This window comes from Capricornis sumatraensis, chromosome 10 (assembly GCF_032405125.1).
Source record: "Capricornis sumatraensis isolate serow.1 chromosome 10, serow.2, whole genome shotgun sequence".
NCBI classification, from domain to species: domain Eukaryota; kingdom Metazoa; phylum Chordata; class Mammalia; order Artiodactyla; family Bovidae; genus Capricornis; species Capricornis sumatraensis.
The window spans coordinates 57,116,543-57,397,070 of NC_091078.1; the positions used below are offsets into that span (position 1 = coordinate 57,116,543).

The window sequence follows — 280,528 nt, forward strand, 5'->3', positions numbered from 1 at the left end:
CCTCACTCGGGCGAGGATGCAGCTCTAGGAGAGTGAGAGCAGGATGCTCTCAAGTACACAGTCTAGAACAGGGGCCCTGGCTTCCCAGCTCTGAGGATGGAAGCGATACCAGAAAATAGAGGTGAAAGAGGCAGGCCCAACCACGAGAACAGGAAGTAGCCCAGCAAGCATCCTGGGCCTCATCTCAGGAAGTGGGTTTCAGGCTGTAGGACACACAGTAGTAAGAAGAGGACGTTTGTACCACCTGTGAGCAGCAGTTGCGCCATGGCGAGGATGAGTCACTGTGATGTCAAAGCTGCTGCCCTGACAAGTGCAGGCTCTCCCCACCTTGGTGGATGATCTCATAACCCACCTGATCGCACACACAGGATGGGTGGGAGTCGTCCTTGGCCCCTCTTCTCTGTCACTCCCATTACACCTATCCTTGAGTCTTAAGTCCATCTTTTAGCTCCATCTCCAATCTGTTTCTCTCACCTGAATCCCAGCATCCTTCCCCTCTTTCCTGACCCCAGTGGGAGATTCCTGATCGAGCTCCCTGTTGCCTCCTATTTTCACCAGTCTTTTGTTTCCTAGCAACCAGAGTGATCTCAGTACAACATACAGCTGATCACCACACACCCAGCTTCAGACACTTGATGGCCTCCTCCTGTCCTCAGAAGAAAGGTTAAATTCCCTAACGTTGCCTGCAAACCCACTTATGATCCTTTGCCTAGGAGTTTTCCTCCACTCTCTGAGTTCCACCCCTGAACTTCTTTCATTTCCACCCATATGTGTGGCCCTCTCCTGGCTTTAGCTCAACGGGGTCCTTCTACATGGTGGGCCTTTTTTCCTTCTCTCCTGGCTTACTCCTACTTGTTTACTTTTTCACTGAAAAAATTGAAATATAACTTACATACAGTAAAATTTACCCTTTTTGGTGAATAGTTTCATCCCCCCAAGAAATTCCCTCATTCTCCTTGGAGCCAACATTAGCTCCCATCACCAACTCTTGGTAACCAGTGATGTGTTTTCTGGCTTGCATTTTCTATAAGTGGGTATCCTATAAATGAACTCATTCAGTATATATGTGTAGCCTTTTTGAGAATGGTTTCTTTTACTCAGCATAATGAATTTGACATTCTTCTATGCTGTCACGTGTATCTCTAGTCTGTTTCATATTTGTTGTTGAGAGTATTCCATTGCATAGATGTACAACAATTTTTTTTTTTTCACCAGTAGAAAGAACATTCGGTTTTTTCCCACTTTGGGGAGATCATGAATATTGCTGCTATAAACATCTTTGTACAGGGTTTTGTAGGCACAAACTTTCTCATTTCACTTGGAAAAACACCTAGTTGTGTGGGACTGTTGTGTTACTTTATAAGAAACTGCCAAACTGTTTTTCAAAGTTGCTATACTAGTTTATAGGCTTCCTGGTAGCTCAGCTGGTAAAGAATCCACCTGCAATGCAGGAGACCGCAGTTTGATTTCTGGGTCAGGAAGAGCCCCCTGGAGAAGGGATAGGCTACCCACTCCAGTATTCTTGGGCTTCCTTGGTGGCTCAGATGGTAAAGAATCAGGCTGCAATACGGGAAACCTGGGTTCGATCCCTAGGTGGGGAAGATCTCTTGAAGGAGAGCAGGGCAACCCATTCCAGTATTCTTGCCCGGAGAATCCCCATGAACAGAGGGCCTGGTGGGCTACATTTGAGCAACCATGCACAGCACAGCATACTAGTTTTTATTCCTGTCACAATATATGACATTGAGTTGCCTCACCAGCACTCAGTTGGTTTGTTCACCTGTTTGTTCATTCAGTTTCTTGACATTCTACTAAGCACGTAGAGGTACTGCATTGGAGGCTTTTTTTTTTTTTTTTTAGTTCTTTATTGAATTTGTTACAGTATTGTTTCTGTTTTGATTTTTTTGGCCACCAGGCATGGGGGATCTTAGCTTCCAGACCAGGGATCCAGTCTGCACACCCAGCACTGGAAGGTGAAGTCTTAACCGCTGGACTTCCAGGGAAGTCCCTGCATTGTAGTTTTAATTTACACTTTCTTGATCACTAATGATGGTGAATCTACTCATTCTTCTAAATCTCTGCTTGTTATTCACTTCTACCCGAAACCCACTACTATACTTGCTTTCTCTGTAGACTGATTACTTTCCTGTCCTTTGTGGTTCCATGACAACAAACATTTTCTCCACCTTGACCATAACCCACTAAACTGCAACTGTTTACCTGTTCCCACCTACTCAACACCCTGGAGAAACACACACACACTTCCCCATACCTCACAAACCTACACACCCACTTCCCCACACTTCACACATGCATTCAGGCCACCAACTTCCCCACCCTGCCTCAAACCCCTGAGCTCTGTGAGTGTGGAAGCAGCATCTTCCTTTGGTACCTCCAGCTCCCAGCACAGACCTGAAACAGAATCCTTACACAATAAATATTAAATGAATGAATGAATAAATGCTGAACAAATTTGAGAATGGGCAGATGAAAAAGGGAGACGCTTTGCAACCAGAAGGACCTGGATGTGCCAATTAACCCTTACTCTGTTGGTCCTCAACCTAAGCTCATCTTCAGTTCAGTGGCTCAGTCGTGTCCAACTCTTTGTGACCCCATGAATCGCAGCACGCCAGGCCTCCCTGTCCATCACCAACTTCTGGAGTTCACTCAAATTCATGTCTATCGAGTCGGTGATGCCATCCAGCCATCTCATCCTCTGTTGTCCCCTTCTCCTCCTGCCCCCAATCCCTCCCAGCATCAGGGTCTTTTCCAATGAGCCAACTCTTCCCATGAGGTGGCCAAAGTATTGGAGTTTCAGCTTTAGCATCAGTCCTTCCAAAGGACACCCAGGACTGATCTCCTTTAGAATGGACTGGTTGGATCTCCTTACAGTCCATGGGACTCTCAAGAGTCTTCTCCAACACCACAGTTCAAAAGCATCAATTCTTCGGTGCTCAGCTTTCTTCACAGTCCAACTCTCACATCCATACATGATTACTGGAAAAACCATAGCCTTGACTAGACGGACCTTTGTTTGCAAAGTAATGTCTCTGCTTTTTAATATGCTATCTAGGTTGGTCATGACTTTCCTTCCAAGGAATAAGTGTCTTTTCATTTCATGACTGCAGTCACCATCTTCAGTGATTTTGGAGCCCAGAAAAATAAAGTCTGACACTGTTTCCACTGTTTCCCCATCTATTTCCCATGAAGTGATGGGACCAGATGCCATGATCTTCGTTTTCTGAATGTTGAGCTTTAAGCCAACTTTTTCACTCTCCTGTTTCACTTTCATCAAGAGGCTTTTTAGTTCCTCTTCACTTTCTGCCATAAGGGTGGTATCATCAGCATATCTGAGGTTATTGATATTTCTCCTGGCAATCTTGACTCCAGCTTGTGTTTCTTCCAGCCCAGCGTTTCTCATGATGTACTTTGCAACACAAGAGAAGACTCTACACATGGACATCACCAGATGGTCAACACCGAAATCAGATTGATTATATTCTTTGCAGCCAAAGATGGAGACGCTCTATACAGTCAGCAAAAACAAGACCAGGAGTGGACTGTGGCTCTGATCATGAGCTCCTTATCGCCAAATTCAGACTTAAATTGAAGAAAGTAGGGAAAACCACTAGACCATTCAGGTATGACCTAAACCAAATCCCTTATGATTATACAGTGGAAATGAGAAATAGATTTAAGGGACTAGATCTGATACAGTGCCTGATAATCTATGGAATGAGGTTCATGACATTGTACAGGAGACAGGGATCAAGACCATCCTCATGGAAAAGAAATGCAAAAAAGCAAAGTGGCTGTCTGAGGAGCCCTTACAAATAGCTGTGAAAAAAAGAGAAGCGAAAAGCAAAGGAGAAAAGGAAAGATGCAAGCATCTAAATGCAGAGTTCCAAAGAACAGCAAGAAGAGATAAGAAAGCCTTCTTCAGCGATCAATGCAAAGAAATAGAGGAAAACTACAGAATGGGAAAGACTAGAGATCTCTTCAAGAAAATTAAAGATACCAAGGGAACATTTCATGCAACGATGGGCACAATAAAGGACAGAAATGGTATGGACCTAACAGAAGCAGAAGATATTAAGAAGAGGTGGCAAGAATACACAGAAGAACTGTACAAAAAAGAGCTTCACGACCCAGATAATCACGATGGTGTGATCACTCACCTAGAGCCAGACATCCTGGAATGTGAAGTCAAGTGGGCCTTAGAAAGCATCACTATGAACAAAGCTAGTGGAGGTGATGGAATTTCAGTTGAGCTATTTCAAATTCTGAAAGATGATGCTGTGAAAGTGCTACACTCAATATGCCAGCAAATTTGGAAAACTCAGCAGTGGCCACAGGACTGGAAAAGGTCAGTTTTCATTCCAATCCCAAAGAAAGGCAATGCCAAAGAATGCTCAAACTACTGCACAATTGCACTCATTTCACATGCTGGTAAAGTAATACTCAAAATTCTTCAGGCCAGGCTTCAGCAATGTGTGAACCGTGAACTTCCAGATGTTCAAGCTGGTTTTAGAAAAGGCAGAGGAACCAGAGATCAAATTGCCAACATCTGCTGGATCATCAAAAAAGCAAGAGAGTTCCAGAAAAACATCTATTAAAGCAGAAATAGATGTTTTTCTGGAACTCGGATCATAATAAACTGGAAAATTCTTAAAGAGATGGGAATACCAGACCACCTGACCAGCCTCTTGAGAAACCTGTATGCAGGTCAAGAAGCAACAGTTAGAACTGGACATGGAACAACAGACTGGTTCCAAATAGGAAAAGGAGTACATCAAAGCTGTATATTGTCACCCTGCTTATTTAACTTATTTAAGCTCATCTTAGTAAAGGCGATACCGCTGTGCGCATATTTGAGGATGACGGCTTCATGGCACCCTCAAACAGACGGAAAGCGGAAGAGGCAGGCCGGAAGTGGGAGTGCGGCAGGTAGTTAGCGGCGTCTCAGTTGCCATGGAGACTGGAAAGCGAGAGCCGCAGTCGGCTGAGTCTGGATCTTACGCTTTCGCTGGGGCAACGTGGACGCCCAGCCCGCGTCTGGCCCGGATCCGCAACCCCAGCCAGTCCACCTGGCTCTCCTCCCTCGCCTACTCCGAGTCCTTCCACCATGGCTTCGGGGGTCGGCGCCACCCTGTCGCGCAGCTCTCGCTCCCGCCGCTCCCCGAGCCGCAACTGCTGCGCTTGCGCCCCACCTCTCTGCGCACCCAAGACATCTCGTACTTGCTCACCGGCGTCTTCCGCAACTTGTACACCGCCGAGGTGATAGGGGAGGAGGTGAGCTCGAATTTGATCAAGGCCCGCGGCAGCGAGGATGCGCGGCACGAGGAGTTCGTGGACCAGCTGCAGCAGGTAACAGGGTACCGCGCCCCTTTCGCTTCTTCGCGTGCTCACCCAGGGGATGGCGGGATCGCATCTGCGGCCGTGCTGGGGACCCAGGGCGCGACTCAGCCACTCGGCAAGTGTCAGCCCCTGTCGGGTGCAGCCGCTTTTCCAGGCACGGGGTACGCAGCTGGGAAAGAGCAGACCAAGTCCGTTCCGCCGTATATCCTACGTTGTAGTGGAAGGACACTCTATACGCGCTCTTAGGCAAATACACTCCACACATAAGGTGTATATCTGTAGCACCTATCTCTTTACATCTCTACACAGACAATTGCACACATAAGTGAAACGACAGAAAGCAGAATAGTTGTTTTCCTGGAGATGATAAAGCTGAAAGTCACGTCCGCTCTGGGGTGCCTGTCTGTGTCACAAACCACAGTCTTAACCACTGAGAGGCATCCATGCCCAGATTTTAGGAAGCATGCCCAGTCTCTGGAATACCAGCTCTGCTTCCTTATCTGTATAAGGAGGAGAGCAGCTGTCCTGAGTCCTCTCTGATAAGGCTGACTGCTGGCCACGCTGCCCACGACTTTCTTAAAGGAGTCTCAGCTGAATGCTTTCAAGCGGCTGAGGTGAATTCTGAAGGGGTCGACAGCTGGAGGCTTTCGACCTATCACCAGTTCACTATGCTCCCTGCAGCTGGGCAGCAAGTCCTTCTATCCTGAGTGACACAACCCTCTGTCTACCACAGGTGGTGTGTTAACTCGCATTTGGTATTTCAGAGTTTGGATGACAGACCTCTTTACTGAGAAGCCAGTAGTCAGGAGGCAGGATTTGAGACTTGGCACTGTTCCTGACTTTACTGTAAAAGCTTTGAGCCATTTCCCTCTGTGGGTCTTAGAGTTCAGATCTGTCTGGTTAGACCAGGTGGTCTTTGCAGTTCTGTGATTGTTCTGTGCTTCATGGGAAACAATGCTGCTCGGGTGAGGTTGAGTCATCTCACTGTATTTCTGTGCATCTGATCACCCACCTGCCAGATTCGGGAGCTCTATAAGCAGCGGCTGGATGAAGTTGAAATGTTGGAGAGACACATCATTCAGGCCCGTGCACGGGCCCTTGCGGAGAAAGACCGGGCCATGCACCAGGCCAAAGTACAGTTCCTTGAGCCCTTTATCAAGATGCCTCCAGGTATGTATGATGAGCTGCTCTATGCCCTTCACTCTAACCCCCCAGTTGTTAATATATTACTGTGTTACCTCATTGAAAGAATGTGAAGTCGCTCAGTCGTGTGCGGCTCTTTGCGACCCCATGACGGTAGCCTACCAGGCTCCTCTCGTCCATGGGATTTTCCAGGCAAGAGTACTGGAGTGGGTTGCTGTTTCCTTCTCCAGGGGATCTTCCCAACCCAGGGATCAAACCCGGCTCTCCCGCATTGTAGGCAGACACTTTACTGTCTGAGCCACCAGGTAATGGATGTCATGAAAATGAGAAATTGTACATCAAAAGACTCTTACCAACAAAGTAAAAATGCAACCCACAGAACCTCTCTAGTCTTTTTTAAAATGTTTGGAGAGTGGGTGGCACCAGTGTTGTTTCATTATCAGAACACTCCAGTGTGCATGTCTCCAGAGCAGGGAATCTCACCTACATCGCCAGCACCCAGCCCCCTAAGCCAGGGAGTCAGCATTGAGGCAGTGTTATCCTCCAGTGCACAGATGGCCCGCACGTGTTCCCTGCTGCTCGACAGCGCCCGCTTCTCCTCTGTGGTCTAGCATCCTGTCTAGGGAGCCGTGCTGCATGCCACTGTCATTGCTCATTTTTAGACTTTTCCTTTGGGACCCTTCTTTGAACTTTTCCTGTCTTTTATGTTCTTGACCATTGAGTTTTCCCCCAGGTTTTAAAGTTTGTGGTAAAATGCACATAACATAAAATTTACCCTCTTAACTATTTTTAAGAGTACAGTTCAGTGGTATTAAATACATTCATTATCTTATACAAACATCATCACCATCCATCTCCATAACTCTTCATCTCACACAACTGATATGCCCATTAAAAATACCCTCACAGTCCCTCCTTCCTTCAGCCCCTGGCAACCACCATTCTACTTTGTGTCTCTGTAATTTTGACTACTCTAAGTAGTATTCATATAAGTGGAGTCATGCAGTGTTTGTCTTTTTGCGGCTAGCGTGTTTCACTTAGTGTAATGCCCTCAAGGTTCATCCATATTGTCGCCTGTGTCAGAATTTCCTTCCTTCATACGTTAAATAATATTGTGCTTATATATTACATTTTGCTTATCCATTCATCAGCTGATGAACTCTTGGGTTGCTTCCAGGTGTTAGCTGTTGTGAATAATGCTGCTCTGAATATGGACGTACAAATACCCCTTTGAGATCCCACTTTCAGTTCTTTGGTTTTGTGTCTAGAAGGGGAATTGTTAGATCATATACTAGTACTATTTTAATTTTTTGAGGAACCACCATACTGGTTTTCACAGTGCCTGTACCATTTTTACTTTCCCACCAAGAGTATACAGGATTCCCATTTCTCCATACCCTCACCAACACTTATTTTTCAGTTTTTTGATTGGGGGGGGGGGTTGTGTAGCCATCCTGATCGGTGTGAGGGGGTACCTCATTCTGGTTTTAATTTTGCATTTCCCTGATGATGAGTGATTTTGAGTATCTTTTCATGTGCTTATTTACCATTTGTGTATCTTCTTTGGAGAAATGTCTTTTCAAGCCCATTTTTTGGGGGGGTTTCACATTTCACATATTTATTGGGAGCCATTGGGGAGGGGACCTCTCCCTGTCAATGGAGGAGCTCACAGTTTCTTCAGCCACTCCAGGCTTGGGCCCCGGGGGTCCTGAGGGTAGCTGGGCATGTTGCCATCGTCTTAGAGGGGCACTGGGAACTTTTAGGGTATGGCCCATTGATCAGGACCGAGTACTTGGTGTTGGGGCTGAGTGTGGGCAGAATTACAGGGAGACCCCCACTGGTGAAGGATGCCACCAGCACCAGTTCCTTGGCACAGACATTCTTGGGGAAGGCTGCGATTCTCTCGGCCAGCCTGATCTTAGCGGCAGCGAGGGCGTACAGAGCACTCCTCAAGCCCGTTCTTAATCCATCGTATTGTTGTTGAGTTTTAGGAATTCTCTGTATATCCTGGTTATTAATCCCTTACCAGATATATGACTTGAAAAGATTTCTCTCATTTTGTGAGTTGTGCTTTTCCTCTGATGCACAATTTTTAATTTTCATGAAGTCCAATTTGTTGATTTTTCTTTTGTTTTCTGTGCCTTTGGTGTTGTAGCTAAGAGATCATTGCTAAATGCAGTGTTGTGAAGTTTTGGCCCTGTGTTTTCTCCTAGAGTTTATTAAGTGTTGGTCTTGGATTTTAGATCTTGGATTTAGGTCTTTGATTAATTTTGAGTTACATAGTGTTACAGAAGGATCCAACTTCATTCTTATAGATAAAGATGTCCAGTTTTCCTGGTATCGTTTGTTGAAAAGACTGTCTTTTCCCTATTTATTGGCTTTGACACCATTGTCAAAAATCATTTGACCATATGTATGAGGGTTTATTTCTGGGCTTTCTATTCTATTCCATTGGTTTCTGTGTCCACTTATGCTAGTACTGTGTTCTTATTACTGTAGCTTTCTTGTAAGTTTTGAAATCAGCAAGTGTGGGTGGGTCCTCCCGCTTTGTTTATTCAAGATTGTTTTGACTACCGGATATTCCTTGAGATTCCATAATGGATTTTAGGATGGGTTTTACTATTTCTGTCATTAAAAATGTCATTGGGATTTTGATAGAGATTTCACTGAATCCATATTTTGCTTTGGGTAGTATTGACACTTTTAAAAGAATATTTTGGCTATACTGGGTCTTTGTCCTGGCGCTCAGGCTCTTCATTGCTGTGCACCGACTTTTTCTAGCTGCAGTGAACAGAGGCTGCTCTCTAATTGTAGAGAGGCTCCTTGCATGGGCTTCTCCTTGCAGTGGCTTCTCTTGTGAGCACAGGAACTCTAGAGCGCTGGCTCAGCAGTTGTGACTCATGGGCTTAGTTGCCCTGTGGCGTGTGGAATCTTCCCGAAGCAAGAGTCAAACCTGTGTCCCCTGCATTGGCAGGTGGATTCTCAAGCACTAGGGAAGTCCCAGTATTGGCATTTTTAACAATATGAATTCTTCTAATCCATGAACATGGAATGTGTTTCCATTTATGTCCTCTTTCACTTTTTTTTCAGCCAAGTTTTGTATTTTTTGTTATTTAAGTCTTTGATCTCCATGGTTAATTCTCAAGTATCGTATCCTTTTTGATGCGTTTGGGAATGGAGTTGTTTTCATAATTTCCTTTTCAGATTGTTCATTTTAGTGTATAAAAATGCATCAGATTTTTGTGTGCTCACTTTATGTCCTGCTACTTTGCTGAATTCACTTCTTAGTTCTAAAGAGGATTTTTGTGTATGAAATCTTTAGTGTTTTCTGTGTATGTGCATGCTCAGTCACTCAGTCATGTTCGACTCTTTGAGACCCTATGGACTGTAGCCCACCAGGCTCCTCTGTCTTTGGGATTCTCCAGGCAAGAATACTGGAGTGGGGGTTCCTTGGTGGTCCAGGGGTTAAGACTCCAGGCTTGCAATGCAGGGGCCCCTGGGTTCGATCCCTGGTCAGAGAACTAGATCCCACATGATGCAACTACTATATTCCACAGTGAAGATTGAAGATCAGACCTGGCACAGCCAAACAAGTAAAAATGAATTTTTTAAAAAATAGAATACTGGAGTGGGTTGCCTGCCCTCCTCCAGGGGATCTTCCTGACCCAGCGATCAAACTTGCGTTTCCTGCATTATAGAAAGATTCTTTACTTCTGAGCCACTGGAGAATCCCACTGTTTTCAACTTATAAGATCATATCATCCACACACAGTAATAATTTTACTTCTTCCTTTCCAGTTTGGATGCCTTTTAATTCTCGCCTAGTTCTGGTTAGAACTTCTCGTATTATGTTTACTACAAATGGTGAAAGCAGGCATTCCTGCCTTGTTCCTGATCTTAGAAGAAAAGCTTTAAGTCTTTCACCACGGAGTATGACATTTGCTATGGGTTCTCATCCATGATTTTCATTATGTTGAAATAGTTTCTGGTTGTCCCTAGTTCTTTGTGTTTATTTTTTTATTCATGAAAGGATGCTGAAGTTTTTCATACAATTTTCTGTATCAGTTGAGGTGATCATGGGACTCTTTCCCCTTCGTTCTATTACTGTGGTGTATTACATTGATCGAGTTTTGTATGTTGAACCATCCCTGCATCACAGGAACAGATCGCACTTGATATTGGTGAACTGTCCTTTCAGTATGTTGCTGATATTTTGTGAGGATTTTTGCAAAATGTTCATAATGGCTGTAATCTTCTTGTAGTGTCTTTATCTGGCTTTATATCAGGGTAATGCTGGCCTCTTGAATGAGATAAGAAGGGGTCCATCCTCTTCAGTTTTTTTTGTGGAAAATTTGAGGATTGATATTCATTCTTTAAATGCACTTGAGAAGAATGTGTATGCCATTATTGTTCGATAGAGTGTTCTATATGTCTGTTAGATCTAGTTAATCTATTGGGTTCTTTAAATCCTCTGTTTCGTTACTTGTCTTTTGCCTGTTAACTCTTTCTATTATTATAAATGGATACTGTAGTGTCCAACTAGTATTATCATAGAACTATCTGTTTCTCCCATCAGATCTGTCATTTTTTGCTTCATTATTTTGATTATCTGTCATGAGACGTGTAAATGTTGATGCTTATTATATATCCTTGCTCTATTGGATCTTTTATTAGTATGGAATGTCCTTCTTTGCTTTCTTTGCTTCTTGTAACCTTTTTTGATTAAAAAGTCTTTTTTTTCCCTCTATTAGTATAGCCACTTCCTCTCCTGATTACTATTTGCATGGAAATCTTTTTTCATCTTTTCATTTCCAATCTATTTGAGTCATTGGATCTAAAGTGAGTCTCCTGTAGACAGCAACCTAGTTGGATCATGTATTTTTATCTATTCTGCCAGTTTTTGTCTTTGACTGGAGAGTTGAATGTATGTACCTTTAAAGTGAAAGAAAGTGTTAGTCGCTCAGTCGTGTCCGACTCTTTGCAACCCCATGAACTGTAGCCCACCAGGTTCCTCTGTCCATGGAATTCTCCAGGCAAGAATACTGGAATGGGTTGCCATTTTCTCCTCCAGGGATCTTCTTGAACCAGGGATTGAACCCAGGTCTCCTGCACTGCCTGCATATTCTTTACCATCTGAGCCACCAGGAAAGCCAAAATTACATTTAAAGCAATTACTCATAAGGAGGAACTTCCATTTTTTTTGGCCATTTTTTTGGCCATTTTTTTGTCTTGTATCTGTTTTGTCCCTCATCTCCTGCATTAGTTCAGTTCAATTCAGTCATGCAGTTGTGTCTGACTCTTTGCAACCCTGTGGACTGCAGCACGCCAGGCCTCCCTGTCCATCACTAACTCCCAGAGTTCACCCAAACTCATTTCCATTGAGTCAGTGATGCCATCCAACCATCTCATCCTCTGTCGTCCCCTTCTCCTCCTGCCTCAATCTTTCCCAGCGTCAGGGTCTTCTCAAATGAGTCAGCTCTTCACATGAGGTGGCCAAAGCATTGGAGTTTCAGCTTTAGCATCAGTCCTTCTAATGAACACCCAGGACTGATTTCCTTTTAGGATGGACTGGTTGGATCTCCTTGCAGTCCAAGGGACCCTCAAGAGTCTTCTCCAACAGCACAGTTCAAAAGCATCAGTTCTTCAGTGTTACTGTCTTATTTTGTATTTAGTCAGTTTTTGTAGTGAAATGTTTAAATTTCCTTTTTTAAATTTTCTTTTGAGTATATTCTACAGCTATTTTCTTTGTGGTTGCCTTAGGGATTACATTTAAAAGCCCCAAATTATAACATTCTCATTTGAATTTATACCAGCGTAACTTCAATAAATACAAAATTCTTTGTTTCTTTACATCTCCATCCCCACCCCTATTGGTTGTTGATGTCACAGAATTACATCTTTATACATTGTGTGCCCAGAAATACCAACTAATCCATTAGTCTTGTAAATTATGTAGAAAATAAAGACTTGGAGTTACAAACCAAAGTCACTATAATACTAACTTTTGTGATAATACTAGCTTAATATAATACTAACTTTTTATACTACTGTATGCTTGGGGAGCATCCCAAGTGGCAGTAGAGATAAAGAACCTGCCTGCCAGTGCAGGAGACATAGGAGACTCAGGTTCAATCCTTGGGTTGGGAAGATACCTGGAGAAGGGAGGGCGTGGTAGCCTGCTGCAGTGTTCTTGCCTGGAGAATCCCGTGGACAGAGGAGCCTGGCGGGCTGCAGTCCATGGGCTATAGTCACAAAGAGTCATGACTGAAGCAACTTAGCACATAACTTTGAACTTGGTTTTTTTTTGTTTTAGCTTTAATAGTTTTTTTTTTCCTTTAAATATATTAGTCTCTTAAATCATGTAGAAAATTTTTATGATTATCCATGTATTTACCTTTACTGACATCTTTATTTCTTCATGTGGCTTGGAGTTACTGTCTAGCGTCCTTTCATTTCACATTACAAAACTCCTTTGAGCATTGCCGGTCAGGTCTAGTGGTAACAAACACCCTCAGCTTCTGTTTATCAGGAAATGTCTTAATTTCTCTATCCCTTTGAAGGACAGTTTTTACTGGATATAGGATTCTTGGTTAATAGTTTTCCCTTTTAGCACTTTGAATATATTGACCCACTGCCTTCTGGCTTCCAAATTTTCAGATGAAAAGCCTACTGACAACTTTATTGAGGATCTCTGAATGTGATGAGTCACTACTGTCTTGCTACTTTCAAGACTCTCTCTTTGTCTTTCAAATGATTAATTATAACGTGTCAATATGAGTCTTTGAGTTCATCTTATAATTCATGAGCTTCTTGGATGTTTATATTCATGGATTGCATTAAATCTGGGCCGTTTTCAGCCATTATTTCTTTAGATATCCCCTCTCTGCCCCTTTCCCCTTTCTTTTCCTTCTAGGACTCCCACGGTGGGTATGTTAGTCACTTGCTGGTGTCCCACAGGCCTCTTAGGCTCTCTTTACTTTTCCTCAATCTTTTTTCCTTTTCATTTGACTCAATAATTTCCTTTTTTTGTATCTTCAGGTTCACTGATTCTCATGCCTGCTCAGATATGCTTTTGAATCCCTCTAATAATTAGCTTTTCATTTCAGTTAGTGTTCTTTTCAGTTCCAACATGTCTTTTTAGCTTCCTTATAGGTTTTCTGCCTGTTGATATTTACGTTTTTTTTTTGTACATCATTTTCTTGATATTCTCCACATGTTCTTTTATTAATAGCTCTATGAGCGTCTTCAAAAGAGTTGTTCTAAGCCTTTGCCTAGTATAACTGCGGTTAGGTTTTTTTTCAAGGACAGTTGCTGTTGATTTAATTTTATCCTTTGAATGGGCCATACTTTCTCATTTCTTTGTATGTTTTCAATTTTTTTTGTTAGAAACTAATCATTGAATCTAATAATTATGTGACTTTAGAAATCAGATTCTCCCCCTTCCACAGAGCTTGCTGGTTATTTTGTAATTGTTTTTGGTTTTGTTTGTTGGTTACTGTTGGCTGTCTGTGCTGAGGTTCCGCCTGAGCTATAATCTTAAGGTTCTTTTCTGAACCCTTCCCTGAGTGTATGTGGTCATGTTCTGATTTCTCCCTAATCTGCAGTTGTTTTTGAATGTCTTAGTCTTTAATATCTGGCTTTCAAAAGAGGGAAAAGAGAAAGATGAAGGAGGGGGTGCCAGCCATTTGAAGTCCCTAGAAGTCGCTTCCACCTCGAGGAGGAGGGGCATGCCACAGTGTGGGAGGCGGTTCTTCGCCTGCACCTGTGTGGTCATTGGCAGTCAGAGCCCAGATCCCAGGTACGTGGAGGACAGGCTTTTTGGGTCAGCCAGGCTGTCATGGGTTGTGTGTAGGTTGCCCCAGAAACACATGCACAGATGCCTGCCCTGGGACTGAGAGTGAGGGGTGGGAGCTGCTCCTATGCTAATTTCACTGCAATTGCCTGTCCAGGCTTCCCCCTGGAAGTACAAGTCTTCAACAGACGCCATAGTTACAGAGTAGTTCAATTAGACTGATTCTACTAGTGCAATCTGCGCCTGGGTGGAGAGACAGAGTCCCCGTGCTTTGTATGTCCATCTCCCCAGGATCCTCTCTTTTGACAGTGTTTTTTTTTTTTAATTAGTTGTTTTGGCTGTACTTGGTCTTAGTTGCAGCATGTGGGATCTAATTCCCTGACCAGGGATCAATCGAACGCTGGCCCCTTGCGTTGGGCGCTCAGAGTGTTAGCCACTGGACCACCAGGGAAGTCCCTCCTGACAGTTCTTGAGAAGCCTTTCACTCTGTAAGGTGGTTCTAATGTTTCCTCGTGACCAAACTCCAATTCACGCTTGGCAGCAGCACCATACAGATGATGCTGACTGCTCCAGCCCCCCAGCACTTGGCTCCTCTCACTACCGCACATCAGGAGGCACAAGTGATGTTAGCCCTGATCACCTGGTCACCTTCGTGTCTCCACGTTAAGTTCTCCATGTTAGATTGTAACTGACTAGTATTTTGTGGAGAGGTATTCTCAGATTTGACCAGTATGTGTTTTCCTCATCAAATCCCCACACCAGCGGTGCTAAGAACTCTTTTCAGTCTACCATCTCTCTGACGATACTTGGTAAATTTTTTTTGTCAAAGAAACTGGGTCATTTTTTTCTATGCATTTGTCTATAGTCTGGATTTTGCTGATTTCACCATTGTGGTATCATTTAACCTGTTCTTATGATCCCTGTATTCCTTGCAGTTCACTAGTTATTTCTAGAGGCTTTATGAGATTTAAGTTCAACTTTTGAGAGGAGACGGGGAGAGCCCAGTTCATAGATGGTGCTGTGTGCTCCCTTCAGGAGATGCATAGTGTTTGATATCTCTTTGATATTTCATGATGCTGCCAGTTTTTGCCTCGATATATTGTTTCATTAGGGGTTACAAATTATAAAGCTAATGGTACTGCAATACTGTAGAGAAACTTTTCTGTGATGACTCTGATTACCCCAAGATAGGAGCAGAATTAATTCTCTCCCTTTATCTGCCAGTTTTTAAAAATAATGAGTTGGTTTCCATAACATCTTCCAAAGATGAGTAAAAAGGTTTGGTTGGTTGGTTTTTCCTCATGGATTTCATAACTAGTTATGTTTATTGTCCTGTTGATGCTCAGATTGTCCCATCTTTAGCCGCTTGGGGCCTTTTCAAGCTGATGCCTGACTATTGGCATAACATTGGTTGCCTGTGGTAAACTTCCTTACTTTCTGGAATGATCGGATGTTCCAGGTTCATCTTGTGTGTTTATTGCTCCAGACCTGGAATCGGCCATTTCTCCAAGAAGTCCTGGTACCTTATATTCCCCCCAAAGACTTTGATCTGTCATCCTGCATCCCTGAAAATCATCATTTCCAGGGCAGTAGAGACAGTGCTTTTAGGGTGAGGAGACCTGGCGTGTCTGTGGCCTGCAGGGAGGGAGAAGTAGAAGATACAGTGGCTTCAGAAAGCTCTACACTTATGGGGTCCTGCTGGGGACCAGATGATGGGTAAGATGCTTCACAAATGTTATTCCACGGAATCCTTCCAACAGCCATGTAAGATAGGTTTTCTCTCCATTTACAGGTGTAGGAATTGAGAGAGGCGCTCAGATGATTCCCTAAATTCCCACAGCTCAAAAGGGCTGGGACCCAGCTTTGAACTTGTGTCTGCTGTCAAAGCCCGTGTCTGTCTTCTGTCAGGAGGAGGGGGAAGGCCTATTTTCCATGCACAGTGTCACACGGTTGTAGCTGGCTTCCCCTAGGGTGTGTGGGGCCCTGTCCCCTGGCAGGTCTGCCCTCGCTGAAGCTTAGCCCCATGAGACAGTGAGCACCCCGTGCAGATTCCATGTCTCCTGTCCCCCCTTCTCCGCAGCAGTCGTGTAGCTGCCAGACCCCGTCCCTCAGTCGTGGATTCAGGCAGAGATGACTGGTGGTGGATTCTCGGGAGGATTTATTGGTTGCCTGCTGTCTGGCAAGTCCCCAGAGTCAGATCCTATCCATGTCTTTGGTAGGATTCTTCTGGCTAGAGATCAGGGGAGGTTACATAATTATTTGTTTGTTTGCTTTTAAGGAAAGTGGAATAAAACATTGAGAACTGGGAAATAAACATCAGCCAAGAGCATTTTCCCAGTGACCTTCATTTTATTTTTTTACCCAAGATAATATTAAGTTATGGGCTTCTTAGGTGGTGCTAGTCATAAAGAACCCCCCTGGCCAATAACAGATTTTAAGAGACGTGGGTTTGATCCCTGGGTTAGGAAATTCCCCAGTGGGAAATGGCAACCCACTCCAGTATTCTTGCCTGGAGAATCTCCATGGACAGAGGAGCCTGGCAGGCTGCAGTCCATGGGATCGCAGAGTCGGACACGACTGAGTGACTTAGTACGCAATATTAGGTCACAAGCAGACGTTATCCACCCTGGTTTCTCAGCCTTCTGCTGGGAAGGTTTCTCTTTTTTATTTCAGAAATAGCAGAAGTAGAGACCTCAATCCAGTTCCCTGGACACCTTTCTGGTTCTGCTTCTCAGGGTAGAGAGTGGTGTCTCAAGAACCTCTTTTGTAACTTGGATGATTGATCTTGAAGGTGATTGTTATTTGAGGTACTGAAGTAACCTTTCTCTCTTTGCTAATACAAATGTCACAAGATGGAAAACGTGTAAATTCTCCAGAGGGAGGAAGATCAGAGTTTTGCAGAATGTTCTGTGCTTTCATTCCCTTTCCTTGCTGGTGTCTTATCTGAATTATCTTTTGGGAAAGGGAGCAGCCAGTGCCTTGCAGTCCCATGCTCAGGGGCAGGGTCCATGTAGGAAGCCCACCCTTCCTACAAGAGGTCATAAGGCCAGTGCAGGGTGTCCAAGGCTCACCTGGTCCACTGTCCACACCTGATGTGGAGAGAGATTTCCCAAAGCCCTGATAATAAGCTGCGCCCCACCAGCCCGCTCATGCAGACACGGAACTGCCCACGGCCTAGGGGAGGACCTTGGAGGGAATGGTATCAGGAGAGAGAGAATACATCTCCTTGCCACATGGCCTTTGCCGTTTTTCTGGAAGCTTTATCTTATCTTTTAATATTTCAAATAGGCCATTGCCAAGTCCTTGGGAACTGGGCTGGACTGGGTCAGTTTGGCATTGCTGCCACTCCCTGCTGAGGGCTCTGTATTGCAGAGGAGAGATGGGATCCACATTTGCCCAGAATGACCCTTTCAGCTGTGGTTCTGGGATGGATCAATGAGAGGCTCTTGGTGAATTTTGGAAGGAAGCCTCTGTTCTCCAGAAACAGGAGCGGGCAGATGACTGAGCAGTTTTGAGTTTCATAGCAAGAGTCCAGATCATGTCCTAAGAGCCCCTTGCTTCAGTGGTGTGGGCTAAAGTTCTTCATGATGAACTAATTCCCTGACCTCTCTCCCACTCCGTAATCCCCTACATTCAAACAGCCTCCCCTTTATTTGGCTGCAGCAGCTTGTGCGATCCTAGTTCCCCAGGGAGGGATTGAACCTGCCTCCCCTGCAGTGGAAGCATAACCTGTGCCCCCTGCAGTCCACATAACCCCTGGGCCATCAGGGGAATCTCAGCAAGTCCTCTTAAAGCACCATGTTTGTTAACGGAACAAGCAACAAAGCTTGAAAACTTTCAAGTCTTCCATTCACCCTATTTAGTCCTTAATTTTTGTCAAAGTAGTAGTGCACATGATTCTTTTCTTTTCTTTTTGGGTTTTTTTTTTTTTTTTTTTTGGCTGTTCAGTTCAGTTGCCCAGTCATGTCCGACTCTTGGCAACCCCATGGACTGCAGCACGCCAGGCCTCCCTGTCCATCGCCAACTCCCAGAGTTTATTCAAACTCGTGTCCATTGAAACGGTGATGTCATCCAACCGTCTCATTCTCTGTCGTCCCCTTCTCCTTCCTCCTTCAATCTTTCCCAGCATCAGGGTCTTTTCAAATGAGTCAGTTCTTTGCATCAGATGGCCAAATTATTGGAGTTTCAGCTTCAGCATCAGTCCTTCCAATGAATATTCAGGACTGATTTCCTTTAGAATGGACTGGTTGGATCTCCTTGCAGTCCAAGGAGCTCTCAAGAGTCTTCTCCAACACCACAGTTCAAAAGCATCAGTTCTTCAGCACTCAGCTTTCTTTATGTTCCAACTCTCACATCCATAAATGACCACTGGAAAAACCAAAGCTTTGACTAGACGGACCTTAGTCGGCAAAGTAACGTCTCTGCTTTTGAATATGCTATCTAGGTTGGTCATAACTTTTCTTCCAAGGAGCAAGCGTCCTTTAATTTCATGGCTGCAGTCACCACCTGCAGTGACTTTGGAACCCAAGAAAATAAAGTCTGTCCCTGTTTCCACTGTTCCCCCACCTGTTGGCTGGGGGGTTCTGGCTGTGCTGCATCTTTGTTGGTGCACTCGGACTTTCTCTAGTTGGAGTGAGCAGCGACTGCTCTCTAGTTGCAGTGCCACGGGCTTCTCCGTGTTGTGCATTCTGTTGCGCAGCACGAGCTCTAGGCATGCGGGCTTTAGTAGTTGTGGCTCGCGGGCTCTAGAGTGCAGGCTAAGTAGTTTTGGTGCACCAGCTTAGTTGCCTCATCGTCTGTGGAATCTTGCTGGACCAGGGATTGAACTCATGTTCCCTGCATCAGCAGGCAGAATCTTAACCACTGGACTACCAGGGAAGTCCTGTGTACATGGTTTTAAAAAATCGAATAGTTTAGAAACACTTCTAATAAAATAGAAAAAAATCCTCACCTACATATGTCAATACACATTTGTCCAAATCCATAGACTGTAGAATACCAAGAGTGAATCCTAATAGAAACTTCAGGGTTCGTGTGATAATGGTGTGTAGTGTCGGGATCTTCAGTTGTAAGGAGTGTTGATAAAGGGGGAGGCTGTACATGTGTGGAGGCAGAGAGTGCATGGGGAACCTCTGTACCTTCTTCTCAGTTTTGCTACAAATCTAACACTGCTCAAGAAGTCTGTTGGAAAAAATCCTCCACCTCACCTTTCCCAACTTCAGGCCACTTGCCAGACATGGCCATTTTTAGCTCTAATTCTTCTGGAAGCCTCTCAATAATATACCTTTTCTACTGTTTCCGTGCTCATCAACCCAAGATGTTATTTATCAACTTCCCATTCTATTAAATGAGATCTCCTCTCCTGTCTGCTGGTCGGTTGGTGGTTGGCTGATCTAGCTGGGCTTAGCTGGCTAGACCAACGTCCAGCTGCACGTCCAGCTGAACGTGGTTTCCTGCTGCATGTTGGGTTCAGGTCAGCTCCACGTGGATTCCTGCTGGGGTCCGGGGTGAAGGGCCAGGAGCTCTTCTCATGACGATGGCAAAGACACAAGAGGGAAGGCTCAGCTGCACAAGCACCTTTCAAAATCCTGCCAGTATCTCATGGTCAAAGCACATCATACGGCCAACATCAAGGGTGAAGAAGTGGGCTCTGTCTCTAGTAATAAGAACTGCACACTCACATGGATACAGGGAAGAGTGAAAAATTGGGGCCACCCATCAATCTACTCTATTTCTCCTAACGCTTTTTTATTGATCTCTCTGTGAGTAACCATATTTTGGCTTAAATAATACCACAACACATCCTTGCCCAGTGGTTGGCCTCTTGTAAGTGACCAACTAAAATACTCACTGATGAGTTTCTTAAATCTCAAAATCACCACTGAAGAATTCTGTTAGGTGGTTTAGGCTGGGAGGATGAAGAAAGCTTGAGTGTAGTTTCTTTGACATCGATCTGCCTCGAAACAGCTTTTCTCTTTCCCTTCTGTGTAGTGAAGACCATCTTCAGATGGTGTGTGGACAACGAGTTGCTACGGAAGCACCATTTGATCTGCCCGAATGATTACTACAGTGATTCAGTGCCATTTTGCTCTGCACCTAGAGGTAATGCGTCTGTACTGCCTTCGAGCCTCTGACACCATTCCAGGGAAGTTCTTTAGTAGCAGGACCACAGCAGCCACCTTTGTGCCATTTCCTTGTTCATAGATCTTTTGATCGTGGCTATTGGGAGGGCCAGCTCTGAGCATGCCACTTCCTCACTAGCTTACTAACTCCTACGAGATAAAAGTCTCAGATTCTCAAAGTGATGATATCCTAGTCAGTTGCCCAATGACAAGATGTGAAATTATTTTAAAATGTAGTTGAATGAATCACGAGAGGGCAGATCTGCAGACAGACGAGCAAGGGAGCAAGTGTCTCATGGGCTCAGAATACAGACCTACGGGTTCTGCATACCCCTCACAGGCCAGGAGCGACTTTGAGTGTGGAGAGAAGGTTGGGAGCAGCGAAGGCTGTGTGTGTGTGTGAATGTGATACAGGGCTAGTTTCCTGCGCTGTGGGAGGCAAGACCCTCTGAGAATGAGTGGGGTGGGAAGCTGTCTTGTGGGCTTAAGCAGGAAGGTAATGTTTTGGAAGTGTCACTGGGTAGATGCTGTGACCAAACATCTGGATGGCAGCCTGGTGGTGCCAGGCTCCAAAGATAAGCTCGTCAGCAGCCCCAGTCAGTGGAACTCTGATGATCTCTTGGGGGTTTGGAGCTGAGAAATCCTTTGGGGTAGGAGGATGGGGGTCCAGAGAATTGAGGATGTAGATGAAGAGAGAGTTTAACTGACGGCCTGGGCCATGCTGACAGGTGAGGCCAGAAAGAGGAAGCAAAACCAAGTACCTGGGATACTCAGCCACTTAGTTTCCAACCAACTTTCAAATACTATCTTAGGCAGGTAAATAAGGATGGAGTTCACATGTACTGAGGATTTCTTTTTCCCCCCTGTGAGATCTGGTTCTATTTCTTTTTCAGATCAATTTTATTGGAGTATAGTTGGTTGACAGTGTTGGGTTATTTTTAGGCCTATGGTAAGGTGAGTCTATACACATACATATAGTCCACTCTTTTTTAGATTCTGTTCCCATATAGGTCATTGCAGAGTACTGAGTAGATGTTATTGAGCACTCACCTGGCACTGTGCTCGGGGATGTGATGGTACCAGTTTCACTCCTGGCAACGTTGAATATCCTCATTTAACCTTTTGGAGATGATTTTGCAGTCTACAAAGCTAATACAAGCTTTGATTTCTCATGTGAGCCTTTTAAAAGGCGTGTTCACGTGTGTGGTATGTGTCCATGTGTATGTGTGACCGTGGTCCTCTCCTGTTCCTGGCCATGTTGGACAAGTGAACAATAATACAGTATGAACCCTAGAGTCTCAAGGATACAGAGTAAGTTCCAGGAGTAACTGAGTTGCTGAAGGGCGATTATTTAATACATCTGGTGTGGGAACTATGAACATTTAGAAAAAGGAAGCTGGCGGTGCCTTTGATAATTTCATTTAGTCATCTTGGATGGGTCACCTCTTCCCCTGGGTCTGGTAACTTCATGTTTTTCCTGGTGCCACAGGTGTCTCTGTCCCTGGATATTCAAAACTGACATTTAGTTCTGAGAAACGTTCCATCCCAAAGAACGAGCTGACCAAGAAGCCCACGTGCAGGAAGATGTCCTCTCCGTCTGCGGAGGAGACGGACTATACTATGGACAGCCTCACATGGGACTCGTCTTTTAAGGCCAAACTCAGATCCAGAGCAGCCATCAAGGTGAGTTTGAAGCCAGGGTGTGGTGGGGGGGGGGGAGGGCAGGGCCATGATGAGGGGGAAGGGGCTCCAGGTTATACACGTCATAATGAAGCCACAGCAAAACAGGAGGGTGTCCTTGGCCATCCGGGGTCACGGGATCAGCAAGATGTCAATGCACACGCCCCCTCAGCCTCTCACTGACTCTATCCTTTTCTCACATTTCAAAGAAAACAGGGTTACCGAAGAATAAAAACTGGATGAACCATTTGCGGGTGCCCCAGAGGCAGCAGGAGCGGCTTCGGCTTGCCAGGATGGAGAGTCAGAACCGCTTCCTGAGAAACCCTCGCTTTTTCCCTCCTAACACTCCGTGGGGAGGCAAGTCTCTTCTCTTTCCTCCCAAGAAGCCAGCACGGGTACGAGACTTCCAGGACAGAGAGCTGGAGGAGAGGTGCGTCTTCTCCTGACTCTTCAGAGACTCGGACCCTGTACAGGAAAGCGCAGAAAGAAGGTCGTGGGTCTGCTTTGGCTTCTGGAGGGTCCTCGAGGTTTGGGGCCCCAGGGTCAGGATCCAAGTCGAGCAGGGCTTCAGGGCTGCCCGCGGGTGTGGCCTCAGGACATCCCCAGAGTCCTGGCTTTGTGCTTTTCTGTCCTTTTCTTGAGGAATATGGTTAGTGTTGGCCGTTTGCTTATATCTGAACAGCCTGGGTCAAATGGAAGACATCTCTATAGCTGTGTGCTCCTGCCGTTACATTCATGTGTCTTGGATAATAAAAATGTTCAAATCTGCTTAATGACAAGTAACTAGTACAGATAGTGATTCTTCTTTAAAAGAGTGTGTGCGCTCAGTCACTCAGTCGTGTCCGACTCTTTGGGACCCCGTGGACTATAGCCCACCAGGCTGCTCTGCCCATGGAATTTTCCAGGCAAGAATACTAGAGTGGGTTGCCATTTCCTACTCCAGGGGATCTTCCTGTCCCAGAGGATCGAACCTGCATCTCCTTACCCACTGAGCCACCTGGGCAGCCGTTTGGCTATATTTCAATAAGTGTCCATACAAAGGGAATGATTTGCTTCATAATTTTAATGGATTTAAAATGATTAGTGTGGGACTTCCCTGATGGTCAGGGGAATAAGACTCTGTGCTCCCCAGTTCTGGGGCTCAGGTTCGATCCCTTGTCTGGGACCTAAATCCCACCTGCCACAAGTAAAGATCCTGCCTGCTGCAACAAAGACTTGGTGCAGCCAAATAAATTGGAAAAAAAAAAACACTATTGATATTTATTTATTAGAGAAATAATATGCTTTTATTAAAAAAAAAAAACAGAAAATATTTACTTAGGCTTCACTGGTGGTCCAGTGAGGAAGATTCTGTGCTCCTAACGCAGGGGGCCTGGATTTGATCCCTAGTTGAGGAACTAAGATCCCAGAAGCCACTTGGTGCAGCCAAAAAGAAAAGAGAAAAACCAAAAATGAAAAGATTTGCTGAGAAAAAATAGCACCTATATAAACCATGCAATTAACATATTGGTGTTTGGGATTTTGTATGTAGCAGAGCAGCTCCTCGCTGTGATCTGTTGAAAGTCAGCCCTCGACACAAGGGTTTGTAAAAGTAAAATAAATTTAAAAAAACATATTGGTGTTTAAGCTTCCAGAGTTTTCCCTGTGCTATGTGTAGCTATATATATCTTCACAAAGATTCAATCTTGCTGTAAAATTGTTTTGTGACCTGCTTTGCCAACAATAAAACCCAAAGGATGATGCGTTGCCAATCTCTTTGATGGCTTGAATGTATTTATTTTCCATGAATCACTTACAGGGATGAAACTAACAGCCTCTCTCACCCTCCCTTTCCCTCCCACAGTTGTGCTGATACTCCAGTGTTTCTAGCTAAGCCCTCCATCGGATTTTTCACAGACTATGAAATTGGACCAGTTTATGAGGTAGGAATCTGGTTTCTTTACATATCCCACTCTGCTTCCTTATTTTTAAAAAGTCTTTGCCATGGAAATTTAAAAACGTGCACACACACACGCAGGCCATACACAAAACTAGGGGAAAAACTGTCATGTTCCCTCTGTGCCCATCACCCAGCTTCAGTAGTTGCCTGCATCCAGCAAATCTCGTTTCATCTGTTGCCCCACTTTTTCAGGTGTGTGCATCTGTGTGCACATGTGTACATTGGAGTATTTTAAGGGAAAGCTTAGACAGCGTGTCATTCTTCAGTTAATACTTTAGTGAGTGTCTCTTAACAGGTAAGGACTTTTAAAGAGTAACCATCATCACATCCAGCAATATTAGCAGTGATTCCTTAATATCAGCTAATATCCACTCATGTCTGATTTTTATCCATTTATTTTTTTTAAGTCAATTTATAATTGGTTTCTTTAAATCAGAAATCAAATATTGCGTTTGGTTAGAGTATCTCTTATTTTGCCCACATTTTTTAAAAAATAATTCCTCCATCCTTTTATTTTTTAAAATGCTGTTTGTTTGTAGAAGAAACTGTAATTTCTTACAGCCTAAATCTGGCTCATTGCTTTATTTCTCTATTTTTGGCTGTGCTGGGTCTTTGTTGCTGCGCAGACTTCTTTCTAACTGGAAAGTGGAGGCAACTTTCTCGTTGCGGTGCACTGGCTTCCCCCTTGGGATGGCATCTCTTGTGCAGCACAGGCTCTAGGGTGCCAGGGCTTCCGTAGTTGCAGCGGGGAGGCTCAGTAGTTGTGGCTCTCAAGCTGTGGCGCACAAGCTCAATAGCTGTGGTGCGCAGGCTTAGTTGCTTCATGGCATGTGGAAGCATCCTGGATCAGGGATCAAACCCGTGTCTCCCACGTTGGCAGGTGGGTTCTTTACCACTGAGCCACCGGGGAAGCCCCGGCTTTACTTTTATTTTCCAATGTTGTGTTAGCTTCAGGTGTACAGCAAAGTGATTCAGTGATACGTATACATGTATCCTTTTTCAAATTCTTTTCCTATTTCGATTATTATAGAATTATAATATTGAGTAGAGTCCACTGTGCGATACAATAGGTCCATATTGATTATCTTTTTTATATAAATGTGTATATGTTAATGCCAAATCCCTAATTTATCCCTCCCCACCTTTTTCTTTTGATAACTGTAAGTTTGTTTTTGAAGTCTGAGTCTGTTTCTGTTTTGTAAATAAATTCATCTCTATAATTGTTTAGAAATCCACCTATAAATGATATGCTATTTGTCATATTTGTCTGACTTACTTAAGAGAATAATCTCTAGCTCCATCCGGGTTGCTGAAATGGCATTATTTCATTCTTTTTTCTGGTTGAGTCATATGCCATTGTATTAATACATAGGTGTCTTTGTCTTCTTTATCTGTTCATCTGTTATGGACATTTAGGTTGCTTTCATGTCTTGGCTATTGCAAGCTATACTGCAGTAAACACTGGGGTGCATGTATCTTTTCAAATTACATTTTTTCTAGATGTATGCCCTGCAGAGGGATTGCTGGATCATATGGTGGTTCTACGTTTAGCTTTAAGGAACCTCAATACTGTTCTCCATAATGGTGTTCCCAGTTTACATTCCCACCAATGGAGTAGGAGGGTTCTGTTTTCTCTGCACTCTCTCTGGCGTTTATTGTTTGTAGAGGTTTTCTGTTTTCTTTCTTTATGGGTGCGCTAGGTCTTGTTTGTTGTGTGCAGTCTTTCTCTAGTTGCGGCCAGTGGGGGCTGCTCTGTCCCAGGCCAGGGGTCAAACCCATATCCCCTGCAGTGGCAGGGGGACTCTTCACTGCTGGACTGCCAGGGAAGTCCTTGTAGTTTTCGATGAAGGCCATTCTGATCGGTGAGGTGATGCCTTCTGGTAGTTTTGTTCTGCATTTCCCTAATTAGTGATGTTGAATATCTTTTCATGTGCTCTTCGGCCATCTGTGTGTCTTCTTTGGGAAAATGTCTATTTAGATCATCCACCCATTTTTTGGTTTGGTTGTTTCTTTGATATTGAGCTGAATGAGTATATTTTAGGGATTAACCTCTTGTCAGTTGCTTCATTAGCAAATATTTTTTCCCATTTTGTAGGGTGTCTTTTTTTATGGTTTCCTTTGCTCCGCAAATGCTTTTAAATTTAATTAGATCCCATTTGTTTATTTTTGTTTTTATTTTCATTACTGTAGGAGGTGGATTGAAAAGATATTGCTGCAGTTTATGTCAAAGAGTGGTCTGCCCATGTTTTCCTCTAAGAGATTTATAGTATCTAACCTTAAATTTAGATCTTTAATCCATTTTGAGTTTATTTTTGTTTATGGTGTTAGAGATTGTTGTAATTTCATTCTTTTACATGTAGGTGTTCAGTTTTCCCAGCATCACTTATTGAAGAGACTGTTTTTCTCCATTGTATATTCTATTTTTAAAAAATTTGTTTGACTGTACTGGGTCTTAGTTGTGGTATGAGGGCTCTAGTTCCCTGACTAGGGGTTGAACCCAGCCCCCCTGCCTTGGGAATCATAGAGCCTTAACTACTGGACCACCAGGGAGGTACCTCCATTGTGTATTCTTGCCTTCTTTGTCATAGAGTAATTGACCATAGGTGCGTGAGCTTATTTCTGGGCTTTCTATCCTGTTCAATTGATTATTTCAGTTTTTGTTCCAGTACCATATTGTTTTGATTACTGTAGCTTTGTATTCTAGTCTGAAGTCAGGGAGCCTGATTCCTCCAGCTCTGTTTTTCTTTGTCAGAATTGCTTTAACTGTTCAGTCTTTTTGTGTTTCCATACACAGTTGAACATTTTTTGTTCTAATTCTGTGAAAAATTCCATTGGTAATTTAATAAGAATTGCATTGACTCTGTAGATTGCCTTGAGTAATACAGTCATTTTGATAGTATTGATTCTTCCAATTCAAGGATATACATGGAATATTTTTCCATCTGTGTCATCTTCAGTTTGTTTCATTAGCATCCTATAGTTTTCAAAGTAGAGGTCTTTTGCTTCCTTTGGTAGGTTTATTCCTAGGTAATTTATCCTTTTGGATGCTATGGTAAATGGGGTTGTTTCCTTAATTTTTCTTTCTCATCTTTCATTGTTAGTATATAGAAATGCAAGAGATTTCTGCGTATTAATTTTGTATCCTACAACCTTACGGTATTCACTGATAAGCTCTAGTAGTTTTCAAGTAGAGTCTTTAGGATTTTGTATGTATAGTATCATGTTATCTGCAAACAGTGATAGTTTTACTTCTTTTCCAATTTGGATTCCTTTCATTTCTTTTTCTTCTCTGATTGCCATGGGGTTAGGACTTCTAAAACTCTGTTGAATAAATGCTGACTGTGGGTATCCTTACCTTGTTCCTGATCTTGGAGGAAATCCTTTCCGTGTTTTCCTTTCAGCAGTTTCCCCTCTATGTCCACTTAATGGAAATGCTTTCATAAGTGGGTGTTCACTTTTGTCAGAAGCGTTTCTTCATCTGTTGTGAAGAGTGTATGTTTTTTATTCCTCAGTTTGTGTCTGTGATGTATCGCACTGCCTGGTTTGTGGATATTGAAAAATCCCTGCATGCTTGGGATAAAGCCTCCTTGATCATGATGTATGATCCTTTTAATGTATTGTTGGATTTGGTTTGCTAGTATTTTGTTGAGGATGTTTGCATCTATGATCATCAGTTATGTTGGCCTGGACTTTTCTTTTTTTGTGGTATCTTTGTCTGGTTTTGGTACCAGAGTGATGGTGGCCTCATAGAATGAGTTTAGGCGGCTTTGTTCCTCTGCAACTTTTTGAAAGAGTTTCGGAAGGACAGGTGTTGACTCTTCTCTAAAGGTTTGATAGAATTTGCCTGTGAAGTCATCTAGTCCTGGACTTTCGTTTGTTGGGAGTTTTAAAATCACTGTTTCAATTTCAGTGCCTATGATTTGTCTGTCCATCTTTTCCATTTCTCCCTGGTTCGGTCTTGGAAGGTTGTATATTTCTAAGAATTTGTCCATTTCTTCTAGGTTGCCCAGTTTCTTGGCCTAGAGTTGCTTGTGGTAATTGCTGCGTTTCTCTGCCGTCTCATTTTGTCTGACTCTCTGTGTTTCCGGTCCTTGTTGCTCAAGCTGCAGGGCTCCATCTCTCCCTGCCTCTGGTGTCTGTCCCCTGGAGTGTGAGGTGGGTCCACGGGCTTGGGCAGGCCTCCTGGGGGGAGGGACTGGTGCCTGCCCTCCGGTGGGTGCAGCTGGGTCCCGTCCCTCTGACGGGCAGGCCCATGTCAGGAGCTGTGTTTAAGGCAGCCGTGTGGTCAGGACGTCTTTCGGCGGCCTGTCTTCTGGTGGGTGGGGCCGTGTTTCCATCCTGTTTTGTTGAGGGGTCCCAGCACTGGGGTCTGCAGCCTGTTGGGTGGTGTCAGGTCTCAGTGCCAAAGTGTCACGCTCCGGGAGAGATCACACCGACGGGTGTTCCCTGGGGTGTCCACCGCCACTGTCCTTGCCCCTATAGTGAGCCATCACTGACCCCCGCCTCCCCGGGGGACCCTCCGAGACGCACAGGTAGGTCTGGCCCAGGCTCCTAGGCGTTGTTGCCTTGTTCTGAGTTCCAGTGCTCGCGTCACATCGGTTTGTGCCCTCCAGCAGTCCTGTGTGGCTTCTGCTCTCGAGCCCTGCTGGCCTTCAAGGCCAGGTGCTCTGGGAGCTATTCCTCCAGATGTCAGACCCCCAGGCTGGGGAGTCTGATGGGGGGGAGGGTGTCAGAACTCTCACTCAATTGCAATGTAATTATTTTCCAGTTTGTGGTCACCCATTCGGTGGGTATAGGATTTGATTATTATGGTGGAAGTGCCCTTCCTACCATCTTGTTGTGGCTTCTTTCTTTGGGTGGTAGAACATCTTTTTTGGTAGGTTCAAATCTTTTTTGTCGATGGTTGTTCAGTGGTTAGTTGTGATTCTGATGTTTTGTAAGATGAATTGACCTCAAGTCCTTCTTTGCTTTCTGTCTCAGTTTGACTCTTGCTGATTGCTTTATTGTGGAGATGTTCGACATATTCTTTTATCCTCCATATTTTCTGTAAACTTGTTAGACGTAGAGGCTTGATTAAATTCATGTTAAAGATTTTTTTTCATTTTTTGGCAAGAATACTTCTTTGGTGGGATTGTATATTTCTTACTGTATCCCATCAGGAAGAGTGTGATACATGGTTTTCCCATTATCAGTGATGAATGACTTTAGGTGTTATGAGCCTAATTTACCGTTTATAAAGGCCTTACCAACCTCTCATTTAATGCTTTACTAGCATTAGATGGCTGTTGCCTAGATCAATTTTTTTTAAATTAAGGATTATAAAATGGTGACTTCAAATTCTACTATTCTTTCTGCATTTATTATCTGTGATTTTCTGTTTTTTAAAAAAGCCTTCCCTCAAACTTCCCTTTATTTCCCCTCTTTTACTCTCCTTACTCCTGGAGATAACTGTTTCTGTTAGTTTGGGGTCTTCCATTGTTTCTTTTTGAAACCATAGGCAAATATGTAGGTATATTTGAACGCTGTCTCCTACTTACTGTCCTCAGTTCAGTTCAGTCGCTCAGTCGTGTCCGACTTTGTGACCCCATGGGAGGCAGCACGCCAGGCCTCCCTGTCCATCACCAACTCCTGGAGTTTACTCACACTCATGTCCGTTGAGTCGGTGATGCCATCCAGCCATCTCATCCTCTGTTGTCCCCTTCTCCTCCTGCCCCCAATCTTTCCCAACATCATGGTCTTTTCAAACGAGTCAGTTCTTTGCATCAGGTGGCCAAAGTATTGGAGTTTCAGCTTCAGCATCAGTCATCACTCTCCTCTGCACCTTGCTTTTTTCACTTAACAGTATATCCAGTGAGCTTCAAGAGCTGTGTATAGAGATTTTCCTTGTTCCTTTTCCCAGCTTCGCTCTTGATGCTTGCCTTCCTCCATCCTGGAGAATCAGGTCAAGACCAAGCTTGGGAATCACCAGTTCTGTTCATTAGGTATAAATGTAGCTATGTTTAATGGTGACAATCCCTTCACACACATATGCACTGTACTTTGCAGTTTAAAGAGCACTTGCACATCCATAATTCTTTAGGAGCTCTTATCCACTCTCATCCAGTGTGCAAAAGCACACTGATATGTCAGTCATTTAGGCTGAATGTTAAAGAAAGCATTTGTCTACTTGAACATAACAGTTACTCTCTTTTGGACTTCTGTGTTTGGGACTTCTGTGTCTAGTCATCACATTTCAAAGATGGTGAGGTTGGCAGACTGAGAGAAAGAGAGCTAAAATTATTTCACTTTGGGCATGGAATGGGCAAAGGGAGGGCTGCTAGGGGACAGACAAAAGGCATTTCTATAGGACCTGCAGGTGCCCACTGTGGAGCCTGGAGATGAAGCAAGCACCGGCTGTGTAGGACCGTCTTCCCCTCCTGTCTTTATTCTTTCATGGCACCCTTTTCTTTATCTTTCCCACCAGGTTGAAACCCACATGGGCAGGGGTTAATTCTAGGTTTGTTTAAACCATTTTGGTATTAGTGCTCACAGATGGTAGGTCTGTTGACTAAATTACCTGAATACTGGTCTACAACTTAGCCTTGCTTACTCCTAGTACAGAGTAAATCAAGAACAAAGGAAATGAGCCCCATTTTTCTGTATAAAAATATAACATGTGTGTATGTGTGTGTGTGGGCTTTGTTTGTGGGTTGCCCACCCAGCAGGTATGGGACTTAATTTTATCATGATTGCATTCCTCCTCCCGTCTCATTGCGGCTTTTCTTTGTCTTTGGATACCTTTTTTGGTAGGTTCTAGTTTTTTCTGTCGATAATTGTTGAGCAGTTAGTTATGATTTGGGTGTTTTTGTGAGAGGGGCTGAGCTTGCATCCTTCTTTTCCCTTTCATCTGCCATCTTCCCCAGGGGTTTGGATAAGGAGGTGAGTGACAGCTTATAAGTGGTTTTAAAGATATCTGTTCCTTTAAAAGGTTGCTAAATATGCAGATTGTTTAAATATATAGGCAAGTATATGTAAAAGAATGTTAAAATTAAAGTACAGTGTAATGATTATGAGTAGGATCTTTGAGTCCGTATGGTTGGAAGAAACCACTCATTGCACAGAGAATCATATATAATTAGCACATTTCAGGGAAGGACATACAGTATCATTTTTTCATAAACTTTTGTTGACACTGATGAAAATTTTTATTAATTTTCTTATTTGGGGGATTTTTTAAATTGAATTATAGTTGACTTATAGTGTTGCGTTAATGTCTGCTGTATAGCAAGGTGGTTCAGTTAAACATACATGCACGTTCTTTTTTTTTTAAATACTCTGTAACATTAAGGTTCGGAGCAGGCGATGGCACCCCACTCCAGTACGCTTGCCTGGGAAATCCCATGGACGGAGGAGCCTGGTAGGCTGCAGTCCATGGGGTCGCTAGAGTCAGACACAACTGAGCAACTTCACTTTCACTTTTCACTTTTATGCATTGGAGAAGGAAATGGCAATCCACTCCAGTGTTCTTGCCTGGAGAATCCCAGGGACAGGGGAGCCTGGTGGGCTGCCGTCTATGGGATCGCACAGAGTCGGACACGACTGAAGCCACTTGGCAGCAGTAGCAGCAGCAGCAGCATTAAGGTTTATCATAGGATACTGAAGATCGTTCTCTGTGCTATACAGTAGGACCTGTTGTCTGTCCATTCTGTCTGTAATAGCTTACATCTGCTAACCCCAATCTCCAACTCCATCCTTCCCCCAACCCCCTTGGCAACCAGGTCTGTTCTTTATGTCCATGACTCTCTTTCTGTTTCATAGACAGGTCCATTTGTGGTATATTTTAGATTTCATGTGTAAGTTAGATCATATGGTATTTGTCTTTCTCTTTCTAACTTACTTCACTTAGTATGATAATCCCTAGTTTCATCCATACTGCTGCAGATGGCATTATTTTGTTCTTTTTTAATTGCTGAGTAGTATTTCATTGTATATAAGCACCACAGCTTCTTTATTGATTCCTTTGTTGATGGACATTTAGGTCGTTTCCCTGTATTGGCATTATTCCCTGTTGTGAATAGTGCTGCTGTGAACACAGGGGTGTATTCATCTTTTTGGATAAGAGTTTTATTTGGATATGTGCCCAGGAGTTGGATTGCTGGTAATTCTGTTTTTACTTTTCTGAGGAACATTCCATACTGTTTTCCACAGTGGCTCTACCAACTTACATTCCCACCCACCAACAACGTAGGAGAGTTCCCTTTTCTGCCAGTGGCAGAGAGTTGCCCACATCCTCTCCAGCATTTGTTATTTGTAGAGTTTTTAATGATAACCATTCTGACTGCTGTGAGGTGGTACCTCATTGTAGTTTTGATTTGCATTTTTCTGATAATTAGTGATGGTGAGCCTATTGACCATTTGCATTTCTTCCTTGGAGAGATGTCTGTTTAGATCTGCTCATTTTTCAATTAGGTTCCTTGTTTTTTTATTGTTGAGTTGTTTGAGCTCTCTGTATATTTTGAAAATTAAGTCCTTAATGGTCCTATGGTTTGCAAATATTTTCTCCCATTCTGTGGGTTGTCTATTCAAAAAAAAATTTTTTTTAAGTTTTCCTTTGCTGTGCAAAAACTTGCAAGTTTGATTAGGTCTCACTCATTTATGTTTGGTCTTATTTATGTTGCCTTGGAAGACTTACCTTAGAAAACGTTGATATGGTTTATGTCAGAGAATGTTTTGCCTATGAGCTTTTCTAGGAGTTTTATGTTTGTTAATGTTTGTTTTATGTATTTGGGTATTCCTATATTAGGCGCATTTATGTTGACGAGTATAAAATCCTCTTCCTGTCTTTTTTCTTCATATGGTATCTTTCTTTATGGCCTTTGTTTTAAAGTCTGTTTTCTCTGAAATGCCTTTTCTGTCCCCTTACTTTCAATCTGTGTGTTTCCTTTGCTCTAAAGTGGGTCTCCTAGGGGCAGCATATTGTAGGCTCTTTTTTTTTAAATTTTAAATCCAGTCTGCCACTCTGTGTCTTTTGACTGGAGCATTTAGTCTGTTGACATTTAAGGTAATAACTGATAGACATGTATATTGCCATTTTAAACCTTATTTTCCAGTTGATTTTATGTTTCTTCTTTGTCTCTTTCGTTTTCTCTTGTAGTTTGATTTTCTTTTGGACTATACTTATGTTCTCTTCTTTTTGTTTTTGTTAACCTATTTTATGTTTCTGATTTGTGATTACCCTGTTTTTCAAGTCTGTTAAGTCCATTCTATATCTACTTACCTTAGACTGGGAGTCATACAGGCTCAAACACATCCTAGGAAAGGAAAAAAATCTACATTTTCTTACTGTCCTCCCCCACATTTTATGATTCTGATGTCCTCTTTTACATCTTCCTGTTCATCCTTTTGCTGTTCATTGTGGTTTCATCACTTTCACCAAAATATTTTTATTTTTTTAAAAATCTGTGGTTTGGGCTTCCCAGGTGGTGCTAGGGGTAAAGAACCCGCCTGCCAATGCAGGAGAGAGACATATTGGACGCAAATTTGATCCCTGGGGCGGAAGTTCGCCTGGAGGAGGGCGTGGCAACCCACTCCAGTATCCTTGCCTGGAGGATCCCATGGACAGAGGAGCCTGGAGGGCTAGAGTCCATGGGTCACAAACAGCTGGACACAACTGGAGTGATTTAGCATGCATGTACTGGTTTATTTAGGTGATTTGCTTTCCAGTTGTGATTTTCTCTTTCCTATAGATTCTTTCTTCTTTTTTATTTAGGGAAGACCTTTCAATATTTCCTTTAGGATAGGTTTACTATTGCTGTATTCTTTTAGTTTTTGCTTGTCTAAGAAATTCTCTCTCCCCTCCTATTCTAAATGATAATCTTGCTGGGTAGAGTATCCTCGGTCACAGATTTTTCCCTTTCAGGACTTTGAATATATCTTGCCATTTCCTTCTGGCCTGCAGCTTTTCTGTAGAGGAATGAGCTGATAGCCTTACGGGGGTTCCCTTGTAATTAGCTCTTTGTTTTTCTCTTGCTACCTTTATAACCCTCCTTATCTTTTACTTTTGCCATTTTTATTATGTCTTGGTGTAGTTCTGTTTGGGTTTACCTTGTTTGGGACTCTGTGCTTCCTGTACGTGGGTATGTTTCCTTCTTTAGATTTGGGAATTTTTCAGCCATAGTTCCTTCAAATACTTTTTCGATCCCCTTTTCTCTTTCTTGCCCTTCTGAAATCCCAATTATGCATAGATTGGCACACTTTCAGTTCAGTTCAGTCGCTCAGTCGTGTCCAACTCTTTGTGACCCCATGAACCACAGCACGCCAGGCCTCTCTGTCCATCACCAACTCCCGAAGTTTACCCAAACTCATATCCATTGAGTCAGTGATGCCATCTAACTATCACATCCTCTGTTGTCCCCTGCTCCTCCTGCCCTCAATCTTTCCCAACATCAGGGTCTTTTCAAATGAGTCAGCTGTTTGTATCAGTTGGCCAAAATATTGGAGTTTCAGCTTCAACATCAGTCCTTCCAATGATCATCCAGTACTGATTTCCTTCAGAATGGACTGGTTGGATCTCCTTGCAGTCCAAGGGACTCTCAAGAGTCTTCTCCAACACCACAGTTCAAAAGCATCAATTCTTCAGTGTTCAGCTCTCTTTATGGTCCAGCTCTCACATCAATACATGACTACTGGAAAAACCATAGCTTTGACTAGACAGACCTTTGATGGCAATGTAAAGTCTCTGCTTTTTAATATGCTTTCTAGGTTGGTCTTAATTTTTCTTCCAAGGAGTAAGCATCTTTTAATTTCATGGCTACAGTCACCATCTGCAGTGATTTTGGAGTCCAAAAAATTAAAGTCAGCCACTGTTTCCCCATCTATTTGCCATGAAGTGATGGGACCAGATGCCATGATCTTAGTTTTCTGAATGTTGAGTATTAAGCCAACTTTTTCACTCTCCTCTTTCACTTTCATCAAGAGGCTCTTTAGTTCTTCTTCACTTTCTGCCATAAGGGTGGTGTCATCTGCATATCTGAGGTTATTGATATTTCTCCTGGCAATCTTGATTCCAGTTTCCGATTCCTCCAGCCCAGCGTTTCTCATGATGTACTCTGCATAGAAGTTAAATAAGCAGGGTGACAATAGACAGCCTTGACGTACTCCTTTTCCTATTTGGAACCAGTCTGTTGTTCCATGTCCAGTTCTAACTGTTGCTTCCTGACCTTCATACAGGTTTCTCAAGAGGCAGGTCAGGTGGTCTGGTATTCCCATCTCTGTCAGAATTTTCCACAGTTTATTGTGAGCCTCACAGTCAAGGCTTTGGCACAGTCAGTCAAGCAGAAGTAGACGGCATGCTTTAGATTATCCCATAGAGCTCCTGTTTTCTTTTTTTTTCATTTGGCTTTCTGTCTGCTGTCCTGATTGGGTGATTTCCCTTATTCTAGCCTCAAGATCACTTATTCGTTCTGCAGTATTTGTTCTGCTGTTCATTGCCGTTAGTTCAGTTTTAGCCTTGGAAATGAGTTTTATAATTTTTCTTGGTTCCTCTTTATAGTTTCTAGTTCCTCTTTACAATATACTCTGCATTTCTGTTGATACCCTTTCTTAATTTGTTCAGTATTTTCATTGTTTCCTTTTTGAAATTGGTGCTTGTTAGACTGAAGAGGTCTGTTTCATTGTTTATTCTTTCAGGGGAATTCTCTTGGTCTTCTAACTGGGAGTGGTTCCCCTGCTTCTTCATTTCACTCATGTTTCTCTTGCTCTCTGAGTTTATGAAAAGCAGTTATTTACTGTGGTCTTGGAAGGCCATTTGTCTGTGGGAGCATTCCTGTGTGGCTTGTGTGGGTTTAGTATTTTTTTGGTGCAAGGACTGTTTTCAGTATGGATGCCTGTCACCTCTTCTCAGCCTGTGTTGGCCACTATGATGCCGCAGCTGGTGCCTGGGCCTGGAGCTCTCAGAGGCAGTGGCTGCTCACATGTGCCCCCGGAACACACAGTGGGAGTGGACTCACAACGCCTCCTGGAGTTTGCAAGGGCTGTGGCAGCAGTTAGTGGCTGCTCCGCAGTCTAGGACCGATGGAGAGGGCAGCTCAAGACCGCTCCTGAAGCCCAGGGGCAGCAGCGGGAGGGGGAGGCTCAGGACCACACTCCTGTTCTGCTTCTTGAGAACTCCTGCAGGGAAAAAGGCTGCAGCGATGGGTCCCGCCCCTCCCCTCATAGTGGTGCCCGGCTTCTGATGCTGCCCAGGCTTCCTTCTCTGAGGTGCAGTTGCATCGGATTCCAGCCTCTTCAGACTGTTTCCACACAGTCCACCCCTAGCCCCCTCTCTGGGTCTGATCTCTGAAACCCAGGCTTCTCCACCCAGCCCTCACCCGTCCCAAGCAGACATGCATCTGAGACTGAGGAGTGCGGGCAGAGGCACTGGCCGTCTGTGCGGGTCTCTCTCCGTTCTAGCTGCTGCAAACAAGGTGTGTTCTCATCCGAGGCCCTAAAGCGCCCCCTCTGTCCAGACTGATCTCCGCGCCAGCAGACGGACTTCCCAGCAGGCAGGAAGCTTTCCTCTTTCACAGCTCCCTCCCATGGCCGCAGGTTCCATTCCGATTCCTTCTCTCTTTCTCTCTCTCTCTCTTTTTCCCTTGCCTTTTCTTTTGTCATACCCAGTTCCATGGAGATTTTCTTGCCCTTTCAGAGATCCGAGGTCTTCTGCCAGTGCTCCGTAGATATTCTGTGAGAATCCTTCCACATGTAGATTACTTTTGATGTATCTGAAAGGAGGTGAGCTTCACGTCCTTCTACTCCACTGTCTTGATCCTGGACCTAATGAAACCTTTTAAATTAAAAAATATACATGAGTGAGAATTAGGTTTTTCACTGTTGCAAAAAGAAGTTACACATAAGGAAAGGAGGAATGCTAGAATGAACTCTATGCTTCTGGATTGTATTTGGAAGTATAAATATGAATTCATGATTTAAAAATATGGGTGTATATGTGTGGGGAGTGTAACACACACATAATTGGATAAATACAAGAGTAAATAGAGATGGATGTCAATGTGTTGGTTAGTACACATATTTCCTTGCTGTATCCATTGACAGATAGAAATAATGACACCCTAGTAACATTTAGCATGCCTGCTGTCTCCAGATCTTGGTTTCTACATAATGTTCTCCCAAAACAAAAGAACACCGGGCTCCTTGGGAAACTGATTCCAGGGTTGAGGTAGAGGAAATAGGAGAGGAATGCAGAGCATCTTTTGATGCCAGAAAATAAGGAAATCTTAGAGGGAGAGAAAAAGTAGGGGAGAGGGCATGTCAAAAGGGCACAGAGCTCCCACTGGCCAGAAGAGAAACAACTCAAGCAACTAAACACGTAATAACAGTATTAGATTATAACTCGAGGAATTAAATAAATATCCATGAATCCATACTAATATAAGTAAATATTGGAATAAATAAATGGAAGAAAAGGGACTACTTTTTGTTCTGAAAGGATTATAATTAATGTAGAAAGAATGATAATTTAAAAATTACCAGTAATTATCACACTATAAAATCTATAGGCAAGATACTAATAAATGCTAAAATTACTAGGTAGAGTGTGAGCAGAAACAGATAATTCCATAGTCTCTGCCCAAATATTTAGTAGTTACAAAGGAAAAATAATAACTGTACAGTAGAGAACCCTGGAAGACACCACTCTAAGCAAGTGGTTATGGTTAACATCACCACTAATAAAACCAGTAGCATATAACCTTGATATGATATACTGGGAAGGACACATCAGCTCTGTGATATTCCTGTAAATATTCCTGTAATCTCAGTCCAGTCAGGAGTAATCATCAGAGAACTCAAAACTGAAGGACATTCTAGAAAAACATTCTACAAAATAACTCACCTGTACTCTTTAAAAGGTTCAAGGTCATGGAAGGTTATGGATAACAAGGAAATATTGAGGAGCTGTCACAGGTTGGAGATGACTAAGAAGATATGACAGTCTGATGCAACTCGAGCTCCTGGGTTAGATCCAGGAGCAGAGAAAGGATGTTAGTGGACAAACTGGAAAAGTCCACATAAATTGTGTGGTCTCATTAATATATTGTACCAAGCTTAATTTCTGAATAGTCTTGGTTATTGTTCTGTTATCTAAGATGGTCACGTAAGAGGAAGCTGGGTGAAGAGTGCATGGGAGCTCTCTGGATTGTTTCTGTAACTCTTATAAGTCTAATGTCCCAAAATAAAGCATTAACAACTATCTGTGTTCTGGGGTGATGCTGTTAAACTGCTGTACTCAATATGCCAGCAAATTTGAAAAATCAGCAGTGGCCACAGGACTGGAAAAGGTCAGTTTGCATTCCAATCCCAAAGAAAGGCAATGCCAAAGAATGTTAAGACTACCGCACAATTGCACTCATCTCACACACTAGCAAACGAATGCTCAAAATTCTCCAAGCCAGGCTTCAACAGTACATGAACCGTGAACTTTCAGATGTTCAAGCTGGATTGAGAAAAGCCAGAGGAACCAGAGATCAAATTGCCAACATTCGTTGGATCATAGAAAAAGCAAGAGAGTTCCAGAAAAACATCTGCTTTATTGACTACGCCAAAGCCTTTTACTGTGTGGATCACAACAAACTGTGGAAAATTCTTAAAGAGATGGGAATACTAGACCACCTGACATGCCTCCTAAGAAATCTGTGTGCAGGTCAAGAAGCAACAGCTAGAACCAGACATGGAACAACAGATTGGTTCCAAATTGGGAAAGGAGTACGTCAAGGCTGCATATTGTCACCCTACTTATTTAACTTCTATGCAGAGTACATCATGAGAAACGCTGGGCTGGATGAAGCACAAGCTGGACTCAAGATTGCCGGGAGAAATATCAATAACCTCAGATATGCAGATGATACCAACCTAATGGCAGAAAGCGAAGAACTAAAAAGCCTCTTGATGAAAGTGAAAGAAGAGTGTGAAAAAGTTGGCTTAATACTCAACATTCAAAAAACTAATAAGATCGTGGCCTCGGGTCCCATCACCTCATGGCAAATAGATGGGGAAACAATGGAAACAGTAACAGACTTTATTTTCTTGGGCTCTAAGATGGTGACAGCAGCCATGAAATCAAAAGACGCTTGCTCCTTGGAAGAAAAGTTAAGAACAACATAGACAGCATATTAAAAAGCAGAGACATTACGTTGCCATCAAAGTTCCATCTGGTCAAAGCTATGGTTTTTCCAGTAGTCATGTATGGATGTGAGAGTGAGACCATAAAGAAAGCTGAGCACAGAAGAATTGATGCTTTTGAACTGTGGTGTTGGAGAAGACTCTTGAGAGTCCCTTGGAAAGCAAGGAGATCAAACCAGTCCATTTTAAAGGAAATCAGTCCTGAATATTCATTGGAAGGACTGATGCAGAAGCCGAAACTCCAATACTTTGGATGTAAAGTATTGGATGTGAAGATGTGAAGAACTGACTCATTGGAAAAGACCCTGATGCTGGGAGAGATTGAGGGCAGGAGGAGAAGGGGATGACAGAGGATGAGACGTTTGGATGGCATCACCGACTTTATGGACATGAGTTTGAGCAAGCTCTGGGGGTTGATGATGGACAGGGAAGCCTGGCGTGCTGAAGTCCATGAAGTCTCAAAGAGTCGGACACAACTGAGCAACTGAATTGAACTGTGTTCTCGGGTGACTTCCAGTTATGGTAATGTTGCAATTAGATAGCCTGAGTAATCTACAGGAAAAAAAAAAAAAGAACATTCTAAAACTGAAATTTCTCCAGAGAAAGGCTTAATAGCAAATTAGACACAGACAAAGGGAAGACATGCAGATACGTCAGTGGAAATGATTAGACTGAAGCAGAAAGAAAATGAAGGAGTATAGAAAATCACTTTAAAAAATACGGGACATAGTAAACAGGTCTGTGACATGATTGAAGCCCTAGAAAAAGAGGAGAGAGAGATGTGACAGAAGCAGTACTTGAAGAAATGATAGATGAGGATGATCCAAAGGTAATGAAGACTTCACGCCATAGAGTAAAGCACTAACCACCCTAAGCAGGATAAGATAAAGAAAACTGTACCTTGCACCTATACTTATATGTTTACACATTATAATAAAGTTCTGCCCTAAACTAAAGACAGGGTTTGTGGGGAACCTTAAGCATCTAGAGGGAAAAGACTCAGTGCCTTCTAACAGAAATGATAGACGCTAGAAAGTATTGGAATGGAAGCTTCAAAGCAATGAAAGACAGTAACTTGCAATCTAGAATTCTAAACCTAGTGGAAATATTCTTTAAAGATGAAGATAGGGACTTCCCTGGCCATCCAGTGGTTAGGGCCCCAGACTTTCACTGCCGAGGGCCCGGGTTCAATCCCTGGTGGGGGAACTAAGAGCTTGCAAGCTGCATAGCATCGCCAAAAAAAAAAAAAAAAATGAAGTCTTTCTCAGACAAATAAAAACTGATACTTCATTATCAGCAGTAATAATTCATCACCAGAAGACCTGAATCAAAGGAATTCTCCAGTCAGAAGGAAATTATGCCACATGGGAGTAGGGAAATGCAAGAAGAAATGCAACAGTAAGGGCAAATTTGTGGAGACATCTAAATTAATATTAAATGTAATATAACCATAATAATAATATAGTTATTATTAGTAATAATATGTGTTGTTTTAAATATATGTAGGGACTTCTAATAAAAACTCAGAGGGGTAAGTGGATTTAAAGTGTTCCAAGACCCTTGGATTGTCTTACAGATGTGTCAGTGATAATTAATATGGAAACTTTAGTAATTCAAGGCTGCTTGTTGTAGTCTCTGAACTAATCATTATTCAAATAGTAAAATGATATAAAAGTAACAAGGTAATAGAAGGAGAAATGGAAAAATTTTTTTAATTTTTCGATTAATAGGAAACAAGAAAGGAAAAAGGAACATGGTGGATAGTGTTGTTCAAGTTAAAAATAAAAACATGGTAGATTTAAACTTAAATTTGTTGATAATTGCGTGAAGTAATTAAATGGACCAAGTACTTCAATTGAAAGAGAAAGATCAGGGAGTTCCCTGGCAGTTCCGAGGTTAGGATTCCTGCTTCCACTACCAAGGGCATGGTTTTAGTCTCCGGTTGGGCAGCTAAGACCCCACAAGCTTCATGGCATGGCCCCCCTCCCCAAAACAGAAAAGATAGAGAGGGATCATCGGACTGGATAGAAAAACCAAAACCAACTAAATGCTGCTGATATCAGCGAACCTTTAGAAATACGAACACAAATCTCCACTGTGATGTCTGTTACACCCAAACTGTTAGGAGTTCCTGCCAGACTTGAAGAAAATGTTCTGAATTTCTTCCCCCTGCAAAATAAAAAAGATACTAAAGTATTGAAAATATAAGGATGGAAAAAGATATTAGACAGACTTCAACAAAAAAAATAAACTGGTGTGGCTATGCTAATATTAGAGAAAGTAGATGTTAAGGCAAGAAGTATTAGTAGAAATAAAAGGGACATTTCATACTGATCAAAGGTTTAAAAAATATTTTTCCAAAAGATACAGGTATTTAAAATCTACATATATTAATAACTCAGCCTCAAAATACATAAGCAAAATTTTATAAGTCTAGAAGAAAAACAGAACCAATAACAAACATGAGGAGATTTAACATTTTCTCAGAAACTTAAAGGGCAAGTAGACAAAAATAACAGTAAGGACATAGAAGAATTGAACAATATAGTTAACAAACTATATCTAATTGAGTTATATGTCACACTGCAACCAGCAATTGCAGTGTACAGTTTCTTTAAAAGTATACTTGGAACATGTTACCAAAATTGTCTTATGTGCTGGATCATAAAGGAAATAAATTTCAAAGGACTGAAAATATAGTGTTTGGACCAAGTAGACTGAACAATAAAAATATAACTAGAATCCCCCCTACATATTTGAAGATTAAGCAGTTTGTTACTAGACTATGAGTCAAAGAAGTTATAATATAAATTAGAAAATAATGATCATTTTTAAATGGAACACCAAAGCTTCTGGGATGTACCTAAAGGTATTCTTAGAAGAAAATGTATAGACTTATGTTCATATATTAGAAAAGAGACAGTCTGAAAATCAGTGATGAATGTACACATCTCAAAGATTAGAAAAAAAATAGCAAATTTTGCCCAAAGAAGCTGGAAGGGAGGAAATAATTAAAATAAGAAAGCATTTTAATTAAACAGAAGACGAATATAGTGAGGATCAACAAAGCCAAAAGTCAATTCTTTGAAAAGATTAATAAAACTGATAAGTTCCTGGCAAAACTGATCAAAATGAGAGAAGGTACAAATTAACCAATATTGGGGAAATGAAGACATCATTATGAATCCTACAGACGTTAGAAAGATAATGAGGTTTATGAACAACTTTATGCCTAGAAATTTGAAAATATATTTGAAATAGTCATAATTTTAAAAATTTTGTAAAAGTGATAACTACAATGAACAGCAGAAGGATAAAAATGAAGATGTGAAAGAAGACATCAACAAAACTTGAAGAGGGAAGTAAGAAAGTGTAGAACTAACAGCCCATGTCTCTGAGATGCGCCTGTTCCCCGTGGTGTGCTGGAGCCAGGTCACACTAGCTCATGAGGGCTGACCGTGCACGTCTCGTCCCAACTCCCTGCTCAGTGATGTCCCATTGGTCTTGAAATTGACCATATTGGAAGTTTTTACACCACTGAAATCAGCAAACACTACCAAATCAGGGCTCTCCCCACCCCAAGAACTGGCTGTTAAGCACTTGCCAGCACCCTACAGGGTATACTATACTCATAAATTGAAAACTCATTGACAGAGGAGTTAGTGGTCTGCACACTTATTTGATGAATAACGGCCGATACATTGTTGTTAGTGAACAAAGGCAAAGAGAGCGCTTATAACTGAGAGGGCGGAGAAAACGACTCTAGTCTGAGAGCAGAGAATCTTTGTTGAAACTTCTGTTTATTTCTCTGGCTGCTTGCTTTTTTATGTTTGGCTGTGCTGGGTCTCCGATGCTGCTCGCGGGCTTTCTCTAGCTGCAGCGCACAGGCTTCCCATTGCGTGGCTTCTCCTGGTGCAGACCATGCGCTTTAGGGTACACGGGCTCAGTAGTTGCCGTGCATGGGCTTCGTTGCCCTGCAGCTTGTGGGGTCTTAGTTCTCGGGCCAAGGATAGAACTGGTGTTTCCTGCATTGGCAGGCGAATTCTTAACCTCTGGACCACGAGAGAAGTCCTGGGAACAGTGACTATTTTGCATATTTTGATGCAAAATATGCATATTTTGGTGGCAAGAAAGAGGCCAGTTGGACAGTCTGTTCTTAAGTAGTCTGAATGATGGTATCAAAACAGTTTCAGAATTTTTAAAATGAATTTCCCAGAAAATCTTGTGAAATTAATTGTGGAATATATGTGACAGGCTGCCCTTTATTGTTGTCTTTATCTTAGGTCAGGTCTGCACCGTTTTCCTCATTAAAAACTTCTCAGTTCTCCCCATTTTGGTCAGAAGTTCCTAGAGGAGAGGATTTAACCCTGAGGGCTTTAGTCTCTGATGCAGAATCGTTGTTGAATGTCAGTCTGATCTTGAGGGCACAGCAGCACTTGAACACCCGAGTGTCAAATACAATGTAAATCTTACAAGAGACATTTGGAACCTATTCTGTATCCAGTTTTTGGGTCAGTGTAGGTCCAATCAAGAGAATAAGATTGGTCAGTTTTAGTTAAGTAATTGGTTCCCCCCCATGATTAATCAGTTATTTCATATTTTTTTTCCGAAGTACATAGCCATACTGTGAAGTGTGTTGGCTGTTGTATTGTGTTCATTTTGTCGGTGCAGGCACGTCTACTTAGAGCCATTGAATTAATGAAGCTTATGTTAATCTAGACAAAAATGAATCATTTCATTTAAAGTCAGTATCCATCTTGCCTCTGAAAGAATCCCAGATTTGTCTAGTGGGAGCCTTGTAAGTTGTCTGTGTGTTCTTTTAATGTGACCTAGCAGTTTCTTGAGCACTTCCTTGCATTCTGGAACAAGATGTTCCAGGCTGATTTTGTACACTGTTTGTCCCAGTTCTGGCATCAATTCCAGAAGCTCTGGTTGCTTTTGGTGGAGAATGGTGTTTAGAAACCAAGATCTAAGCACTAGATCTGCTATTTGCTACTGGGGTGTCATTGCTTCTAAGTCCTCTAAATGTTTAGAGGTGAAAATACAGCAATTTCATAGGTCTAACCACACACACACACACACACACACACACACACACACACACATATATATATAGAGAGAGAGAGAGGTGTATATATATATATGCATATATACATGCATATTTCTATATCTGTAGGCTTATATATTTAAAATCATGACTTCATGATGATACCTCTAATTCAGTCTAATTCCATTGTGCCTCCTCTCATTCCAAGCCTGTAGCTCCCTCCACCCACAGTCATCTAAAGAATCTTGGAATAACGTTCTATTTGTGAAAGTTTCTGCATCTAATAGTTTACTGAGCCTCCAGTTCAGATCACCACAGTGGCTATATGTCCAGTTGCAGGATTCTGAGTACTTATACAGTGGGAGTCGTACAGCTCAGGTGTATTACATTCTGGGGCTTCAGAACAGCATTTGTGGTTAAAAGTACTTGATAGAAGAAAGCAGAGAAAGGGAGTACTTGAAGTCGTCTCTTCTGACATGGTTTTAAAGGGCAACTTTCATTGTAGTCTCTCTTAATATGTCCAGCGTTCCACTTTCTGTGACCATGCAACAAATTGGCCTGACTTCACAGCATGGAATAGCAGTTTGCTGTCTGATCAGGGGAACACAGAGAGGAGAGTTTATCTCTTCTGCGCGATGTCTGGGGACTCAGCCAAGAGACAGGAGCCGAAGTCTCTTTCACTCACGTGTGGTGGTTAATGCTGGCTTTTGGCTGAGACCTCAGCTCTTCTCCCCGAGGCTTCTCCACATCAGCTAGATCCTTTACTCTCTCTTCCCTTCCCCAGAGCGCAGTGGCCAGTTTCCCCAGAGCACACCCCTCAAAAGAGAGACGCAGTCCTCCACAGTCTGCTTATAGATGGAATTGTATCTGGTGACATCTCTTAGAAATTTGCACCTTGCATCTCTTGGGCAGTATGACTGTGTACATAAGTTGTTTACCTTGTTTAACTATACAGTTTAAGGATAAAAACATTTTCAGATTTTCCGAGTCTTTAAAAATATATGTCTCATGCACCCTTTCTCAGGAAACTTGAGGGGAGCGTGCTTCCCTATATAGGTGAGTAAACCAAGGAAGAGGAAGGCTTGGTATGTGGGAAACGAGAGATCCAACATAGGAGGCCGGTGAAGGAAAGGCCCAGCTTAATAATGGTTAAGGGGCTTTTCTGTTAGTGCTGTTGCAAAACTTAGCAACATTTTTTTTTTAAATATTTATCTATTTGGCTGTGCCAGGTCTTAGTTATGGCATGCAGAGTCTTCTCTCTTCTTTAAGTTGTGGCATGTGGAGTCTTTAGTTGCAGCAGGCAAGGTCTTTTAGTTGCGACATGTGAGATCTAGTTCCCTAAGCCAGGATCGAACCTGGGCCCCTTGCATTGGGAGTGCGAAGTCTTAGCCACTGGGCCACCAGAGAACTCCCAACACTTAACAACTTAAAACAACCATTTTTATCATGCCTGTAGATTTTAGAAATTCTGACAGGGCCCAATGGGAAAGGCTTGTTCCCTGGTGTTTTAGGCCTTAGCTAGAAAAAGTTAGTGCCTGGGGGTAACCTGAAAGGTGGGACTGGAGCCACCTGAGACATTTTCAGTCACAGAGTAGTTGATGTTGGCTGTCAGCTGAGTCTGTGCGTGAATTCTCTGCGTGGCCTGGGCTTCCGCCTCAGGGTAATCAGGCAGCTCAAAGTGAATGATCAGAGCTTTGAAGTGAGTTCCCTACCAGCAAGAGGGAGGCTGCATCACTTTTTATGACCTAACCTTGAAGGTTCCCTTGCAGTAGGAGAGGAAGTCATTGCATCCTCTGATTGCTATAGGGTACAAGTGAGTCCCTAAGGTTGGCCCCGATTTGAGGGGAAGCTACATAAACCTCACCTCTCAATGGGAGGAGAACTCGTGGGCGTGTCTGAAACCTGCTACAGGGGTTGACCTGTCCTGGGTGACAGCAGTAGGCATAACAGGTGACCAGTCCAGATTAGAAGAGGCCAGAAAGCTCTTGTGGAGTTGACCTGTGGGGGTGACACTGATCAGAGTCCCTGATACATCCAGGACATCGTGAGAAGAGCCTTGTAGGGTAGTGGAAACAGATTAAATTATTGATAAGGGAGACTTTCCAGTGGTTAAGACTCTGCCTTCCAATTCAGTACGCATGGGTTTGATCCCTGGTTGGGGCACTAAAATTCCACATGCAGTGTGGCCAAAAAATTAAAATTTTAAAAATTATTGAAAAGTACATAGCAAACAAAATAATTGGTTGATTAACTCCAGAAGAAACAAAAATTGTTCAAGGGAGAATTTCATGCTCAGCTGTGACTATTTTTTACATAGCAACCAATAACGTAAACATTAATTACTGATCTAACCATGAAAGAAAGTGATAGTCGCTCAGTCGTGTCCGACTCTTTGGGACCCCAGGGACTGTATAGTCCATGGGATTCTCCAGGCCAGAATACTGGAGTGGGTAGCCTTTCCCTTCTCCAGGGGATCTTCCCAACCCAGGGATCGAACCCAGGTCTCCCGCACTGCAGGTGGATTCTTTACCAGCTGAGCCACAAGGAAAGCCCAGGAATACTAGAGTGGGTAGCCTGTCCATTCTCCAGGGGATCTTCCTGACCCAGGGATTGAACCTGAGTCTCCTACATTGGAGGCAGATTCTTTACCATCTGAGCCACCAGGAAAGCCGATTTAACCATGAGTATGACATAATTTGCATCAGGAAGATGAGGGTAGGAAGGATAGGTAGGATGGCATACGGTAAGCTGGTTATGGGCGAGGAAGGAGAATATCCGTATCATCCATAATTAATACCTAAAACCAAAAAAAAAATTAGCATGCCATCTGGAGACATGGAAGTAATTTCCAAAATAATCAGCTAAAGGAGGAAAAAGTGTTTTCATCTGGTTGTGGGAAATGGTGGGCGTGGAGGCAGGGGAAGAGGGCAGGATTTCTATTTTCAGAGCTTTGTAGAACCCTTTGACTCTCTTAACTATGTGGCTGTGCAATTTGATGAAAATACCTTAAAAAGAAAATCTACCGAAAGAAACGCCATGCCCAGATCATTTTACAGGTATATACCACCAAACATTCAAGCTAATCCCTATCTTATATAAGCTTTTAGAGACTAGAGAAAGGAGCATACCCTCATCCTTAGGTAATGAGCCTGCTATGGTCTGAATCTTTGTGTCCCTCCAAAATTCATTTGTTGAAGTTCTAACTGTCAAAGATGATGGTATTAGAAGGTGGGGTCTTGGGGAGGTGCTTAGGGCATGAGCATGAAGCCTTCATGAATGGGACTAGAGCCTTTCTGAAGAGGCTCTGGAGAGATCCCTTGCCCCTCCCACCCCTTGAGGGCACAGTGAGAAGTTGCCAGCTGTGAATGGAAGAGGGCCTTCATCAAAACACATCCATGCTGGCCACTTGATCTTGGACTTTCCAGCCTCCAGAACTGTGAGAAGTACATTCCTGTTGTTCATAAGCCACCCAGTTTATGATGTTTTAGACTAAGACAGAGCCTAGTACTACCTTGAACCAAAGCCAAATAAGGAAGTATGACAGCGAAAGCCATAGCCAGTCTTGCTGAAGAACATAGACTCAGGCACTTCGGTGGCCCAGTGGTTAGGGCTCCATGCTCTCGCTGCTGAGGGTGTGGGTTCAGTCCTTGGTTGGGAAACTAAGATCCCACAAGCTGCATGGCATAAATAAACAAATAATGTATTATTTGGGCGGTGAGGGGAGAGCATGGGCCATCCCATCCTCTGTCCTTTGGAGCTGTGAGAGGGCTTACCTGTCCTGAGTTAAGGAGCAGACTGGGATGAGGGCTGCAAGTGCTGGAGGCTAAGGAGTTGCGGTAGGAGTGGAGATCTATATATCTTGTAAGCCAGGAGCTTATTATGTTTCACATACTTTCTCTTTTGTCTTCTTTCCATATTTTGGTAACTTTGAAAGACGTTTGAAAGAAAAAAAAAAGAGCATAGGTTCAGAAATACTAAGTAGAAAACGAAGTAAGAAAACACACATACACACGCACACACATACACACGCACACACATGCCCCAGGAGCAAATTGTGTGTAAGCCAGGAAGGCAAGGAGTGTCTTCATGGTGGCCCTTGAACTGGCTGCCCTAAGCCTATCATTTTTTTTTCCGCTGTGGCTTCCAGTGCATTTAAGGAAAGCCAGCCCCCTTCACAATCCTTGTAATTACTGTTTGCGCAGACCTTGCAACCATGCTGTAGCTACCACAGTTCAGTGCCTGAGCTCCCACCGCCTGCACCTCCTCATTTCAGTTGCCCATGGGGAAGAAACCTTAGTAATTGTGATGTATCCCAGGGGTCATCGCACCCTACTTCCCAGCAGCTAGAGTTCTGCTCGCCGTCAGACAAGAGAACATCAACTCCAGACCCACATCCTCAGAATCTGCTGCTTTCAGACTCTTCTGATGGCAGGCGTCACAGCCCAGATTCCCCATAAGGTAGAGTCTGAGGTGGTGAGAGTACGTGCTTTTGTTTACAGTTCCAGGGAGGACTGAGGAGAGGGGGTGGCAGGAGGCAGAGCCAACACGAGAATGTGTCACTGCCCTGAACTCTGGTCAGTGCAATTGATTATTCTGTCCCACGGGACATCCCTTCATAAACTGCTCTATCATTCGGTCAGGGGTTTGGCTGGGAGCAAGGCTCTCTAGAGACATGCCTCCGTGAACACGAAGGGCAGCTGCTGTCATGAACACCTCGATTCGTGGTGACACCTGCAAGCTAGCCCTGTATTTGGGAAAATAGCAGATTGAGGGAACAGTTCCCAGGGCTGTCTGTGTACCTGTGCAGATCTGAAAAGGCAAAATGGAATTAGTGTCCTTGCCATATGGAAAATAATTTAATCCCTACCTCACTCCATAGCCTCAACAAAATGCTTTCCAGCAAAGAGCTCAAGCAAAAAGGTAGGAAGGAAATATAGGAGATATAAGGTTTCTTGACACTGAAGTCTAAACCTTGAACCGAAAGATTGATAAATGTTATGTTAAAATTTTAAAGCTGATACAAGACTCCACTTTATGGGGAACCTGGGCTGTGACATGTGGCCTCAGAAGGGCCTGAAAACAGCAGACCCTTAGGATGTGATTCTGGAGTTGACTCCCCTCCCCGCCAAATCTGACAGCAATCAAAGCTCTAGGAGGTGGGAAGTAGGGTGTGATGACCCCTGGTATACTAAAATTTTAAAGATAATACAAGTTATAAACTTGTGGTTGTTTATAATATATACCTTATAAAATGTTAGTGCCCAGAAAATATAAATAATTTCTGCAAGTCAATTAAAAAAAAATACACAATGGCAAATGGACACTGTGATCAGACATAGCACACAGGAGGACACCTAAATAACAAACAAACTTATGAAAAGATGCTCATCATCACTAATATTGGAGAAATAAAAATTATAATGTGGGTCTCTCTGATCTGGTTCAGAGCATGTGTGGATCTGGTTCACAGGTGGATTGAGGCAGTATGTTGTGCTGGCCAAAAATGGACTTAAATGTTGATTTAGGAGAAGTAAATTCGCTCAGTTGTGTCCAAGTCTTTGCAATCCCATGGACTGTAGCCTACCAGGCTCTCCGTCCATGGAATTTTCCAGGCAAGAGTACTGGAGTGGGTTGCCATTTCCTTTTCCAGAGGATCTTCCCAACCCAGGGATCGAACCCAGGTCTCCCACATTGAAGGCAGAGGCTTTACCGTCTGAAGCACCAGAGAAGTCTGGTGCTTTAGGAAAGCACCCCTCTGAATAAAAGTATGAAGACATGCTTCGAATTTATGGGGCTGTTATCTGGTGTGGGGCTGCGGCCAGGCTTCATCTGTGTTTTTCATGTTTTACTTTTTAAGCTGGAAAAATGGCTTGTCATGTTATAATTCATGTTTTTCCCAGTGTAATATTTCACAAAATAGGAGCCAAAGGTGTGTGCATGTGTGGAGTTCTTCTTCCGTGCTGAGCATTGTGCTGAGTGCTGTTGGGGGTCAGCACTGTGTGAGTTCAGTTCTAGGTGCTGAGACCTTAGGGGTCTCCCGATCTGAGGGGGAACAGAAGGCAGGGTTCAATGAGGGGAATGGGCTGAGTGATGGAGAGAGGCCCCGTTACAACCCTGAATGCAGGTAGCACCCCTGGCTGGGCCCTTGAGAAGAAGTGGCTCAAAGGGTTATGTCAGGGGACTTCCCTGGTGGTCTAGTGGTTCTGAGATGCCTAGCTTCCTCTGCAAGGGGCACAGGTTTGATCCCTGGCTGTTGGAGAACTGAGATCCTGCATGCTACATGGTGTGGTCAAAAAAAAAAAAGAAAATGGATTATGTGGAGAAAGAGCAGTGAGTGAGAGGCGAGGAGGCAGAGCTTCAGGGTCCCGGGCTCAGTTTCTCCACTGTTACTTTCAGTGAAGGAGGCTCTCTGAACTTCAGTTTATTTGCCCTAAAATAGAGGTAGTTCTCACCTTCCAAAAGAGTCAGACACGACTGAGCGACTTTCACTTCACTTCCCTGGTCATTGGGAAGTCGAGAAACTCAGTAAACAATAGCTGTGATTTTTGGGACTTGCCTGGTGGTCCAGTGGCTGGGACCCAGCACACCCAGTGTGGGGGGCCCACATCCAATCCTTGGTCAGAAAGCTAAGATCCCACATGCCGCAACGGAGACCTGGCTCAGCCAAATAAATAAAAATAAAACAAACATTGCTGTGGTTTTAAACAGGCCAGAGGCCAGGTCAGATCTACTCCCAGCTCTGTTTACCTTGTAGTTCTTTTTTTCTAAAACCAAACAAAAGTGGGTAGAACAGTTACCTGAAATCCCACGGCCCCCTCACCAGCTCAACAGTTACCAACACGGGGCCAAGCTCATTTCATTCATCCCCCACCCCATTCCCATATTATTATGCAAGCCCCAGGTTTCACAACCCCTCTGTGCACACCTATCGCTTTGTCTCTGCACAGACGGTGATCTCCCTGCAGAACACCACATCCGCCAGCCGCCACCTTCGAGTCCTCCCTCCGTCCACGCCCTACTTCGCCCTGGGACTGGGTAAGCTCAGGGTGGCAGTGGCCTGCCCATCCTCGAAACTGTCTGCTGGCCTTGCCTGAGGTTGTGTCCCCATGGGGCTCTGGGTGGCTCCTGAGGCTGCACCCTTTGTGCTCCAAGGCGGCCTCCCACAGAGCCCCCCCCCCCCCCCCCCCCCGCCTGACAGTTCCTCCTTGGATTGCACCCCCAAGCTCAGTTCAGCCCTCTCCTTGCTCTGCGCAGTGCCACTGCACCCTGGCTCCTCACTTAGGCCATGGCACTGGCCTCCCAGCCAGCCTTCCTGCTCCCGTGACTCGGGTTCTCCTTAAGAACAGCTCTGATCGTGTCCCCTCTGCTCCCTAGAAATCTCAAGTGTCTATCTGCTGCCCACAAAGTGACTGCTAAGCCACAGGGCCAGGCATGGCCTCCCTGACATCCCAGGTGGCACCGTCACTGCCCTCCCCACCTTAGGTCCTGGGATTTTGACCTGGTCTCCAGAATCTCATTGTCACTTTTGGCACCCACAGGGATGTTCCCAGGAGAAGGTGGAATGGTGGCTCCTGGAATGACCTGCCAGTACATTGTCCAGTTTTTTCCCAACTGCCTTGGGGATTTTGATGACTTTATTTTAGTGGAGACCCAGTCAGCGCACACGCTCCTGATCCCCCTGCAGGCCCGGAGGCCGCCCCCTGTGCTGACGTGTAAGTACCTGCTGCCCTCCGGGGGTCGGTAAGGGCTGGTGCCCCTCTAAAGGACCACCTGCCCACAGGGCCCCGCGGTGGCAGCACACAGCCTGACCCCTTGGGCAGGGGCTTCTGAGTCCTGAGGAGGGACCTGCCCGAAGATCCCTCATTCTTCCAGAGTTAGGCCCTGACTGTCCTACTTCCCCGGGGGGAGGCGGACACTGAGCGACACATATCAGGAAAGCAGGCCGTGGCCCAGGTGACCCCAGCCTAGGCGGCACTGGCTCGGGGCACCCTGAGGCCCACGCACGTGGTGTTCTGGGGCACCAACCTCTGCCAGGTGGAAGCAGGGGCGGGGCTTGTCCCAGTCCATCCCTCCCCCGCCCCACCCCACCCATCCCTCCCCAGCCCCGCCCATCCCTCCCCAGCCCCGCCCCGCAACAGCCACTCTCAGCTTGGGCCACGCCTCGGGAGAGCCCGGGTTGTTTCTCTTAACAATCTTCCCCTGTGGCTGCAGTGTCACCTGTGCTGGACTGCGGCTACTGCCTCATTGGGGGCATGAAGATAACCAGATTCATCTGCAAAAACGTGGGCTTCAGCGTGGGCAAGTTCTGTATCATGCCTAAGAAGAGCTGGCCACCGCCCAGCTTCAGGGTGAGTGCTCACAGCACCTCCTGGAAAAAAAGCAAGTCCATCGAATGCAGTAACCCCCAAGAGGGACTTGCTCGAGTGCCCCTGGGGCTGGAAACGCAGGGACAGAATTGTAGAGCCGCAGTCCCCTAAGAACCAAGAGGTACAGAGTATACCACTGTAATTCTTGTTATACTCCTAATACTTGTGTGACCCCGGGCAGTTCCCATCACCTCTCCTGTCCTTCAAGGCCTGAACAGGTCTCATCACCTCTCCCGTCCTTCAAGGCCTGTCTTGGATGTCACTATACCCATTCATTCATTCACTGAGTCATTCAGTCAGTCATTATTGTGGCAAATGTTTGACTATAGCAGAGGTCACAAATTGGAAACTCTTTGGTTGAATTTTGTGGTCGTGTTTATTTGGCACAGGGCCTCAAAACATTTTTGAGCTAACATTGCTTGAAACTGAAAGTGTTAGTCTCTCAGTCATGTCTGACTCTTTGTGACCCCATGGACTGTAGCTCATGAGGCTCCTCTGTCCATGGGATTCTCCAGACAAGAATACGGGAGTGGGTTGCCATGCCCTCCTCCAGGGGATCTTCCTGACCCAGGGACTGAACCCGGGTCTCCCACATTGCAGGCAGATTCTTCACCATCTGAGTCAGTAGAGAAATCCAGCATTGCTTAAAAACATATCTTGAGTCAACAATTAAAGATACAGAGATTTCAGGAAGCTCCCTGGCTATCCCGTGGGTAGGGCTCTGCACTTCCACTGCGGGGGCTCGGGTTCGATCCCTGGCGAATCAAGATCCCGCATGCTATGCTGAAAACACAAAAAAAATAGATAACATATAAAAATGTGCCTTTGCACTTTCTCTGAAACACTGAAAGATGTGTAGCCCTGGGCCAGAATCCACTGTGGCCCTGTCAGCTGGAGCTGAGAAGCAGGGCATGTGCACATGCCCACCCCCGCCCCACCGTTTGCCCAGGCTCCCTCCCAGCCCGCATGCCCCATAGCAGCCCCGTGCTGACAGCACTGACCGTCACGCTCGTGCACACCATTATCTTTCTCAGAGGAGAGATGCCTTGCTTTCTGTGCATCTCTGGAAACAAGCGATAGATCCAGGAGACCACGCGTTCCCTGAGACATTTCACTCATAGCTGCCACGTGCCAGGGACCTGGAGGCATGGGCTTGTGTCCCTGCATGCTCGCGGCTTCCTGTATAGGCATTGGGGCTGCAACTCTGCTAACAAGTTGGCAGCTTGCTTCAGGAGCTCACGGCCAGGGCTGGGTTGGGAATGAATGCAGATGCAGAAGCTGGCACGAGCCACACATTCCCTAGTGCTGCAGTAGGGAAAGGACCGTGCGAGGGAGCCCGCCTCCTGGGGGAGACCTTCCCACACGCCACCTGCTTTGTGTCTGAAACCCTTGTCAGTGGTCTTGTACCTCCGACCGATAGGCAGCTCTTTGCAGATGCTCTGTGATATACTCGTCTTTCAACGTCAGAACCCCGTCTGATGCAGGTTGAGTAAGTGCTTGCTGAATGGCTGCGTCTCAGTTTCTTCATGAACAGGGGACTGGATGATCCATAAGAGCCTTCAAATCACACCATGGATGTTTGGAGGAGAGACATGGGCCATCTGAGCAAGAGACTTTACAGTTTCTTCCATACTGTTCGGTCATCTTCTGCTTTTCTTTAAGGCTGTTGTCACCATCGGCTTTGTTGAGCAGCCTCCCTTTGGGATCCTGCCGTCGGTGTTTGAACTGGCTCCAGGGCAGGCCATATTCATGGAGGTAGGTGATGGGACAGTAGCAGGTACTCCCACCTCGTTATGATCGGTTGCTGCTCCCTCATTTGCTTCCTTGATTTCCTTTGCCTCTGTGGGGTTCTTTGTTTTGTTTTGTCTTGTTGGGCTGTGCTGCATGGCTTCTGAGATCTTAGTTCCCCAACCAGGGATTGAACCCAGGCCCTTGGCAGTCAGTGCTGAGTCCTAAGGAATTCCCACCTTTGTGTTTTCATGACCCAGGTGTCCACTCCCAGGTCCAAGCCTTGGTGGTTTCTATAAATTTTGTTTAGTGACTGGGATGTTGTTTGTTAGAAAACTTATTCATACTGCCAAATAAATAGATTCACATTATTAAAAATTCAAAATATGCAAATAGATGCATGGTGAAATATTCCCTCTCCCCCCACTTCCTTGGCCACCCAGAGGCCACAGCCTTACCAGGTCTGGGTGCCCTTGCAAGCGTATGTGATGACTACATAAACACGTGGTTGTTTCTTTCCTATGTTTCCATTTCTTCTTCACACAAATTGTTGCCCACTCTATACTCTGTTCCGCACCAGGTACTTCCCACACCTCATTTTTCTAGCTGCATAGTATTCCACTGTGTGTATGAACTGTAATTAGGTCAGCCATCTCCTGCTGATGGATATGAAGATTATTTCTGATCTCTGGCCATCTCAGGGAATAGCTTATACATACATCACTCTGTCCTACCTGCAGGATACAGTCCTTGTTGTGCATTTGCTGACTTAGGGCCTCTGCCCTTCTAATTATGGTACATGTTGCCAAAATCCCCACCATTTGGATTAGATTATTTTATGCTTCCAACAATAGTATATGAAGGTGCCTGTTTTCTCATATCTTTGCCAACACAATATGTTATCAAACTTTTAAAAAAATCTGTCATCATGGACGTTTTAAAACATATACAGGGAATTCCTTGGTGGTCCAGTAGTTAGGAGGCTGTGCTTACCTTGCAGGGAGCATGGCTTTGATCCCTGGTCGGGAAACTTAAGGTTCCGCCAGCTTTGTGGCTCAGTCAAAATAATAATCATCATAATACTAATAATCTGAAAATGAATAGATATATACATATATGTGTGTGTGTGTATATGTATATATGTTATACACACACACATGTATAACAGAATTACCTTGCCGTACACTTGAAACTAACCTAACATTGTAAGTCAGCTATACTTAAAAGGACAGAAGTCCAACTGGCCAAGCCCCCCCTTCAAAAAAAACCCATATAAAAAAAACAGAAGAGTTTAAGGATCACCCAGGTACTCATTACCCAGCTTCAACTTTGCTCAACTCTTGGCCAACCTCATTGCCTTTATATTCCTCCGTCTCTTCCCACCAAACCCTACCCCACCCCTTTAGAGCAATTTGAAGAAAATTAAGACATCTGTCACTGCGTTCAAGATCGCTAACTTTCTGCTCTTTGCCAGTAGGAGGCGTGAAACTTTTTCTGGCTGGTTTGCATTTCCATTTTTGATCATGAATGAGGTTAAACATGTTGTTTCAGAGCCATTTTTATTTCCGTCTCTGTGAATTCTCTCTTCTTATCCCAGAGCCTGGGCTGGACCCCAGGGAGACGGCCAGGAGGGGAGGCCCGAGGCAGAGGGTGTGGCCGAGGGGAGGAGGTGATGGGGAAGAAGCCCCTTCACGGGAGGCTGCAGGACAATCCTTTCCTCCCCAGGTCCTGTTCCTCCCAACCAGCCTGGGAAAGGCAGAGCAGACCTTCGTCATCGTGTGTGACAACTGCCAGATAAAGGAGCTGGTGACCACAGGTGGGTGTGGTGCGCTCCTGGGGCGGGGCTCTGGTCCGTGGCTGTGGGGAGGGGAGCGGTGGTGCACTTGGAATGCTGCAGCCTCCGGGCACTGGGCTCCAGTTTGGGGCCTCTTGCTCTGGCCAGACTTCAGAGACCCACGGCAGTGTGGCCCACAGGCCTGTCCCAAGGGGCCCTCTAGTGCGACAGAGATGGAAACCTGGAGGACAATCTTTCGTCACGTCACTTTGAAACTCACCTAGACCTTAGGGGCCTGCCGGTGACTCACACAGAAACAGCCAGGGCGCCCCTAGGTTTCTGCTGTTAGAAGGGGCGTCCTCCTGCGTTTCCTCGGGCACCCCGTTCCTTCCCGGCACCTGTCTGTCTACCATCCACCCAGTTCACCCAGCAGGCATTAATTGAGTGCCCATCATGTGGTAGGTTAGCAGAATCACTTCCTGTTGGTCTGTGACAATGTGACAGTGTGAGTCTGTATGCTGTTGGCTCCGTGTGTGTGCACTTCCTGGGGTCACGATCGTGGCCAGTTAGTTGCATGTGGATGGTGACCTCGGTCATGTGACAGCCTTCAGCCAGAGTTCTGACTTCAGCCCTCATGAAACTTTGCTTCCCTAACCTTGTCAGGAGTTGGGCAGCTGGTTGCTCTGGATCTGATCTATATTTCTGGTGAGAAAAGTCAGCCGGAGCCTGGAGAGCTCACAGACTTAACAGCCCAGTACTTCATACGCTTTGAACCTGAAAACCTTCAGTCCACCGCCAGCAAACTGCTGATGATTAGAAACGCCACGTGAGTGACGCCTGTGCGGGACCCCAGGACACAACCCGCTCCCTCCTCACCTGGCCTGACATCCTGAATCTGAGCACAGGATGGGAGGATGCGGATGAGCACTGTGCATCATGGTACTTGCTAGCCACACATGACCATTTAAATGGAAATGAACTAAAGTGAAGCGCTCGCTTCGTCAGTGGCGCCAGCCACATTTGAAGCGCTCAGTGCACGGGTAGCTAGCGGCTGTCGTATTGGAGAGAGCAGATCTGTAAGATCTCCAGCAGTGCAGGGGGTCACGCTGAGCAGTGTTGCTCTCAATCCTTGCAAGTCACTTCAGTCATGTCCGACTCTGCAGCCCTAGGGACTGTAGCCTACCAGGCTGCTGTGTCTGTGGGACTCTCCAGGCAAGAATACTGGGGTGAGTGGTCGAGCCCATGTCTCTTATGTCTCCTGCATGGGCAGGGAGGTCCTTTACCACTAGCATCACCTGGGAAGCCCCTCTAGTCTATCCTTAACCAGGAACAGTTTGCCAGAGAATTCCTGCCCGGCCCATGAGGGGAACTCTCTCATGTCCCAGGGTCAGACAGCTGAAGGTCTGTGGGTTCAGCTGTCACTGCCATTTATTTTCTGAGCACCCTCAGCCTCGCCATTATGCCAGGGCAGACCGCAGGGTGCCTCCTGGCTTACTGTCCCCGTGACCCTGGCCTTAACACAGGCTCTGTTACCTGGCACAAGGAGCAGTTCTCGCCTGCCATCTCCCGCCCCACCCACACCTGCCATCAGCAGCAGGGGGTGGGAGGGCTGGTCGGCAGAATTGGGCCACGGCCTTGGCTCCACTGCCTACTGTCAGGGTCGCCCCCGCAGGCACGTGGAGCTGGCCTTCCACTGGCAGATCATGAAGCCCAACCTGCGGTCCCTGATGCCCGGAGAAACCTACAGCACAGACAGCATCAAGTACCACCCAGACAGGGAGACGGCCTTCTGCATCACCCCCAAGATGGGCGTTCTCAGCCCCCACACGGACCACGAGTTCATCCTGAGCTTCTCCCCTCAAGAGGTTCAAGTGGGGCCATCTTGGTGGCTGCACACAATTGGGTCATGCAGGTTTCACCCTCCGTCCCTGTTCTTTGGTGATGTCGAAGCCACAGCCGTGGAGATCCCCGGTGTCCTGCCAAGGCCAGCGCCTAGCCAAGAGTGGGGCTAGCGGACAGGCTTGGTGTGTGCGGGACGAAGCAGCTCGTCTTGCCTGGCCCCATCCCGCACACCCTGTCCTGAGCAAGTCTGGCCTCACTTCGACTCTAGTGTCTTCCATGTTTCTACTCCATCAAAGGTGTTAGCATTCCTGCCCAGCTCACAGCAGCTTCTAGAAAGTGAAGTGGGGTCCCCCAGGGCAAGGCTCACACAGCCCTCGATTCCCAAAGTGAAGCCCTGTATGTAACAGGCGAGGGTGGAGCAAGAGGGGGGTTCCCAGCGGTCCTTGTTGGTAAGACAGCAGGTCTGCCCCTCAGCCTGCCATTCAGCTCCTGATACTCTCTGTCCCAGGAAGACTTGATGCTTCAGACACATTGAGGGCACTGCCAAGGGCCTTCCCCTCCCCCAGGCCCAGCTGAGGTGGGCATGCCAGTCTTGAGACTGCAGTGGCCCCCAGTCCCTGAGTCAAGGCTCACGTTCTGGCAGCCCCCGTTTCCCCCAGTGTGGGGATAGGCTACAGGGAAGCAGTGTTGTGTCTCAGGAAGGTGTCTGTGGCGGCCGGCCCACGGGGAGGATTGCCGCTGTGACTCGACGCTTCCCTGGGGCGGGCTTTCGTCTTCAGGGTGCTGTGTTTGTCTTGCAGCCAAGGGATTTTCACAGTGTGCTCCAGATGGTGCTGGAGGAAGTCCCAGAGCCTGTTAGGTGAGCAGGACCCAGGCCCTTGGCTGAGGGGTGGGCACCAAGCCTGCCCTCCCATGGAGGATGCTGGAGGGGGAGGCACCAGGACTGAGTGGATGAGCCCCTGACCCCCAGCAGGCTTTGGCAGGTGAGAGCTCCTTACCTTGCCCTGGCACCAGGCTTGGAGCGGGCTCCGCATGCAAGGAACAGCTCTCTGATTGTGCACCCTGGAACCTGGAAACGGTGCCCCGTGCTCACAGTTGCTACCAGTGGCCCCTGGGGGGTGGTGCTAATGGAGAAAGGAGTTGGTGACACCTCTGCCAACTCTTCCCTAAGCGGGCTGTCGCTGGGGGGGGGAGGGGTCCCCGGTCAGCTGCTGGGGAGTTCCAGGCTGGTGTGGCGGCACTGTGGTCCCTGGAAACACAAGGAGGGAGCTTGGTCCTGGCCTGCAGTTGAGCTGCCAGCACAGCTGCTGGCATTCGCTTGTTTCAGGGCATTGCTGACACCTCCAATTTCAGGGGGCTCAGTAGCTGTGGGCAGGGCGTGCTTTCCTTTCACAGGACCAGAGATAGGGGACACAATGACTCTTAGCTCATGGTGGGTTTGTGTTCAGTTTGGACTTGGAAAACCCCAAGGACCCCTCGTACTGCATGGATGATGTGATCGTCCTGGAAATCGAGGTGAAGGGCTCAGTGGAACCTTTCCAGGTTCTCCTAGAACCGTATGCCCTCATCATCCCTGGGGAGAACTATATTGGCATAAACGTGAAGAAGAATTTTAAGGTAGGTGGTTGTCTCTCCCCAGCCTGGACTGGTTGAGATGGTGCTGAACTCGGCACAAGTTCCTGGGCTAAGAGGTCTTTGGCCTGATATGTTACCCACAAACCCTGCTGGTGCTGTCTAGTGGCCAGGAATTAGCTGGGAGGGTTTGGAGAGGACCTTTTGTGAGCCCCAAACCCCTCAATCCTTTAGCAAGTACAGTCTCGCAGGGAGCCCGGGTCGGGGTGTGTCTTTCAGATGTGGAACAACAGCAAGTCAGCCATCAGGTACACGTGGGGGAAGATCAGCGACTGTCACATCATTGAGGTGGAGCCCTGCACGGGGACCATCGGTACTTCAGGGACCGTAGCGGGAGGGGCTGGTGGGGGAGCGACAGCTCGTGGTCACAGGAGCCTGGGCAGGAGTTCGAGGCCCTGTGATCAGCTCCAGCCACAGCTCAGCCCTGGCCACGACATGAGGAGGGGCCCGACATCTGGGCCAGCCGCAGAGGGAGCCTGCCACCCCTGCGCATCTTCCCCCCTCACCTCACCCTTCTTCTCCCAGAGCCTAGCGAGGTCGAAGACTTTGAGTTGAACTTTACCGGGGGTGTCCCTGGCCCGACGAGCCAGAACCTGCTGTGTGAAATCAAAGATTCACCCACGCCCGTGGTGTTGCACATTGAGGCGGCCTTTAAGGTGCCTGTGATGGGGCCGGGTGGCTAGGCGGGCTGGAAACGGGGGCGCCAGGGTAGGGCACCAAGCCCACACCCGGGTGGCCCAGTGACCGGCCCCTCTGGGTGCCTCAGGGGCCGGCCCTGGTCATCGATGTCTCAGCCCTTCAGTTTGGCTTGCTGCGCCTGGGACAGAAGGCCACCAACTTTATCCAGATCCGGAACCTCAGCCAGCTCCCGGCCACATGGGCCATGAAGGAGAGCCAGGTCTCCCTGCAAGAAAGGCAAGAAGACGTAAGTGCTGTGGTGCCACCCCGCCCCCAGGCGCAGATTAACCCATGTGATGTGTGAGCCGGGACGCCTTGACTCTGAAGCTGGTGCGCTCAGGCTGGGAGAGGAAAAGCCTGCCTGGTGACCTTTGCCTGGCAGTGTCCCCCGACTCCCCATCCTTTCTACCGCAGAGCGGAACCCCGGAGACTGGATTTTCCTGTTCGTCTCTCTGCCTTCTGACACAGAACTAGGACAAGGGTTTCTCCCTCTGTCAGAGTAGCCGGAGTCAGGAAGAAAGTGGGCAGCTGAGTTGGGAGGGAAGCTTCCAAGGCCTCAGGGAAAGGGCAGGCACGCTGCTGGGAGTCCAAGCCTTCCAAGGATCATGCTTGCAGTTTTGAGGACCTGCCACCAGGCGGTGAGCGTGTGACCCAAACCAGAAAGTCTCCGAAAGGAAAATCATGGCCACTAAAATGGCACGCTTCCTTTTTCTCTAAAAATAGAAAATATTAAAAGTGGCTAAGTATTTACTGTCAACTTCTAAATTAGGGCATCATGTCTAAATACCACATTCAATCCTGAGCAAGCCCAAGCCACACCACCAGCAGGCCCAGGAAATCACTGACTCACCACACCCACTCTTCACACGTGGGCGCGGTCGCTGCACGTGGGAGACTGGCTAGGTTAAGAGGGTCTGACCCTCCCTCTAGCTGCAGCTCACCCAGGTTCCCCTGCTGCCCACTTTCTTTCCCCTTGAAAGCTATTCCTCTTCAGCTGGTAGCCTTGCTTCGCCCCTGCGCACTCTGAAACTGAGAAGTGAAGACAGTTTTGTATCGAGTGGCCAAAACCATTGCCACGGGATCTGCTCCACAGGCTTGACGTTAATGCTGGATACCCCCAGGGCTCACTGGTCACCCCACCTGGCTCGGGAAACCAGAGGCTGAAACTGGCACAGCGGGGGGCAGGTGTTCTCAGTAACCTTTTATTCAAATGAAACCTTCATCAGAAACCCAAGATGTAGAGTAGAGTATGAACCAGAGGCCCCCTGACCAGGCATCCTGCCTCTCCCCACATCCTACCCCCCAACTCTAGGACTTCTGGGGAGTCCCTGGGATTTCCCAGAGCACAGCTGGAAACTTATGGACCTCAGCCAGCCGCCTCATTGGATAGATATAGAGAGGGTTGGGGGCTTCCCCAGGGCCACACCACTTCTAGGTGGCAGAATCATATCAGATCCCATTTCCCTGATTCCCAGTCTGTGTTTTTCCTCCCACTGGGAAGAATAACTACATTTTATAATTGAAGTAATTATCAATTTCACGGTGTATTGATTTATGTCCAAATTGAAGCTGGTCGCAATCTCTGTATTCTTGTGAGCTCTCCAAATATTGAGAATTGGGGTTTGTTGGCTGTGCCCAAGTCAGGATCCAGAAACCCACCCCCAGACCAAAGCCTGCCCCCGCTACATACACACATGCCTTGGGCTCCATGTGAAAAACAATGAGCGAAGAACGCAAAGGAGCGCTTCCCTTCCCAGCTCTGCTTGGACCCAATGCTCAGGAGAGACAGCTACTTTTCCTGAGGTGTAGGCCAGCCCTACTCCCCACCCGCCAGTGCCTGGGCAGTGAAACCTCTGCAGCAAGAAAGCACAGGGCCCAAGACAGCACAGCACCGCTGCCAGGGCGGGAGGTGGGCTGGCTCAGGGCAGGGGGTGCCAGGTCACCCTACAGGCAGGTGCCTTGCACTCATTCATGGTCTTGGTCCCAAGGAAGAAAGAGACGACAGAGGAGTTATGTTGTTCCTGGTTGTGACCTTTCAATGCCCAGTGAGACCGTGCTAGTCACTGTGACCCATCTAGGGGCCTGGGGCATACAGTCAGGGGCACTGTCGTCCCCGAGCCTTCTCCCTTCCCTTTTAGCGCCTGGTACGGGGCAGGAGGTAGACACGTCAGGTAAGTGTGAACTCACTGCAGTGGGGGATTAGGTGTGGGGGTGACCATGTGGGGAAAAGATCACCCAAGTTTACCAAAACCAGACTTGGGTCCTGATCATCCACGTGCAGGAAAGCCGATCTACTGTCACTGGGTTGTGGTGAAGGGAAGTGTAGCGTTTATTGTAAGGCGCCAGACAAGGAGAACGTGTGGCTCACGCTCAAAAAGCCCGGAACTCCTGAAGGGTTTCAGCCAAACGTTTTTAAAGACCAGGTGAGGAAAGGGGGTTATAGAGTCTGTGGTCAGCTCGTGCACAGTTCTCTGGTTGGTTGACGACAAGGTAGTGTCACAGCAATTAACGTCATCAATTCCCAGGCTCCAGTACATCGAGGGACTATGTGCTCATGGTCTTCAAGTAGTTAACTTCTTCCATTTGGTGGTGGTTTAAGCATCTGTAAAACAACTTAGGAAACGTGCACCAGTTACTCTTTTCTAGGTGTTTCAGAGAGGAACTAAAGCAGAGGATATGAGGGAGGGGTCTGTCCCGAGAAGACAGTTATAAGCGCAAGGACACATCTGTGGCCACATGGAAGCTTGGGCCCTGCTGTGGTCTGGGGGCTTATACTTCCTTCCTTCCTTGGAGCCGCGGCTCCTGACCCGCACCTGCGCAGTGGGTCCGGAAGACCGCTCAGAGCCACCACTCGGAAGGCGCCTCCCTCTGCCTTCCACTTCCTTTCCTTGGAGACTCACTTTTCATCGACTTCTGATTCTGAGCACTTGCTCACCTGTGCTCCCCTGTCCGCTGTCTTCTTCCGACCCTGGAAGCGCTCAGGGGGCTGGGGGCACAGCTTGGGGGTGACGCTGGTTGGTCATGGCCAGCCCCCAATTCTGCAATTCCAAGGGTCCCCACTGCTCACCCTTCTCCGCATCAGGTGTCTCCCTTCGACATCGAGCCATCGAGCGGCCAAGTACAGCCGCTGGGGGAGTGCAGAGTGAGCATCACCTTGGAGGCCCGGCGCTGCCAGCGTCTGCAGACCGTCCTGGAGCTGGAGGTGGTAGACGGGGCCTGGAGGTAAGGGGATGCAGGGAGCCTGTACAACACACGCGGCATATTCACGGCATATTTATTTATATCATATGTAGTTTCGTGTTCGTAGACGTTTTGGAATTTAAAGGTATTGATAAGACGTTTATAGTATAAAGTTCAGAAATTACAAAAAAGGAAATGAAAATGATCCATAAGCTATTATCTGGACATCATTCACTAGTAATATTATGGGGTATATGTGTGCTTCTAGTGTATGTGTGCTAAAGGAATGAAGGGATGTACAGTAATGCAGCCACTTGGGACAGCGTTCTGTTACCTGGTAGAAGGGTGACAGTACTCTTGGTCCAGCATTAGTCCTGGATACAGTTGCAGAGAAACTTAGACATGTGCAGTGGGAGCCCTGTGCTCATCCTGGAAGGCTCATAGCTGGACTGTTAATGATAGGGAAAAGCTGGAAACAAGAATGTTCATCAGCAGGAGAATGGATGCGAAATAACTGGCAGATTTTTTCTTTTGTTGAGATTCAGTTGACTCGTTACATTGTGTAAGCTTAAGGTGTACAATGTACTGACCTGAGGCTTCCCTGAGCGTCCAGTGGTTAAGACTCTGCACTTGCACTGTCTGGGGCACGAGTTCCATCCCTGGTTGGGGAACTGAGATATCCCACAAGCTGCACAGTGCAGCCAAAAAAAAAAGAAAATACTGACCTGATCCATTTATATGTTTCGGCACGATTGCCACTGAAGTATTAGCTTACACTTCCATCACTTTATGTAATTACATTTTCCTTTTTGTGGTGAGAATAACCAAGTCTCCCAGCAGGTTTGATGTATATAATACAGTATTGTACATAGTCACCATACTTCACATTAGGTCCCCAGGACTTGTTCACATATTAGTTGGAGATTTGTACCCTTAAACAGCATCTCTCCTATTGACCCTGGCCCAGCCCCAGCTGCTGGAAACCACCGTGCTACTCTCTTTCTTTTGGCTTTTTTAGATTCTAGATATAAGTGAGATTATAGAGAATTTGTCTTTCTCAGACTTACCTCACTTAGCACAATGTCCTCAAGGTCCATCCAGGTTGTTGCAAATGGCAGAATTTCCTTCTTTGTCATGGCTGAATAATATTCCACTGTATGCAAAAACCACTTCATCTTTACCCTTCATCTGTTGACAGACACTTAGGGTGCTTCTATACCTTGGCTATTGAGAATAATGCTGCAGTAAACATGGGGATGCAAATATCTCTTTGATATCCTGTTTTCATTCGCTTTGGATATATACTCAAAAGTGGAATTGCTGGGTCAGATGGTAGTTTGATTTTTAATACTTGAGGATCCTTCATACCTCTTCTGTTGTGACTGAACCAATTTACATTCCTACCAGTGGTGAACAAGGGTTCCCTTTTCCCCACTTCCTCAGCAACATTTGTTATCTCTTGTCTTACTAAAGATAGCAGTTCTAACAGGTGTGAAGTCATATCTCATTGTGATTTTGATTTTCATTTCCCTGATGCTTAGTGATACTGAGCATGTCTTCATATACCTGTTGGCTATTTGGATGCCTTCTTTCTGAAAATGTCTAGTTCCTCTGCCCATTTTTAAGTTTGAGTTCTTTACCACTGTGCTACCTGGCCTTGGGAAGACACAAAGGTCTAGGCTTATTGAAATAATTTCTTTGATATGCATCTTAATGAATGCAGGAATTCTATCCTGAATCCCACTCAGGATGCACTGTTGGGAACAGGTACAGTGGCTGCTGGCTTGATGGTTGCAACATCCTTTGTTTACTGAAATGGCAGACTGCATTCTTTGTCTTCCACAGTGTACAAATACTTCTCTCACTTGGCAGGTTGCATTTTCATTTCGTTCACTGTTTCTTTTGCTGTGCAGGAGCTTTTTAGTTTGATGTCGTCTCACCTGTCTATTGGTTTTTATAGGCTATCTGTTTTATTTATTTTGGTGGGAATGCACAGCACGGCCTGTGGTGTGCAGGAGCTTAGGTCCCAAACAGAGGTCGAGCCTGCGCCCCTTGCAGTGGAAGCACAGTCTTCACCGCTGGACTGCTAGGGAAGCCCCTGCCTTGCTCCCTTTTGCTCTTACTGTTTTTTGCTCTTCTTGTGTTTTGTTTGCTCATTTTTGCTCTTACTGTTTTCTGGTACTTTCGGTGTCAGGTCCAAAAAAACATTCCTCAAGATGTCGAGGAACTTCTTCCCTGTGTTTTCTTCCAGGTGTTTTATAGTATAAGGATCAGGTCTTATGTTTAAATCTTTGATCAATTTCAAGTTAGTTTTTGTGAGTGGTATAAGATGAGGGTTCAATTTCATTTTTCTACCTGTGGTTATCCACTTTTCCCAGTACCATTTGTTGAAGACAGTGTCCTTTCCCCATTAGGTGTTTTTTTTTAATTGAAGTAATAGTTAATGTACACTGTTGTGTTAATTTCAAGTGTATAGCAAAGTGACTCAGTTATATATACATATATGTGTGTGTGTGTATTCTTTTATATATATATATTCTTTTGCAGGTTCTTTTCCATTATAGTTTACTACAGAATATTGAGTATAGTTCCTTGTGCTATATATTAGATCCTTGCTGTTTACCTGTTTAACATATAGTACTGTGTATGACCAACCTAGACAACATATTATAAAGCAGAGACATTACTTTCCCAACAAAGGTCCGTCTAGCCAAGGCTATGATTTTTCCCGTGGTCATGCATGGATGTGAGAGTTGGACTATAAAGAAAGCTGAGTGCCGAAGAATTGATGCTTTTGAACTGTTGTGTTGGAGAAGACTCTTGAGAGTCCCTTGGACTGCAGGAGATCCAACCAGTCCATCCTAAAGGAGGTCAGTCCTGGGTGTTCATTGGAAGGACTAATGTCGAAGCTGAAACTCCAATACTTTGGCCACCTGATGCAAAGAGCTGACTCATTGGAAGAGACCCTGATGCTGGGAAAGATTGAGGGCAGGACGAGAAGGGGACGACAGAGGATGAGATGGTTGGATGACATCACCAACTCAATGGACATGGGTTTGGGTGGACTCCGGGAGTTGGTGATGGACAGGGAGGCCTGGCGTGCTGCGGTTCATGGGGTCACAAAGAGTTGGGCATGACTGAGCGACTGAACTGAACTGAATTTATCCTCCTCCCCCACGCTCCACCCCCGCTATCATCTTTGGGAACCATAAATTTGTTTCCTATCTCTGTAAGTCTGTTTCTGATTTTATAAGTTCATTTGTATCTTTTTTTTTTAGATTTTACATATAAGTGATATCATATATTTGTCTTCCTCTGACTGACTTCTCTTAGTGTAATCATCTCTAGGTCCATCCACATTGTTGCAGATGGCATGCTTTAATTCTTTTACGGCTGAGTAATAGGCCATTGCGTATATACAGAACATCTTCTTCATCCATTCATCTGCCGATGGACATTTACCTTGCCTATTGTAAATGGCGCTGCAGTGAATGTTGGGGGTGCGTGTATCTTTTCAGGTAAGACTTTTCTCAAGATAACGTGTCCAGGAGTGGGATTGCTGAATCATATGGTAGCCCTATTTTTATTCTTTAAAGAACCTTCATAATATTTTCCATTGTGGCTACAGCAATTTACATTTCCACCAACAGTGTAGGAAGGTTCCCTTTTCTCTACACACTTCCTAGCACTTACTGTTTGTAGACTTTTTGATGATAGCCGTTCTGATGTGAGGTAATACCTCATTGCGGTTTTGATTAGCATTTCTCTAATAATTAGCAACATTGAGCAGCTTTTCATGTACCTGTTGGCCATCTCTGTCTTCCTTGGAGAAATGTCTGTTTAGCGTGTTCTTGGCTTTCTTGTCGAATGTTAGTTGAGTGTATATGTGGTCCCCTTCATGGATCACAGCCTTGTCACACCAAAGGGGCTTGCATAACTCAGTGAAGCTATGAGTCATGCTGTGCAGGGCCACCCAAGACAAGATGTGGCCCCCTGGAGAAGGGAATGGCAAACCACTGCAGTATTAGAGACACAAGAACCCCATGAGCAGATGAAAAGACAAAAAGATACGACACTGAAAGATGAGCCCCTGCGGTTGGAAGGTATCCAGTATGCTATTGGGGAAGATCAGACAGCAATTACTAAAAACTTCAGAAAGAATGAAGCAGCTGGGCCAAAGCGGAAACGACACTCAGTTGTGAATGTGTGCGATAGTGAAAGTGAAGTCCAATGCTATAGAGAACAGTGTTCATAGGAACTTGGAATGTTAGGTCCATAAATCAAGGTAAACTGGATGTCGTCAAGCAGGAGATGGCAAGAGTGGACATCGATATCTTAGGCATCAGCGAACTAAAATGCGCAGGAATGGGCGACTTTAATTCAGGTAAGCACTTTATCTACTATTGTGGGCAAGAATCCCATAGGAGAAACGGAGTAGCCCTCATAGTCAACAAAAGAGTCCTAAATTCAGTACTTGGGTGCAGTCTCAGAAATGACAGAATGATCTTGCTTCCTTTCCAAGGCAAATCATTCAGTATCACAGTCATCCAAGTCTGTGCTCCAGCCACTAATGCCAAAGAAGCTGAAGTTGAACAGTTCCATGAAGACCTCCTAGAACTAACACCAAAAAAAAGATATTCTCTTCATCACAGGGGATTGAAATGCAGAAGTAGGAAGTCAAGAGAAGATACCTGCAGTAATAGACACATTTGGCCTTGGAGTACAAAGTGAATCAGGTTAACAGCTAACGGAGTTTTGTCAAGAGAACATGCTGGTCATAGCAAACACCCTCGTCCAACAACACAAGAGATGACTCTACATGTGGACACCATCAGATGGTCAATACCAAAATCAGATTGATTTTGTTCTTTGCAGTCGAAGATGGAGACGCCCTATACAGTCAGTGAGAAGAAGACCTGGAGCTTCAGATCCAGGTGGCTCAGATCATGTGGCTCAGAGCATGAACTCTTCATTGCAAAATTCAGGCTTAAATTGAGGCATGTAGGGAAAACCACCAGGCCATTCAGGTACGACCTAAATGAGATCCCTTACAATCATACAGTGGAGGTGATGGATAAATTCAAGGAATTGGATCTGGTAGACAGAGTGCCTGAAGAACTATGGATGAAGGTACATACAAGAGGCAGTGACCAAAACCATCCCCAAGAAAAGCAAGAAGGCAAAGTGATTGTCTGAGGAGGCTTTACAGATAGATAAGGAAAGAAGAGAAGCAAAAGGCAAGGGAGAAAGGGAAAGATAAATCTAACTGAATGCAGAGTTCCAGAGAATAGCAAGGAGAGATAAGAAGTCCTTTTTAAATGAACAATGCAAAAAAAAAAAAAATTAGAGGTAAACAATAGAATAGAAGGGAAAGACTAGAGATCTTGTCAAGAAAATCGGAGAGGTCAAGGGAACATTTCACATGAGAATGGGCATGATAAAGGATAGAAATGGTAAGGATCTAACAGAAGCAGAAGAGGTTAAGACGAGGTGGCAAGAATATATAGAAAAACTATATAACGATAACCCTTATGCGAGACAGCCAGAGACACAGATGTGTAGAACAGTCTTCTGGACTCTGTGGTAGAGGGCGAGGGTGGGATGATTTGCGAGAATGGCATTGAAACATGTATAATATCATATAAGAAACGAATCGCCAGACCAGGTTTGACACATGAGACGGGAGCTCAGGGCTGGTGCACTGGGATGACCCAGAGGGATGGGATGGGGAGGGAGGTGGCAGGGGGGTTCAGGATGGGGAACACATGTACACCTGTGGCGGATTCATGTCAATGTATGGCAAAACCTATACAATATTGTAAAATAAATAAAAGCAACTCAAAAAAAAAACTACATAAAAAAGGTCTTAATGACCCAAATAACCACAGTGATGTAGTCACTCACCTAGAGCTGTACTTCCTGGAGTGTGAAGTTCATTGGGCCTTAGGAAGCATTACTACAGACAAAGCTAGTGGAGGGGATGGAATTCCAGCTGAGCTATTTAAAATCCTAAAAAAATGGTGCTGTTAAAGTGCTGCACTCAATATGCCAGCAAATTTGGAAAACTCAGTGACCACAAGACTGGAAAAGGTCAGTTTTCTTTCCATTCCCAAAGAAGGGCAATGCCAAAGAATGTTCAGACTGCCATACAAGTATACTCATTTCACATGCTAGTAAGGTTATGCTCAAAATCCTTCAAGCTAGGCATCAGCAGTACATGAACTGAGAACTTCCACATGTTCAAGCTGGATTTAGAAAAGGCAGAGGAACCAGAGATCCAATTGCCAACATTCATTGGCTCATAGAGAAAACAAGGGAATTCCAGAAAAACATCTGTTTCTGCTTCACTGACTATATGAAAGCCTTTGACTGTGTGGGTCACAACAAACTGGAAAATTCTTAGAGATGGAAATACCTTACTTGGAAATGCCACCTTACTTGTCTCCTGAGAAACCTGTATGCTGTTAGAACAGCAGTTAGAACTGGACTTGGAACAACAGAGTGGTTCAAAATTGGGAAAGGAGTATGCCAAGGCTGTATATTGCCACCCTGCCTATTTAACTTCTATGCAGAATACATCATGTGAAATGCTGGGCTGGATGAATCACAAGCTGGAGTCAAGATTTCCAGGCAGAATATCAACAACCTCAGATACATGGATGATACTACTCTAATGGTAGAAAGTGAAGAGGATCTAAAGAGCCTCTTGATGAGGGTGAGAGAGTAGAGTGAAAACGCTGGCTTGAAACTCAACAAAATCTAAGATCGTGGTATCCAGTCTCACCACTTCATGGCAAATAGAAGAGAAAATAGTGGAATGAGTAACAGATTTTATTTTCTTGGTGTCCAAAATCACTGTGGATGGTGACTGCAGCCATGAAATTAAACGACATTTTCTCCTTGGAAGGAAAACTATGAGAAACCTAGACATCATATTAAAAAGCAGAGACATCACTTTGCCAACAAACGTCCATATAGTCAAAGCTATGGTTTTTCCAGTAGTCATGTACCCATGTGAGAGTTGGACTATAAAGAAGGGTGAGCACTGAAGAATTGCTGCTTTCCAATTGTGGTGCTGGAGAAGACTCTTGAGATATCAAACCAGTCAATCCTAAAGGGAATCTACCCTCAGTATTCATTGGAAGGATTGATGCTGAAGCTCCAACACTTTGGCTGCCTGATGCGATGAGCCAACTCATTGAAAAAGACCCTGATGCTGGGAAAGATTGAAGGCAAAAGGAGAAGGGGGTGACAGAGGAAGAGATGGTTAGATAGCGTCATTGACTCAGTGGACATGAATTTGAGCAAACTTCAGGAGATAATGAAGTACAGGGGAGCCTGGCGTGCTACAGTACATGGGGTTGCAAAGAATTGGACACAACTTAGTGGCTGAACAACAGCAACAGAAATAGGTGGCATTTTTAAATGAACGAAATACCATAGTATTCTGGGTGGAACACACTGGAGGTTTTGAAGGCTATTAATGATATTCCCTCCCTCATGCTCTTCTTCCCTCCCTCCTTCCTTCTTTTCTGATGGAAAATTTCTTATATAAAAATATTAATGATAGTATAATTGAACACCAGTGACCTTGGTCTGGAACAAGTTGGAACGGTGCTTGGGTTCCCAGCCGGAGACTGAGCCCGGGTTGCACTGGTGAAAGCCCCAGATCCTAGCCACTAGAGTGACAAGGGCCCTGGTCCTTCATCTTTGGGAAAAGAATTTCCGCAAAGATGGAAAGTAGTGAAGCAAGTAAAGTATTTAGTAAAAGTACAGTACGTGTACTTACTTACTCCTTGGAAGAAAAGTTATGACCAACCCAGATAGCATATTCAAAAGCAGAGACATTACTTTGCTGACTAAGGTCCGTCTAGTCAAGGCTATGGTTTTTCCGGTGGTCATGTATGGATGTGAGAGCTGGACTGTGAAGAAGGCTGAGCACCGAAGAATTGATGCTTTTGAACTGTGGTGTTGGAGAAGACTCTTGAGAGTCCCTTGGACTGCAAGGAGATCCAACCAGTCCATTCTGAAGGAGATCAGCCCTGGGATTTCTTTGGAAGGGATGATGCTAAAGCTGAAAACTCCAGTACTTTGGCCACCTCATGCGAAGAGTTGACTCATTGGAAAAGACTTTGATGCTGGGAGGGATTGGGGGCAGGAGGAGAAGGGGACGACCGAGGATGAGATGGCTGGATGGCATCACCGACTCGATGGATGTGAGTCTGAGTGAACTCCGGGAGCTGGTGATGGACAGGGAGGCCTGGTGTGCTGCGATTCATGGGGTCTCAAAGAGTCGGACACGACTGAGCGACGGAACTGAACTGACAGTATGTGTGGATAGACACAAGGGCAGACTCAGAGGGAGAGTCCCGAGTTGCTGAGTCGTGCCCTCATGATGACTTGAGTTACTTTTATGGGGCATTTCTGCCGGGTTTCCTGGGGCCGATCATGCTGATGTGCCTGGTTCACGTCTGCTGTATCTCAGGATCCTTCCATGTGCCTGCACGCATCTCTTTGACCTTCAAGGAACCTTTCTGTGCATGTGTGGCCAGGGAGGTCTCCTGACTTCAGGAATGAGAAATATGTGCTCCGGGCAGGGCTCAATGGTAGCTTAGCATCATTCCCCTTTGACCTTCAAGGCGCCTTTCTGCGCATGTGTGGTCAGGGAGGTCTCCTGACTTCAGGAATGAAAAGTATGTGGTCTGGGCAGGGCCCAGCCTCCTCCCTTAATTGTCCTGCTAGTCTTGTCTTGGAGTTTCAGTCCATAGGGAATAAATCTCCAGTTGCTTTACCCTCAGAGGGGCCTATCCACCTCCTGTCTGATAATGAGCCCCTGTGTATCCATCATCTACCTTCAACAATTATCAAACCATTGCAAATACTGTATCATCCACATGCTTCGCCCACTTCTTCCCACCCCTTCTCAAACTATTTTGAAGCAAAACATTTATTTTCTTTAATTGACTGGTGGTAATATTTTGCTTCTTAAGCTGGACAAGGGTGGAACACAGATGTTCTTTTCATTATTATTGTTTTAATGGTATATATATATATATATATATATATATATATATATATATATATATATATATTTAAACTGTGTGTTTGTTTTGTACTTGTTTCACCATGTATTTTGTTATAAAAACACCTAACTGCTTGTTTTAGATCCTCATGAGTTCTTAATGTATCCTCCAAAGAGAATGTGCCAGTTTATACTTTCACCTCCAGGCAATGAGACTACCCATCACCCCAGACCCTCACAGTCAGATATCTTCAGGCTGTACTTGAACCAGCAACAGGGGGAAAGTCCCAGCAGAGTCTCGTTCAAACGTGCTTCCCCACAACTACTGTCGTGGGCCTCAGGATGAGTCTCTTCACACTCAGCTGTAACTGCATGGTTCCTCCTGGTCCTTACACACGGTTAAGTCTGTTTTCTCCTCAGGGGGAGTCAATGCCTTTTCTTCAGTCTTTTCTTATTTCCTTTCTTATCTGTATTCTTTCTTCATAAAGGGCCTTGTATTAGTCAGAATATTTACAGTTGCAAGTGATGGAAATATAACAGTTTAGGCAGGAAAGGGGAACCATTGGCTCACATACCTGGGCATTCCTGCCCTGCCCAATCCAGGGGCTCCAGCCTCTTGTCTGGGCTTCTACTTCTTGCTCCTTCTCCACCCTCCATCCCTCTTCCCACATCCATCCTTCCACACAGCTACTCTCTCTTTGTTGGCCTTTCTCTCCCCTATTGGCAGGGGCCCTTGGCCACAATGCCCCAGGGAAGGAGGCCACTTAGAGCTCCAAGCTCAAAGACTTCCAACTTAATAACAACTCCATGAAGAATGAAAATGCTTTCTCCAGAGATATAATCTGATTGGATCTCTTTGGTCCCTGCCCCCTCCATACACTGCAGTGGGGAGAATCTGGCTCCAAAAGAAGCACTGGGAAAGCTTGCCAGACAGTAAAAACAGTAGCTACCGTAGCCCAGCACAAATCTGCTGGATCTGTAGTGCATGGAGTTAAGCATTTTCCTTGTATACTCTATCTCTTGGGGTTTTTCTCCTCGTAGGGATACGTCCTTGGCCCTGCAGATCACTAACTTGGTCTCTGATGGATGCACCTGTTCCAACCTCTTTTGTTTGTGATGTGTTCCTTTTCTGTAGCTATCTGTTCAGTTCAGTCGCTCGGTTGTATCTGACTCTTTGTGACCCCATGGACTGCAGCATGCCAGGCTTCCCTGTCCATCACCAACTCCTGGGGCTTACTCAAACTCATGTCCATTGAGTCAGTGATGCCATCCAAGCATCTCATCCTCTGTCGTCCCCTTCTCCTCCCAAATTCAATCATTCCCAGCATCAGGGTGTTTTCAGTGAGTCAGTTCTTCACATCAGGTAGCCAAAGTATTGGAGTTTCAGCTTCAGCATCATTCCTTCTAAAGAATATTCAGGACTGATTTCCTTTAGGATGGACTGGTTGGATCTCCTTGCTGTCCAAGGGACTCTCAAGAGTCTTCTCCAACACCACAGTTCAAAAGCATCAATTCTTCAGCACTCAGCTTTCTTCACAGTCCAACTCTCACATCCATACATGACTACTGGAAAAACCAAAGCTTTGACTAGATGGACCTTTGCTGGCAAAGTAGTGTCTCTGCTTTTTAATATCCTGTCTAGGTTGGTCATAGCTTTTCTTCCAAGGAGCAAATGTCTTTTAATTTCATGGCTGTGGTCACCAGCTGCAGTGATTTTGGAGGCCAAAGAATAAAGTCTTTCACTGTTTCCGTTGTTTCCTCATCTGTTTGCCATGAAGTGATGGGACCAGATGCCATGATCTTAGTTTTCTGAATGTCGAGTTTTAAACCAACTTTTTCACTCTCCTCTTTCACTTTCATCAAGAGGCTTTTTAGTTCTTTGCTTTCTGCCATAAGGGTGGTATCATCAGCATATCTGAGATTATTGATGTTTCTCCCAGAACTTTTGATTCCAGCTTGTGCTTCATCCAACCCAGCATTCCTCATGATGTGGTCTGCATATAAGGTAAATAACCAGGGTGACAATATACAGCCTTGACGGACTCCTTTCCCGATTTGGAACCAGTCTGTTGTTCAAAGTCCAGTTCTAGCTGTTGCTTCCTGACCTGCATACAGATTTCTCAGAAGGCCGGTTAAGTGGTCTGGTATTCCCATCTCTTTCAGAATTTTCCACAGTTTATTGTGATCCACACAGTCAAAGGCTTTGACATAGTCAATAAAGCAGAAGTAGATGTTTTTCTGGAACTCTCTTGCTTTTTTGGTGATCCAGTGGATGTTGGCAATTTGATCTCTGGTTCTTCTGCCTTTTCGAAAACCAGCTTGAACATCTGGAATTTCATGGTTCACGTATTGCTAAAGCCTGGCTTGGAGAAATTTGAGCATTACTTTACTAGCTTGTGAGATGAGTGCAATTGTGCGGTAGTTTGAGCATTCTTTGGCATTGCCTTTCTTTGGGATTGGAATGAAAACTGACCTTTTCCAGTCCTGTGGCCACTGCTGAGTTTTCCAAATTTGCTGGCATATTGAGTGCAACACTTTCACAGCATCATCTTTTAGGATTTGAAATAGCTCAACTGGAATTCCATCACCTCCACTAGCTTTGTTCATAGTGATGCTTCCTAAGGTCGACTTTACTTTGTATTCTAGGATGTCTGGCTTTAGGTGAGTGATCACACCATCATGGTTATCTGGGTCATGAAGATGTTTTTTGTATAGTTCTGTTCATTCTTGCCACCTCCTCTTAATATCTTCTGCTTCTGTTAGGTCCATACCATTTCTGTCCTTTATTGTGCCCATCTTTGCATGAAATGTTCCCTTGGTATCTCTAATTTTCTTGAAGAGATCTCTAGTCTTTCCCATTCTGTTCTTTTCCTCTATTTCTTTGCATTGATCACCGAGGAAGACTTTCTTATCTCTCCTTGCTATTCTTTGGAACTCTGCATTCAAGTGGATATATCTCTCTGTCTGTCACTGTCTTACAAAGCCCTCTTTTTGTGTTTCCTCACATTTTGGTTTGGAATCCTTTGGTTTTGGATTTTTCTTCTACATCTGAGAATCCTTGGCTGCCCACTCCTGCCTTTCTGGAGGAGGAAGTTGGTTTGCATAAGGAGCTGGTGGTATCAGATTCCTCTGGGTAAGTGGGTATAGGAGTGGAAGGTGTCCTCCTCCCAGGACTGAAGTGTGTGTGTGAGTAGCCTCAGGGCTTCCGGAATAACCTTAGAGGAAGGGGCCTTTGAGAAAGACAACGCAGGACAAGCAGTCAGGGAAACCCACACTGGCCAGCTTCACAAGTCAGCCCCTTCCTTCCTTCATAAACAAGATCTCTTTGGGTGGTTTTCTGTGTAAAACAGGTTGGAAGCCCAGTGTTACCGCAGGATCTGAAGGGACCTCTCTCCAGGGCCACATCTACCTTCTTCATCGAGGGTGGGGGTGGGGGAAATCCTGCTGCAGGATTTACCAGTCTGCCACAGCATAATGCCTGAACTCTGGGAGCTAACCTGGCCGAACCAGCTGCACCGATCTCCCAGCACGCCTGTAGTTATACCTCCCGGCTCTCTCCCCTCAGCCCACCCTGCCCTGCGTGCTGCATCAAGGGATCTCTGCTTGGCCTTCTCCAGGGGTCTTAAGTAATAGTTTTGTTCTCTGTTTTATCACTTAACCTTTCTTTTAGTTTTTTTTCCTCATTGGAATAGCATTATATTTGCTTCCTTGTTCTTTGTTCAGAATTTTCCACAAGTAGGTCATGATGTTAACATTATAATATATCTCATTATAATAATGATACACAGGGCAAATATGATAGCTGCCAATCCCAACCCACTGTCCCTCCTTCTCCACTCTGCTCTCCTACTCCTTCTCTTCCTCAGCCATACTTGTGACCATCTCTCCTTTAATGGTGGACTGCCCTGGTGGCTCAGTGGTAAAGAATCCGCCTGCCAGTGTAGGAGACATGGGTTCGATTCCTGGGTCAGGAGGATCCCCTGGAGAAAGAAATGGCAATCCACCGTAGTATTCTTGCCTGGAAAATCTCATGGTCAGAGGAGTATGGTGAGCTGCAGTCCTTGGGGTTGCAAAAGACACAACTTAGCGACTAAACAACAGTTCTTTAATGGCACTCATCCCGAGTGTGAAGTGGTATTTCACTGAGGATTTGACTTGAATTTCCCTTATGGCACATAATACTTAGCATCTTTCAGGAGCTTACCGGCCACTTGTAGATCCTCTTTGGAGAACTGTCTCTTGAGTTCTTTGCTCATTTTTAAAAAATAGGGTTCTTTGTCTTTTTGTTATTGAGATAAAGGTATTCTTTTTCTTTTTTTTAGGTTAAGTGTTCTTTTTATATACATGTCTCTTACTCAGTTCAGTTCAGTCGCTCAGTCGTGTCCGACTCTTTGAGACCCCATGAATCGCAGCATGCCACGCCTCCCTGTCCATCACCAACTCCCGGAGTTCACTCAGACTCACATCCATCGAGTCGGTGATGCCATCCAGCCATCTCATCCTCGGTCGTCCCCTTCTCCTCCTGCCCCCAATCCCTCCCAGCATCAAAGTCTTTTCCAATGAGTCAACTCTTCGCATGAGGTGGCCAAAGTACTGGAGTTTCAGCTTTAGCATCATCCCTTCCAAAGAAATCCCAGGGCTGATCTCCGTCAGAATGGACTGGTTGGATCTCCTTGCAGTCCAAGGGACTCTCAAGAGTCTTCTCCAACACCACAGTTCAAAAGCATCAATTCTTTGGCGCTCAGCCTCCTTCACAGTCCAACTCTCACATCATACATGACCAATGGAAAAACCGTAGCCTTGTCTAGATGGACTTTAGTCAGCAAAGTAATGTCTCTGCTTTTGAATATGTTATCTAGGTTGGTCATAACTTCCCTTCCAAGGAGTAAGCATTTTTTAATTTCATGACTGCAGTCACCATCTGCAGTGATTTTGGAGTCCAAAAAAATAAAATCTGACACTGTTTCCCCATCTATTTCCCATGAAGTGATGGGACCAGATGCCATGATCTTCATTTTCTGAACGTTGAGCTTTAAGCCAACTTTTTCATTCTCCTCTTTCACTTTCATCAAGAGGCTTTTTAGTTCCTCTTCACTTTCTGCCATAAGGGTGGTGTCATCTGCATATCTGAGGTTATTGAGATTTCTCCCAGCAATCTTGATTCCAGCTTGTGCTTCTTCCAGCCCAGCGTTTCTCATGATGTACTCTGCATAGAAGTTAAATAAGCAGGGTGACAATATACAGCCTTGACGTACTCCTTTCCTGATTTGGAACCAGTCCGTTGTTCCATGTCCAGTTCTAACTGTTGCTTCCTGACCTGCATACAGATTTCTCAAGAGGCAGGTCAGGTGGTCTGGTATTCCCATCTCTTTCAGAATTTTCCATAGTTTATTGTGATCCACACAGTCAAAGGCTTTGGCATAGTCAATAAAGCAGAAATAGATGTTTTTCTGGAACGCTCTTGCTTTTTCCATGATCCAGCGGATGTTGGCAATTTGATCTCTGGTTCCTCTGCCTTTTCTAAAACCAGCTTGAACATCAGGAAGTTCATGGTTCACGTATTGCTGAAGCCTGGCTTGTTCTCTTATTAGATATATGGTTTTCAAGTCTCTTCTCCCATTCTGAGAACTGTCTTGTCACGTGTGTGTGTGTGTGATCTATCACCTTATTTTCGGCTGCGCTGGGTCTCCGTTGCTGTGCGCGGGTTTCCTCTAGTTGCAGCGGGCAGAGGCTGCTCGCTGTTGCAGGGCTCAGGCCCCTTGCAGCAGTGGCTTCTCTCGCTGTGGAGCACGGGCTCTGGGCACATGGGCTTGCAGGGGCCGGGTTGCCCCACGGCATGTGGAATTTTCCCAGACCAGGGACTGAATCTATGTCCCCTGCATCAGCAGGCAGATTCTTAACCAGTAGACCACCAGGGATGTCCCTCTTTTCACTTTCTTGATGGTGTACTTGGAAGCACAGAAGGTTTTAATTTTGGTAAATTCCCAGTTTATGTATTTTTCTCTTTTGTGGCTTATGCTTTTGGTATTATACCTGTGAAACCACCGCCTAATGTCAGAAAGATTTACTCACATGTTTTCTTCAAAGAGTTTTATAGTTTTAGCTCTTATTTTTAGGTCTCTGATCCATTTTGAGTTAGTTTTGAAATCAAGAAGTATGAATTCTCCAACTTCATTTCTCTTTCTCAAGATTGTTTTGGCTATTCTGGGTCCTTTGAATTTCTGTATGAATTTTAGAAGCAGTTTATCAGTGTCTACAAAGACCTAGCTGGGATTTTAATAGGGAGCACATTGAATTTGCATGTCTGATCTGGGGAGTATTGCCCTCCTGACAATATTAAGTCTTCCCATCCTTTAACAGGAAAATGTCTTTCCATTTATTTAGGTTGTTTTTCATTTCTTTCAGTGATGTTTTGTAATTTTCAGTGTATAAGTCTTATACTTTTTTGTTAAAATTATTTCTAAGGATTGTGTCATTTTTGATGCTTTTGGAAATGAAGTCTTCTTAATCACACTTTATGATTGTTCATTGCTAGTGTGTAGAAATACAAATAGTTTTTTGTATTTTGACCTTGTACCCTATAACCTTGCTGATACGTTACTTCTAGTGGTTTTCTAAATAGAAGATTGTGTCATCTGCATTTAGAGATAATTTTACATCTGCATTTCTTTTATTTTTCCTGCCTAATGGACCTAATAATACTCCAGTTCAGTGGGCTTTGCTGGTGGCTCAGAGGTTAAAGCATCTGCGTGGAATGCGGGAGACCTGGGTTTGATCCCTGGGTTGGGAAGATTCCCTGGAGAAGGAAATGGCAATCCACTCTAGTACTCTTGCCTGGAGAATCCCATGGAGGGAGGAGCCTGGTAGGCTACAGTCCATGGACTTGCAAAGAGTCAGACACGACTGAGCGACTTCACTTTCACTTTCAGTGTTGAATGGAAGAGGCAAGAGTGGGAATCTTCACCCTAGTTCTAAAATACACAGATGAAGTCAGTGTCTGGACATCCTTACCTTTTTCCTTATCTTAAAAGGAAAACAGTCTTTACCTTTAAGTCCAATATTAACTGTAGGCTTTTTGTAGGTATCCTTTTTCAGGTTGAGGAAGTTTCCTTCTGTTCCTAGTTTGCTGGTTTTCCTCATGAAAGAATGTTAGATTTCATTGACTGTATTTTCTGCGTTGTTTGAAATGACCATGTCCTTTGTCCTTTTTTTAAATTAATGTAGTATTTTACGCTGATTTTTGTATTTTAAACCCAAATTTTATTTCTTATTTGACTTCGTGCTTATTTGGGAGTGTGTTGTTTAATTTACACATATTTTCATTTATTTATTTATTGTTGGCCACATTGTGCAATTTGTGGGATCTTAGTTCCCCAACCAGGTATTGAACCTGAGCCCTCAGCAGTGAAAGCACAGAGTCCTAACCACTCGACCACTAAGGAGCTCCCTGTTCTGTCCACTGTTTAAAATGACGTATTGAAATCTCTGATCTTTATTGTTTTGAATTTTTATTGGAATATTTACATTCACAGTGTTGTGTTAATTTCAGGTATACAGCAAAGCGAATCAGTTATACATATATCCACTCTTTCTTTTTTAGGCTCTTTCCCCGTGTAGGCTATTACAGAGCACTGAGTAGAGGTCCCTGTGCTGTACAGCAGGTCTTACTAGTTACCTGTTTTATCCATAGTAGTCGCAGTCTCCCAGTTATCCCCCACCCCTTATCCCCTGCTAACCTTGCTTCCTACGTTTGTGACTCTACTTTTGTTCTGTAAATAAATTCGTTTGTAGTCTATTTTTTTAGATTTCACCTGTAGGCAATGTCATGTATTCTTCCTTCACTGTCTGCCTTACTTCACTCGGTAGGACCGTCTCTAGCATCGGTGTTGCTGCAGACGGCACGACCTCGTCCTTTCTGTGGCTGAGCACCATTCTCCTGTGTACGCGGGCTGCATCTCCATCACTCCTCTTGACGGACATCTAGTTCACGTCCACGTCCTTCCTGTTGCGGGTATCTTTCTGCAGCCCTAGTGGGATTGCAGGATCATGTGGCCGTTCTGTTTTTAGTTTCTTAAGTGGCCTCCGCCGTGGCTCTGCCAGGCTCCATTCCTATCGACAGCATACCCTTTTCTCCACGCCCTCTCTAGCAATTTACTGTTTGTAGACTTTTTGACCTTTCTGACTGGTGATACCTCATTGTAGTTTTGATTTGCATTTCCCTAATAATTAGTGAATTATTTTTCATGTGCTTTTTGCCCGGCCATCTAATCATTATTTTTGAATGGTTGATTTCTCCCTTCAGTGCTATCATTTTTTGCTTCATGTATTTTGGGACTCTGTAGTTAGATGTTTGTATTTATAACTGCAGTTAAGCCTCATTTTCAAAGATATTTTACAGCTTTTACAAGGACAAATTTTTTCTTATTTGATATTCTTTTCTTCCGATTTTTTTTTTTCCACTTTTTGGCTGCACCTTGCAGCATGTAGGATCTTCCGCAATGAGGACCGAACCTGCGCCCTCTGCATTGGAAATGTGCAGTCTTCACCAGTGGCATGCCAGGGAAGTCCATTCTTATCTGATACTCTTGAAGATTGCCAGGGTGACTTAGATGGCAGAGGCTTTTTTGTCCTTAATTATTGAACAAAGTGAACAAAACTCAGGAACTTACGGCAAAAAAATGGATCTGGGGAGAAAGTTAAGAAAAGAAAAGATAGCATGAAGACATCCTTGTGACGGAACTATTCTGCGTCTCGACTGTGGTGGTGTCACGGGTATCTACATGTGATAAAATTGTGTAGAGGTAAATACAGATTAGTGCATGTCAGCTTCATGGGGTCCGAATAAGACTGCTGGACTGGATCCATCTCGGTCTCCTGCTTGTGACGTGGTGCCGTCATTATGCAAACTGTTACTGTTGGGAAATCGGGTGAAGCGTATACTTGGATCCCTTTGTATTTTTGTTGTTGTTGTTACAGTTGCATGGGAATATACAGTTATTGCAAAATAAAAAATTAAAAGCAAAATACATGTTATCCCCATTCCTTACATAAGGAAAAAAATACCCTCAGACATATTTGGGTAGGTCTGTTTCTAGGTTTTTTAACATTGTTCCATTGATTTGCTGTGTATCTCCCTACCAGTAACACAGTCCCTTGATTGATATAGCTGTATCAATATCCCGTAGTCTTAATATCCAGTAGACTAATTTCCTACTTTATTAATCTTCAGTCTGTATCCTTTATCTTTCTATATAAATTTTCAAATAAACTTGTCTATATCTATAAAAATCATGGCTAGGAGTTTGATAAGAACTGTGTTAAACCTAATAGATCATTTTTGGGAGAACTGACATATATGTTGAGTCTGTTAATCTGTGATTGTGATTTATGCCTCTCTGTTTATTGTCATCTTCGCTTTCTTTCATCAGCATTTCGTAGTTTTCAGCACACAAGTTCTGTATGTGTTTAATTAGAGATTTGCCTGTTTCACTTTTTTGAGTAATTGTCAGTGGGATTATACTTTTAACTTCTGTTTCTACATGTTCCTTGTTAGCCTGTAAACATGTGATCGAGTTTGGAATTCCTTGCGGTCTGGTAGTTAAAACTCTACACTGTTTCACTGCTGGGGGCTCAGCAGGTTCTATCCCTGGTCGGGGAACTACAAAATCTCACAAGCCGCCTGATGCAGCCAAAAAAAAATGTCATTGATTTTTATATGTTGATTTTTAGCCCATCACTTTGCTGACTCACTGATTAGTTCCAAGAGTTTTTATTATAGATTCTTTGGGATTTTCTACAAAGACGGTCATGTCATATGCATATGGGTAGGTTTTACTTCTTTTCTGATGAGTATGCCTTTTATCCTCCGTGTTCCAGCCACCTTCCCGTGTATGCTGAGGTGCAGGAGCCCTACGTGTACCTGCAGAGCAGCCAGGTGGAGGTCCCCAACCTCTACCTGGGCGTGCCCACCAAGATGGCCATCACACTCGTCAATGGCACGCTCCTGCCCACCCACTTCCACTGGGGCAAGGTACACGAGCCCACTCCGTTGGGCCCCACCCTTGCAGCTCTCAACCCCAGAGGCCCATGTTGAGGGGCATCCTGCCCCCCAGACACCACCCAGAACAGATCACTGCCTCTGGGGGCCGACTCTGTAGCCTGCCCCGTGTGCCAGGGGAGATGAGGCCATGTCTCCATGCATCAGAACTAGCTACCCACTGTTCCCCATCACCCTGGGCCTCCAAAGGCAGCCTTTTGTTAAGTCCAGGGAACCTCCTGACAGGTGTGAGGTCCATCTAGCATGGGCAAGGAGAGGAGAAGGGACCTGTGGTTTATCCCCACCTGGGAGCACCATGCCCTGCTGGGCTCACTGAGGGACCCTAGTCAGCAGCGTCCCCAAAGCATGCAGCGGTCCTGATCCCTCTGTCAGGACCCAGGTCCATCCTGGAAGCCCAGCCCCTGACCTGCCTGTGTGTCTGCCAGCTCCTGGGGCTCCAAGCAGATGTCTGCACAGTGAAAGTCTCCCCGAGACGTGGCATGCTGGGCCCCAGCGAGGAGCGCCAGCTCAGCCTGGAGTTGACTGCGCATACCCTGGTGAGTGTGAAGCCAGGGGCTGCATTGCCTGGGGAGGCCCCCGGCTGTCTACATCCATGCCAGCCAGGAGGTCTGCCTCAGACCCCTGTCCTGGGCCAAGAAGGGAACAGATTTCTTGCGTTGGGGTCTGGGGCTCCATTCCTGCTGGGCCTGCTCTCTAGGAACACAGGGTCAGGAAGGCTGGAGTAGGCTGGGATGGGCCCTGAAACTCTTGAGCACCACCCTTAGCTCTCGCCAGCCATCCTCTGTGGCACAGGTGGGCCCACCTTTCCACCTGCCCAGAGATGCCCCTGTGCTGGGTGCCCCAGGGGCATCTGAGCAGTGCCCCGGTTCCTCAGAAGAAGGACACAGCTTCTCTTGGGTTCAGCCCACAGGAAGGCCATTGGGCAGAATGTGCTCCGTCCTTGGGAGGTTACCAGCTATCCGTTTGTAGTTCTTATGGAAAAAGAAGCTTCTTCCTCACAGGGACTCACAGACCCAGGTCCCAGTACCTCTGTGGGGAGCATGGAGACATGGGCTTTCTTGCACAGCTGAGTCTGAGCTCGAGGGTCACAGATGAGTAGGCCCTGGGCTGGCCCAGAGCACACCTCATGCAGGAAGGGTTTGACTTCTGTGATAGCAGCTTCATTGGAATAAATGTGCAGCTTCTCCCGAGATCCGCTTGGCGGGGGTCTCCTTCAGGCGAGCATGCCCAGATGTTGGGAGCCAAGTCACAGCCAGGAGCTCTGAGGAAGGGGCCAGGCCTCCTGAGGGTCTGGGGATGGTGGCCCATTGGAGGGGTTGGGAGCCCTTCCACAGAGATGAGCCTGGACAAGGCCTTTGGGTTGAACCCTCCCGGCTGCCCCCTGTGCCGCAGGAGGCCATCTGAGGCCCTTCTGCCAAGGCCCACCCTGGGTCTTACCCACGGTGACACGCCCCTGGTGACCTTTCCTACAGGAAGCGGTGACTGACCTGGCCCTCCCTTGTGATGTGTCAGGCATGAGGGAGCCACTGGTTCTGGGCATCTCAGGGAAACCCCGGGGACTGCAGGTAGCCATCGGCGTCTCTAAGGAGGAGAGTGATGACAGGTGAGCCCAGGGCTGGGCCTGGGGGCTGGGGCGGCCATTCAGAGGAGCGGCCTCGCTGTCGGACCAGCCTCTCTCAGTTGATTCCCACAGCCAGGAGAAGACCCCTCACAAACTCTGTGGGGAGAGACCTCCCCCCCCGCCCCATCCCTGCCCTCTGGGTGGTCGTTCTCCATATGCCAGAGGCCAGGCATCCATGGTGTGGGGAACAGCAAGGGACAGGGCTGTGGGCAGCTGGGAGACATGCCGGCCTGCCCCTGGCCTGGGAGAGCTGGTGGTGGGGGACACGCGTCTTGTCATGGAGGGTGCATCTGTGGGGTGGCTGGCTTCGCGAGGAGCACTTAAAGCCTGGTTTGGGGTCAGCTGGGCACCTCCAGCCCGAGGTGGCCGGCCAGGCAGGGCTGAGGGTGGCATGTAACTGGTGCCCACGGGCTTGGGCAGTGCTCCCAGCACAGAGCTGTGGCCGGGCCACCCCAAGACACTCCACCTGGACTTCGGCTCAGCAGTGCCACTGCGGACCCGCGTGAACCGCCAGCTCTTCCTGACCAACTGCTCCCCAATACAGACCCCTTTCACCCTCGAGTTTGAGTACTTCGGGAGCCCCGTGAACAGCCTGAGCCAGAAACCCAGTCCGTGAGTCCAGCTGTTTTCAGGGACTGTTCTCGGGGAGGACGCAGCCCAGGGTTGCCCCGCTGGGCCTCCTTGTGGCTTCGGCAGGTGTGAGTCGCCAGAGGAGGGTGTCCGCAGGTAGACGTGGAGAAACACAAGGAGTAGGGGGCCCTGCCTGCCCGCCTCCCAGGCCTTGAGAGGAAAGCGGGGCATGTGGCCCCTTCTGGTAGCCTGGGCTGCCAAGGCAAGGGCTTTGGATAGATCAGGCGGTCCTGGGGCCCTCAGATGAGGAAGAAGTTACTGTAGGTGGAGGCAACCGTGGCCAGAAGGGGAGTGAGGCATGCTGCAAAGCTGTAGCTTGCAATCCCATTGGAAGTATTTATATCCCAGAAGTTAGCTCAGCTTGCCAGCACTCCACTGTAGACACCTCCCCTCAGGTCTCCTAAGGTAGGGAGAGTGGGGGGCAACTTCGGACTGCTGGGAGTGGGGGCTGCCACAAACAGTTCCTTAGCCATGAATTTGTCAACTGCAGAAAGTTAGCATGTGCAATGGCGGGATAGATGTCTGCAGGAGACTGGAGACGGCCTATTGCAGAAGGCTGGGCAAAGACTGGGAATCTGGACTGGGTCTGCATCCTGGGGTCACCAGGGCACAGAGCCTGCGGGTCAGGGGTCCCTGCCCTCGAGCACTCCTGATTTTGTTAAGACTGGCAGGCAGCCTGCCACTGAGATGCTTCGGGTGGTGGGATGCCGAGGGATCGAAGACCATGGGTGGAGGTGAAGAGGAGCCCTGACCGGCTCTCCATGGAAGGAGAAGCAGGGCCACCGTCCTCTGCCGGAAAGCCGGAGGGGGAGGGGGATGCTGGTTGCCTGGGGAGATGGCTGAGGTCTGGGTGAGGGCCTAGATGGCTTGATGTGATTTCCGTACCTCTCTTGTCAAGCCCCGATATGCCTCCCGCCCTGCTGAAGACGGCACGGATGCGGGAGCTCTTGGCCAAGCGTGAACAGTGGGGTAAGAGCCCAGGCCCGGCCAGAGCAGGGTTTTGTGGGGCCTTTGAGGATGTGGGCTACCTGCTGCAGGAAGGGGACCCTGGCCAGAGTCACTCCTCAGCATCCTTTCTAGCCAGGTCCCTGAGATGGCCATGGCTTCCACCAAACAGCCCCCGCTCTTTAGAACACGGCCACCTTCTTGCTAAGGAAGGGGGTCTATGCACAGGGTCTGGCTTTGATTTGGGATGGGTGGTGGCTGGTGGCTTAGGAGTGAGGGCTCCCACTTGGCCTCATGGCGGTGGGAGAGCTGGACCCTGGACCCCAGGCTTGCAGGAGGGTCTCTTTAGGTGGACCAGGGAGAGACTGCAGGTGGCTTGTCTGGTTCAGTGCTTTGCTGACACTTGAGGGTTGGGACCTCTTTCCTGCCCAGGGGGGCTTCCTCACCATTCTTGGGTCTCATTGCAGAGTTTATGGAAAGCATGCTGTCCCATGGGAAGGGAGCAGCCTTCTTCCCCCACCTCTCCCGGGGCATGCTGGGCGCCCACCAGAAGCTCAGCATCGACCTCACTGCCTGTGCCAACATGTGGGGGGAGTACTGGGATAGTCTCGTCTGCACGGTAAGTGCGGGCAGGCGGGCAGGCAGGCAGCCTGGGGCACAGGGACCCCCACCCTGGCCCCCACCTGCAGGCTCACTCTCCTCTGACACCCAGCCCTCAGCCTCACAGGTCTCACCAAGTAGAAAGGTGATGCCTGCTGAGCTCAGGATGGGCCTCTCCATTGACCAGCAGCCCTGGGATTCCTGCAGGAAGGGTCCCGTGAGCAGAAGCACCCACATCTTTGCCCATGAGGTCCTCCTGAGGCTGGGACCATACTTAGGAGGGCTGAGGAGTCAGATGGGCTGCCTGCCCTGGCCAGAGTCTGAGATCCAGAGTGGGCAGTAAGCGTGGAGACGGCATGGCCTCCCAGAGCCACAGCCTCACTGAGGCCTTGGTGAGGGCATCGTTCATTCCCTGTCAGCCCATTCACTGACTCCGTCATTCAGCATGAACTGAGACCTTATATGTACAGGTTCCTGTGTGGGCCCCTGGACTGTGTACAGGGGTGAGGAAGACAGCAGACCACCCCAGTAGGGAGCGCCTAGTTTAGGATGAAGGGGTGAAACAGGTTCCACGTCCTATGTCGTTTAATTATTGCACAGATTTTCAACTATTTAGTAAATTGGACAGGTGAGTTATGGTAGTTATTTGCTTTAAATTGTGCTCTATCCAATGACCAAGTGATGATCACCTTAATATACAAAGAGTTCTTAACTAACAATAAGAGTGGGTGGCACAAGCATCTCAAGGGGCAGAGGGTCATAATAGGCTGTTCAAGAATGACAGCTGGAGATGGCCAGTGAACATGAAAAGTATTTCATCAGCACTGCTAACTAAAGAAGGGGAAGACCCTGGTGGTCCAGTGGTTAGGACTCGGCATTTCCATAGCAGGGGGCCTGAGTTCAGTCCCTGCTCTGGGAACTAAGATCCACAAGCTGCATGACATGGCCAAGGAAAAAGAAGTGAGAAGGAAAGGCACCCGGAAATACTGGATTTGTGAGATGAGCAAGGTTTAAAATTGTCGATGGAGGTGCAGGGATGGGGGCCCATGGGCACAGTGGGGCTGCTGGGAAATGTGTGCCCTTCAGAGGCACTTGTGCAGGGCGCTGGGGACGCACGTTTAAAGTTGCCCCAAGGAAAGAAGTGGATACACGAACAAACAAGTTTCATACCAGGCTTTTCTTCTCAGCATTGTTTATAATAGAGGAGAAAAAGGAGACAGTGTAGACATGTGTCCACCAGGAGAAGATCAGATAAAATGTTAGGCTACATCCACACGCTGGGATTCCCACAGCCAGTTCAACAATGCCGTAAACCTTCATCAGTAAAATAATCGTATGTGGTTAAAAGGAAAAAAAAGATTACCAAAATGAAAGCATGCCCAGAATGCCCCTCATTTATATCGGTTTTATCCACACAAGTCTGTCTAGACAGTTCTAACTGAAATACTAACAGTGAGTCATGCTGTGGCGTGGGATAGGATTATGGGTGAAATATAGTCTATGTTAAATTTTAAAAAATAAGTGATTTTGACTAGCAGAGAAAATGATCACTATTTCCATTTAAAAGATGAAGAAATTTCATCCAAAGAGCCATAAGAGGCCAAAGGCCATCAGGCTGGGAGACAGTGGTCACACGTGGAGACCCTGGGCTGGCTGGAGGAGGGGATGAGGCGCCTTGGGGACGTGGCGGCAGCAGGGGATGACAGAGGATTGGTGTGCGTCTGCAGGTGGGAGACTTGCCTCCAGCAGTCATCCCGGTGCACATGGCGGTGGTGGGCTGCCCCATCAGCTCCCAGAGGACCCCCCACTACACCACTGACCAGACCCAGAGGGAGCCCATCATCAGGTACCGCTCCTTCCCCACCTCCCCTCCGCTAACCCTGGAACCCTCTGGCCTCCATCCCGGCTGTCCACACCAGCTCGTTGCTGCCCAGCTGGCCCAGTGCCACCTGGTGTCACCCAGCACGAAAGCCCTGGGCCAGCACTACCCCAGAGGAGAGAGGCCTCAGGGGCATGGCCGTGATCTGCACGTCTCAAAGGGCTCTGGGGGGACAGGAGTGAGCAGTCGGTGGCGCCTGAGGTCAGGGCCGTGCTTGGGGCCCCTCACTGGGGTTTCTGTGGTTGGTCAGGGTGGTTGGAGAGTGGGGAGGCGGGTGACTGGGCCAGTCAGCAGCCCTGGGTCACAGTTCACTGGGGGGTCATGTTGGGGTGGGCCTCCAGCCCTGGGGCTCTGTGACTCCAGGGTGCAGACAGACCACTATGGGCCTCCTCCCTGCCCAAGCCCCGGCCCTCCTCTCTGAGGTGAATCGGCCTGTGAGGTGTGTGTTGATCCTGGTCCCCTGCCTCCAGGTTCGGCACCCGGGTCTCTGGAGGAGACCAAGTCACCCGGATCCTTCGCCTGAATAATTCCAGCCCCTGTGGTGAGATGCTCATGAGAGAAATTGGGGCTCTTGCTTCAGGCTGTGCCAGGTGGGGGCCAGGATGGGAGGGCAGCCGATGGCCCACAGCCTGGACCCTGGAGTCCAGTGGGCCTGAGGTATGGAGAGAGGACTTCAAGGGGAGTGGCCAAGCCAGTCGGGGGTCGTCAGAGCCACTTCCACCGTGAGGCCAGCACTTGCCCTTGCCTGTAGAACCTGGTGTCTTGCACTGTGCCCGGGCCAGACGCCCGCCCTGGCCACATTCACCTGGTGCTGGACAGAACTTGCAGAGCACACCTTTTCCTTTCAGCCAGCAGCCGCTGTGCCGCTTGCTGGGAGCTAAAGGATGGAGGGGAGAAGGCAGGGGCTGTATGGGTGGGAGGAGCCGGGAAGTCAGCAAATAAGCAGAAGGAAAAGCAGCTGTAGGGAGAGCCCAGGGAGGCCTGGATTTGTGCATTTGGACATGAAAGCTGGTCTTGGAATCCGGAAGACAAAGGGTGATGGAGCCGATGGCATAAGCCTGTAGACTTGAAACAAGAATTGCCTGGAAGTGACAATGATAAACGAGGCCCCCACCAGCCTGTCTGGGAGAACTGGTGGCCTCTGGGGCCTGCAGGGAGTGGGCCCCAGGCAGGAGTCATCTGCTCTTTGCTTACTCCTCACGCCTTTCTCCTGCATCTGCCCCAGACATCCGCCTGGACTGGGAGACCTACACTCCAGAGGATAGGGAGGACCGACTGCTGGAGCTGCTGGTGTTCTACGGGCCGCCCTTCCCGCTACGTGACCATGCTGGGAACGACCTCCTATACCCCGAGACCCCGGAAAGCAGCGGCTCCTTCTGGTCCCCAAGTCCCTCTGAGTCTGAGTCCAGCCGTGAAGCCACCCCATCTGTGAGCAGGCGTGGCGGGTGGGCCGCTGGGCCGGGTCAGTGGGTCTCAAACTGAGCCTCGGCGACTCCCTTGACTCAAACTGAGCCTCGGCGACTCCCTTAACCATAGGCCGAGGGCAGCTCCAGTGCCGGCACCCCCCAGAAGATCATCTCGGTCATCCTGCAAGGGCATGAGGGGGTGCCCTCTGACCACCTGTTCTCCATCAGCCCCAAGCAGGTGGTGAGTGGGTGGGGCTGGGAGCTTCGGGGAGCCGGCCCCCTGACCAAGGCTGGCTGGGGTGCCGTCGTCCAGCGCTGAGGCTGCTGTGCCTGCCAGGTGGTCCCTGCGGGGGGCAGCAGCACCATCCACATCTCCTTCACACCCGTGGTGCTGGGCCCCGAAGTCCTGCACAAGGTGGAGTGTGTCGGCTATGCCCTGGGCTTCTTGAGCTTGGACGATGAGGTGAGCGCTCTGGGCCTGGGGAGGGCTTCCCCCGACCCCACCCCACCTCTCAGGAAGGACTCCAGTGATGGGGCCTGGGCTTGGTAGGTGGAGAGGGAGCTTCCAGGCCGGAGGCGCCGCCTGCAGGACTTTGCCGTGGGACCCATGAGGCTGGACCTGCACGGCTACGTCAGGCCGGCGCAGTGAGTCCACAGGGCCACCTGGCCCGCCTCCTTCCCCTGGTGGGGAGCAGCCTCCTTGGGCGCTGCTGGGGACCATCCCGGGCCTTGGGAACAAGAGGATGGGCACGGGAGGGTGGGGCCGGCCAGGGGCAGGTGAGGCCCCGAGGCCCATCCCGGGCTGTCGCCGGCAGGCTGAGCGTGGAGTGGGACTACGGTGGCAGCGTGGTGTTCTGGCAGCAGGCCAGTGACCTCATCCCCAAGCAGCCCTGCGCTGGGGTGAGTGTGTGGCCGCCCTGCCCTCCCGTGTCACCCGGGTGCCCCCCACCGGCCCTCCGGGGGCAGAGCCTAGCAGTCTGAGTCCCCCCTTCCTGTGGTTGCCAGGTGCTGAGTGAGCTGGTGACCACCCGCCACCTGAAGTTGACCAACACCACGGAAATCCCTCACTACTTCCGGCTCCTGGTCTCCAAGCCCTTCTCCATTTCTCAGGAGGGGGCGAGCCGCAGCCACCGGGCCCTCGGCCGGAAGCAGGAGGGTGAGCAGGAGATGGCAGCGAGGGGCAAGCAGCTGGTGCTCCACCCACAGGAGAACACACTGGTCAGTGGTAGCGTCTGCAGTCCCTGCCAGGGGACACACACTCCGGGGCCGGGGGCCACCCTCCTCTCACGTTCCCGCACGTGTATGTACAGACAGCCCGGCCACACGGCACCCTCCCAGGGCTGCACTCAGACACAGACAGTGGTGGTATCCAGGCCCCGCCGCGCCCTAAGCACTCAGGGGCCAACTCCCCAGACAGACAAGACTAGCCAGCGCACGCACACACACACAGCCACACACACCCACAGTCCCACACCCCCCCAATCCCCATCATCTCACACACACACACCCCCACTCACCGTCCCACACACACACCGTCCAGCACATATACACCGTCCCCCACACACACACACACACACTCTCCCACACACACACCCTCTCCCACACACACACCATCCAGCACACTTTCTGCACAGGGGTCTCCACATGTAGATATGGCCTGACCTATCAGAGCGCACACTCAGGAGCCCTAGACACACCAGTCTGCCTTCATCCCCTCTGCCCGCGTCCTGGTCCTGAGAGCACCTCCACGTGGCACAGACCCTCCCCACTCACCTGCCCTCTTGCAGAGTTTCATCACCGTCTTTCCATAAACTTAAGGCACACTGTTCCCAGGCCCTCCCTCCAGAGATGAGAAGGCTAGGGCCGAGGCCTAGCAATCTGTATTCCTAACAGGTCCCTTGAGTAAACTTGTGGAGTTAGGTCCACAGACCTGGGTTTGGGAGCCACATGTCCAAGGCCCCTCCCATGAGGCCTCAGTGATACCTTTGCCCTCTCCCCACAATCACCAGGATGACCCCTGAGCAAGGGTAAGCTGACTCTGTGCCCCACAGCCACCAGGGTGACCCCTGAGCAAGGCTAAGCTGACTCTGTGTCCCATGCTTGAAACTCAGCTGGGGCCCCTCACTGCCCTCAGGACAGACACAGGCCTGCCCTGGGCCTGCGGGCTTGCACACAGCCCTGGTCACCCGAGGGGAGGACAGCTCCATTCCTCGGGCCCCTCAGCTCCTGATGCCTGCTGGGCACAGAGCAGGGTCTGCAGGCCATGCTGGGTCACAGGCTGAGTGGGCAGCAGGCCGGTCCTGCAGGAAGGAAGGGTGGAGCCCCAGATGGGCAAGCTGCTGTCTGCCTCCAGCAGCCTCAGGTGACGGCTCGCCCACAATCTGCTCAGGTGAACGTGTCCTTCTCGCTCTCCCTGGAGCTGCTCTCCTATCAAAAGCTCCCGGCTGACCAGATGCTTCCTGGAGTAGACATTCAGCAGAGCCCGAGTGGAGAGAAGCAGATGGTGTTCACACAGAACCTGCTGCTGGAGTACAGCAACCGGACCTCCCAGGTGAGTCCCCGGCCTGGCTCACATGGTAAAGAGGGGCACCAGGCTGAGCTCTGGGGTCATCTCCATCCTTACCAGCCTCAGGAGCTCAGAGCCAGGTGGGGTGCTGGAGTGTGGAATATCAGGGAAGGCTTCCTGGAGGAGGAGGTGGCATGTGAAGCCTGCACATTGTTTAATGGAGAAAGAAGGGGCCAGTCCAAGGGAATGGCCTGACGGTGCCGACAGTGAGCAGCTGAGGGATGCCTCTGGGGCTTGTCTGGGACTGTGTGTGCACCAGGTGAGAAAGCCATGGGCCTTGTTCTGTGGGCTGTGACAGGCTCCACACCCCAGCCCCGCAAGCTTCTGAGGGGAGAGGCCAGGGGGAAAGGTGAGGAGGCCCAGAGCCCAGGAGGAGCAGAGGGCTGGATAAGGGGGACGGGTAGGCAGGGAGGGGACCCGGGCAGGGAGCGGAAACCACAGCACTGGATCAGGGGAGAAGGGAGCAGACGGCGCCTCCCTGGTCGCTTTCCTGCTGGAACCCCCCCCCAGCGGCCTCCCACCAGCGGCGGTGCTGCCTGTGGGCTCCTCAGAAGCTGCTGCATGGAGGGCTGGCAGGGTCCCGTGTCCCTGCTGCTCCCCTGGGTGGCCGGCTCTGTTCCTAGGTGGTGCCCCTGCGGGCCGTGGTGGCCGTGCCTGAGCTGCAGCTCTCCACCAGCTGGGTGGACTTTGGCACCTGCTTTGTGAACCGGGGCCGGGTCCGGGAGGTCTACCTCATGAACCTGAGTGGCTGCCGAAGCTACTGGGCCGTGCTGACAGGTGTGTTAGGCCCTCCTCCCTAACTCCGCCAGACCGAGACCCCCCAGGAAGGGGCCTGTGGCCCTGTGCTGATGGGCTGGACACCCTGGGAATTGCTGTGCTGACAGCCACTTCCCCCATCCGAAGTGGTCCCCCCCGGGGTGGTGGGCAGCAGCAGAAGCGCCAGGAGGCGGGGGTCAGCGCCACAGGCGGTGCGTGGAGCCGCCTGCGTGTCCTCCCCATCCTGCAGGCCAGCAGGAGCCAGATAGGGCCCCCGTGGCCTTCAAGGTCTCCCCAAGCAGTGGGCTGCTGGAGGCACGACCGGTCAACGCACCCCCCACCTCTGTCACCCTCCAAGTTTCCTTCACCGCCAGGTATGGCCCCCCACGGCCTGGCTGGCGCTGCCCCCGCCGGAGCCCTGGGCCAGCACCCCTCCTGATCTGAGCCCCGGCTTCCCATAGGAGCTGTGAGCTGTACGAGTCCACGCTGGTGGTGGAAGGCGTGCTCGGGGAGAAGCCGTGCACCCTGCGGCTCCGGGGCTGCGGCTCGTATGACGAGAGACACGCTTCACCCCTGCACCAGCTCTGAGGCTCTGCCCTCAGCCCCCAGTCCTGGAAATAAACATGGCCCGGAGCTCTGGAGCGGTTTACTGGGCACGGGCCTCTGCTGGGGGACCTCTGAACAGCTCCTGGGATGGAGGCACCCCTCCAGGCCTGCGCCTTGTGTCCTCAGGGCTCAGCCGAGGGTGGGTCCGCCGGGCGGAGACCAGGGCACTTAGTGTTCAGATGGAGCAGAGGCAGGACCAGCCTAGTGAGAACTGGCCCTGCAGAAGAACCACAGGCACCGAGGTAAGACCACGCATTTACTGTGTCTGCGGCACTCCCCATCCACAGGGCCTGCCCCCAGGGATCACGCGGTGGCCTTGTGGGCTGGGTGTGTCTTAGCCGGAGGGGCCTGACTCTGCATCTGCTCCTGTGCTGGGGCATCTGTTCACGTTGTGTGTGCTCACATCAGCTCAGGTGTCTTGACTTGCCATCCCTCCCATGCTGCAGCGCTGCGGCGCCTCCGCCCTGAGCCGCCGTCAGTTTCCGGGGTATTCAAAGACAGCAGCAGCTCCCATGCCAGTCCCGATGCACATGGACACCACCCCGTAGGCCCTGGGGAAGGAGACACACAGGTGGGGTGGAGGCATGGCCACTAAGCTCTTGCCAGGAAGGCTGAGCTGGGCGCACTAGGGCCCAGAGGACGCCAGACCTCAGGGCGTGTGGGCCCCAGGTGCACACACAGGGTGACGGATGCCTGCTGCAGGCCAGGATCCCCTGTCTCCTCAGCTTGGAGCATGTGGGCGTACGTACACCTCCCCAGACACCCCCACAGGGTCAGCCTCACCTCTTCCCGCGGCGCTTCAGCTCGTTGAGCAGCGTGATGACCTGTCGAGCCCCCGTGCAGCCCAGCGGGTGGCCCAAGGCCACTGCACCCCCGAGAGGGTTCACCTTCTCAAGGGGGAGTTTCAGCTTCTCCACACAGTACACAGCCTGGTGGGAGGTGGAGCATCAGCTGCGGATCCCTCTCTGGTCCCCTTTGCCCCTCGCCCCCTGGCTGCAACTGGGGGCCCCAGGCCATACTGCAAAACAAAGGCTCACCTGACTGGCGAAGGCCTCGTTGATCTCAAAGATGTCCACATCGTCCACCGTCAGCCCTGCAGGCCCAGGGGAAAGACCTGAACTGACCCAGCGGCCCCCTTAGCGGGATCCTCAGTCTCCCCGGGGGCCGTGCCCCATCCATGGGCTGTAGGCTGCCTGCTATGTCTGCCTTTGTTCAAGATGGGTGTGTGGAGCCTGGCTGGGGGTCGGGGTGCTGGTCTTCACCCCCCCCTTCACTCTACAGCACCCACAGGACCACCCCAGGCACCTGTCCCCCACCTGCCTCAGGCAGCAACAGCACAAGAAACAGGAACTGGACCTGAATCTTGGGGGTGAAGGAGCCATCTTACCTGCTTTCTGCAAAGCCACAGGGATGGCGTAGGCAGGGCCAATGCCCATGATGTCAGGCGGAACCCCAACCACTGCATAGGACCTCAGGACCCCAAGGATGGGAAGGCCCAACTCTTCTGCCTTGGACCTCCTGGCCAGCAGGATGGCAGCAGCTCCATCACTCACCTGGCTAGAGTTTCCTGGAGGCAAAGCACAGGGTTAGGGAGGCCTGGGGGCCGTGCTGAGGTGGTCCACACCTTCCCCATCCACCCTGCCTGGTGGCTCCAGCACCCAGAGGAGGACACCCAGAGTGCAGCAGCCCCATCTCACCAGCCGTGGTAGAGCCCCCCTCCTTAAAGGCGGGCTTCAGCTTGGCCAGGCCCTCCATGGTGGTGCTGGAGCGGATGCCCTCGTCCTGGGCCACGGTGACGCTTTGCTCTGTGCCCTTGTCGTCACGGACCGTGGTGGTGACAGGCACGATCTCAGCCTGGAAACAGCCCTGGCTCTGGGCTCTGGCTGCCCTGCCAGCACCGTGGACAGCCAGGCTCAGGCTCACATGGGGTTACTTTCCTTCCTGGGGTCCCTCCTTGACGCCCCCACCCACTGCCCTTTGGGACAGAAGTGCAAGCTGAGGCTGCTAAAGGCAGGGACACGCTTGCCTCAGGGGAGTATGGAGAGGGCCTGGTGTGGGCCCCTACTATCTGGGCAGCGGGAGCCCAGGCTTCGCAGGGTCTTTCTGGTCATCGGCCTTACCAGATCCTCAAAGGGGAAGGTTTGAGCAGGAGGCTCCCCTTTGAGCCCTTCACCCAAGAGGGATTAAGCCAACTGAGGCTGGAGCCCCAGGAATATTCGTGCTGACTTCCGTGGACTTTCCGTTCCCTCCCACCAGCCCAATCCCCTCTGTTTCTTGTGATTCCATGTATTTATAAATGACAGGGACTTCCCTGTGGTCCAGCTGCTACAACTCCGTGCCCCCACTGCAGGGGGCCCAGGTTCGATCCCTGGTCAGTACCTCCCACATACCACAACTTAAACCCAGCACAGCCAAATAAACATTTAAAAAATAATAAAAATGACATACACTAAACTACTGGATGAACCTTAGAATTTAAACAGTGTAAAAGCATAAGGCATTTTAGGGTGATTGTTGCAATCATATGCAAAGGCCCAGCGGCATTCCCAGAGGAAGAAGCCACAGCTTTTACCCGACTCTCTAGTGAGAGTTTGAACCCAAAGTGGCTAAAAACCACTGCCTCAGAGAGGCCCACCTGGCTGGAGACCACTGCCTCCACAGCCACACACACCAGGGGGAAAGACACTCAGACTATAATGGGACGTAGGGCTAAGTGCGCAGTGGCACCATCCCTGGTCCACCTCCCTACCTGGGAGGGAAAGGCTTGGAAACCACTTGCTGCCCAGCAGTAGCCTAGGGCAGCTCCATCTGACACCACTTACGCACTGAGTTGCTTCAGTCGTGTCTGACTCTGCAAGCACACGGACTGTAGCCTGCCGGGCTCCTCTGTCCATAGAATTCTCGAGGCAAGAATACTGGAGTAGGTTGCCATTTCTTCCTCCAGGGCATCTTCCTGACCCAGGGATCGAACCCGTGTCTCTTATGTCTCCTGCATTGGCAGGCAGGTCCTTTACCACTAGCGCCACCTGGGGAGCACACTTAGAACAGCCTCAAAAGCTCACTCTCCAGCCCTTGCAGCATGTCACCCAGACAGCACTCACTTTTGCTGGGAAGCCAGTGCAAAGGTGTCCTGCTTCTCCCGCGAAATGCCAAACCGCTCAGCCACATTCTCTGAGGTTATCCTAGAACACAGATGGGGAACACTGAGTCTGTGTGGGGCCCGGGGCTGCACACTGGGCGGGGGCGGGGAGACCTGTGTCTCAGTGACACCAGGCACACAGGCGGAGGCACCGTAGTTGGGCCTCTAAGCGTGCACACAGGAGTGTTTGGGTGGGGCGCCAACTGGCCTGGCCAGCTTCTCCTGCGGCTCAAGGGAAACTGCTTTCCTGTGAGGAGACGAGGACTCCCAGGCCCCCATGGTAGGCCACACCCAGCTTTTTGCTCCCCGGAGCTGCAGCCTCCCACAGGCCAGTGCCACAGCGGGGCCTCCGGCCCAGCCTTCTGGCTTTCCAGGCTTCCCGCAGAGAGCCTTCCCTTGGAGATGGTCCCCGGCTGTGGAGGCAGCCGCGTCCCCTAGCACGTGCTGTGGAGCCAGGACTCCCCGCCCACGGCCCGCGGTGGCACTGGCCACAGTGCTCAGCGGCTCTGCAACGATGGCACCTTCGATGCTGCCCTGTCAGGGCCCAGTGCCCTCACCGGCATGGCTGCTGGGCAAATACCTACCGCTTCCTCAACTTTTGAGGCCAAGGTTTTGGGGTGCAGCTGCCCTCAGGCCTTTGTTAATGAGCCCCTTAGGGTGGGAGTGATAGGCTGGGCCATGCTTGGAAACCCAGGGGCACAGATGCACTGGGGACCTCAGGAAGTCCCATCCTCAGAGGCCCTGCAGAGCAAGCCAGGCCTGAGGCGGGGGGCCACAAGGGGACCCAAGCTCCTGAAGCCCTGCTCCGGGCTAGGCAGGGAGCTGAGGCCGGTGCTCACCCCATAGGAATCAGGCAGTCTCTGGCCTTCTCATTCTCCGCCAGGCGTGAAGTAACATTTCCAGGGTTCCCTCTGTCAGCCAGGGACATGGACTCCACCCTGAGGAGGAGGAGGTGATTAGCAGGCTCCCCTCAGACAGCTGGGTGCCAGCAAGTGCTGGTAAATAGCCAGGGAGTCCCGGGCCAGCCAGGCAGAGCTGGGGGTGCAGGGCTGCTGAGCCCTACCTCCACCCCGACCACCGCACAGTCCACGTGCCCGGGCAGGGCCTCACTTCCCTAAGACAACTGCGCCTTCAGCCAGCAGCAGTTCCCAAGGAAAGTGGCCTAGCATTGGCCACAGTGGGGAAAACATGTCTAACAAGCCCAGGCCCTGCCCTCAGGGGCCACAGATCCGGAAGAGAGAAGAGACCAATATTCTAAAAGCCAGATGTCAAAGAGCAAGCTGAACCTGTGTGGTCAAGGAGGTGCTAGGAGCCGAAGGGAAGGCTGAGATCTGGAGTTGGTGTGGTCACAAAGGGCTTTCAGGAGGTGGCAGGATATAAGGCTTCAGAGGGTGGTAACACATAACTCTGCATGCTTTTCATGCACCCAGCACTATTTGAAAAATCCTCCCAAGTATTAAGAACACTGTGAGCAATGCCAGGCCCAGAGAAGCTGAGTTAACTTGTCAGTGGGGACCAAGTTTAGGTAGTCGGGCTCCAGAGCCCACTGCCACCTACAATATCCTGAGCCACTCGTCATGAGCAAAGTCTGAGGAACAGTCAACCTGTGACACGGGGGACTGTCCTGGCCCAAACCCTCAAACCCTGTAATTTGGTCTTTCACGTGCTTGGGGACTCAAATTCCCCGTCAAACCCATGAAGGCTCCAATCCTCTCCTCAGTCCACACACACCCCCATCCATCGTCCAGTGAGAGTGAGAAGCCCGGGCGCAGCCTGGTCAGTGGCCTTTGCCCGGCCAAAGTCCCTGTGGTGTGGTCTCTGGGTTTATCTACGATTGCTGACACGGGCAGTACAGCCAGCGCCAACTGGCACAGCTCCGAGATGGCCCAGCAGGGCTCTGATGAAGAAATGCTCTGGAGAGGAACTGAGAGGCAGAGGGCACGGGTCAGGATCCTGGGGCTGCCGGGCCCCCAAGCCTGCCGAAGCCCTGAAGGGGCCTGCGCTCCCAGCACCAGATGCCACCCAGCCTCCCCTGCCTGGAGTGCTGCCCAGCACTCGTGGGGCTCCATGGACTGCAGCTGAAGAGGGAGTCACAGCTCTCAGAGACCAAAGCACCAGAGATCTGACCGTGTCCCTCAGCCCAGGAGGCAGCGGAAGTTTCCACCTCAGACAGGGCGAGGGGGCAGACAGCCTGTCAGATGAACAAACTAGTCCTGGAGCAGGCAGCTGCCCTGGGCTTTGGGAACCAAAACTGCTTTTTCCACTTTCAGCAACCATCATGAATCAACAAGGGTTGTCACAGATGGGAACCCAGGGCTGCATTTTCTCAAAATGCTTGCCCACATCTCCAGCCTGACAGATTTCCAAGAAAAGAAAGCTCTTCAAAGCCAGTTTCCTCTGGTGTTGAGAGGTGTGAGTGGTTCCCGAACAGCCAGGGCTAGGGGCTGATTCTAAGCAGAATTTGTAGGAACCAACTCGCCCCCAGCTGCCTGAAAGGGCTGCAGGGAGAAGCATGAAATCATAGCCTCTGAGAATCAGGAGAGGAACATTAGTTTCATTGTAACAAGTTGGTTAATAAGCTCTGGCAGAAAGAAATTCTTACCCACAAGCCATGCCAATGTCATAAGACCCATTTCTGATGCCACCTGCAACAAAAGCATTTTATAAACATCCTTCCCCAGAGTCCATCTGTCTTGGGAACAGGGGAGCCTCTGCCCCACCTGGTCTCTAAGGGGGACTCAGGCCCAGCCTCCGAGATGGAGACCCAGGAGTGCTCAGAAAAGGCTGGGGGGCTGCCCAGGGAGGATGGGGGCGCTCCTCCACGCTTTCTGTGGGTACAGCCCTCTCAGAAATTACTGCTTGCCCCTCAGGCAAGGATGACCCAAACCCATGGAGCCAGGACTAAGGCCAGGTCGTAGCCAGGGGTGCCCACCCAGTCACAACTTACCAGCTATGCTGGCTACCGCCTGGAGCCCCGACGAGCACTGCCTATTGACAGCTGACAAAGGCACAGTCTCCGGGATGCCACTGAAACAGGAAGCAAGAGAGTCAGCCCCCTCTCTCTGCCAGTGCTCAGGGAAAGCAAGCCTGGGCTCCTGGCCAGCCTGACTGCCCCTTTGTGGGGGAGTTGGGGGGAGGTCAGACAGAAAGACCAGGGGAACAAACAGGCAGCCCTGCCCGCACTCCTGGCGATTCACACTGGGCAAATCCATTTCTGCAGGCGCTTGCGCCCCAGGCCCTGCAAGCACATGCCCTTCCATCCCGTGATTCTCCTCAACCAAGGCCAAGCACGCCCCAAAGGCAAGAGAAGACTGGCTGGGTCTCGTCTTGCCTTTGAAGGTTCAAAAGTGAAACTGTACAACCCTCTTTCTCCTAGAGCCAGGGTCTCCAACCCTCAGAGCATGGGTGAGTACCGGTCCCTGGCCTGTTAGGAATCGGGCACCGCAGGAGGCGGGTGACAGCTGGTAGCGAGTGACGCTTCATTTGTCCTTACAGCCGCTCCCCATCGCCTGCACTACCGCCTGAGCTCTGCCTCCTGTCAGATCAGCGGCAGCCTTAGATTCTCATAGGAGCTCAAACCCTTCTGTGAAGTGGGCATGCGAGGGATCTAGGCTGTGCGCTCCTTCTAAGAATCTAATGGCTGACAGTTCGAGGTGGAGCGAGGCAGTGAGGCTAGGGTGGGGAGTGGCTGCAAATACACATCTATCATTAGCAGAGAGGTCTGACCACACAGACCATAACAAATCAGCTGCAGATCCATATCAGAACCCTATCAGTGAGGGGCAAGCGGCAGTTAAGCTGCGTCTGGTGGCAGGCTTTAAGTCAGAATCTGACGCTTCAGTCCGCCTGTGGCTTGCCCATTATTTTATTGACCACTTCCGTCTGGGCCTCTTTCCCACACCATGCACCTGTCTCCGTTTTCGTAAGCCCACAAGCTAACCCTAGCCAAAATGAGTAGAAAACAAACGTCGCTGGGGAGCTTCTTTAAAAGGTGGGAAGACCCCATGATGAGAGAGCAGAAGATGCTTAAGACTGCCAACAAAAAAGAAAGCTGCATTTAAAAGAAAATGCCAAGAGTCCTGATTAAATTATGGGTTCATCACAACGAGTGGCTCACATTTTCCAAGCCTGCTTTGTAACTGTGTGGTGACCAGCTATCCAACAAAGCTAAAAACCCTTCAAAACTGCTTCACCACGTGGGGACCAAGCACCCTGCATGAGAAGACAAGCCTTGGGACTTCCCTGGTGGTAAAGCGGGGAGGAATCTGCCTAACAATGCAGGGAGCACGGGTCTGCTCCCTGGTCCAGGAGCATTCCACATGCCTCAGAGCAGCCAAGCCCGAGCGCCACAGCTACTGAAGCCCACGTGCCTAGAGCCCCTGCTCCACAACAGAGTAGCCCCCGTTCGCCACAACTAGAGAAAGCCTGGGTGCAACAGCGAAGACCCAGCGCAGACAGACAGACAAACAGGCCTTTGGCATTTCTACAAAGAAAAAACTCAAACATGAAGAACAGAAGCAATTGCTGAAGGCTACCACTCACCCCATCAAATGGACTTGCACTGAGAGCATCATTCGCAGTGCTGACCTTACAGCTAAAGTTAAGAAGCCCTTCTCTGTTGGTAAAGAGTTGATCCTGCCTGACATCTGCTGTGAACTTTTAGAGGAGAGGCTGCAGTGTAAATGGTGGCACGTGTTCCTCTTTCAGACAGCACCGTAACTAGACAAACTGATGAGAAGATTAATAGCAGCGGACGTTGTGCTGTGCGCCGTGCTGAGTCGCCTAGTCGTGTCTGCCTGTTTGCAAACCCACGAACTGCAGCCCGCCAGGCTCCGCTGCCCATGGGATTCTCCAGGCAAGAATACTGGAGTGGGTTGCCATGCCCTCCTCCAGGGGACTCTTTCGAACCCAGGGATCGAACCCAGGTCTCCCACCTTGCAGGTGGATTCTTTACCATCTGAGCCACCAGGAGAGCCCAACACAGCTGTTAGGATAAATGACTCACCGTGGTACACAGACCAGGGTGGTAAGTCTATCGAATTGGACAAGGCAACAGTGCCTGTCTGCACAATCTACTTTTTAGGAGGATGTGTATGAGCATATGTTACATGCCCTTTTGTTGCCAACCACACTACAGTTGCAGAAAGATTCCATTCTCTGAATGATCACATACCAGGAAAACTGAATTGGTCTTTTTGTGTCACGCATGAATGGAGTAGCTGCCATGGCTGGATGGCTTTCTGGTTTCACTACTCACGTCAAAGAGGTAGCTTCTGAATTTGAGTCCACACACCGCATCATCCATAGGGAAATGCTGGCTATCTGAAAAAGTCACCTGAACTTAACAGTGTTCTGCAGGAGGGGGTTATAGTTATCAGCCACACTAAGGTACTTGCCCACAACTCATGTCTGTTCACATAACTCTCTGAGGAGATGGACTCAGAGCACACGTCTTATACACAAGATCACTGGCCAGAGTTACAAGAGCCGCTCCAGAAATTTCTTTTAGGAAAAGTCACCACATTTCAGTGATGCAGAATGGATCACAAAACTTGCCTACCTTGAGTGACATACTTAACCTCCTCAAGGAATTCAATCTGTCATTTTAGGGTAGAATGACAACTGTGTTCAAGTTGGCAGATAAAGTGGCTGCATTCAAAGCCAAACTGGAGTTATGCGGGCAATGGGTAAACGCTGGGATTTTTCAAACATCAGCAGAGATTTTGAAATAGACTGAGCCAGCACCTTCTTTCTCCCAGCTGTTGCATGATCACCTACCTCAGCTTTCAATAGAGCCTAAGCATTACTTCCCAACCACAAAAGACCCCTGACCTGGGAAGGAATGGATCCACAACCCGTTTGTGAATGAGCCAGGGAAGTTGACTTTGGCTGTGCTAGAAGAGGATCACTGCTTTAGACTGAAAATGACGGTGGCCTTAAAAGTCACGTTTCAGACTGTCAAATCTCCACACTTTCTGGGTTCAAATCAAGGCGGAATATCCTGAGATTTCCACAAAAGCACTGAGAAACCTGCTTCCATTTCCAACATCTAATCTTTATGAGGCAGGGTTTTCTGCAGTGACAGCAACCTACATGAGATTATGGAGTAGACACTTTTTTCCCACCACCCCCAGATGGGACTGTCTAGCTGTAAGAAAACAAGCTCAGGGCTCCCACTGATTCCACACTATGGTGAGTTGTATAATTGTCTCATTATACAACACAGTGTAATAATAACAGAAATAGTGTGTACTGTAAATTTAATGGGCTTGAATGATCCTGAAACCATCCCCCCACCATACCCCAGTTCGTGGAAAAACTGGTTTCCACAAAACTGATCCCTGGTGCCGAAAGGATTGGAGACTGCTGCCCTAAAGAACAGAGAAGAGGGCCTGTGGCCAGGACAGAGAGCCAGCGCAAAAGAAATGTCTAAAGTATGACAGAGGGCTAACAGGCCCAGGAAAAGATGCTCCACATTGCTGATCATTAGAGAAATGCAAGTCAGAAGTATAATGAGGTGTCACTCCACACCAGTCAGAATGGCCATCATTTAAAAGTCTACAAATAACAAGTACTACAGAGGGTGTACAGAAAAGGGAACCCTCCTACAATGCTGGTGGGAAGGTAAGCTGGTGTAGCTACTATGGAGAACAGTATGGAGGGGCCTCAAAAAGCTAAGAGTAGAGCTGCCATCCGATCCAAGAACCCTGCTCCTTGGTGCACATCCAGACAAAACTTGAATTCAAAAAGACACGTGGATGAGAGGCAAGACAGAGCCCCCACATAACCAGGTAGGGAGAAAGAAAGAAGGGAAAAGGGGAGGTGGGATGGAACCTAGACCCCCGAGAGTGGAGCTGAAGGAGAGAAGGTTCCTGCATGTGGGGAAGCCCCCTCACTGGCAGGGAGATCAGCTGGGCAGAAGAGGATCTTCGGAAACTCGGAGAATACAGCAACCAGCAGGCAGGACAGAGAGACCCGCACAGGTGGTCCGGCCCCAGCCCTCCACGCCCCGGCCTGAGACACGTGTCCGCTGGTGCACATGGGCTGGGTTTTCAAAGCAGACCTGGGGAGAGGGCTGCCGCTGGCTGCCACGAGACAGCCTGAGGTGGCGGGAGTGAGGAGCTCTGCAGCCGAGAACGTTCACAGAGGAAACCGGGACCACTATACACACGGAGCCCCACTGCTGAGTGATGTGCAAAGGGTGGGGTCACCATTGGGCCTTTCCCCCAAGTGGTGACTCTACCTTCCTAGACACCCGGAAGGGCTCCAGCCAGGACAGGCTCTCACGCCCCTCCCTTCCAGAGTGGGCTGGTGCACTCTGGGGCAGACTTGGGAGCAGGGACCAGAGGGTGACCCACATGCAGAGGTGGGGCTGAAACCACGGCTGAGCCTCAGAGGCTGTGCAACTAAGGAAGAAGAGCTGCAATCTCTCCTCCCAGCTGCATGAACAACAGATTTACCCCCCACGATGGGATTATTTAACTTCTATGCAGAGCACATCATGTGAAATGCCAGGCTAGATGAAGCTCAAGCTGGAATCAAGATTGCCGGGAGAAATATCAATAACCTCAGATACACAGACGATACCACCCTTATTGCAGAAAGTGAAGAGGAACTAAAGAACCTCTTGATTAAGGTGAAAGAGGACAGTGAAAAAGCTGGCTTAAAACTCAACATTTAAAAAAATAAGATCATGGCATTCAAACCCATCACTTCATGGCAAATAGATAGGGAAAAAAATGGAAACAGTGACAGACTTTATTTTCCTGGGCTCCAAAATCACTACAGACAGTGACAGCAGCCATGAAATTAAAAGACACCTGTTGTTCCTTGGAAGAAAGACTATGACAAACCTAGACAACATATTAAAAAGCAGAGACATCATTCTGTTGACAAAGATTCGTATAATCGAAGCTATGGTTTTCCCAGTAGTCATGTACAGATGTGAGAATTGGACCATAAAGAAGGCTGGGGAGCAAAGAATTGATGCCTTTAAACTGTGGTGCTGGAGAAGACTCTTGAGAGAGTCTCTTGGACAACAAGGAGATTAAACCACTCAGTCCTAAAGGAAATCAACCCTGAATACTCATTAGAAGGGCTGATGCTGAAGATGATGGCCAAAATGAGCAGACTCATTGGAAAAGACCGTGATGCTGGGAAAGAGTGAAGGCGGGAGGAGAAGGGGGCGACAGACGATGAGATGGTTGGACGGCATCACCAACTCAACGGACATGAGTTTGAACAAGCTCCGGGAGATAGCAGAGGACAGCAAAGCCTGGTGTGGTGCAGTCATGGGGTCGCAAAGAGTGCGACACGACTGAGCGACTGAACAACAGTGGGCTTTGTGAAGTCAGTGTCTGCAGAACATCTCCTGCAGCCCAGACAGGTCTAGCTTTCGCAGCTGAGAACTTCGTGGACATGCACACGCTGAGGTGGGGCCAGGGCAGAGTCTGAGCTGCTCCACAGCACCCCAGGGGGTCCAGATCCATAATTACCGGGCCGTGACTTCAGTGGGTGGATGCTGGTGGCCTGGTGAAAACAACACCTAAGAGACGCCAGGGCCAACTGCGGCATCCCCACACTTAGGATGGGGCTGAGAGAGGCGCCGATGGCGTCATCTGAGAGCTCGCACACGGGTGAAAGGCGACAACAGAGCACACCCGTGGTGTGTGAACAGCTCCGGAGTGGGAATACTCACTGGTTTCTCTCTGAGTGGGAGTGCTCCAGCCCCGCCTCCCTCATACTGCATATCACACACACAGTTAAGGAAGTGATCTGAGGGCCTCTACTCCAACACCTAGGGAGCAGACCGCGCCCTGACAGGCCGCTGCAACCACAGAGCAGAGTGGAGGCCCTGATCAACACCCAGCGCAGGCTCTGCTCACTGCATCAGTCACACCCCCTGTCAGAGGGGACAGTGGCCAGCACACACTAAGGAAAGAGGAGGCAGACATACTGTGAAGAGTTCTCACACTAGCAAATATTAAACACACGCAGACTACACAGGATGTTCCCACATAAAAAGAGCCCTCCAAGACAGTCTGAGGGGCTGGCCTTAGAAGGAAGAACCCCCAGATCATTGAGCCTTGAAGGCCAGCAGGGCTTGAATGCAGGAGCTCCACAGGGCTGGGGGAACAGAGACCCCCTCTGTGAGGGCACACAGCCGGTTTCATGCGCACTGGGGCCTGGCTTAAAGCAGCACCTTTACAGGAACCTGGGCGAGGCCCACCTAGTGGTCTTAGAGGGTCTCCTGGGCAGGCAAAGGGCGGCTGCAGCTCACCAGCTGAGGTTCAGGACAAGCACAAGGATAGTGGCGCCTCCAGGGAATATGATTGGGGTGAGCTCTCCTGGAGGCCCCCATTTCGGCACCAAGACCAGGGCCCACCCAACAACCTGCAGGCTCCAGTGCTGGAAAGCCTCAGGCCAAACAACCAACTCTATAGGAACACAGCCCCACCCACCCATCAGAAGACAGCCTGCCTGGGCTTCCCAGGGGGCCCAGTGATTGGGAATCCACCTGCCAATGCAGGGGACATGGGTTCCCATCCCTGGTCTGGGAAGATCCCACATGCTGCGGAGCAACTAAAGCTGTTTGCCACAACTACTGAAGCCCGCGGCCTGAGCCCGTGCTCCACAGCAAGAGACGCCTGCGCGCTGCAGCTGGAGAGCAGCCCCCACTCGCCGCAAAGAGAGAAAGCAGCAACGAAGGCTCAGCGCCCGACACCGTAAAAAATAAAAAAGCAACAAATAACATACAAGGAATCCCCATAAGGTTATCAACTGATTCAAGGTTATTTCATTAGGAGCAATGCAGATCAGAGGAGAGTGAGTGGCTCAATATATTTAAAGTGATGAAAAGGAAAAACCGACAACCAAGAATTCCCAGCAAAGTTTTCATTCAGATTCAATGGAGAAATCAAAAGCTTTACAGACAAGCAAAAGCTAAGAGAACTCAGCACCACAAAACCAACTAATTCCCTAATAAGAAAATTTAAAAAATGGGAAAGCTCTCCAATAAAAGCAAACAAAGTAACAGGAAACCATCCACACACAAACAGGATGGCAAAACCAGCCAGCATGATGGTCCAGTGGCTGGAGAGCCGCCTCGCAGCGCAGGGGATGCGACCTCGATCTGTGGCGCCGGAACTAAGATCCACATGCGATGGAGCGACTGGGCCCACGCAGCCCAGCTATGGAGCCTGAGCACCACAGCAAGAAACCCCCCACGCCACAGCCAAATAAACAAAACAAATTTTTAAAAAGTCAGCACTCATGAGAAGAAGAGAGTACAACCGAAGGAAATGGGAACCACATTTGAAATTAAGAACCAGCAACTTAACCTTGTCCATATATAGATCGCTGTATCGAAACCTCATGGGAACTGCAAACCAAAACTACGATAGATTCACACACGGAAAAAGCAACCCAAACACAACACTAAAGACAGTCCTCAAACCACCGGAGAAGAGAACGGAAGAAAGGAAGACCAACAAAAACAAATCCAAAACAATGGCAAAAATGGCAATAAGGTGGCGGTGCGGAACTTCCCTGGTGGTCCAGGGGTTGAGAATTCACCGTCCAGTGCAGGGGAGTGAGGGTGATCCCTGATCAGGGAACTAAGATCCCACAGGGCACCTAAGCCCATGCACCACAACTAGAGAGAAGCCCTCGAGTCACAATGAAGATTCCATGTGCCAAGACGGAGACCTGATGTAGCCAAAAATAAATAAAAATACTTAAAAAAGAAAACGGCAATAGGAACACACATATGGATAACTACCTCAAATGTAAAGATTTAAATGCTGCAACCAAAAGACACAGACTGGCTATATGGATACAAAAACAAGACCCATATACATGCTATCTATAAGAGACCCATTTCAGACCTAGGGACACATACAGCCTCAAAGTGAGGGCGTGGAAAAAGATATTCCATGCAAATGAAAATCAAAAGGAAGCTGGAGTAGCAATACTCATATCAGATAAACTAGACTTTTAAGAGAAGACTGTTACAAGAGACAAGGAAAGACAGTATGTAACAACTGAGGGATCGATCCAAGAAGACGACATAACAATGTAAATATAGACGCACCCAACACAGGAGGGCTTCAACGTTTACAGCAAATGCTAACAGCCATAAAAGTGAAAACGGGGCGTGAAAACATGCCCACCTCGGTCATGGCCGCTGTGGGAGGCGGGAGGGGCCTGCCAGGGGCTGGGCAGCCTCAGCCTGACCCGACCCTGCGGACAGTCCATCACCAGACTGCACACTCACACAGAGCTTAGCACCTCTCACAGGACAGATCCTCCCTATGATTCCTGAGGGTCCTCTTGACCCTGCTTGTGAGAGGCACCATGGTATAGGCATGGTACCAGAGAGTCTCAGGTTCGAACCTCACCTCCATCAGTGCCACTACTGTGAAGCCCTGGCCAAGTCACTTAACCTCTCTGAGCCTCATCTGCAGGCTTTCAAGAAACAGCAACTGCTCTGGTAGGTCAAGTCAGCCAAAGCACTTCCACCCTCACCCTCCTCCCCACATGGCCCACTCCAAAGCCAGACAGAATATGGAGGGTACCCTGCCACTCTCAACCCTCAGGGCATCACAGCCAGCTTCTCCATTTTATAGCCATGCAGCCGAGGCCCAGAGAGGCAAAGGGACTTCTGCAAGTCACACAGCCAGTCAATGTGGGATGGAATCAGGACTGACCCCAGATTGGGCAACAATTCTCACATGAAGCCACGAACAGTTCTTCCACAGAGATTGGTGATACCTCAAGAACAGAATTATACGTGCAAATCAGAGAGCACTGGGACAGGATGACCAAGGCTGATACAGTTCACAGCTGGAGATTCCACAACACTGGTTCCAGCCAGGAGTCTCCTGGCATACGACTGCTAAATACTGGCTTCAAACAAACCAATGGGAGCCACAGACCAGACACTGCGATAAGACAAGATCACCTTTCTCCAGTTGTGGAATGTGGGTTCAGTAACACTGCACACTCAAAGGCCTTTTTTTATGAAATGTCCTGACGCACACAGAAGTAGGGAGAATACTATAATGAACTCCCACATGCGAATCATCCAGCTTCCTCTACTGTCAACACTGGTCAACAGTGCTTCCTTTCTCCCCCTCCCACATCTTTCCCAAGGCTGTAGTGCTTAAAGCAAATCTCAGATGCAATGTCCTCTCACTAGCAACCCGTTCAACCTGCCAAGCCAATGAATGACATTGTTTTTACATAACTGGCATGCCAATGTCACACCTAACAAAAAATAACAATAACCCTTAAATAATCTAATATTTAGTCCATGTTCAAGTTTCCCAGATTGTGTCAAAGATGTCTGTTTGCAATTAGAAGAGTGTTCACAAAATTTATTTTGCTCCAAATTCTACAACTATGGCACTTCACATGTTCTACTTCCAAGAAGGGCTGTACGAGGCACAGAGATAGGAAATGCAGCAATGTCATCTCTGAAAAGCTCCAGCTGTGTGCTGGACACAAACTAGCTCACAGTAGGCCCTCAAGATGAGCCCAGGTTCCCTCTTAACCTCTGTACCCAGTCCAGCAGCCCTGGGGAGGGTGGGCCCCACCTGTGCACCATGGACTATTACTCAGCAATGAAAAGGAACACGCTGCTGATACAACAATCTTAATGAAATCTACAAAGAATTATGCTGAGTGAAAAAAGCCAATTCCAAAAGGTTACAATCGGTATGGTTCCCTTTATATACCTTTCTTGAAACAAAATTACAGAAATAGAGAAGAGATTAGTGGTTGCCAGGGATCAGGGAGCGGAGGAGTGAGAAGGAAAGTGGGTGTGACTGTAAAATGGTCCTTGTGGTAGTGGAAATGTTCTGTAATTTGATGGTATCAATGTCAATATCATGGTTGGGAAATTGTACAATAGTTTTTCAAGATGTTCCCACTGGGTGAAACTAGGGAAAAAGTACATGAGGGTCTCTGTATTCTTTCTTAAGACTGCATATGATTATCTCAAATATACTATCTCAAAATAAAAAGTTTAAGAAAAAAAGGGGAGAAATTGAGAGTAATACAATAATAGTAGGGGACTTTAACACCCACTTACACTAATGGGACAGATGACCCTGATAGAAAATCAGTAAGGAAACATAAGCTTTAAATGATACATTAAACCAGATGGACTTAATTGATATTTATAGAGCATTCCATCCAAAAACAGCAGAATATACTTTATTCCCAACTGCACATGGAACATTCTCTAGAACAGATCACATCTGGGGCCACGAATCAAGCCTTGGTAAATTTAATAAAATTGAAATCATATCAAGCATCTTTTCCAGCCACAATGCTATGATATTAGAAATCAGTTACAGGGAAAAACTGAAAAACCCGAACACACAGAGACTAAACAACATGTTACTAAACAACCAACAGATAACTAAAGAGATCAAGGAGGAAATTTTAAAAATACCTAGAAACAAATGACCATCAAAACACAGCAATCCAAAACCTATGCAGTGCAGCAAAAGCACTTAAAAGAGGGACGTTTACAGTGATAGTCTTATCTCAGAAAACAAGAAAAATCTCAATTAAACAACCTAACCTTATGCCTAAAGCACCTAGAGAAAGAAAAGCACATAAAACACAAACTTAGTGGAAGGAAAGAAATCGTAAACCTCAGAGGAGAAACAGAGATGAAGAAAACAATACAAAAGGTCAATGGGAGTGGCAGCTGGTTCTTTAAAGATACACAAAATCGACAAAACTGATAAATCTTTAGCTAGACTCAGCAGAAAAAAAGGGAGTGGGCTCACATCAATAAAGTTAGAAATGAAAAAAGTTACAACTGATGTCAAAGAAATACAGAAGATCATAAGAGACTACTACAAGCAATTCTACACCAATAAAATGGACAACCTAGAAGAAACGGACAAATTCTTAGAAAAGGTACTACCTTCCAGCTGAACCAGGGAGAAATGAGAAATACAAACAGACCAATTACAAACACTGAAATTGAAACTGTGATTAAAAAAATTCCAACAAACAGAAGTGAATTCTTCACAGGTGAATTCTATCAAACATTAAGAGCTAGCACCTATCCTTCCGAAACTCTTGCAAAAAATTACAGAGGAAGGAACAGTCCCACGTTTATTCTATGAGACCACCATCACTCTGATACTAAAACCAGACAAATACCAACAAAAAAAAGAAAATTACAGGAATTCCCTGGTGGTCCAGTGGTTAAAAATCAATCCACCTGCCAATGCAGGGGACACGGGCTCGATCCCTGGTTCGGGAAGATTCTGCATGCAGTGGGGCAGTTAAGCCCGTGGGCCACACCTGCTGAGCCCTCTCTCTGGAATCTGCAAGTCTCAACAACTGAAGCCACCACAGTGAGAAGCCCACGATGAAGAGCAGCTCCTGCTCACTACAACCACCAAAAATCCTGCACACAGCAATGAACGCACAGCGCAGCCCAAACTAACATTCTTTAAAAGTGTATGATTTATCTTTAATGTTTTACTTAATTTATTTTTGGCTGTGCTGGGTCTTTGTTGCTGTGCAGGGGCTTCTGGTTGCAGCGCGCCGGCTCCTCATTGCCATGGCTTCTCCTGTTGCAGAGCAGTGGCTCTAGACACGTGGGCTCAGTACTTGCAGCGTTCAGGCTTAGTTCCTCCGCAGCATATGGAATCCTCCCGAATTAGGGATTGAACCTGTGTCCCCTACCTTGGTGGCAGATTCTTAACCACTGGACCAGCAGGGAAGTCCAATAATAAATAAATTTTTTAAGAAAAGAATAAACTGGAGAGAGAGAATATTTAAAGAAAAAAGGAAAGAAAATTACAAGCCAATATCACTGATGAACACAGACACAAAAATCCTCAACAAAATACTAGCAAACCGAATCCACCAACACACTAAAAGGATCATAAATCCACGATCAAATGGAATTTATCCCCCCAGGGATGCAAAGGATTCTTCAATATATGCAAATGAATCAATGTGATATACCACATTAACAATCTAAAGAATAAAAACCATTATGATCATCTTGATAGATCCAAAAGAAGCTTCTGAGAAAATTCAATACCCATTTATGATAAAAACTCTCCAAAAAGTAGGCTTGGGGGAACCTACTTCAACATAATAAAGGCCATATATAACAAACCCACAGCTAACATCATTCTCAACAGTGAAAAACTGAATGAATTTTCTCTAAGATCAGGAACAAAATAAGTAGCTCACTCTTGCCACTTTTATTCAACATAGTTTTGGAAGTTCTAGCCACGTCATCACAGAAGAAAAAGAAATAAAAAGAATCCAAGTTGGAAAAGAAGAAGTAAAACTATCACTGTTTGCAGATGACTTGATACTATACACAGAAAATCCTGAATACTCTACCGGAAAACTACTAGAGCTCATCAATGAATCAGTAATTACACAGTATACATAATTAATACACAGAAGTCTCTTGCATTCCTATACACTAACAATAAAAAATCAGGAAGAGAAATTAAGGAAATAATCCCATATACCATCACATCAAAAAGAATAAAATACCTAGGATTAAACTTACCTAAGAAGGCAAAAGACCTATACTGTACTTAGAAAACTGTGAGATGCTGATGAAAGAAATTAAGGATAACACAGAGAGAAGAGAGATATACTTTGTTTTTGGACTAGAAGACTCAATATTATCAAAATGACTATACTACCCAAAGCAATCTACATATTCAATGCAATCTCTGTCAAATTACCAATGGCATTTTTCACAAATCAGGAAAAAAAAAATCTACAATTTGTATGAAAACACAAAAGATCCTGAATAGCCAAAGCAATCTTGAGGAAGAAGAACGAACCTGGACCCAGTGCAGGGGTCCTAGGTGCGATTCCTGGTCGGGGAACTAGACTCCACCTGCCATGACTGGGAGTTCACATGAGGCGACTAAAGATCCCATGTGCCACAACTAAGACCCAGTGCAGCCAAACAAATACATAAATGCGCAGTGCATCACCAGCCACAAAATGATTTTTTTAAAAAAGAGAAAAATGGAGCTGGGGGAATCAGGCTCCCTGATTTCAGACTAAACTACAAAACTATAATAATCAAAACAGTTTTGGTACTGGCACAAAAACAGAAATACAAATCAATGGCACAGGATAGAAAACCCAGAGATAAACCCACACACCCATGGTCACCTCATCTATGACAAAGGAGGCAAGGATACACAATGGAGAAAACACAGACTTCAATACATGGTTCTTGGAAAACTGGACAGCTCCATGTATTAATAAAAAAATGAAATTAGAATGCTCTTTAACACCATACACAAAAATAAATACAAATGGATTAAAGACTTAATTGTAAGGCCAGATGCTACAGAACTCTTAGAGGAAAATATAGCCAGGACTCCCTCTGACACAGATCGCAGCAATATCTTTCTTTGATTCACTTCCCAGAGTAGTAAAAATAGAAAAAAAAGAAAGAGAGAGAGAGACCAAATTAAACTTAAAAAGCTTTTGCACAGCAAAGGAAACCATAAACAAAATGAAAGACAACCCACAGAATGGCTGAAAATATTTGCAAAGTGACCAATAAGAAATTTATCTTCCAAATACAAAAACAGCTCCATGCAGTTCAATTAAAAAAAAAAAAAAAAATCAAAAACTGGGCAGAAGATCTAAATAAACATTTCTCCAGAGAAGACATACAGATGGCCAAGAGGCACATGGAAGGCTGCTCAACCTCACTACTTATTATAGAGTAATGTAAATCAAAACTACAATGAGGTATCATTTCACACTAGTCACAATGGCCATCATCAAAAAGTCTACAAACAATAAATGCTGGAGAGGGCATGGAGCAAAGCAAACCCTCCTACACCGCTGATGGGAATGAAAACTGGTGCAACCACTATGGAAAATAGTATAGTGGTTTCTTAAAAACTAAATATAAAGCTAACAATGATCTGGCAATCCCACTTCTGGGCATATATTTGGAGAAAGCCATAACTCTAAAAGATACATGTATCCAGTGTTGACTGCAGCACTATTTACACTTAGCCAAGACATGGAGGCTACCAAAATGTCCATCATCAGAGGAGTGAGTGAAGAGGTGGTACATATATACAATGGAATACTATTCAGCCACAAAAAAGAACAAAATAATCCCATTTGCAGCAGCACGGACAGACCTAGAGATGATCATACGATTTAAGTCAGAGAAAGACAAATATATGCTATCACTTGTATGTGGGACCTAAAACAATGATACAAATGAACCTATTTACAAAACAGAAATGTACTTAGAAAACAGATTTATGGCTACCGAAGGGGAAAGGTGGGCGGAGGGATAAATTAGGGGTTTGGGATTAACATATACACACTACTATATATAAAATAGATACATCATCAAAGACCTACTATATATAGCACAGGGCACTTGCTCAATAATCTGTAATAACCTATATGGGAAAAGAATGAATATATTTACATGTATAACTGAATAACTTTGCTGTACACCTGAAATGAGCACAACATTGTAAATCAACTGTACTCCAATATAAAATACAAACTGTAAATTTAAGAGTCTACAAATAACAAATCCTGGCTAGGGCGTGCAGAAAACAGAACCCTCCTACATTGTTCATGGGAATGTAAATTGGTGCAGCCACTAGGGAAAACAGTATGGAGGGGACTCAAAAAGCTAAAATTAGCCTTGCCACGTGACTGAGCGATCCAACTCCTGGGCCTATATCCATTCAAAACTATAATTCAAAAATATGCATGTATCCCAGTGTTCACAGCAGCACCATTTACAATAGCCAAGACATGAGAGCGATGCAAATGTCCATCAACAGAGGAGTAGATAAAGAAAATGTGATGGGTGTATACAGTGGAATATTACTCAGTCATAAAAGGAGTGAAATAATGCCATATGCAGCAACACGGATGGGCCTAAATAGAGACTGTCACACTGAGTGAAGTCAGCCAGACAGAGAAGGCCAAATATATGCTATCGCTTACATGTGCAATCTAAAATATGACACAAATGAGCTTATCTTCAAAACAGAAATGGACTCGCAGAAAACAGACTTGTGATGGGGGCAGTGATTAGGGGAAGGATGGCACGGGAGTTCGGGGCTGACAGATCCAAACTACTATATAAAAATGGATCCACAACAAGGTCCTGCTGTGTAGCACAGGGAACTACAGTCACTATCCTGTGATGAACCATAATGGAGGATTTTTTTTAAAAAGAATGTATATAAATGTATGTGTAACTGAATCATTTCGCTATACAGTAGAAATACAACATTGTAAAACAACTATGCTTCAATTTAAAAAAAAAAGAATGCCTAAAATATGAGGCCAGAAACCATCCCTACTCTCAGCCTTTATGTTCCCACCATTCTCTGTGGAAAGCCTGTTCCCAGCTGGACAAAGAACCCTGACAGGTACTAGGTATTCTAACATCCCTCCTTCGGGTGGGTTCCCCCAGGCTTTCACATGGGTTTCAGCCCTAGAAGCTGGCAGAGCCACCTCTGCCAATGTAATCTGAGCTGGCCATGGGCACAAAGTCCTGCACAAATCCCAAGACCTACGGACTCAGAACCTCGGGGTGAAACCTGCTGATTCTAGCACATAACCCGAGTTGGGAACCTCTGGACTCGATGCCAGGCCAAGTTTTGCTGAAACCTTCTTGGGTGGAGAATGTCCTAGGCACCTGTGGCCTGTTTACCCTTCCCAGGTCCCCTAACACCCTACTACTTAATTACTGCCCCTTCACCCAATCCACCCAGTGATCCGTGAACACTGACTCTGTGTGAGGGATGCTGACATGCAGGGAAATACAGCGCCCGAGAGGACGCCCAACCACACGCAGAAAGTGAATTAACTAGCCACATCTACAGCAACAGGGCAAGACAGCAAAGCACACGAAAGGAAGCACGTAGCCAGCGACTGGAAAAGAAGGCGCCCTCTTGCTAAGCCTTGGGTGCTCAGCGAAGTCTGGTGAGAGTGGTGACACTGTTTGGTCAGAGTTTAACTAGCGAGGAGAAGGGCGGCAGGGACAGTAGACTGACCAGCTTAGGGAAAGCAGTGGGCAGACAGGGTGGCTTAAAGCAGCAGCAGCAGGTAGATAAGACTGGCAGGCAAATCTGGAGCCGGACCGAGGAATCTTTTGAACTCTAGGCTAAGCAGTCTGAATGTCTCCTAGTCTCCACATCTTTTCTCATTTTCCTGTGCCTTCGCTAGTTCATGTTCCTATTATTGCTTCTCCATGCAACTGGGATTATAGAGCTAAGTGGTTCTTAAATCTACACATGAAAATAATTTAAAGCTCCTCCCCCATCTTAGGACAAGAGGTAAAGGGCAATTCACCAGGGTACCTTCTGGGCGACCCCTGGATTCTGGCCCATTCCCAAGTCTCTGTGGATGAGCTCTGCTTTGGAGCCGCCAGCTTACCCAACTAGCATTTAAAAAGCTCTCTTCAATGTGCCTGCCTGGATATTTACAGGTAAATATTTACAGAGTTCACACTTACAAAAGCCAAAGCAACAAGCTGACTTAGGCTTAAGAAAGATTGGGCCACAGTGGACTTTCTGCTCAGGCCCAGAGGCTGTTTGTCCTGCCTCTGCACCAGTAACACATCCTCCTTTCAAAGTAGGGGAAAGGTAGCATCCAGAGAAACAGGGTGCCGAGCACCCTGGCTGTGTCGGGGTCTGGAGTCCACCAGACCCTGATCTTCTCCCACCAGCAGGCTGAGTTCTCTGGGGCCGGAGCCCAAGCAAGAGTCCGAATAGCCAACCCAGAGCAAGAACTAGAAAAGTTTACCTCAGAAACTGGGCGATTCGGGCCATCATCGCTCCGGCCCCGGGCTGAAGCACATTTCCTGTGGAGAGCAAACCTCCAGTCAGTGCCAGGTGGTGCTCTGGGCACTAAGGTACGGCTGTGATGACCAGACAGGGGGCGTTCCAAATCCTCCTTCAGAACCACTGGAATGTCAAGGTCTGGAGCAGAGTGGGCCAGCTACACAGCAGCGTGTGCTGGTCAGACACTAGATCCAGGCCCTGAGAGGCCCATGATCCCCTGCCCATGCACCCTGCTTTTCCAAATCAGCACACTCTGGGCAGGTCGCCTGCCTTTAAAGGTAACACAGAAAGAAGAATGTAGTGCAAAGCTTGAAGTCGGAGGAGGCAGTCCTGTCAATTAGCAAAGTGTTTCTGAAAATGCACACCTCCTTGATTGTCCTCCACCTACTCACACTCCAGGGGTTGAACAGTGATCCCCCACCTAGGGGTGTCACCTCTGTGATGAGACTCTTACCATATAATGTTAGGTGAGGGGAAAAGATTAGACTACAGGTCAAGAGGTCCTAGATTCAGGTCCAAGCTCTGCCGCAAATCCCCCGGGGCAGTTTCTCCATTATTAACTGTAAAGCTGGACTTTGATGGTTTTTCGATGCTCCCTCTGTTCTACCCTGGCAATAGACAGGACATCAGGATGGGTAGAGAAACCCAGACTCCTGTCCCTTAGAGTGTTCTCAAACCCTGGCACCAAGACTCTGGCGTGGAAATGTTTGTCCCTTGCGATTCCTACTTCCTATCATACTTAATATGAAGAATGTGCTTGGAGCCGGCACAGAAAGTGCCTGGACGCGGGGGTGGGAGGGGTGGTGGAGTCTATAGCCCTAAAAAGATGATTACACTTATCTGCGTGCAGTCTGTCGCCATTCCCCTCACTGAAGACGCCTGGAAAGCGCCTGAATGGAGGGAGGTGTTTGAGGAGCGCTTTGACGGGATGGGAAGGCGAGGATCGAGCGCAGGGCCAGGGTGGTCCACTCACCCACGCAGATATCTCCCAGCTGGGCCGGGCTCAGCTTGACGTCCTGGAGAACCGCGGTCATGACGGCGGAGAGAAGCTCGTCGGGGGTGGTGTCCTACAGCCGAAAGAGCGACCGCTAGGATCCCGAGTCCGTATCCCAGCTCCCAAAGCCTCGCCCTCCCCCAAAGGGGCAGAGCGGTCACAGATCGGGCGCAAAGCCACCACCGACGCCGAAGGGAAACGAACGGAGGAGCCAGACCCCAGCCCACCCCGGGCCTCCATCTCACACCTGGCTCTCGAGCCCAGGTGCCTCACCTTAAAGCCGCCGCGGCCCGACCGGCCAATGGCAGTGCGCCGCCCGTGCACCACCACGACATCCTCTGCGGACGCCCGCCGCGCGCCGCTCCAACACGGGGCGGCCTGCGGCTCCGGGTCCGAAGCGGGCCGGCCCTTCAGGTGACCCAGCACCACCTGCAGCCTCCGCATTGCGCAGCTCGGCCGGGTAAACCCTCAACCAGCCAGGAGGAGAGGGCAGCAACCAACAGACCGTGGCCCACGCAGGCGCGGAACCTTACCTCTGACCCACGGAAATCTAAGTCCCACCCACAGACCTACTGGTCTGACTGGCCTTTCCCTCTAAAAGTCCCGCCCACCTCCCCGCCTCAGCCAAGCTCTGGTTGGCGAGCCTGCCTGAGGTCCCGCCCCAAGCCGCAAACCGAGCTTCCCAAAGTTAGACATCAGAGCGTCTTTTCACTCAAAGCCCCGCCCACAGTAGCCTACGCCTGCCAACCGAGGTGGACTTTTCTGAAGCCTCGCGCAGAAACGCGGACAGGAGTCCTTTCCACTTGCAGCCCCGCCTACTGCCAAACCGCTGGCCGATTTGCAAGAGCACCTTTCGTTGCTTGAAGAAAATTTCACCATTGCCAGGGGTCCCTTTCCCTACAACCCTGCCCACTGCCGGCCACCAAACAGATGGCGAATTGTCAGGAGCGCTGCCTACAGTTTCTTACCCGGGAAAGAGGCGCCGGGGCCTCTCATTCCTCTTCTCCCTTCCTAACCTTCTCTGCTGTCTCCCCCAGGCTGGGAGACCGAGATAATTCCGAGATGCCCCAGAGCCTACCTTGACGCGTTTGGGCTCTCCTGGGAAGTCTTTCGAGAAGACTGAGGGAATCTGGGATTCTGGGGAGGCAGGAGAACGGATTGTACAAAGTTGCCGAGATGTGACGGGACTCCCTATCTGGAGAAAGAGCCATATACATACATACACATATTTTTTAAAAACAAATTTTACAGTTAATTTGGGGTTAGTGCCCACCTACCCCACTAGGTTGGGGTCTCCACCAAGGCAGGGAAAGACTTTGTATCCGGGGTGCTTGAAATATACTTGACACTTAATAGGTGATCAATAAATACCTACTGAATGAGTGAAAGAACCAAAGCTCCCCAGGTGAGGAGGTGTCACCTGCCCTCTAAAGAGCGAAGCCAGGTGCCCGCTTGACTCCCAACATCAATGATTTCCCCTAGACCCCAGAGGGTAGTACTGGGATTCTCTCAGACACATAAGGTCGGGGTGTCCTGTTACCCTCAAACACGGAGGGAGGGGTTGTGCTCCCCACTTTTGAAGGGCATGGCCGTGGTCTGCCTCTGGCGCCAGAAGGCAATATGCCCTTTCCCTCTTCCATGTCCGAGTGTACAGCCAGGGAGTCCCCAAAGCCCTACGGGCAGGAGTGCTCCCCCAGATTGCGGGGGAGCGCAATTTGCTCCTCGAGCGCAATTGCTCCTCGAGCGCAGCACCGCCTGAATCCCTCAGATCCCCAGTGGAAAGAAGGTAACTCCCCCACTTCCCAAAGATTAGGTCCCGTCTTTCCTGTAAACCCGGAAGTAAGGTCATCGTCCCACCGCCGCGCCAGACCCTAGTGGACAGATGGGTGGAGCTCAGAACACCTCAAAAGGCGGGCTCCGGGTCCCCACATCCCCAGCCCCACCCCGAGATCTCGAAGGCAGTGATGGGGCGCCCCCCGCCTCCGCACATCTACTGGGGCTCCAGATTGTAGGGCAGGGCGGCGCTTCTCGGAAAGAGACCGGCTGGGCGGGATCAGGTGGGCGGGGTGGCCGAAGGGGAAGGAGGAAGCGCAGGCCAACGACGCGACTCGACTGCGCGGCGGCTCCCGGGGCACCCCGCCATGACTGAAGGAGTCCCCAGCGCGGGGTCCGCGCTCCCCACGCCTGCCATGTCCTCCCTGCCCCTGGCAGCGCTCAACGTGCGAGTGCGGCGCCGCCTGTCGCTCTTCCTAAACGTGCGGGCGCCGGTGGCGGCCGACTGGACCGTGCTGGCGGAGGCGATGGACTTCGAGTACTTGGAGATCCAGCAGCTGGAGAAGTACGCCGACCCCACGAGCAGGCTGCTGGACGACTGGCAGCGACGTCCGGGCGCCTCAGTGGGCCGCCTGCTCGAGCTGCTCGCCAAGCTCGGCCGTGAGGACGTGCTGATGGAACTGGGACCCAGCATCGGTGAGGAAGCCCCTCTTCCGGCCTCACATCCGATGTGGGAGCGGGAGATGAAAGACCCGACCTTCACTGGCCCCTCCTCGGAGGGACCCATCCCTCCTCGGAGGCGGCGGGGTGGCGGGGTACTTTGGGGGTAGCAAGGGAGACATTGGAGACAGCCCGCAGAGGGGAAACCGCGCAAGACTAGTTCCCTCTTTCAATACCGGGGATGATGGGGCCTGGAGAAAGGAGGCGAAGGCCCCGAAAGGCACAAGGAAACCGCTAAGGCCAAAGCTTTCACATCGGACCAGGAGTCAGAATCCGGGTCCTCTGTTGGGGTGCTTGGGACTGCTTCAAGTAGAGCAATAGGCAGGGAAGGGGCTGAAAGCTGACAGTCTTGGAAATCTCAGGTCCCTAGAAAATGCACCCTTTCCTGCCACCTTCTGACACACAATATACTTGCACAGGCATGGGGACAGTGACCCACCTCGTTTGGTTGGGGCTGCTGCCCTTGCTGCATATACACACCAGGTCTCCTGAGTGCTTTCATGCTCTGCCCGCATCAGCAGTGGATCCTAGAGGACACCTTGGGCTTAATTCTCAGGAGCCTTAAAAGTTGGGGGGGGGCGGTGAGGAAAGGGGCAGAGGCACAAGCCTGACCTCGATGGCTTCTCTCATAACCAGAACACCACTGATATCCTTTTAGGATGGCCAGAGCCAGGTGGGAGCTCTGGCCATCCTAACAGAGCTGTTAAACTGTGGATGGCACCAGTGGGCTGGAGAAGCCCTGAGGCACAACACAGCCAGGAAGGTGGGGCCGGGGCTGGATCCTGACTGTGGGTAAAGGCATGGGGTACCCCTGGGGAGCTGGCCACACCTTGTCTCTTCCCTACAGAGGAGGACTGCCAAAAGTATATTCTGAAGCAGCAGCAGGAGGCATCTGAGAAGCCTTTACAGGTGGACTCTATAGACAGCAGCATCCCTCGGATAAATGACATGGCAGGCATTACTATTCGCGACGACCCCCTAGGTAAGGGCCCAGTCCTGCCCCTCTGGGCCATAGCACATTGTGGAGTTAAGAGCATGAGTGTTGGAAGCAGATGGGTTGTGCTTGGGCAAGTCAATCTGTCTGAGCTTCAGTTTCCTAAGAAATGGGAATAATAATAGTCCAACCTCTGGTTTCGAGTATGAGAAGTGATGTTTAGCTCATGGCTAACCTAGGCCTTGGCCTGGGGTGGAGAGGAGGTACTCATTGTTCGATTGTGTGGGATCCAGAACCAGGGTCGCTTAGGCTGGGGGCACCTGGCTGGGCTCATCCCCAGCCTTCCTGGAGGGCTCTGACCATCCGCATTGTGCTCGCACCCAGGGCAAAAGCCTGAGTATTTTGATGCCTTCATCTGCTACTGCCCCAGCGATATTGAGTTTGTCCACGAGATGATCCGGCAGCTGGAACAGACAAACTATCGGCTGAAGTTGTGCGTGTCTGACCGTGACGTCCTGCCTGGCACCTGTGTCTGGTCCATCGCCAGTGAACTCATTGAGAAGAGGTTGGCTACGTGGCCGCAGGGCAAGTGGGTGGGTGTGCAAAGCCCTGCCAGGGATCCCCATGCTGGGGCCCTCCCAGTCAGCCCCTGTCTAGCCTGGCACACTGGGATCCTCCCAAGGCTGTCCCCTGGTGAGTCACCATAGTGCCTGTAGCCTGCCCACTCTCCCCTAGGTGCCGTCGGATGGTGGTGGTTGTCTCTGACGAATACCTGCAAAGCAAGGAATGTGATTTCCAGACTAAGTTTGCACTCAGCCTCTCTCCAGGTGAGCTCAGCCCTGCCCTTGCCATGGAGCAGTGGGCAGGGCCTCAAGATGCCAGCCGTCCCTCCTTAAGGGCCATGGATGTAGCATCAGGGAACTCAGGCAGGTCTCTACACACCTAAGTGTGTGTGCACAGGAGTGCCCTTTGCGTGGGTAAATAGGCACCGGGGGTGCTTATTGGGAAACCCCTGACTGGAGGACTGGTCCAGCCCTGTGATGGCAGAGAGCCTGGAGCAAGCTCTGCCCCCTCTGGCTTGCAGGTGCCCATCAGAAGCGACTGATCCCCATCAAGTACAAGCCAATGAAGAAAGAGTTCCCCAGCATCCTGCGCTTCATCACTGTCTGTGACTACACCAACCCCTGCACCCAGAACTGGTTCTGGACTCGCCTCGCCAAGGCCCTGTCCATGCCCTGAACTGCCCGAGCCCCTGGGAGCGCGTGCCTCTGTGTGCCTGTACATGTCTTTCTACCCCTGCCTCCACCCGCAGTTGTAGGGGGATCTGTGCTCCGCTGGCCTCTCGATCCCTGGACATGCCTGCTCCACGGACACAGCTGCAGCCATGGTCCATATCTGGACAGCACCTCTCATGTCCTCCATAGAACATGGGGCACGCCCACTTGCTGAGTTATCAGCCAGGATGGTGGAAACCAGAGGCAGCTGGGACTAAGCGGAAGACCAGAAGAGCCAGCTCTGACCCCTCCATCCGTCTTGGGCCTCAGTTTCTCTGCCTGAGAACTAACCGGGGTGTGGGGAACAGGCAGTTGCTGTGTTTGAATCATCGTGGGAAATGGTGAAGCACTGTTCTGAGTCTCCTGGTTGAGGGCCAGCTGGCCACTGCGGGGACCAGGTGCTGTGCAGCTGCTTCCACAGTGCTTCAGGGCCCCACACCTCACACCCCACTTCCCCCTGCACCAGGGGACAGAGGGTGAAGCAGGCTGGCCCAGCACAGGGGGATCCTGCATGGAGCCTGATCCCCCACGGCCCACCTCTCATCTGCCTTTTTGACTCCTCCCAGCCTCTGCTCATCTTCAGCGTGGTAAGTCCCCAAGAGTCTGGCCTGCATAAGTCCCCAAGAGTCTGGCCTGCACTCCTGGGGCTGTCTTTCACTTCCACCTGTCGAGTGCCTATGGTTCTCTCAGCTCTGCCCTGCACGATACAAGATTCCGACTTCTGGCCTCTCCGTCAGATTTGGTTTCTGGGGCTAGGTCAGCGTGGTGGTTTGGGCAGGAAGTCTTTCTTTCCGGGGCCCACTCACAGGGAGAACTTTCCCACCAGTCTTCTGTTGCTTAGCTGCCTTACCAAGTTGTTTGCTGGAACTAGTTTACAGGGACCACACAAGAGCCTCCTGCCCCAAAGCTTGTGGGCACATGGACACATACAAGCCCACTCGCCAAGACACAGGGATACACGCACTAGAACCCTCACACACAGACATACAGGCATCTTCGTGCACACATTCCCCTGGGTACAGTTCCCAGAAACAGCTGGTGGGATAGTCCCACCACAAGGGGATCCTAACCCTGGACAAGATGGGACACTCTTGTATCCTTCTTCTGTTTTCCTTTTTCACTGGAACCAGATTCTGGAAAGGACCCACTGTACCAGCATTTACACCTTCAGTGAAGCGCAGAGCAAGGGAAAGAGCTGTTGAACTCACACAACAGGTTAGCTGCGACAGCTGGTTTTCTCTCCTCAGGAGAGTTGTATGTTCTTTTCTCTTCACCTCTCCTTCAAGGAGAAATGGTCATGATCTCAGACCTCTGTCCCAGCATGGAGCCCAGGACCCTAAATCTAAAAGCAAATATATGTCTTCTCTCCTCTACCTTCAGTGAGGGCTGGGGGCAAAGCACCTTCCCTCGGGGTCTCAGGAGGGTCTGGAGGCCCCACTCTGCCTGATTCTCATGAAGCACTTAGCTACCAGGTGCCTATCCCCTTTGATATTGGGAAATATTTTACAACAATTTCAAAAAGGTTCTTTCAAACCTGTTTCTATTCATTGTAAGAAGGTCAAAGAGAAACTGAGAAAGGCCTCTGTTTGTAGTTGCCCCCTTCTGTATCCTAGGTTTATAATAAAGAGTCTCTACTTCGGGAGCAGCAGGTTTCATTGGTGTCTGGAAAGAGTATGAAAGCAGTAACCTGGGTGTGAAAAACTGGCCCCTTGGGGAGGTTCAAGTGGGTCTGGCAGGGGCTTCCTGAAGGCTGGGGCTCCACCCCCGGCCTCTCTAGGGCTGCAGACAAAGTTAGAAACAGCAGCTCAGCTCCTGATGCTGGGGATACTGCTTACCTCTGCCAAGCTGGGTCTTCCGGTGAATCAACCACGCGCCTGGGTGGGACAGGGCTGCTCTTCCAGGCCCCAAGAAGAATTTGGATAAGATCCCCATTCTAGATCACAGATCCCTGGAGAACTCAGTTGTTAAGAATGGCCATCCTGGGGCATGTCTATGTTAACCCTAAAGGAGTTGATCTGTTTTTAAATAGAATGCACCACTTTTTTACTGTTCCCTTGAGAAAAATTGGAAAATATAAACAAACAAACAAAAAAACACCCATAATCCCAATCCCGGAGACGAGTCCAGTGATTTTTTAGAGTGCCCAGAGATTATCAGCAACCTCAGCTATTCTCTCCCTGGTCTCTGTTACCATGTCCTGGCTCCTGAGCCTTGTGGATGCTGGAGGCATCCCAGCCTGGCCCCTAGCACTCCTAGAAACCCCTCTGTGTTCAGAGCAGCCCCGAGGCCAGACCTTCCTCTCTAGTGGCCCCTTGGAAACACAGCCTCAGTGTGGTCCCAGCAGGGCCCCCAGGATCTGCCTGAAACCCCCATGGCTGTGGCGGGGGCACAATCTTTGGGTCTGCTCCTGGTCATGGCGAGGGGTTTCTGGGTAACACGTTACATCATGGGGAAAGCCTCCATTCTCTCAGGTCATGATGGTGACCCGAATGTGCTCACCTCACTCTCATCTGATCCTCACACCCTTCCCACCTTCCTCCAGTGCCCACCTCCCCACAGGCAGGTTCCCAGATACTGAGAAAGCTTCCTCTTCTCACTTTTGGTTTAGTCCTCTAAGAACTTTTGACAGAGAAATCCTCTTTTTTCGAAAGAGAAACTTCACTGCCGCAATTGTCCAAGGCAAGTTTTGGAGGGCAGCAGCAGAGATTAAATACAAGGTTACAAATCTACATGACGATGGACCTGGATTCGACGGAATCAAGCGAGAGAAAGAAACAGGGAGAGGGAGCTCCTCCAGATTGGACAATAAACTATACCTACGGTGTGACTTTGTTCAATCCTAGTTCAAACATATTAATTATAGAGAGCTTCTGGAGGACTTCCCAGAGGCTAAGACTCCATACTCCCAATGCAGGGAGCCCCACGTTTGATTTCTAGTCAGGGAACTGTTAATAGATCCCACACGCCGCACATCGTTATCTTGCCTGATGCGACTAAAAAAGATCCTGCGAATCGCAGCCAAGACCTGGCACAGCAGCCAAATAAATAAATACTTAAAAAAAAAAGTGATGTTTTTGGGTGATAGAGGACAATATACAAAATATATGAGAACTCTTAACAACAGAAAAAACAAACAACCCAATTAGAACATGAGCACACCATCCCTGGTGGTGCAGTGGTTGGGAGTCCCCCTGCCAATGAAGGGGGACATAGGTTCGAGCCCTGGTCTGGGAAGATCCCTCATGCCACGAGGCAGCTAGGCGTGGGCGCCACAACTCCTGAGCCTGCATGCCCTAGAGTCCACGAGCTGTAACTACGGAAGCCTGGGCGCCTAGAGCCTGCACTCTGCAACAAGAGAAGCCACCGCAGTGAGAAGCCCAAGCACCACTCCTAGAGAGGAGCCCCTGCTCCCTGCAACTAGGGGATAGCCTATGCACAGCAACCAAGACAGCACAGCCAAAAATAAATTTAAAAAAATAGTTTAAAAAACTGCAACAAAACGATCACATTTAAAAAAAATAAAATGGCCAAGGGTCTTGAATAGACATCTCTCCAAAGAAGATATACAAGTGACTAAGAAAATACATGAAAAGATGCTATCATTAGGGAAATGCAATTCAAAACCACAATGAAATACCATTTCATTCCCATTAGGATGGCTACTATCAAAAACTCAGAAAATAACAAGTGTTGATGAGGATGTAGAGAAATTAGAACCTTTGTGCACTGTTGACAGGAATGTAAAATGGTACAGTTGCTGTGGTATGCCAATTTCCAAAAAAATTAGAAATACCATATGATTCAGCAATTCCACTTCTGTGTATAAACCCCAATGAATGGAAAGCAGGGTGCTAATATCAGAGACGTGTACACCCATATTCACAGGAGCATTATTCACAACAGCTAAAATGAGTAAGCAAGTCAGGTATCCCCTGACAGATGAATGGATAAACAAAAGGTAGTATATACATATAACAGAATAGTATTCATCCTTAAAAGGAATGACATTCTGACAAACGCTACAAAACGAGGACATTATGCTAAGTGAAATGAGCCAGTTACAAAAAGACAAATGCTATATAATTCCACCTATATAAGGTATCTAGACCAGGCAAGTTCTTAGAGATAGAAAATAGAATGGTGGTTTCCAGGGCCTGTGGAAAGGAGAGAATGAAGGGTTGTTGTTTAAAGAATCTGTAAAGAATAAACACACACATAAAACTGAATCACCTCACTATACTTGAAACAAATACAACACTGTAAATTAACTTTATTTCAATTTTCTTAAAAGGCAATTTCAAATATTATTTGAAAAAAAGTTATTTAATGGGTACAAGTTTCAGTTTTGCACAATGAAGTGTTCTGGAGATGGGGAAATCTGGGTATTAGATGATGCTAGAGAATTATCACTATTTGTTTTAGATGTGATACACCATTGTGGTTACATAAAGGAAATGAACATTTGTTAACTAATTCTGAGCATATTGTTATGAAATGAGTAATGTCTTGGATTCGCCTTTAAATAATTGAGAGGAAAAATAACAAAAGCTATATGAAGCAAATGTGACTATAGAGCAGTTATGAAACTGGAGGAGCATTTCTTCTCTCTGCTTGTGTGTCCAAAATTTTTCATAATTAAAAAAATGTTTTAAGTTAAAAAGTACAAGCATCGCTGCTACTCCACTTGCACAAAAGTCTCTCTTCCTGCATCTCCCTAAGGTGGGTATTTCAAAATCATTCATTAGGAATGACTGAAACAGAAAGAAAATAATTGTTTCGTGCCTCAGTGGGCAAGTGGAGGAAAAGTTTGATAATATATTCCCAGATATCTGAAAATCTCATCTTGGATAGTTGGCTTTTTAAAAATTATTCACTAATTTTGAGTCTTAATAGAAATATACTGAAAATACTTTCTTCAACTCAAAAATATTTTTCCTTAACTTAAAAGAGATTCTCAGGAACTCCATTACATTTGAGACAGAAGGACCAGATTACTGATCCTGTAAAAAGGGAGACGCAACATGGCTGCTCAGCAGTCGCCCTGCAAGCCTTGCTCTGTAGCAAAGGGGATAATGTCTCCAGCTTGGGAGGCACAAATAAAGTTCTTGCCCTCAAGACAGCAGAAGCAGCCTTTGTGGGCCTCTGGCTGACAGGGAATTCTGAGTGGTTGGGCAAGGAACTGGCAAGTGGTAGAAAACTGGAGAATGCCTGTTCAAACCAGGCTGGAAGGATCTCAGATTCCAGAGGGTGAATTCAGAATCACAGAGCAGAACACGGGCAGAGCCGCTGAGCCGGTAGGGAGGGGCGGGAGGAGGGAGTCACCATCATTTCAGGTGAACACTGTCCCCACTGGCTGCTGTTCACCAGGTGAGACAGAAGAGATGGTCCCTAAGTGCCCGGGGACTTCCAGTACCGGGGAAGTACCAGATACGGAATAAACACACCTCTCCCCAGTCCCTCTGTTAAGTACAGCTCAACCCGCCCTGGGAGATATAGACAGATAACTAGAAAGAAAGTGAAAGTGTTAGTTACTCAGTCAAGTCCAGCTCTTCGCAACTCCGCGGACTATAGCCCGCCAGGCTCCTCTGTCCACATGGAATTCTCCAGGCAAGAATACTGGAGTGGGTTGCCATTTCTTTCCCCAAGATAGAGATATATAAATAAATAAAGACTTCAAAGGACAGAGAGGAAGATAAACAGGCTAGTGGCCTCGGGACTCAGAGAAAGACGTGACAAGGATTCCCAGGTTTTTCTTTTTGCTTTGAATATCTCAGGCTGAGCACTGGAGAAGCTAATAACCTAGAAACAAATGGGTACAGACAAAAAAAAAAAGAAGTCCTGCTCTTTCTAGCCAGGAAGGAGCAGCCCAACAAGAAAGAATACTTTCAGACAACAATACTCTACTCCAGCCAAACCACAGGAAAACTGTCCTGCACCCTGCCAGCCGAGGCAAACCGGGAGCCTGGCCCCCACTCCTGTCTGCAGGGAGCTGTCAGGAGGCCTAGCAGACAGTCAGGGTTGTCATCAGTACCAGCAGCAATGTCCTCCTCCACTGTCGGTGCAAGCCATCGGGGCATCCTGCCCTCCCACCAGAGTGGTCTACACACAGGCTTAGTGGACAGCCTGAACTCCTGCACTAGCCCAGCAGTAATTAGGCACCAACTCTGCCTCCCTGCGGGCTTCCCATGTGGCTCAGTGGTAACAAGATCACCTGCCAAGGCAGGAGACTTGGGTTCAGTCCCTGGGTTGGGAAGATCCCCTGAGAAGGAAAAGGCAACCCACTCCAATATTCTTGCCTGGAGAATTGCATGAACAGAGGAGCCTGGCGGGCTACAGATCACAGGGTTGCACAGAGTAAGACACAACTGAGAGACTAAGCACCCTCGCCTACCTCCCTGCTTCCCAGGACGGCAACAGGGGCTGAGCTGGGAACATGGACTTTGACCTCTTTCTGACAGCATCGGTGTGGAGACAGAGTGAGCCTGCTAAAACAGAAGATCTATTTATGTTTTTTCTCTTTGAGACGCTCATTTTAATTTTGGGGGTAAGTAAACACAAGTGGAATTACTGCATTTCGCTTTTTTTTTGTAGCTATATTCTGCTATTATTTTATTTTTCTATATTGGTTTTGCCATACATTGACATGAATCAGCAATGGGTGTACATGTGTTCCCCATCATGAACCCCCCCCAACACCTCCCGCCCCATTCCATCCCTCTGGGTCATCCCAGTGCACCAGCCCCAAGCACCCAGTATCATGCATTGAACCTGGACTGGCGATTCGTTTCACATATGATAATTTACATGTTTCAATGCCATTCTCCCATATCATCCCGTCCTCGCCCTTTCCCACAGAGTCCAAAAGACTGTTCTATACATCTGTGTCTCTTTCGCTGTCTCACATACAGGCTTATCGTTACCATCTTTCTAAATTCCATATATATGCGTTAGTACACTGTATTGGTGTTTTCCTTTCTGCCTTACTTCACTCTGTATAATAGGCTCCAGTTTCATCCACCTCATTAGAACTGATTCAAATGTACGGAGCACTGTTTATAATAGCCAAGACATGAAAGCAACCTAGATGTCCATCAGCAGATGGATGGATAAGAAAGCTATGGTACATATACACAAGGGAGTATTATTCAGCCATTAAAAACAGAAGATTTAAATATCTAGCCAGAGTCTCATAATACTCGAAATGTCCAGGACTGAAAGTCATTCTCTATACTGAGAACCAGGAAAATCTCAACTTAAGCAAGAAAGGATAACCAACAGTTATTAACCCCAAGATGACACAGATGTTAAAATTATCTGACAATGATTTTTAAGCAGCCAGTGTAAAAATGCTTCAGTGAGCTATTACAGACAAACTTCAAACAAATGAAAAGCATCTCAGCAAAGAAACAAAACACATGAAGAGCTAAACTGAAATTTTAAAACTGAAAAAAAAAACCCACTTGAAATAAAAATCTTACTAGATGAGTTCTATAATAAAATGAACTATGTCTGATTCATGTTGAGGTTTGACAGAAAACAACAAAATTCTGTGAAGCAATTATCCTTCAATTAAAAAATAAATAAATTTTAGAGCCGCGGAGCTTACCCGGAAGAGATCGAAGCCGGGTCACCTTTAAGGGACCCGGAAGGGAGTGTTTGGGCTTGGGAACGGTGTCGCGATGTGGTCGAGGTTCTCCCCGGGATTGCCCTCAGGGCCATGTGCTTGTTCATCCCAGGAATGGCCACCGCGCGCGTTCACAGGTTCAGTAACCGGGGCAAGGGAAAAAGGGTTGCCCATTATTCATGTCAGTGGTATATGATGGAAAGAGATAGGCGCGTCTCTGGAGTAAACCGTTACTATGTGTCAAGGGGTTTGGAGAACATTGATTAAGGAAAGTTTTCCTGGTTGATGAAGAACAACTCAGTCGTGCTCCTCTAACCCTGCTAGTAGATTATGCAGCTTATTGTGTAACATGCATTGTATTTTGTAGTGTGTAGTAAAAATAAAAAAATTTTAAATAATAATAAATAAATAGAATAAAAAAGAATAATAGAAATCACCTAATCTGAACAAGAGATGACAGAAAAAAATTCACATTCCCAGAAATCTGTGGCACTATACGAAAATATCTAGTGTTTATGTCATTGGGGTCTCAAAAGTAGAGGAGGAAGAAAGTGAAGCTTAAAAAAATACTCAAATAAATATGACTAAAATTTTACAAAGATGGCAAAGACATAAACCTATAGATTCAAGAAGGTTATAAAATCCCAAACAGGATAACCCAAAGAAATCCATGTCAAGATACACGTAGTTAAACTTCTGAAAACTGAAGACAAAGAAAAGATGTTGAAAGTAGCTAGAGAAATGACAACTTCCCTATAATGAGAAAAAAATTGAATGAGGTCAAATTTCTCATCAGAAACCAAGGAAGTCAGAGGAAGTGGCACAACGTTTTCCACGTGCTGAAAGAAAAGCACTGTCAACTCAAAATCCTATATGCAGAGAAAATCAGAAATGAAGAGGAAATTAAGACATGCTGAGATGAAGAAAAACTGCGAGAATTTGTCATCAGCAGTTCTTAAAAAATAGCTAACAGAAGTTTATGAAGCACAAAATAAATGATCGGAAAAGGAATCTTGGACTACCAAGAAGGAAGAACAAAAGAGTAAAAATATTTTAATACAATGTTTTCCATTTCCTCTTCAGTTTTCTAAATCGTATCTGATGGTTTAAGCAAAAGGTTAGTAGTTGTGTGCAGGGCAGATTACAGAAGGTGATAAGCACTGCGGTAATCTCTATTTCAAGTATTTACATCTGCTCAAACCTGGGAGGAGGGACACTGTGGTCCCTTCTATTTCCTCTTTCCTAAAAAGATCAAAGCCCACTAGGTCCTGTCCAGCGCCCTCTATCTTGAGTACACACGTATCATCTGATGTGATTCTCAATCTTTTATTATTTTTTTCCCCTTTTTTGTCACTCTGCATGGCATGCGGAACCTCCCCAACCAGGGGTGGAATCCATGCCCTCTGGATGGACCACCATGGAAGACCTCGATTTGCACAGAGAAGATATTTGAGACAGTTATAACCCAGGGAGAGTAAAGGGAGTTGAAGAAAGTTTCCTTTCCCTCAGTGAAACTGGTCAGGTCAATACAAGCAGAACTGAGGTGAAGTGAAGTGAAGTGAAGTTGCGCAGTCGTGTCCGACTCTTTGCGACCCCGTGGACTGTAGCCTACCAGGCTTCTCTGTCCATGGGATTCTCCAGGCAAGAATACTGGAGTGGGTTGCCATTTCCTTCTCCAGGGTTATGTATATACAGTGCCACATCTAAATATCTACACAAAGAGAGACTCTCCAAAAACTATCAATAAATCAAAATGAAATTCTACTGGAAATGGACAAGATGCTGAACCTATTAGTGGTTGTCAGGAGTCAGGCATAGTCACAGGGGAAGGGGATGGGTGTGCTATAAAGAAGTAGCAGAAGGAGGTTTTAAGGTGTTGTAATAGTTCTATATCTTGATTGTACTGCTGGTTACACAGACCTGCACATAATAAAATGGCAAAGTACTGCACATACACAATTATACCTGTGTCTAGTTTCTCGTTTTGATACTGTACTCTAGTTACATAAGATGCATCCACTGAGGGAAGTTGTGTGAAGGGTTCAGAAACTTCTCTGTGCTATTCTTGCAACTTCCTGTGAGTCTATAATTATCTCAAGATTAAAAACTTAACAAATTTTAACATAAAAATGAAGTAAAAAACAAAAGCCCCTGGGTGCTTATGCAATGGCTAAAGCTTAACTTTCCATCTTGTTCCCTGCCTCCCTCAGTTTTATTAAGATATAACTGACATTTAGCACTATGTAAGTTTAAGGTGCACAAGTTGACCTGCATATATTTTGTGAAATGATTACCACAGTAACTTTAGTTAATACCCATCATTTTGTATAGATCAAAAGAGAAATGTTTTTCTCTTTGTGACGAGAATTCTTAGCATACACTCTCTTTCAACTTTTCAGTATATCACACATCACTGTTAACTACCGTCATCATGCTATATATTATAACCTCAATAGCTGTTTATCTTATAACTGGAAGTCTGCACATTCTAACCACTTTAATTCCCCCTCCCCTCAACATTCACCTCTCGTAACCACAAATCTGCTCTCTCCGAGTCTGGTTTTTTGTTTAGATTCCACATATAATTGAGATCATAAATTATCTTTTTCTGTCTGACTTATTTCCCTTAGCATAATGCCCTCAAGGTCCATTCATGTTGTTCCAAATAGCAGAATTTCCTTCTTTTTTAATGGATGACAGTGTTAGTCACTCAGTTGTGTCTGACTCGTTGCAACCCCCTATAGCCCACCAGGCTCCTCTGTCCATGGAATTCTCCAGGCAAGAATACTGGAATGGATAGCCATCCTCTTCTCCAGGGGATCTTCGCAATCCAGGGATCGAACCCAGATCTCCTGCATTGCAGGCAGATTCTTTACCGTCTGAGCCACCACAGCAGCACTTTAATGGAAGAAACGTGTGTATACACACACACACATACACACACACACACCACACATAAACACACTCGTACAGCCATTGATGGACACTTAGGTTGTTCCCACATCTTGGTTATTGCAAATAATGCTGCTATGAGCATGGCGGTGCAGGTATCTCTTTGACAGAGTGTTTTCATTTGCTTTGGATATATACCCGGAAGTGGAACTGCTGGACCATATGGCAGTTCTATTTTTAATCTTTTGAGGAACCTCCATACTGTTCTTCGTAGTGGCTGCACCGGTTTACTTTCCAGCATTGCACAAGTTTTCTTTTTCCACATCCTCATCAGCATCTAGCTACCATCCTGCTTTTTAAAAAGAACTATTTTCAATATAAAAATGATCACTGGCAACATATATTCATGCATATGTAAAAATCTGTGCATTTTCAATCAGCATTCTTTGTTGAGAAAATGAACCAAATTTTGTTTTTGAGGACCTGGTTATTATCTTGCTCCAGGTCAAAACCAGAATATAAACAGAAACTACCCAGGGCTCTTGCCTCAGGGAACTTAAAGCCCAGGCCATGAATCAAGACAAAAATGCAGGAAAACCCAAATAACTGAAGAATTAGACCACACAGCCTTCCATAGCACATATGCTGACATGTGCCAAAGGCAATGTGTCCTGTAAGACCTGAAGACAGGCCTCTGTAAGAGGCAGGTAACCTTGAAGTTGGCTTTGAAAGGCGGCAAAACTGGTGGAGTAGAGACCCGGCAGAGGAGGAGATTCAAGCAGTAAGGGAATGATACAGACAGATGGGAAAAGTGAGGGGCACATCTAGGGGCGAGCAGACTGATAGGATGAGATCCCTCCAGGTTCAGTACGGAGCCCCCGAAATGCAGGCTGCAACAGGGTACATGTGTCTGGGCAGGAAAGGACTGGTAAACCCAGAGGGTAGAGAAGATTAGCTTAGTGGCTACAGTGCAGGATAGATCTGAGAAATTGATAAGCATGCTGAAAATTTCTGCTTTAGGCAAGTGCACAAGTAAGATTGAGAAAAGAAGTAACTGCTGGCTACAGGAGAGATTCTGGGATCCCCAGAATTTCCTGTTTCCTCAGATCAAACCCTGCCTGGCCCATTCTAGTGTCCCGTGTCCTAAGCACTTATGCATCAGTTGAATCTGCGAATTCCTAACTCTGAGGTCACGAGATCCTGAGGGTGCACCAAGTCCAAGTACCCATGAGGTTAATTCTCATGAGCTGTCTGCTTTATGAGGCTCTTCTGACTTGAGTATCATCAGTGAGAATGTTTTAAGGACCCCCAACTTCATCTAATTTTGAGAATTACCACCTTCAGGAGTTGGATAACGAACACAGTATTATTCAACAGAACTAGGTGAACCACATATGTATTTTTATATTTTCTAGTAGCCATGCTAAAAAAGTAAAAAAGAAACAGATGACATTAATTTTAACATTTTATTTAACCCAATCTATCTAAAATATAATTTCAACATGTAATCTGTATAAAGACTATTGATGACATTTTAGGTGGTTTTTTTCATATTAAGTCTTTAAAATCCAGTGTGTATTTTACACTTACAGCACATCTCAAATTAGACTAGCTGCATTTATAGTGCTCAGCAGCTACATGGAGACAGTGGCTACCCCATTATACAGTGCAGCTGTAGAATCTTGCTACTTAAAATGTGGTCCCTGGACTGGCAGCATCATACCATCTGCTAGAAATAAGGAATCTCAGGCCCCACTGCAGGCCTAATTCATAAAATTCTGCAGGTGATTCATAGGTACATCTGGGAAGAGAGATATAGGGTACTCAGTGTTCTCACTACCTAACATCAACATTGCTTCTCTTCATTCAGGCTCCATGCCATGCTTTTGCTTCATGCTTTTTCAACACCAGTTCCAGACACAGATCTAAACCAAGCAACACCTCTCCTTGATGCTGAGCATCAGAATGAGTTCAGGCATGCCAAATGTTTCAGCCAGATTCAATGAGATCCAGTGAATTCTTTGAGAAATCCCACTGTCCTTGAATGAAAAAGGTAAGTTTTAGAGCCAGCGTGGAGCATGATGGGAGAGCCTGCCTTTATATGAAGCCTGTGAATGGAGGGAAAAAACTGATGGCCTCATTTGAGCCCCTGCTCTAAGTCTTACAGCTTGACTTTTCAGATAGGTTGTTGCTCAGTCACTAAGTTGTGTCCGACTGTTTTGTAACCCCATGGACTACAGCACACCAGGCTCCTCTGCCCTTCACAATCTCCTGGAGTTTGCTTAAATATAAGTCCGTTGAGTTGCTGATGTTATCTAACCATCTCATCCTCTGCCGCCCGCTTCTCCTTATGCCTTCAATCTTTCCCAGCATCAGTGTCTTTTCCAATGAGTCGGCTCTTCACATCAGGTAGCCGAAGTATTGGAGCTTGAGCATCAGTCCTTCCAGTGAATATTCAGGATTTATTTCCTTTAGGACTGACTGGTTTGATCTTCTTGCAGTTATATGAGCCAGTAAACTGTTTGTTTAAACTAGTTTGGATTGTGTTCTAGATGGTTATTATCTGTTTTCTCCTCCCCTTGTTCTCTGCAAGGCTCTGTGTCCCTGGATATTGATCTTCAAGAATTATATCAATAGGCCCCCCTTAGCTTCTGGTTTTCTGTTGGGATTGGTTAATTGTCAGCACAAGTGGAAGGTGGAAGCACAGGAAGTAATAAGGTCGGGATATTTATTCCCTTGCCTCCTTTCTTGTGGGGCTGCCGAGGGCTGACTTCTTTCTACCACAGCCACAACTATTTTCAGGTAGATCTCTCCTTTACCTACCCTTTCTCATTCCAGCAGTCCTCTGCGTCCTTGCTCCTTCAGGCCTCGGGATGGTTGGTTTCCTGAGGCTGACAACACAGGACTATTGCACATTCCTTCTGGTTTCCTAGTCCATGCCTTAGCAAGCAGCTCCTTTATTAAACTCTCCTCAAATAATCCACTTTGAGCATGCCCCTTACTTCCTTTGGGGACCTGATTAGTACCATAATTGGTGTCAGCAATGGCCTTAAAATAGGATTCTGGAATTGAGTTGCTCACATATATGAGGAAGGCACTGAGTTTGGGATTACCAGATGCAAACTATTATATACAGGACCGATAAACAGCCAGGTCCTATTGAATAACACAAGAAACTATGGTCAATATCCTGTAATAAACCATAACAGAAAAATATATGAAAAAGAATACGCATATATATATAACTGAATCACTTTGCATATGCATATATAAACTGAATCACTTAGCCATACATCAGAAACTAACACACTGAAAATCAACTATACTTCAATAAAATATTTTTAAAAAGAGAAAGTGATATATGCAACTTATAATTCATGACCTTAACAAAATTGTGTGCCCTCTACTTTCCCTCCCCTTCATGCTGCAGAAATGTGGGTACAGTGGTGGAAGTTAGAAGCTCTGGTTTTTTTTTAAATATTTGGCTGCAGCGGGTCTCAGTTGAGGCATGTAGGACCTAGTTCCCTGACTGGGGATGGAACCCGGGCCCCTAACATTGGGAGGTCAGTCTTAACCACTGGACCACCAGGGAAGTCCCTTAGAAGCTCCATGTTGAGGACAGCAGACACAGCATAGGAAGGGCCTGGGATCTTGATTACTGGGTTGAACTATCAGCTCAAAATTGTCTATACTGGACTTTTAGGTACGGGAGAAATAGATTTCTACTTTGGCTACTGTTGCAGCAGGAGTGCTAGCATCCTTAATGCATCCTTAATCCTGTCACCGGCAACCAAGAGGTCCTAAGTGACAAAACAGGTTTGTTGCAAGCCCACTGCCGTGCTCAGCCAACCACAGTCCCACCATGCCCACTCAGGTCTCCTCCTTGCTCTGCTGTGGGTCCTGCCCACTCTTCAGATGAACACTGGGCCCACGAGCTGCTTCAAATCACTCCTGCTCCTCAACAAAGGCTCCCCTTTCCTGGCCCCATGCTGGCTGTGAGGATCTGTGTGCTCCACCAAAAGGCTGGCCTTAACTGGACACTTCCTATGCAGGGATGCATATTAACTCACATTCTAACTGAGAGGTGCAAAGACAATGTGGTTTGTTTTCTGTAGTCTAATCTTTCCTATAAGCCCCTGTCCTGCTAGGTGGCAAGGGGAGACTTAGGCTTGCTGGTGAATATTAGATGATTAGCAGTATGTTTCAGAGTAACTTGGTCTCTCTGAAGTAAATGCTGCTTCTTGGGTCTCTTTCTCTCCCCCTGCCCCCCTCACCTTACTAAGAAGGTCTGGGAGACAGAGGAGAACTATCGTATGATATCCCCTATATGTGAAATCTAAAAAGAAAGTATACAAATGAACCTATTTACAAACAAAAACAGACTCACAGACATAGAGAATGAACTTCTGGTTGCCAGCGGGAAAGAGGTAGGGAGTTTGGGATCGACATGTACACACTGCTGTATTTAAAACGGATAACAAACAGAGACCTACTGTATAGCTCAGGGAACTTTGCTCAAGGTTACATGGCAGCCTGGATGGCACTGGATTTGGGAGAGAATGGATACATGTAGATGTATAGCTAGGTTCCTCTGCTGTTTTACCTGAAACTATCACAACGTTGCTAATTGGCTATACTCTGATATAAACTAAATAGCTTTAAAAAAATAACTAAGGCCTTGGAGCTCAGGAAATCAGAGGTTCAAATGTGAACTCACAGCAGAAGGAAAGTGTTGCTTTGGATTTCTGTGAGGTCTTCTAGCTGTGCCATGAAACACCTGGCTTCCTTCCTGAACTTCCATGATTACCCGGATGCAGTGCACCTCATCTGGCCTCTAGAGTGAGATGCCAGCCCTCAGAGCTGGAGGCCATGGTCCCAACCACTGGCCTTTTGCCATAAAACCACCCCTCCACAGGCCTTTTCACGGCCAGTCTCTACACCAGCCTCTACGGCACTTCCAAGTGCTGTCATGGGGCACAGGGAAGCTTCTGATTCCCTGTGGACCGAGCACAAGCTGTGAGGGACTGGATATGGTACGCTGGTGTTCAGGGCCTAGGCTCTGCCCTCTGTCACACTGTTCCTACAGTATACTGGACATGATGCAAAGCCAAGTGGGAGGCTTCTCTTGGCAGCTTGCAGCCTCTCCCAAGCCTTACCCAGGGAAGCAGCCCACAAGCTTCCAACATTCTGAATTCCTCAAGTTGCCCTATCTGTCTTAGATGTTTCTACAGTTTCTCCTATTCAAGACTGGGGGTGGGGGTGCTGGGGAGAATGGACGGCAGAGATGAGGACCCTGGAGCATGCCTGCCTGCTTGTTCTTCCTCTTCCACTTCTCTGCTCACATACCTGCAGGCAGTGCTAGTTTTGTTTCCTCTTCCTTTTTCCCCTCATGGTCTGGACATCACAGGTAGGGAAGTTTTCACCCCTACAGTATACAAGGAACACCATGATCTGAGCAAGTAAGAACCAGCTTTTGACATAAGGGCTGCAGGAAAACTGTGAATTTGGGCCCCTCCAGGGACAATTATATTAACAATCCATCCCTCAAATTTTATGTTAAAAAAAAAATTTGTTGTTTTAAGTTTTGGCCACACCACATGGCATGTGGGATCTTAGTTCCCTGACAAAGGATCAAATCCGCACCCCCTGCTGTGAGGTGCAGAGTCTTAACCACTGGACAGCCAGCAAAGTCTCTCTGCTGAAAAATTAAGACCCTTTTGCTGGGGTGCTTTGTACCAACATGTCAGTTGCAGGTTCTACTCTGTGGCCTTCAAGTCTGCCCACCCCTCTAAATCTTTGCGGTACAAATTCCTTCCCTAGCCTTTCTATATCCAGGAGTGGTGGTCCTAAGATCCATTCCTTTTCCCTAGGCAGTTTGAGGGCACATGCACCTCCTGGTCATATAGCTCCTACTACTACTATTACTACTACTAAGTCACTTCAGTCGTGTCCGACTCTGTGCGACCCCATAGACGGCAGCCCACCAGGCTCCCCCATCCCTGGGATTCTCCAGGCAAGAACACTGGAGTGGGTTGCCATTTCCTTCTCCAATGCATGAAAGTGAAAAGTCAAAGTGAAGTCGCTCAGTCGTGTCCAACTCTTAGTGACCTCATGGACTGCAGCCCACCAGGCTCCTCCGTCCATGGGGTTTTCCAGGCAAGAGTCCTGGAGTGGGGTGCCATCGCCTTCTCCATATATAGCTCCTACAGACTGGTAACTTATACTCAGTGTAGAATGCCATGTTTGAATATGCCCATACACATGCACAAGCTTTGCCAGGACCTTCCAAGGAGTCCTTGACACTCCAAATTTGCTTCTTTCCTGGGTCTCCCTGCCAGGTGAAACGTGAACAACACACCACGTGTACATACGTTACAAGGTGAAGTTACCCAACTCCATATTGAGAAAGGCTTTTTCTTCACAGACGCAACAGCTTTCCATTCTGACGACAAACTCGGTGTTTGTGCAACATGCAGTTAGTTCTGCTTTGTGCTCCTGCTTTCGGGCTGGGTCCCAGGGTTTGTCAAGTGCGTAAGAAGGCCCATCACAGCACCAGCTATTCTACAACGCTTACCACGAAGCAACCAAATCTTTAATTATTTTTTTTCTCTCAGATTTGAGTGAGTTACAACTAAGTGAGAACAAGTCACCTCCCCCAAAAGACTGAAGCAGAAGAATCTGAGTTAACAGAAGTATCTGATAAAACTTTCTGTCTGCTGGATGGGGTGGATAGAGCTTAGATTCCGCTCGAAGAGCATGGAGAGCCCTCCCTCTGTCACCATCTGCTGCCATTCACCAGGGAAGTAACATCAATTTGGGGGCCCAGGCCCCTTTGGATGACAGAAGACAGTCCCATTTTCTGGCAGACTGCTCACAGCTGAGCACGTGGAGAACCGTCCGTAAATGCATGCGCACTACACCTGAAAGGGTGCTTTTGTCCCCATTTCTTGATGTCCTGAAATTTCCAACTCCACCTTCAGTCCAGCAGAACCCCACTTTTGGGAAGCCTGAACCCCAAATTCTCTCATTCAGGTTGGATGCTAAAGGCAAACAAGGTTTCACAATCCACTGAGCATCAAAGAGAAAGCCTTTGTTTTCTTCCCCAGACTTTGCAATAAGGAATTAGGTAGTGCTGGGGCTTCCCTGGTGGCTCAGTGGCAAAGAATCCAACTGTTAATGCAGGGGACACGGGTTCCATCCTTGATGTGGGAAGATCCCACGTGCCGTGGAGTAACTGAGCCCGTGCGCCACAGCTACTGGGCCTGTGCTCCTGAGTCTGGGAGCTGCAGCTACTGAGTCTGCGAACCTGAGAGCCTGTGCTGCACAAGAGAAGCCGCTGCGATGAGAAGCCCGTGCTCCGCCACTGGAGAGTAGCCCCGATCACCGCAACTAGAGAAAGTGCACCCAGCACAGCCAAAAATAAATGAGCAAAACACAGTTTTTAAAAAGATTTAAAAAATAAACGAGGTCATGCTATGATATGAATGACATCACACGGTGGTGGCTGAAACCTGTTTTTCCTGAGCAAGCAAACCTGAGTCAAGACACACGGCTGGAACTGTTGCTCAACCCCACGTTCCAGAAAGCTTTCTCACTCTAGTCCCACCAACAGGAGCAGCAGCTATACTGAGCATTTACAAGCCAGGTTCTGTGCTAAGCATTTCCAGGAATATCTGGAGGCAAGTTTCGCAGGCTTTCTGAGTTCATTTCCTCATCTGTAAAATTGGCATAGACACCTCACAAGGCTCTATTACTGACCACATGAAGTATACATTCATAATCCTTTAGCGCACTACCCGGTACATTACAGCACTTTAACTGTTGTGATGAATATTCTCTTAGGCTTTTGATCTGAATTTGTACGAATTTGATGAACCATGCTGTCCAAATCTACCCTAAGTTCAGAGAGCATGGGACACCAAATTATCAGAAGATAAATCTGATTATTCAGTTCCTGAGCTTAGTGAGAGATACTTATATTTTTCAGTGTTGTGACTAGAGCTGTGACTCAGAGATTCTGAAACTCCTGTCTAAGGTGGAGTATTGAATGGTACATATATTTTTGAAAATTTTCCTTAAAAGGCATGAAATGCAGCTCTTTATACATTTCTAGATTCTTACCATGCTGGCAAGGCTTAAGGTGGGCAATCCACCACCACTACCAAGGTCAAAACTCCACACAAATCCTTTACTTCTGTTGGTGAGATAGGGTATCCCCCACTCCTCATGGGTGATCTACAACCCAATTTGAAATACAGAATATTCACAAAAAGAGAAGTCTATGGTTACCTGGCAGTATAGGCTAAGTGCCCAGAAATGGTCTGGATGAGGTAATAAGTGCACATGACTTCCCTCAGGCCTGGAACAATCTCAGAAAACAGCGGTCCGAGTAGGGGGGCAGGGAGGGCTGACCATCATCAGCTGAACCTGGCAGACCAGTAAGACCTGGATGGGTGGAGCAGAAGAAAGGTGGCATTCCTGGAAGGAGGAAGGGTGAACAAAGGGAGGTACAGTGAAACCAGGCTGAGAAGAGTGTCGGACATTCCCTTCAGCTCAGAAGAAGGGACAGGCAGATCGTCGAGTAGCACGTATATTATTATCTGAGCCATGTGAAACCAAACTTTGAAATTATGAAATATACTCTAAAGGGACACGTAGACATCTAGGGATAGTCGATGAGGACTACTGACGAGCACGTCTGTCCTCATCACCAAGTTAAGAAACAGCACTAAACGAATCCTGGAAGTGTTCGGTGCCCTATCCTACTTGTATCCCTTTCCTTTTCCCCAGTCACCAAACTGAATTGTTTTCTTTCCCTGAAACTGAATTGTTCTGTATTGGTGCCTACTTTTGACGTCTTCCTGAATGCAATCACTCTGGTATGTACACTTCTGTTACTTTGTTTCTATCATCAAATATGTACTGCTTTGCGTACATTGTTTGAACTGTAAGGAGAAAACAATATAATATTGTGTAACACTAGCAATGTAATTCTCTAAAGCAATTCATTAAGGTCTGTTTCACAAAAGTATTCTGGAGACCCACGAACATAACACCCAGCTTAGTTAATAATTAAGAAAATGCAAATTAAAACTAAAATGAGCTATCATTTCACTCACCAGACAGGTAAAATTTTAGAGCCAAATTTGAATTTGGGGGTGACACATTCAGTCTATAACTTACATGCATCTTCCAGCCCTTATTCCATATATTTATATATGTGTAAATTACAGACTGAATGTTTGTGTTTGCCCCAAACATATGTTGAATCCTAACCCTCAATGTGATAATAAATATTAGAAGGTGGAGCTTTGGGGAAGTAAATAGGTCACGAAGGTGGAATGCTCGTGAATGAGATTAGTGCCCTCCTAAGCGGAGACGAGAGCTTGCTCCTGCCTTTGCCATATGCAATACAAGAGGAGATGGCTGTCTACAAACCAGGAAGCAGGGCTTTGCTAAACATCAGATCTGCCAGTAGCCTCATCTTTGATTTCCCAGACCCCAGAACTGTGAGAAAAGAATTTTATTTAAGCCACCCATTCTGTGGTAATTTGTTATCCTGGCCCAAACTAAATCAATGCAGAAATTTATCTACAACTTGTTTACCTTGATTATAGATCATTCCACTCCAGTATGTATAGACCTCCTATATTCTTTCCAACTGCTATGTAATATTTCACAGCATGGATGAATCATAGTTTTACCAGTCCTCTGTTAACTTCTTTTGAACAGTTGAAATATTTGGATTTAAAAAATTCAAAATGTGCAGAAGAGAACATCCCTTCTACGTGTCAGTAGCTCTGGTCTGGCTGCAACCAAAGTTACCAGTTGTAACAGAGAGTGGCTAGATGCCGACCAATCCCATTGCTTCTTCCTTGATTTCAGTCGTGGTGAGTTAACTGGCTGTGTTTGACCAACACAACCTGGGAAGAAGTAACAAACACAACTTCCAGAGCTGGCCAGCTTCTGTGGTGTTCCGCCTCTCAGATAACCAGCTGGCTGAATGCAGAGGGTCCAGAGGAAGAGTCTATGCAGACGCTAGGGGACGGTGATGCCACAGGACTGAAGGAGGCAAACTTTAACTGTCAACTGTCAACTGCCAGTTTAGTGTAGTTTGGGGTTGCTACTTCAGCTAGCATTAACACATGAGCTTCTTATTTATCCTGAGATGTTCCACATATGTGCTCAGTCACTAAGTTGTGTCTGACTCTTTGTGACCCCGTGGACTGCAGCCCACCAGGCTCCTCTGTCCATGGATTTCCCAGGCAAGAATTATTAGAGCAGGTTGCCATTTCCTACACCAGGGGATCTTCCCAACCCAAGGACTGAACCCATGTTTCCGGCATCTCCTGCATTGGCAGGTGGGTTCTTTACTACTGTGCCACCTGAGAAGCCCTTCACACAATATACACAAGCAATTACCATTCCTGTATCAATAGATATCTTCATTTAAGGTTGTTTCCAGTTTCTTCCTATTTCAATAACACTACAATAAACATTTTAATGAAGGCTTCTAGACATATTCCACCTTTAAGAGATCGTGTTACAAAAGTAGTAGGTACCTAGGAACCTGCTCCAGCTCAGTCAACTACTTCCCATCTTTTGCTGAATTCAGCTTGAGTTCAAGTTGGCATGGTGCCAGCCTGGGCAAATGTGAAGTTACTCTCTGGCTCAGAATTCAGTTTGATGTTGAGACTCTACTTTCTGCATGGGCTGATTCCCCCCTCCCCCACAATAACCTCTTACTTACCTATTTTTTTCCACGCTCTGAGACTCTGTCATCATAGTCCAGTATGTGTGCCCTTGGTCCCTTTCCTGGATTTGCCAAGATGTCAGATTCTCCCCAGGCTCCAGACTCCTAGCTTGTGCATGTCTTCTCTACTCACGAACTCCACTGATTTAATGGCTGAATATGTGTCTGTGCAGGGACCATTCTAAGTGCAGAGGTGGGAAGCACTTCCATGTGAGGAATGGGTGAAATGCCCTCTCACAAGAGATGACTTTATACTACATCTGAGGTGTGATAATGGAGAGAGGGGGCTAGGGGGAGAGAAGGATTCCATGGGTTTATAGTTGGTACTGGCACTGACAAGGAACTGCTGAGAAAATCAACTTAGGAGACCTAAATTTGTGCTTTTCTTTACATTCAGGTTTTTCACATATGGTACACATTCATTTATAGATTTCACCTCTCTTATTTAAGAAGTCTATAAAACTTGAACTATTAAAGCTGTAACTACCACTTCAGGGCATCACTAGTCTTGAAATTAGTCCTTTTTCCTCTACCCTGTAGGTGCTAAAAGCAAAGCACGATGCAGGTAAGCTGCTTAAAGGCAACAGAGAAAGAAGAGGAAGTATGAACATAATTTCCCTCCCAGCTTCTCAGCCCAGTGATCTTCATCTTCTGATTTTACACATTGTACTTGATGCTGTCTACAAGGCTTCCCTCGTGGGTCAGTGGTAAAGAATCCACCTTCCAATGCAGGAGATGTGGGTTCAATCCCTGGGTGGGAAAGATCCCCTGGAGGAGGAAATGGCAACCCACTTCAGTATTCTTGCTGGGGAAATCCCATGAACAGAGGAGCCTGATGGGCCACAGTCCATTGGGTCACAAAGAGTTAGACAAGACCGAGTGACTCAGCACACAGCACACATTGCTGTTTCTCTACTAGACTATACTCCATGAAAACAGGAACTAAGTCACCTTGTTCATCACTATACACCCAATATTTATGATAAGTGTTCTCACATGGAACATACTTCATAAGCTGAGATTCTGGCCTCCAACAGCCACCAATTCCTTGCTCATTAAAAACATGAGACCTTAACAACTAACAGGCCACATGGAGAAAGTCCAGGAGATAGAGGAAATAAAATGACCAGATCTGCAGAGCAGGTTCTGGCTCAACTAAACCATCAAGCTTTCTACTTTGGAAGAAGTAGAGAACAACCCATCAACAAATGTATAGTACCCTGATCAACAAAAACGTGGGTCAATAAACATCTTGGATTTTCACTTTTAAGTCAGTAGCTCCTTTTCACTGGGGAAAAAGAGAAGGGAAAAATGTGGTCAAATTTCTCCCTGAAGGAGAAATTATTCTGCATTCAAGTTAAAGGTGTGAAAAAAACACAAAACCCCCACAAACTTTCTGAAGGCTGTTCATGGTCCATAAAACCAATAAACCCAAGTTAAGAATCACTGGCTTATGGATCTATTAGACAAATCTTGAGATCTCTAATCTTTATCATCATATTTAGCTCCTGATAGATCTGATCCCCATCCTTCAGTTCAGTTCAGTTCAGTCGCTCAGTCGAGTCTGACTCTTTGTGACCCCATTAATCACAGCACACCAGGCCTCCCTGTCCATCACCAACTCCCGGAGTTCACTCAAACTCATGTCCATCAGGTCAGTGATGCCATCCAGCCATCTCATCCTCTGTCGTCCCCTTTTCCTCCTGCCCCCAATCCCTCCTAGCACCCGGGTCTTTTCCAATGAGTCAACTCTTCGCATGAGGTGGCCAAAGTATCGGAGTTTCAGCTTCAGCATCAGTCCTTCCAATGAACATCCAGAATTGATCTCCTTTAGGATGGACTGGTTGGATCTCCTTGCAGTCCAAGGGACTCTCAAGAGTCTTCTCCAACACCACAGTTCAAATGCATCAATTCTTCCACGCTCAGCTTTCTTCACAGTCCAACTCTCAGACATACATGACCACTGCAAAAACCATAGCCTTGACTAGATGGACCTTTGTTGACAAAGTAATGTCTCTGCTTTTCAATATGCTATCTAGGTTGGTCATAGCTTTTCTTCCAAGAAGTAAGCCTCTTTTAATTTCATGGCTGCAATCACCATCTGCAGTGATTTTGGAGCCCCCAAAAATAAAGTCTGACACTGTTTGCACTGTTTCCCCATCTATTTCCCATGAAGTGATGGGACCAGATGCCACGATCTTAGTTTTCTGAATGTTGAGCTTTAAGCCAAGTTTTTCACACTCTTCTTTCACTCCCATCCTTCTTCTCTCTGCCAAAAGAAAAATGCAACACACGGCAATAAAGGTGTCAGTAGTCAATGGCTGAAACGAATCTTTATAGGAATGCCTGTGCTATGCTTTCAAATTTGGAAACTCTGGCACTTCTCTGCGACTGGGATATGCTAGCCTCTCAATTTACACCTGTTTTATATCATATTAACTTTGCAGGATCCCCTCCCGAAACATTCTCTTATCCCTCCAAGAATGTGGAAACGTGCTAACGTGGTGGCCGCAGCTCATAGCTGACTGCTTTGGCTTCGTGGTTGCTGGATTTCCTGCACAGGGCTTCCGGTGCCTGGAAGGGCTTGGGTGAAGATGTCTTTCATGACAGCTATTGATCTGAAAGACATCCAACTGAGAAGACTTTCAAACCTAGCCCAATCCACGTGGCTACTCTTCACTCCATTTTACCAAAGGCTTTCAGTTTCATCTTATTGACTTCCCCAAATGACCTAAGTGGACAATCTGAGAAAAACTGAAGTTCAATGACGTCACACAAAAGCCAAGGCTTTGACATGACCTCAAATCTGCTGGGCCAAATAGCACTAGCTTAATGGCCCCAGTTGCCTCAGGGGAAAAACTGCAACCTTTCAAGGCCCCGAGACAGGTGATCATTTGAGCTTCAAAGCTGAGAATGGTTAGAACACCTTCCCTATCCTGTAAGGTTACAGGGAAGGCCGAGCCGGGCGCTGCAGAAATAACTTCCGCCTAGAAAAAAATTGTCGTCACGGGGCGAGCTTCCGGTTCCACTCTGTCCCGTGGACCGAGACTTTTTATTCCAATTGGCAGTCGTCCACACCCCAAGGCTACCCCACCTAGCTGCTCCCTCGGGTTTCTCCACACCCTGCGGGGCCGTGTGCACGTCTCGAGGGTGTGACGGTTACGTGACGACGTCACTTCGGAGAACGGTGCAAAGCGAGTAGCGTAACCGTGATCTTGCAGGACCGGAGCCTTGTCGCGGAACAGCGCGCCTAGCGCGTGGAGGCGGGACTAACTTATGACTGACGTCCACACACACTTACTGCCGTTCTGATTGCTTCTCAAATAAGCCAATGAATGCGACGACGGAGACGGCAACGTGCCCTCGCCGCCAGAAGTGGCTCCGCCCCCTCCACTAGGGTGCCCTTTGGTCGCCATGTTTAGTGTGGCTACTGCCTCTGCTACTTTCGGCTCTTTTCTGGCTTTCCGATGCCCTTGCTGAACTTCTTTCAAAGCATTTCTTCTCTTCCACCATCAAATTCGTCTTCCTCGGGCTTTCTTCTTGCTCGCTGTTTATCCAGCCACACTTAAAATGGCAGCTGGAGGCGGGGCCGAGGTGGGGGCATGCCCGACGCGGTGACGTCAGCGCGCTGCGTGTCGGCAGGTGGAGGGAGAAGGGAAAGTTTGGCCAGTGCGTGGGGCTGAGGTGGAGGGCGGGACAGAGGGGCTGGGCCCAGGCGAAGCTCTTGTCGCTGCTGCTGTGGAGGCCGAAGCCGGGACCTGGGCCGGGGAGGGGTGTGCCGGCCGCAGAGGAGCAAAGAGGCGAGGTTCGCGGGTGCTTCGAGCCCCCCACCGCTCTGCCGCGCGGCCACCCAGCGCCAGGCGCCGTCCGACCCGTGGCTTTTCGCTAGGCGGTTGGTGGGGGCGCGGCGGCAGCGGTTGGGGGTGGGGCGAGGCGCGGCGAGGAGAAGAGAGAGGTCAGTGAGTTTGCGGGAAGGCCAAGTGTCGTGCCGCCGTCATGACCGAAGACTCCAGTGCCCTGCCCTGGTCCATCAACAGGGACGATTACGAGCTGCAGGAGGTGATAGGTGAGAGCTGGCGCCGCGGAGGAGGGAGGCGCCGCGCTGGGCGGCGGGTGACGCGCCGGAACGTGGGGTCCCGCGGGAGCTCGGGGAGCGCAGGACTCTCAGATATTCGTGGGCGCTCGAGTGGCCCGGGGGTTGGTAGGGCGCGTGGTGAGGCTCGGGGTTTGTGCAGCTCCTGCAAGGCGTGGAGGGGATTTTGAGAGGCGCGCCTGTGCGGCGAGGTGGGGTGGGGTCTGGGAGGCTCGTCAGAGATTTGTGTGGCGACAGATGTTTGAACCTGAGCCACAGATGTGTCTGAGACAAAAAAGAAAAGTGAAGATGTGGGACAGCTTTACAAGGCTTTGCGAGGAATGGGGTATTGCAGTTGGGGGCTAGGCCATCTATTTGTGGGGTGATAGGTTAGGGTGTTTCTGTTCAGTCCTGCATCCGCGTGAGAACCCGCACGAAGTGCCAGGCATGGCTCGGGTGGAACTGGGGAGCCTCTCCAGGTGAAGCTGCAGGTAAGGCACTGAGCGACATAGACCAACTTACGACTGCTTGAAATTGACTTGCCAGCCAGGGAGGTAGATCTAAGTAGGCAAATAAAAAGAATTACAGGTTTTGGCAGGTGCTAGCAAGGGAACAAGCAAGATGTTCTGAGAGACCTAGTTGGGGCCATTTCAAGGAAGATGCTTTTTCTGAGGTGTTCACATGTAAGGTGAGCTCTGAAGGATGAGAAAGAGTCTTGAGGGCCAAGGGAAGATTGTTCCTTACTGAGAAATGAGGAAATGCAAAGGCCCCAGAGAAGGGAAAAAGCTTGATGTGTTTTAGGACCCGAAAGAAGACTGGTAAGGTTAGAAAGGTAAGAGAGGAGCCAGATTTTAGGGACCTTCTTAGCCAAAGTGAGTGTTTTGAAATTTTAAGTATTTCTGGAGGGCTTCAAGCAGAGACATGATAAGATCCAACGGTGGTTGTGTGTGGAATGGATTTGAAGGGGGTCTGGGAATACCAGCTGGCAGAGATCACAGCTTGCACAAACATGAATAGTAATTATCAGAGAGGCACAGTGACTGGGGGAGGGTGGGGACTGGGGATAAGGGGAGTATTTGTCGGACAACAATAATCTAGTGATCTTAGAAATCAAAAGGGAGTGGGTTTAGCTAAACAGAAGCTCGAGCCAGCGAACATCAGCAGACCCCTGTGTATTGGAGGAAGAAGATTGTCTGCTTTGCTAGATCAGCATTCTGTCCTAAATTAGTTTTATAACAAAGAGTGGCTGAAAACTCCTTAGCTGTCTTGGGGGTTGGGGAGAGTGAGTGTTTATTGCATTGTGTCAGTGTTTAGAGAAACTTTGTCACATTTCTTTCTTTTTTTTTTCCCCACTTGCTTCTTGTGTCAAAACAAATCTGGGGTAAGATTTATGTGAAGACATCCAGTCTTTTTCCTTAAGCCGCTTCATGGATCTGGTCCTTACTGTGTGCCGCATCTTTGGTGTGTACTGGTTCATTCTAAAAACTGTTTCTGAGTACCTCCATTAGAGTTTCATATTGAAAAAAGGGATTAAGTGGGAGATTCCAAAACGATGTCTAAAAAAGCAAGGAAAAGGGGTCTCTGTCATTTTAGAAGAGGAATTTTGCTTTACCTTTCCAGTAAGGTGTACATCTTTCTAGGGTGGAGAGTAGCATTGTGGTTGTTAATGCTTTTGGTATTTAGGTGGCACAAGGCTCTAGAGCTTTAGAAACTTATTGATTTGCTATTCTCAGACCAATAGGGTGTCTGTGAGTGAGCAAAAGGGAGGCTAAGCCCTCTGGGGTAGGGTTAGTCATCATCTCACTCCAAAAGTTAAGAACTCTCAGGTGATTTGACCACTTTATTTTTAAAAACAACTTTACTCTGAGATATAATTTCACCCATTTTTTTTAGTATAAAATTAACCCATTTTAAAGTGTAAAATTAAATGATTTGAGTAAATGTATTGTGGTGCACCAATCAGTATAACCCAGTTTTAGAATATTTTCATCACCCCATTGAGATCCCTCATGCCTGTTTACAGTTAATCCCTGTTCCTACCCCTAATTTCAGGCAATCGCAAACCTTTCCAACTCCATAGATTTTCCTTTTCTGGACATGTCATGTAGATGGGATTGTATAATATATAGTGTTTTGTGTTTTGCTTCATTCACATAGCATAACATTTTTTCATTTAAAAAACAATTTATATACCGTAAAATCCACCTGTTTTAACTGTACAGTACTATTTTTTTTTTTTTTTTAGTAAATTTACAGAGTTGTTCAGTCATCACCACAATCCAATTTTAGAACATTTCCATCATTCCAAAAAGATGCCTCATGTCCATTTGCAGTCACTCCCTGTTTCCACCCCCTGCCGAAGGCAACCACAAATCTACTTTCTGTCTCTATAGATTTGTCTTTCCTGGACATTTTCCCATAAATATGATCATATAATACGTGATCTTTTGTGTTTGGTTTCTTTTACTTGGTGTAATGTGTTTTGAGGTTCATCCATATTGCTGCCCGTGTTAGTACATTATTCCCTTTTATTGGATACCTTTTGATGGACACTGGATTGCTCCCGCCTTTTGCCTATTTTGAATAATATTGCTGTGAGCATTTTGTATCAAATCTTCAGGTGAACATGTTACGTTTTTCTTGAGTGGAATTGCTGGGTCATATGATAGATTTATTATATGTTTAACTTTTTAAGGAACAGATTTTAAAGTGACTGTGCCATTTTACATTCCCTTCAGCTATAAATGAAGATCCCTTTTCTCTGCATCTTTGCCAGCATTTGTTGTCTGTCTTTTTGATTAAAGCCGTCTTAGTGGATGTGAAGTATATCTGATTTTTTTTTGTTTTGCATTTCCCTACTGACTAATGATGGAGAGCATCTTTTCATGTGCTGATTTATTAGCTTTTCATGTCTCTTCTTTGGTGAAACATCTATTCCAATCTTTTTCCTGCTTGGGTTGTCCATTGGGTTGTTCTCTTCTCATTAAATTATAGAGGCGAGTGTGAGTGTTAAATGTCTATTCATTCTGGATATGAGTCCTTCACCTGATACACGATTTCAGATATTTACTCTCAGTCTTTCCATTTCTTTGGTAAGGTGGGACAGCAGGGGGTCAGGACTTGCTGGATCTTAGTTCTCTGACCAGAGATCGAACGCCGCCCATGGCAGTGAAAGAGCCAAGTCCTAACCACTGGACCACCTGGGAATTCCCTTATTGTAGCATTTCCCACCCCCCCACCCCCCCAGTTTTATCATTTTCTTAATGGTGTCTGCTAAAGCATGAAAGTTTTGAATTTTGATAGAGATTACTGATTGTGCTTTTGGTCTTGTATCTAAGAAATCTTAACTAGCCCAACATCACAAACATTTTTTTCCTATGTTTTCTTCTAAGTGTTATAGTTTTAGCCCTTAAATTTAGTCCTCTGATGTATTTTGAGTTAAGTTTTTTGTAAGGCATGAGGTAAGGTTTTGCAGATACAGATGCGTGCGTGCATGCTCGATCACTCAGTCGTATGACCCCAGGGACTGTAGCCCCCGCAGGCTCCTCTGTCCATGGTGTTCTCCAGGCAAGAATACTGGAGTGGGTTGCCATTTCTTCCTCCAGGGGATCTTCCCAACCCAGAGATCAAACCCAGGTCTCCCACATTGCAGGCAGATTTGTTACAGTATGAGCCACAATGGAAGACGTAGAGATATTATAAAAGTGCAGGCAGATTCTTTAACCACTGAGCCACCTCGGAAGCCCAAAGACACAGACATAGAAAGGTAAAATGGCCTGTCCAAAGTCAGAACTAGTTAGGGGCACAGTCAGTACTGGTGTCCAGCTATTGCCTAATCCAGGATTCTTGTCCTTGCATCTGCATTTTGATTGATTTTTGGAAGTAACTGAAAGATGGTGGTCATTGTCCCACCTTAAAGGAAATATCCTTATAATGGGAAAAAAAAACAAACAAACTTGGAGCAGATTTTTTTGTAGATAACCCTTTTAGTTAGATTTATTCTCTTCTGCGTATCCTTTTGTCATTTTTAAAGTGTTCTTTTTCTTGCTAATAAGTTCCTGCTACTGCTAAGTCGATTCAGTCGTGTCCGACTCTGTGCGACCCCATAGACAGCAGCCCACCAGGCTCCTCCATCCATGGGATTTTCCAGGCAAGAGTACTGGAGTGGGGTGCCATTGCCTTTTCCGAATAAGTTCCTAGAAGCTCCTGATGTACTTCCACTCCACTCTTCACACACTGTGTCTCACTTCATCTTCTCAAAAGGGAGGAAAAAAAGTTTTTCCTTGAACTACAGCTTAGTGCAAGCAGCAGGGGCCAGTAAAGCTGTACAGTTATTTAACTTTGCTTCATGCTGAAATGTTTGAAACACAGTATTTTGTAATAAGCTGTAAGTAGTTTTCAAAATGAATTTTTGTAATTTCTCCAGATTATACTCTTTTTTTTTTTTCAGGAAACAAATGATCAAAGTCTGGAAAAAAAGGCTTGAGGGAATCTTTTGAATATCTGTTTTCAAAGATTGTATTTTATGGAAATAATATAATGGTGTCTCCTTTCTTATCAAAATATATATTTATTTGAACTATATATTTTTTTTTGCATGTGCTTCTTAGAGCTGTATTTGTGGGCTTAGTTTCTCGTGCTGTTTTGTTCTCTAATTTTTTAGCAAAATCCTATAGAGCAAAGAAAATTCCCTTCCTAGAACATAGTAAAAAAGTATAGGTTGGGGATTCAAAGGACTTCCTTTTAAAAAATTCTATTATCTTAAGCATGTTTTGGCAAGGGTCTGAAGTTCTCTAAGTATGATTACTGGTAAAAGATGTGGCATTGGTCTCACAGTAGTCGTTCACCTTCTCAGTGTTTCTGCGCTCCTTCCTGGTCTCTACTGTTGCATTAGAATTTCTGGCCAGGTGTTCTTGATGTGTGTTGAAGCAACTGAAGAGTATGGACTTTGGGGTTAGACTGACCTGGAATTCAAATCCTGGCTTTAGCTCTTGTTACCTATCTGATCTTGGGCAATTTATTGGTATTGGTTTTGTTTTCCGGTTTTTGTCTGTAAAATGGAGATAATAGTACATTTGTCATTGGGGCTGTTGCATGGAATTACAAGTGTAATTGTTTATAGGAAGCTTTTAGCTCGTATTTATTACTCCATACTGATGATTGTTATCCCTTTGTTTTTTTCTCCTTCTATTTCTTACTTTTGGTACTGCCATAAAATGTGAAATATCTCATGATTTGAAATCCTTTAACACTTGTAATTTTGTAGTATTTTGAATCTGTTGTCATGTTTATTGGAACATCACTGCATCTTTTTTTTCTTACTTCCAGATCTCATTCAAGTTTAGATCGCTTTGGGGATTTATTCTGGACATGGTAGTACAGCTGTGTAAGGCCCTGGATTGCCCACAGTACAATATAGTGGCAAAGTGGGAAATCAGTCTGACAAGGGCTTTGCCATGTTGCTTTTGTTATCATGCATTTTGAAAAACCTCAATAAATATTTAGTGTTTACCTCAGCCTAGGTTCAGAAAATTGTTCTTTAAGATCTGTTTTTAGTAAGGTGTGATTCACCAACCTCTGATACTTTGGTGAAGGCATCCCACTTAAGTTTATTCTCTAATACCTCCCCCGCCTTTTAAATTTTCATCAGTTGTTCACTAGCTACACATTTGATGTCTAAAGTATCAGTTACCAAGTACAGATTGCAGGATCCCACCCCTAGCTCCTCCATTAATGTGAAAGACATGTTCTATTGATAGAGTGATGTTTAATGGTTAGTGTATTTTCTCCCCTGATTGGAAGACTTCACTATGATAACATTGTCAGGAAGCCACATTGAGCTAACAACCTCATAGGGTTGTTTCAAACAGGGATTGCATTTGACTCTCTGTAATGGAAAACAAATAATAGTGGCTTAGTAAAATACTTTTTCGACTCCTTTATATGACAAGAAAACTGAAGTGGCAGCCTGGGTACTATGAGGCACCCAGACTCCTGGTTTTTCACTCCACTTCACTTAGCACTGGACTTGCATTCTCAGAGTTGCAAGATAGTTGTTCCACCCCTAGCCTGTGCTTGTGTTCCAGACCAGAAGAATATGGAGAAAGGACAGAGTCACGTGACAGCTCAGGTGGTTCCCTTTCAAAGGGCTTTCTTTCCTGGAAGCCTTACTCAGTGACTTACATTTCCATTTTATTGGACAGACTGTGTCATTTGGCCATTTGCAAATGAAATGATGCTTTTTATCCAAGCACATTATTACTTCAGACAAAGTAGGTCAAAGTTCTGTTATTAAAGAAGGGAAAATTGTGTGTTGGATAGGCAACTAAAAGTGTTGGCCTCGTGTTTTTTTGTTTTTGGTTTTTTCAAATTAAAATAGTTAAATAAGACATTGCAAGTAAATAATTTAACCTGACACATAATAATCAGTTAATAAACGTTAGCTTTAATCTGAAGAGACAGTTGCCTACCAGTTAAGAGCATGGTGTTGAAACATCATGTAGTTCTGGTTTCTAGGCCCTTCTGTGCCCCTCAGTAATTAATGACCTGTCTTACCTTTGTTTGCCTTGCTTTGTAAGATCAATAATACCTAACTCATGGAATTATTGTGAGAATTAGATGGGAAAAAAATGCAAGTAAAGAGAGTGCTCAGCATAGTATTTGGCACACAAAGTAAGAGCTCAGTAAACGTTAACCAGTGCTTATGACGGTAATGATGAGGTAACAGCCCTGAAATCTTTGTATGGAGAACGAGCATGATTTTTATGATATTTTTGTGTTTATTCTGCCTCAAGTGAGCAGATTTTTTTTTCTTTAAAGTGTATGCTACTACTCAATTGACTAATCCATTCACCAAATATTTACTGACTTTTGTGTGTTAGACACTATTTTGGATGCTAGAGGTAACAGCAGCAAAGCAGACAGAAATCCCTTCTTTTATGGACTTTATAATCTGGTGATGATGAAGAACAAATAAAAGTAGGGGAAGGGATGGGAACCCCTGGGGATAGAGATGAGTTTTAAGTAGGTCAAGGAAAGCTTTCCTGAGACAGTGACATTTGCAGAAAGACGTGAAGGAGGTGGCGAAGCGAGCGTTGTGATTATCTGCAGGAAGTTTGTTGCAAGCAGAGGGAACAGCAGGAGCCAAGTCTTGGAGAAGGAGCACGCTTCTGTGACTAAGGAGTAAGGAGACAAGGGTGGCTAGAGCAGAGGGGAACAAGGCTGAAGGGATCAGGAGAGTAAGGTGGTAGGAATGGGTGGTCCTGGCTGTCAGATGGTATGAAGCCTAGTAAGTCCTGGCTTTTGCTTCACATAAAGTTTTAAAAGGATTACCTAGGCTGCGAGGTGGGAAATAGTTTTGTGAGGGAATAGGAGTGGAAGGGGAGGTTATCTGGGGGAGAGAGGTAGTAATGGAGGTGATGAGAAGCGGTAAGATGCTGGTATAATATATTTTGAAGTTAGAGATATGCCTTTGAATTAGATATGAGAAGTATCCAAGATTTTTTGGCAGGAGCATCCGGAGAGATGGGGTTACTATCCATTGAGATAGAGATCACCAGAGTAAACAAGAGAGATGATTCATTGTAAAACCATCAGGCTTCTTGAATAATTACTCAGAGCATATGGCAAAGCGACTTTATTTTTATCTTTGTATGGAGAACAAACATGATTTTTATGATAATGACTGCCCTTACAGGTGTTTCTGTAAAGGAGTTTTAATTTTCACTATGACTCTGACAAGAGGGCTAATTGAGAAGAAAGCTTACAAAATTGTATATTCTTGTGCTTCCCATGGTTCAGGTGAAAACGCCTTAGTCATCTTTCAGAATGACCAGCCTGGACTAGCTCTTTAGTGGCTGTGTAAACCCTTACTAAAAAATACTTAAAATCTTTATAATACATATCTGTTATAGTAATGGTTGGTCAGAGTTTTGGGGGGAAAATATCTGCAGTTGATTTGGTTCATTTGATTTATTTTTTCCTCACAGGTAGGCATAAATCCATATTTTCGCTTACTCTTTATTTCAGGATCTAGTTAAGTGGAGAGAGACTGGAACTAAATTTTTTTAGTTCCCCTCATGCCTTTGGGCACCTCCTTTTCTGTCTCAAGGGATAACAGTACCCATTTGAAGGATTTCAGAAGAAAGCTAGTCATGATTTTGCACTCTGATCCATTCTGGTATGTAACGTACACTAATGCAGCAGGTAAAGAGTCAGCTCGGAGAGGACGGAAGAGTGGAAGAGTGGGGACCTGGGGGATGGTGTGTGGAGGGTGGGCAATATATAGAAATAGTCAACTTCTGAATTAGGATGCTTTATTGGAAATGGTGTTACATTGTTTTACAATTATTTTCCGTTATATTATTCTTCATATTAGGCCATTCCTTTTTGAGGGCATTAGAACAGTAACTTTCACACATTGGCTAAACCATTCCTAACAGATAGCATTTACATATTTGCGTGTGTATTTACACTGAGACAAAAGTTTTACAAGATGATATTTGCGTTTTAATTTTATTGAAGTATAGTTGATAGATGATATTTACTTTTATTATGTGCAGTATGGACTTCCCTGGTAGCTCTGCTGGTAAAGAATCCACCTGCAATACAGGGGACCCCGGTTCAATTCCTGGGTTGGGAAGATCCCGTGAAGAAGGGATAGGCTACGCATTCCAGTATTCTTGGGCTTCCCTGGTGGCTCAGATGGTAAAGCATCCGCCTGCGATGTGGGAGACCTGGGTTTGATCCTGGGTTGGGAAGATTCCCTGGAGGAGGGCATGGCAACCCACTCCAGTATTCTTGCCTGGAGAATCCGCACTGACAGAGGAGCCTGGCGGGCTACAGGCCATGGGGTCGGCAAGAGTCGGACACAGCTGAGTGCCTAAGCACACACATGTGCAGTATGTCCTGATGGTTTCTAATCTGATTCTGTTTAAGAAAAAATGATGGTTGAAATCCAGTAAGTTGACTTAAGGTTTGAAAAATGAAGGAACCTGCTCTAAAGAAGAGAAACAGAAAATATGTATCGCACGGTACTTACATTATGAAAATGCAAATTTGAGTAGAATGTGTCTTATAAAATTCAACATGCTTTCAATATTTTTCTTCCCTATGCCTTCTTTTGTCAATATTTTGGTGAAATTACCTTTTTATTTGGAAAGAAGATGAGAGAATGGAGAGGAAGGAGGAAAGGTTTAATGATTTGCACAGTTTTTCTTTTTATTGTTTACAGTTCATCTCTATCCAAGGCTGTATGTGCAGGAGAACTGGTGATTAAAACATGGAAAAAACCCTACAATTTAAATGGTATGGGTGAAAATGGGGAGTTGGTGAGGATAATTTATCCTCACATGTTTTGGTAAAGATTCACATACTTTAGAAGCATAATAAACCTTCCCTATGCCAAATTCTCGGGGGGACACAGCTATGTTTTTTGACAGTTAAACGTCTAAGATAATAGGTAAATAAATGAATGATAATGACATTTATTGAACATTGCTTCACTTCATGCTTGCTAAGTCATTTCAGTCATGTCTAACTCTTTGCAACCACATGGACTGGAGCCCACCAGGCTCCTCTGTCCATGGGATTCTCCAGGCAAGAACACTGGAGGGGGTTGCCTTGCCTTCTCCAGGGAATCTTCCCCTCCCAGGGATCAAACCTGTGTCTCTTAGGTTTCCTGAATCAGCAGACAGGCAGGTTCTTTACCACTAGCATTTCCAAGCATGTAGTCAGAGAACCCAGTTATTGTGCTAATGGCAGTGGAGCTAAAGTTTGAATCTAAGTGTGTTTTTCATGGAGCTTCCTGAAGTTTGGTGAGTTTTGAATTGTGCTTTAAAAGGAGGGGGAGGTGTGGATTAATATGTAGGGAACAAGGTGGATGACTTGCCCAGAGGCATGGAGATGGGGATAAACTAAATCGCATCTGGGATATGGAAAGTAAATTAAAGTGTTGAACTGTCAGGAAGTATAGTATCAAGTAGTGCTATGGTTTAGTAATCTGAGGGGTGATATTGTGCAAATGGAGTATGAAGATTATTAAGATTAACAGATGGATTGAAGCTTAGGCAGGTCTTTTTTTGCTATCTGTGGAACTTACTCATAGCTAACTATATGTGTACTGTACTCGTTTGTGTGCATGCGTGTATGGTTCTGTGCAGTTTTATTACAGATGTATGGTTGTGTAACTACCACTAAATTCAAGATACAGAACTGTATTCCACCACACAGTCGCTCAGGCTACCCCTTTAGAGCCATCCTAACCTGTCTACTCAGGCTTCGCAGGTGGAGCTAGTGGTAAAGAACCTGCATGCCAGTGCAGGAGACAGGAGAGACCTGCGTTCGATCCCTGGCTTGGGAAGATCCCCTGGAAGAGGTAATGGCAACCCCCTCCACTGTTCTTGCCTAGAGAATCCTTATAGACAGAGGAGCCTGGCAGGCTACAGTCGATAGGGTCTCAAAGGGTCAGACACACGGAAGCAGGCACGCATGCACAACCTGTCTACCCACATCCCTTATCCCTGACAACCACTAATCTATTCTCCATTGCTGATACTTTTGTTATTTCAAGAGTGTCATATAAATTGAGTCATAAAATATGTAACTTTGAGGTTGGCTTCTTTCTCTCAGTGTAATGCCCTTGAGGTCATCCAAGTAATTGTGCATATCAACAGTTTGTTCATTTTTATTACTGAGTGGTATTCCTCTGTGTGAATGCACCATATGTTTAACCGTTCTCCTATTAAAGGATATTTAGGTAGTTTCCAGTTTTTAGCTCTTGTGAGTAAAGCTGCTGTGAATATTTATAAGCAAGTTTCTGTGTGAACATGTTTTAATTTATCTCAGATAAATACCAGGCATATAAATGCCAAATTGTACAAATTCTTTTTTTTTTTTTTTAGTTTTAAAAGAAATGGTCAAACTGTTTTCCAGAGTGGCTATACCATATTTTATATTTCTACCTAAAATGCATGAATGATGCAGTTTTGCCACGTCATCAGCATTTGGTATTATCACTTAGAAAAATTTTTTTAGGGCCTCCCTGGTAAAGAATTCACCTGCCAATGCAGGAAATACCTGATTCCTAATCAGGTTCGATCACTGATCTGGGAAGATCCCACATGCTGCAGAGCACCTAAGCCGATATGCCACAGCTGCTGAACTTGTGCTCTAGAGCCTGGGAGCTGGAACTCCCAAGCCCACGTGCCACAGCTGCTGCAGCCCAAACGCCCCAGAGCCCATGCTCCGCAACAAGAGAGGCCGCTGCAGCGGGAAGTCTGTGTACCATGGTGCACGGAATAGTGAAGAAAATGTAAAGTTGACGTGGTAAAGAACCTGCGTGCCAATGCAGGAGACGTGAGAGACCTGGGTTTGATCCGTGGGTCGGGAAGACCCCCTGGGAGGGGACCTTTACTCGCCACAACTAGGGAAAAGCCCGAGCAGCAGTGACGATCCAGCACAGCCAAAAGTAAATTAATGAAACATTTTAAGAAATTTTACTTTAGCCATTCTGTTAGGTTATCCCATCTCTGTTGAATTGCTTTTGTACCTTTGTCAAAAATCACTGTGTTACATTTGTGGGAATCTATTTCTGGGTTCTCTGTTCTCACGTGTATGTGTGTCTGTATCTGTCCCTCTTCTTATACCAGACTATCTTGATTACTGTAACTATAGAATATGTCTTTAAATTGGTTTGTATGAATACTTCAACTTCATTCATCTTCTTTACTATTCTGTTAATTATTTGAGGGCCTTCCTTTTTCATATACATTTTAAAATGGAAAAAAAAAAAACCCTTGGAGTAAGCTTGTCTATGTGTACAGAATACCTTGTGAGGATTTTAATAGGAATTTCATTAAACCTGTCAATTAGGAGAGTACTGACATCTTTACTACACTGATTTTTCTAACTCATGAACATGGCGTCTCTCCCAATTATTTAGGTCTTTTTGTTTTCTTTGGTGTTTTATGATTTTTGGCCTACAGATCTTGTCCTTGTTTCATTTTGGGGGAACTTGTAAATGATTCTGTGTTTTAAGATTTTGGTTTTTACTTTGTTGTTAGTATCTAGAAATGCAGTTGATTTTTGTGGGTTGATCTTTTATCTTACAACCTTGCTAAGCCCTCTTATTAGTTCCAGAAGCTTTTCTTATGTGGACAGTCATGACCTCTACAAACAGGGACAGATTTATTTTTTTCTCATCTGAAAGTGAAAGTGAAAGTGTTAGTCACTTAGTTGTATGTAACTCTTTGTGACCTCATGGACCGAGACTCTCCAGACTCCTCTGTCCATGAAATTCTCCGGGCAAGAATACTAGAGTGGGTTGCCATTTTCTTCTCCAGGTGATCTTCTGGACCCAGGGATTGAACTTGGGTCTCCTGCATTGCAGGCAGATTCTTTACCATCTGAGCCATCAGGGAAACCCAATCTAATCTGAATACCTTTTATTTCTTTTTCATGCTTTATTGTGTTGTCTAGGACTTCCAGATATATTGAATAAAAGTGATAAGAATGAACATCCTTGGGTTTTTCTCAATCTTAAAGGGAAGCCAGTCTTTCATCAGTATGTGTTAGCTGTAACTTTTTTCTGTAGGTGTTCTTTTTTTTTTTTTTAACTTTATTTTACTTTACAATACTGTATTGGTTTTGCCATACATCAACATGAATCCGCCACAGGTGTACATGAGTTCCCAATCCTGAACCCCCCACCCACCTCCCTCCCTGTACCATCTGTAGGTGTTCTTTATGAGACTGAAGAAATTCCCCTCTATTCCTTGTTTACTGAGAGCTTTTTTTAAAAAATCATGAATGCTCTTGGATTTTTAAAAAATGTTTTTTGCGTCAGTGGATATGATCTTATGACTTCTTCTCTAGCCTGTTGATGTAGTGTATTACACTGTGTGCTTTTTGTTTTTAATATTACACCAAAGTAGCATACCTGGAATACATAATACTCTATTGCTGGATTCAATTAGCTGATCTTTTCTTAAGGATTTTGCAGCTAAATTCATGAAAGGTATTTGTCTGAAGGTTTTTTTTTTTTCTTGTGACGTCTTTGTTTAGTTTTGGTGTTTGTAATACTGGCTTCATTAAATGAGCTGGAAAATATTCCTGCTTCTTCTAATTTTTCTAAGTTGTTGAATTATGAGTTAAAGTTGTTAGTAGTTGTTCTTTTTAAAAGAGATCAAGATATGTCACATAACATAAAACTAACCATTTTACTTCAAATGACCATTATATCTACTACTGTGGGCAAGAATCCCTTAGAAGAAATGGAGTAGCTCTTAGAGTCAACAAGAGTCAGAAATGCAGTACTTAGGTGCAGTCTCAAAAATGACAGAAACATCTTTGTTCATTTCCAAGGCAAACCATTCAATATCACAGTAATCCAAGTCTATACCCCAACCGCTAATGCTGAAGACGATGAAGTTGAATGGTTCTTTGAAGACCTACAAGACCTAGAACTAACATCAAAAAAAGATGTCCTTTTCATCATAGGAACCTGGAATACAAAAGTAGGAAGATAAGGGATACCTGGAGTAACAGGCAAGTTTGGCCTTGGAATACAAAATAAAGCAGGGTAAAGTCTAACAGAGTTTTTCCAAGAGAACTCACTGGTCATTGCAAACACCTTCTTCCGGCAACACAAGAGACGACTCTACACGTGGACGTCACTAGATGGTCAGTACTGAAATCAGATTGATTATATTCTTTGCAGCCAAAGATAGAGAAGCTCTATACAGTCAGCAAAAACAAGACTTGGAGTGACTGTGGCTCAGATCGTGAGCTCCTTATTGCAAAATTCAGACTTAACTTGAAGAAAGTAGGGGAAACCACTAGACAATTCAGGTATGACCTAAATCAAATCCCTTATGATTATACAGTGGAAATGACAGATAGATTCAAGGGATTAGATCTGATAGATAGAGTGCCTGAAGAACTATGGATGGAGGTTCATGACATTGTACAGGAAGCAGTGATCAAGACCATCCCCGAGAAAAAGAAATGCAAAAAGGCAAAATGGTTGTCTGAGGAGATCTTACAAATAGCTGAGAAAAGAGAAGCGAAAGGCAAAGGAGAAAAGGAAAGATAAACCCATCTGAATGCAGAGTTCCAAAGAATAGCAAGGAGAGATAAGAAAGCCTTCCTTGTGATCAGTGCAAAGAAATAGAGGAAAACAACAGAATGGGAAAGACTAGAGATCTCTTGAAGGAAATAAGAGATACCAAGGGAACATTTCATGCAAAGATGGGCTCGATAAAGGACAGAAATGGTATGGACTTAACAGAAGCAGAAGATATTAAGAAGAGGTGACAAGAATATACAGAACAACTATACAAAACAGGTCAGGACCCAAATAACCACGATGGTGTGATCACTCACCTACAGTCAGGCATCCTGGAATGCGAAGTCAAGTGGGCCTTAGGAAGCATCTCTACGAACAAAGCTAGTGGAAGTGATGGAATTTCAGTTGAGCTATTTCATATCCTGAAAGATGATGCTGTGAAATTGCTGCACTCAATACGCCAGCAAATTTGGAAAACTCAGCAGTGGCCACAGGACTGGAAAAGGTCAGTTTTTAATTCCAATCCCAAAGAAAGTCAGTGCCAAAGAATGTTCAAACTACTGCACTATTGGACTCATCTCACACACCAGCAAAGTAATGCTAAAAATTCTCCAAGCCAGGTTTCAACACTATGTGAACTGTGAAATTCCAGATATTCAAGCTGGATTTAGAAAAGGCAGGGGACCAATTAAGATAAATAACTTAATTAAAAAAAAAAAAAGGCAGGGGAATCAGAGATCAGATTGCCATCATCTATTGGATCACTGGAAAAGAAGAGAGTTCCAGGAAAATGTCCACATCTGCTTTATTGACTGTGCCAAAGCCTTTGACTGTGTGGATCACAACAAACTCTGGAAAAATTCTTCAAGAGATGGGAATCCCAGACCACCTGACCTGCCTCCTCACAAATCTGTATGCAGGTCAAGAAGCAACAGTTAGAACCGGACATGGAACAATGAACTGGTTCCAGATTGGGAAAAAAGTACTGTCACCCTGCTTATTTAACTTATATGCAGAGTACATCATGCGAAATGCTGAGCTGGATGAAGCACAAGCTGGAATCAGGATTATCAGGAGAAATATCAATAACCTCAGATATGCAGATGACACCACCCTTATGGCAGAAAGTGAAGAAGAACTAAAGAGCCTCTTGATGAAAGTGAAAGAGGAGAGTGAAAAAGCTGGCTTAAAACTCAGCATTCAAAAAAACGAAGGTCATTGCATCCAGTCAATGAAAACAATGACAGACTATTTTCTTGGGCTCCAAAATCACTGAAGATAGTGACTGCAGCCATGAAATTAAAAGATGCTTGCACCTTGGAAGAAAAGCTATGACCAACCTAGAGAGCGTATTAAAAAGCAGAGACATTACTTTGACAACAAAGGTCCGTCTAGTCAAAGCTATGGTTTTTCCAGTAGTCCTGTATGGATGTGAGAGTTGGAATGTAAAGACAGGTAAGTACCGAAGAATTGATGCTTTTAAATTGTGGTGTTGGAGAAGACTCTTGAGAGTCCCTTGGATAGCAAGGAGATCAAACCAGTCAATCCTAAAGGAAATCAGTCCTGAATATTCATTGGAAGGACTGATGCTGAAGCTGAAACTCCAGTATTTTGGCCATTTGATGCAAAGAACTGACTCATTGGAAAAGACCCTGCCTGAATTTGGGAAACATTGAAGGCAGGAGGAGAAGGGGATGACAGAGGATAAGACGGATAGCATCACTGACCTAATGGACATGAGTTTGAGCAAGCTCCAGGGATTGGTGATGGACAGGGAAGCCTGGTGTGCTGCAGTCCATGGGGTCACAAAGAGTTGAACACAACTGAGCAAATGAACTGACTGAACCATTTCTAAGTGTAAAATTTAGTGTTTTTTTCTTTTTTAGTATATTTGCAGTGTTTTGCATTCATCTTCATTGTTTTATTCCAGATCATTTTCCTCACCCAGAAAGAAATAGTACCCATTAAGCAGTAACCTCCCATTCTCCTCTTCTCCTAACCTTTGGTAACCACTAATCTGTTTTCTGTGTTTATGGATTTGCCTGTTCTGGATATTTCATAGATACAGAGTCATAGAATATGTGGTTTTGTGGTTGCTTGTGTCACATGGTGTGTTTCCAGTGTCTGTGCCTGCTCCTTGGCTTACGGCCCTGTTACTCTGACCTTTGCTTTCATTGCTTCACCTTCTCTGACTTGACACTCCTGTGCCTCTTCAGTAAAGACCCTTGTGATTACAGTGGGCTCACTCAGATAATCTGGGATCATCTTTCCACCTTTATTTTAATTTAATAACATTTGCAAAGCCTTTTTGCCATTTATGGTAACATTTACTGGTTTCAAGGATTAGAATGTGGTTATCTTTGGAGAGGGGGTTGGTTAATTATTCTATCTACCACAGGGATTTTAGAGTTTTTACTATTATCCCACTTCTCCCTGAGGCGCTGTTCTTTTTTTTTTTTTCAGTCTCTCTGTTTTAAATTGAATAAAACTATTGACTTTATCCTCAAGTTCACTAAATTTATCCTATGTTATCTTTATTTTTTTATTGAGCTTCTCCAGCAAGGTTTTTTTTTTAAATTTTGGAAATTATGTTTCAGTTGTGTAATTTCCAGTTGGTACTTAAAAAAAAAAAACTTCTCTTTCTTTGTAGAGATTTTTATATTTTTAATATTTGTTTTCAGATAATTCTTAACTGTTTATTGAAGCATTTGTGTGATGGCGGCTTTAAAATTCTTGTCAGAAATTCCAGCTAGTGATTCATTTTAGTGTTTGCATCAGTGTGATTGTCTTCTCATTCAAGTGTGCTTTTCCTGGCTCTTGCTGTGACAGTGTGATTTTCTTCTTTTAAATTATATTCTGGACGTTTAGGATATTAATGTTAGGAGACTCCTGATCCTATTTAAAATTTCTATTTTAGTAGGCAGCTACTCTGCTTGGGTTTAGTGTGTAAGTCCTGGCCTACTTTTGTGAGCTCTGTAATTCCTCTGATAATTGAGTTTTCAGAGTTCTGGCAGTGCTGTTCTCCTCTGCTTTATTCTTCTGGCCCCGCAGGGACTCCTGTTTAATCTCTACAGGTGTTACCTGGACTGACGGGTGGGTGTCTGTTCAGTTCCCCCAGGCCCCCAACCCCCACCCCAGGTGTGGGGCAGGGAACTAGTTGTCCCTTTGGTGAATCTGGTCTGTTGTTCTCCGGGTGTGGGGTGCAGACGCTGCTGATGCTGATGCTGTGGACTGGCTGGGTTGTCCTGATGGGGATTGAGAAATATATCTTCTAGATCGCTACTGAGCTTCCCCTTTCACAGTACTTTATCCAGAAAGGATGTTTCACATTTGTTTGTTTATTTGTCTTTCTATCCTGTTTGGTGGTTCTGGGAGGCAGGCTCTTCTGGTGTCCACTCGTACATGGATAGGTAGGAGATAAAATAAAAACCCAGGGAACTCACAATAATGCTTTTCTGCACATCCTGAGGGTCCTAGCCAGTCCATTGACTTCTTTCTACCTCTCTGATTGTCTGTTTCAGATTATCTTTATGATTGTCTGTTGAATTATTTCTACGATATTTAATTGTATTTAGAAGAGAAGAGCAGGGAAATGTGAGCCTATACTAAAATATTCTAGAACTTCTAGAAGTCTAACGATTTTTATTTCGGTGTGTGTGTGCTGGTATTTATTGATAGTTCTATGAATGGTCAAGGCTTTTGCTTTTACTGACACCCTACTTTTCAGAGTGTTTCTCTACATCTGTTGTTGAGTGTCAAGAACAAGTTAAGAATTATTCTTTTGTTTAAATTGTGTGCCCTTAAATTGTGTAGGAGTCAGAAATGTCTTGTTTTAATCACTGCCTCTTTTTATTTACTCATTTTATTTATTTATCTTCAGGGAGTGGAGCAACGGCTGTGGTCCAAGCAGCGTATTGTGCCCCTAAAAAGGAGAAAGTGGCAATCAAACGGATAAACCTTGAGAAATGTCAGACTAGCATGGATGAACTCCTGGTATGCACTTCGTATATTTCTTGTACATTCATGTTAGAGTGGGAAATAACTTGAAGTTTTTTACTTTTTTCAAAATAAACTTGTGATTTCTTCATTAATAAGTATTGCTTATTGTAAAATTCATAAAAGCCAAGTAACTAGAGAGGAAGAAAGGTAGTTACAGTTCTCTCATTCTGAGATTGACACTGAATGTGTTATAAGTGCACATTTAGTCATCTTTGTATTTTTATGATGATAATATCATATACTTTTTCTTGTCTTTAAAAAATTTATCATAGAATTCTATGTCTATAAATATGAATATGGTTTTCAGTAGGTATGTAGTGTTCTGTTGAATATTTCATCTAACCTGTTCTCTGGTATTGAATGATTTTTGTGTCCTCTTTATTGTTATAGACAATGCTTGCTTGCTTCTTTCTCTCTTTAAAATAGTATCATGCAGTTGTGATTCCTGGGTCAAATGGAGCATCCTTTAAAAGGCTTTGGCCTTCTAGGAACAAATCTGCATTCTGATCATTGATGCAGGATGAGAGATAGAATGACCCAGCAGCACTGGCTCCTCCAAGGATCAGAGAGAAGAAAGGGGGCCCCAAGAATCTAGAGCTGTATGAGATTTCTGCAGTGTTAAGAACCATCAACACAGGGATTGTTCTGCAGTTCTTTTATACTCCATGACACCTAGAGTAGTTTTAAGTATGTAGTAAGTATTCACCAAGCGAAATAAGATAGTTTTTCCACATCATTTGATTTTTCAAATCCTCAACTTCTTTGGCTTAAAATGCAAATATATCTATCTGCTTCTGCTTTGTATACCTCATGAGGTCTTTCTTGAAGATCAAATGATATAGTACTGGAAACCATAAACCACCATTCAAATGTGAACTAATATTGTTAAACTGTTAAATAATTTCTCTAAGATCATGCACAGTTATAGTAGAAAGGGCAGAAACTAGGACTGGGATGATTTGTCAGTCCAGAATTTTTTTCCATTGTCCCAGATTGGGTTTAATTTGTAGTATAACTGTGATATAGAGATAATATAATTATATATTGAACTTTCAGCAGATGAGGCAGATGTATTTCATCAGGAATGGTAATGCATATGCAGAAGCTGAAGAATTGGGTTGCTAGAGTGATCTTGAGCCGTTTGGTGAGAGAACAGATACTTGGGAGGAGATGCTGATTGAAACACTATGTGGTGTCCTTGGGTTTACAGCTGCCAGCAAGGACCTTAGAGCACCACTTGGACATGTGAACTACAGTGATCATAAAAGATGCCTAAATTGTAAACTAATTCTTCTTACAGAAAAACGGTATTTTTAATCCATATATTAACACTGGAATTTGAGAAGTCCAATATGAATTCCTATCATTTGCCAGTTACTTTTCATAATCCATAAGGATGGTATAAAGAAAATGAAAGTCTTATTATTTACTACTTTATGACTAAAGCAACTAAGGCTCAAAGTTTAAATAACTTGACTAAGTTCATATGACGGTAACAACACTTTTTCAGTACTAGGCGTTAAAGTGTTCTTTAACCTCATAAACATCTCTGAGATAGGTAGTAGCTCTACTCTGTAGATGAGGGAATTAAATCATAATAAGCAACAGAGTCTGGTCTAAAAAACCAGGTTTTTATGACTCAAGTCTACTATTTTTTTTAACTTCATAAAATACTAATAAAATGATTAAATCTTAGTTCAAAAGTGTAAAGAGCATCTCTTCTCAAATATCGTTTGACATTCTTGAAAGTAATATTTGTGTTATTACACTAGGGCCTTACTTTCAGAGGAATGCAAATTTGATATAGCTTAGCGAAAGGAAAGAAATTGGTTAGACCTTTATAAAATTTGTCCACATATTCCAGAAATCTTTACATTGCATATATAATATTTGCAAATCGACAAATAATAAAGATTGGGGAAAGTGATTTAAAGTGACTTTAAAATAATTGGCTTTCTTAAAATAATTGGTGCATATGCAGGTAGGATTCCACTCAACCCTGAACAAGCATCAGAAATAAAAAGAATGCCTGATTTGTGGTATTTGTGGTAGTGTTAGGACTTGAGATCTAAGTGCCAGTGGCTCTGTATCTAAAAGATACAAAGGCCTTCAATTTATCTTAAAAAAATTATCAGCTCAGCGTACTCAACTTTTGATGTTATGATTGTAAGATTTTTTTTCAAAACTGTCTTCATTATAATGCAGAAAGGATGCTCTGGGTTCTCCGAAGAGTACTGATGTAAACCAATTACAGGTGTGTATTGTGCGTGACGGTTACTAGTGAGGAGGCAGTATATTATTCCTTTCTCTTATCAAAATGTTTTCTTGTCTGACAATCTTTGCAAAAAGCGTGATCACAAAATCAGCTGTCAGATAGTAGTACATTTATTTTCTCCAGAGATTTTATTCACAGACTCTAGGAAAGGCATAGAATGCAGATGATTGAGATTTTTCTCTCCTCTGATAAATCCTTGGACTAGATTCATTGGACAAACATCTGAGGGGACCATTAAGAGGCTTAAAATGTCTTTTCTTCTATCATAAAGCTCACAATCTGGTTGAAGAGTTAAGGTTCTTGTCTGCTGTACAAGGCAGAGTGTGACAACGCCTCAACAAAGTTTGAATACTACGTTGAAGTACAAGGTAGAAGCAAACTCCCAGTTATGAAGGTGGAGACCTTTGTGGAGATGTTTGTGTCCTGGTCCACCCGGGCTGGGAAGACTTTGAAGAGGCAGAGATGGAGACCCTGCTGGTCAAGGGTTTAAAATCAGCAAAGGATAGCATATTATCTAGTAATGTTATGAATATGTTGATAAAATATATATTATATATATTAATGTAACTGAGACGTTTTCATAAAACAGTTCTTAATTATATTATATGGAATGCACTCTGATTTTTTATCCTATTTTTATCTATTTTTTAATGTGATCTACTAAGTTTGTTTCATGACCCATATGAGTTGCATCTCATAGGTTGAGGAACACTGGATTACACGAAAAGATATTGAGACTCTAAATTCAGGGAATGACAACGGAAAGAAAGACACAAATTCTGTCAAAATTTTATTGATTGAAAAGTTGTTAGTTCTAGAATGAGCACTTCATGATGGCAGAGACTGTTCACTCTGAATGGATGAATGAATGAATAAGTTAACATTACTTGGGTAATGACTCAGTAGTGTGAAGTGAAGGAAAATCAACTATGTTGGAGTAATTAGAAAACCAGGGGGATTGCAACACTATTTACAGTAGTTAGAACATGGATGCAACCTAGTGTTCATCAACAGATGAATGGATAAAGAAGCTGTGGTACGTATATGCAATGGAATATTACTCAGCCATGAAAAGGAACGCATTTGAGTCAGTTCTAATGAGGTGGACGAACCTAGAGCCTGTTATACAGAGTGAAGTAAGTCAGAGAAAGATGAATATCTTGTGTACTAACACATATATATGGAATCTAGAAAGGTGGCACTGAATAATTTATTTGCAGGGCAGCAGTGGAGAAGGAAATGGCACCCCACTCCAGTGTTCTTGCCTGGAGAATCCCATGGATGGAGGGGCCTGGTGGGCTGCCATCTATGGGGTCACACAGAGTCAGACACAACTGAAGCGACTTAGCAGGAGCAGTGGAGAAACAGACCTAGAGAACAGACTGATGGGTGTGGTAGGGGTGGGGGAGATGGAGAGGGTGGGATGTATGGAGAGAGTAACATGAAAACTTACAATACCATAGGTAAAATAGATAGCCAGTGGGAATTTGCTATATGACTTGGGGAACTCAAATGGGCTCTGTGACAATCTAGGGGGGTGGGATGGGGAGGGAAGTTCAAGAGGGAGGGGACATATATATACCTATGGCTGATTCTTGTTGATATTTGATAGAAAACAACAAAATTCTGTAAAGCAATTACCTTCAATTAATAAATAAATAAAAGAAAAAGCCAGAGGGCAAAGAATAGAAATCGCGATGAATGAGTTTTAAAAAGGAGTGAACAATGGTCATTAAAACATGGCTTTAGAAAGCCTGAGGTGGAGCACTAAAAATTCCAGACAAAGATCTGGTCCTAGCAGACATATAGGACTGTCAGGAAAGCATTTTCATGACTAGGAGTGGAAGCACTTAGGAGTGTTGAGGAAGCTGCTGGGAAATTTGAGTCAGAATGAGGCACGTGGGATCTTTGTTGCAGCGTTGCAGGCTTAATTACCCTGTGGCATATGGGATCTTAGTTACCTGCCCAGGGATTGAACCCATGTCTCCTGCATTGGAAGGCAGGTTCTTAACCACTGGACCACCAGGGAAGGCCTGCCACAATTTCTTCATCTATTCATCTGTCAGTGGACATCTAGGTTGCTTCCATGTCCTGGCTATTATAAATAGTGGTACAGTAAACATTGGGGTGTGTGGTGAGTCCTAAATTCTTGAACACAGTTATAATTACCTGAGACTTAAGATATGGTCCCAGGTAATTAAACAATGAAAAACATTTATTTTTCCTATTTTAATGTCGGCCTTTCCTATGGCTCAGTGGTAAAGAATCCTCCTTCAGTGCAGAAGAGGTGGGTTCCATCCCTGAGTTGGGAAGATCCCCTGGAGTAGGAAATGGCAACCCACTCAAGTGTTCTTCACAGGAAATCCCATGGACAGAGGAGCCTGGTGGGCTATGGTCCATGGAGTTGCAAAGAATTGGACACAGTTGAGCACTTAAGCTGTATATTGTCACCCTGCTTATTTAACTTATATGCAGAGTACATCATGAGAAATGCTGGGCTGGAAGAAGCACAAGCTGGAATCAAGATTGCTGGGAGAAATATCAATAACCTCAGATATGCAGATGATACCACCCTTATGGCAGAAAGTGAAGAGGAGCTAAAACAAAGCCTGATGAAAGTGAAAGTGGAGAGTGAAAAGGTTGGCTTAAAGCTCAACATTCAGAAAATGAAGATCATGACATCCGGTCCCATCACTTCATGGGAAATAGATGGGGAAACAGTGGAATCAGTGTCAGACTTTGTTTTTTTGGGCTCCAAAATCACTGCAGGTGGTGACTGCAGCCATGAAATTAAAAGAGGCTTACTCCTTGGAAGAAAAGTTATGACCAACCTGGATAGCATATTCAAAAGCAGAGACGTTACTTTGCCAACAAAGGTCCGTCTAGTCAAGGCTGTGGTTTTTTCAGTAGTCATATATGGATGTGAGAGTTGGACTGTGAATAATGTTGAGCGCCGAAGAATTGATGCTTTTGAACTGTGGTGTTGGAGAAGACTCTTGAGAGTCCCTTGGACTGCAAGGAGATCCAACCAGTCCATTCTGAAGGAGATCAGCCCTGGGATTTCTTTGGAAGGAATGATGCTAAAGCTGAAACTCCAGTACTTTGGCCACCTCATGTGAAGAATTGACTCATTGGAAAAGACTCTGATGCTGGGAGGGATTAGGGGCAGGAGGAGAAGGGGACGACAGAGGATGAGATGGCTGGATGGCATCACTGACTCGATGGATGTGAGTCTGAGTGAACTCCAGGAGCTGGTGATGGACAGGGAGGCCTGGCGTGCTGCGATTCATGGGGTCGCAGAGTCGGACACAACTGAGTGATTGAACTGAACTGAACTGAGCGCTTAAGCACGCAACAGGATTGTAATGTCAGTGTAGTAAAACTTTTTATAGGAAGGTTTCCCTGATTGTCACTCCTAATTTTGGATGATTCACCTCTTCAGTGAAATCATATAGTATTTAGTACTTCTCCTATCAGACTTTATTCGTACGTATTGTAAATTAGTATTTGTCTAACTTCTTTACCATACTGTAAGTTTCGTGAACGTTCATCATTATACTAGTATTGCACCTGGCATAAAGTAGGCACTTGGTAAATTTCTGTTGAAAGCATGACCTGTGTTTAGACAGGTCTACTCCTGTGTCTAAAATCTGTCTTGCATATTTCATCCTTTTCTTTTTTCTGTAATTTTATGTGCTTTGCACCTTGTACTGCTATAATATCCCACATCTTATAAAACACATAGTTCCCTCCCACTCTATGAAGACTTCTTGCCTTAACTGTTCTTTCCTCTGGAATTCTTGTAACATTTTCCTCATTTGGCATGTATATGCTGTCCTGTACATTACATCTTATGTGTACATATCTTATCTATTCAAGTCCTATATAACTGTGCCAGTAGGCAGGTGTTTATTACTTTAGTTCCTCTTCCTTATCCTCTGTGTTTACTTAGCTTGGAAGACTGTGCTAATACTTAGTGGGTAGCAAAAATCCACACAACAAGCCCTCGCCATAAAAGAACTTGCGTCCGAGTAGCGAACATGAGAAGAGAAGGAGCACCTTTCGTGAACACTTCTTATGAATCAGGGATTTGGAGCAGCTTTTACACAGTTGATCTTACTGAACAAATACCAAGGGTATAGGGCAAGTATATCAAGAAGTAAAAAGTTGTATAAAGTGCTGTAGGATTTCATTCATTCAGCAAATATTTATTGAGGGTAGACTGTGTGCCAAGCACAATGATGAGTGCTAGTAATACCGATTCTGATCTCTCATTGAGCTTACAGTTTTGTGAGGGATGCAGAAAAATAAACAGGCAACTACATATGGTATGATAATTCCCACCATGTGTAGGAATCCACTTCTAAGTACTTGCTTGGTTGAAGTTCTCAGTTCCACAGGGGAGGACAGGCACATAAGCATCCAACTTTCTATCCAGACATATGTGCTATAATGTAAGGAGATGTGCACAGAGCTTAGAAGCTAAGAGAAGGGACATGTCACTAAACCTGGGAAGCTGGGTGGAAGTGGTATTTTGGCTGAGATTGGCAGGGTGATTTGGTGTTTTTAGCTGGATGAAAATGAGGGAAGTGTACTTTAGGCAGAGGGAACAATAAGGTTAAGTGTGCACAATTAGAAGCAGCATGGCTCACTTCAAGTTACTATGGTAGGACTCGGGTGTGTGAGGGTAGTTTCAGTGAAGGCAGTGGGAATAATGGAGAGATAAGCAGGGCCCTGACCACAAGACTTCGATAAGGCATCTTATCACACCAGATCTAATTTAAATTCATAACTGAGAATAGTGTAAGCTTCGACTTTGGGCTCAGGTTTCTACTTTTGATTTAGTTTATGACTTCTTTAAAGTGAGAATTGTTAATCATTTCACAAAAATGAGATGAAACTGTTTTGGGGGAAAAAAGCGCCAAACAAAAAATCACTCTCCATTTATTAGTAATTATCCTCTGTGACTGTAAAACCTGATTTCCCAAGATTTCTTCAGGGACACCTTGAAGTAAAAAATGTGTCCCTGTGGAGGCCTCTGTGGTACTGTGCCAAGGTGTGATAAATAGTATGTTTCTGGTTTCAAAGATTACTGGTTTAATGAGTGAAAGGAGTAGGAATCAGAATGGACTGAGGGAAACCAAGTGGTTTTTTGGTTTAACCATTCTTGAAGAGATCAGAACCATGAAAATCCTAAAAATGTTGTGACATCGTCTTTGAAATTCATTCTAATGTTGTTTTAGGCTTGCATATAATGAATTACCATGTTTTCTCTTCTTTGTAGAAAGAAATTCAAGCCATGAGTCAGTGCCATCATCCTAATATTGTGTCTTACTACACATCTTTTGTGGTAAAAGATGAGCTGTGGCTAGTCATGAAGCTGTTAAGTGGAGGTGAGTAGAGTACAATGAAATGCCAATTTCATGGTTTGGAAAGTAAATACAAATGTTTTCTTTGGTTTGGTTTTCATGGACATGCATTTGAGGAGATACTGAGATTACAGTATCTAACAATACTAGTGTACAAGGTGAGACAAGTCACATGTTGCATTTGGTTGTCATGCTTCTTCAATTTCTCTCAATCTAGGATAGTTCCCTCCTACTTCCTCTCTTCCATTTCACAAATTTATGAAAGGTCTGGTTTGAAGGGTCTGTCTTGTAGGATGTTCCACATTCTGGATTTATGTGGTTATTTCTTCCTGGTGATGTTTAACTTGATTTATATTCCTCTGTTTCCTACAAATTAAAAATTAGACCTAAAGGGTTATTTGGACAGAGTATTTTGTAGGTGGTGCTTTGTACTTTATATTGCATCACGTAAAGAAGTAGTATTTGCTGTCTGGTTGTATCTTTAATAGTGATGTTGATTTTGATTGCTGAAAATTACGACAGCCAGGCCTCTCCATGGAAAAGTTGGCTTTATTTTCCTTTGCAGCTAGCAAGAAGTCTTTGGGATGATACTGTGGCACTGTGAGTATCCAGTTCCCCAAGTCTTTGATCTAATGATTTTTGATATCCATTAACAATCCTTGTTTGAGTCAGTTATTTTGTCAGAGGTTGCAGAATGGTAATTTTTTCTTTTTATTAACATTTATAAAGTGGCATTCTTCGCTGTGAAGGAACTTTCCTTTATTAACTGGGACTTTTTGATTACTCTGTACTGTAATTCCTACTGAAAGAAAGTGAAGTCGCTCAGTTGTGTCATGTCTGACTCTTTGCGGCCCCATGGACTGTAGTCTGCTAGGGTCCTCTGTCCATGGGATTTTCCAGGCAAGAATACTGGAGTGGGTTGCCATTTCCTTCTCCAGGGGATCTTCCCAACCCAGGGATCGAACCCGGGTCTCACGCATTGCGGGCAGACACTTCAGACAGGATAAATGTGTTTTTTTAAGGACCAATTTTTACAGTAAAGAATTAGTTTAATAATCACTGCCAGTGACTTTTTTCTTTTTTCCCACTGAGTGATGCTTTGTTTTTTGAAGTATTACTATATAAACTCAAGGATTTTTTTTCATATATTCAGTGCCTTTTAATCAGTTACACTCTTTTTTTTTTTCTTTTTGATGCTCAAGTTATCCAAATTTTGTTAGTGGAAGTCTCTTCAAATGTACTGTGATGTCCTTTTGACATGATCCATCAATCTTCGATAACCTTGAATATTGGTTCTGTATAAATGATTCACAGTTATTTTGCTTTTCTCAGAATTGGCGAATATTCTAAGGAGCCCTGATCCTTTTTATGGGGAATGGTAATCAGAAAGTATAACTTGGATATCTTAGTACTGCTACTATTTTGTCCTTGCTTCTGTTTGGAAGAGCTTGGAAATATAGCATATTAAAACAAATCATAATTTGACATTAGTATTTCCAATTCAGATTTAACATTGCAGACCTTTAAAACTTTAAAAATTATACTCGCATCTCTTTTCTCTTACACAGAAAAATCTTGGTCCCCCATATTAACATAATTATATACTGTATCCTGCACTATTGTGTATACAGTTATTTCTGCTTTAGTCCTTAGAATAAAATGTAAATATTGCTAATTGCAAACAGTGGACCCTTAGTATGTATAGATTGACAGTTTTGTTATGGTTACCCAGAAGTCCATGCCATATAATAAATTAGACATTTTGCTACAACATGGATTTGAATGATTTGGCAAGATAGGACAAGTGAGTGATGGAGCTGCCCAACTTTCCCATCACTTTGCTGCTTGTTTGCATATATATTTAACATGGGAGCATTATTTTTCATTTTCAGTTTTAGTGTAGGATTACAGGAAAGAGAATCCATGTTTGTTATTTTAATACCATTACTCATTGAATACCTTACTTCCCCAGAGAAGCTTTAAAGAAAAGTCTGTAGGCTTTAGAATTAAATTCTAGATTTTCTACTTAGCGGTTATATCCCTAGGCGAACTCTTTGAACCTATTAACTTGTCTATTAAATGGGGATGCCTTTCCTGCGTTTCAGGGTATTGGTGAGGAGTAAGTGAGATGACTGTGTAGAGCATCCACCACTGTGCTGACATGTAGTAGGTGCACAAGAAATTTTAGTCATTAATGATAATGATCCCTTGTTATTTGATGCTTTTCAGTGTAGCCAGAATCACCTTTTTGTTTCAATCCCATTAGTGACACACTGGAGAAACTGGATTGCTTTGTTAAAGGCCCTGTTCATATGATGGTTGGAAGCCTTGCTAACACCAACCACCTTTCAAGATGGTGGTCAAGCATGGTTCTTTCAGTATGGACAGATTTGGGAATATTAGGTAATACTGTATCTTTCGTTATTGATCACCTACAGCATAATTTTCTTTATATGTAATTTGCAAAATGTGTAATACAGAGTTTTTAATGTTTTGCTAAAAAGTCCTCTGATGAATAGGAATAAATTGCTTGATTCTCTGATCCACAGCTGTATGCCAGTCCATCCTTTCTGCTACTTATAAGCAGAATGCCTTTAAAAAATTTATTTTTGTTGCTTTTAAAGAATTCCTCTCTCAGTGAGTATATGTCCTGATCACAAGGCAGGATATGGTATATCTAGCTGGGTGGGATGTCTTTGAAATGTACCTTTCTGTTCTTCCAGGTCTTAAGTTTCCTGGGATGGTGCCCAGTTTTTCCAGCATAGGACTCAGGAAATTTCCTGGGCAATAATTTTCAAATATGTTCCAAGCATTAATTCTTTTAAAGATTACTTTCAATTTTATGAGTCAACATAATCTTATATCTAAATGTTTACTTTTAGAATATTAAAAATTTTGCACCTTTTTTAGTGTAATCTTTTGTAGTTTTAAAGTGAACACATTTAAACTGAAGAGATACATTAAGCAATATGTAGAAAACAAAAAATAGAACTAAGCACAGCAAAAAAACTTTTTTAAATAGTCAAGATAGCTCAGTTAAAATGGCTTTCATCAAATACTTATTGATTACCAATACTTTGGTGAATCAGTCAGTCAGTTCCTTGCTCTTATGGGTCTTATAACTAATAAGAAAAAGTTGCAATTAAATAATTATAAGTGTGTCAAGTGCCATGAGGAAGTATCAGGTATCATGGGAACAAGTATTAGCAGAACCTAAATATTGAGGGAGAATGGCTGTGATGGGATAGAGACCGCCTTCAGGAGGTGATGTTCTTCAGGAGACTCGAAGAATAGGTAATAACTAGCCAGGTGACATGGATGTGGAGGTGGTATCAGGGTAAAAATGGGAGAAAGACCCACAGATAGAGGGAACACTGTATTGGGGGTGAGTGGAGGCAAGATGGAGGAGAGTGGTGTGCCTTGGGATCTGATAAGGAAATCACAGAGAGAGCGAGAGATGGGGACCATTGAGAAGCAGGGGCTCCATCTGAATAATTTGAAAATATAAATAGCCAGAATTAACACAAATATGTATAGGCAACATTCTTTCATATTAACTTTTCCTTTCATACTAACTTTTCCAACCAAAATATTGAAAATGCATATTTTTGATTTAGCAACATTGTACTGATATAGAATTTAATAATCTAATTAAATTGTAAATGAACTGCAACTGGCACTCTTAAGCCCATGGACCAGAAGGACATCATGGTTAAAATAAGTTAAATTGTGCCTATTATAATTATTTTATAATGCTTTCTTATAACTATGATATTCTTATCTTTTATAAATTAAATAATTGGAACTCATGTTGAGTGTTGAAATTTATTAGTATAGAAGGTTAATCTTTAGAAATTAGAACCACTTTCTATCTAAATAGCTATTTCTACCATTTATTAGCACCAAACTGCAATGTAAGATTTTTAGAAATCAAAGTAATTAAGAAAGCTTCTGAAAGGAAAAAATAGAGAAGAATCTGTAGGCTTTAAAGGGAGGAACTGTAGAAATGCGGAAATCTAATTTAAATTCACTGTCTTAGTGAATTACTTTGTGATTTAAGGATATTCTCATCTTTGTCATCTTCTGAGAGAGAAAAGGTATGGGACTTCTTTGACCCTGAGCATGACCCAGGTAAAAAATACATGGTATTGTGAGTGACAGATTTTGGATAATCAAGCAACAGTGAGGGTATGTCTGCTGATTTGAAATGAAATACTCAGAGCAAGCAAATTTTGGCTCCTTTTAAAACTTATATGGCTTAGGAAGACGTAAGCAGCATCCAGTGGCTAAAGATTGATTAAAACTTGGTAAAAATACTGGTATCTAAAATGGGTGAATTAATTTTGGACTCAGAGTGTTTATTCATAAAACTAAACTGAGGAAATAAACATGTTGACTGAGTGATTAGTTTGATTGAGCTATAATTGTCAGATTTAACAAATGTCTTGAACCAGCAACTGCTTCACCACTTTTTCAATATCATTTTAATGTTTAGTAATGATTTTCTTGTACAGTAAAAGTTTTTCACTTTTTAAAAATGTTCTGTGCCATGGACTGTGGAGGCAGATGTGAGATAGTTTGGGGAGTAGATGATCTACACTTTAATTTTTTGCTTCATTAAAAAATTTGTACCAAATCCCTCTTGTTTTCCATTATTTAATTTCCTTGCATTTACTTTAAAAAATTCATGGGTTTCAGTGGACAGTCTAGGTTGTTAAAGTGCAACTTCTTGGGCCCTACGTCAGATCTCTTGAATGGCAATCTTCAAGATCTGGGAATCAGCATTTTTAGCTAGTTTGCTAAGTAATTTCTTAATGTATTAAAGTTTGAGGACAGATTATCCCTCTAGAACACTTCTTCCAGATTACGCTCAAGGACATACTCTTTTATATGCCGATACAGGCTTCCTTCATTGTTCCTTTTCTTTAAATCTTAATTTGAATCATCCAGTGATAGTTTTCTTTTGCTTAGCATATTTTACCTTCATCTTTCTCTTAGTTTATATGAAGAATTGTATATAATTTTGATATTTCAAGAGGGGGGATTGTAGGCATTGTGTGAGATGCTGCAAGATGCTGAGGAAATCGTTTGGGAAAGAAGGGGGACCCTTCCAGGACCAGTATTTGTCAGTTAAGGATGCAGATCTTAGTGGCATGACCATCCCTTCACCTATAAAAGCCATATTCTTGGGAGACTAAACCTGAAAAGACAGCTTCCCAGGGAAGAAGGGGCTTCTTAGATAGCCTTGTTTGGGTATATCCATTCTGGGCATAATCTGAGGATGTGCATCTCTTTAATTTCCCTATTAACCACTGGGTGATGTGAAATTAATAGAAATCTAAGATTTTCGAAAAGGAGTTCCTGCTTCAGACTCATTTAAAATGCATATCTGGTAACTTTGCTGTGCCCTAGGGTCTTTGTTGCCCATTCCTTTGACCTCCCAGACTAGAAGGTCCCTGAAAGTCAGCAGTCATGCTCTGTGGATCTGGACATACTCTGTGGCACCTAGTTCTAGATCTCATATACTATGACTTAACTATTGAATGAAAAAATTGTGATTTAAATTCCTAGTAGGAGTTTTCCCCTTTGCCTTCCTTATTTTAGATATTCTTTACATTACAGTCATCTAACTCAGTTGGCATTTATATATATATATGTTTTCTTACTGAACAGTTCTTAATGTGGCCTGGATTTCTAAGAAGAATGAAATACCTGGCCAGTTGGTATAGTCACTTTGCTCTGGGGGTCAATGTGTGATTGGTTAAACTAAACAGAACAAAACTTGTTCCTTAGTTCCCCTCCTTGTGGATCATAGTCTTATGAATCCCAGAAATAAAGAGGGAGAAAATCTTTAAAAAGTTACCAAGAATCTGAAGTCTCCCATTATTTGTCTACAGAGAAGAAACAGCCTGTCTCCTGCTAGAGGTGGGGTGTGGTAGTTGCCTTGCTTTTTAGGATGGGGAGGGTGGGATCTGGGAATCTTATTCTGCTTTATATGACTTTCAACCAGTTTTCCTGTGATCAAACCTTTCCATCAGTAGCCCCTCACATCCTTCTACGTGGTCTAAGGTGTTTGTGTTCTGAGCCTTTCTGGAACTCAAGGGAAGAGATCTACGTTTTCCTAACTGATACACCTCCTCTGCAGGCACTGAAGTTTCCAATTTTTCCCCTCTGCATACTCAAAGTTACTTTTTCTGCTTTCTCTCTTTGAGAAAATTAATGATGTATCTCTTTTGTTATCTTCTTGTTTTCTTTTTTATTCTGGATTTATGCCCTTTTTGTCAGGCTTATCAAGTTAGTGGATTTCCAGTGGGAGCTGAAGTAAATGTGTTCAGTTCTCTAATGTTTTCAAGGATTTCATCTAGACCACTTCTTTCTCTCTTGGAAATATATTTTTTTCTTTTTAAGTGTGTGCAATAAAAAACACCCACCAGGGCAAGTTTTCAACAGAAACATTTGCCAAGAAATGGACATTCAATCTTTTCAGTGTACTTTATGTTATATTTCAGACTCCTTGGCACAATTTTTAATATTGGAGATTATTTTGTTTTGGTTCTCTGATCTTTATGGGCCATTGTACTGCCAGAAATCCTACTGATCTCTAGCAAGCTTTATTTATTTTTCTTATGGTAGATAACATTCTGTGATTCTAATTATTATGTACTTAGTTGCTCAGTCATGTCTGACTCTTTGTGACGCTAAGGACTATAGCCTGCCAGACTCCTCTGTCCATGGGGATTTTCCAGGCAAGAATGCTGGAGTGGGTTGCTATGCCCTCCCCCAGGGAATCTTCTCAACCCAGGGATCGTACCCAGGTCTCCCACATTGCAGGCAGATTGTTTACCAGCTGAGCCACCTGAGAAGCCCTAAATTATATTGGTGTGTTTTCCCTCCCTCTGATTTTTAGTAGGAGTATTATTTCCTATCCTGGGAAGAATGAGATTGATTAATACATCTAGGCTGTTATTTAAAGAGAACTGCTACTTTTATTCCTTGCATATTTTTCTTTGTCTTAACCTGTTTTATTTCTATTATTTATTAACCTGAAATATGATTTTAACCTTTAAATTAGTTTGCATACACATGTGATATTTGACCTGAATTTCATATGTATTTTATATCTTTATTTAAACAATGTTGCATACTCTAATCTGATGTTAGAAACCTAAATTGGTTTGTTACATCTTTTGCTAAAGTGTTATTGACCAATATGGTTTACCTAGGGATTCTTCAGAGGTGATTTTAAAAATCCTCTATTACCTTTTTCAAATTCTCATTAGATGCCTAAAGAAGATGCTGGTGTAACACTTCTATTTGGATATTAGGTTGCTTTCTGTTTTAGAGTAGAATTAATATATTATTAATTTTAAACTTTTATATTTCCTTATATTGCTATTTTTTCCTTCCTTTCCTACACAGCTAAATTTACGAGAAGATTTACATGTGTTTTGATTTTTAAATGGCTCTGAATTATATTGAATGAGTTAAAAAATTATTGAAAACTTTTTATTCTCTTTTCAGGTTCTGTTCTAGATATTATTAAGCACATTGTGGCCAAGGGGGAACATAAAAATGGAGTCCTGGATGAAGCTACCATTGCTACAATACTCAAAGAAGTGCTGGAGGGTTTGGAATACCTGCATAAAAATGGACAGATTCACAGGTATGTGAAAGATAGCACTCCTCTCTTTTGGATGAGTGCAGCAGTAGGTATGCTGTTTCATTTCATTGAGGCTATTCCTTATTCTTTGGCACAGTTACTCATAATCTCTGAGTGTTAGCGAGGCTCTTGGTATTATATTATTAGTTCCAATACACTGTGGTTACACAGCTAGTAAACATTTAAAAAAATAACAAACGTTCTAGTCAAATTAGAAACTTCAAAAATAAATTCCCAATTTCCTACCAGGAGTCAATTGCCTTAATCAACTGATAACAGTTTGGAATATTCCTTTCTAGTTTGTTTTATATCTTGAGTATTTTCTGAAATTAAAAGCTTTGTAAAATAACTTTTTAAATTAAACATTTTTTTTTTTTAATAAAATAACATTTGAAGAGCCATGTAGCATTTCATGGCTCAAGTATTTCTGGCTCTTTATATCTATTCAGTCCCTGTGTACAGATAACAAGAATTATTATCTGTACAAATGGTGGTAGATTCTGTTAGTACAAATTTGTTTAATCCCTGGATTTGGTTTTCCTTCATTTGAAGATATATTTATTTCCCCATCATTTCTTAAGGATAGTTTCCCTGGATATAAGAATTTGTAGTTTACATTTCTTTTCTTTGAACACTTGAAAGATATGTTACTTAATTCTGGCCATCATGGTTGCAGATGAGAAATCTGTCATGTGAATTGGTACAAATATATTGCTTTCCTCTGCCTATTTTCAAGATTGTTTCTTTGTGGGACTTCCTGGTGGTTCAGTGGTTTAGGACTGTGCTCTCAATGCAGAAGGCACAGATTCAATATCTAGACTGGGAACTAAGATCCCCCCATGCTGCACAGCATAGCAAAAAAAAAAAAGCAATTGTTTTCTTTATCTTTGGTTTTCAGAGGTTTAATTATGATGTGTCTTAGTGTGGATTTCTTTAGGTCTATCCAGTTTGGGGTTCCCAAATTTCTTAAATCTAGGTTTTTGACGTCACCAATTTTGGGAAATTTTCAGCCATTATGTCTTTGAATACCTTTGTAAGCTATTTTCCTTCCTTTTTTTCTGGGACTCTAATGGTGGAAATGTTAGATCTTTTGTTGTTGAACCATATTGTACCATCATCCTTCTGGCTCAGTTTTCAACCTGCTTTTTTCTGAGTTCAAATTGAGTAAATGTTCTTGATTTGCTTTCAAGTTTGCTGATTCTATCCTCTGTCCTCTCCATTCTACTCTGGAACCCATTCCTGGAGCTTTTATTTCTACTAGTGTAGATTTTCCATTAAATAATTTTTCTTTGGTTCTTTTTACATTTTTTATTTTTTTGCTGAGATCTTCTGTTTTTCATTTAAGAATTTCAAATTGCATGTTAGAAGCATTTTTATGGTGGCTGGTTTAAAATTCTTGTCAAATAGTTGCAACATCTGATTCTTCTTCATGTTGATATCAGTCTTTCTGTTCCTGTTTCTTTTTGGCCATGCCATGTGGCATGCAGGGGCTTAGATCCCCGCCAGGGATTGAATTCGGAGTACAGAGTCTTAACCGCTGAACCGTCAGAAAAGTCCCTTAGATGTCTTTTCTTATGAATTTTTTCTGGTTCTTGGTATGTTGAATAATTTTTTTAAATTGTATCATGGATATTTTGGATATTATGTTAGAAGACTTTTGATCCTATTGAGATAATGATATATTGAAGCAATATATTTTAGCAGGCAATTTTCCTGATTTTGAGAGCCCTCACAGTGGTGTTCTGGTTTGTTTTGTGTATGTAGCACTGCTGAGGCTCTCTTCTTGATTCCTGCTGATGCCACCCATGGGAGTAGCGTGCACTTGCCCAGGCCTGGTGCTGCTAGGTGAAAGGTGGGAAATAGTGGCTGTGCCTGTGAGTCTGTGCACACTTCCTTGGGCTCATCTTGTGGCCTTCCACCTGATGCTAGTTGGGCTCTCGTTCATTCTCTGGTATTGCCTGTGGACTTGAAAGGCGCATTTTCTAGGTCCCCTTTTGCTACTGGGTGACGAGTTGGGTCTGAGTCATCTGAGTCATCTGAGTCTGGGTCATCTATTGCCACTGTGTAGAGGAGCAAAAGGTACCAGACCTGGGTCACTCTCAGCTGCTGCGTGGAAGAATGGGAGGTATTGGCTGGGCCTGTCAGCGGTGCTGGTATAGGCAGCATGGACCTATCTACACTAGATGTAGATTGGACAGTGAGTGAAGATTCTTGTCTGGTCTTCATTGGCACCTCTGGTTCAGGCCTAGTTGGTCAGCCTGAGACTCTATAGTCCAGCTATGTAATCAGGGATGAGGTCCCTGCTAGGTTTGGTGCCTCTTTGGCCACAGAGAGCAGGCTTAGAGCTTTTTTTTTTTTTTTGATCTGTACTTGTTGACAGTTCTGGGTTGCAAGACTATAATACCCATTCCAGGATATATGAGATTGAAAGAAAACTCAGGGAAGTGGTATAGTACTATGTGAAAGTGGACTTGAATTCATTGTAAATGTGTAGTGCAGACTCTAGGGAAACCACTAAAAAAGGGAAAAAAGAATATGCTAAGAGAGGAGAGAAAAATAGAATTACGTAAAATGCTCAATTAAAATCAAAGAAGACAGAAAGAATGGAAGAACACAGCAAGATACAGATATAGATATATATCTTTAAAATCCCCTACTTTTAAGGAACTACAGAAAGAACAGACTAAGCCCAGAGTTAGCAGAAGGAAATTAAATAAAAACATCAAGAGTGAAAATATATGAAAGACTAAAGAGACAGTTGAAGAGATCATTGAAACTAAGAACTGGTTTCTTAAAAAGACAAATAGATTGTTAGCTAGACTCACCAAGAGAAAGAGAGGACTCCAATTGAGAAGTCGAAGAGGAAACATTGCAGCTGACACCACAGAAATAGGAGGTCGTTAAGAGACTACTATGAACAGGTGAAGTGAAGTGAAGTAAAAGTCACTCAGTCGTGTCCAACTCTTCGTGACCCCATTCTCCAGGCCAGAATACTGGAGTAGGTAGCCTTTCCCTTCTCCAGGGGATCTTCCCAACCCAGGGATTGAACCCAGCTCTCACACATTGCAGGCGATTCTTTACCAGCTGAGCCACAAAGGAAGCCCAAGAACACTGGAGTGGGTAGCCTATCCCTTCTCCAGGGGATCTTCCTGACCCAGGAATCGAACCGGGGTCTCCTACATTGCATTACCAACTGAGCCATCAGGGGTCTCCTACATTCTTTACCAACTGAGCTATCAGGAAAGCCCACTATGAACAGGTATATACCAACAAATTGTAGCACCTAGAAGAAATGGATAACTTCCTAGAAACATAGAATCTACTAAGACTGAATCATGAAGACACAGAAAATCTAAACAGACCAGTTACTACTAAGGCGATCAAGCAATAATCGAAAACTTCCTAACAAAAGTCAAGGACCAATAATTTCACTGGTGAATTTTACCAAACATTCAAACAGGAACTTAGATAATCCTTCTCACATTCTTCCAAAAACTAGAAGAAAAGGAAACATTACAAACTAATTTTACAAGGCCACCATTACCCTGATACCAAAGCCAGACAGACTCTATAAGAAAACTATAAGGTAAACTTATATGCAAAGGTCCTCAACAAAACATTAGCAAACCAAAATCAGCAATACATTAAAAGGATCGTGCACCATGATTAAGTGGGCTTCATCCTAAAGATGCGGGAATGGTCCAGCATACTCAAGTCAATGGGTATAGTACTCCACTTTAACAGAATGAATGATAAAATCTTGGTCATCTCAGTGTTGTTTTTTAGTTGCTAAGTCGTATCCAATTCTTTTGCTACCCTGTGAACTATAGCGTGCCACACTCCTGTGTCCATGAGATTTCCTAGGAAGAACATTGGAAGGGTTGCCATTTCCTTCTCCAGGTGATCTTCCTGACCCAAGGATCAACCTGTCTCTTGTATCTCCTGCATTGGCTGGCAGACTTTTTACCACTGCACCACCTGGGAAGCCCTCCAAGGCTTACTGCTCTACTCTTGTCCTTTTCATTTCTGAAGCCTGAAGATTTCCATTTTTTATTTCATGTTGAGTTCTGTGGCAGTATTCTCCCCTAATTTATCCAGCATTTTTCTTTGTGTTTGGCGCAGAGAAATGGTGTGTGTTAGGGCCAAGGCCTGTGTAGTAAGTGATGAAAATCTGTTTATCGTGTTGTTGCAATAGAAATTCTCTTATACATTAAATCAGAGGCCCTCAACATTAGCCTCATATTGGAATCACCTGGGAAAGTTTACTAAGTACTGATTACTAGATCCACTGCCAGAAATTCATTTAAGTGATTTGTGATGAGGCCTTGGCATTGGGACTTTTGAAAGTTTCCCAAGAGATCCTAGTATGCAGCCAAGGCTAAGAACCCTACTTACACTTTAGCTGAGCTGCACTGAGACTTCAGTAGGAGAAAGCTGGGAGAAAGTTGTTTTACTGGGAAGCAGACATGGATGTTTTCAGTAGATTTTGTTACTTCTCATATCTTTAGAATCCAGTTATTTCAGATAGATTTGTATCAGTCCGCTGGATTAGGTCAAATAATGTTTCTCCGTCTCTACTGTGTTTTCTCCTTGACCCCTGAGGCTTTGGAGGTTTCTACTAGAGGGAACAGATCTCTAAATTAGAGTTACACTTTTCTCTCTGTATCTATGTACCCAAATATTTTTTCTATTTAAAGGGGTTAGCTTTAACAGAAATGGTAGATATTTAGTTAGTTTAAGATGCATAAATGTAGTGTATTTTTCAGCTTTGTTATGATTCATTTCTTCTCTTGAACTGTGCCTATTATTGGGCTTCCCAGGTGGCACTAGTGGTGAAGAACCAGCCTGCCAGTGCAGCAGACGTAAGAGATATGGGTTTAATCCCTGGGTTGGGAAGAGCCACTGGAGGAGGAAATGGCAAAACATGCCAGTATTCTTGCTTGGAGAATCTCATGGGCAAAGGAGCCTGGTGGGCTCCAGTCCACAGGGACACAAACAGTCAGAGATGACTGAAGTGACTTAGCACATAGCACATGACATGCTGTTTGTTGAGTCGTGGAAATGTAATGGGGAGAAACTTGTTCTATACTTTTAATTTTAAATTTAATTTTAAAAGGAATTTGCAACTTTGGTGTAATAGTGACATGTGAGAAATGGCATCAAGCTGTGAAAAACAGAACTTACTGTTCTTGCTATTTAAGAGTGGTTGGAGGATATAACTGGGGGCTGCTGGGTTGCTTGATATTCTTTGAGATGAAGTTTTTTTTTTTTTTTAAAAAAAGGACTGTTATATTGATTTCCAGATATTTAGTTACAAATCTTTTCCTTCAAGTTCAATTTGTCCTGTTGTGTGTGAGGACAGACTGGTGTTTAATTATCCAGTGAGCCATTTAGCTTCATGGTATTCCTCTGCTTTCACTCTTGGAAGCTGTTCAGTAGATTGCAACTTTGGTCTGAAGAGGGAAACATGAATTTATTATCTTAATTGATCAGGAAAAGTAGTCATCCAAAGTATAGGTTCTGCTGGCAAGAGATTGCTGTTTCTTCACTTAAGACAAAAGCTTAGGGACTATTCTGGTGGTCCAGAGATTAAGAATCTGCCTTGCAATGCAGGGACTCAGGTTCAATCCTTGGTCAGAGAACTAAGATCCCACAGGCGTCAGAGCAACTAAGCCCATGTACCACAACTACTGAGTCCGTATGTGTGCTCGGAGCCTGCGCTCCACAACCAGAGAATGAATTGTCACAATGAAAGATCCTGCCTGCCACAGCCAAGACCTGACACAACAAAACAAAGAAATGTTTTTCAAAAGGACAGAAGCTTAGAAAACAGTTTTTGAATGCATAACACCAATATTTAACTCAGATAACCATTATATCTACTGTGGTGGGGAAAAATCCCTTAGAAGAAATGGAGTAGCCATCATAGTCAACAAAAGAGTTTGAAATGCAGTACCTGGGTGCAATCTCAAAAGTGACAGAATGGCCTCGGTTCCTTCCCAAGGCAACCCATTTGGTATCACAGTAATCAAACTCGATGCCCCAACCACTAATGCTGAAGAAGATTAAGTTGAATGGTTCTATGAAGACCACCTACAAGACCTGCTAGAACTAACACCAAAAAAAGATGTCCTTTTCATCATAGGGGACTGGAATGCAAAAGTAGGAAGTTAAGAAATAACTTCTGGAGTAACCTGGAGTAACAGGCAAGTTTGGCTTTGGAGTACAAAATAAAGCAGGGCAAACGCTAATAGTTTTGCCAAGAGAACACACTGGTCATAGCAAACACCCTCTTAAAACAACACAAGAGATGACTCTACATATGGATATCACCAGATGGTCAATACCAAAATCGGATTGATTATGTTCCTTACAACTGAAGATGAAGAAGCTGTATGCAAGCAAAAACAAGGCTTGGAGCTGACTGTGGCTCAGATCATGATCCCTATTGCAAAATTCAGACTTAAATTTAAGAAAGTAGGGAAAACCACTAGGCCATTCAGGTATGACCTAAATAAATCCCTTACGATTATATAGTGGAGCTGATGAATAGATAGATCTGGTAGACAGAGTGCCTGAAGAACTGTGGATGGAGGTTCATAACACTGTACAGAAAGTGGTGACCAAAACCATTTGTAAGAAAAAGAAAGGCAAAATGGTTGTCTGAGGAGGCCTTACAAATAGCTGAGAAAAGAAGAGAAGCAAAGAGCAAAGGAGAAAGGGAAAGTTATACCCAACTGAATGCAGAGTTCCAGAAAATAGCAAGGAGAGATAAGAAAGCCTTCTTAAATGAACAGTGCAAAGAAATAGAGGGAAACGGTACAATGGGAAAGACGAGATCTCTTCAAGAAAACTAGAGATAACCAAGGGGACATTTCATGCAAAGATGGGTACAATAAAGGACAGGAATGTTAAGGACCTAACAGAAGCAGAGGCGATTAAGAAGAGGTGGCAAGACTACAAAGAACTGTACAGAAAAGGTCTTAATGACCAGGATAACCAGGATGGTGTGGTCACTCACCTAGAGCCAGACATTCTGGAATGTGAAGTCAAGTGGGCTTTAGGAAGCATTACTAAGAACAAAGCCTGTGGAGGTTATGAATTTCAGCTGAACCATTTCAAATCCTAAAAGATGATGCTGTGAATGTGCTGCACTCAGTATGTCAGCAAATTTGGTAAACTTAGCAGTGGCCGCAGGACTGGAAAAGGTCAGTTTTCATTCCAATCCCAAAGAAAGGCAGTGTTAAAGAATGTTCAAACTACTGTACAATTGTGCTCATTTCACATGCTAGCAAAGTCATGCTCAAAATCCTTCAAACTAGGCTTCAGCAATACATGAACTGAGAACTTATAGATGTACGATTTAGAAAAGGATTTTCTGGATTTAGAAAAGACAGAGGAACCAGAGATCAAATTGCCAGCATATGTTGGATTGCAGAAAAAGCAAGGGAATTCCAAAACATCCACTTCTGCTTCATTGACTGCACTAAAACCTTTCACTGTGTGGATCCCAACAAACTGGAAGTTTCTTAAATAGATGGGAGTATCAGACCACCTTACCTGTCTCCTGAGAAACTTGTATGCAAGGCAAGAAGTAACAGTTAGAACCAGACATTGAACAACAGACTGGTTCAGAATTGAGAAAGGAGTACATCAAGGCTGTGTATTGTTGCCCTGCTTATTTAATGTATATGCAGAGTATGTCATGCAAAATTTGGGGCTGGATGAATCACAGGCTGGAATCAAGATTGCTGAAAGAAATATCAGTAACCTCAGAAATGCAAATGACACCACCCTAATGACAGAAAGTGAAGAGGAACTGAAGAGCATCTTGATGAAAGTCAAAGAGGAGAGTGAAAAAGCTGGCTTAAAACTCATCATTCTGAAAACTAAGATCATGGCGTTCAGTCCCATCACTTGATGGGAAATAGAAGGGGAAAAAGTGGAAACAGTGACAGATTTTATTTTCTTGAGCTCCAAAATCTCTGTAAACAGTGACCACAGCCACAAAATTAAAAGCCACTTGCTCCTTGGAAGAAAAGCTTTGACAATCTAAACAGTGTATTAGAAATAAAAAGCAGAGACATTGCTGACAAAGGTCCATATAGTTAAAGCTATGGTTTTTCCAGTAGTCATGCATGGATGTGAGAGGTACCATAAGGAAGGGTGAGCACCAAAGAATTTATGCTTTCGAATTGTGGTGCTGGAGAAGACTCTTGAGAGTCTCTTGGACTGCACGGAGATCAAACCTGTCAATGAGAAAGGAGATCAACCCTGAATATTCACTGCAAGGACTGATGCTGAAGCTTCACCTGATGGGAAGAGCCAACTCATTGGAAGAGACCCTGATGCTGGGGAAGATCGAAGGGAATGACAGAGGGTGAGATGGTTGGATGGCATCACCGACTCAATGGACATGAGTTTGAGCAAACTCTGAAGATAGTGAAAGACAGGGAAACCTGATGTGCTGCAGTTCATGGGGTTGCAAAGAGTCGGACACAACTAGGTGACTGAACAACAGCAACAATGCCAATACATGGCTTAAAAGTTCAAATGGTACAAAATGGTAAAGGATAAAAAAGCAGGTCTTCTCCGTATCAATGGTGCTGACTCGTGGTAATGTGGTAATGCTATGTACTCTAGATACAATGTGATGAAAATGACACTTCCCCGGTTTTCCTTCCCCAAACTCTTAACATCAATCTAATCATGAGGAAAACATCCTACAAATTCCATTAGAAGGACATCCTGTTAATAGCAGTGCATCAGTACTGACTGATTAATGTGGTGAAAGAACCATACTAATGCACAGTGCTAATAATAGGGCAGACTAAGCGACAGCTGTATGGGGACTCCTCTGCACCATCTGCTCAACTTTCATGCAAATCTAAACTTGTTCTAAAAAATAAAGCATTTTAAAAAAGAGTCTCCTTCCTCCATTGAACTTCTAGTGAAAGTGAAAGTGAAGTCGCTCAGTCATGTCCGACTCTTTGCGACTCCATGGACTGTAGCTCGCCAGGCTTCTCTGTCCGTGGGATTCTCCAGGCAAGAATACTGGAGTGGATTGCCATTTCCTTCTCCAGGGGGTCTTCCCAACCAAGGGATTGAACCCTGGTCTCCCGCATTGGATGCAGACGCTTTAACCTCTGAGCCCCCAGGGTTCCAGTGAAACAAGCCCCTAAAGGACAGCTTCCTCCTATCTCTTGTGACAAGAGTGACAAGGCCCCATCCAAGATCCTTTCCTGAGCCGGAACTTCTAGTACCCTGCTCTAAAAGGAACTACTTGCCATTTTCTTATGATTCCTGTGAGAAAGATTTATGCCAAAATAAACATATTACCACATGTGTTTGTTAGTATTTGTAGTATTTCGTTTATATAATATGTCATAGTTTAACTGGTCTCCTATATAGATGGATAGTTAGTTGCCTTATTTTGTTACAGCATACTAATTTATAAGTGTGATATTTGGAACAGAGTTAAGAGGTGGCAGTTGGGAGCTGGGATAGCAGGAGGGAACAATTGATTTTATTTTGGTATGTGGTTGAATTGATTGATTTGCTGCTCCACATCTCTTCAGAGATAACCAAGTTTTATTTTAGTGTTTAGTTGGATGGATGGATGGATTTAGTGATTCATTTATCTCCATAAGTTGATTTAAAGCAGGTTGTCTTTTATTTAGTTATTTAAATCTGTTTGATGAGTAGATGAGAGTTGCCCTCTGTGCACTATTAGGTTGGTGCAGATATAATTGTGGCTTCAGACCATGAATTTTAAATCATTATAACTAGGCTCCCACACATCCCACACATGCCTATCTTCCCTGGTGGCTCAGACGGTAAAAGTGTCTGCCTACAATGTGGGAGACCCAGGTTCAATCCCTGGGTCAGGAGGATTCCCTGGAGAAGGAAATGGCAACCCACTCCAGTACTCTTGCCTGGAAAATCCCATGGACAGAGGAGCTTGGTGGGTTGCAGTCCGTGGGGTTGCAAATAGTCGGGCACCACAGAGGAACTTCACAACTTCACTCCCACATCTTTATTAATCAAAGTAGGAACCATTACAATCAACACATTTTTGCCAACAAGAAATAAGTTTGTTTATTCCTATAATAAAATCTGTGCTTTGGGATTCCACAGACTCTTGGAAAGCATTTTCCCTGCAAAAAATTATCAAGATGCTTGAAGAAGTAGTAGTTGGTTGGTGAGAGGTCAGGTGAATATAGCACATAAGGCAAAACTTTGTAGCCCAGTTCGTTCAACTTTTGAGGTATTGGTTGCGCAGTATGCAATTGGGCATTGTCTTGGAGCAGAATTGGGCCTACTCTGTTGACCAATGCAGGCTGCCGGCATTGCATTTTTCGGTGCATCTCAGGTGTAATCATTTCACCAGGATTCAGAAAGCTGTAGTGCATCAGACCAGCAGACAGCCACCATGACCTTTTTTTGTTACAGGTTTGGCTTTGGGGAGTACTTTGGAGCTTCTCCTCAGTCCAACCACTGAGCTAGTCATCTCTGGTTGTTCTATAAAACCCACTTTTTATCATGTCACAGTCTGATCAAGAAATGGTTCGTTGTTGGGTAGAGCAAGAGAAGACACTTTAAAACGATGATTGTTTTGATTTGCAGTCAGCTCATAAGGCACCTGCTTATCAAGTTTTTTCACCTTTTCAATTGCTTCAAATGATGAACATCTGTAGAATAGTTGACGTTGAGTTCTTCAGCAACTTCTCATGTCGTTGTAAGAGGATCAGCTTCTGTACTAACACTATAAGTTGCAACCTGCTGCAAAAATCAGAGGAGGAAGTCACTAAACTGTATGCTGTTTTTTTCCATTAAGTTTTAGATGTCATTCAGAAAAAGGAGTTGAAGGTTCATGGTTGGCTTAGTTGAATGGTCTTTGTCACCACAGGAAGGAAATATCCTCAGTTCTCTCCTGTTCATTGTGTAGGCTTTAGGTTTGTAGGACAAAGTGAGCCAGCCTTTACTGTAAGTCAGCCTCTGGGAAGAAGTCCTATAATTTCCTTGCATTTATAAGCAGAAAAAAATACTGAGTAACATGATTTCTTTATGCTTCAGTATATATTCAGGAAAAGTGTTGTGTACTCTTGGTATGGTGATGCTGCTGCATGACATTTGTGAAACTGTTGTTCATTATTTGCCGAGGAATGGTTATCTAAGTATGGGGAAAAGAAGATGGAAGGACAGGAAAGAGATGATGTGCGTCTTTTCACTGGTTCCTTTTCCTGACAGATGTGGCCTCTTCCATGACCTAGCCTCACTTTTCTTTCAGTCTAACTTCAAGCTCTGGCTCTCTTGTGTTTGTTTAATTATATTTATTTTTAATTATGAAATAAATAGGTGAGTCCACTCCGACGGGACAGTCAAACACTGTTCCCCTTGACTCTGGTCCTACTCCTCTCCTTAAAAAAAACTAAATTGATTGCTCTTCTTTTGGTGTGTGTGGAAAGATGTGTTCATGCCTGTGTGTGTAACTAATGGTGGCATACCCAATGCACTGTCCTGTTCGAAGTGTTCACTGGCAGTATGCATTATGTTCTAGAGGGTATTTGAAGTCATAACAGGTTGATTGACTTTAATAAATTTCATGGATGTAACAGATTTAATTTAACCTTCCTGCTACTGTTGACTTTCTAGATTGTTGCCATTTTTGATTTGTTACTTCAGACAGTGCTATAGACAACCCCCTTGTACATTCTGTGTGCCTTGTGAGAGTTTCTCTAGGTTATCAAAGAAATGGATTACTCAAAGGAGTTGAGGAATGTAAATTTTGCAGATTCTACTGACACATTATTGCATGAGAAAAACATGTTGTAGATTTGAATGGATAGTACAATATCATTTATGTTGGAAGCAAAGCCTCGATATGTCACAGGAACATATTCTGTTAACTAGACTGATAATGGTTGGAAACTGTGTAGAGAATATTAGACCTGAGAACAGTGGTCAAAAGGGACTTTGACCTTTTCAGTGAAGTTTAGGTTTTTATAACAGGAATGTATTTACGTATTACTTGAGTTGTTTTAGTTACTAATAAGAATATAGATATGTTTGAACAATTTATATATCTTTATGCTACAAGCATAGAATAGTCCCTGTTATCAGCCACATGCTGATCATTGTAAAATTTTGTTCATAGAGTGTAGAAAAATCAGTGAATTTTAAAAAGTAGATAGGTGAGAGTGAGGGTCACATTCTTTAGCCACTGTTATCTCAGTCAAATATTTAATAATCTTGAGTTTTTTCAGATTTACTAGTAAAAGCTATATGTTACTATAGCTTTCTATTTACCATGTTTGGATTTTAGTACAAGTGACTACAGTTTTTAACATTCTGCTATTGGCTCTAATACTCTTTAATGCAATTTTGTATTAAAGCATTTAAATATTACCAGTGTTGTGGTGAATATATTGAACTTCTTAAATTATGTAACTCCAAAGAATTAAGTGTTTTTTAATAAGTAAGTTTTTTTTCCTTACAGAGATGTGAAAGCTGGCAATATTCTTCTTGGAGAAGATGGCTCGGTACAGATTGCAGGTACTGATTAGCATTTCTTTTTATTTTAGCTTAATGGCTAATAGAACAGCATTACTTATCTTCTGTGTTTTCTTAGTCAGTTTTCTCTTCTGTACCCTGGACCATCTCTGGTCACACATACTATGTTGATATGTCCCTGCTGACTCAAGGTATCTTCCACTACTCATCCTTCATTTTCGGTCTTAGGCATTTTCTAACCACTACTTATTATGGTTATCTATTGCTAACTCCCGTTAGAGTCATCTTCTGTGGGTTCTTATACCATTCTTTAACTTTCCTCTAAAGGAGAAATAGTCAAGAAACTTCATTGTGTTTAATAAATGTGCTTTAGGGAAGTTATACTTCTCTTCTGGGAGAAATGGTTATTTGCCAGTTAGGAAGACACATCTGAGAGGTGGAAGTATACTTTTGGTAGATTCAGAGTTGAAGAGATAAGAGTTAGAGTCCAAGGCCTTCCAGTGTTGGTATCTTGGTGAAATGCCCCCTCCCCCAGGGTGAGACTCCAGAATGGCTGAACTGCAGGACTGTTGAGCAAGCAGATCATCTGAGAAAATCTCAGCTTGGTCCCACACTGCTGGAACAGTCAGGTGTTTGGCAGGAGGAAGATAACTACCCAAACCTTGAATTATTTCTTCAGCTTTAGAAGAAAATTTAGGCACACATCTTCATGTCCTCAGGTAAGGGAATATTTTAACTAAGCCATATAATGTTCTAACATAAAGAAAAAGGTTGATAAATTTAACTCCTATAAAATTAGCAACTATTGTTCATCAAAAGAAGAACAGTTTGTCACCATTAATAAGTAAAAAGCAAAACCACAGAATAGATAAGTTATTTGCAGCATGAATAACTTGACAAGGGGCTCAAATTTAGAATATACAAAGAACTAATTAAGGAAAAGTCAACCTCAAATGAAGACATCAAAACATAAATATAGTAAAAGGTATACAACCTCAACTAGTTAGCAATTAATGCACAATAAAATAACATTGGGAAATCACATTGTATTGACTGATGTAGCAAACACATCTGACAGTACTAGTTATCAGTGTAAAACAAGAGAGAATCTCACCTTCTGATGGTGAGAATATAAGCTAGTAGGAACACTTCAGTAAGTTGAAGATATGCATACCCAGAGACTTTAGCTTCTAGATGTATGGTGTAGAGAAACTCATACTTCAGTGTGCCATAATGCTAATAAGCATTGAAAGTTTGGCACATTACCAAGCCTTTTGTTAGTAGAATGTATGAGTAAATAGTTGATTTATACTTTAGAATACTATACAATGGGCTTCTCTGGTGGCTCAGTAGCAAAGAATCTGCCTGCCAATGCAGGAGACACCAGAGACGTGGGTTCGATCTGATCCCTAGGTTGGGAAGATTCCCTAGAGGAGGAAATGGCAACCCACTCCAATATTCTTGCCAAGAAAATCCCAGGGACAAAGGAGCCTGGCGGGCTACAGTCCATGAGCTCACGAAGAGTCGGACAAAGCTGTGCACACACACACTTGAACTTGATACTATATAGTGATGAAAATGAGTAAACTCCAGCTGGATACAGAAGCATTAAATAAATTATAAAACACAGGGTAAATGAAGCTAGTCAAAAGAGAATATATAGCTTGTGATTCCATTTATATAAGTTCAAAACCAGGCACAATTATGCTGTATTGAGTAGAGAAGCAAAATCAAGTGCTAAGGAACAAAAAAGAAAGAATTCTAGGAAAATGGTAGAGTAGGAAGCACCAAGAATCTTCTCCCCACCTAAACAACAGCTGAATTGGCAGAATCTGTCTAGTGTAACTATTTTGAAATTCTCCATCTCATTGATTGCTTGAAACTTTTAGGACAAGACTTGGAAGGTAAATTGCAGTTAATTTTGGTCGGTTTCAGAGCTGCTTGTTTCTTACTCATCAGCCACATGGCAGGCAGCTATGCATATATTTTTGGAGCAACTTGCACACAACTTGCAGGAACTATGGTGGGGAGAAAGGACCCTGTCCTTCGAATATCCTAGCATCTGCTCTGATTACTAATTGCAGCTTCTGATCACAGTGATGCAGACAAAGAGAAAGGCAGCCATTGTTAACAGCTCCTCTTTTCCACATGATTTCCAGGGCAGTTGAACAGGTCATTGCCTTTTTTTCCTTCCTTCATTTCTCTCCTCTTCCCCTTTTTGAAGCCAAACCTTAAAGACTAGGACAATAAAAAATAACTACAGGGACTTTGCTGTGGGTCCAGTTGTTAGGATTCTACACTTTCACTGCCAAGGCACTAGATTCCATCCCTCATCAGGGAATTAAGATCCTACAAAGCATGTGATGTGGCCACAAAACCAAAACAAAAGCAACATTTGCAGGGAAAGTTGAAAAGTGAATGTTTGTTCTCAGGAAAAGGTCCAGAAAAGATCTGAGAAGGCCTTAAGTTTACATTTCAGGCCAGTGCTTGACACAGACACAGCCTACAACAACTCCAAAAAACAAAACAACAACATAAAACAGCAAATCCCAGGGAAGGGGAAGAATCTGATTTCCAGAGTTAGCACATTATTAGATTCAAATGTCCATCTTCAATAACAACAACAAAAAAAAAATCACAAGACATTCAGTGAAACAGGAAAGTATGATCTATTCAAAGGAAACCATCACTGGAAAAGGCTTGATGACAGATATATTAGACTTTAAAACAACCATCTTAAAGATGTTGAGAGAGTTAAAAGATAAGGAAAAACTCAAAACAATTGTTAATAAAATCTAAATATCAATAAGGAGAGAAGACTTGAAAAGAAAGAAATTCTGGAGCTAAAAACTACAATAACTTGAATTGTGAAATGAAAAACTTATTAGAAGGATTTAAATGTACATTTGATCTGGTTGAAAAAATAATTGGTGAACTTGAATATGGAAATTATCAAGTCTAAGGAACAGATTTATGGGTTGCCATTTCCTTCTCCAAGGAACAGAAAGGAAAATGATTGAACAAAGTGAATAGAGCCTGATGGGTCTGTTTGGATATCATTAAACAGACCAACATCCACATTATGTGAGGCCTCGATGGAGAAGAAAGGGGCAGAGAGAGAAATTGAAGAAATAATGGCTGAAAACATCTCAAACTTGATGAAAAACATGAATATAAACATCTGAGAAGCTCAGTGATCTCCAGCTAAAGTGACCTCTGAGAGACTCACAGAGACACATTATAATCAAACTTAAGAAAGACAAAGAAAAAGAATCGTAAAAACAGCAGGAGACAAGTGACTCATCACATACAAGGCGTCCTAAACAAGATTGTCAGCAGACTTCTCATCAGAAACTTGGGAGGCCAGAGGCAGAGGGACTGATGCATTTAAAATGATTATGTTTTTGAGCACACAGTTTATGAGGATGTAATTCTGTGATAAGAACAACCCGAAGAGATGAGAATAGTGCTGTAAAGAAAAAGGTTTTTGTATGTTATTGAAGTTAAGCTGGTGTAAATGCAAATTAAGAGTGGTAAGTGTAACCCCCGTGGTAACCATAAAGAAAATAGCTATAGAATATAAATTTTTTAAATGAGGAAAAATTTTAAGCATTTTACAACAAAAAGTTAAGCACAAAATAAGTAATATAGGAAATGAGGAACAAGTTTTTTTGTTGTTTTGTTTTTAATTTGCATGTAGCAACTTAACATGCGTGCTGAGTTGTTTCTAGTTGTGTTTCTTTGTTACCCTATGTACTATAGCCCACCAGGCTTCTCTGTCCATGGGATTCACCAGGCAGGAATACTGGAGTGGGGACTTCCCTGGTGGTCCAGGGTAAGAATCCGCTTTCCAATGTAGAGGATGTAGGTTTGATCCCTGGTCGGGGAACTAAGATCCCATATGCCTCCAGCCCATATACAGCAACTAGAGGAGCCAGGAGCACAGAAGACCCAATACAGACAAATAAACAAACAAATACATTAAAAAAAAAAAAAAATCCTGGAGTGGGTTGCCATGCCCTCCCTCCTCCAGGAGATCTTCCCGACTCAGGGCTCGAACCCATGTCTCTTATGGCTCCTGCATTAGCAGGGCAGTTCTTTACCACCCGTGCCTCCTGGGAAGCCCCCCAGAAGCTTTAAATCATATGAAAAAAATAACACAATGATAGAAGTAAGTCCCTCTTTATCAGTAATTGCTTTAAATGTAAGTAAATTTACTATCCAATTAAAAGAATGGTTAAAAACATGATCCAACTGTAGATCCAAAGATACAAAGAGATTAGAAGCAAAAGGATGGGAAAATATATTCTATGCAAATAGTGACCAAAGAGAACAGAGTAGCTACTCTAATATCAGACAAAATAAACTATATTTAAAAGGTTGTAAGAGACAATACATTATATATTAATAAAAGATTAAATAGACATAATAAATAGATAAACAGTTATAAACATTCATGCACATATTAACATACCAGCAAAATGTATGAAGCAAAAAGTAACACAATTGAAGGGTACTATAGATAGCTCTGTAATACTAAAAGGAGCTCTGTAGTAATGGTTGGGGACTTTAGTACTCTGGTCTTAATAATGGGTAGAACAGACAGAATGTAAGGAAATAGAAGACTTAAACAACACATTGACTGACTAGATCTAACAGGCATATACCAAGCACTCTACCCAATAAGAACAGTGTACACATTCTTCTGAAGTGTCCAAGGGGCATTTTCTAGGATAGACCATTTTTTAGGCCACAGATTAAGTAATAATTATATAAAGTATTTTCTCTTATCACAATGAGGTAAAGCTAGAAACCAACCACAGAAGACTTGAAAATTCACAAATTTGTGGAAACTAAACAAAAATAGATTGACAAATAGATTTTGACAACCGGTGGATGAAAGAAGACATCACACAGGAAACTAGAAAATACTTAGAGATTAATGAAAACAAAATCACAACCATACCAGAACTCATGGGATGCAGTGAAAGCGTTGCCAAGGGGCAAATTTGTAGCTTTAGATGCTTTATTTATTTTTTTTTTAAAGCTACCAAATCAACAACTTAACTTCACAGCTTTAGGAACCAGAAAAAGAAGAAACTGAACCCTCAGTTAGCAGAAGGAAATAAATAATAAAATTTAGAGTTGAGAAAAGGATATAGAAAACGGAAGAGCAATAGAGGAAATTGATGAAACCGAAAGTTGATTCTTCGAGAAGATCACCAAAATTGACATACCTTTAGCTAGGTAGACTAAGAAAAAAAAAAGAAGACTCAACTTACTAAAATCATAACCAAAAATGTGGATATTGCTACCAATTCTACCAAAATAAAAAGGATTATAAGATGTATTATGAACAATTCTACTCCAGCAAATTGGATAACCTAGATGGGCAAATTTTTTGAAACGTAAAACCTAATAAGATGAAAAAAAAAAAAACCTAACAAGATGAAATCATGAATAAATAGAAAGTCTGAAATGACCTATATATAGCTTGTAAGGAGATTGAATCAATAATCAAAAATTTCCTGACACAGAAAAGCCCTGGACTCAGTGGTTTAACTGGTAAATTCTGTCAGACATTTATAGAACTAATAACAGCCTTCCTCAAAGTTTTCCAAAAATTTGAAAAGGAAGAAATACTTTCTGACTCATTTTATTGAGTCCAAAATTACCCTATTCCCAAAGTCAGGCAGAGATACTAACCCAAGAAAAGAAGACTATGGGCCAGTATCTATTATAATCATTGAAGTAAATATTTTCAGCAAAATACTAGTAGCAAATCCAATTCATATCAAATGAATGATACACTACCTCCATATGCTGGATGACACAGCATATTACATGGATGATATACCATGACCAAGCAGGATTTCTTTGGAATGCAAGAGTGGTTCAACATGTGAAAATCAGTGTTAGACATGAGATTACCAGAACAAAGAGAAAAAGAAAACCCACATGATCATCTTAGTGCACCACAAACATATGAGAAAATTTAACACCCTTTCATGGGCTTCCCTCGTAGTCAGTTGGTAAAGAATCTGCCTGCAGTGCAGGAGACCTGGGTTTGATTCCTGGGTCGGGAAGATCCCCTGGAGAAGGAAATGGCAACCTGCTCCAGTAATCCTACTCAGTGATGAAAGACTTGAAAGCTGTTGCTCTGAGTTCAGGAACACGGGAAGAATGTGTTAGTTCTGTTCAGCATAGTACTACTGGAAGTTCTAAGCTGAACAATTGAGCAAGAAAAACAATAAAAGACATTCGGACTAAAGAGAAAGAAGTAAACTTATCTCTGCAGATTCTATGATCTTACATGCAGAAAACCCTAAGCATAACGTTATGTTTAAAAAAAAAAACTGCTTGAACTAATAAATGAACTTTGCAAAGTAGGATAAAAAGTCAGCACTTAAAAATCAGCTGCATTTTCTACACTAACAGTGAACAATCTGAGAAAAATACTACAAACAATTCTGTATACCAGTAGCATCAAAAATAATTAAAATACCTAGAAGTTAACATAACCAAGGAGGTGAAATACTTGTACAATGAAAACTATAAAACATTGCTGAAAGAAATTAAAGAGGATGTAAATAAATGGAAACACATCCCCCTGTTCATGGATTGGAAGGCTTATCATTGTTTAAAAAAGTTAGTACTACTGAAAGTAATCTACAGATTCAATGCAATGCCTGTCAAAACCCCAATAACTTTTTTGGGGGGGACAGATACAGAAAAAAATCCTAAAATGCATATGGAAGCTTAAGGAACCTCAAGTAGCCAAAACAGTCTTTTAAAAAATGAACAAAGTAGGAGGATTCATACTTCCTGATTTCAAAACTTACTGCAAAGCAGTACTAATAGAAACAGTATGTTGTTGGTATAAAAATTGGCATAAAGACCAGTGGAATAGAATAGAAAACCCAAAAATAAACCCTTGTACAATATGATCAAATGATTTTTGACAGGGGTATCAAGGCCATTCAGTGGGGAAAGGAGTCTTCAACAAATGGTTCTGGGAAAACTAAATATCCCAATGCGAAAAAATGAATTTGGACCCTTATCTAACACAATTTTCAAAAATTAACTGAAAATGGACTCTGATATAAAGACCTAAAACAGTAAAACTCAGAAAAAAACAGGGCACATGTTTCATGACATTGGATTTGGTAGTGATTTCTTAGATGTGACACCAAAGGTACAGGCAACAGAAGACAAAAAAATAGATTGAATTTCGGGAAAATTTTAAAAATTTGTGCACTTAAAGACACTATCCACAGAGGAAGAAGGCAACCCACAGAGTGGGAGAAAATATTTGCAAATCATGTATCTGACAAGAGACTTACAATATCCAGAATATACGGAGAACTCCTTGAATTCAACAGCAACAACAAAGTCAATTTAAAAATGGATTTGAATAGACATTTCTCCAAAGAAGATATGCAGATGTTCAGAAAGCACATGAAAAGATGCTCAGTATCACTAATCATCAGGGAAAAAAATACAAGTCAAAACTAGAAGGAGATAACAACACACCCATTAGGGTGGCTATTTATAAAAAAAAAAATACAAAATAGCAAGGATGTGGAGAAATCAGAATCCTTGTTCACTATTGGTAGGGACATAAAATGGTAGAGTTCTTGTGGAAAACAGTATGGCAGTTCCTTAAATCAATTAAAAATAAAAATTCTGTATGATCCACCAGTTCCACTTCTGAATATATAAGCCCAAAGAACCTAAAGCAGGAATTGAAACAGCTTTCTGTACACTCATTTTCATAGCAGCATTACTTACAATGGCTAAAATAGGGAAGCAACTTAAGTGTCCATCAGTGGATGAATGTATACACAAAATGTGGTATGTACATACAATAAAATATCATTCAGCCTCCAAAGGAAGGAAATTCTGACACATGCTAGAACATGCGAACCTCAAAGATCTTGTGCTAAATAAAATAACTGTTATAGAAAGATAAATACTGTAGGTTCCACTTATATGGAATGCTTAGAGTAGTCAAAATTTTAGAGACAGAAAGTAGAATGGTTGTTGCCAGGGGCTGAGGAGAAGGGGCAATAAGAGTTATTGTTTAATTGATATAGAGTTTCAGTTTGGGAAGATGAAAAGAATGGATTGGAGCAAGGAGGAAAATCTGGGGAGATGGTGTGTGGAGGTGGAGAGGAATAGAATGAGGAACCCATTAAGCGATGTGTTAATTTAGTCAAGAAGTTCAGCAGAAAGACGAGAAAAGGTCATACTATGTATGTAGGACCATAACTACGTTATATTATTTCCCTATGTATATATGTTAGTTACTGTACTTTTAATCCCCTGCTGTTATATTCTGTTTTAGACTTTGGAGTTAGTGCTTTTTTAGCAACTGGTGGTGACATTACTCGAAATAAAGTGAGAAAAACCTTTGTTGGAACCCCTTGCTGGATGGCGCCTGAAGTTATGGAACAGGTACTGGGTCTTTTGTCTTTTTACAGTGATTTGAATTATTTTACAAAATTTAAAAAAACTGAGCAGTGTTTGCTTTCGAGTGGTCTGCTAGGTTAGCTTTGGGAAACATGCCTCTGTTCCTTGTTTAAGACTTGGCATCATGCTTAAAAATAAACCCCAAAGTCTAGAACTTAGCAAAAGACAAATTAATCTCAAGATTTATACAAAGGCGACCTAAGGAATAGTATAATTAAGATTGATTTAATGGCAGTATCCTTAGTACAAGTTAAATGACCTGATCTTTCTACACATGGCTGTTAAAGGACTAGTTTTCCCCACATCCCTATTTCCTGGTTGTGTCAAACAGACTGCAGTTTATGTCACTCATCCCATCAACCTTATGGAACAAAACTCTGCTAATTCTAGAATCCAGAGCTCATATTTTGCTCCTTGTTTATTCTCTTTGTGGCATTTGAAACTGCTGACCTTTTCCCCTTTACTCACATCTTTTTTTTTTTTAATTGGAGGCTAATTACTTTACAGTATTGTAGTGGTTTTTGCCATACATTGACATGAATCAGCCATGGGTATACATGTGTCTCCCATCCTGAACCCTTCCTTCCCCATCCCATCCCTCAGGGTCATCCCAGTGCACCAGCCCTGGGCACCCTGTCTCATGCATCAAACCTGGGCTGGCGATCTGTTTCACATATAATATACATGTTTCAATGCTATTCTCTCAAATCATCCCACCCTCGCCTTCTCCCACAGAGTCCAAAAGTCTGTTCTTTATATCTGTGTCTCTTTTGCTGTCTCGCATATAGGGTTACTGTTACCATCTTTCTAAATTCCATATATATGCGTTAGTATACTGTATTGGTGTTTTTCTTTCCGACTTACTTCACTCCGTATAATAGGCTCCAGTTTCATCCACTCATTAGAACTGATTCAAATGTATTCTTTTTAATGGCTGAGTAATACTCCATTGTGTATATGTACCACAGCTTTCTTATCCATTCATCTGCCGATGGACATCTAGGTTGCTTCCATGTCCTGGCTATTATAAACAGTGCTGCGATAAACATTGGGGTACATGTGTCTCTTTCGTTCTGGTTTCCTCGGTGTGTATACCCAGCAGTGGGATTGCTGGTTCATATGGCAATTCTGTTTCCAGTTTTTTAAGGAATCTTCACACTGTTCTCCATAGTGGCTGTACTCGTTTGCATTCCCACCAAAAGTGTAAGAGGGTTCCCTTTTCTCCACATCCTCTCCAGCATTTATTGTTTGTAGGCTTTTTGATAGCAGCCATTCTGACTGGCATGCCCTTTACTCACATCTTTAGCTTCCTCGTTCTCCTACTTATTAGGCCATTTTTCTGACTTCTCTCTGGCTTTCCTTCTACTGCTAAGCAACACTGGTTCCCAGCACCTCATCTCTAACTACACATACTTGCTGTTTCTGTCTCTACTTCCCACCTGTTCATTGTTCATTATTTATGAATTATATCCAGTTGAGTCTTGTTTTTTAAAATTGGGTAGGTATTCCAACTCCCTGTAGATGAGTTACATAAATGTCTTATGTCAAACTCCGTATGTAGAACCAAATCTACTTTTCACTCTGTTGCAATGCCTGTATTGACATGACTTCCCACACTAGGGTTATGGAGATGGCTGAGCATGCAGGTACCTGACACTGGGCCTGATGAGATTGGCCGCAATTTATTATTCGCTTGTACGCGTACCTGGAGGCAGAGGATGCTGCATGCCTTACGGGTTTGCACTTAGGAAGGGAATGAACAGTTGCTACAGGAGACAGGCTTTGTAGTATCAAGAAAGTGATGTGCCCTTTGGTTTCCTTGTGAAGGTAAGGCTGGCAGGGAGCAGAAACCTGCTACTCAGGAATAAACAGGAACTGCACCTGATCGTTTGATAAGCAGGGCTTGGGGCCTAGGGCACATTCTCCTTGGGAGGACAGTGGGGTAGGGAACTTTCACTTAGGTCATTACAGGTCCTTCTGTTTACCCCATGTTGAGGCAGTATGTAACATGGAGCTTTAATTTTAGGTTTCAAACCATACACTCCCAAATCCTGTTTCTGCTCCTAGATTGCTTAGGATAGAAAGTTAAAATATTTAGTTTTATAACATGCTGGTGACAGTATAAAGGAGAGAAATTTGGCAACATATTCACACTAGCAACTTTAAAAATATTTTTACCCTTGTAATTTTTTTCACTCCAGAAATTAAGGTGATAAAATAATATTATAACATAGGAAATTTGGAAAACAAAAGACTGCCAAACTTTTATTTTTGTTCTAGGTCTTTCTGGTTTTTTCTTTAATAGATTGTATACCTGTTTGTAATAGTATCAAAACTTTTGAAGAATTTTATAATCCTCTTTCTTAAGTGCTTTCTCATATTATATCATAAAGTGGTTTTCCATATTTTCACATAGGATTCATTAATATTGCTTTTAGTTGAATGTATAATGTTTCTCTAAGTGAATATACAATACTTAACCATTTCCCCAATGATGCTGGACATTCATTCCATTTTTTCTTTTTTCCTCTTACCAAGTAAATTTAGCTTTTGCCAACTTTAGATTATATTTTATCGGCTTAAAGTCTGTTGTTCTTGATACATATTAGAAGCTATCTTGAAAGTGCTCCTGGGTGGTGAAAGTAATCTTGTATGTCTCTCTGTTCTGTCCAGGTTCGTGGTTATGATTTCAAAGCTGACATCTGGAGTTTTGGGATCACAGCCATTGAACTGGCCACGGGGGCAGCTCCTTATCATAAGTACCCGCCGATGAAGGTGAGGCTTCTATCCATAATACTCTCCCAGCTCATGTCTCAGTTCTCTGTCAGAGGCTTACCTCATTTGACTTTTTTTTTTTAAGAATTACGTAGATTTATTAGTATATGAACAAGTATTTTTGTATTAAAAAGCACTATATGAATGTAAGAGTTTATAAAAATAGTAATTGTCCTCATTTACAGTAACTCAGCCATTCATATTAGCATTTTATCCTCCACTTGCATGTAAGTAACACACATAGCTGGAGCTCTTGTGTTTGTGGGATCACTTGACATTCTTATCCATTGTATTCTGCCCTGCATTCCTTGTAACTTCTTTAGCAGTTAGAATCTCTTCTAGATATTTGGTATGTGACACTGGGTAGCTAGCTTTACATTGTAGCTGACCTTCTTATTTGATGACCCACCATCTCCTGACTGTGTAACTAGTTTAATGTTTGGATCTAATCTGTCTCGTTTTGGTATGTGTTCCCCACAGTCCCCTGTGTAGAGCAGCCGCAGTGGGGATGATGATCATTTCTACCTCTTAAGGTTGTTGGAACAGTTCCATGTTAATAGTAATTATTGTTAACATTCATTGAGCACTCATCTGTGTCAGCCACTGTTTTTAAGTGCTTTTTATATGTTTGATCCATGCAAATTGTTCATGTGCCATACATATGTATTATTTTCTTTGTTATTGAATAGAAGTTTGCTTTGTGGTAAGACATTAAACATCTTTTATTTAAAGGCCTGTTACATCCTGAAGAAGTGTGTGTGTGTGTGCTTAGTTGCTCAGTCATGTCCGACTCTTTATGATGCTATGGACTGTAGCACACCAGGTTCCTCTGTAGGATTATCCAGGCATGAATACTGGAGCGGGTTGCCATTTCCTACTCCAGGGGATCTTTCTGACCCGGGGACTGAAACTGTGTCTCTCGCGTCTCCTACATTGGCAGGCAGGTTCTTTACCAGTAGCGCCACCTGGGAAGCCCCCATCCTGAGGGCAACCATTTTCATCTGTGTGACCCCTAAGTGAGAATATGCACATGAATTCTATTTGTCTATTTGTAGCTCTAGCCGTTGTTTATAGTTTTGCTTGCCCGCTTTACAAAATGCCTTAAAATGGTGAGTACCATGTGAATTTTTGTCATAGTGATATTCATGTATCTATGTTCTTAGAGCACTTTAGAACCTTTAAAATGTTACTCTGTCCCCTTTAAGGCACTAAAAACATAGAGACAAAATCAGTAAGGATAGTATGAAAAACCTCTCTGTATGTCCATATTCAAAACATGTGTATATATTTTTTAACCTATATGTTTGATGGGTGAAAGGTTAGTTATACTTTAAGGCCTTGGTTTTTTTCCTAAAGGTCAAGATTGCTAGGTGTAAATGAATATTCACAAGGCTTTGAAAAGGATTACTCTTTATAACTGTTAGGTGGAAGGCTAGTTTGAGGCCCAAGAAATGGCTTATTTTTGAAAAGAGGTCAGGGAGAAAGATAAGGTTTGCTTTCTGTTATTGTCGGCAGTGACTCCTGAAATTGTAGCCAGACATACACATGTTAATAACCTATTTGCTCAAAATGAGAAATACTTACAACCTTAGTAATCCCCTTTTAGTAAATATAAATTAAATCTGAATAGCAAATAATAATTCTGACGATAGCCTTTTAATTTTGGTTTTAACTTTGTGCTTAGAAAAATGGGTTATGCTTTTATTGAAAAGTCAAACAGTATAGAAAATCACCCCAAATTGCATCATATTAATAGGATAGGATGACTTCATATCCTATTCATATCCTTCATATCCTTTGTTACTTATGTCTCTATGCATCAAGATAGTGTGTTGCCATGTAAGTCAAAGAAGGAAGAGATTCAGGATGGACAGTTGCTGCAGGGAAGGTAGGAAGAGTGCAAACTAAAACGGTTATAGCTTTGTCAACTAGGACATCATCAGTGATTTCTGTGACCGAAGTTTTTGACGAGTTCTGGGAAGAGAAGGCCAGGTTACAAGCGGTCAAGTTGAAACAGAGCTATGAATAGGTAAAGTTGGCAAAGTCACACTCTTTAATTTTGCCATTTTTTTTAAGTTTGCTGGTGTAAGAATTGGACAGAAGACATGAAGGAAAGATTTCAACTAAAGGACATACAATACAGTGCTGATACAGTTGAGCCTTTGCAGGCACATTGCCTGGGAAGCCAACTGTCTATAGGATATTATTTATCTGGAAAACACCTAAATAGCTCTAGTTTCCAAACAACTGATCTAGACATGAACTTTCAGATAAGAAAATCTGCTCAGATGTTTGGAGGTTGTCTATATTGAAAAATTGTGGCCACAACATTTGATTACTGAATCTTCAGAAGTTTACATTATGTTGAAAATTCTCACAGGTTTTAATGCTGACACTGCAGAATGATCCTCCTTCTTTGGAAACTGGTGTTCAAGATAAAGAAATGCTGAAAAAATACGGAAAATCATTTAGAAAAATGATTTCATTGTGCCTTCAAAAAGATCCAGAAAAAAGGTAAAATATGAGATAAAACTTATCTCCTTCATCTAATATATAAACCATTGGGGAAGGCTATGAATCACATGCATACATACATACATGTCCAGAGAATTCAAAAGAACTAAATTTAAACATTAGAAAAAATATACACTGACCATTATACTAAATTGAAAATGAGTGAATTATATACTTTCTCCCTTCTTTTTAGTATACAGTGCACCCTAAATAGTTAAGCTGTTTCTTGGTTAATTTCTTTGAGTTATAAATGTATTTGTTAATGAGCTGCCAAGTTAGTGGGAGGGCTTATTTTTAATTTGCATTTAAGAGTTATAAATAAACCAGTATCTTAATGCTCTTTATGATTTTATTAACAGGAGAAATAGCAAATACTGTATTTAATGTCAGATAGTCATACTTTCTTCCTTATTGGAAAGGTATTTTAGTTAAGTAGACCAAAAAATCAAAGAGCTTATTATTAACACTAGAAGGATTGAATGGCAGGTGAGTTAAAGAAACATGATCATCTAATGTGTGTATCTATGATTTATACAGAAGCATAGAAGTTAAAGATTATTGCATATAATCTTTTATCTTTGAGGTCAGTCCTGATTTCTAACCTTGGGCCCTGTTCTCACTCTGTCTTATTTTTCTGTTTCACGTGGTATATAGACCACTCAGTTTTGTAGCACTAAAAGATTTTTAATTTTTATTTTTCTAAAGCTCAACAAAACTAAAAGGTTTGAATTGACTTCCTTGATCATGTCTTTAGTATATTTAATGGGCTTCAAAATTTACTGTTGGAAATATTGGAAAGGGTAAGAAAAATAGGCAGCAAAGTTCAAACCTGTCGTTTTAGAACATTTTTCCTCTTTCTTAATACACTGGTATTAAAACATAGGGAACAGTTTTGCTTCTGCCAGATTAGTTGACTGAAATTCTGAATTCTGAATTCTGTTACAAACACCTAAAAATTCTGGATAAATCTGTCAAACTTAAAATCACAAGAATAGAGATGAGCTTGTAATAAAGGGAGGTCTTCAGATGCCAGAATTAACAAGGAAGCCATAAATGCAAGAATTATAAACTCATCCTGTGGCTGCCTTCAGTGCGACACTGTTCAGTCTAGTAACCTACTGGTTTGGAGTTTTAACCTCCAGGTGGGGACTAAAAATGAGATACAGGGCCTACCCATATGGGGATTTTGAACTGAGATTTCTGCTTAAAGCTAGAACATTGATAAGTATGCATCCTGAGTGGAAGGTTAGATCAGAGAACAATAACAACAATAAAAATCTGTCATCACAGAAACACAACAGAAATCTTTCCGGAATAATCAAGTCCTCTGACTTGGACACTCCGCAGGTTTACAGTCTGAATTTATACCCATATTATCCAGGAACCCACAGGATTAGAAAGTAATACAGTTATTACTAAGCCAGTTTTATTTCTGGCGGAAGCAATCAGAAATTGCACTGTTAGACTACTTCCAAAACCCAGGTCCCTGCAATTCTTGCACTGAAGAGATCACAGTCCAGAATTACAAAACACACAGTAAAACCCCACACTGTGAACTGGAAGCAACATTCAAAGAAATAATGGCCAAGAATTTTCTGAATTGATGAACTATCTGTATTTTCAGGCTAAGGAATTATTGTCCTAGATTCCAAGCAGTATCCCTCTTTTTCCACTTGTATACATTGTCATGAAACTACTGGACACAAATACAAAGAGAAGGTCTTAAATGTGGCCTGAGAGAACAGATTACCTAACTGAGGAATAGCAGGCAGATGGACAAACCACTTCCCCAATAACAGCAGTTAAGGCCAGACACTATAGTGGAACAATGCTGAGAGAAAATAACTGTTAACCCAGAATTCCCTAATTCTCTAAATCTAGTCAAACTCATTCACCAGTAAGCATGAAATAATTTTAGTCAAAAATTGAGTTTTCCAGTCATGTTTTATCACATAAAGAACTCCTCTGAAGTGTATTTTAGAAAGAAGGAAGTGAGCCCATAAGAAAGGAACAAATCATAAGAAACAGTGTTGTACAAACTTAAACATACTGAAATTGTGACTGAATGAAAAGTAGGAATGGTAACGTCTACTTTGAGTTTGCATAGCACTTCCACATTTATTCTGTCTTTTGATTTCTATGAGAATCCTCTGAGGCCCTGGTCCTCAGGCTTGAGTGCACTTTGGTATCACCTGGAGAGTTTTAAAAACTGCACCCAGGTTTGCCCCCACGGATTTTGCTGTAACTGTTACAGGGAACAGCCTGGGATTTTTTATATTTGTAAGATAGTTTATTTCTCTCTTGTGTGACAGTTCCCATCTGGTATGCCAATTGTATTCCAGGAGGGCAATACAAAACCCAGGCTACCTGCTGCCTTGTTCTTATATAGCTAGATTATGACCCTCATCTCTTTAGTTGAAAGGATTTTTTTTTTTAAACTCCCAGATATTATAATGCACAGCCATGTTTAAGAACCACTGCTTTTAGGGATTTAGCCAGGTAATACTGAACCTTAGAGAAGTGACTTGTTCAGCGTTACATGGTAGGTATATGGTGTCAGTCAGGTCCAATTTCTTAAGTGTAGCATTGTTTATTCTTTATTCTCATACTAGTTTGTGAAGTTGACAACAGTGCCTTTACTCAAATGAAGTAAGACTGCACAGTTAAGTTAAAAACTAAGTGTAGATTAAATTTGGAAACTATACATTACTCTTAGAATCTTCAGTTTTTTAAAGGAAATTGTGAAATTATTTTTTAAGAATATGTAATTACCTAAGTTGAAGACTTACAGGTGATTATGTGGCAAGAAGCACAGTTCTTGATTTGTCAGTTTAAATGTATATTTTTTGCTTCTTTAAAGTAGATAAAGCCAACTTCGTGGGAAATAATATTAAATAGCAAATATATTGAAAGCCGTTAAGAAATCATGCTTCTAAAAGAAACGTTTCACTAATGAATTTTTGCAAGAGCCTACAATAATTGTTATCAGAAAACTTCTATTTGAGTTTTTAATTCTGTTCGGTGCTTGTACTGAGCTTTTCCTTTTTGGTTTTTAGCAGGTGAAGGACAGTGGAGTACACTGAGTTTTTATCTTGATGCTCAAGAAATCATGTTTTCATTTTTGAAGATGAAAACCCACATTCCACTTCAATTAACTATAAAAACTTTCTTTTCTGGTTTTAGACCAACAGCAGCAGAACTGTTAAGGCACAAGTTTTTCCAGAAAGCCAAGGTAGGACATTCTAACTTGGTTTCATGTATTCAGATGATCCTCCTCAAACACCTACATTAGGTTCACTGTTCAGAGGTTGCATTGCCTTCAGATGATTATTTCTGGAAGAATGATGGTAGGTCAGATAATTGCTGGGGCCATTATTTGGACAGTCTTTCATATATAAGATAATTCTATAAATTAATTTAAGTGTCAGGTAAAACTTAAAACAGGAAAAATTAATATTACCACTATAAATAAAATCTGTGGAAAATTCTGAACTCTCATTTTAGGGTTTACTACTGAATTAGTAAACATCTCATTTCCCAAAGATATGGGATAAATAGGATATTATTATAGTTGGGAAATGTGGGACCACAACCCCAAAGGACGTATGTTAAAGCAAACTTTTCATAGATGGTGGTTCATGCAATACATTAAAGCTTTGTCTCAATTTATAAAGTCATGGTAGTATTATACTAAAGGATATTCAGAATGAAAGAATAGAAGCTTTTCTCAGACTTTATAAAAACAGTTACTATATCACATTAATTGTGGTGAATATTTCTGTGTCAATTTTTTTGTTCAGTAAAAACTTCTTATGAAAAGAAAACTTATTTTTCCTCTCCAGAATAAAGAGTTTCTTCAAGAAAAAATATTGCAGAGAGCACCAACCATTTCTGAAAGAGCTAAAAAGGTAAATGTGGATTTAACTCAGTTTTTCTGAGAAATTAGAAGTTTTACTTTTATGTTTTGAAAGTGTATTTGACTAATGCTGTGTTAACAGTATGAATAGTACTCATTTTCTTTCAGTCTTTTCTTCAGCATGCTTGATATATTCTTTTAGCAATAGTCTGTGCCTCAGTAGTACTCTGCTTTCAACTGGAATGAAAAAGTATGGTACATAATTAATTAATTCTAAATTGTGTTCATCACTGTTTGCAACTACCAGAGTGAGTTGGGAAGTTGGGAAGTTTCTTTCCACCGTATAGAAACAGTGAAGACACCACTTCACACCCACCTGAATTACTATAACAAAAAAGACAGACAACAGCAAGTATTGATAGAGATGTGGAGAAACTGGAATCCTCACACATTACTGATGGAAATGGAAGATGGTGTGGTCACTTTTGTGGCAGTTACTGAGCAAAATTACTGTATGACCCAGCCAAGTCTACTCCTAGCCATACCCAAGAGAATTGAAGATCTGTACACATAAAAACATGTACATGAATGTTCATGGAAGTATTTTTCATAGCTAAAGTGTGGAAACAAACTGAAGGTCCATCTACTGATAAATGGATATATAAAATGTCATGAACCTTTAGAATGGACTAGTATCCAGCATTAATAAGGAATGAGGTACTGATACGCGCCATAACATGGATGTTCCTTTAAAACATTGTGCTGACTGAAAGAGATATTCTGTGATTCTACTTATGTGAAATATCCTTCTGGAAGCAAACGTAGACAGACAGAAAGTAGATTACTGATTGCCTGGGACTTGAGCAGATTGTAAGGGAGTGGGTAGGACTTCTAATGGGTATGGGATGTTTTGTGGGAAGTGGAGAGAGTGATGAAAATGATTGAAATTTGTTTGTATAGATGGTTTTTCAACTCTGAACATACTAAAAATCATTGGATTGTAATACCTTGAATGGATCAATGTTATATGAATTATGTCTTAGCTGTTAATTTAAGAAGAGAAGCATTTAGAGAATGGCACTACCACCAGCAAAAAGCTCTTGGGAATTGAAAACATTATAGAAAAAATGAAAAAATTCATTACAAAGATTTTAGGGTAAAGTTGAGGACATTTTCCAGAAAATAGAGCCAAAAAGCCAAGATTCAGAAAAGATGAGAACATTAGAGGATTAGTTGAAAAGGCTCAACGTTTAAGTAAAAGGAGTTCCAGAAAAGGAAAACTGAGAAAAACAGAAGAAACAATATCACTGAAAAATTATTCAAGAAAAATTTCATGAATTTCTAGTTTAAAAGAGCTAAGTAGCCAGCACAATGAATGGAAATAGATCAACACTAAAGCACATTACCACGGTAGCTCAGAATGTTGTTGCTGTTGTTCAGTCACCCAGTTATGTCCAACTCTTTACGACCCCATGGACTGCAGCACACCAGGCCTCCCTGTCCCTCACCATCTCCTGAAGTTTGCCCTAGTTCATGTTCATTGCATCGGCTCAGAACACTGGAGGTGAAAAGATCCTGTAGCCTTCCAGACAACAGGGAAAGGTTACAGTTAGAATCAACAGTCATAAGGACCTCAGTAGCATCTCTGGAAGCCACATCACAATGGAGCTTTACATTGAACATTAGGGGAAAAAAATGTTTTCTAACCCAAAATTGTTTTCTTTTTTTACTAGGCAAACTATTAAGTGGAATGTGGGAATGGAATCAAATTACGTTCAGAAATGCACAGCTTTAGTAAATAGACCAGGCTAATAGTAGAGTAAGTGCTTAAAGTAAGAATAGGGGAGTCATGTGATTGAGGAAGCATAGTGTCAGTCTGATGGAACAGATCGCAGGGCTCTGGTGAGAGGCTTCCTCGAGAAGATGACACTGATGAATACCTAATGTATATGAATATGGTGAGAGGAGGTTTACATAACAGAGAATCTGGGGATAAATATGACAAATAAGAAATAAACAGGACTTCCCTGGTAGTCCAGTGATGAAGAATCCACCTACCAATGCAGGGGACAGGGTTTGATCCCTGGTCCAGGAAGATTCTAGATGCCATGGGCCAACTAAGCTCACGTGCTGCACCTACTCAGCCCACACTTCAGAGCCTGTGCTCCACATCAGAAGTCCACACACTGCAACTAGAGAATATCCCCCCTCCTCACTGCAATTTGAGAAAGGCCACATGCAGCAACAGAGACCCAAAAATAAGTAACTTTTTTTAAAGAAAGAAAGCAAATGTTAACTCCAGGGGAAATAAAAAAGTTCTACAGGAAAGAAAAGTAATTGTAATATATATGGTTCAACCGTATAGTTTATATAATCATGTTATATAAACAATTGATTTACCCAGAATTACAGTGTATCTTGAAAAAAGAGTAGGGAATTAATAATAAGGTTAAATTCTCATCTTCTGTAGCAAGAAGTCAATAGATAATTTCTAAAACCAGGAAATCAAGGGTTAATAATAAGAACAGATTACTCAGAGAGATGAATATATATACATTCTAAAAGAATAAGCTAAAATGAATTGAAAGTGGTTGCCTGTGGGGAAGAAGATGAAAGTTAGGGGACTGCTCTTTTTCTTAATATTTGCACAGCATAAATTGTGATTCTAAAAGTTAAAATTGAAAAAAAACCCATAATCTTCTTTATCTTGAACTTATTTATTTGGGGCTTAAACTGCCCCCATTTTTTCTTGATGTCTGAAGATATGAAGCCATTACTCAGATTTCATCTGACTTCACGTAAGAGGGATTTGGATGATGTGCAGGCTCAGACTATCAAAGTACAGGGAAAGTCAGTGGTTGTGAGTAAAGACAAATAGTGGAGATTAGGAACAGAAAGCAAGTGAAGCATGGTGGATGTGACTTTATATGGGAAAACTTATTTATGGGGAAAATTATTATCTACTTACGGTGTTGAAGTAATAGAAAGAGAGAGAAATATGACTGACTTTTCTATACCATAAGTGTCAAACACTCCCACAGTCCATGTCTCTCTTCCTAACGAGCAGGTTCGGAGAGTACCAGGCTCCAGTGGCCGTCTTCACAAGACGGAAGACGGTGGCTGGGAGTGGAGTGATGATGAATTTGATGAAGAAAGTGAGGAAGGAAAAGCAGCAATTTCACAACTCAGGGTATGTTTTGTTAAACTATATGCTTTAGCTATAGAGTTCTGTCGTACTGTCTGAAGCCTCTTAGATAATACTATATTCTGTGGTTCTGTTCAGCTTAACCAGATAAAATATAAAAAAACACAGACAGAATATTTTGAACACTTTATTAACAACAGGAGCCCAAGTAAATCTCCATGGAGAGGGGGACTGAAATATCAGTTTTACTGTGATAATATTTAGGGTATATAAAACTGAACTAAATTGAGAAGTGAGAACTATAATGTCTGAGATGAAAGTATGCTAGATTGGATTAATGGCTGATTAGACATTTCAGAAGAAAAGATTAGTGAACTTGAAAGCCTAACAGTTGAAACCTAGTCCCTAAAATTTGTTAACCTTCTATCTGAAGAAGAACAGTGTACCTTATTTTCATTTTGTATATCCTGGATAGTGTGTGAGTGTGTTAGTTTTTGCTGGAAATAGACACCAAGACATGAAGTGAGCAAATAACGTTTGAAAAATGGCACTGATAGACTTGCTAAATTCAGGGTTGCCACAAATCTTCAGTGTGTAAAACAACCTATGATATCTACAAAGTGCAGTAAAGAAAGCATAGTGCAATAAAATGAGATGGGCTAACTTTGACTGATTTTAAGATTATTTTCTTTATGAATGGTTTTGAGCAATTTGATTATGATATACCTAGATTTTTTTCCCCCCACATTTCATATTTAGGGTTTATTGAGCTTCTTGAATCTTTGGGTTTACAGTGTTCTTTAAGTTTGGAAAGTTCTCAGCTATCGTATTTTCAAATAGTTTTTTCTGTCCTTCCATCTTGAAGAGTCAGATAACATGTATATTAGGCTTAAAGTTGTCTGACTGTTCATTGATCTTTTCACTTTTAAAAATTCTTTTTCCCTCAGTTTCATTTTGCATGGTTTCTATTGCTAGCCTGTTCATTATTCTTTCCTTCTGCAGTGTTAATCTGCTACTAATGCCATGCAATCTCTTTTTCATCTCAGACATAATGCTAGAATTGTGATTTGGTGTTTGGTTTGGTTGTTAGATACTTAAAATTTGATTTAAGTGTTTGATTTTGCATCTTCCATGTCTCTGCTTAACTTTTTGAAGTTACATAATATAATTATTTTAATGTCCTTCTCAGCTGATTCTAACATCCAGGTCAGTTTGGGGGCAGCTTTGGTTGATTATTCTTTTCATTGTGGCTTGAAAGTGTTTTCCCAAGTTGAGTAAATAAAAGTAAAAAATGAAATCAGATAAAATTTGATAGAGTACCAGGAAGGAGACAGTTATCCAGAGAAAGAAGCTTAGAGCTTCCCTTTTGAGTACTTAGCAGAATACTTATCGATTACTGTATGTGAAAAAACTACCCATGTGGAGAACAGTGCCCAGGACTCACACAGCCAGAAACAGCAGCCAGACTGGAGAAATTTAAAATTCACAGGGCATTCAGTAGACTTCTCAGTAATGGGGTATAATATATTGCCCTAGATACTGAACACTGCTCCAGACCCAACTAAAACGCATCAAAGCAGGATACAGAAGGATTAAACTGTTTCCAGCCGCTTAACTGTATTCTAGAACAAAGCATCAAGATTCATAGAAATACAAAATTAGCATCATGCAACAAGGTGAAATTCAGTGTCCGGCGTCTAATCGAAGATTACAAGTATGCAGTGTGCCAGGAAAACAGTAGGAGTAAGCATACTTTATGCTCAGCTCTTGGTTTTAAATCCTATGCCCTTAAAAAAAAAAAAAAAAATCCTATGCCCTACTAAAAGAACAAAGGCTCACTGGAGAAATGGCTGATTCCACAGCTTACACAGGGAAAATATAAGATAAATCTGGGATATCTTGTTTTGACAGAAAAGGTTTTTTTATTTTTAATATAAGAGCCAAGTTGAAGGAGCTCCCACTAGCCAAATTAGGGAGAATTTAACCATCAACATCATAAAGTGTAGAAATAATTATAAATCATTAAAAGAATAGGAGTCAGTAGGCCCATACAAATAATACATAGATATAAACAAATGGGGAGAAAATGATGATTTTTCATTACAGTAAACTGCCAGTGGTGGTAAATGTAGGAGTGGATGGGGAAATTGATCCTTTTATAGCCATCATAAAGCAATCATAAAGGTCATCAGTGGGTGCTAAATATATGGGAAATCTTTGATGAACAGGCTATTTACATGGTCTTCTAGTATCTCTCCATAGATTGCCTATTAGTTGCAAGGGGAAAAATAGCTACTGCCTACCTGAGAAATCAGAAAATGCCTTGACTCAGTGATAAAAATTAACATCACTAATAAGGATCACAGGGTACATGAGAGTCTCTAAAACACAATACCATAAGAAGATAATCACTATGTAGAATTGATTTCAGTCTAAATCATGAAGAAAGATCAGAGCACAAATTAGGAGCAGTCTATTCAGAATATGTACTAGGCAGGGGAAATGATTATGTGTCAGATAAAATCTAGAGAGATGGCGATGACTGACTGCAGTACATGGTCCTAGACAGAATCTTATACTAGAAAAACAAAGGCCCTAAAGGACAGTAGGAAGTCTTTGGAAAAGCTGTATTATGTGTAGTTAATTAAAGCATTATTGTTAAATTTACTTAAATTGATTATTTTAGTAGAGTGAAGTCGTGTAACAGAATATTCCTATTCTTAAGTACACAACTATTCAGTTGTAAAGAGCCACGATTATATACAACTTTTCTCAAATGGTGCAGGATTGATTTAATACATATAAAAAGAAAGAAAGTGAACACTAATAAAGCACATAAGGAGAAAGGCTAATATTGGATGAGTCTGGGTAAAGGGTATGGCAGTGTTCTTTGTATTATTCTCATTCTTAAAATTTTTCTGTAAGTTTGAATTATTTCCAAACTAAGGTTTTTTTCTGTTGTTGTTGTTGGCATATACGTGCTGTGATACCTTAGGTATTGCATGAACCTTGAATCTCCTTAATGGTAATGAAAAATTTAAAAACCTATAAATTGGCCTTATAAGAAGTCCACATTCACATTTAGTAGAATTTAACATAAATTGAATTTGTTTAGAGATATGTTGTTGTTTTTTGTATTTTCCAGTGCTTGTATCCAGAATTACTGCTAATTTATGATTTACTAAATCAGTTTAACTTTAAATTTTCATATGGCAGGTTATAATTGGAATTTCAGTTTTGGCTCAGGTTTTCTTTACTGAAGTCCATAATCAGAATTATTCTGCTTTAAAAATATATTGGATAATTAGCTTGACTGTTTACATTTAGTATGAGAAATTACGCATGTAATATGTGGATGATTAGTAGAAAGGATTGTACTTTGAAGAATGTGACCTCCCTACTACCTGATAGTCCCTGTATGTTTCCTATAAACTTCTGCTATAAAGTTCTGAACTCTTAAAATACTATGAATATATTGATACATTATAGGCTAGCTGGACAAAGAATACAGTAATATCATTTTAGTTTTCTTTTTCCAGAAAACTCACTAGAGTTACCGATGATTTAATTATGGATCATAATGAAATGGAGTTGACTTGCATTTCACCATTCCGTGCAGTTTTGGAACTGACTACAAGTAACCTGAGTTTTCAGTTAACAAGCCTCCTTTTTTTGTATTTCTTTTAGTCTCCCAGAGTGAAAGAATCATTAACAAATTCTGAGGTAAGTAGTTGTGATTGTTGAGTCATTAAAGTATATGTGCTTTTGTTTTGGTTTAAATGTTAAACACATTTTTTTGTATGTGCTTAAATAGGAATGGGGATTTATACTAGTCAAATAGTGTGAAAAGAAATCCTACTAAACAGACTCCTGTTAGGCTGACCTGCCTTATGCTCACTGCATACTCAGTCAAGTCTGACTCTTTGCTCCTTCAAGGACTGTGGCCTGCTAGGCTCAGGAGGAAACGACAACCCACTCCAGTATTCTTGCCTGGAAAATTCCATGGCCAGAGGAGCCTGTTGTTGTTCAGTCCTAAGTCATGTCAGACTCCTGTCGACCCCGTGGACTGCAGCATACCAGATTTCCCTGTCCTCCGCTGTCCCCAGGTGTTTATTCAGATTCATGTCCATGGAGTCAGTGATGCTATCTATCCATCTCATCCTCTGCTGGTCTCTTCTCTTTTTGCCTTCAATATTTCCCAGCATCAGGGTCTTTTCCAATGAGTGGGCTCTTTGCATCAGGTAGCCAAAGTATTGGAACTTCAGCAACCGTCCTTCCATATTAATAAAGTGTTAGTCACTCAGTCGTGTCTGACTCTTTGAGACCCTATGGACAGTAGCCTGCCAAGCAAGAATACTGGATTGGGTTGTCATTCCCTTCTCCAGGGGATCTTCCCAACCCAGGGATCGAACCCAGGTCTCCTGCCTTGGAGGCAGATTCTTTACCATCTGAGCCACCAGAGAAGTCCGTATTAATAATAATTGGCATTTTCAAAACTAATCTTAAAGTTCTATTTTTCTATCAAAAATTAGAACCAGTAGGTAACTTGGTTTCCTCTCTGTGAAGTGCAGTGGACACAAAATTTTAATGCTTCCTTGTCTCCTTGATTTTGCTTATATAATAACAGCTATTAGATCTCTCATTGCCCTTTTAATTTTTTTCTCTTTTAACCCAAAATTTTGGCCAGTGCATTGAAACTGTTTTCCCTATTAATTTATAATTTTGAATATGTTTAACTTGATTTTGTGTTCAACATTGGTCTTTTTTCCCCAAGTTACATAACTAAAATTTGTGAAATTTTCAAACATGCAAAATAATGTCTAATGTTATAAAACTTCACATTCATTTTGAAATGCATTTCAGATGTGTTAAGGAACCATTGGTTGATTTTCTTTCTTTATAAGTAAAGGAGGGTCCCCAATATAGGAAAATGTCACTTCTAGAATTTCATAGTATATACTTAAGTCTGTATATTGTGGTGCTATTTTGCTGGGCAAAGAAGATGGCATAGATATAGTTAAAAATAATATGATACAAAGAATTACTGTTCTGAAGAAGAAAAAAAAAAAAAGGACTGCTGATACTTGCTACAACATGACTGACAGAAAAAACTGTGCTAAGAGTGCATATTGTAAGATTTGGGCTATATGAAATGTCCACAAAAGACAAGTTGATAGGCTGAAAGTAGATCAGCGGTTGCCTAAGGCTAGATGTGGGAGCAAGAGTTCACTATAAATGGACACAGGAGAATTTTTTGAGTTGATGGAAGTGCTGAAACCTGGTTGTAGAGATACTTATACAAGTATAAATTTTCTAAAAATCATTTGAGTTGTAGACCTAAATAGGTGGATTTAGTGGGATATAAATTTACACCTCAACTCATAAATTTCTCCAAGCCAGGCTTCAGCAATACGTGAACCATGAACTTCCAGATGTTCAAGCTGGTTTTAGAAAAGGCAGAGGAACCAGAAAAATATCTATTTCTTCTTTATTGACTATGCCAAAGCCTTTGACTGTGTGGATCACAATAAACTGTGGAAAATTCTGAAAGAGATGGGAATACCAGACCACCTGACCTGCCTCTTGAGAAGCCTGTATGCAGGTCAGGAAGCAACAGTTAGAACTGGACATGGAACATCAGACTGGTTCCAAATAGGAAAAGGAGTACGTCAAGGCTGTATATTGTCACCGTGCTTATTTAACTTACGTGCAGAGTACATCATGAGAAACGCTGGGCTGGAGGAATCAGAAGCTGGAATCAAGATTGCCAGGAGAAATCTCAATACCTCAGATATGTAGATGACACCACCCTTATGGCAGAAAGTGAAGAAGAACCAAAGAGCCTCTTGATGAAAGTGAAAGAGAAGAGTGAAAAAGTTGGCTTACAGCTCAACATTCAGAAAATTAAGATCATGGCATCCAGTCCCATCACTTCATGGGAAATAGATGAGGAAACAGGGGAAACCGTGGTTGACTTTATTTTTCTGGGCTCCAAAATCACTGCAGACGGTGATTGCAGCCATGAAACGAAAAGACGCTTACTCCTGGGAAGAAAAGTTATGACCAACCTAGACAGCATATTAAAAAGCAGAGACATGACTCTGCCAACAAAGGTCTGTCCAGTCAAGGCTGTGGTTTTTCCAGTGGTCATTTATGGATGTGAGAGTTGGACTATAAAGAAAAATGAGCGCCGAAGAATTGATGCTTTTGAACTGCGGTGTTGGAGAAGACTTTTGAGAGTCCCTTGGACTGGAACGAGATCCAACCAGTCCATCTTAAAGGAGATCAGTCCTGGGTGTTCATTGGTAGGATTGATGTTGAAGCTGAAACTTCAATACTTTGGCCACCTCATGTGGAGAACTGACTCATTTGAAAAGACACTGATGCTGGGAAAGATTGAGGGCAGGAGGAGAAGGGGACGACAGAGGATGAGATGGCTGGATGGCATCACCGACTCGATGGACATGGGTTTGGTTGGACTCCGGGAGTTGGTGATGGACAGGGAGGCCTGGTGTGCTGTGGTTCGTGGGGTCACAAAGAGTCGGACACAACTGAGCGACTGAACTGACTGAAATTTACGCCTCCAAAGTTCTTAAAAACAGAAAAGCATAGACATATTTGACTTCCATTTGAAAGAGGTGTACTGAGGTTGCAGAGATGGGCCAGTTCATACATACACTGCTTGCCCATCAGCAGGCCCACCTCCCTCTCCTCTAAGCTTACACAGCACTGCTTGTGTTTTTGTTACAGCTATTTTCCACAACTGATCCTGTGGGTACTTTACTCCAAGTTCCAGAACAGGTTTCTGTTCATCTACCTCAGCCAGCAGGGCCGACGGCTGCGCAACCCACTCAAGTCTCCCTGCCACCCACTGCAGAGCCAGCGATAGCAGCTCAGGTACAGCAGGGCCCGCTTTCTTCCATGGTCAGCCTTCTGGGTGGAGGAAGAAGGCGGAGGCTGGCGTGCAACACCACCTTGTGCACTAAGGATGATGTCCTGGTAGATTCTGAAACAAGTTAGAAATTCTGTTCTCACAGTTTCACATGTATGCAGATAAGAGAGTTTAACAAGGATCACATGGTTCGTTTTTTGAGCACCAGAATAAGTTAATGATGGAAATATCCCAAACAGCAATAGTTTGGGGGATTGAAATTTCTTGTCCGCTTCCTTCCTCTCTTCCGGTCTCAATGCCTGTCCCCACCCCCAAAGGGAGCCACTCACAGGATATGCCACTGCTCGGCCCTACACACCTGAGGGACCACCTAGAGAGCTCCAGGAGTGCCACAGGAGGCTGGGCGAGACGCTTGCACACTGTCACGGCGAGACCTTCTTGTAACAGTGTCTGCTGCTTGGACAGTGGACTGAATGAGAAGGGCTCCCCTGTCTTGTCAGCTTTTTGTTATATCCTTATTCTGCTCAAGGTTAGCTAAGGAGCACTGCCAGCTCTTCTGTCGTCTTTGTTAATACTGTCTCCAAACCGTGGTTTTCCTGCGCTGCTCTTTTTAAGATACCTGTCAGTTTTGTGGGGTTGATTTTGTTAAAATGCCATAAAGTGATGTGTGAATCCACCCAGTCAGGCACACATGACTTTATTGAATCAGAAGGCGCTGCGAGTGCTGAGGGAGTGAAGGCCCCCTGAGAAGCGCCCCGCCGCTGCTGTGCAGCCACCACTCTTCCCCTGGGAAAGCGCAGTGCTGTCTGCAACATACGCCTGTGCTCCATGGCGAGAGTACAAGTTCAGAGTCTACGTGTTTATTAAACAGTAGCAGTGTTTTTATTTTGTTTTTTCCTAAAATTCAGGTAGGAAAAAATAAAAATAGAAGGTCAGATGTTTTCATCTGCATCCCAGCAGTGCTCTGCCTTTGGAGACCACTGCTCTGAGTGCTTCCAGACTAGAGTCCTGACTGCATTTAACCTTTCCTTTGCCTAAGCTTTCCATTTCTGCCCATCATATGGGAAAGGAGATAGTCATCTTATGAAAACTGATGAAAAGATTGGATTCATTTTATAAACAGCCTAAATAGAATGTACATCCTCCAGTAAGCAAGGGACAGCTCTATGGTTTTCAGAGGATTGAAGATCTGGAACCTCCAGGTTGGGTGGTTTCCTGAGCAGCAGCTAGTTTAGGCCTTACTAGAGATGTGTGGCCAATGGCAGGTTTTTTAAAGGGAAAATCCAGTGTCTTGTTCTTCACTCTTATAGAGGGGAACAGAGGTCTGAAAAACGCAAAATTGAAATGTGACTGTGTATGGCATTTCATGTAGGTTTGACAATGATCTTTCCAATTGTGTTTGACTCAGACTGACATTCAGCTATTGCTGCTGCCTTAGGGTGCATGTCCTCCCACAGCAGGGAGTCCTGGGGACTAGGATGCCCACACCTGGAGATGAAGAAAATTGCTGCCACGTGGACGATTCATCTCTTAGATGAGCATCAGTCACCACCACACTCAATACTCCAGGCAATGACTTTATACCTTTCAATGCTTTTTAGGCTCTGTCTTCAGGAGCAGGTTCACAAGAAACCAAGATCCCAATCAGTCTAGTACTAAGATTACGGTAAGTAAGACATTTTATTGTTGTTCTTTTCTGAATACTCTGAATGTGCTGATTTCTCTTCGGAAGTTACTCCTCCTTCTCATAGTGCATGCCTGAGAGTAACTGGATAGAACTGTGTGTGTTTGCTCTCGGGTGTATTATTTCCCTCAGATATAATAGCAGTAGTGTGAGGATCTGAGTTACCATTGACTCATTCCTCTTTCCACATGTGAATTCCTAGTCATCTCAGTATGACCATAATTAGAGCAGAGGCAGCAAGACCTATTTAGGGAATGTTCTGGGGGGTTTTTAAACTAATTATTTATTTTTTGGAGAGGTGGTTAAAATTCAGATTTTTATTTATTTTTTTGAACTTTTTTTGTATTGGGGTATATAGCCAATTAACAATGTTGTGATAATTTCAGATGAACAGCAAAGGGACTCAGCCATATGTATACATGGACATGCTCTTTCCCCAAACCACCCTTTCCCATGCAGGCTGCTACATAACATTGAACAGAGTTCCCTATGCTATACAATAAGTCCTTGTTGGTTATCCATTTTAAATATAGCAGTATGTCCATGTCAGTCCCAAGCTCTGTTAATTGTCCCTTTGGAAAATGTTTTGATTTTACCACTAGGAGCAATGAAATTATGCCATAAACCTGAAAAAAGCAGATTTGGCTACCTTTTCTTTACCTGGACCCAAATAGTTCTGAATCATACAATGTCTTGGTAATTTCATCCTATTTTAATTGTGTACAAAGAATACTACTTGTCTGTTTTAAAAATTTTGTTTTAAAATCTTAGATCAGTTAATAGAGAGTATGAAATATTACTTGACATATGCTTCAGAAGGGGAGAGGATGCTTGTAAGTGGTACAGTTAGCTTTTTGAAGGGTGGTTTTTAATGGACTGTATTCCAGACTTGTTTATGGAAGAGGAGACTGGGGTCTTATTCTCATCGATGAAGATTTTGAAGTTCAGTTTAGCATATTGTTATCTTTGAAGGTGTTTGTACTTGGCATGACAGTCACATCACAAAAGTGATACTGAACATTTGACCTTGATTTTACTCATCTTTCAGAAAGAATAGATTGAACAATTACATATTAAGCAGACTAAGTACAGCACTATTAGCTATTGTGCTAAGATACTGAGAAAGGAAAAAATGAAATGCAATAATCAAGTCTGTGTTAGAAGTTGATTTTTATTATGTACTTAACTGAACTAGCATAGCTAAAAGCAAGTTTTAGTAGTAGATACGCAGCGAAGTATAAGTCCATGTAGACAAGTGCAGAGAGGCAATGAGAGGGAGAAAATCCCTGTTGGGCAGGTTGTGCTGGATTTGGGGAGCTGTGCTTTAAGCACGATTTCAGTAGCATCAAGCATGTGTCAGATAGACCTAAGCCCTCCACATCATTTAGATAAAATGGATTTGGGTCCTAAGTGATCAGGCACGTCTTCCTTTATACATGGTATTCTAATTTCTCCATCTTTAATCAGAACCTCCAGGGAGCTTGGTTAATCTCAGTACTTGGTGTGGTGAGCGATCACTGTAACTATCCCTTGTCAGTCACATTTTAATCTCTGGAGCCTTCTACTAACTCTTCTGCCAGTATGGACCCCATTCCTGTCCCCGTCTTCTCTCCATTCCCGAAGCCTTCCTGTCCATTGCTATTGCTAAGTCACTTCAGTCGTGTCCGACTCCATGCAACCCCATAGACGGCAGCCCACCAGGCTCCCCCGTCCCTGGAATTCTCCATTACATCCTATCTAAAAAAACTACTAGTATTTCTAAAGTTTCTCCTCATTATCCCAATCTGTATATTCTTTATCCTTCTCCTCTGAACCCCTGTGGAATTGAGGGCACATCACGTATTTCATTCTATGAGTCTGCTCAGACTGATCCCCAGTAGTGGGCAAGGGGCTGTCCTCAGCAGAGGGCTGTGGGGGGCAGGAGTGGAGATAAGGAAGAAAAGAGCTGTCTCTGTCATTTTAGTCACACCTCCCTGTGCTCTTTCGTAGATTCCTCTTAGTTTAATAGGTCATCTTGTTGGGTGTAAGGATGAGAGTGGGCATATATTGACCAGTGAAGGACATAGATTAAACGAGTTGTAGAACAGTTATTAATAAATGATCACTCTGAGTTGTTTGCTCTGAGCCCTCGGTGTGAGCTCATTAGGAGAGATCATCTGGTCTTTGAGACAGAAAGATCTTTCTCTTGGCATAGCTTTCCTGGTACACGTAGGCAGACTCTGAATGTATAAATTCAGAAATTTATTTTACACATTTTGTTTTCTTTCATAGGAATTCAAAAAAAGAACTAAATGATATTCGATTTGAATTTACTCCTGGGAGAGGTGAGGCATCAAAATCAAAACATTGAAAACAAAATAACTGCTCATTTGTCATTTGAAGAAAATGTGTGTGAATTTTCTGTCCTTTAGGTATATTTTCCTCTTACAGGGTGATAAAAATGTTCCTGGCCTAAAGGTTGAGGGTACGTGTGAATAAAATAGAAACGCAGTTTTTTTGTTGTTTTTGCTTTACAACTACCTAATTTGGAAAGTATAATACAAGCAGTAGTAAATATAGCTCCAGTTTACTATGGCAGACGTTGTACTAAGCAGCATCTCATTAAATTTTCAAAATGGCCCCTCAGGAAAGATTATTGTCCCCGTTGCATAGATGATGAAATTAAGGTTTAGAGAGAGTAAAGTGACTGGTTACAGTTCCCACAGCTGAGAAGAGGTGTAGTTGGACTTCAGACTCGGATCTGCCAGTGTGCCGAATTCCGTCTCTTATTACTGAGCATGTTTGTACTTGACAGTAAGGAAACAGCAAGGCTTCCAGTCCCCTCCCTCCCAGCTGAAGCTGAGCCCCGTCACGCATAGTTTCTGTCCATGAACTTCTCCCAGGGACAAGGTTTATAATTTTCTTTCTTACCTTTGTTACTCAGAATTCGTATTTGCAAAATGGCTCACAGCTATTGGGTATCTGTCCTGTGTGCCAGGCTCAGTCTGTCCGCTGCCTCGGTCTCATGAGCAGCTCACTGAAGTGCCGAGAACGTGAGAACAAATGCACATGTACAGAGATGTATCTGATTTCTGTCCTAAAGCCAGGCAGAGTCACTCTTTAAGGTCCTCATTCACATCACTGGTCCTCGGCACAGCCCCTCCCCAGAGGTCCTCTCGTTCCCTCTGTGGGCTTAGTGCTCAGGCCTTGGGAAGGAGTCAGTGAGAGACGAGGTTAATTGATGGTACTCTCTCCTCCTCTGTTTAGTTTCTAGTTGTATGCCCACAGACTATATGTACTCAGATAGTAAAACCTGGGATGACTGGATGTGAAGGAAAGCCTACCAGAATACAGAAGAAAATGATTTTAGGGGAAAAAAAAAATTAAAAAAAAAAACTAGGAGTGTGATCCCCAAAGAAAAGTGATTAAAATTTGTTTTCTTAAGGTTTAATTGAAGGGAATACCCTAGTGATCCAGTGGTTAAGATTCAACACTTTTACCCCCAAGGGCACACATTCAGTCCCTGGTCAGGGAAATAAGAATCCACAAACCTCTCAGTCTGGCCAAAAAAAAAGAGATTTAATTGGGACTAAATCATTCTGTGTTATTATCCCAGGAGATGTGCCACACGCCGTCCCATCCCCAAGCTCACAGGGCTGGGTCCAAGGTTGCCCTCAGCCTAGCAGTTTCTCCTGCAGCATCACTGTCAGGCGCTCTGCTGACAAAGGCAAGATCCCGTCTAAGGCATGCCATCATTAGAATGTTATCTTTACACTGAGCTGATACTTGCCATCTGGTTGATGGATCCAGGTTCCGTCCTCTAGCTCGACCTCTGATAGCCCCTCACTTGAGGTAATCCTAGTGATAGGAAAAATCTTTGTGTGGAAGAAGGCACCCCCACCCCCACCCCCACCACCACCTTGGGTCTCTGGATTTAGCATCGAGCTTTAGTCTGGCCGTGCCGGCACCTGCTTTGAAAGTTAGCAGGGACGTGCATGCACAAGAAAATGGAGCACTGTCTTCTTTGTCTTTGCAGATACAGCAGAGGGTGTCTCTCAGGAGCTCATTTCTGCCGGCCTCGTCGATGGAAGGGATTTAGTCATAGGTAAATACTTTGTGCTTTGCCCTTGTGCCCTTGTCTCTCTGCCTATATCCTTAGGATATAGAAAATCAGGCCTTGATTCTACTGAATAGGTCAAATGGTTCTAGGAATGGTTCTTGGCTTTGTTGAAATAGGAGGTGTTGGGGGATAGTTCCTTCCTACAAAAAAGAAAAATCTCACTTCTGAATTTGCTTTGTTACCCCCAGTGATAGTGAGTGAAAGCTTATCCAGGTCTCTGGGAGATCATAGAAATGATGACAGAAGTCACAAGTTAGAGTAAGCTTGGCCATATCTAATCCATTATGGAGGATGCACTCTCTCCTTGGGCAGCCAAGAGGTAAGAAAAAAATCATCACAGATTTAGTCCTAAAAAAAGGCAGGAAGTAAGAACAGGCACAGTCAGGCCACAGGTACGTGTTTCTGAAGGAAAAGACTATGATGTAGGACAAGTCAGCAGACTTTTAAAGGGCTAGATAATAAATAGTTTAGGCCTTGTGAACCATGATTACTTTACAATATTGTAGCAGTTTTTGCCATACATTGACATGAGTCAGCCATGGGTGTACATGTGTTCCCCATCCTGAACCCACCTCCCTCCCCATCCCATCCCTTAGGGTCATCCCAGTGCACCAGCCCTGGGCACCCTGTCTCATGCATCGAACCTGGACTGGCCATCTATTTCACATATGATAATATACATGTTTCAGTGCTATTCTCTCAAATCATCCCACTCTCCCCTTCTCCCACAAAGTCCAAAAGTCTGTTCTTAACATCTGTGTATCTTTTGCTGTCTCACATATAGGGTCATTGTTACCATCTTTCTAAATTCCATATATATGTGTTAGTATACTGTATTGGTGTTTTTCTTTCTGGCTTACTTTACTCTGTATAATAGGCTTCAGTTTCATCCACCTCATTAGAACTGATTCAAATGCATTCTTTTTAATAGCTGAGTAATATTCCTTTGTGTATATGTACCACAGCTTTCTTATCCATTCGTCTGCCAATGGACATCTAGGTTGCTTCCATGTCCTGGCTATTACAAACAGTGCTGCGATGAACATTGGGGTACACGTGTCTCTGTCATTTTTATACATAGTTGGCTGATTCCCATTCTAGGGCTTTCTGGCCCGTGAATAGGCAAGTCCTACCTCTTAAACTGGAGTGTCGTTCCTTAGTTAATACGGCATCTTAAAGAAAGTTAATCTGGGGACTTCCCTGGTGTTCTGGTGGTTAAGACTCTGCACTGCTGCTGCAGGGAGCAAGGGTTCAAGCCCTGGCCTGGGAACCGAGATCCCACATGCCGCACAGTGCAGTCAGAAGAGGTGAATAAATACAATAAAGCAAAATAAACTTAAAAAAAAAAAAAGTTAATTTGACAATGGTAAGATTTATTTGTGCTACTTGGACTTGTATTTTAAAACACCTCTTGTTTAGGGAGCGATTTATCTTTCTGCTTACATTTGGATTGTATGTAGGAGATTGTGAACTACTGTTTAAGTTGTTAACATATGGTTAAAATGTGGATTTACATAACTTCTCATTGTTTTTATGATTATAGTGGCAGCTAATTTGCAGAAGATTGTGGAAGAACCCCAGTCAAATCGATCTGTCACCTTCAAACTGGTATTCATCCCTTCTTTCTTGTTAAACTGTCTCACTTTTACATACCAGCAGCCTCTGTAGACCAGCTTCCATATTCCCTGAGTGATGAGAATAATCAAGTCTGGTGATTGTTTAGCCACCCCATGTCCTGGGCTGATGTCTCTCTTCATTGGCCTCCCTTCCCCCCTCCCTTCCAGGAAGCCGCCTACCCGAGGCCCTCAACCGTTTATTCTCAAAACAGATTGTCAGGCTGATTCCCCCTTTGTACCTAGCCTCCACCTGCACCTTTATCTGCCTCCTGTTTGTATCCCAGGGACCTTTCCCCAACTTCCCTCTCTCCCACAATCCCCATGTAAGTTTTAATTATTACCTGCAGTTTTGTTTTGTGAATAACCACAGCTTCTCATCTTGTTTGGTTCTTAGGCATCCGGTGTCGAAGGCTCAGATATTCCTGATGATGGTAAACTAATAGGATTTGCCCAGCTCAGCATCAGCTAAAACACAGCCCTGGAAGAGGCAGCCGAAGGAGATTCCACACATGCGTGTCTCTGTTGCTTCTGCTGGCCTAAACCCAGTACTGCCAAAGAACCCAGCAACAAACCTCCCAGCTAGGAGCTTTAGAGGTCTTTCTTTTATGTTTTTCCTGCCATCATCCCTGCTTTTTCCCACAGGGAAAGAAAAGTTGGATCACCAGTGGCCAGCATCCCTTTTAAAGAGTTCCGTTAGTAAACTTACTGCACGCATCCCCTGTCTTCCTCCATCTAAGAAGTGGCCCGGGTGCCTCAAGGCCCAGGAGGGAGGTCTGTCAGCTCATCTTGCCTTACTCCAGTGATGGCGCTGGGTGGAAAGTAGCAGCTCTGTTGGGCTTCCTCATCCTGCTTGTTCTCCCACACCGGACGGGACGTGGGCATCTTGGGATATCTCTTTACCACTGAAGTAGCAATTAAAAGTTGATTGTTCAGCTGGAGCCCAGAGAATTTAGTTTAGTGATTTTTTTTTGTTTTGTATCTGATATGAATTCTAGCAACCTTCGTTAGGAAAAAGCACAGCCTCAGAAGGAGGCAACCTAAACTATGTTCTTGTTTTGTTGATGATGTTTCTAAGCGTTTTGCTGAAGCTGCTCTCAGGCACCCCTCTTCATTACTTGCTCCAGAAAGGGTTGCTCGCCTTAACTTCAGCTGGTGCAAAACATCTGACTGTAATCGAACTTCAGCCATCGGACCCTTCAAAGCGGAACTTTGGACTGTTTTTAGGGGAAAAAATCACGTAACGGCTTATAAACAAGAGTTACCCCAGCAGTGGTGTTTTGAACAGGAAAGAATCATAACTCATATCAGTGTGGAAGTATTTATTTCAAATCTTAAACAACTGAAGAAAAACTGCTCCTTGATCCTCCCATGAAAATCAATTTGCCTGGCCTCCGAGTCATGAGGAAATGCAAGGCTGAGATTTCTACAGCAATAAAGGAGACTTGCCCTAGGCCAAAGAGGCCTGCCTTCTGACCCCTCTCCTGCACTGACCCTTAGGAGGGGCTCCACACTTCTGTGTGCTGAACCTGACCCAAGATGGAACGTGAAACCACATGTGCCGTGACTTTTAGGATTTATGAGTAGACAGTGTTCATTTGATTTTCTACAGAAATAATATAAATTATTCTTTAGGTTTAAAAAAGAGCACTCGTAATGCAATATGTGAATCACCAGTGGGGTTGATTTTTTTTTTTCCTACTGTTTCACAGTCAGCCTTTATCTAACTGCAGATTATCCCTAACAAATTTTACAAATGAAAGAGATCCTCAATCTGGCCTTAAAACAACACAAAAAGATGGGCTTTGACCCCATGGAAAGAGGAGAGCTGCCTCTTACAGAATCAGTTGATCCCTTTCTATCTTTGTTGGTCTGTGAATAACAAGATTGCTTTACCTAGTTTTATTTTGGAGCACCTCTGAAAGCTTTCCCCACAACTAACTTGTTACAGTTTTAATTTCATTCTGAGGTCGTAGTTTTAACCTTGGGCTTTCTTCACTGGCCCTGGATACAAAGGCATGTTGGGAAAGGGGTGGGTGTTGGAGAGGAAGGGAGGGGATGGTTTGGGGTGAGAGGGTTGAGAAGAAAGTAGATCAGAGGATCAGATGTCAGAGTCCTGGCAGGATTGGTGAAAGGAGGGAGCCTGTTGAGCCTGGAGACAGAAGATTGATCAGCTTGATGGACAGATACTTAGCTTTTCTTTTTTCTTTTCTTAGAAGAGAGTTGAGGGGGAAAGGACAGGAAGGTAGGAATAAGTTTATGGAAAAGATGTAGTGTCCCCTTTGGCACAAGACTAGGGCTTACCTTAGAGTCTGTATTTTCGTTTCAAGTAAGCCCTTCATAGTCTGCTTATTTCTGAATCCAGAGGGTAGTGGCATCACTCTATTCTAGTTCTATTTGGAGGTGATCAAAAGCCCAGGCTGGAAGTAAGCAGCAGCCCGTCTCCTTGTTCAGTTTCTCCTGCTGGCCATTACCTGTGAGCTGCAGTGGGACAGGCATGACCTTTGAACTGAAGTGGGCTGGGGCTTTCTCTTTCTTTTCCATTCCTCTTTTGCCCTGCTGGGAGTTAGGAGCCAGACATCAAGCCCCAGGACGTGTTAAGTTCCTCTGCATGATGTATGGTGGACACCCTTTGCTGGCATGTGCAGTGATGCTAAAAAGAAATGAGTGAACAGAAACTTCGCCGGTGAGACAGCACGGGACCTAGTGAACAGTCTCGCTCCTTCCTGGGAGTGGCGGTCCAGGATACACCTCTCTCCCTAGATCCCTAGGATCTCCTGGGTCCTGGGGTAGGGACTAACTTAGCACAAGGTAACATGTGCCAATGCTATTTGTAAAACGTATGGTCTTTCTAAATGATTCATGGATTTGTTTGGGATTTTTTGCTTAAGTTGTGAACCAAATCCTAGAGCCAGCTGACACTCTTAATAATCTGGAGGACAGAATAATGGTGTATCAGTAAATGGAAGTTCCTCCTTATGACATATGCTAGATTATGGAAGATGTAAAATATTTGACTTCCCCTCCCCCCCCTTTTTTTTTGGACTTTGTACTTTGCTGCATGTTTCATTCATTTTTAATCAATAAAGAATAAATTGTCTGTGGTGGTGTAAGGATGCTTCACTTTGGTGACTGTTGATGGGAGCAGCAGGAAGTGAAAAGGTGTATTAATAACCAACGTAAAGCCATTGTACAAATAGGGAAGCTGAAATCCCCAGAGAGAGCGATCTCCTCAGGGAAATTTGTTAGCGTGGCATAAAGAACTCCTCTCTTTGACCTTTTCTGTTTACCTCTGCCCATGCTATTGGGCAAGCTAAAAACACCAGATTCAAGTCTTTGGGAGTCCCTTTTGGAAAGTTCAGAGCAAGGCTGAACTTGTTCCCATTTCTCAGCCCTTCTTCGCCTGCTGGGTAAGTAACTTCTGCCCCAGAGGTAGTGTTTGAGCCTTGACAGGACTGCTTTGGGGTAGGTCCTGGTAATTCAGGGCTCAGGTCCTGGGACCTTGGGAATTGATGGTAGCATAGCTGATTGAATTTCCTTTTAAGGTAAACGGGTTGTGGAGACAGAGGAGGAGATGCTGACTACTCAAAAGTGACCATGGTGTATGTGGGGGTCAGGGCAGGGGCAAGAGTAAACAAAGCCTCTCCACTTGCCCATCATCTTTAGCAAGATCAGGTCTTGTCCAGAAGCCGGGTTCCTCACCTCTGCCTACTCGTGTTAGCAATGCTCAGCGCCACAGTTCATGGATTCCTCCTGTGGATCAGCTCACCTACCCTACACGTTTTGTAGTTTTGTTTGGTTAAAGTAGACTTTTCTTTTTCAGAGTAGTTTAATTTCACAGAAAAATTGAGCAGAAATTATACAGCGTTTCCATATACCCTGTGGCCCCATGCAGGCACAGCCTCTCCCACTGTCAGCATCCTGCCGCAGAGTGGTACATGTGTTGAACTGGTAAGCTTACGTTGGCTCTTCATTATCACCCAAAGTCCATAGTATACCTTCCAGTTCTCTTGCTGTTGTGTATTTTATGGGTTTGGATAATGGATAATATGTACCCATCATTAAGATCTCACAGAGAATAGTCTTACTGTCCTACAAGTATGCAGCCTCTTCAGAACAGGTTTTTTTCACACAGTTATATGCATTTAAGGCCTCTCCATGCCTTTTTGTGGTTTGATGGCTCATTTCTTTTCAGTGCTGACTAGTATTCCATGTCTGGATATACCACGGTTTATTAAGCCATTCACTTGCTGTGTGCAAGTTTTGACAGTTACGAGTAAAACTGCACTAAGCACCTTTGTGCATGTTTTTGTTAATATGTGTATATGAGTTTCAGCTCAGTTGAGGAAGTACCAAGGAGCCCCCTGGCGGATTTTATGGTAAAAGGAGTCTTTTTCTAGGAAACCGCCTACCATCCCAGGCGGCTATGGTGTTTTGCGTTCCCACCAGTGACAGAGTCGCTTTTGATGCACGTGCTCACAGGCACTCGGTGTTTTCACAGTTTTGGGTTTGGGCCATTCCACTAGATGTGTGGTGGTGTCTCGCTTTCATTTCTGATTCCCTGATGACTGACTGTGTTGAGTATCTATGCCCCTTTGCCATCTGTGAATACTCTTCGATGAGGTGTCTATTAGGTCTTTTGCCCACTTTTTTTTAAGATTTTTTTTTTATGAGGATCATTTTTAAAGTCTTTATTGAATTTGTTGCAATAGATCTTCTGTTTTATGTTTTGGATTTTTTTTTTTGGCCTCAGGTCATGTGAGATCTTAAACCTTCCTGACCAGGGATCAAACCCACACCCCCTGCATTGGAAGGCAAAGACTTAACCACTGGACCACTAGGGAAGTCCCTAAAGTACTTTTAAATAAAGGTATGTATGTATATTTTTTTTAGAATACTATTGCACACTTACGGGACTATAGTATAAATATAACTTTCGTACTAGAAAGGTATCCCAGCAGCATTTGTTGAAGAGACTGTCTTTACTCCATTGTATTGCCAGTGATCTTTTGTCAAAGATCCGTTGAATCTGTTTTTTCTGGGCTGTCTGTTCTGCTGGTCTATGTGTGTGATCTTTTTGCCAGTACCGCACAGTGAAGTCAGATGTTCTCAGTCCTGCACTTCTGTTCTCAAATACTGTGTTGACTGTCCTCAGACTTACCCACCCTGAGCCTCCAAGCAGTCTGTCAATTACAGTCAGATTTTCTTACTGTGGTGCTGATTCTTGTGGAGTCTGAGTTTGTGGATTTCTGCTCCAAGAAGTTATAATTCTCTGTATTTAACTTTCTGGCTCCAATTTGAGGGATAGCAGTTTGCCCTGTGACCTCATCTCTGATGGATCTAAAAAGAATTGTTGATTTTTCAGTTTGTCCAGCTTTCTACCTGCTAGAACAAAGTGACAACTGCTAAGCTGTTTACATCCTGGACAGGACACCGGAACTCCTACCACATGTTTTTATTTACACTTCCCTGGTGGTCCAGTGGCTAAAACTCTGAGCTCCTAATGCAAGGGGCCCAGGTTCCATCCCTGGTCAGGAACCTAGATCCCACATGCTGCAACCAAAGCTGTGTGCTGCAAGACGGTGCAGCCAAGTAAATATTCAGAATCATTCTCAAATTTGGAAGAGATTTGAGACACCCTCCAGTGCATCCCTATCGATGATGTCTGGGGAGTATTTTCCCCTCCTGCACCATATGTACAAACACCACCCTCTTCCCCACGGGCAGATGATTGCCAGTGACTGTGTATCCATTCAAGTTATGCTACTCCAGTGATCAGAATGCTCTTCTCTCTGGTCTTAGCAGTGCCATTGACTGAAGACAGATGCAAGGAGAGGAAGAGGAGAGAGAAGGGCTGCAGGTTCTCCCGTAAGGGCTGGAAGCAGTCCTGTCCTACTCCACAGCCTCCCAGAAGACAGTGAGGGTGGCCAGACTGCTGGAGACGCCAGAGAGCAGCACATGTGCTATCTGGGAGCTCATCCTCCCAGGTCAGCGAGACCACAGATCTCTGGGGCTACAGTGTTCCTGGGAGGACTCCCAGCTGTGGGCTTTGAAGCATCGTGGGGAGCCTTTGGCAGACTGGTTGGGGTGGGAGAGGGGCAGGGTTAAGAGAATAAGTAATGTAATCAAAAACTTAGAACTGGGGGAACTGGGAGTGCAGTGAAACCGATGGAGTTTGGGGACCGGTAGTTATAACTGTGGAAGATCTTTGGTTGAATCTCACTCTTCTGTCAGAGCATCCTCATCATTTATCTGTCTCTAGTTTAGAATCCTACACTAGGAAATGGAACACTCCTTAGAGACCATCTAGTTCGAGCTTTCCTTTTACACAAATGCGGAAATTGAGGCCAGAGGGCTAGAAGGGGCAGACGGCGGATCACAATGAATCACTGGTGGAGCCCAAACTGCTACCTCCTAACCCCAGTCCCTTTGGAGCCTTAGAGCTGAAAGGACCACAAAATCCTTTCCCTGATCAGACAGAAGAGATGACGACTGAGCACAGGCTCCTCCTATCTCCACCTCAGTTTCCCCCACAAAGGCTGAGCCCCGAAGTGAGTAGTGGCAGCTGGTAGCATCTGCTTTCTTGGCAGTTCATTCAAGGCTGTGCTGAGGACAAGAACTTGCAAGGGAGCTAGGTGAGGAAGCAAGAGGTGGGGCTGGCGACAGTGGGGAGCCTGGTGGGAAGTTTAGGGTGGAGGAGGGGGCAGAGAGACGTGTCCTCTTATGCAGGGTTGTGGACGCTTGCCTCTGCCCGCCAGCATCTGCCCTGCCTGGACCCTCCCTTCATACGGACTGAACCACAGGCCACAGGTACGGGCACATTATAGCCAGGGCTGCTCTGCACAACCTTACTGCCTCACATTCTCTTCACCCCTGCACCTCTGCTCATCTCTTTTCTTAAAATAATTTAAAACAGACTTGCCAAGGGCTACACAAACAAATAGGTGAATGTGAGTATGACACCCAAGCATGCATTTTCCCCTAATGGTCTATTTTGCCCCATCATTCTGATCCTCCCATAATTAGATGCCTTCCAAGTCCAGGGTCTACCTGCAGTAAGACCCCCAGGGTAGAAAAGAGATGGGGCCATTCATCTGTGAGAGGTTCCTATAAGAATCCTGACCTGCTACTTCCCATGCTGTGCCCCGTCCTAACCTAGACTCCAGCAAGGTTAGAGGAATGACCCCCAGATGGGGGCTCCCCAACTGGTGTGGGGCTTTGTCCTTTGATGCTCACCAAGATTGTCTGGGGTGGTTGGGGCTACTCTGGGGCCACCTGCATTTGTTTTTTATTGTGGGAAGGTGTTAATGGTTTCTTCCTTGATTAGGTAGAGATGAAGATGCACGTGTTAGCTGTGCTGCTGAAGGGAAAGGCATGTATGCCCTTGGTGGGTCTCCTGGCCTTACTATTACCCTTGGGATGACGTGTTGCATACCACCACGTGCTAGGGACCCTGCAGGAGACAGTAAGGTCAGGGTCATGAGACCAGGGTGGTTGTACTCCTGGCCGAGTTAATATGCAGTCTGGTCCTTGCTGCTCTACTGCCATGTCCCCGTCTGTCAAGTAGAGTAGCAACTGCCCGGCAGCATTGAAATTACGCTCAGAATTTGGATTCTTTCACAATGGGAGGGGTTTGCACTGGAGTGAGTTGTAGAGGATGGTGCAGCTAGAAGGAGGGTGGTCGTTGCACACCATGAAATAGCTGACTAGAGCGTGCTGCTGTGTGCTAGGCCTGAGAAGTTCCTTTGGTATTGCCTTGTCTCACAGTCCGTCAAACATCCTCAGATCCTCCAAGCCAGAGTGGACTGTTTTTTCATCATATTCTGTCATTCCTAGACCTGAGCTCAGGAGCAGAGGTGTGACAGGTGGAGCCACACAAGGCTGGATTAAACATTAACACAGCTGCCACCATTACCCCAAGCGAGCTGCAAAGCTAGCTGGTAGCCCCAGCTAAGGAGCTGGTGCCCAGTGACCGTGGCTCCCTTTGCCCAGGTCTTGGCTGAACTGGGCAGCTTTGGTCACTTCCAGGTGCAGCTGCTGATACTGCTGAGTGTGCCCAGCTTCCTGACCGCCTTCTACACGTTCACCCAGGTCTTCATGGTCCTGGACGAGGCCCACTATTGTTCAGTGACCTGTGTCAGGAACCAGACTCTGAACCTGAGCGCGGCTGAGCAGCTGGCCCTGGGCTTGCCCCTGGATGCTGCAGGCAGTCCCGAGCCCTGCCTCATGTTCCAGTTGCCCCCGATGGTGCCAGCCTGGAGTACGTCCTCAGCCACAGCTTCAGTGAGACACAGCTTTGCGAGGCGGGCTGGGTCTATCCCGAAGGCAGGCCCTTGTCCGTAGAGAATGAGGTAAGGCCGCTGTCAGTCTGACTTTCTAAGTGTTTTGAGTCAGTCAGCTGCTCTGCCTGCTGCCCTGCCCTCAGTCTCTGGTGTGACTGCCTCTGAAGCTGCCCCTTCACCCCAGGCCTGAATGACCATTGTCATGCCTGTTTTGCTTTCTGTCCTCTGCCTGTCGGCCCATCTAATTCTCCATCCATTCCCTTTGTCTGGGATGTTTGCCCATCTGTCCATTCATCTCTCTGTTTTTATCTGTCCCTCTGCCTGTCTGCCTCATGGCCTTCTTTCCTGCCGCTCCTGTCCAACTGTTCTGATGCCTTTCTCTTTCCTAGGTTTGCATCTGCCTTCCCATTTGCCTTTGTCTTCCAGTCCACCCCGTGTGTCTGCCCACTTACCTGTCTTCCTTGTTTAACGAATCTTGCAGTCCTACCCCTTCCCTGCCCACCCGTCTACCTTCCTGCTTGCTTGCCTTGGAGTCCCTGCCTTCAGCCTTTCTCTCTCAATCTTTTCCTGCCTGCCTGCCTGCCTCTGAGATGCTGGAGGCCACGAGGAACTCTAGGACTTGTCCTGCACATACCTGAGCAATTGCTGATGCTAACTCTGTTCTCTTAGGAGGGGCCCCAGCAGAACAGTAGAAAGACTTTCCCCCTCCAGCCACCTCAGAGCAAGAAGGGTTGCTTCCCAGACAGTAGGGCGGAGCACAGAATAGGGAGATGACTTGACAAGGGCAGCACACATGCTTCCCAGTGAACCTGGGACTCATTCAGGGCACCCAGCAGCCTGAGGTCTGTCCTCCTGCCGCCTTCCTGATCCTCCCGCTCAGTCCACTCACAGGGGGAGTAGGTCACCTTGAACTCCGCTAGCCCCTGGATCTAGCCCAGCCTGGGTTTGTCTGATCCTCAGTGCCCCTTCCTTCATCTCCTCAGTGTCTCACCGATGGTAGATCTGATCTTCATCATCCTAAGATGCTGTGTCTGCCTCGACAGGTGCTCATAAACTCGCTGCCCATCTAGCCAAGTGTCACCATCCTTATAGCTCAGGCAGGCTTCCAGAGTGCTCAGAGCCAACCCTGCTCTTGTTCACAACCTTTGCTGGACTGTTCATGGAATTGTCATCCAACCAACAGCTCCTGAGTTCTCAGTATGTGAGGCGCCGTCAGAACAGAGGCACCGTCAGAACAGAGGCACCCTGTTCACCTCTGAGAAGACCTGAACTCGTAGTAGAGGGACAGAGGCTCAATGAACTCTGAGGCTAGAATTCGCTTCTTCCTGGGGAGAGAATGGGCAGGCAGCTCCCTGAAGGAGTTGGTGTGTGAGCTGGGTGCCCAGGGACCAGAAGAAGGTTAATAGGAAAAAGGAGAAAGCCTTCGTAGACAGAGAATAGAAAAAGAAAGGCCTGGTAACAGGAAGAAGGTGGTGTGTCAGGAACTTGGTTTGCCTGGGCTAGGGGTGGGCAGGTTTCATGGGACGAAAGGGATGTTCTCAAAGGACTAAGGGCCTCTCTGTCCTCAGTCACCAACTTAGTCTTTGCTGACCCTGGTGTTGGACCTTGGCCCTCTGGCCCTTCCCTGACATGTTTCCACAGACCCACCCTCCCAAGGATTGCAACTCCCAAGTGAATGTACGCTTTTGGTACTTTGTGCCTCCAACTACTTGACAACCTCAAACTCGGGCCCAGAGTGGAGCTACCTTGTGTGGTGTCCATCCTGGCTTCCAGTCTACAAGCAGGGGTAGAAGCTACAGTGCAAGCAATGCTGACTCTGGGACTTCTCTGAGCTGATATCCCAAGTTTCCTTTATAACCAGCAGCATCACACACAAAGTGAAATACAGATAATCCAGATTTGAGAAGAAAAAAAAAAAAAAAATTTCCTTATAAGCTGTGTGCTCATGAATGACAGAGTACATTTCTCCTTCTCAGCCTACGTGTCCAACGTTTCCTGGGTGCCCATCCTTGGTAAAAGAGAAAATGACTCCCAGCCCTGTTCACACAAACCTCTGAACACAGAGGACACTGGACCATCAGTGAATAGGAAAAACAGTGAGGTCTGTCCTGGAACCACAGAAGGAAGGCGTGCAGAGCAGAGAGAATAGCCATTTCTAGGGTCTGGAGCATGAAAGCCCCTGGCCTGTGTGAGCAATGCTAACATACAAAGAGGACTGGGAAAAGACAAGAGCCAACTCTTAAAGAGTTTCAGATACCAGTGCTAAGGAATTGGGACTTTCTTCCAGAGACCAGTGGGAGCCATTGATGGTTTGGAACAGTGGAAATGAGACTTGATGGGTTGTGCTCCAAGAAATGGGGTGGGATTCTGCAGTCCACCATGGCAGGCCCCAGACAGAACTGTCCACCGTAGGCATTAGGGCTGGGGAGGTTGACACCTGGTGTCCCAAGTTGGAGCCCTCTTCGTCTCGTTTCCATCTGCAACATGACACCAGCACATGAACTGGGGTTGGTCTTGGCACCTCTCCAGGCCTCTCTCTTCTGCGAAACAGAGGGAATAAGAAGCCTACATGGGAGTTAGAGAATTTGATAAGATAGGATTAATGAGTGGTGTCCACTGAGCAGAGGAGGCAGCCTTGGTGGAGTCCCATGGCTTGGCACGCGCGTCTTCAGAGCATGGAGGCCCCTTGTATCCGAGATGCCTATGTCACCAGCTGTGTGCTTCTTGGGCCTCACGAAGCTGTGTTAGTACAGCCTCAGCTGAACTGACTTAGCACAGCCACTTTGCTACCTATGTTGTACGTGTTCATTCCTTTTATCCTATCAGGTGGTACTAAGGAACCTGTTTCATCTTCATTTGTACATGGGAAACTCAAGACACCAGCAGATCAGCTAACAAAGTCACACAGAATGACTCAGCAGACCTTTATTCATAATTTTTTATTTTAAACAATATCTAACTACAGAGGCAATCTGTGGTGGCGAGACAAAAAAGCAAACAGGATAGAACAGGGTGGAACACCAAGTTCCAAATACCCAGTCCTGCCACACTTCACTCTCAGGAGCAATCCATTCATCATTTGATGATCACTTAAAGCTCTTACAAAATTAACAGTTGTCCTTCAAGACAGATGTAGGAGCAAAATACTATCTCCTGAATTGGTTAATTTTTGGCTAAAGATTAGGTAACTCATGGAGATTGGCTTCTCAGCTAACTGAAGGTATTGATTGGTTCCTTCCTTCCTTCATTCACTCATCCTTTCACTCAGGAAACATTACCTTAGCTTTCCCTTAGTTTCACTTCCTGTCCAGGGCAGCAAAGATGTCTGAACTCACTGCCATCCAGCTGTCCAACTCTAGGACCTAGGACTAGCTGCTGAAGCTATGTATAGTAAGTCAAGGATTGTTGCTAGGATTATGTGAGATGATGCATGTGAAACATTTGGCATAGTACCCAATCCAGAGAAACCACTCAGCACGCATTAATATTGTGAAGTTGTCTCCGTGAGCTCTGGAGGAGAACTCACCTGTCATGATCCCCCTGCGCACACTTGAGTATGGAGCTGAGAGGTGTGCAGGGGGCACAGAACTTCCTTGAGGGGCACACAAACGGGGGTCAGTCACATGCCATTGTTGTGTGTGCACATGCAGTGGACGTGTGTACAGATCTATATGGACGCCCCTATGTTCTTCACTTGGACTTCCAATCTGTCCGTCAGGTTCTGTGAGTCTCCAGGTAGGCTGTCTCCCCTCCATCACCATGTGTGTGCAGGGTTCATGTTCCTGCATCCTAATCTCTTTCCTTAAGGGATGTGTGAGGGCTCCTTAGGATTCTGATTGCCCGAGAATGATGGGAGTTTCAGGGGGATTTTGCAGTCAGTTGGGAAAAGTCTGAAAGGCCCAAGCAGGTCACAGGGGTGCCGTAGTTACAGGGAAGAGGCCCCATTTGTCAGGAAGAAGCAGTTAGTGACTGTCGGGGGTTCCCAAACCGTGCATCTGTAGTGGGTCAATAATTTTATATGGTATCTCCAGGCCAGAAAAAATGCCTAGACGATTCATATAATAAGTAATTTGATCCAAACAACTTAAGAAGAGGGACTTCCCCGGCGGTCCAGTGGTCAAGACTCTGCACTTCCAATGTGACCCTTGGTTGAAGAACTAAGATGCCTCATGCCGTGCAGTGGGGTAAACAAACAAAAACCATCAACAGCAAAAATAAAACAGAAACAAAACTTCACAATTTAGATACTAATAACTCAGTAGCTGTTTAAAAAATACACAAAAGAAAACATTTGAATTTCATCCTCAAGTAAGTGCAGTTACTTCCTAATAGGATATATTGGCAACCACACATCGCAGTCCTTGAGCCCTGTGGGTTTCACGTGGTTTTTGCTTTTTCCACAGCACTTGCCAAAAACACAACTTCACACCGATCACTGAAAAGAATTGCGTGAACCACCTGGAGCTGGTAGTTTGATATGAAACAGATGTTGACTGTCACTGTATTTCCTCTTACACTTCTAAGTATCGTGTCGTGCACTGAGTTCACAAAGCTGGTGCCCTGGGGTACCTTGATACACAGTTTGGGAACCTGCCCCACTTCTGTCCTGAGAGGTTTGTCATGCGTGGTCTAGCTGATAAAAGGACTTGCCTTAGCTGCCCCTGAGCTCACATCTGCCTGTGTCTACCTCATTTTAACATGGTCTATGGTCGGAAGCATCTGAAGGAAACCTCAGTGTATGTGGCTGGGCTCCTCACTGGGGTGCTCACCTTCGGGCCCCTCTGCGACTGGTAAGAACCTTGACCAGTTCCCCCGACCCAGCATGCTCTTGGGCTCCTGGCCCAGAGTTTAGTTCTCCCCAGGGCCCCTCTCACCAGTCTCCAGGTAAGGCCCTGTCTACCTGCAATGGGACTCCCAGCTGGGGCCATGCACCCTCCCACAGACAGAGCACCCAGCAAAGGGCTTGGGGCTGGGTCTCCCTTCCTCTTTCCCCTCAGAGAGATTCACTCCTCGACCTGCCCCTTTGCAACCCCAGGATTGGCCACAAGGCCCCTCTCCTGGTGCCGCTGCTCCTCTTCGCCATCCTCGGCATGAGGACAGCCTTCATGCCCAGCTTTGAGCTCTACATGGTCCTGTGCTTTTCTGTGGCCACAGTCGTCCCTGGATATACCTTCAGCAATGCCACCCTACGTGAGTATCTGGGCCCTGAAGCCATCAGCTGCAGAGCAAGGCCATGGGGCCTGTGTGGCCACACTCCCACACTGCCTGGGGGGCCCAGTCAGCTCCATGCACCTAAGGTGATGGCACTGGCACGCCCTGAACTGGACCAGGACCACAGCCCCTGACCTGGTGGCATCTCACGATAGCAGGGAGTGATAGGGTGGGGTCTAGCCCAGCCTCAGCCTCTGCCTGCTTCCAGTTACAGAGTGGGTGGGGCCCTCGTCGAGGATCCAGGCTGTGGTCCTGGCACAGTGTGCCTTCTCCCTGGGGCAGATGGCTCTTGGCAGGACTTGCCTGCAAGACATCTGGAACTGGAGACTCTTCCAGATTGCTGGCACAGCACCTGTCTTTCTGCCCTTCTGCTTCTGGTGAGGAGATATTTCCCAGGCAAACTACCTCTTGGCTGGTGCTGCATGCAGAGAGGTGTCTGGGAGAGGGAGCCTGTGAGGCCTGTAGGGTGTATGTGTGCTAGGACAGCAGGGAAGTTCAGGCCCCAAGGTCACAGCCATTCCTGACCCACAGGGCCGTGCCAGAATCTGCACTGTGGCTCCTTACCTGGGGGAGGGGAGAGGAGGCCAAACAATTGATCCAGAAAGTGGCCTTGATCAACAGGCACAAAGTCTCCTCCCAGCTCCTGAGCCAGGTACTTGCAGCACTGGGCCAGCCCTGCCTGATGGGACCACACAGACCGGCCTGCCTGGCCCCTCACTCTGCACATCCCTCCCAGCTGGCCCCAGAGAAGACCAGCCCTGCAGGGAATGCCCTAGATCTGTTCCAACACCCCTAGCTCCGTAAGGAGACCCTGATTCTCTTGTACATCTGGTGAGTGGACTCAGGGCCCATGGCCCTCGCTGAGGCCTAAACTAAAGGGCTGCCATGTCTCTGTGGGAGGTGGCTGTCTGGGTACCACTGGGTCGCTTGCTGGCTGTGCTTCTGTCTCCTGTAGTGGCTCCTGGCCAAGGCAGTCTCTCTTTCTGAATGCGATGGGGTCTCATCACCTGGCACTGAGAGGGACTCTTGAACTCTGCAGGTTTGTGGACAGCCTGGTGTTCTGTGAACAGGGAGGCCTGGCATGCTGTGATTTATGGGGTTGCAAACAGTTGGACGCGACTGAGCGACTGAACTGAACTGAACTGATGTTCTATGGCCTGGGCCTCAAGGTGGGGCACTTTGGCCTGAACATCTACCTGACACAGTTAATCTTCGGAGCAGTCGAGGTGCCTGCCTGCTGCTGCAGCATTTTATAATGGAATGGATGGGCCGCAGGTAGAGTCAGTCAGGGACCCTGGTTCTGGATGGCCTCACGTGTATCACCATCATCTTCATCCCAGCAGATACCAGGGCCTCTGCCCACACCCACCCCTGCTACCGAGACCCCTTGTTTCCTTTTCAGGAGTGAGGGCTTCTCTGGGGCTTGGGTGCACAAGGGGTGAGGAGTTTGGGAGGCAGGGACAGGGCCCAGGGGGTGGGCTGGCCACTCTCCCTGTGGCTGATGGGCAGCTTCCACCAGATCTGCCTGTGGTGGTCACTGTGCTGGCTCTGGTGGGGAAGTTTGCCTTGGCAGCTGGATTTACCATCTTCTATGTGGGCTCTGCTGAGCTCCTCCTCACTGTCATCAGGTAAGGGTGGTGGGTGCGACCCTGGCTCCTCTGCTCCCAAGACCCTCATTTTGACCATCCCTCCCCTGCCCTCCCTGGTGTTCCCCACAGAACTTACAGGACTGGCTCTGGGGCAGCAGGGCTGGATGGGGTCCAGGGCTGGATGAGGTCAGGGGAGTGCAGAGGAGGGCAGTGGAGGGCAGATACACCAGGGGCCATAGCCTGGCCTTGTCAGGACTAAATACAGTGTGAGTCCAGGTTTCATGAATGGCTCAGAAGGAAGTCTGCAGTGGGAGTGGGGGGTGGTCAGGAGGTGCAGCCTTTGACCGGAGACTGGATAGGTGGGCAGGAGTGCAGCCGGCAAACAGAAGGCCTGGAGGTGGGAGAAGCAGGCCGCATCGTAGGACCAGAAGTGCAGGTTGATGGGGCGGGAAGGCTGGGTCGACTTGAGGAAGCCTGGGGACTGTGCACGTCTGGGGAGACCAGATGAGACATCGGGGCTTTCCAAGGATGTGAGCTGGGGTGGAACTGTGGGAGGAGCTGGGGTGGACCCAGGGGAGGCCAGGTCTGCTCAGCTTCTGCCAGCCTTCCCACAGGCAGACAGGCATGGCGCTGGTGGACATCTTTTCAAGGATCAGGGGCATCCTCATGCCACTCATGATCCTGCTGGGCGAGCATCACGTGTCCCTCCTCATGCTCATCTATGGCAGCCTCCCCATCGGGGCCGGCTTACTCGGCCCGGCTGACAGAGACACGTGGCCAGACCCTGAAGGACACTGTCGACGACCTGGAGCAAGAATCCTGACCACAGTGAGGTGCTTGCTCCCTCTGAAGCCCAGGACCTCACATCATGGCCCCTCTTCCAGAAGGCCAGGTCTCTACTTTACCACTTGTCCATTGTTGCAGAGGGAGCCCTCACAATTCCCATACTTTGGGGAGGAGGTGGCGAGGAATGAGGACAGTTCCTAGATAGCCAATGATGACCTTCTGCTTCCTCCAGCTCTCTGAAGGCAGTGCTCTCAGAAAAGGATTTGGAGGCCTCGAGAAGTATTTCCAGCCCAGGGTAGCCTTTAGAGCGGCATTTAGCTGTATGACTGTGTCTCCAAAGCTAGACCTGCAGCAGCAGAGAGCTGCCTAAACACTCCCCTGTCAATAGCTGGACCTGTGAGCACCACCAGCCTTGCTAATGGAGGCAGTACCCTGTGAGCTGGCCCCAGAGCCAGCCACCTGCTGCCTGGTCCAATCTCAGAAGCATCCTAGATGGGCCTCCCTCCTTTCAAAACCATGCTCATCCCCAAAACCCCATCCCCAGTACCCTGTTCTGAATTAGAATCTTGGGTGTGTCTTGGGTTTAACTTGTTCTCTGACACTCTTTGGGGATATGGCTCCTCAGATCCCCTCCATCTGGGATTCCCCCTGTCCTGAAAACATAGTCAGGCCCAGAACAGGACAGCTGAGTAGGGCCTCTCCCAGCCCTTGAAGTCATGGGCCCATCCAGGCAGGTGGACAAAGGGAAGTTTGCAGTTCCTCCAGTGGCTGGACCAGGCCTGAATGGATAAGGTGGGACCCACAAGACATTTGGTCTAGCTGAGAGGAGACTGATTCAGTCAGAATCAACGCTTCAGGGCTGCCTTCTCTTCAGAGGTTCTCCTTCACCTGCCCTTCACTCAGGACCAGTGGCGGGGAGAGGCAGGACGTGGTTCTGTCCCTCTCTAGGCCCCTCTTCCCTTTCGTTTTCTGATGCTCTGGCTCTTGCAGGGCCCATGCAGGGTAAGAGAAGGGGGCAGAAGTCTTCTTACTTGGTGGCCACTAGTGTTGGTTCTTTGGGGACTTGCAGTGAGTAATCATCAGTCAGTGGCCCTGGGAGGCTCCTACAATTAGGCTTTCTTCAAGAATATTCAGGGGTTCTCAGTGATCACCCCAGGACCTCTGCTTTGCTCCTTAGTATGAATAAGATGCTGGCAAATGACTCCTTGGAACCCTACTTCATCTCCTGCCCCTCCCGGTGGATCCCCACATTGTATCTCTTGGGCTGGCCTCCTTTACAAGACAGTCCAACTAGCACAACCATAGCAGCACGTTAGCCCAACTGTCCACCTTCTTTCTGCTTGCACCCCAAGAGCTGGGCACAGCTAGAGAGCATCATACTCGCGGCTCTCTTCTCTGAACCCACAGTCACCAGCACTTCCTGAGTCTTCAGCAGCACCTTGTATTCCTACCAGCTTTTCAAGTCAGCTTGTTTTCTAATTCTCACTGGTGGCTATTTCTCAGGTCCACTCTGCTTGTCCCCCTTCCTCTTACCCCCTACCAGATAGCTTCTCATCCTCCTCTCAGAGAAAGAAAAAGCCATCCTATGGCCACTTCTCAAGTTTCCCACCAAGAAAACTTTAACCTGCACTCCCTCCTCCCCTGGGTGGGGATCTGGGAGCAGCTGAGCAGAGCATCTGTTCCTCCCTTGACTTTCCTCTCCATTCTTTCTCCTTAGGCCTGGGGATTGGGGGTGAGCAAGTGGTGCCTGGAGGATGGGAGGATTTCCCACAATGGAGGTGGAGCCGTCATGGAGGAGGCAGGTGCTCTGGGTGTTGGACACAGTCTGTATGAAGGCATGGGGCTGGCTTATGTGGAGATTTTCCCAGTCTGCCTTGCCCCTTCTGTCCCTAGGGCCTATGGCCAGTTGTGCCCCAGTGGTGGAATGCTGCTCCCCTTCATCCTACCCAATCCCAGGACCTCCCCACCCCATTGTGACAGTGCTCCCTAGACACCATGGAACCCAAGGGTTCTGCTTCCAAGGGTCTGGCTGGGCCTGGACTGTGGTCAAGTGGGCCCTGGCTTTGGCTTGTGGTCCTGTCTCTAGGGAGGAAGGGCTGGGAGGGTGTTGAGGGTTTCGACTATGATGACACCCAGCAATTGTGGGGCCGCATTCTCAGTATAGGTGTTGACAGGAGCCTGCCGGACCTTGACTGACTGTGGGAAGTCTGTGGAAGGAGCAGGCTGCCCTCCCAGGAAGCGTGAGTTCTAAGATGTAGCATCTGGCCATTTCCTGTCCTCAGAAAGGGGGCTGCTCCTGGCTGTACCTCCCTTGTCCCAGGCCTCAATTTCCTCTTTTTATATCGGGAACCAGTTGCTGGGGCCTGTCCACCTGGTGGGGGACCTTTGGGAACAAGTGCTTCAGGTTCTTGCAGACTGTCAGGCCCCTGTTGGGCATTCAGGTGATGCTCGGGGGACACTGAAGGTCACTCTACCAGAGAAGCTGGCTCCAGGCCCCAAACCAGATCTTTGTGAGCAAAACAAAAGTTCTCTCCATCCCTCCCTCCTTCACTCCCCTCTTTCCCTCCCTCCCTAGGAAGTCTCCTCTATTGCGTGACACCCTCTCCAACCTTACACATGTACACACTCTGCTAGTTTCCTGTTGCTGTAGTGACAGATTACCACAAACTTACTGGCTTTCAACAACACAGATGTATTATAGTCTTGCAGGTCAGAAGGCCAAAATGGGGCTCACTTGGCTAAAATTAGATGTCTCAGGGCTGTATTCCTTTCTGGAGGCTCTAGTGGGGAATGTAGTTCCTTGCCTTTTCCAGCCTCTTGAGACTGCCCACACTTCCTTGGCTAATGCTCCCTTGTATCTACAAATCTTGCAATGGCTGGTCAAATCTTGAGAGATATGACTGAAGTTTATTCGTTTTCACTGCTGCATTGTATGCTATTAGAGAAATATACCACAGTTTATCCATTCTTCTCTTGATGGGGTTTTTGGGCTCTTTTCCCCACCTCCCATATTTGGAATGTATTGTCATGAATGTTTTGATACTCTTCTTGGATCATGTGTACAAATGTTTACCCAGAGTATACAAGTGGGAATAGAATTGCTGGGTCATAAGGTGTGAGGCTGGGCCTTCCCTAGTGGCTCTGCAGTAAAGAATCTGCCTGCCAATATAAGAGACGCAGGAGACATGGGTTTGATCCCTGGGTGGGGAAGATCCCCTGGAGGAGGAAATAGCAACCCATTCCAGTATTCTTGCTGGGAAATCCCATGGACAGAGGAACCTGGAGGGCTACAGTCCATGGGGTCACAAAGAGTTGGACACAGCACACACACACTCAAGGTGTGAGGATATTCACCTCTATGAGACAATGCCTAATTGTTTTCCAAAATGGAACCATGAATACTCCTTCCTGAAATGTGTGGAAAAATAGATATTGGGTATTGTCAAACTTCTTAAATTTTCTCAAGCAAAGTGTAAATTATGGTCTTGATCTGCATTTCCCTTATTATTAAAGAGATTGAGCATCTCTTCATATGTTTGTTTATATTTTCTCTTATTGAAAAGCCCATCCATGTCTTTTGGCCATTTCTCTATTGTCTTATTATTGATTTGTGGCCTCTTTATACATTCTTGATCCTTTTTATCCCCCCACTGATGCATGTTTGTTATATATTCTCCCAGTTGTGTGATTTTTTTTTTAACTTTACGATGTTCATTTTTGAGTAGTCCAATTTATAATTTAAAGGCTTTTTAAAATTATTATTATTATTTTTTTTGGCTCTGCTGGGTCTCTGTTGCTACATACGAGCTTTCTGTAGTTGTGGAGAATGGGGGCTACTCTCTAATTGCAGTGTATGGGATTCTCATTTTGGTGGCTTCTCTTGTGGAGCACAGGCTCTGGGCACATGGACTTCAGCAGTTGCAGCCCAGGGGCTCATTAGTTGTGGCCCAAGGGCTATCAAGTATATTTGCTTGTTGTTGCTCTTCAGTCACTAAGTCATGAGAAATTTAAGAAGCAATTCCATTTACCACTGCATCAAAAAGAATAAAATATCTAGGAATAAACCTACCTAAGGAGACAAAAGACCTGTACTCTGAAAACTATGAGATGCTGATGAAAAAAATCAAAGAAGACATACACGGATGGAAAGATATATCATGTTCATGGATTGGAAGAATCAGTATTGTCAAAAATGAGTATACTCCCCAAGGCAAACTACAGATTCAGTATAATCCCTATCAAATTACCAATGGCATTTTTCACAGAACTAGAACAAAAATATCTTAAAATTTGTACAGAGACACAAAAGACCCCACCAAATAGCCAAAGCAATCTTGAAAATAAAAAATGGAGCTAAAGGAGTAAGGCTTCCTGACTTCAGACTGTACTACCAAGCTACAGTCATCAAAACAGTATGATACTGGCACAAAAATAGAAATATAAATCAATGGAACAGGATAGAAAACTCAAATAAATATGTGTGTGTGTGTGTGTGTGTGTGTGTCTGTGTGTGTGTGTGTATAGGACTCCATCTAGTTAGTTTACACATCCATTACCTACCTATTTATTATGATTTTTGGTGAGATATTTATGTTCTTCTGTCTTAGCATTGGAGAAGGAAATGGCAGCCCACTCCAGTGTTCTTGCCTGGAAAATCCCAGGGACAGGGGAGTCTGGTGGGCTGCCGTCTGTGGGGTCATACAGAGTCAGACACGACTGAAGTGACTTAGCAGCAGCAGCAGTCTTAGCAGATTTCAGTTATGCAATGTAGTGTTATCCACTATAGTCACAAGTTTTTACATTATATCCTCAGGCCTATTCATCTTATAGTAGAAAGTAATTATTCTTTTACCAACCTCTCTTTTTCCCACTCCCAGAAATCACTTTTACTTTAGTTTTCACTAGTCTGATTCTTTTTTTAAAAAAAAATCTGCATATAAGTGATAACCCTGCAGTATTTGTCCTTCTCTATCTGTCGACTAGTGTTAATGCCCCCAAGATCCATCCATGTTGTCACAAATGACAGGATTTCCCTTTTTTCTCATGGCTAAGTAGTATTTCACTATGCGAAATGAAGTATACCACGTTATCTGTATCCATTCATCCACTGATGGACACAGTGTTGTTTCCATATCTGGCTGTTTTTGTTCACTGTTTCCATTTCTGTCTTAACTTTATAATCTTTTTCCTTTATTTGGGTTTGTTCTTTTGTTCTTTTTTCTCTTATGATGAGCATTTAGTTCTTTTATGTTCAGTCTTTCTGATTTTCTATTATAAAGCAAGTTAAAACTATAAATTTTCCAGAGTACCACTTTTTATATCACCTATAAGTTTGATATGAATGGTATAAAGTTTTATAATTTTCACTTATAAACATTTGTGTTGTTATCACTCAATTTTTTCATATTGTAAAATTTTTCATTATGACCTCTTTGACTTCTGAGATATTCAAAGTTTTATTAACTTAAAATATATATTCATAAAATTTTAGAAAAATATATGTACATTACATGTTCATGGATTAGAAGACTCAATATTGTTAAGATGTCAGTTCTTCCCAAACTAATCTATAGATTCAATATAATCTCAATCAAAAGCACAGCAAGCTGTTTTACAGATATCAGCAAACTGATTCTAAAGTTCAGATGGAAAGACAAAAGACCTATTAATAGATATTCCACACAGTAATAAGAAAGAACAAAGTTGGAGGCTTTTAAGACCTGATTTTAAGACTTCCTGTAAAGTTTTCCATAATTACAATACATAGTATTGGCAAATAGAATAGACACACAGAAACATGAAAGAGAATAGATGACTCCAGAAATAGACCTGCATGAATATAGCTAACTGGTCAAAGGAAAAAAAGGCAATCCAATGGAGAAAGGATGGTCTTTTCAACAATGGTATTGGAATAACTGGATGACCATATGCAAAAATACAATGTAAAAAATATTAATGTAAACACAGATCTTATACTCTTTATAAAAATTAATTCAAAATGGTCATAGACACAAAACTATATAAAACTTCTAGAAGACAAACTAGGGGAAAATCTAAAAGGTTTGGCAGTGAATTGCTTGATACAACAGCAAAAGCAAAATCAATGAAAGAAAAAAATGATAAGTTGGATTTTATTAAAACAAACTTCTGCTCTGCAAAAGATGCTGTTAAGAGAATAAAAAGGCAAGCCACAAGCCACAGAAAATATTTGCAAAACATATCTAATAAAAGGTTTGTATCCAAAATATACAAATAACCCAAAGCTCAACAATGAGGAAGTAAACATCCCATTTTTTTTTAATGGGCAAAGAAGATACATGATGGCAAATAAGCATATGAAAAGATACTCAACATTATTTGACATTGTGCATGCCTGCTAAGTTGTTTCCATCATGTCAGATTCTTTGTGATGCCAGGCTCCTCTGTCCATGGAATTCTCCAGGCAAGAATACTGGAGTGGGTTGCCATGCCCTCCTCCAGGGGATCTTACTGACCCACTGGCAGGCAGGATCTTTACCACTAGCGCCACCAGAGAAGCCCTATTTGTCATTAGGGAATTGCAGTTTAAAGAATGAAAAAAAGAACACATCTGTTATTATGGCTAAGGTCCAATAAGCCATTATCAGGTGCTGGCAAGAATGCAGTACAACAAGAATTTTCATTCATTGCTGATAGGAGTGCAAAATAGTACAGCCACATTGGAACAGTTTCCAATTTCTTACAAAGCTAAACATAGTTTTACCATATGACCCAATATTTGTGTTCCTAGGTATTTACACAACCTATTTGGAAATTATGTCCACAGAAAAACCTGCATGCAAATATTTATAGCAGCTTTATTTACAACTGCCAAACACTGGAAACAACTGAGATATTCCTCAATAATAGATGAATGAAAGAAAACCGTAGTACATGCGTACACTGAAAAATAACATTCAAGGATTTAAAAAAAAACAAGCTATTAGGCCATGAAAAGGTGTGAATGACCCTTCAGTGCATACTGCTGAGTGAAAGAAGCCAGTCTGTAAAGGCTATACAATTCCACATCTATGACACTGCAGAAAAAGCAAGATATACCATAAAAAAGATCAGTCATTGTGACAGGTTTGAGAGGAGGGAGCAGGGTTTAATAAGTGGAGAACAGATTCTTTTAGGGCAGTGAGACATCTGTCTGATACTCATGGTAGATACATAACTCCACACATTTGTCAAAACCCACAGAACTTTACAGCCCAAAGAATGAACTATACCATATACAAATTTTAAAAAAATTATTTAAAAGCTGGAGGGATCCCTGGATGGAATGCAGACTGTGATGGATTAATGTAACTATATTACACCTGTATGAAATATATATTCTAAATTAACTGTTTGTTAGTGATTTCTAATTTAATTACATTGTAGTCAGAAGATGGGGCTTCCCTGGTGGTTCAACAGTAAAGAATCCGCCTGCCAAGGCAGGCGAGGCAGGTTTGATCCCTGGGTCGGGAAGAGCCCCTGGAGAAGGAAATGCCAACCCATTTGAGTATTCTTGCCTGGGAAATCCATGGACAGAGGAGCCTGGAGGGCTACAGTCCATGGGGTCGCAAAGAGTCAGACACAATTTAGTGACTAAAACAACAGCAGTCAGAAGATAGGTCTAGAACTGCCCTGGCGATCCAGTGGCTAAGACTCCACTCTCCCACTGCAGGGGACCGGGGTTCAAGCCCTGATCCTGGTCGGGATGATCCCGCATGCTGCACAGCTGGCTAGAAAGAAAAAAAAAAAAAGATCTCTATGATGTCTATTCTTTGAAAATGTGTAGAAGCTCTATACAGTGAACAAAAACAAGACCGGGAGCTGACTGTGGCTGAGATCATGAGCTCCTTCTTGCCAAATTCAGCCTTAAATTGAAGAAAGTAGTGAAAACCACTAGACGATTCAGGTATAACCTAAATCAAATCTCTTACAATTATACAGTGGAAGTGCCAAATAGACTCAAGAGATTAGATCTGATAGACAGATTGCCTGAAGAACAGGCAAAGTTTTGTGACATCGTACAGGAGACAGTGAGCAAGACCATCCCCAAGAAAAAGAAATGCAAAAAGGCAAAATGGTTGTCTGAAGACGCCTTACAAATAGCTGAGAAAAGAAGAGAAGCAAAAGGCAAAGGAGGAAAGGAAAGATTATACCCATTTGAATGCAGAGTTCCAAAGAATAGCAAGGAGAGATAAAGCCTTCCTCAGTGATCAACGCAAAGAAATAGAGGAAAACCATAGAATGGGAAAGACTAGAGAACTCTTCAAGAAAATCAGAGATAACAAGGGAACATTTCATGCAAAGATGGGCACAATCAAGGACAGAAATGGTATGGACCTAACAGAAGCAGAAGATATTAAGATGAGGAGGCAAGAATACACAGAAGAACTATACAAAACAGACCTTCATGACCCAGATAACCACAAGAGTGTAATCACTCACCTACAGCCAGACATCCTGGAATGCAAAGTCATGTGGGCCTTAGGAAGCATCACTATGAACAAAGCTAGTGGAAGTGAAGGAATTCCAGGTGAGCTATTGCATATCCTAAAAGATGATGCTGTGAAAGTGCTGCACTCAATATGCCAGCAAATTTGGAAGACTCTGGAGTGATCACAGGACTGGAAAACGTGTTTTCATTCCATTCCCAAAGAAGGGCAATGCCAAAGAATGTTCAAATGACCGCACAATTGCGCTCATCTCACACGCTAGCTAAGCAATGCTCAAAATTCTCCAAGCCAGGCTTCAGCAGTATGTGAACTGTAAACTTCCAGATGTTCAAGCTGGATTTAGAAAAAGCAGAGGAACCAGAGATCAAATTGCCAACATCTGTTGGATCATAGAAAAAGCAAGAGAATTCCAGAGAAACATCTACTTCTGCTTTTCTGATTATGCCAAAGCCATTGACTTTGTAGATTACAACAAACTATGGAAAATTCTGAAAGAGATGGGAATACCAGAGCACCTTACCTGCCTCCTGAGAAATCTGTGTGCAGGTCAAGAAGCAACAGATGGAATCGGACATGGAACAACAGACTCGTTCCAAATTGGGAAAGGAGTACATCAAGGCTGTATATTGTCACTCTGCTTATTTAACTTATAGGTAGAGTACATCATGCGAAATGCTGGACTGGATGAAGCACAAGCTGGAATCAAGATTGCCAGGAGAAATATCAATAACCTCAGATATGCAGAGGATACCACCCTAATGGCAGAAAGTGAAGAGGAACTAAAGAGCCTCTTGATGAAAGTGAAAGAGGAGAGTGAAAAAGCTGGCTTAAAACTCAACTCAGAAATTCAGAAAACTAAGTTCATGGCATCTAGTTCCATAACTTCATGGCAAATAGATGGGGAAACAATGGAAACAGTGACAGACTTAATTTTCTTGGGCTCCAAAATCACTGCAGATGGTGACTGCAGCCATGAAATTAGAAGATGCTTGCTCCTTGGAAGAAAAGCTATGACCAACCTAGACAGCATATTAAAAAGCAGAGACATTACTTTGCCAACAAAGGTCTGTCTAGTCAAAGCTATGGTTTTTCCTGTAGTCATGTATGGATGGGAGAGTTGGACTATAAAGAAAGCTGAGCACCAAAGAATTGATGCTTTTGAACTGTGAGAGAGTTCCTCGGACAGCAAGGATATCAAACCAGTCAATCCTAAAGGAAATCAGTCCTGAATATTCATTGGAAGGACTAATGCTGAAGCTGAAAGTCCAATACTTTGGCCACCTGATGTGAAGAGCTGACTCACTGGAAAAGACTCTGATGCTGGGAGGGATTGGGGGCAGGAGGAGAAGGGGACAACAGAGGATGAGATGGTTGGATGGCATCACTGACTCAACATGAGTTTGAGTAAACTCCAGGAGTTGGCGATGGACAGGGAGGCCTGGCGTGCTGCGATTCATGGGGTCGCAAAGAGTCGGACACGACTGAGTGACTGAACTGAACTGAATATAACTTTTACATCCTTTTACTCTCAGCCTTTCATGACCGTATGCTTTAAGTGTACCTTCTTACAGAGTGTGCTTCCCTTGTAGCTCAGCGGGCAAAGAATCCACCTGCAATGCAGGATACCCAGGTTTGATCCCTGGGTTGGAAAGATCCCCTGGAGTGGAAACAGCTACCCACTCCAGTATTCTTGCCTGGAGAATTCCATGGACAGAGGAGCCTGAAGGACTACAGTCCATAGTGTCACAAAGAGTCGGACACAACTGAGCAACTCTCACTTTTGCAGAGTGACCATTTGTCATCAAAATCAGGACACCTGTGGGAGGGAAAGGGGGCACTATGATTTATTACAGAAGCATAAAAGACAGAAAATGGGTATGTTCTGGGAAAATGGGGAAGTATTGGCTGCCCAAGATTGCAGGGAGAAATAACAATAACCTCAGATATGCAGATGACACCACCCTTATGGCAGAAAGTGAAGAAGAACTAAAGAGCCTCTTGATGAAAGTGAAAGAGGAGAGTGAAAAAGTTGGCTTAAAGCTCAATATTCAGAAAACTAAGATCATGGCATCCGGTCCCATCACCTTATGGCAAATAGATGGGGAAACAGTGGCTGACTTTATTTTTCTGGGCTCCAAAATCACTGCAGATGGTGATTGCAGCCATGAAATGAAAAGACACTTACTCCTTGGAAGGAAAGTTATGACCAACCTAGATAGCATATTCAAAAAGCAGAGACATTACTTTGCCAACAAAGGTCTGTCTAGTCAAGGCTATGGTTTTTCCAGTAGTCATGTATGGATGTGAGATTTGGACTATAAAGAAAGCTGAGTGCCAAAGAGTTGATGTTTTTGAACTGTGGTGTTGGAGAAGACTCTTGAGAGTCCCTTGGACTGCAAGGAGATCGAACCAGTCCATCCTAAAGGAGATCAGTCCTGGGTGTTCATTGGAAGGACTAATGTTGAAGCTGAAACTCCAATACTTTGGCCACCTGATGAGGAGAGCTGACTCATTTGAAAAGACCCTGATTCTGGGAAAGATTGAGGGCAGGAGGAGAAGGGGACGACAGAGGATGAGATGGTTGGATGGCATCACTGACTCAATGGACATGGGTTTGGTTGGACTCCGGGAGTTGGTGATGGACAGGGAGGCCTGGTGTGCTGTGGTTCATAGGGTCGCAGAGTCGGACATGACTGAGCAACTGAACTGAACTAAACTGTTTAAAAACAGCATATTAATTTGATTTTTAGAAAGGTGAAACCAACTATCTTTTTTAAAAAGATGACCATTCTTTTTGGACTTTGTGGTTTTCATTATTTATTTACTTGGCTGTGTCAGTTCTTAGTTGCATCATGTGGGGTGTCTGTTATAGCCCTTGAGGGCTTCTCTTGTTCTGGTGGCATGTGGGCTCAGTTGCTCCACAGCATGTGGGATCCTAGTTCCCCAACCAGGGATTGAACCCATGGAACCCAAGTCTCTGCATTACTAACCGGCGATAATCAATGTACTTTGATTCATTCTTCCAATCATAGTTATTGAATTCCACATTTTCTGCATTTCTTTTTTCTTTTCTTCACTTTTTCTGGACTGAGGTTTGGGTTTTGTTTTTCCCTTTAGTCTATCTTTTTCCACTACTCTTTCCTAGCTATACTATTATAGTGCTCATCCTTAAAATTTTTATCAAATGCAAATGTAACTTTGAGGCACTTCCCTGGCAGTCCAGTGGTTAAGACTCTGCGATTCCACTACAGGGGACATGGGTTTGATTCCTGGTTGGGGAACTAAGATCTTGCAAGCCAGGAAGCACAGCCAAAAAAAAAAAAGAAAAGTAACTTTGAAATTTTGGCATCTTTCTCCTGTACCTTGAACAATAGAAAGATTTTAAGATAACCCAGACTCTGATCATACCTATCCTAACATATATTATTGCTACCCACCATTTTATCTTGTTTTTTTAATTCCACAATTGAGCAGAGCTTTTATTACTTAATGCAATGAATATTTGATTGCTTACAACTGCATCTCAGGTTGTCCTGACATAATTTTCTTCCTCCTAATCCTTTATTTTTTTCCCAGTGGTTTCAGTTCAGTTCAGTTCAGTTGCTCAGTCATGTCCAACTCTTTGCGACCCCATGAATCACAGCATGCCAGGCCTCCCTGTCCATCACCAACTCCCGGAGTTCATTCAGACTCACGTCCATCGAGTCAGTGATGCCATCCAACCATCTCATCCTCTGTCGTCCCCTTCTCCTCCTGCCCCCAATCCCTCCCAGCATCAGAGTCTTTTCCAATGAGTCAACTCTTCGCATGAAGTGGCCAAAGTACAGGAGTTTCAGCTTTAGCGTCATTCCTTCCAAAGAAATCCCAGGGCTGATCTCCTTCAGAATGGACTGGTTGGATCTCCTTGCAGTCCAAGGGACTCTCAAGAGTCTTCTCCAACACCACAGTTCAAAAGCATCAGTTCTTCGGCACTCAGCCTTCTTCACAGTCCAACTCTCACATCCATACATGACTACTGGAAAAACCATAGCCTTGACTAGACGGGGACCCATTTATTAATGAGTTCCTCTTTTACACAGTTTCTGAACTCCTTTTTCACTACACTGTATATCCCTGATCCAAACTATTCTCTTTTTTTGGCCATGCTGCACAGCTTTCGGGGTGTTAGTTCCCAGATCAGGGATTGAACCCAGGTTCTTGGTAGTGAACACTCAAGAATCTTAACCACTAGGCTGCCTGGGAATTCCCACCAAAACCATTTGCTTGACTTTTGTGTTATTTTAGGATTTTGCGTTTTTGCATACATTTTGTTTTATTTGGTGCATCCTCCTCCTTATCCTTTAGAAGTGCCGTCAGATGTGTTGCTGCCTCAACATTTGACTATAACTGTATTTTACTCTAATTCTTGACAGATAATTTTGTTGAGTAAGCAGTTTCAGGTTGGCTGTTATTTCCTGTCAAAATGTTGAAGATACTCTTCACTCTTCCTGGTTTCCTTGTTGCTTAACAACTTCTGTTTCTTTTTAAAAAAAGAAGAGTCAAAAATCTTAAACAGTGATTCTTCAACATTATAAAGCTATTTATAACAGTAATTAAAGTAGTGGTAACATTTCACCCTTATAAAAATGTAACAGGCAGATATACATAAGTTTAGCAGCTAAGAAGAAGAGCAGGAATGTAAACATGAAACTGCATAGTGTTTTGTTAGGTAACCCAGAGTGACCACAACCCTCTGTAGATGGAATCGAGTAACTACAAATGAAGCTGGGAGAGTAGGCTGTGAAAAAAGGAAAAAAAATGTAACAAGCTTAAAATCACAACTTGGATCTCAGTGGTTCAAATATCTTATCTTACACAAAAAGGATTTGGTCAGTTTTAGTATAAAATTCCTCCAAAAAGAAAGTAAAAAAAAATTATCCAAATATATTGTCCACAACTTTTGTTTCTTAACAAAAGACTGCATTTGTCCATGATCTCTCTTCTGTTGTTCACTATGAGGGCTACTCCATTTCTTCTAAGGGATTCTTACCCACAGTAGTAGATATAATGGTCATTTGAGTTAAATTCACCCATTCCAGTGCATTTTAGTTCACTGATTCCTAAAAGGTCAGTGTTCACTCTTGCCATCTCTTGTTTGACCACTTCCAATTTACCTTGATTCATGGACCTAACATTCCAGGTTCCTATGCAATATTGTTCTTTTTAGCGTCAGACTTTACTTCCATCACCAGTCACATCCACAACTGGGCATTGTTTTTGCTTTGGCTCCATCTCTTCATTCTTTCTGCAGTTATTTCTCCACTCTTCTCCAGTAGCATACTGGACAGCTACCAACCTGGGAGTTCATCTTTCAGTGTCATATCTTTTTGCCTTTTCATACTGTTCATGGGCTTCTCAAGGCAAGAATACTGAAGTGGTTTGCTGGGAGAAATATCAATAACCTTACATACGCAGATGACCACCCTTATGGCTGAAAGTGAAGAAGAACTAAAGATCCTCTTGATGAAAGTGAAAGAGGAGAGTGAAAAAGTTGGCTTAAAACTCAACATTCAGAAAAACTAAGATCATAGCATCTGGTCCCATCACTTCATAGCAAATAGATGGCAAAACAATGGAAACAGTGACAGATTTTATTTTGGAGGGCTCCAAAATCACTGCAGATGGTGACTGCAGCCATGAAATTAAAAGACATTTGTTCCTTGGAAGAAAAGCTATGACCAACCTAGAAAGCATATTAAAAAGCAGAGACATTACTTTGCCGACAAAGGTATGTTTAGTTAAAGCTATTGTTTTTCCTATAGTCACGTATGGATGTGAGAGTTGGACTATAAAGAAAGCTGAGCATCGAAGAATTGATGCTTTTGAACTGTGGTTTTGGAAAAGACTCAAGTGTTCCTTGGACAGCAAGGAGATCAAACCAGTCAATCCTAAAGGAAATCAGTCCTGAATATTCATTGGAAGGATGGATGCTGAAGCTGAAACTCCAATACTTTGGCCACCTGATACGAGGAGCCAACTCCTTTGAAAAGACACTGATACTGGGAAAGATTGAAGGCAGGAGGAGAAGGGGACGATAGAGGATGAGATGACTGGATGGCATCATTGACTCGATAGAGATGAGCTCAAACTCTTGGAGTTGGTGATGGACAGGGAGGCCTGTCATGCTGCAGTCCATGGGGTCGCAAAGACTCGGACACAACTGAGCGACTGAACTGAGGTATCTTCTCTCTAGATGTTTTTGAAGATCTTTTCTTTGTCACTGGTGTTCTGCAGCTGTGTTACAGTGGGTTTCTCTTTTATTTATCCTGAGTGGGATATGCTGTTTCCTGAGTCTAAGGATTTGTGTTTTTCAAGTTTTAGAAAATGATTGCTTTTATCTCCTTAAATATCAATTCTCTCTTTCTCCCACTGAGCCTGCAACTGGATGCATGTTAAATCTTCTATCTTCTTCTTCTTTTTTTTAAATTTTCTTTTTTGGCTGCGCTGGGTCTTCATTGCTGCACAGGCATCTCTAGTTACAAAGAGTGGGAATACCCTGTAGCTGCGGTGCACAGGGTTTTCCTTGTGGCTTCTCTTGCTGCGGAGCACGGGCGCTAGAGCATAGGCCCAGTAACTGTGCACAGGTTTAGTTTCTCCATGGCACGTGCAGTCTTCCCAGACCAGGGATTGAACCTGTGTCCCCTGCATTGACAGGCAGAATCTTAACCACTCTACCACCAGGAAAGTCCTCTTCTATTGTCTCATTCATCTTTGTGTTGAATCTATTTAATCTTCCCTTTAGGGTGTTTATTTGAACAAAAACTTGTTATTCAGTAGTTTTTAACTTTACAAGTAGTGTCTTCACTCCAAAGGTATCTGCTATTTGCCTCTGATTGTTAAGTCCGTCTCCATAATTATAACTTCCACCTCCTACTCTCAGAATGACCTAACTTCTCAAGGATTTGATAATATTTGTTTCGAGTCCTTGGCTTGATCTTAATCTTTGAGAGCCTTGCCAGCTTAGTGTGGAGAAACTTCCCTTCCGAGTAGACTTGCATCTACTTGTGCTGATAGCCAAGTGGTTCCCCAACCCAAGATCTCTTCACCTCTGCTCAAAACAGAGTTTTAAGCTTAGGTCCCCCCACTCCCTTGTTCCAAGGTAACATCCTTACAGTCTGTTTTGCTACCTCACTCCTCCCCTTTGCCTGCCTTTCCAGCTCGGCATGCTACTGCTGTCCATTACCCTAACATTTTGGCACGCCATGGCACCATTCCTGGCTCCCCACCTCTGCAGCCAAGGCTTTTGCCACCCACCTTGGCCTCAGTTCATGGCCACTTCTAAGCCAAAAAAAAATTTTTTTAAGCAATGATCCCCGGAGACCTCTCCTATCTTTTGCAAGACTGGTGGTGCCTCAGCTTGTGTGTGTGTGTTTGTGTGTGTAAACAAAGTTTCTACTGTGGGGAAGTTTCAGGGGAGCGCCTCAGGACTTAGCCATTCATGATAACAGAATTCATGATAACAGAGCATTTTCTAACACATTAAAAAATCTTAAGTGCTTTACATGTTAGCAATGGGTAGGACAATGGGGGACAAATTAAGAAATTTCCAAAACAGAGGAGGGAACTACAAAGGCCATCGAGGTTGGGATCCAAACTGTTTTCAAGCCAGAGAGGCCACTTTCTGGCCAGTGGCTCCCACACTGGCCTCTGATGTTCTGAAAAGTGGTGTCAGAGAAGACTGAGCTGCATCCTTTCTTTGCAGAGATGGCAAAGGAAAACAGCCTCAAGATAGAGTTCAAATCTCATCCTCATCCCAGAAACCTCCACCAACATGACGGAGCAGAAAGCCCCCGTTCCTGTTCTCTGGATATACTATTACAGAGATTGAGGGCCATAGATGCCCAGGATGATAAATTAGCCAACATCATGGATGTGGTGGGGGAGTTTGGCACATTCCAGCGGAGGCTAGTGGCCCTCAACTTCATTCCCACCTTCTTGGCCTCCTTTTTCATGTTTGCTGATACCTTCTTGTTCACACCCCAAAAGCCCTATTGCAACACCAGCTGGATCCTGGCAGTGGGCAGCAACCTGACAGAGGCTGAGCAGATGAATCTGACCCTGCCCCATGCACCCAATGGCAGTTTCCTGACTTGCCTCATGTACGTGCCTGTGGAATGGAATCTGGATTCTATCATCCAATTTGGCCTCAATCACACAGACTCATGTCAAAATGGGTGGATCTATCCTGAGGCCAAGAGGCGGTCACTGATAAATGAGGTATGCCTTGTCCCGAGTTGTCTGAAGCTACCCCAGGTCCCCAGAGATGTGCCTTCACCCTCACTGAACAGTGGGGGGGAAACTGAGACCCACGAAGGTGAAGCAATTGGCCCAAGGTCACCCCACAGAGGCACGGCCAGGGCAGAAACAGGATTCCTTCTGCCCAGCCCTAGGCTTACCAATCTTAGCCAGGAAGCTAGAGTAGGCTGGGGTAGGGGCAGGTGGCGGTGTTTGTCATCTGTCCAGGAAACTGCTTCTGGAGTTGTGGCTCTGCCTTCTGAAATCACACAAGTTACAGAATTGGGGAAACAACAGCTTTGATCTGGTACCTCTTAACAGTTTCTCAGCCTAAGCTGTTACCTGGCCGTTTCACAGCACAGGCCTGCCCAATCTGATTCTCTAGCCTGGAGCCTAGCATCTGTATTTGGGAAAGCGTCTTTGGCGATTCTGGCCTTCGCTCAGTTACCTGTCCCTCTATGCCCTTTCTTGGCCTGTGTCTCCAGTCTCTCTCTCCAGGCCTAATTCCTAGAGTCTGCAGGTGTAAGTGGGATGCAGAGGTAACAGCTGAGGCGTGCTGCACACAAGTTACCTGCCATTGTCCCTGGCCCCTTTTGCCTAAAAGCCCACCCTGCGTAGAGGCTCAGTCTCTGGACCTAGAAGGCCCTGGGTGGAGGCCTGTGGCCAATCCCTGCATATAACCCCCAGTTTGACTTGGTGTGTGGCGAGGAAACAAACAAGGAAATCGTGCATACCATGTTCTTGGCTGGGCTCTTGACGGGGGCTTTCCTCTTCGGGTTCATAACTGACAAGTAAGTCTTTTGGAGTTTCCTCTGGGCCCTGGGACATCCCTCCTTCTTCTTCGTGGCCATTCAGAGCCAATGAGTCTCAATTTAAGGGAGGCAAGGGTAGGGGCACTCCAGAGGCGGGTGGACGGCTCTGGATCTGGTCCTGAGTGCAGAGTGGGGCCACCCGCAGAGATCCACGGTCTCGGCGCGAGCGCCCTTCCACGCCTACAGGTTGGGCCGCTACCCCACCATCCTGCTGTCGCTGCTGGAGCTGGTCATCTTCGGCTTCGGGACAGCCTTTGTCAGCAGCTTTAACCAGTATATATTCTTCCGCTTCTGTGTGTCCCAGGCCGTGGTGGGCTACGCCATCGGCAGCTCGGCTTTACGTGAGGCGGGGCGCTGGGGGCGGGGCGCTGGGAAGGGGGTGGGGCCGGCGCGCACCTGCTGGGAACCCACCAGACAGTTAGGGTTGTGGCCCAACCTGGCAGCGAGTGGAGGCTTAGGGATGCCAGAAAATCTGTGTCCACATTGCCCTTGCACCATCATCCCCCTGGTACCCCGCACATCCCCATCCCCTTCACACTCCTTGCTTCACCTACATGGCTTATGCCTATTCAACTCTTAAGAAAGCCCAGGTAGCTAGTAAGTGCATACTGACTCCTTTCATCCTGGCAGCTGTCTATTCAGCAGGGACTATTCTGCTATTCCTTTAGCTGAGGAAGATATTTGAACCTTGGGAAGTTAACCAACTTGCTCAGAGTCACACGGTAGTTATGTCAAAGAGTTGGGATTTCTGCCCGCCCCCGCCCAACCTGTGATGCAAAACTCCCACGCACCCATACATTTCTTGCTGCCATGGCCTTGTGTGAAATCTGCTGGGGAACTCTGCTCCTGCTTCTCACTGGGAAATTTCCAGAGTCCCAGCCAGAGGGAACTGGGTGCTCCATAGAGGCTGAGCTCTAAGTGGCCGAAGCACTGATGCCATAAGAGCAAAGACAAGGACAGTGACGCCTCGCGTGTGTCAGGCCACATGTGAAGTCCTGTGCCCAAGGCCAGGCCTTCTCAGTGACAGGTGTGTGGTCAGGCAGGAGATGTTCAGAGGGAACTGCCAGGTTGAGGACCAAGTGCAGGCTGACTCTGTGGTTGGGAGCTCAGGCGAGGGCCTGCAATGTGCCCTGGAGACACTGAGGCACTCTCTGTGGCTTTGAGGTGCTGTCTCTGGACCCAGATCCCAAGCAGGCAGGAGAACGCCAGTCCCTGAGCAGAGCTGGGGCATCTCAGCAGGCTGGGTGCGAGGGCAGCCTTGTGAGCCCTGAGCTGATTCTGATTCTGTCCTCTGCATAGTCACTGAGTGGCTAATGGGCATGCACCGGGCCTACGCCTTCATCCTGGGACACTGCTTTTTCGCCATGGGAGTCGTTTTCCTGACAGGACTTGCCTACAGCCTTCCCCACTGGCGGCTGCTGTTTCTGCTGGGCGGAACACCTATATTCCCCCTCATCTGCTATATCTGGTGAGCAGACAAATACAGGACATGCACAAGGATGGGTCTGATGGGCTGAAGACTAGGAGGGTGGGGAGTCCGTGAAGGGTTGGAGTGCATGGGATATTCCCTGGGAGAAAGTGTATGAGATGAGAGAGAGACAAGGGCAGAGCCTCTGGAACTCCAGCATTAATGCCATCAGAGGAGATCCTCAAAGAGATGTCAGAGAGGTGGTCAGAAAACCAGAAGAAAAAAATGTTGAAAGGCAAGAGTTTAAGGATTAGGGAATGGTCAGAGTTGAAGGCAAGAAAGGTGAGAAGCATCTGTTGGTCTTGGTGACCTTGAGGTGGCTTCTGTGGAGCCAGAGGAGGTTGAGGAGTGAGGGGCCCTGAAAAACTAGGGTCATCCGGGTGGCGGAAGGAGAGGGCAGTAGAGAAGGCAGAGAGGCAGTAAACTGAAATCACCGTGTTAAGGGCTTGGCAGTTCTGGGTGAAGCAGTGATCATCTTGCCACAGAATGTAAGGACAGACTCACTTTCTGCAACACTGTGCCTTTCATTAGGCTTGAGTAGTTGACTTGAAGACTGTATCTTTCATGAGTAGATGAGCAACATGGAGAGGGGAAGAGATTCAGGACTCTCTCACTTCCATGAACAGGAAATTTCTAGCCTTTCGGGTTGGCAAAGGAAGATGGCCACAGGGCCGTGTTTTGTTTTTTTTTTTCTTTTTTTCAAATAATAAGTGCTGTCCTGAAGGTGGTAATACCTGTCCTTAGTAGGTGAGGTTATCAGACATTCTTACCAGCTTTAGGAATTCAGCTGAAATTTCAGGTTAAAAAGTTCCATGTTTGATTCTTCCTTTTTCACTGATTTCATTTTTTCATTGCGTTTCTCTTCTTTCTCAGCCTTGATGCTGAAAACTCAGCCTCTGTGCACCAATGCCAAATCAAATCTTAGAGACACAATTTCGAGTAAAACAGAAAAGAATAAGCCTTATTGCTTTGCCAGACAAAAGGGGGGACAAGCAGGCTCCTGCCCCAGAAACTGTGTCCCAACCCGAGAGGATTCAATGAGGAGTTTTATAGTAATGGTTCAAGGGCGGAGTTGCTGATAAGATTAGGGTATGTGCAGGACCTATACTCCTCTAATCTGGTTTCGGGTAATATTAAAAAAATATATCTATATCTATATATATCTATATATATATATACACATATATATGTTTGTTTGTTTTATGTATTTGGCTGTGCCGAATCGGTTGCAGCACATGCGATCTTTTTAGTTGTGGCATGTGGGATCCCTGACCAGGAGTCAAACCCAGCCCCCTGCATTGGGAGTACAGAGTCTTAGCCACAGGACCACCAAGGAAGTCCTCAAGTAATCTTTTGATGAGCTTCTCTGGTCCCTTTAATTGGGCCTTAGGCAGTCTTCTTTGGAATGAAGAATGCTGACAGCTTCCATTTATTGGGGGCTTTATAAAGAACTCAAAAGATACTGTTATGTGTATCCCTTGAGACTGAGCCAGGACCCTGCCCCAAACCTGCTCTGCTGTTTCTTGGCTGTTCCTTCCTTGTCTCTGCATCCCCTCCCTTCCCTGATTAGTCCACTGGAATTCAGGGACACTCATGGAGGTTGGAGTCTGTTCCCTGCAAACAAGAAACGGGGGACACAGAAAGGTTTCCAACCCAGGATCCTCACAGGGTCCTCCTCAGTTTCAGCCTCTCCTATGCTTTCAGTGCCAACTATTCCACATCTGAGGACTGGGGTCTCCAGGGTCCTCTGAAGCCAGGAGCAAGGTTCTCTGACCTCTCACTACTCCAGCTGTGCGGCAGGGGCATTGCCTACCCATTCGGCCCACTTCTTCCACTTCTGGGCTTCACGAACTTGCTAAATCTTTCTTCCTATCTCTCCTACTCCTTTTTTAAAAAGTTATTTATTATTAATTTATTTGATTGTGCCAGGTCTTAGTTGCAGCATGCAGGATCTTCCATTTTCCTTGTGGCATGCAAACTCTTAGTTGCAGCATGTAGGATCAGGCTCAATCCCTGGGTCTAGAATATCCCCCTGGAGAAGGAAATGGCAACCACTCTGGTATTCTTGCCTGGAGAATCCCATGTACAGAGGAGCCTGGTGGGCTACAGTCCATGGGCTCATAAGAATTTGGACACAACTGAGCAACTAGTTCCCTTATGAGGGTTCAAACCTGAGCACTGGAGCATGAAACTTTAGCCACTGGACCACCAAGGAAGTCCCTCACTCCTCTTTTTTAGTAGGCATGTGGTCAATCTCCCATCTTTTTGGAGACATCCCAGTTTAATGACTTGAGGACAGTTTTGTGGCCTTAGAATGGAGGAGGATAACAGAGTGACTGGTTGCTGGCCCCTTAAGGGGCTGGAGGGGAAACAGGAGCAGGGGCAGGTAGAGGGGATGAAGTTGTCTCTAGAGAACTGGGTGTGTGTGTACAGCGGCCAGCCACAGAGTCCAGGCTGGGGCAGGAAGAGGAACAATTGCAAGAAATCAGCAGGGGCTGATGGCAAAGTTTTGTTGAGAGTGCCTTTCCAGGGGACTGAGGTTCATACCAGCTCCGCCTCTGTGAGTTTGGGCAAGCCACTAGGTCCTGAAGCTGAGAATAAAATGGGAATAGTCCTACTAGATCTGGGTTTGGGCAGAGGATTAACAGACTGATAAAATAAGGACACTTAAGAAGTGCTTTAAATGTTAAGCTGTGTAGGTTCTTCAACTTGGAAGGATTAGGAAGAACCAAGGACCTAGGGTTATTTTGAGGTCAAAGGCAACGGGAGATGTGACCAGGAGGAAGTGGGCCAGAGTAGAGACCTCCATTCACCCAGGCAGGGGCTGGGCCCTGTGGTCAAAACTGGGGTCCTGCCTCCCATACTCTCCAGGCTATTAGGAGATAGGAAACAGGAGAATCCCCAACTATGAGAACAAGGCTCTAACAGAGGATGTGGATGCAGAGGGAAGTGGCCTCAGTATGTCTGGGCTGGTGGGGACACCCCCTAAGATAGAAAGTAGGTGTTAGAGGTGGCTGAGGGGGACAGAAGCTGTGGTGCAGAAGCAGCCAGTGGCCGGGGTGTCACTGAGCAGTGGTGGATACTGTGAATGACTTGGGCGGGGGAGGGGGGGCAGGGGGGGATGGGAGTCTGAGGATGATGGTCACCTTCAAAGCCTCCAACATCTGAGTCACCTCATGCTGGAACAGAATGGCCACAGCTGAGGCTGGGATGGGGCCAACTTGGGTCTGTGGGGCATCTTGGAGTGGTGGGTAAGAGAGAGATGGGCCATGCAGGATTCTCCCAGAGTCCCCAAGGTGGCTGATAATGAAAGGGAAGCTGGAGGAGGCCAAGCAAATGCTGTGCTATGCAGCTGGTGTGAACAAAAAGACCATTCCTTTAAGTCTGCTGGATAAGGTAAGAGACCTCTGGCCTGGAGTCGGGGCCTGGGCACGGGGGCTATGTAGGGGCCTCTTCCCTCCTCATCCTTTCAGGTGGGACCTTGGCCCAGAGGATGTCCCCAGCCCACTGCTTGAGGAGAATAGTGACAGCAAAATGGAACCCTGACAGGGAAAAGCCAGAGGCCAGGCTGGTCCTGGGAGGCAGAGGGCAGGGGACCTCGTGAGTCCTGCTGGCAAGCTGGGGTCTTGGCCCTGCCTGTGGCCGGTCCTGCTTGTCCTGTAGTTGCAACTGCCTGGAAAGAAGGTGGCTTCGGCCTCTCTCTTGGACTTCTATAGCAACAAGGACCTCCGCAAGTTGACCTTGGTGATGTGCAGCATATGGTGAGTACCCAGGGCTGGCGGCGGGGACTGCAAACAGGCTTGCAGTTCAGGGATCCAGGGAGAGAATAGATGTTGGGGGGCCGGTGGGGGAGCAAGGCCTGAGAACCCAGATCTCTATGTTTGCTCCTGTCCTCCATGACCACCCTGCCCCGCTCTTCTCTGCCTGTCTTTATTCCTGGCCCTGGCTTTCTGTGTGTCGTTCTCGGAGTGTCTCTCTCTTCCGGTAATGAATTCCAGGTTTGCTGTTGGTTGCAACTATTACATGCTGAGCCTCAAGATGAAGGAATTGGGTGTGGACACCTACCTCACACAACTGATTCCTGGCATAATGGAGGTGCCCGCCCGGCTCTGCTGTATCTTTCTCATCGAGCAGTTGAAGAGGAGACGAACACTGATTGTGGCTTTGTTCCAAGGAGCCATCATGTGCTTCCTTAGCCTTACGCTCCCATCAGGTACAGCCTCCACAACGCCCCTTTCCGCCTCCCTGATGGTACCCCCCAACCTTCTAGCTTCCTCGAATCCCTACCTCGTGCCTCCTGCCCCTATCCAGCCAACACAACACCCTGAGAGTCAGCCTCTTGCATCCATAGCCCGCCAGCCCTACAGTGGCCCTAGCACTTCCTGAGAAGGGAACCATTCTCTAGAACGGGTGAAGAGGGGCCTCCCAGGACAGGGCACTGGAAGGTCCCAGGGCCCTGGGAGGGGAAGAGGTGCTGTTCACAGGAATCGTCCTTGGGCAGGAGAGCGGGCAGCCTTCTTCCCCTCGAGTCCTACCCACGTCAATAATTAAATGCGAACAGAGGCAGTAGAAGTAGTCTTCAACTGCTACCCCAGCCCTGTGTCATCTGTAGCCTCACCAGGAAAAACTCAACTGCGCATTGAAGATTGAGCATAACACTGGGCCAAGCTCTCAGGAACAATTCTTGCATGGAGGCCACTCATTCCCAGGAGAGCCCCATGCCCTGCATCCTGTCAATTCAGGACCAGGGAAGGAAACGGGAGGGCGGACTCTCAATATTTTCAAGATTGTGAAGAGTCCTAGAACAGTGCATATACCCCAGGTCACAAGGCTGGAAGAATGTGGCAGGGCTGAGGATGTGGACATTAAGATGTCCGCATTCATTCCCCTGATTAGAATGGCTACCACAGCCCCCTCAGCCTCTGGGGCCAGGGTCGGGGAGGCTGTGTCCAGGATCTGCCTCGTGGAGTTCCCTCACTCTCCCTGGGGGATGCAATTTTGTCTGTCTTGACCTGGACCCTTTCTCTCCCTCTCCTGCTGTTGGCAGTGTTGACTGGCTAAAACAAAACAGAAGAAACAAAGCCAGGATTCAGCTTTATTGTTCAGTGGTTTTTTTAAAATGTGGGTCTATAATGAGCTAAGCAGAACTGTCTGAAACTAGACAAACTAGGAGGAAAATCCTCAGTAAATAAAACTAGGTCTCCAATTTCATCCCCCAGCCAAGTGAAGCCAGACCCGGAGTTGGGCACGGGGAGGAGGCCTAGGGCAGGGTCCCGCAGGGGCTAGTAGGGGAGGAGCTGGAACTCCTGGCTCCAGGTCAGTGAGCCAGCGGTTCACCTCCCCTAGACCTGAAGAATGGGGTTTCCCAAAATCATTTCTGCCTCTTCCAGTGTATAATCTGGCTCCCCAGAGTTGGGCATCCTGGAATGTCTAGCCATTCAGGCCCCAGGGACTAAATGCCCCCTTGCCCCTCTCTACCTGGCAGAGAATGAAGGAGAAGTAGGGAGAGCCCTGAGCAGGCAGCCAGGCACACAAGGTGCCGGTCTGGGGCTGAACGGATGCTCCAGAAGGAGCAGGCGGTGGGGCAGGGGAAGCTGGATCTCAGAGAACATGTGGAAGATCACAGAGAGCCTGGAGGCAGGGATGCAGGAGCTGAGTCCACACAGTAGATGATGGCCTGAGAGCCCACATGGGTCCCACTCTACTGACCAACTCTGCCTGCTGAAGCGCTTATTCCCTCTAGCAGACTGGCCCTTCTCTGAGTCTGCTGGCCAACTGACCAGGTGGTAGGGGTGGACTGTCCCGACGCCTTCTGAGGGGGATTGGGGGAGGGCCAGTGGGCAGGCCTCCCCAGCCTGCCCCGAGGGAAGGGTGGCCACAGACTCAGGTGGCTGCATCGTCTGGCCACAGAGTTGAAATCCCTCATGGTCTTGATAACCCTGCTTGGAGAGTTCAACCTGGCCGCCTCCATCACCATATTCTACATCTACGCTTCTGAACTCCTCCCCACTGTCCTCAGGTAGGGGGCTGGTGGCTGCTGGTGGGGGCGGGGTATGCTCGGGGGTGGGCAGTGATAGAATGAATAACAGCAGCTGAGATTGGGCATTCACCTGCTGACAGGCACCCTGCTCAGCAATTTACATGGGTTACTCCATTTAACTCTCACCCAAAATACCCCCCAACACCATCATCAGCCCTAATTCAGACATGAAGTCAGAGCGGTAAGGGCACTGGGTCAAGGTCAGACAAAGCAGATGGCAAAAGTGGGATTTGGACCTAGGCTGTCTGACTCCAGTCCCTGACTTGCACTAACTCCTTAAACTGTGTCTGGGCCACTCTGGGGTTCAGGCCCTTCTCCAGAGGAACCCTTGATGATGGCTGTAGTATCCCCCTCCCCACCCACCCTCGCACACCCACACTATGGTGTATGAGCCTTATAATTCTCCCACTCCTTGCTTCATAAAAAATTACTACCTGCCTTGCAATGACAAGGAACTAAATTCTCCAAGGTTGCACGGTGAGCTGGACAGGGTAGAGATAAGGGTGTGGGATTTGGGGGAGCTGCTTTTCCCACCCAATCCAGTCGCTGGACCCAAAAAGCCTCCAAATGGACTCTCACCTCCCCTTCCAGGGCAACAGGTCTGGGTCTAGTGTCTCTGGCCTGGGCAGCTGGAGGCATCTCTTCTTTGACACTCGTCAGCCAGAACATTGCTATCCTACCCATCGTTCTTTGCTGCCTCTCGGCCTCCGTGGCTTTGTTCTCCTGCTCTAGTTTGCCAGAAACCCACGATCAGCCTCTGCCTGATATCCTGGAGCACATTACCCCACATACAAGGTGGGTGTGCGTGGCTTCCGGGCTCTGGCCAGAACAGGGCCTGGTTTTCAAGCCTTTGGCCATGAGAACATGTCAGACACTATCCATCCCCGCTCCACTGCCAGAAGGCCTATGAGACAAAGGCTACTCTGTACTCACAGCAGACTCCCTTACTCTCCTGGATGCTGCTGCCTGCCTTGGTCCAGCCCAGCCTCTGCCAGCTCCCATCCTGGCTCTCCTGATCCAGCGTGGGCCAGACCTTCTTCTTTCCTCATCCCCTGATGCCTGTCTACACTGGAGTGATGCCCGTGGCGATGTTCTGGGCTTCCTCCCCTCCCAGGGCACAGAGGACTGGCTTGGAATCAGCTTTCTGAGTACTTCTCCATTCCTTTCTGAACTCCCAGTTCCTCAAAAAGGACCCAGTCTTTTATTATGATTTTATTTTTTTGGACCATACCACCTCACAGCATGGATGATCTTAGTTTGCTGACCAGGCACTGAACCCGTGCACCCTGCAGTGGAAGCGTGGACTCTTAACCAGTGGACAGCCAGGGAAGTCACCAAAGGGACCCAGTCTCGGTTCATGACTCTGGCCTCTTGGCCCCAGTAGCCCAGGACCCTGCTTGGGAAATAGGCTCCACCCAACTGCTTTATGGGCTCTCTGGTGTCTGGTCTCTTAAGTGACCCTGGAGAAGGCTTGTCAGGATTGGTAGAAACACTCCTTCTAGGATTTAGGCCAGCAGAGCCACAACTCGCTCCCTGGACCTGAGCAACAGGGAGGGGCAGAGGCTGCCTGCTGTCTCCCAGTGCCCTCTGCTCATAGCACAGGGGCCTCTGCCACTGCTTCCTCAGTCCTCCTCCCCACCATCGGCCTACTTCCCCTGTCTCCTTTTTCAAACTCTCATTGACAGCCCCTGAGCTAGGCATGGTACCAGAGCTGGGCTGTCAGAGGTAAGAGGTTCCCAGGCTTGAGCAAGGGAGACAGATATGCAAACAGTTTTCACCAATGGACTCTGACACAGGAATATACAGGACCTATAGGAACCCCAGGAAGGAGGAGCTTTAGTTTAGGGATTTGGGGCAGGCTTCCCAGAAAAAGGATATTTGAGTAGGGCTTTGAAGGATGAATAGGTGTTCGGTCCGTTGTGGAGAGGGGGAGTGGCATGCAGCAGGGGGACAGCATGGTAACTTAAAAGCACAGGCTCCAGAGCCAGACAGCCTGGAGCTCTATCCCTGCTCACCCTTCCCAGCATGTGCACCAGGAAGGTTACCCACTACCTCCGAGATTCGTATTTGCAACATGGGATCACAGCGTGATAACACCAAAGGCTAACGTGTATGGAGCATTTCCCATGTGTCAAGGCCTGTCCTCGTTGCGTGCCCTTCCACCTTTGTCCTAACAGTCACCACATGCAGTAGTGACAAGGGCACTATCCCTCGTTTTACAGATGAGGAAACTGAGGCATGGAGCGGTAGAGACATAGAACCTAGCCTTCCTCTCTCACAGGAATTGGGAAGGTTACCCCCAAATAAAGTGGTTGGGAATTCCCTGCCATTCCAGTAGTTAGGACTCTGTGATCTCACTGCCAAGGACCTGGGCTTCCATCCCTGGTCGGGGAACTAAAATCCTGCAAGCCGTGCGGTGAGGCCAAAAACCAAAATTAAATAAATAAACAATAGAGTGGTTGGCACAGTGGCACAAGGCAAGTGCCCAGTAAATGCCAGTGATGAAGATGGTAAACAGCATCCCAAAGATGCAGAAGACCGAAGGGTCTGAGCAGGGTTGGGAGACGCAACAGGCCTGATTCTGGAGGCGAGGACCCCTCCTAGGCTCACACAGAAGCTTGGCTGGGGACCCACCAAGGCATGGGAAAGCTCCGCCTCTCAGGAATGCAGAGCCAGGCCTGGCCTGTTTTCTCAGCTCCTAAAAGGATGCAGCTCAGACTTTTTCTCCAATGGTTTCTTCAGGAGCATAAGCGAGGAACTCTCGAATGAGGACATGTTGAGTGACGATGTGACGGAGGAAGCGGCCAAGAACACCATTCTCAACGCCAGGTTGACAAGCGTAGACCACGATGACCTCTCCAGCCCGTCTTTGCACTCTGAAGAAGAAAAACAGGAAAGGAGGAGGACTGAGCACCAGGCCCCCGCATGACCTCGGGTGGGAGCTGAGTGGCTGGATATGGGGCTGTGAATTCTAGGCCTATTCCAACTTGGGGGGGCAGGGTCAGTCCTGCTCCAAGGCCGGCCCTCCCACCTCTCAGGGAACTAGCATATGATTCATTCCAATAAAGGTACCATGTTTCGCTTGAGATGACTAGGTCAAAATTCACTGTGTCCACAGGACCCAGGGGCCCAAGCCTGGAGGAGAGTGGTCCTTGATGTCTCCACTGGCCTCTGGGGACAGCGAGGAGTCATCTGGTTGGGGTGTGCGGGTGAGTCGTGTCTGTGAGGGCCAGGACTGGGAAAGGGCAGCACTCGCCTCCACGCTGCCCACCTCCTTTAGCTCAGGTGTCCACTAGTGTGGGTGGTCTTCCTGCTTCGAGTGCAGGCTGGGGACAGATTCCACAGGCCCGCCCCTGTGTGTTCACCTGTCAAGGGAGGGGTGGAATGTAAAGGAAAGAGAAAGTCTCCCTTTCGTGCCATGGCACAAGGCTTTCTCACACCATCTTTCCTTTGCTTTTCCCAAATAAGCACCCCTTGGGGATTACCTATCTCACTCCCATCCTGTGGAGAGGGGAGGGCTGTGTCTTCCCTGATGATTCCATCCTGACTGACCTCTGACCTCCACCACCCTTAGGATAATGCTCAAACCCCAGCTCACAGTCCTGGCTGCCCTGGAGGTGAGTCTGCCTTCCCAGTCAGTGTAGGGGCTCCTCCAGGCAGGGCCCAGGATTCCTTAGCCACTGGTCAGACCTAGAAACGTTTGGGTCAGGCCCTGGACTCCACTCTCTCTCTCCTCCCTGGGAGAGTTTATTTGGAAGATCATTATCAATTTGCAGGGAGGTGCTAACTCCTCAGGGATTCTGTGGGAAGGAAGGAAAGAGTGTTTTCATGGAACCTCAGGGTCTCCCGGGCAGGGGCTGGAGTGCAGGGCAGCAGGGCACCCAAACTTCAGGACAGTAAGAAGCTGGTGTCTAGGACTCCATCTTAAAACACCATTTTTTTTTTTAATTGAAGCATGGTTGATTTATGTACAATGTGGTGCTAATTTCTGCTGTAGAGCAAAGTAACTCAGTTACACACATATACACATTCTTTTTTTTTTTTTTTTAATGTTTTTCTCCATTATGGTTTATCCCAGGATGTTGGATGTAGCTTCCTGTGCTATATACTAGGACCTAGTTGTTTATCCATTCTAAATGTATAAAGATATCATTTTCTGATTTCTCTGTTCTTTACCCAATTTCCCAGGATTGCCTCCAAAGAGGGGTTTGAAAGGCCCAGGAAAAAGGATCTCGCGAAATTTCTGCTTACAGGACAACAGGCTATTTGAAAGGCCTTCCTTGCTCCTTCTGGGAGAGGCCTGTCTGTGAGCTGTGATGGCCCACACATTAGCTCTCATCTCACATTACTTTGGTGGAAGGATTCGGCCAGTGCTGCAGGGAACAGGAGGAAGACATGGGTCTGGACAGAGAAAACTGATGGGGCAGAGTCGAAAGAGCTGGTGGCCACAGATGTGACTGGCAGAAGATCTAGAACACCCCTACCTCACATAAATATTCCTTAGGTGGCCAGGATTTGTCAGTCACTTGCAGATAGGACCCAGTTTGCTTATCTGTTGTTGCTGTTGTTTAGTTGTTAAGTAGTGTCTGGCTCTTTTGTGACCCCATGGACTGTAGCCCAGCAGGCTCCTCTGTGTGATAAGATTTCCCAGCCAAGAATATTGCAGTGCATTGCCATTTCCTTCTCCAGGGAATCTTCCCAACCCAGGGATCAAACCCGTGTCTCCCTCATTGCAGGCAGACTCTTTACCTCTGAACCATTAGGGAAGGCCATTTGCTTATCTAATCAATGGCTAATATTACCTAGAGTTTGGCATTGTATATTTTAACAGGCCATAGGCTAGCCACTAGCCAGATGAGGCTGTTGAGGGCTTGAAATGTGGGAGCTGAGATGTAGGCACGCTCATAGGCCGAGGTTAGGCTGTGTCGTTATCCTGAGGGCAGTGAAGAGCTTCTGCCGGCTTTGAGGCAGTGGACACAGCGTCAGTTTTGCCTTCCACAAGGGTCACCCTGCTGGCTGTAGGGTGATATATCCATACAGTAGAATGTTTTCTGGCCCAAAAAAGAAATGAAGTACTTATATGCACTACTGTTACTCAGCAAAGGGCTCCTGTGTCTGCAGTGTAGAAGGCCAAACTCTGACACTGGATGTTAGCAGCAAAGTCATGGTTTATTGCAGAGTGCCAAGAAAGGGAGCGGGGGACACATTTCCGATCCATTCCAACTTCGAGTTGGAGGTGTTTTTAAAAGGGAAGAACAAGGAAGCTGAGATTAGTCATTGTCCTGTATCATTTCCCTGATATTTTAAAAATCATAGTTTCAAGGAGTCATGAGCTTTCCAGTTTCCAGTTCTCTGATCTAGATGGTCCATGGCTCAGGGGCCTGTGAGCTCATCTTGCCCTGGAGATGTAACTTGAGTTTGTACATTAGATATCTACAACAGCAATTTTAGTACACAGATGCTGTTTCCATGTTATCAACAGTAGCTGTCTTAGTCATCAGATACCTCTAGTTGATTAGGGTTCAGTGAACACAGGATCAAGGTCAGAGGGGACAAGAAAAGGAATAATGGTTTCAATAGAGAGGTTAATCATAAACCAGGTAAGGAAACTTTGTTTTAGGAGGCTCAGCTTCACTACAATGTGAATGAGTCTTGAAAAGTATGCGGAGTATAGTAAACCAGTCACAAGAGGCCACAGAGGTTGTATGATTCTATTTAATTTAAATGTCCTAAATAGGCAAAGTAGATTAGTGGTTGCCAGTGTTTGGGGAGAATGGGAACGAATGAACAAGGGGATTTCTTTGGGGGCTTATGAAAGTGTCCTAAAATTGGTTGTGGCAATGGTTGCACAATTCTGTGAACACACTCAAAACCATTGATCGAGTACTCTAAGTAGATTGTGTGGTATGTGACTTATATATCAATGAGGATGTTAAAAAAGAGAGATTAGCAGAAGGCAGAGTAATGAAGAAGCAGAGAGCAGGGTGCTGACCTGACCGCAGTAGAGTTGTGCAGCATTTCTGAAGGGGAGTTTGGTATGATGTACAAATATTGATGTTCTGACTCTGTCTACCCTTTGACTCAGGAATCCTCCCTTGACTTACCCAAAGGAGGAGATACGAAGATAGGTGTACACAAGGAGGTTCATTGCAGCTGTCTTACATTAAAAATATACAATTTGGAGAAAATACAATTTGAGGGGATTTCCTTGGTGATCTGGAGGCTAAGATTCCATGCTCCCAAGGGAGGGGGCCCAGGTTTGATCCCTGGTTAGGAAACTAGGTTCCCCCTGCTGCAATAAAGAATAAAGACCCTGTGTGCTGCAGCTAAGACCTGGCACAGCCAAATAAATAAATTTTTTTTTATTTCAATTTTTTTTGGGAGGGGGGCGGGGGCGTGAAGCTTATGGGATCTTAGTTCCCCAACCAAAGACTGAACCCATGTCCCAATCAGTGGAAGAGTGGAATTCTAACCACTGGACTGCCAGGGAAGTCCCAATCTTCTTTAAAACAAACTTTAAGTCATTACTAAGAGATGCTACTGTTCAGATTATATAGTTAATACAGTTTATTAAAGCTCTATATTTGCAGACATGAAAAGCTGTCCATGACATATTGTTTAGAGAAGTGGGCAGTTTAACAGGGACTTCAGCAGTTATGTAAAATTCAGGCATTTCTTTATACATAGAGGGAAGTTCATCAAAAGGCTGTGTATCTTTCAGAGCCCCTGATTTATGGAGTGTATTAGTTTTCTGGGCCTGCTGAAAAAAGTACCACAAAGTGGGTGGTTTAAAGATGGAGATTTACTTTTTCACAGTTCTAGAGGCTACAATCCAAAAATTAAGATTATGGTGGGGTACTTTGGTCACCTGATGCGAAGAACTGACTCATTTGAAAAGACCCTGATGCTGGGAATGATTGAAGGTAGGAGGAGAAGGGGACAACAGAGGATGAGATGGTTGGATGGCATCACCGACAATGGACATGAGTTTGCGTAAGCTCCGGGAGTTGGTGATGGACAGGGAAGCCTGGCGTACTACAGTCCATGGGGTCGCAAAGAGTCAGACGTGACTGAGCGGCTGAACTGAACTGAGTGTTCTCTTTGGAGAATCTGGGAAAGAACCTTTCTGTGCCTCTTCTAGCTTTGGGTAGTTGCCAGCAGTCCTTGAGTGTGTATCTGTGTGTGTGTCTAAATTTCTCTTTTCCTATGGGGATACCAGTCAACGGACGAGGGCCCACCCAGTACAAAGTCATTTAAATTTGATTACATCTGCAAAGACCTTATATCCAAATAAGGTCACATTCACAGGTACTGGGAATTAGAACTTGAATGTACATTTGGGGACTACACAACTCTGCTCACTATGTATGCTGTGCTGTGCTTAGTCGCTCAGTCATGTCCGAGTCTTTGCCACCCCATGGACTGTAGCCCGCCAGGCTCCTCTGTCCACGGGGATTCTCCAGGCAAGAATACTGGAGTGGGTTGCCATGCCCCTCCTCCAGGGGGCCTTTCCAACCCAGGGATCGAACCCAGGTCTCCCTCATTGAAGGCAGATTCTTTGCCATCTGAGCCACCAGGGAAGCCCAAGGATACTGAAGTGGGTAGCCTATCCCTTCTCCAGGGGAACTTCCCCACCCAGGAGTTGAACCAGGGTCTCCTGCATTCATTGCCAGGGCGGATTCTTTACCATTTGAGCTACCATGGAAGCCCCTCTGCTCACTATGTGATGTTCACTCATTTCTTTTCACTCTTTAAACAATTTTTAAAATTTATCTTTGGCTGTGCTGGGTCTTTGTTGCTACTTGGGCTTTCTCTAGTTGTAGCAACCTGGAGCTACTCTAGTTGCGGCGAGCGAACTTCTGGTGGAGTTTTCTCTTGTTGCGGAGCACAGGTTATACAGCGGGTGGGCTTTCGTAGCTGCAATACGTGGTCTCGTGGGCTCTAGAATGCTGCTCAGTAGTTGTGGCGCATGGGCTTAGTTGCTCTTTTTACTCCTGAATGAAAGCATTCAAGAATATGCATTTATCTTTTGAGTAGGTGTATCCCCAAAGTTCTTGAAAGGATATTTTCCTTTTCCTGGGTTCTAAACAGTGTATTGTATTTTGACTTCCTCTTTGACTCAGGAATTATTTAAGAGAATAAGTTAAAAGTACTAAGCAGCCTGAGATCCACCCTGTTACTGCTATTTTGTTTGCTTGTTTTCTTTTTCTTTATTCTTTTAGTCTAAAAGTTAAAAGCTCAACAATACAGAGTAAATTCAAATGCAGAAGTCACTCCCTAACCACCAGTTTCTAAATCTCACTCCAACAGATAATTGTTGATATCTTGGAGAGGCTTCCCTAATGGAAAGTGGCTAAGACTTTGTGTTCCCAATGCAGGGGGCCCAGTTTGATCCCTGGCCAGGGAACTAGATCCCACATGCCACAAATAAAAGTTTGCATGCCGCAACTAAGACCCAGAAGAGCCGAATAAATATTTAAGTCTGTCTTTGACAGAAAAGAAACTCATTGAAAAAACCCAAAACTTGAAGTATATATTTCCAGACCTTCCTTTCATGTATACAAAACTCCAGGGTTTAATTATCTGCTTTAAACACTACTGGAATAGGAGAAATTGAGATTCCAAGGGATAAAAGCAGTAAAACCAGGAAAACGCAAGAGAAGAACACCAACGTTTAGTTTTCCTAAATCAAATTAGCTTCTGAGGTGAATACAAACACAGGAAGAGCAGGAGCTTTTCTCCTCAGGGCTCTTTAGAATCTGATGGAACATCAAAGTCCATCAAACTTTTCTCCAGATGTAAACACAAAATCAGCTTTATTTATTGATTTGCTGCTGCTGCTGCTAAGTCGCTTCAGTCATGTCCGACTCTGTGCGACCCCATAGACCGCAGCCCACCAGGCTCCCCTGTCCCTGGGATTCTCCAGGCAAGAACACTGGAGTGGGTTGCCATTTCCTTCTCCAATGCATGAAAGTGAAAAGTGAAAGTGAAGTTGCTCAGTCATGTCCGACTCTTAGCGATCCCATGGACTGCAGCCTACCAGGCTCCTCCGTCCATGGGATTTTCCAGGCAAGAGTACTGGAGTGGGGTGCCATTGATTTAAATTTATTTTAACTGGAGGCTAATTACTTTACAATATTGTGGTGATTTTTGCCATACATTGACATGAATCGGCTCTGGGTGTACATGTGTTCCCCATCCTGAACCCCCCATCCCGCCTCACTCCCCATCCCATCCCTCAGGGTCTCGTTCCAGTGCACCAGCCCCGAGCACCCTGTCTCATGCATCGGACCTGGACTGGCAATCTATTTCACATATGATAATTCATGTTTCAATGCTATTCTCTCAAATCATCCCACCCTCACCTTCTCCCACAGAGTCCAAAAGTCTGTTGTTTACATTTGTGTCTCTTTTGCTGTCTTGCATATAAGGGTCATAGTTACCATCTTTCTAAATTCCATATATATGTATTAATGTACTGTTTTGGAGTTTTTCTTTTGACTTACTTTACTCTACATAATGGGCTCCAGTTTCATCCACCTCATTAGAACTGATTCAAATGCATTCTTTTTAATAGCTGAGATCAGCTTTAAAAAAAATCTGAGTCTCAGCTGTTTGAGTTACTTATTTAACTAGAGGCAGGACCCACCCCTCACCCTCAGACTTGGATAAACAAATCTGTATGACGTTTGCCCAGCTAAGGGCTATAGTTCAAAACATTTCTTTTCACTCATAATAGTGTCCCACTGATCTTACAAAAATCTTGTACTACCTTTGAGATAGAACAGAAAGAATTATTTAATTTCTGACATATCTCAAGATGAAATCTATAAGATTTCAGACAGGTATAATAAATTATTGAATGTGAAAGTCACTCAGTCGTGTCCAACTCTTTGCGACCTCATGGACTGTAGCATGCTAGGCTCCTCTGTCCATGGAATTCTCCAGGCCAGAATACTGGAGTGGAGCTGTTCCCTTCTCCAGGGTATCTTCCCAACCCAGGGGTCAAACCCAGGTCTCCCACATTGCAAGCAGATTCTTTATCATCTGAGCCACCAGGGAAGCCCTAAATTAGTCAATCTGAATTATAATTGATTTTTTTTTAACTTTTATTTTTTGGCCACATCATGCGACTTGCAGGATCTTAGTTCCCCAACCCAGGGCCATGGCAGTGAAAAGTGCCAAGTCCTAACCATTGGATCACCAGGGAAGTGCCTGAATTTTCTATTCCGTTTCCCAATTTCTGATTACTTTTGATTCAGTGATTTTATCTTTGTGTTAAAAGTGGAAGGGATATATATACTATATATAAAACTTTTTATATATATATATAGCTTTATATATATATATATATATATATATAGCTTTATACATATAAAGCTACCAGTATACTCCTAACTTTTCACTCTTAAAACTGCTTATTTAAGAGGATGTATATATGCCTGAATGGTTTCAGTAGAATCAGTACTAACGAACACAGCTTTAGGTAGGTTAGATAAAAACAACTAGTCTGCTATTATTACACAAACAGAATAAAATATATTGGAGTTTCAAAACAGTGCATTTTTATCCAGAAAGCATATTTCTTCAGAGTTTTTCTCAAAGAAAGAGGTTAACTTTGAGAAAAATTCATGTTGTGGCTGCAGACTTTAAAGAATGAAGAGATAGTTCAGGGGTGTTTCATTGGTGAACAGAGTATAGAAACTGAATTTATGTTTATCTCCCTTTTCCTATTTTACAATGAGTTCTCATTATTATATCTACTAAATGAAATGTTTTTCTTTTTCTGAAAAGCTTACATCTAGTGCTTACCCTCAGATTAGTTTTCACTGACTTGTGTGTCAAGATGTAATATATTCAGTTAACAAACACCTAGATTGAAAGAAAACTTGATTCAGTCAAAGACCTTGCTCAGTTCAGTCACTCAGTCATGTCCGACTCTTTGTGACCCCATGGACTGCAGCACACCAGGCTTCCCTGTCCATCACCAACTCCCGGAGCTTGCTCAAACTCATGTCCATTGAGTCGATGATGCCATCCAACCACCTCATCCTCTGTTGTCCCCTTCTCCTCTTGCCTTTTATCTTTCCCAGCATCAGGGTTTT

The 280,528-nt window shown here is 44.8% G+C and overlaps 6 protein-coding genes and 1 pseudogene across 15 annotated transcripts; 5 read left to right on the plus strand and 2 right to left on the minus strand.

The window, feature by feature from the left end:
• The first annotated feature begins 4,971 nt into the window (after nt 1-4,971).
• On the plus strand, nt 4,972-93,507 carry DLEC1 (DLEC1 cilia and flagella associated protein). Its single transcript, XM_068982411.1, has 37 exons — nt 4,972-5,367; nt 6,378-6,528; nt 20,285-20,395; nt 21,905-22,098; nt 22,305-22,525; nt 23,939-24,017; nt 51,185-51,272; nt 51,776-51,949; nt 52,449-52,585; nt 54,266-54,358; nt 56,057-56,147; nt 56,769-56,931; nt 57,778-57,970; nt 58,748-58,806; nt 59,396-59,564; nt 59,799-59,892; nt 60,105-60,235; nt 60,346-60,504; nt 63,340-63,479; nt 82,336-82,489; nt 82,942-83,052; nt 83,989-84,119; nt 84,567-84,749; nt 85,666-85,736; nt 86,180-86,331; nt 88,040-88,158; nt 88,662-88,732; nt 89,417-89,619; nt 89,728-89,838; nt 89,935-90,060; nt 90,148-90,242; nt 90,413-90,497; nt 90,603-90,815; nt 91,987-92,148; nt 92,787-92,940; nt 93,170-93,293; nt 93,381-93,507. The coding sequence occupies exons 1-37, from the start codon at nt 4,972-4,974 to the stop codon at nt 93,505-93,507; spliced, it is 5,235 nt and encodes a 1,744-aa protein (XP_068838512.1).
• LOC138087254 (NADH dehydrogenase [ubiquinone] 1 alpha subcomplex subunit 3 pseudogene) lies at nt 8,168-18,891 on the minus strand (annotated as a pseudogene).
• Nucleotides 93,508-93,780: 273 nt separating the features above from the next.
• ACAA1 (acetyl-CoA acyltransferase 1) lies at nt 93,781-118,066 on the minus strand. 3 transcript variants are annotated; one of them, XM_068981717.1, is made up of 12 exons: nt 117,794-118,062; nt 117,500-117,593; nt 116,489-116,546; nt 99,612-99,691; nt 99,267-99,309; nt 97,504-97,602; nt 96,627-96,707; nt 95,223-95,413; nt 94,913-95,092; nt 94,563-94,618; nt 94,309-94,454; nt 93,781-94,076 (listed from the first exon to the last, which is right to left on the minus strand). In XM_068981717.1, the coding sequence occupies exons 1-12, from the start codon at nt 117,962-117,964 to the stop codon at nt 94,001-94,003; spliced, it is 1,275 nt and encodes a 424-aa protein (XP_068837818.1). In that variant the 5' UTR covers nt 117,965-118,062; the 3' UTR covers nt 93,781-94,000. The 3 variants fall into 3 exon arrangements, with proteins under 3 accessions (XP_068837818.1, XP_068837820.1, XP_068837819.1); XM_068981719.1 differs by lacking the exons at nt 94,913-95,092; nt 97,504-97,602 and having other exon boundaries at nt 117,794-118,066; XM_068981718.1 differs by lacking the exons at nt 99,267-99,309; nt 99,612-99,691.
• A 1,550-nt stretch (nt 118,067-119,616) lies between these two features.
• MYD88 (MYD88 innate immune signal transduction adaptor) lies at nt 119,617-123,807 on the plus strand. 8 transcript variants are annotated; one of them, XM_068981916.1, is made up of 5 exons: nt 119,617-119,989; nt 120,861-120,995; nt 121,332-121,536; nt 121,683-121,774; nt 122,032-123,807. In XM_068981916.1, the coding sequence occupies exons 1-5, from the start codon at nt 119,662-119,664 to the stop codon at nt 122,184-122,186; spliced, it is 915 nt and encodes a 304-aa protein (XP_068838017.1). In that variant the 5' UTR covers nt 119,617-119,661; the 3' UTR covers nt 122,187-123,807. The 8 variants fall into 8 exon arrangements, with proteins under 8 accessions (XP_068838017.1, XP_068838018.1, XP_068838020.1 ...); XM_068981917.1 differs by having other exon boundaries at nt 121,332-121,512; XM_068981919.1 differs by having other exon boundaries at nt 121,332-121,493; nt 122,032-122,155.
• A 23,487-nt stretch (nt 123,808-147,294) lies between these two features.
• Nucleotides 147,295-230,495, plus strand: OXSR1 (oxidative stress responsive kinase 1). The gene is made up of 18 exons (XM_068981826.1): nt 147,295-147,556; nt 165,508-165,620; nt 173,186-173,294; nt 180,792-180,933; nt 193,430-193,485; nt 201,791-201,900; nt 204,589-204,690; nt 207,071-207,204; nt 210,388-210,436; nt 211,047-211,112; nt 214,128-214,250; nt 217,893-217,928; nt 220,956-221,102; nt 222,699-222,763; nt 225,053-225,105; nt 226,797-226,865; nt 228,424-228,488; nt 228,891-230,495. The coding sequence occupies exons 1-18, from the start codon at nt 147,487-147,489 to the stop codon at nt 228,963-228,965; spliced, it is 1,584 nt and encodes a 527-aa protein (XP_068837927.1). The 5' UTR covers nt 147,295-147,486; the 3' UTR covers nt 228,966-230,495.
• A 5,331-nt stretch (nt 230,496-235,826) lies between these two features.
• On the plus strand, nt 235,827-244,398 carry SLC22A13 (solute carrier family 22 member 13). Its single transcript, XM_068983097.1, is given in 13 exon segments — nt 235,827-235,869; nt 236,463-236,735; nt 236,738-236,844; nt 241,468-241,565; nt 241,811-241,965; nt 242,195-242,363; nt 242,518-242,638; nt 242,723-242,829; nt 243,128-243,231; nt 243,234-243,326; nt 243,503-243,614; nt 244,190-244,327; nt 244,329-244,398. Coding segments are annotated over 13 exon segments (1,590 nt in total).
• A 16,174-nt stretch (nt 244,399-260,572) lies between these two features.
• Nucleotides 260,573-272,352, plus strand: SLC22A14 (solute carrier family 22 member 14). Its single transcript, XM_068983098.1, has 10 exons — nt 260,573-261,085; nt 261,791-261,894; nt 262,102-262,256; nt 263,215-263,383; nt 266,659-266,779; nt 267,047-267,144; nt 267,382-267,596; nt 269,249-269,402; nt 270,015-270,218; nt 272,166-272,352. Exons 1-10 carry the CDS (start codon nt 260,573-260,575, stop codon nt 272,350-272,352), a joined length of 1,920 nt encoding a protein of 639 aa, XP_068839199.1.
• Nucleotides 272,353-280,528: the final 8,176 nt, after the last annotated feature.

Excerpts from the sequence above, each read along its gene's own strand:
- DLEC1 (XM_068982411.1), top strand. The coding sequence starts at position 4,972 with ATGGAGACTGGAAAGCGAGAGCCGCAGTCGGCTGAGTCTGGATCTTAC. Across the intron at positions 54,359-56,056 it reads GGCAGGCCATATTCATGGAG|GTCCTGTTCCTCCCAACCAG; the intron begins GTAGGTGATGGG and ends TTTCCTCCCCAG. Across the intron at positions 93,294-93,380 it reads CAAGTTTCCTTCACCGCCAG|GAGCTGTGAGCTGTACGAGT; the intron begins GTATGGCCCCCC and ends GGCTTCCCATAG.
- ACAA1 (XM_068981717.1), bottom strand. The coding sequence starts at position 117,964 with ATGCGGAGGCTGCAGGTGGTGCTGGGTCACCTGAAGGGCCGGCCCGCT. Across the intron at positions 96,708-97,503 it reads GACTGCCTGATTCCTATGGG|GATAACCTCAGAGAATGTGG; the intron begins GTGAGCACCGGC and ends TCTGTGTTCTAG. Across the intron at positions 94,455-94,562 it reads ACGAGGCCTTCGCCAGTCAG|GCTGTGTACTGTGTGGAGAA; the intron begins GTGAGCCTTTGT and ends ACCTCCCACCAG.
- MYD88 (XM_068981916.1), top strand. The coding sequence starts at position 119,662 with ATGACTGAAGGAGTCCCCAGCGCGGGGTCCGCGCTCCCCACGCCTGCC. Across the intron at positions 119,990-120,860 it reads GGAACTGGGACCCAGCATCG|AGGAGGACTGCCAAAAGTAT; the intron begins GTGAGGAAGCCC and ends TCTTCCCTACAG. Across the intron at positions 121,537-121,682 it reads GCTACGTGGCCGCAGGGCAA|GTGCCGTCGGATGGTGGTGG; the intron begins GTGGGTGGGTGT and ends ACTCTCCCCTAG.
- OXSR1 (XM_068981826.1), top strand. The coding sequence starts at position 147,487 with ATGACCGAAGACTCCAGTGCCCTGCCCTGGTCCATCAACAGGGACGAT. Across the intron at positions 193,486-201,790 it reads TGGCTCGGTACAGATTGCAG|ACTTTGGAGTTAGTGCTTTT; the intron begins GTACTGATTAGC and ends ATTCTGTTTTAG. Across the intron at positions 210,437-211,046 it reads AGTTTTTCCAGAAAGCCAAG|AATAAAGAGTTTCTTCAAGA; the intron begins GTAGGACATTCT and ends TTTCCTCTCCAG.
- SLC22A14 (XM_068983098.1), top strand. The coding sequence starts at position 260,573 with ATGGCAAAGGAAAACAGCCTCAAGATAGAGTTCAAATCTCATCCTCAT. Across the intron at positions 262,257-263,214 it reads CATCGGCAGCTCGGCTTTAC|TCACTGAGTGGCTAATGGGC; the intron begins GTGAGGCGGGGC and ends TCCTCTGCATAG. Across the intron at positions 267,145-267,381 it reads TTGGTGATGTGCAGCATATG|GTTTGCTGTTGGTTGCAACT; the intron begins GTGAGTACCCAG and ends AATGAATTCCAG.